The 244,121-nt window shown below is 52.7% G+C and overlaps 4 protein-coding genes and 3 long non-coding RNA genes across 17 annotated transcripts; 4 read left to right on the top strand and 3 right to left on the bottom strand.

Annotated features, from left to right (window-relative positions):
• Positions 1-15,202: 15,202 nt before the first annotated feature.
• On the bottom strand, positions 15,203-104,975 carry NF2 (NF2, moesin-ezrin-radixin like (MERLIN) tumor suppressor). 6 transcript variants are annotated; one of them, XR_016227322.1, is made up of 18 exons: positions 104,376-104,975; positions 71,144-71,269; positions 68,337-68,459; positions 65,479-65,562; positions 55,064-55,132; positions 54,273-54,355; positions 50,123-50,198; positions 47,251-47,385; positions 42,715-42,789; positions 40,033-40,146; positions 37,355-37,477; positions 36,161-36,378; positions 34,498-34,603; positions 30,832-30,959; positions 28,338-28,503; positions 26,942-27,000; positions 22,163-25,706; positions 15,203-17,377 (listed from the first exon to the last, which is right to left on the bottom strand). XR_016227322.1 is itself a non-coding variant. In XM_002721163.6 (17 exons), exons 1-16 carry the CDS (start codon positions 104,487-104,489, stop codon positions 26,965-26,967), a joined length of 1,776 nt encoding a protein of 591 aa, XP_002721209.1. In that variant the 5' UTR covers positions 104,490-104,975; the 3' UTR covers positions 15,203-17,377; positions 26,942-26,964. The 6 variants fall into 6 exon arrangements, 5 of the variants coding, with proteins under 5 accessions (XP_002721209.1, XP_008272905.1, XP_089179479.1 ...); XM_002721163.6 differs by lacking the exon at positions 22,163-25,706; XM_008274683.5 differs by lacking the exons at positions 22,163-25,706; positions 26,942-27,000.
• Positions 104,976-122,174: 17,199 nt separating this feature from the next.
• On the top strand, positions 122,175-141,662 carry NIPSNAP1 (nipsnap homolog 1). 2 transcript variants are annotated; one of them, XM_002721162.6, is made up of 10 exons: positions 122,175-122,285; positions 132,378-132,505; positions 132,638-132,683; positions 132,924-133,018; positions 137,502-137,572; positions 137,681-137,821; positions 138,113-138,144; positions 138,671-138,765; positions 140,302-140,385; positions 140,681-141,662. In XM_002721162.6, exons 1-10 carry the CDS (start codon positions 122,188-122,190, stop codon positions 140,743-140,745), a joined length of 855 nt encoding a protein of 284 aa, XP_002721208.4. In that variant the 5' UTR covers positions 122,175-122,187; the 3' UTR covers positions 140,746-141,662. The 2 variants fall into 2 exon arrangements, with proteins under 2 accessions (XP_002721208.4, XP_089179477.1); XM_089323351.1 differs by lacking the exon at positions 122,175-122,285 and adding an exon at positions 122,377-122,459.
• LOC108178935 (uncharacterized) lies at positions 141,634-142,443 on the bottom strand. Its single transcript, XR_001795698.4, has 2 exons — positions 142,343-142,443; positions 141,634-142,243 (listed from the first exon to the last, which is right to left on the bottom strand). It is a non-coding gene; the product is annotated as an uncharacterized LOC108178935 (long non-coding RNA).
• On the top strand, positions 142,416-189,450 carry THOC5 (THO complex subunit 5). Of its 5 annotated transcripts, XM_089323349.1 has the most exons (22): positions 142,525-142,544; positions 145,493-145,608; positions 145,993-146,124; positions 148,091-148,234; positions 150,090-150,203; positions 150,318-150,415; positions 154,344-154,490; positions 156,816-156,930; positions 162,995-163,127; positions 163,825-163,860; positions 164,974-165,051; positions 165,914-165,954; positions 166,192-166,291; positions 170,219-170,327; positions 175,412-175,513; positions 176,378-176,474; positions 176,909-177,023; positions 178,259-178,362; positions 178,519-178,606; positions 183,059-183,174; positions 183,761-183,951; positions 188,578-189,450. In XM_089323349.1, the coding sequence occupies exons 3-22, from the start codon at positions 146,029-146,031 to the stop codon at positions 188,639-188,641; spliced, it is 2,088 nt and encodes a 695-aa protein (XP_089179475.1). In that variant the 5' UTR covers positions 142,525-142,544; positions 145,493-145,608; positions 145,993-146,028; the 3' UTR covers positions 188,642-189,450. The 5 variants fall into 5 exon arrangements, with proteins under 5 accessions (XP_008272903.1, XP_008272899.2, XP_008272904.1 ...); XM_008274681.5 differs by lacking the exon at positions 145,493-145,608 and having other exon boundaries at positions 142,416-142,544; XM_008274677.5 differs by lacking the exons at positions 145,493-145,608; positions 188,578-189,450 and adding an exon at positions 184,344-184,890 and having other exon boundaries at positions 142,416-142,544.
• A 15,175-nt stretch (positions 189,451-204,625) lies between these two features.
• NEFH (neurofilament heavy chain) lies at positions 204,626-213,527 on the bottom strand. The gene is made up of 4 exons (XM_051826477.3): positions 212,593-213,527; positions 210,277-210,476; positions 209,282-209,406; positions 204,626-207,219 (listed from the first exon to the last, which is right to left on the bottom strand). The coding sequence occupies exons 1-4, from the start codon at positions 213,461-213,463 to the stop codon at positions 205,221-205,223; spliced, it is 3,195 nt and encodes a 1,064-aa protein (XP_051682437.2). The 5' UTR covers positions 213,464-213,527; the 3' UTR covers positions 204,626-205,220.
• A 143-nt stretch (positions 213,528-213,670) lies between these two features.
• LOC149119872 (uncharacterized) lies at positions 213,671-230,503 on the top strand. Its single transcript, XR_016227321.1, has 2 exons — positions 213,671-214,130; positions 214,813-230,503. It is a non-coding gene; the product is annotated as an uncharacterized LOC149119872 (long non-coding RNA).
• A 10,362-nt stretch (positions 230,504-240,865) lies between these two features.
• On the top strand, positions 240,866-243,804 carry LOC149119871 (uncharacterized). Its single transcript, XR_016227320.1, has 2 exons — positions 240,866-240,980; positions 242,853-243,804. It is a non-coding gene; the product is annotated as an uncharacterized LOC149119871 (long non-coding RNA).
• Positions 243,805-244,121: the final 317 nt, after the last annotated feature.

Raw genomic sequence — 244,121 nt, 5'->3', positions numbered from 1 at the left:
TGAGTGAGTGAGAGAATGAATTACGGTTGCTCTTGCTGGCTCGCCCATCCCTTCGGCACTGCAGCCCCGCCCAGCCCCCTTCCCCCTGTCACGAGGGAGCAGATGGTGTGAGCGCAGGGTGAGATTTATGTCTGTCGCTCCCAATCTGGAGCAGGTGCTACTGCTGCCTTCACACTCTACTCCCCGGGGGCCCCCCGGAGGTGCCTGGTTTGGGTCTTCCCGGGAGGGCTCTCCAGGGACCTTGCTCAGTAATGCTTGGCTGAGACAGCAGGAGACACTGGGAGAGGCGACCGTTAACACCTGTGGCTCTGGGAGGCAAGGAGTGAGGAGACCGATGTGTCCTGACACCAGACCCCTCCCTCCTAAGAGCAGCGCAGTCCACACCTCCCTGGCTGGAGACCTCCCCTCGGGTGCCAGCATCTTCTCGCCCCTCGATTCAGCACCAGGGAGAGCTCCCAGCAGAGCCCAGGGCCCCACAGTGTAGGGTGTGGGACCCTGAGGAGCCTGCAGGGCAATCAGTGAACCTGTTTTCTGCAGGAGGGAATGAAGGTGGGCTCCAAGTTCAAGGTCATGCTGAGGCCCTGACCACAGCCCTGCCTGAGCCAGGGGGTCTAATGGGACGGACGGTGAAGGGAAGTGGGCAAGTACAGGTAGTGGGGAGTGGCGTCCATCGAGGGCAGAGGCTCTGGCCTCTGCTCCTTGGCTGGGAACAATATTGTTCCAAGAACTCGCTGGGGACAGTGTCTGGAGGTGAATAAAATATTCATTGTCCGGGCAAACTCACATAGTCACTTGATGAATAATGGAATTTATAGACTGGCAGATGCAGACCGGGCCAGAAGGTGTTGTGGGCCAGAACCCAGGGGCCCCTGCCGCTCTGATCCCGGCCTGCTCTGGCCCTCAGGTACCCTGCCTCTGAGGGTGGTGGGGCTGGACGGGACAGTGGGGGACAGAGTCCGTGGGAGGGACAGGCCCTTGAATTTGTTGCTGATTGAGAAGTGGGGAACTCACTGGGGAATAGAAAAGGAGCACTGGGTTCAGCTGTGTGCCCTTGAGGTGGTACATGGCTGGCCTCTGTCTCCTCCCCTGGCCAGTGGGGTTGATGCTGGTGCCGCGAGGCCCTGTGCCATGACAAAGGTGACGGTGCCTGGTGCCACTGACCCTGCGCTCAGATCTGTTGAGCCTCCCTGTCCCCGAGAGTCCTCTGAGCCCAGGATTGGCCTCCCCTGCCTGCTCTGAGTCCTGTTGGAAGATAGGGGGAGACATGGCCACAGGAAGAAGAAAGTTCTAGTCCTCAGGACGGGATTGCTGTCAGTGATGGAAAAAACCTGGCTCACGCAGGCGCACAGTTGCCCTCCCCCACAAAGAGGGTCTGCCTCCCTGGCCTGCGCTGGGCCGGGGCAAGGGTATTCTTTTTTAAGTTTTTATTAATTTATTTGAAAGAGAGAGAGAGTGGGATTCCATCTGCTGGTTCACTCCCCAAATGCCCAGAATAGCTGGGGCTTGAGCCGTCACCTGCTTCTTCCCAGGGTGCGCAGTAGCAGGAAGCAGGGACTCGAACCCTAACAGGATCTTAACTCCTTCACCAAATGCCTGCCCAAGGGTGTTCTTTGTTTTTAAAAGAATTATTTATTCTAGACTTCTCTTTCTGCCCTAAATAAAGTCCTCACTCTCCTCGCATTTCTCTCACTGAATAAAAAAAAGCTTAAAAACTTAAAAAAAAATTTATTTATTTGAAAGGCAGTTAAGGAGAGGTGGGGGGGAGAGATCTTCCACCCGCTGATTCTCCCCAAATGGCTGCGACAGCCAGAGCTGAGCTGATCTGAAGCCAGGAGCCAGGAGCTTCCTCCAGGTCTCCCATGCAGGTGCAGGGGCCCAAGGCCTTGGGCCATGCTCCACTGCTTTCCCAGGCCATAGCAGAGAGCCGGATCGGAAGAGGAGCAGCCAGGACTCAAACCGGCGCCCATATGGGATGCCAGCACTGCAGGTGGTAGCTTTAGCCTCCAAGCCACAGCCTCAGCCCCTGAAGGGGATTCTTGAAAAGCTTCCTGGTGTGTGTGTGTGTGTGTGTGTGTGTGTGTGTGTGCATTTGGCACAGTGGTTAAGATGCTACTAGGGATAGTCGCTCACATCCCATATCATCAGAGTTCCTGAGTTTGAGTCCTGGCTCCCCTCCCGACGCCGGCTTCCTGCAAATGCACACTGGGAAAAGCAGCAGTGATGGCCGGGTCCCGGCCACCCACGTGGGGGGCCTAGCTGGAGCTCCAGCTCCCAGTTTTGGTCTGGCCTGGGCCTGGCTGTTATAAGCATTTAGGGAATGAGCCAGTAGGTGGAATATATCTGTCTATGCCTCTTAATGTTTTTAAACGAGTTATTTGTTTTATTTGAAAGTCATAGTTACAGAGAGAGAGAGGGAGCAACAGAGAGAGAGAGAGAGAGAGAGGTCTTCCATCTACTGGTTCACTCCCCAGATGGTCACAACAGCCAGGGCTGAGCCAGGCTGAAGCCAGGAGCCAGGAGCTCCATCTGGGTCTCCCAAGCACTTGGGCCATCTTCTGCTGCCTTTCCCAGGCCATTAGCAGGGACCTGGATCGGAAGTGGAGCAGCCGGAACACAAACTGGTGCCCATATGTGATGCCAGTGTCACAAGCGGTGGCCTTCCCTGCTGTGCCACAACGCCGGTCCCCAAATAATTTTTTAATATAAATTAATTTAAAAAAAAAAAGGAACTCCCTAGGAGCGTCCAAGGTGCAGCCAGGGTTAGACCCAAAGCCCCGGAGGAAGGAGACCTGGTGGGTCTGGACAGGAAGAGAGAAGCGTGGGGACATCCTGCCTAGGAAGCAGCAGGACTCCCTCTCTCCTGTGCCCTTGGGGCCTCCGTCCGCCGCTCTGGGGAGTGGGAGCCTCTGCTGGGGCCTGGCCAGGCTGCTGGGATCAGGACCCCACGCGGACGGCAGCAAGGCCAAGGGCGCTTGCTCCAGGCCCACCTCCTGAGTGATAGCGGCAGCAGCTGGCGCAGACGAGGCGCGAGGCAGCTCCTAATTGCTCTGGGCTCCCCAGACCCCGGCCTCAGTCTGTTGCCTCTGATGAGAGGCCTCACCGACTGCCCGCACCTGCTATGCCCCCAGAAGAGCTGCACGTCCCATCGGCCTGGGCATCGGCCTAGGGTGTTGGCTGGGGGAATCACCTCTCCCTGCTGAGGTCCCCCCGCCGTGGCCCCAGGCTGAGGCTGGGACCCTGCAGTGTCCCCTCCTCTCCACGTCTCTGTGTGACACAGAGGGAGGGCCGGGCAGAAGCCCCCACTGCTTGGGGCTGAAATATGCAGAGCTCTGAAGGTGGTTCTGTGGCCTCGGCCGGGGCCCCTGGGCCCACCCATGGGGACAGGCTCATCCCCTTGGTTCAAACTCTGGGCAGGGTGCTGGGTCTCTGAGTGTCGGTGCCACACCTGATCTGTTCCTGGAAGTGAGCATGGAAGACGTGAGGCGAGGGAGGTGCTGATCCCCGGGGGCCCAGGGGCCTGGGTGGCACCGGTGCTGCAGCGGTGTAGGGCGATGCTGCCAGCCTGAAGTTTCTGGCACAGCCTCTGGGCTGTTTTCCGATTGGTGGCTGCCTCCCCAGACCCCTCCCTGCTGCACCCTCCCCTGCCCCCGAGCGGTGGGGAGCGCAGGACTCAGGGCCCCCAGATTCTTTCTCAGGATGACCAAGTTGTCTCTGGCTTCCACCCTGACACCCCCAGCTGCCGCCCTGTGCCAGTGCTTGTAACCTCCAGGGACGGGGAGCTCACCCCTCCAGGGACAGCCGCCAGCGCTCGCCCAGTCCTTGGCTCTGTCTCTGTGCTCAGAGAACCCCTCTGTTTTGAGAAAGCGTTGAGGGTCCCCTGAAGAGGCACCTGCCTGTCACAGGGGGGAGGGACAGCACTAATGCACCACTGCTCAGCAGGGCCCGGCCTCTGAGCCAGGGGCCAGGGGCCAGGGGCCAGGGGCCAGGGGCCAGGGGCGAGAGGGGCAGGGGGACGAGGGGCTGCGTTTTCAGAAGAGCACCCCTACCTCTCGTCCCAAGGCTCAGCTGCTGAGATGATCCTGGGACACTGAACAGGTGACTTTTGTCCCTGGGGAACGTGGGGGAGGCCCCGTGTGCAGGGAAGGGCTGGGCTAGGGGAACCCCTCCAGCTCCCGCCAACGCTGGTTCTACCAGGAACTGGGCTGTAATCTTTGGGACTCCCTAAAGTTGAGAGAATGGCTGGACTGGTGCACGAGGACCCCAGGAGTGGTGGGCGGAGGGACTTCCTCCAGGGCCCAGCTAGGTCTGCCCCCGGCTCCCAGGAGGCCCGAGCCCAAGGACACCCATGCTAATGGGCCTCTGGGCCCTTGGTGCCCCGGTCGTGTTGAGCTCAAGTGATGCTAAAATCGACAGCAGTTTAATTGGTAATTTTAATCCTGGACAGAGCAGTAATGGCGTCACTAATTGGATCGTTAGAGATTTGTGCTTTATGGCTGTGTAATTAGAGGAGCCGTGGGGAGCCCGGGTGAACTAGGGGGCCCTGTGGGGCCAGGGGCAAACGGTGGTGCGGCAGGGCCCCTCCCTAGGCGGGGTCACTGCGGGGCCTCCTGCCCCTGCTTCAACTTCTCAGCTGGGGCCCCCAGGGCAGCTGAGAGAGGCGGACCGGGCCAGGGGTTTCCACTGCAGCCCTTGACCCAGGGTCCCGTCCTGGCAGGAGGCCCTGGGAGAGCAGGAAAGGTCCCCAGAGCTCCCAGCCCAGTCCCTACTGAACCAGGATGGAGGGCTCTCCAGGCCCGGCCCCTCCGGATGCCCTGGGCTCACCCGCGCTGTGCAGCCCGCCCCGCGTGCACACCAGCATCTGTTTCCCCGGCAGGATCGCAGCCCCAGGCCCTTGACCTGACGCCCCACCCGGGACTTGGGGTAACCACAGAGAGCGTCTTCCTTTTAGAACAGGAAGCGCTCTGGGGTCCTGTACCCTGATCATTTCTCAGATGGGGAAACTGAGGCCCAGGACGGTGGATGAGGGGGGAAACATGCTTGTGTGTGCCCCAGGGCCGACTGCTCCATACGTGTGTGTCCCCATAAGCCCACACCCCGCCTCTGAGGAGTTTTCTCGGCACACACACGGGTGCCACCGTGCACCTGCCTGAAGGGGCGCAGGGCCTGGCCTCAGGGACTCTGCCCCCCACCCCCACCCTGCCAGGTGGGCAACGGAGACCTGTGAGCTGCTTGGCCGGGGGCCGGGCAGCGTGGGGCACGCTTCTCCTGGACCCCAGCAAAGGCTGCAGCTGGGGCGAGCGCTGTGGTGCCGCGGGCCCGCCGCTTGGGACGCCGGCACCCCGTAGTGGAGCGCTGGTTTGAGTCCTTGCTGCTCCACTTCTGATCCCGCTCCTTCCTGAGGCAGCAGACGATGTTGCTTGGACCCCTGCCACCCACATGGGAGAACCTGATGGCAGGCTCCTGGCTTTGGCCTGACCCAGCCGCGACCTTTGAGGGCATTTGGTGATGGAAGATCTCTCTGTCTCTCCCTTTGTCTCTGTCGCTCTGCCTTTCAAATAAATCTTGTTTTATTGCCTGGCGCTCAATATGTATTAAGTAATGAAAGAAAAAAAGAGGGGAGGAGACAGAGGGCCTCTGGAGGACACCCTGCCCACTGACCCTGTAGCATTAGTCACTGACCCAAATTCTGCACACGCCCCTCCCAGCCCTACAGTGCCCCCAGCCTTACTCCCAGGAAGAGCCCACATCACCCCCCGGGGCTGTGATAGCACAGTGACAGAGAGAGAGACAGAGGTCTTCCACCTGCTGGTTCACTCCTGAAATGCTGCAACAGCCAGGCCAGGGCCAGGACAAAGCCAAGAGCCAGGAATTCCATCTGGGTCTCTCTCTTTTTTTTTTTTTTTTTTTTTTTTTTAAGGCAGAGTGGACAGTGAGAGAGAAAGACAGACAGAGAGAGAGAGAGAGAGAGAGAGAGAGAGAGAAAGGTCTTACTTTTGCCGTTGGTTCACCCTCCAATGGCCGCCGCGGCCGGTGCGCTGCGGCTGGCGCACCGTGCTGATCCGATGGCAGGAGCCAGGTGCTTCTCCTGGTCTCCCATGGGGTGCAGGGCCCAAGCACTTGGGCCATCCTCCACTGCACTCCCGGGCCACAGCAGAGAGCTGGCCTGGAAGAGGGGCAACCGGGACAGAATTTGGCACCCCGACCGGGACTAGAACCCGGTGTGCCGGCGCCGCAAGGCGGAGGATTAGCCTAGTGAGCCGGCCCCATCTGGGTCTCTTACGTGGGGGGCAGGGACTCAAGTATGTGAGCCCCCACCTGCGGCCTCCCCAGCTGGGTCAGAGGCGGAGGAGCTGGGACTTGCAGTGATGTCCCAAGCAGCGGCTTAATCTGCTGTGCCCCCCCCCCCCCCCCCGGGTTGCACCGAGCACGGCCTGTGACACACTCAGACCTGCCTTTCCTGCCTGGGGCTGGACTTCGCTCAGTGCTGTGTCCCTGTGCACACAGTAGGTGCTCGTATGTAGAAATGAATCAAGTGGCCTGGGAGGTGACAGAGGTTGTCGGGGGAGGGGTGCACATGCATTGCGGGCGGCAGGGGTGGTGGCGGCGGAGCCAGCCGCGGCCGCGAGTGCCTCTCCTCCGGTCACCCGGCTCTTGCACCCGCGCCGCAGCAGCTCCGTCAGGAGACCGCGCCCCAGCAGATCGCTTGGCCGAGGCATGGGGCAGCGTCTCTGACCGCCTGCCACAGCTGCTGTGACACCTCCGTCCCCTGCGCCTGCACGGCCACCAACTCCAGCAGTACTCGCTTCGGCCAGGTCACCTTGAAGCATCCAGCTTGAAGCTCCTTCCCGCGCTCTGGGGCCCCCCAAGTCCCCTCCTCAGCTGGGCCCAGCTCCCTTGTTCATGGGCCCGGACCGCCTGAAAGGCCGCCCTCACCACGGAGCTCCCACCTGAGCCCAGTTGCGCCTTGCCCGCCTCAGCCTGGCCAGGTGATGTATGGCACACTGGGCCCTGCCAGGAAGCGACAGCAGATGGATGGGCAGGGCCAGGGGCGGGCTCGGTGCCAGCAGCCAAGCGCAGGGGGCGGGGAGGCGCCTGGCTCAGGAGAGAGCGGTTCCAGGAAGACACCTCCCTGACCCAGCACAGGGCGGGCCTGGCTCCAGGGCCCGGCCCTCAGTGGAGCAGAATGCATGTAGCTCTTGGCCCCTCCTGGCCTTCTCTCGGGTTCCTCATCTCTAGAATGGCGATGCACCGTGCACGGGCCCAGGCTGCTCCCAGCCCAGGCCCTCTCACCCTGGAAGGCCTGTCCCGGACCCTGCCCCACCTCCCTTCCCCAGCCCCCACCTCCGCCTTCCCTCTCTTGGCCCAGACCCGAACAAGACCTTGGAAAGTTTCTGGTTCCGCCTTCCTCCCATTTTCCAGATGGGACAAACTGAGGTCTAGAGAGAGGCAGGGCCTGGTGGTTGGGTGGGAGGGCTTAGGAGACCCCTGGTGGTGAGTCTGGCAGGAGGCCCCATGCCCATCTTGGCCACGGGAGGGGAGGCGCTGGGTCGGCCATCGCTGTGGCTAGCATCTGAGAAAGGACAGGCAGGACACAGGAGAGGGGACTGTGGGCTGGTGCAGCTGCTGCGGCCGAGTCAGGACGCACCAGACGCCTCCGTGGGCTCTGTCTGTGTCCAAGGAGACTAGGACACTGGGCGGACGGACAGCGTGTCCTTGCCGTCTGGGCCGGAGGAGGGATGGGGAGTGTGTGTGTGTGTGAGAGAGAGAGAGAGAGAGAGAGAGAATGTGGGAGGGGTCATTCTGGGAACCGGGGCTGCCTGCAGGGCCGGGCAGTGTCTCCTGCTGCCTGTGCACCTGCCCTGCTCCCCAGAGGAACCTGGGCCCCACGTGGGGCTCCCAGTGGCTGTGCACGGGGACAGGCCTGGGCGGAGGGGGCCTGTGACTGCGGATGCGGGATTCTATGCACAGGCAGGGGTCTGACAACTCAGGCCTGAGCAGTCGCACGTGGTCTCAGCTGTGACACCTGTGTGTGGGGTGCACTTGCAAGCCTGGCCCTCGTGGGTGGGTGTGAGATACACTCTCACTCAGCCCCCATCAGCTGCAGAAGGCAGTGGCTGTCTGAGCACGGCGGGTTCCTGCTGGGGAGTCCAGGAGGAGGACCCCTGCCCCGTCCTCCTGGCTCTGACATGACAGTGTTCCACCAAGGCGCCAGGCAGGTCGCGGCGCGGGCGGTGCTCTGGGCCGTGCAGGGCGGGATGGGGCTGCCCTGTGCTTAGGGACCTTTGCAGACCGGGACACCCCCATCAGGACTTCCCCATCCCAAGCCTCAGTTTTCCCACCTGTAGAATGGATTCCCCCCACTCCTCCTCAGTGGGGCCTGCTGGGAAGAGCTAATGAGGCCTCAGATGCCCAGCCCTCCCATCAAACAGGGCTGGAGACCCAAGGTTAGCTCAGGGACGAGCCCATGGACCTGCCCCGGGGGCCAGGCGGTACCCCACACAAGCTGTCCAGAGGGCTGGGCCGCCTGGGAGGGGGGAGTTGGGGGGCGGGTACGGAGGGAAGCGAGGCAGGGCGGCCGGCCTTCCCGTTCACTTAGAGAAGGGATTTGTCATTTTAATGATGTGATATTTCTTGCCTGGCTCCTGTCCACGCCGAGTGAAGGGGACAGCTGCCTCCCTGGATGAGGAGGCGGGGGTGGGGGTGGGGTGGGGAGGTGTCCTGCACCTCCAGAGCCTGGCCAGGCTGTCGCCCACCTGTGGGGTCCCAGAGGCCAAGAGCAAGCCAGCCCAGCTCTGCCCCTCCCTCCCTGCATAGCAAGTCCCCATCTCTCAACCTCTGTTTCCTTGTCTTTAAAATGGAGCTAATCCCAGCCCCTCCCCCCACCCCGCCCCGCCCCTTCCCTTCTTCACCTTGGCCCTCCCCCAGCTAGACTTTTGCAGGAGCTACTTACTGCGTCTGCCTCACCCAGACTCGAGGTCCTGGCCCCTGGGGTCTGGCCAGAGGCCTCCTACCTGCTCCCTACCTGCCCCTGGCCCCATCTGTCACCCTGGAAGGGGACGGCCGGTGTCCTAGCCTGTGGGGCTCAGAGCTGTGCTCCAGCAGACAGTAGGGCTGGAATCAAGAAGTGTTTACTGAATGACTGAATGAGCAGCTTCCTGACCCCGGAGTGCGGCCGTGAGGGTGGCCCGGCGGGCGGTCCATCCATCAGCCTGGCGCTGCGCCTGACCAGATGGAGCCCAGGCTCCAGGGAGGGGGGAGGAGGAAGGGATTCATCACCCAGCGGTTGGGCAGTGGCGGGCGTGCGGAGTCAGAGCTGCTCCCGCGGGACCCTCATCCATCACGCTGTCCCCGCGAGGCAGGGAGGGACCAGCGGACGGCAGCCTCTCCGCCAGGCTCCTGGGGCGGAACCTTTAGGGCCCTGCAGCTCTGTGGGGCACAGGGGAAACCGAGGCATGGAATGGGCAGATGAACTAACGTTTGAGTGACAGCTCTGGGACTCACCTGGGTGACCCTGGATTCCGGGAGCCCAGCTCCTCAGCTGGGCTGAGAAGTTTTGAAAGATGGGCACACAGTGCAGGACGGGCGGCCCCTGCCTGGCCCCCACTCCTTGGGCCGGCTGGCCTGGTGACCTGCACCATCAGCAGGGAGGTGAGGACGGAGGCAGCCCTGGAGCAGGCAGGCTGGGGGAGCCTGAACCTGAGTGGTGACAGCTCAGCGGGCCCAAGCAGTGCCAGAGTCCTTCCCAGCCCCAGGCCCGCTCGCTGGGAAGTCCCTGCCTCCCTCCCCCCACCCTGTATTTTAACTACAGAAACAAGCCCCCTTTCTTTCACCGGAATTGTGTAAGGGCCCAGGGAGTGGGCTAGGCCCCCCAGGCACTGAGGTCCTCATTCCACAGCAGGGCAAGCTGAGGCTCACCATCTTGCAGAAGTAGACTGGGCGCCTTGTTGGGGGGTCCCCCAGGTGGGAGGTGGAGCAGCCCGGACTCTTCCCCTCCAGGGAGCCCCAAGGCCGACCCCACAACCCAGCTCCTCCCCTTCCATCACCCTGGACAGCTCCGGCCAGGCCCCTGAGCTGGGGGAGGGGGAGGACTGACAGGGCCCCACTGCACCCCAGCCTCACCCGGGAGTGATGCTACCTACACAGGGCTCTAGATGCCCCTCCCCGACAGAAAACCGGGAAGACCAAGGAGACATCAAGTACACCAAGGGCAGTCACCAGGCTGGGAGCAGGTGTTCGGGAGACACGGGAGCCCTGAGGGCCTGGTCTCCTGAGCCAGGTATGTGTGGGGGGAGGGAGAGGGTGGTGAGCATGCCCTGTGCTGCTCCTGCCCAGTGGGGCAGAGCCGGCTCTAATGAAGTGGGCTAGCCCGGGCCGCACTGATTTCACGTCTGGGTGGCCACTTCCCAGCTGGTAAATGTCACTGGAGAGCAGCGAGGCACCTGGCCTGGGCCCGGCGGCAGTGGCAGGGATGGGCAGGCTGCCGCGGGGACCGGCGATGCCCATGGAATGCTGATGCTGGGCCAGGGTCCACCTGCTGCTTCGGACACCCCCACCAGGCCCTGAGGAGGGGCTGCCCCTGCCAGCTGAAGCTGTGTCCACCCACTTGGGGCCATTGCAGCCACCAAATCCCTCTGCAGCTGCCAATCCACACCAGCCTGAGCCCCAGCACTGGAGGTTTGCCTCCCCCCCCCCAACCTGCCCCATGCCTGCTCCTTTCTTCATGGCAGGGGTGGGGTGGGGAGCAGGTGACACAGGGTGGTGGCAGGGGCAGGGCTGTCCCAAGATCTGCAAGTGGAGGCAGGGCTGTGTGAGAACACTCCTGGCCTCCATGACCCTCCCTGCCTGGAGCTGTCTCCTTTGATAATTGGTCCAGGACAAGCTAATAGTAACCAGACAGTGCTAATAAACTCTCGCTGCTCCGGGCCCTGCCTCAGAACCTGGTCTCCACCAGGACCCTGCCTCCCTGGCTGGGCAGAGGAGCTGAGGCTGGGAGGGCAAGGCCTCAGCTGTCCTCCTGGGACCCCTGCTCTGCCCCAGCACCCACCTGTCTCCCAGGGCTCCCTCCCCTTCCTCATCTTGTGGGGTCCCCAGGAAGTGGGAAGCAGGGTGTGTGGGGGGCTGCTGCTGTCCCAGCTTCACCCAGGGCTCAGGCCCCCTCTGCTCCCCCAGCCCACAGGACCTGGAGGAAGGGAGGGGGAGGGGGAGGCGCCATCCCCCTTTTCTGTTCCTTCTAGAACTCCAGGTCTGAGACCCACATCTGCCCCAGACAGCATCTCCCCCGGTACAGGTGTGCGCCCTGGGTTCCAGCTGATGCCACTCCACACTGGCATCCTGGGGCGCAGAAACTAAGTCAGGGCCCCCTGGGACACTGCTGCAAGCAGACCCTGCGGGCGGGCGGCAGCCCCCAACTTCCTCCAGAGTTCTCAGGTGGAGTTGTGTTTCTCTGAGCAGGCCAGCGCTGCGGGGTGCGGGAGCAGACCGGGGCCATGGCTGGGGGCTGCCCCAGGAGCTTTGTGGCCTCCCAGGGAGAGAGGCAACTCCCAAATCTCCCCCCGCCCAACCAACCGCCGTCCCGGGAAGGCACCAGTCCCACCTGGGAGCTGCTCCCGGCTTCCCCTGCTTGGTGTTTCCGGGGGACCTTCCCACGTGGAGTGGGGAGCCCTGGCTTCCCCAGCCGCTCTCCCCGCCTCCATGGGAAAAGAGAAGGGAGGCGAGAAAAGCCGTATTAATAAAAGAATAGGCTCCCTGGCCCAGCCCGCAGCGCGTGCTGCTCAGAATAGCAATGCGCTTTCTCAAGGCAAACAGAACTCCCCAGGTGTTAATGCAAATGCACTCGGTAGAGAAGAAAGAGGGCCGCTCCCCCTTCTCTGGTTAATATGAAGGACTTAATAGATTCAGCCTTGGGAGCCTGGAGCAAGGCTGGGGGAGGGATGCGGCCGCGGGCAAAGAAGGGAGGTCCCCTGTGGATCCCAAGGCAGAGCCACTGTCACACAGGCCAGTGCCCAGGCCGACAGGGGCTGGGTCATCTCGCTGTCCGGGCGGTGGCCCTGCCATTCCTGTTAACTTGGGGGCTGGCACCTCCAGTGCCCGCCCCAGTTTGTGCCTGAGGAGTGTGGGGCTGGGACAATGGATGGGGCAAGAGGGGCCCTAAACTGGCCCAGGCTGGCTGACCTGCACGGCACAGCACGGGGCCCCTGGGTGTGGCCCAGCTCCTGCTGTGGCTCCTGGGCCAGTCACTCCCCCTTTTGGCTTCCTGGGGGATGAAGCTGGAGCCTGGGCTGTGGAACTTGACCTCCTAACAGCCCAGAGAGCAGAAAGGACTTACTCAAGGCCATACAGCCAGAAGTGGAGAGCTGGAAGGACCCTCTCCCCGCCAGCCCGCCATGGCCAGCTAGCCCGAGGCACGGGGTGGGCACCTGTCCAGCAGGTCTGCCAGCCCAGAGCCCCTCCTTCCCCCGTGGAGCTCCTCTCTAGCCCCTCCAGCCCACTTTCCCCTAAGTATCCTCCCCTGAAAAATACACAGGACCCAAGCTTGGCCCCTGCTGGGGCTGTGGCAGGTGCATCCCCACCCCCACCCTCAGCTAAAGGGAGACCAGGCAGGCGGGCGGGTGGGAGGTCCTGCATTTCCTCTTCTCCCTCACGGCACGCGCACAGCCTTGCAGCACGTGCTGCCACCAGACACCTTGCAGCCTGCTTTGCTTTTGTTTACTGACTTAATTCCTTCAGATCAAAGGCTGCCCTCCGTCCCGAGCAGGCAGGCGCAGGCGGGGGAATTACATTATTTATATTGGAAATGGGCAAGGCTCCATGGGGACTTCTTCCTTATGCCTGATAAGAGAGAATTAGGTCACTGCCGTGCCTCCCTCTGTGTCTGTGCTGGGGTTTTCACAGCCCAGGTACCCATGGGTGCAGGGGAAGCCCGGGGCGGCCCACCCATCACCTCTCCCACCCCGAGCCTCCAGTAAATCATTACCTGAGCAGCCAGTCGGACTGTGACAAAACAAGAACATCCTTCCCAGGCAACCCCAGCCCCCGGCCATCCATCATCCGCTGGCTTTGCAGCTGGCACTGGGCAAACAGCATGGCCCAGGCCAGATGCGGGTACAATAATGCGTTGAGGGCAGGCGCAGGTGATGGGGGCCCATCTCGGGGAGCGCGTGGGTGGGCCTCGGACAACCTCGGGGTCACCTTGGCTCTCTGCTCCCCCCTCCAGAGAAAAGACCACCTGGCCCTGCGTGGTGATGTTTTGGGGGGAGGGGCCCTGTTAGCCCCCACATCATTACTCAGATGAAGGTGCAGCTCCGAGGACCAGGCAGCTGGCCTAGGGTGGCCGGCCCGCACTGGGCGAGCAGGGGCTTGGACTCAGGCTTGTCTGAGCTTTTATTTCCCAAGGCCCCAGGAACCCCGCCCTGGGCGAGGGCGTTTCCCCAGCTGACCCTGTGGCTGGTGGTAAGGATTCCATGGGCTTTGGTTGCTGTTTGTGGTGGTTGTTGTTCTAGCTGCTTCTATTACTTATAAATAATGCCAATCCCATGAAATACCCACACCTGTCTTTTCCTAGAATTGGGGTACCTTTTGCTCCCACTCTTCACGGCATGTGGGCAACATCCCTGAGGGTCCCAGAGGCAGCACTGTCAGCTGTTAGTGTGTTGGGGGGTACCTGGCCCTGGGGGAGGGGGGCGGGCAGGGAGCACAAGCCGCTCAGCGGAAGCCGAGGCCAGGTGCTCCTGGGGGCCACCGCCCGTGAGAAAGGGCATCCACTGGAAGCCAGGGGTTCCTCTCCGGGCTGTGCTGATAACGGGCCTGTCTTTTCCCTGGGGCAAGACCTGAGCTGTCTCCATGTGAGCTGTGATCTGCCCACTGGGCTGGGGCTGCGCGGGCCGCAGGATCCTGCTGCCGTAATGCAGCAAAGAAAGGCTGCCAGGGAGCCCGCACGGCCGGCCGCCGGGAGGGCTGGGAAGGGGAGGGAGGGGAGGAGGCTGCCGGGGCTCCCCGGGGCGGGAGACACTGAGCTGGGCGTCCACTTCAGGCAGGCCGGAGCTGCAGCAATCTGTCCCCTAACGCCTCCCCGCCCGAGTTTCTTTACCGATGTCACCTGTGGGTGGAGGTTTCTGGGGGAGGCTGCGCCCAGGCACTACTCACTCGGGCCAGGACCCAGGCCAGAACGGGCCTCTAGGGACCCGAGGGGCCCTGGTGCCAATACCACAGATGAGCACTGGCGCTCCAGCCAGCATGGCCACAACCAACGAAGACAGAACGAGAGCAGAGAACTCCACTGACCCCACCCGCACCACGGCACCAGGCACTCAGGCATCTCAGGGTGAGACACTTTCTGCAGAGTGTGTGTGTGTGTGTGTGTGTGAGAGAGAGAGAGAGAGAGAGAGAGAGAGAAAGAGGGGAGGGGGAGAGGTCTTTTTAAAAAGGTTAGATAAGGAACACTTATTCAATTTTATGGAATGCAGTGTTGATCCATTCTAGAATTGAAAAGAAAGCCAATTAAGATTGTTAAACTAAAATAAAAAAAAAAAGGTTAAGTAAAAATATCGACTGGACAGCTTAAAATGACCACTATTTATGAAGTGCTTTCTCTGGTTTAGACTACATAGGAAATCAACTACTTCCAATAAGAAAAAAATTTTTTTGACAGGCAGAGAGAGACAAGGGCTTTTTTTAAGTGCTCAAGCACTTGGGTCCCTGCCACAGACACAGGAGACCGGGAGTGAGCTCCCGGCTCCCAGCTCCTGGCTCCTGGCTCTGCCCTGGTCCAGTTCCGGCTGTTGCAGGCATGGAGGGAGTGAGCTGGTAGAAGAAGTGCTGTTTCAGTCTCTCAGTGAAAAGGAAAGGAAAAAATAAGACAAAAACTGAGCTGGGTCCCACCTGTAAGTGCAAACGCCTGTCCCCTCCCACAGCTCAAACACCTGTGGCTGTGCGCCCCCCACCCAGAGCCTGGAACACCCAGAGGCAGAAGCACCCAGCACCCAGTCCAGCACCCTTGTTCTCAGGTCCAGGGTCAGGGACAGAGGGGCTGCAGAGAGGAAATGGAGGCACTGGGATCCCCCCAGCCAAGCCCACTGGACCTGGGTGCTCTCAGGGGCGCCGGCACCAGCAGGGAAGCAGCCGAAGCCCCGGGCGGTCAGCGAGCCCCCGTTTTTCCACCTCATTGGCCTGAGTGCCAAGCAAACTGAAGGAGCCCAAGACAAACTTTGTACAGCTTAGAGTTTTTATTACAACAATCATTTAAATTACAACAGTCCCCCAGAATAAAAAACAGGGCTCCACGGGCGGCCTCAAGAGGAGGCGAGCTCGGGCCCCACAGGCAGGAACGCCGTCTGACATTGCTGGAAATGGCTGGGGCCGCCCTCGAAGCCCACCAGGGCCAGTGGGAGAGGCTGACTCCCGCCCGGCTGCTCTCCCCAGGGGCGGCGAGGGCCCAGGCCTGTCAGCGTCTGGACTTTGGGAAAAGAAGAGCGCGGAGGAGAGAGAGAAACCCGTCCCCAGGATGCCAACAGACACTGAGGTGTTACGCGGCCACGGGCTGCTGCCTAGCCCGGCCTGGGTGCTGCTGGGGCCTCGGTCAGACACACCAGACACACCAGGCGGCCACAGGTCAACGGCGTGGCCTTGCTGGCTGTCGCCATGGGCCGGGTCAAGGACATCCAAAGTGTTATAAGGAAATCATGATGGCCAGAGCCCTGCTCGCAATAGACCCGGGCTCCAGGCCCACAGGCAGGCGTGGGTTTCTGAAATCCCAGCTCAGCTCTCATTCTCCCCCCCCAGGGCCCCAGACTCTCGTGGGGGGAGGTGGCCGCTGGTTCTCGTGCCCAGGGAGAGCGGAAGCGCTCTGTCTGTCGCCTCTCTCCCCGTCTGCGCCTGGGGCCCAGGTGCTCCTGCCAGGGCTCAGACGCTGGCCGGCTCCCTGGTGGCCACACGGCTTGGCATTTTCCGGGCTTCCAACGCACACGCACAGCAGTTAAACAAGAAAACGAAGCCCGACAACGCTGTATAAACCTGTTATAGACCGCCACCATGCTCCTGTGCCCTGGGCCACTGTTGCAGAGTAAATCTACACGAGGGGCTGCTGACAGCAGGCAGGGGCTGCAGCCCGAGGACTCTCCCGAGCTGGGGCAGACACAGCTGGGCACCCCCGCCATGCCTAGGGGCTGGGGTGGACACAGTGCTGGCTCCCTCAGGCCAAGGCCGCCTAAGAAGGCTGCAGCCAGCCCAGGACACCAACAGCTCAGCCTGACAGTGGAAAAAGGCAGGATTTTCGTGAGCCTGAGAAAGCCAACAAAGTTTCCAAGAAGCCAAAAAAGAGTGGCCAGAGCCGGCCTCGCTGCTCTCAGGGAACCTGCAGGTCCTCGGCTGGGGCCAGCTAAGAAGCCTAAGACCCATCAGCTGTTCTGCGTGAAGGGCCCAGTGGGAGCACCTGAGGAGCTCTGGCCGGCCACGGCGGTGAGCAAGCCACCGGCTGGCTGTGGCGCCGCGGCCGTAGGCACAGAGGAGAGCCGTGTGCCAGCCCGTGCAGGCGCCGACTGGGAGTGCACAGGTGCTCAGGCTTGTGCCGGGAGGGGGCACCCAGGACCCTGTGCCTAGGGGACAAGGGCCGCAGCCAAACGAAGCGCAGGTCCGGCAGAGGCCAGCGGGGGCTTAACAGCAGGGGCCTGGAGGTGATCCGCGTCAGCAACACACTGGGGCTGTGGAGCTCGGTGCTGGGCCAGTGAGAAGTACCCGTGGGGTCCCTGCTGACCACAGGTGGGAGAGGCTGAGGCCGAAGGGGGCGACTGCTCTGTACCGCCACAGCCCTGCACGTCCCCCACCAGCCAGAGGACCCGGCTTTCCGGTGGCCCCGAGCCACGGACAGGCTCCCAGACAACGTGCAGGAGCCAAGCAGTGCTTCACTGCACCCCACGTCCACACCCTCGGAGATGGATGTCCTGGAGACTTGGGTGGGGTGGGTGGCTGGCACCAGCCTTCCGGTCTCTGAGGGACTTCTGCACGTGGCTCCCTCTGCCCCCTCCCCAGACTGGACTGTTGAGGTCAGCTCTGGGCAGTGCAGGATCCCACAGTAGGCAGACAGACAGACAGATAGACACAAACTTCTGAAAGAATGAATGCCTCTGGTCAGGAGAACCGGATCGCCCAGAGAAATCTCCACTGGCTCACAGTTCAAGGCCACTGCACAGGAAGGGGGCTGGGCTCTCCGCTGGGGAAAGTCCCGGAGCCCCCAGCCAGCAGCCCCCGTGGGAGGTTCCTGGGGTGTCCAGCCATCCCGATGGTGCCAGGAGCAGCAGAGGTGGCAGATCCTGGGGAGGGGCTGCGTCCCCTGCTAGAGCTCTTCAAAGAAGGCCACTCGGGACTTGGCGCTCTGCAAGGTGAGCTGTAAGAGAGCAGAGGAGGGGTTGAGGGGCTTGGGGTCTGCTCCTGCTCACAGGCTCCCAGCTGGCCCGTGAGTCCAGGGGCACTGTTCCAGCAAGCTGGTGGCCAACCCCGGGGATTTCCAGATTTGCCCCAGAATCCAAATCAGGAGGTGACAAACACAAGCATGCCAGGAGGGACGGCTGGCGGGCAGAAAATGCCATCGGCACCGCCTTTCCAGGGGACAGGGGTCCCTGGACATCCGAGATTTTCACAGTTCCTGACTACAGAGCTCCCGGAGCCGTGCTGCTGGGTGGGTGACGCGAGCCTGGGGAGCTCACCCTGCTGGGGCTCAGGGGAGCTGGCTCCTCCCGCCCCCGGGGCAAGGCGACGCGGTCTGGGGCTCAAGCTTGTCCCTGCTGCTCCTGTGTTGGGCTGGCTGCGGGGGGCCAGTTCAGGCAGGGAGGATGGGGGCTCACAGGCCGTCAGCAGAGGCTCTCCCAGGAAGGACACTGACTGAGAAGGCTGGGGGGTGGGGAGGAAGAACGAAAGCTCTCACTCAGTCCCTGACTCGTGGGCCACTTCCCAGCCTCACCCTAAACAGAAGCACGTGGCACGGGACCCTCGCCCTGCTTGTCTCCCGAAGCGAGACTTGGAGTGAGACTGGGGCTTCCCAGGGGCGAGCCGCCAGGGGCAGGGGGACAGGAGAGCACACTGCTCACTTCCACTCCCCTAAGCGTGCTTGTTGGTCAGCGCGCTGCAGCCCGTGGGAGCTCAGGTGCGGGCCATATCACTAAACAGAGCAATGTGGGGCAAAGGCCAGTGCTCCACCTAAGCTCATCACCCTTCATCTCTGGGGGTGAACCAGGGGGCAGGCTAGATGGTAGGACCTATTTCCTCGACTTCTGGTAGTCTCTGATTCTGCGCAGCCCTCACAAACATCCCCCGCTCTCCAAGGGGGCAGGGGAGGGCGGCTCCAAAGCCACCACTTCACCATCCAACGAGACAGCTTGAGAGGCGCCTCTGAATCCTGCCAAATCTTTTGGCCTTGAAGTTCTGGCTAACAAGCTGAATGCAGGGAGGCATCTGAGCTGTTTTCTTCGGGGGAACCAATTTCAGGAGCCCTCTCGAAGCGCAGCGCTGATGGGCTGGGGAGAGCTTTGCTTTGTTGATCGGAGCTCCCTCCAGAAGGGAGCTGTGTGCCGACGGGTTCTCTCTCAACGCAATCAGAGCGGGGCCAGGGCTTCCGTGCCCTGTGAAAATGGGAAGCAGGAGGGTCACGGGAAGAAGGAAGAGACTGGCTGCCAGAGATCTGCCGGGGCTGGATGCTCGTGGGGGTGCAGTGTGGTTTAAATCAAACAGGCGTGAAGCCCAGTGCCTCTGCTCAGGCCCCTCCCGCACTTCCAAGAAGACCCCAAGCCCACAGCCACTCCAAGTCAGACCCAGGCACCGCTGACCGGCTGATCCAAGGCCCACGTGGGTCACTCATGCCCCGGGGCCTCAGTTTCCCACCGTGAGGTGGGGGAGGTGGCAGCCCCTCCTCCCAGGGCGCCGTGCGGAGGAACTGGGACCGCGTGCGAGGCAGTTCCGTGCCTGGCGCGTGGTGAGAACTCAGCAGCTGTGATTACTAACGGCAGCCTCTCGTCTCTTCCCTCCCCCAGCTCTGCTGCTCTCCTTCCTGGGGGGCGGGGGCAGAGCAGAGCCCTCTCTGGGAGGGTGCCCAAAGGCCGGGTCACGCACAGCGCTGGTCTCCACAGCCTCCAGGCTGGGACAGGCGCTGCCCTGGGAGTCCTGGCCACTTCCCCAGGCAGGAAGCCTAGGCTGGGGGGGCCTCAGAGAGCCTCTTGCCTGTTCGTACGATGTTGGCTCCAAGAATTCCTGGATCCTTTACCCAAGCAGCGTCTGGCTGTCCCTTTGAGGTGCCAGGGGAGGGCTCTGGCTGCGCCAACAACTCCAGATTCCAGTTACTGGTGCATGCGCTTGTTAGGGTGCAAAGCTCCCTGGCGGCGGCTCAGGCTCGCCTGACGTGTAGCTCGCAGGAGCAAGAATTTGACCTCAGGGCCAAGCAAAGGCACAGAAGACCCTGACCACGCACACACAAGTAGGGAAGCGCCACAACCACACGGCCTTGGCAGCAGAGAGCCACGGTCTTCCAGAAGGCACCGAGGCTGGCAGGGGAGAAGGTGGAGCCCCTGGGTGGAGGTGGTTGAGTCCTGGCTGGGACCTGGGCTGCAAAGCGGCTGACCCCACCCCTACGTTCACCCTACAGCTCCCGGCAGTTCCAATTCCATTAGGAACCCCGAAGTCAGAGGAACTGATGGCACCGCCCACTCTCCGCTGCTGGAACCTTTTTCCACTTTCCACGTGATGGCCTCTGCCTGCTTCTACAGCAGTGGCATCCGTGGTCCCAGCCACCAAAAAGCCACCCGCAGGACAGGCATTTGACAGAGCAGTTGAGACACTGTTTCAGATACCACATACCCCATTAGGGTGCCAGGGTTCAAGTCCTGGCTCCACCCCTGAGTCCCGGTTTCCTACCAGGGAGGCTCTTTGGAGGAGGCAGTGGTGGCAGAAGCAGCTGGGTCCCTACCTCCCACTTAGGAGACCTGGACTGAGTTCCCAGCTCCTGCCTTTGGGCTGGCCTAGCCCAGCCTCTCAAATAAAAAAAAATAAAATAAAAATTGAAGGCCCCTCCTGGCAGGGGGCACAGCAAGGAGACGAGGGGCTGCTTCCTGGAGCTGCTTTCCATAGCGTGGAGCTCGGGCGGTCCAGCAGCCCACAGCACATGTGGCAGCCCAGGGGTGTCCCCAGCTGCGGGGCACTGCTGACGGCTTCTCTGCCCTTCTCCCTGCCTGGGTGCCCCTTCACCGCCCATTCTAGAAAGCTCGCTGCCACAGTTACAGGACAGCTTACAGGCAGGAGGGAGGCGTGAGGGAGACGGCGGAGGCCAGAGGCAGTGGCCCAGCCAGCCCTTCACAGAATACACCGCCTCTGTGGGTCGACTTTGGAGACACGAAAGCCAGCACACAAGCTCCCTGCTCTCCCTGCCGCCCTCTTGAACCCCCCCCGCCCCCGCCCCGCTGTCCGAGTCCAGCGAACGCTGCTCTGTCTCCCTGCTCAGCACGTGCCCTGGGTGTGTCTGCCCAGTCACCTCTGCTTGCTGCAGCCCCCTTCCCCTCCCCGTCCCACGTCATGCTGAGTCCCTCCCACCACCGGGATTCCACGCAGAGCCGTCTGTGCCGCCTCTGGCCACCTAGGCCCAGCCCTCCCCGCACCAGCCTTGGCTGCCTGGGGAGGACGTGGGTTCTACGTGCACACTGCCGGGTGGAGCTCTAAGGCCACCTGGGAGGAGGAGGTGCCCACATTTCGGCAGGCAGTGGTCACTCTGGGAGCGGCCTCCTTTGACCCATCTTGTGGCCAAGTGGGGGGCTCTGCTGCATGTGACCGGTGACCACGTCCGCCACACATCGCATCGTCCTCCAGAACTCGCCCTCAACCAGACAGGCGCCGACCACGGGGGTCTCGGCAGCGGGGCTCAGCTTCTTGGGGAAGGCCGTAAGCCCCCAGGGCCCTGCTCGAAGTCCCCAACTCCCAGCACTCCTGCCAGTTCCCTGAAGATGACTAAAAGAACACGAAGTCTCCCTGCAAGGCACGGGGCTGACCCGCTGCTCTCTTCCAGCTGTCTCCTCACATCTGATTAGAATCAGCCGTGTGAATAATATGGGAGGAATTAAGTTCTCTCTCGCCTCAACCGGCTGTTCAAGCCTGTCACTAATCCAATTCTACTCCGAGGAGACCGACTTCCTTTTCTCTTTCTGTAGCACGTCTGTTTGTATCTCACGGGGCCCCCGAGTCCACCTGCTGGGGCCTGGCTGATCCTTCCTGCCCAGCATCAAGACTTGACCCTGGCGATCACCTTTGCCTCTACTGGCTTTCCCACCACTCTGCTAGTTGTCTGTGACAGCCACCAGGAGACGAGGCACTTGGCAGAGACAGGAACTCCTTGCATTCCCCAAACTGCGTGTGGTGTGGCAAAGACGGACATGTCCACGCCACTGAAACAAGTCTGGATTCAGAAGAAACATCTGTCTCCTTAAAAAGACAGGAGGCTGGCTCCCGTCAACCCTCGGTAAGGGCCTGGCACCCAGCTGGCTCCCACAGCTCAGGCACGCGATCTGTGGGCTCAGCTGGCGCCTGCTCACTGCCGCAAAATGGCCTCAGAACCTGCAGGCAGCAAGCCTGGGAGGCACCTGGTGGCAGTGGGCTGTGGAAGGCTTCCAGGGACAAGGGCTCCTCCCGTGTCAGTCTCGAGAGCGCCCCCTGCTGGAACACCACCAGAGGCAGGCTGCCACCGCTCCCAGCTCTCCTCTAAAAGTCCTTTTGGGGGAGGGATTGTTTCCCAAAGTGATGGGGGCGGGGTGTGTGGGGGGGAATAAGGAAATGTATTCCAGCACTGAGCCTGAAGCAGCAAGGCCGCTTGATTAAGAATGAATTACACTTTCATCAGCACAGGGAGAAAATTGATTCACAAGGCCGCATTGTGATCATCTTGTTCCTAAAGCAAAGGCGGGGGGGGGGGGGGCAGGACACAGAGCTACTTCGGCTAGCAGTGGCGAGAGAAAGGGAGCTCCGCAATTAAGCGGGGAGAGCAAAACTAATCAGAGCTCCAGGACTCCTTCAACTGGTCCCCGGGGGGCCTCGCCGCCATCCGCTCATCCCAAGGGAGGAGAGAGGAGGGTGGGAAGGGGCCGTCTAATTCCTTTTAAATGATAAGCCCCACAGTGCCGAACCCATTTTAGATACTAACCTAATAACTCCCGACGCGGAGACTCTGCTTGTCCCATAAAAATGCGGAGGAATTGCAATGCAAGCCCTGAAATCATGTTATACTTCCTCTTTCCACCACCACATACTGAAAATGAAGGAGCGGGGGAGGGCTGAGATGCAAAAGGACATGCAGATTCTCTGGCGCGTGGATGCACAGGAGACGGCGGAGTCCAGAGCAGGAAGGTGACAGCCAGCTCCTGCAGCAGCAAATTCCAGCAGAACCTCCGGGTGTGGGGGTGAGAGACAGTCCCTCTTCCCGGTGGGAGCCAAGCGGGGAGGGTGGCTGTTGTCAAGTGGCCAGACGAAGCCCTGCTGCAGCCTTGCTAGGGACAGCTTTGCACCCCGATGCCATCTGGAGCACGGGGAGCGAGCCATCCACACACTTCTCCCTAAACAGGGCTGGGATGAAGGGCCAAGTCCATCCCAGTGAACAAATCCAATTTGGGATTAGCTGCTTGATCTGCTCTGGAGAGAAATCAGCCAGGGAAACCCGGGGCAGGGGCAGGGTTGGGGGGCTTTTGTGTGCTAATGCTTTAGGGACTGAGAGCCGCGGGAAGACGCCTGGAACTGTGTCTGCCTGTCGCCAGCTGGCCCGGTGATGCTGGTGGGGGCCCTTGGCTACTCAGTGCCTCCACCCGACAGACTGACTAATGGGCCCGCTTCACCTCAGTGGGCAGGTGGGAGGCTCACTGGTATCGGCCGAGCACTCTGGGTGAGTACCTCAGGAAAAAGGTGCAGAGATCCTGCTACTGATGCTGTTTAAAAACTGCCCACATTGCAAGAGAAATCATGGCAAAGATCACGAGACACAACCTGGAGCTTCCAGAACGAGTCTGCATCCCGCTCTCCCCTCCCACCAGTGCGGCGACAGAGCAGGCGCAGGCGCAGGCGGAGCGCTGCACGGGACACCTCTCAGCGCCCAGGTGCCACACAGGGCGCCTCCCTGCCTCTAGTAAGGCCCAGCAGTGTCCTCGGGCACTTCCCAAGAGTGGGCTCCCAGGCTCAGGAACCCCCCCAGAGAGCTTGACCTGACTGAAACAGCAGCAGGGCCTGGGCGCTGGGAAAGAGGCCAGGAGGACCTTGTATAGAGAGAGCCACTGGAAACAAGGAAGAAAGCTGTAAGCCCACAACAGGAGACACCTGGAAATTCAGTGCACATGTGTGTGTGCGGGGGTGAGCCCAGGGATGAGCCCAGGGCATCACACCCAGGAGCAGCATTCCAGAGACTGGCCCGTGGCTCCCAATGCCTTCAAGAGCTTCCACAGAGCCAGGAGCCAGAAGGACTTGGGTAGCCCTGCCATTTCTTCTAGGGCTCTACGCCCACATCCGGTGCTGCCAGCGCACCCGCTCCCCACTCTTTCTTTTCTCCTTTCTGCCTCTGCTGTGTTTCAGCCACAACAACGATGACGAGAAGGTTCTAGAGCCCGGAGCCAGTGCCGCTTGCTTTTTATTTTTTTATTTATTATTTTTTTTAAAGTTTGATTTCTCTTTTGATTTTTTTTTTATTTTATTTTATTTTTATTTTTATTTGTTGACAGGCAGAGTGGACAGTGAGAGAGAGAGACAGAGAGGAAGGTCTTCCTTTTGCCGTTGGTTCACCCTCCAATGGCCGCCGCGGCTGGTGCTCTGCGGCCGGCGCATCACGGTGATCCGGAGCCAGGAGCCAGGTGCTTCTCCTGGTCTCCCATGGGGTGCAGGGCCCAAGTACTTGGGCCATCCTCCACTGCACTCCCTGGCCACAGCAGAGAGCTGGCCTGGAAGAGGGGCAACCGGGACAGAATCCGGCGCCCCAATCAGGACTAGAACCTGGTGTGCCGGCGCCGCAAGGCGGAGGATTAGCCTGTTGAGCCACGGCGCCGGCCTATTGCTTTTTATTTTTCTCTGTGTGTGTGTCAGGGCCGAAGGTACTTTAGCAGTTAATGCCCAGTCCCTGAAGCAAGCAGAGCCACTCGGCCCAGGGGGGACAGAAGGGGGCCGGGCGTGTTGACCACATATTAAACACATGGTTTAGCAGCTGGCTCCAAGACGGGCGCTGCAGACTGAGGGCCAGCAGGAAGGCTCTGCCAACAGTCGTAACCGTGGGAGACGCCTTTCACGCGTCTGCCGTCTCTCCCCGTGATGTATCCCTGCCCGGGTCTTCTTGGAGTTCTACTTCACCAGCCCTGCGGCTGCAAGGGGAGCCCGCACAAACGGAAGATGACATTGGGCTTTTACGTCTCCGAGATCCAAGAGAGGCGGCTGCAGCCTCGCAGAAATGTCAAGGCCCCTCTCCTCCCGACCCTGCCCCGGACCACGGCTGGTCTTTGACAGTTCAAACCATCGCCTAATGAAATCAGCTCTCCAAGCTCCACCAGCTCCATGATTTCTCATCATGTCAGTTTCCTTTGAAACCCTCGGCTCCCTCGGAGAGCACTGGAAGGACGGCTTGTCTGCTGGCCAGCTCAGGACTGAGATTGAAACCGGTCTCTTGAGAGGGATGAAAGCAAGACTCTGAAGTGTGCAAGCTCCAGGCCCACAGTTCCCCCTCCAAGATAAAACACGGCGAAGCCACACCTGGCCACTGCTGCTGTCATCAGTTCAGAGGCCTAGGGCAAGACGCCTGCGTCCCTCTACTGCAGCCAGACCACCAGGCTCAGATGCCAGAACTCACATAGCTCCCCGGGAGGAACTAAGCACACCCAGGTTCACCCGGGGTGCTTTTTGATCACTAGTGCCACTGACTCAGATGCAAATGTCGCACCAGTTACGCTGATCATGAATTGGGAAAAGCGGAAATGCAGGGGAGTGAGCAGGAGAAACATACGCTCTCGCAAGCCCACAACAGATATCAGGAGGAACCGGCAAGTGTGGCTTTTGAACCACATGGCCACAAACACACTGAATGAATAAGCTTCTCACCAGGGTGGGCGTAAACGTGGCCGCACAGCCCATGACACCTCCCTCCTCCCTGGCCACGGGCTGGCCAGCAGCTTGGTTTCGGCCCTCCCTAAGCAACCTGCGACCCCTATTCAGTCCTCACAACAGTCCTGGGGGCAAGGACCATTTTGCAGGTGAAGACACTGGGCCTCAGGAGAGGCTAAGAACTGTGAACTAAGTGACACAGCAGTGGTGACCTTGGCTAACCAGGCCGGACCTGCTCTCGGCATTTCAGAAGGTGGCAGTGACCTTGGTACACCCCTTGAATTAGCTTTCGTGTTATCCACTGCCCAAGTCTAGAAAATGGAACTTGCCTCAAACCTCTTGTGCAGCAAAAAACAGCCGCTATTTAATCTAGTGATGCTGAGAGAACCGCAGTCACATTAAAAGCTAAATCCATGCTTTCATTAACCCTTGATTAACCAGGGTTCTTGATTGATTGGAGCCCAGCAGCCTGCTTTGAGAACAGGTTCACATCAAGACACGAAAATGCATGAATGAGCGAATGCTCCCGTTTACGTCCTAGGAGTAGGAAAAATCTAAGTGAAAATGAAGTGTCCTGTGTCTGTAAGAGCTCAGTGAGAACCGACGGGAGAGCCAGGGCTGTGCTGTAACAGGAAGAAGAAATCGCATTCAGGTGGACAGCGGAGTCGAGGGAAGGGCTGAAACAAAGTGCAGCTTTCTGCCTGGCCCTGCGTTAGCCAAGTGTTCAGCGCTCCAAGGCGGATCCACCCTGGGGTGTTCTGGGTGTCTCAGGGCTACTGCAGGAGCAGATCCACCCGGCCTCCCCTTCTAAGGCCGCTCATCACGGCCCTGCTCAGAGCCGGGGAACCAACACCAAGGTGGGATTTGGAAGCTGAAGAAACGGGAGCCCACTCAACAGAACGATCACACCAGAGGCAGGGTTCACACCATGGTCCTCGGAACCACTCACAGTGTGAGCCCACCTTGTGGGACCCCACTGCTAACCTCTCTGACTGGCATAACCACCACAAATGGGATTTCTTTCACGTCGGATCTCTTCAGTAGAAAGCTTCCAATGAGCTTGTCCTACCCCCCAAAACCTGAGGTGAGGACTCCCATGGGCGTAGCCCACGTTGCTGTCCGATGGCACTGGGCTTCCTGACATGGCACTGCTGGGGATTATTAGGTGAGAAGCAGGGGGAGGAGGTCACGTTATGACCGGGCAAAAACAGTTCTCTCCACGGCCTAGGGCATGTGGGGAGAGGGAAGAGCTGCTGTGGGGAGAAAGTAGGCACCACTCAATTAACTTCCTGCACAGCCACTGCCTGCCCCTCTCCCAGTGTCTGCGACTGCACTGCTCCGGGGGAGTGCCCTGTGGCCACCTCTCGCTCCCTCCTGTGGCAGCACTGTGCATGGACAGACCCCCGTGCTCGGAAAGGCCTGTGTGCACAAACGAGCATCCATTCTGTGACCAGAGGCTGCCAGGTGTGACCACGGGGTGGCAGAGCTCATCACCACAGGAGAGGCCATGATCTTGAGTGAAAGACCCCATTCTCATGCTAGGGTTATCTGTCTAAGGAATAGGCCACCAAGACACAGGACTTTAAGACAGACCTGACTGGACAAGAAGCCATGACCTTCCCCAGCCCAACAATGTCACCAGATGGACAGGACAACCTACAGCCCCGGGACATGCTCTTCAGAACGAGGCAGCCCTCCGGGGCCCTGGACACCTGCTCTCAGACTCAAAGCATGCTGCGGCCAGTACCCAGGCACACCTGCCCTCAGGAGGGCTCGGCGTGGCCCGGGGACAAAGACAGGCAAGCTCATGCATGGGTTAGTATAACAGAGGGCAGGACCATCACCACACACAGAGTACCTGCAACAGCCTACTTTGAGGGCTCAAATGCAGATAGGTCTTCTGCCTTGGGCTTGAGGCTAAACCAGCAAAATAAAATGAAGAAAAACAAAAACACACCCTGTGATATCGACAATGCCACATTTGCAAAATGCTCAGACAGGCCTGAAATGGTGACCCGTGACTTCGCTGGTTTGCTTTTCTGGCTTGGAGAGGAGTCTCTCTGGGCTCAAGACGACACTCTTCCTGGTGTCCACATGAGCGGGGGCGAGGGGGAGCGGGCAGGGGATGGGGCCCGAGGCAGCCCCTGCCCAAGGCTGACCAGCTTCCTGGCCCACTCATTGTTTTCCCTCTTTGCTTAGTGGCTGGGCTTCCCTTTAGTTCCCCACTTGCTGTTTCGTAACTTCATTTTGGAAGGGAAACCCAGGAAATTAGAGAAGCCAGAAGACAGAGGAATGTGGCATGTGGAAATGCCTTTCCTCCTAGGTTATTCTATTAAAGGAGTTCTCTATCCAGTGCCAATTGTAACTGGAGTCAAGAGACGGAAGGCAGGGCTTCCGTTGTACCCATCTCTCAGAGTTTTTAGATACAGCTTTACCACTACAATCAGATGGAAACCGTTTTAAACATTAACAGAAAGAGTAAAAAATTAACTCTATCAATCATTATTTAAACTCAAGAAACAGCCTCATCTTAATGACACCAATTTTATAGGTGTTACTGTGATCCTGGGCTATCTGTTACCATCAGAGCACCAACTGGCAAGAGATGACTTTTCTGCTTTGCCCGAATAAACCAAGTATACTCTTGAGCTGATAATTAGCATGGAATTTAACTTCTGAGTGTCTAAGATGCCTAAAGCTCAATATACCACTGGAAAAAGATAGGAAATTGTTAGCAACGTAAATGAAGTCTCATTTTTTAAAACACTGCTTCTCCTAGACACTTCCTTTTATGTTTGAAAGAAGTTAAAAATTCAGAATTTGCTTCCTAAATCAAGAACAGAATTTTATAGCCTTTGCCACTTAAAAACACAAAAAGTCTAGCGGGGAGTCTGTTCTCAGCAGCCTCCATTTCATTTTGCTTTCTCATTAAGCAAGGAAGCTCCCTGGGCATAACTCCCTTTGGCTTAAAAGACAGAACCACTTTACTGCTAAGTGATGGATCAAAACCCGTCCTCTAACGGGCATTCATTTCATCAGAGCTTTTAACACAGGCTTCACTTCCATCAAGTCAATGGGTTCATGGTCACTGGCAGATTAAATTCCCTTTCTGGCAGGAGTCAAAAAATTTCCTTAACTAAGGACATATGAAAAATGACAACAGCCTAATGACTCGGCTACTGAGGGACCAGATGCCAACCTCACATTTCATTAATGATTGCCCTGATCAGCAGAAGCCGAGAGACTGCGGGTACCTTCTTGATGGTATTGTGCTTGCTGCTGGTGCCGCCCCGGTCAGAGTTCTCGTTGTGCAGGATGTCCAAAGCCGTCTCCCTCTCTTTGAGCTTCAGGGCCTCGATCTCGGTCTTGAGTTCATTGAGCTGCTCCTGCAGATGCTTGCTCTTTTCCAAGTATTCCACTCTGTGGCAGGAGACATTGTGTTATCATTGCTTGGGCCAACAGTGAGACGGGGCTGAGCTGCTGCTCGGGGTAGGATCCAGGGGTTCACCTCTCTACTTGGCCACTCAAGGGCTGTGGGAGCCAGGCTGGGTGCTTCACTGTGAGGAGTCTATTTCCTCATTGGTCAATTGAGATAACGGTCCTGGGGCTGTGGTCAAGACTTAGAGAATGAAAGTGCAAACCCTGAGCGCTCTACAAATACCAGCTGTCATCCATAGTTTTTAGTTCTGCACAAAAAACAACACAGGAAACACATGCTTCTTGGCACCGAAAACAATCTCCTTGTCTCGCACCAGTAATTCAAGGGACAGCCACGACCGCACCTCCAGTTTGTTCTGAGACTTCATCTCCAAAAGATGACAGAAGCTCACTTGGCCAACAAGAAAGAACAGGTGCCCACCCTCACCAGCAGGGACATGCACTAAGCAATGGCACCTTTGATGGTGCAAATCAGGACACTACTTATGAAGTAACCAACTACAAGGCCATGGTCGGCAAAACCATGTGACAGAAACATCCAGGAACATTCTACAGGGATCACCATGGCGTGTCTACAGACTTGGTCAGCATGTGTGAGGGTGATGAGTGAACGTGTGTCTTCAAAATTCCTGTGTTGAAACAGAATCATCAGTGTGGAGCTGTCGGGAGGTGATCAGGTCAAAAGGATACACACAGCCCTCGGGAATGGGATTAGTGCCCTTTACAAAAGAGGCTCCAGAGAGACCCCTGACCCCTTCCAACGTGCGAGAACACAGCAGGAAGGCACCTCGTATGAGCCAAGAAGAGGGACCTCACCAGACTCCCAGTTTGCTGGCGCCCTGATCTTGGACTTGCCCCTTCCAGAACTAAGGACTAATTTCTGTTGTTTATAAGGCACCCAGACTCTGGTATTTTGTTATAGCAGCCTGAAGGGACCAGACAGAAAATACAAACTCTACAAAAGCAGATGGCAGTACAGAATGTGGCCTCCTCACACTGATCACGCGTATCTGGACAACTGAGCAGAGACCACACAGCAGACACCACTGTGACAGGCTCTGGTCCCTTGGCTCCTGAGCTATCCCCTGGGCATGAGGGCCCACAGAGGATCCCAGCTAGGCCTGTGGTGGCCCATGCTGGACTCCAGAGACCCTTTCCTCAGGGGGTCATCCTGAGGATGCTACGTGTGCTGGAAGCACACAGGCTAGCGTCAGATGGGTGAGGTCTAAAACCCTGCTCTATCCATCAGCTGTGGGAATTTACGAAACTCTAAATCTATGCTCTCATTCATACAAAATGGGAACACTAAAACCTACCCTCGATGTCAGTTTGAAGGTTGTTAGTAGGAACTATTTTTTTTTCTTTTTCTTTTTTTTAAAGATTTATTTATTTATTTGAGAGAGAGAGAAAGAGAGGTCTTCCATCCACTGGTTCACTCCCCAAATGGCCTTAAAGGCTGGAGATGTGCTGATCCAAAGCCCTGAGCCAGGAGCTTCTTCCAGGTCTCCCACGTGGGTGCAGGGGCCCAAGCACTTGGGCCATTCTCCACTGCTTTCTCAGGCCATAGCAGAGAGCTGGATCGGAAGTGGAGCAGTCATGATTCGAACCAGCGCCCTTATCAGATGCCAACACTGCAGTTGCGGCTTTAAACGCTACACCACGGCGCCGGCCCCAGTTAGAAGGAATTAAATGCAACTGCAGCTAAATTGAGCGCAGGCACCCAATCTGTGGGAGTGACTGGGACAGCTCCCTGGCAAGCTGGGGCACAGTCAGCCAGCTCACCTCCGGCCCTGGGAATGCAGGGACCTTCACTGGGACTTGCCCTGTGGTGGGCATCCTTTCCATCTCCGAGTGGGAACGGAAGTGGAGGGCGGCTTGGCAGGAGCCGCTGCGGTCAGGGCATGCCAGGCTCTGCTCGGGCCGCTCCATACGGCACAGCTGGCCCCATCTGCCTTTTCTCAGCCCCGAGCTGGAACTGCTGCTCTCACCTTAGTTCTAGAAATGGGGACCACAGCAGATCCCAGCCACTGGTGAATACAATGAGGAGACGACAGCTGTCTGATCCTGAGACCCCCGACAACCCAGTCCCAGGCCCTAATGGGTCTGGGTCTTTTTTATCCTGGAAGACTGCATGTTCATCTGCAGTCCTTCCTTTCTGATTGGGAACTGCTCGCTCCAGTGGTGAGAACAGAGCAAACATCTGCAGGCACCAGTGACACACAGGCCGCTGGGAGACCCTGCAAGTCTCCAGGCCCAGAGCCACTTGCTGCCATTCCCGGCTGCCCTGAGCAGGGCACAGGGGCTACGTACTTCTCCTTCTCTATCTCCATGGAAAGTCGCTTCATGTCAGTATCCTTGAAGTCAAAAGACAGACTGTCGCCGATGAGGTTGAAGCTCGGTATGTCAGGAGGCAGCGGTGCTGGAATGGGGTTCATGGGCTGGTAATAAGAAATCTCAGGTTAGGAGATTTGTGTGACACAAGAACGGAGGGACACTGCTGTGTTAACAACCCACCCTCTGGCAGCCACCGAGGCAAGGGCACGGCTGAGTCCCGCCCACGGCGGCACCAAGCCCCCCACCCTTCTCCGTCCACTGACATCAACAGTCCCAAAGAACCCACGTCCAGGCAAATCCTGTTCTGCCATTCCCCTTGCTCCTTCGAATCACAAACACCAACTCCTACTTGCACTTTCACTTAGGAGGTGCCCAGGCCCTGTGCCAGACGCTAGAGATGCAGAGAACAACACAGGGACCCTGGCTTTGGGTCCTCTTCAGGAACTGGGTGTGTTCACAAATCATCACAGGTCAGAAAGTTAAACATCACAGCCACAGGGTGAGCCAGAGGCTGGGGGGTGGAGCAGGGAGCATAGAAAGGAGGTTGCTTCTACTAGAGCCAGAGAATGTGCCAGAAACAGAGGTTTGCCAATCAGAGGCAGGACAGCAGGCAGGGCCGAGTGTCCAGCAGGACACTGCTGTCTCCCCACTGCCCATGTGGGGAGGAGGGCATGAGACTGGCCCAGACCAGGGAGGTTCCACCTGCACACTGATGTAGACTGTAACTCTACCTCTCAAATTAATAAATCTTTTTAAAAAATGTATTTATTTGAAAGGCAGAAAAACAGAGACACACATACACACAGAGACAGATCTGCCATCTGCTGGTTCACTCCCCAAATGGTCACAATAGCCAGGTCTGGGCTGGGCAGAATCCAGGAGCCAGGAGCTCTATCTTGGTCTCCCACATAGGTGGCAGGGGCCCAAGCACTTGGGCTGTTCCTCTGCTGCCTTCCCAGAATGCACTAGCCAGAAGCTTTAGGTGGGAAGTAGACTAGCCAAGACTGGAATCAGCGCTCCAATATGGGATTCTGCATCACAATTTAACCCGCTGAGGCTGGCGCTGTGGCACAATGGGTTAATGCCCTGGCCTGAAGCGCCGGCATCCCATGTGGGCACTGGTTCAAGTCCCGGCTGCTCCACTTCTGATCCAGCTCTCTGGCCTGGGAAACTGTAGAAGATGGCCCATCCGCATGGGAGACCTGCACCTGCGTGGGAGACCTGAAAGAAGCTCCTGGCTTCAGATCGGCACAGCTCCAGCCATTGCAGCCAATTGGGGAGTGAACCAATGGATGGAAGTCCTCTCTCTCTCTCTCTCTCTCTGCGTAACTCTTTCAAATAAAATAATATCTTAAAAAAAAAAAAATTTAACCTGCTGTACCACAATGCCAGCCCAGGAATGTCCTGTTTTCTCATGGTGATGCTGGGTATATGGGCGTATTTTCTTTGTGAAATTCACTAAGCTGTACAGTTATAACTTGCACTTCTCTGTATGTTACATTTCATAAAAATGTCTAGAAAAGATGAGTTCAACTGCTACGCCACTGGCGAGAGCATAAACTAGTACCACGACTTTGGAGAATATAAAAATTGAAGGCCTGACCCCATGTGTCTACCAATAAATCCACCCGATGAGATTTGTGTTCAAGGATGTGCAGTACAGCTTTGCTCAAAATTGCAAAAGAGAACAGATGAGATGCTCACCCATAAGGGGCTGGTTAGATGAGTTACAACCCATCCACACAACACAATATGGGTACAAAGCTGATCTGAATGATCTCTTCTGGGATTTATCGCAAGTAGAAAGAGCAGTTAGAAATCTGCATAACATTTGCTCCAGTGTGGCTTTGTTTAAAGATTCATTTTACTTGTTTGAAAGACAAAGTCACATAGAGGGAGAGGCAGCAAGAGAGAGAGAGATCTTCTGCCTGCTGTTTCACTCCCCAAATGGTCATAATGGCCAGGGCTGGACAAGCCAAAGCCAGGAACCTAGAACTCCATCTGGGTCTCCCAAGTGGGTGCAGGGGCCCAAGAACTTGGGCCATCTTCTGCTGCTTTCCCAGGTGCATTAGCAGGGAGCTGGATTGGAAGTGGAGCAGCTGGGACTCTAACCAGGGCCCTCATGGGGTGCTGGAGCTGCAGGCAACAGCTTAATCTGCTGTGCCACAAAGCTAGCCTCGGTGTGTGTGGTAAACACATACGTACATCTCAGATGTACAGCCCAGCTGAGCCCTGCAACAATTCCATTCCTAGCTGCCACCTGCTTATGACCACCTGAGAGACCCCGAGCAAGGACATCGGCCATCAGCCCAGCCAGCCATGAGAGGCAATAACAAATGGAGCCACAGGTTGGCTTGGGGTGGTGTGTGGTACATCAACAGACAACCAGAACACATGGCAAAAGAAACCTGCCCGTGTTTCCCCCACCTCAAGCCCTGGACATCTCATGTTCTAGTGGCCTGTGTATGGACGTGCAGTGTGTGTGTGTGTGTGTGTGTGTGTGTGTACAGGTGCACATGCGCCACAAGTGTATCTGCATTCTCCCTGGAATGTCCTGTCACCTTTCCCACCTGGCTAGTTCCTGCTCCCTCCAAGAGTCAGCTGAGCTTCTTTCCTGCCCGTCACGCTGGGCTACGCCTCCTGCTCCAGGCACCGCGCATGCTGTCCGAATACACACTGCCAACTGTGTGGTAGCAGTGGGCAGGGACAGGTGTGCAAGTGCTTGCCGCACTAATGCAGAGGAGAGGACAGGAGGAAGGCTCTCATCGTGCCGTGACCCCATTTAATGGAAGTCACCACCTTGACCGAAAACGAGGTTGGCAGCTGGTCCTGCAGGGCAGTAATTCACTCTGAGTCATAGTCAGTCCTTCCCAGAACTACAGTGATGGCGCACAGCACGGCTATGGCGTGGAGATTACCTTGGGTGTCCCCCAGAGGCCCATGTGTTCAAGGCTTGTCTCCCAAGTCTTAGGTTAATAGCACTAACAGGTGGAACCTTACCTAGTTCTGGTGTTAGGGGTGGGGCCTCAGGGAAAGGACTGGATTGGATTAAGCTGTTGAAGTACAGCCCCATGATCAAATCACGGAGGCTTCCTTGGGACAGATACACACGGTCGCTCGTGCTATGAGATGCTCTGGCTACCTCGTGACTGCCAGCAAGAACACCATCCCCAGATGTGGAACCAGTGGGGCTACTCGGCCCTGGACTATGAGCCTCCAAATTCCACAAACCAGAATCCACCTCCTTCCTTCCTCAGGAGGTTGTCTACAGTGCTTCACTGTAGTAATGAAAAGCTGACTAGCACAGACATACACTGGCAGTTGGGGACTGTATTCAGTTCAGCATTAGGAGGCCAGAGAGAAAGTTCTCTTTAGGGTAACTTAGCACTACATTCTGGAGTTGGAAAACTTTCAGAACTGGAAAATGCCCTGTGGCAACTGGAGAGAGAACTGATAGTCCAAGGCCACATGGTGGACCAGGGACCTTCCAGCCAGGCCCCACTGCGGGCTGTCTGTACCCTTGCTCAGCCAGGCTTTTGCTTGAATGGTCCCCCAAAGGCACCACCAGATGAACCCAAGGTGGGACAGTGAGGTCTCCAGGTCTGAAGCAGCCAGAGGTGGGTGGCCCCCACCCAAGCTCACCGGGTACGTGGGCTTGGTGGCGATTTCCAGGAGCTTCTGCTTGGCTCTTCGCTCGGCCTCACGGGCTTCCTGCAGGTCCTGCTTCAGCTGATCTGCCTCCTTGGCCCTGCAAGGAAGGAGGAGCCGTGAGCCACACAGAGGACAGGAGCAGGGCAGTGACCCATCCCCGCCCCAAGGGGAGGGACCTGGGTTAACCCTGCGGACAGCACCTGACAGGCAAACAAGGCCGGGGGTGGGGGTGGGGGATACTTACAGGAAATCAGAACCTTCCCAAGCAAGGACAACATTCCTGGGCATTATTCATTGCAACTGGGAAGTCTGACTGACTGGGGAGAGCGCAGCAGCCAGTGGGGACAAGAGCCAAGATAAAGAACCTCCGCAGTGGAAGGGGGGAGGGGGGAGGGGAGGGGAGGGCCAGGCCTTCCCTGCTTCATCCTGGGTGGGAATGGGCTGGGTAAAGAAAGAGTGTGGGGGATCAAAGGCCTTTCGTTTCCGTTTTCATTTTTATCTGGAGAGTGATCCTATCGGCTGTTCGTTCCCCCACATGCCCACAATAGCCTGGGTTGGGCTGAAGCAGGGAACTCAATTCAGGTTTCTAATGTGGGTGGCAGGGACCCAACGACTCGAGCCATCACCACTGCCTCCCAGGGTCCACACTGGCAGGAGGCTGAGCCAGGAGCCGGAGCCAGAATTGAACCAAGGTACTCCGATGTGGGACGCAGGTATCTTAACCGGCATCTCTATCCCCAGGCTACACCTCTGCCCTGGGATCAAAGGTCTTACACTGGATCACGAGGGGCAGGAGAGGAAAGAAGGGCTTCTTTGCAGCCCCCAAGTCAAATACTGGGGGGGCAATCACCCATTTTCTCAGGCAGATCAGCCCCACCCCGGAGGGCGCTGGCACCTGGGTACAGATCCTACCCCTGCAGGACACAGGCTGGGCGTGGCATGTAAGTCCTGGCTGGCACGGGGACCTGGTCCCATATGCATCACTCACAGGGGGATGTAGCCCAGACACAGAAAAAAAGGAACTCAGGACTGGCCACAGGGAACCACGTGCCCAGAATGCCAGGCACAGAATGGTGAGGAAAATGGTAGTGACTGCACCTTGGGAGCTGAGGGCCAAATGCAAATGTTCTAAATCCACAGAGCCAGATGCTGTGGGGAATTGCGCCAGTGTGTATCTGCAGCCTGGCAGGCCCAGAACAAGCCAGGGCCTGGAACATCTCTCAGAAGAACAGACAGCAGCCCCAAAGAGGACCCTGCCAAGGAAGCCGCAGGGAAGCGGGGCCCACTGTCCCCCGGAGCCTGAGCACCGTGCCTTTCCCGAGTCCTTCCCAGAGGAAAAGGGAAAGGAACCATTTTTTCTTTCTTTTCTCTCTCTTTTTATTAATGCAAAGAGTCTCCTCATATCTCTCCAGCTAAAAGCAGCCTGTGGCATGCTCAATGGCTCGGCACACACGGCCTATCAGAGAGGCAGCAGCGTGACCAGGGAGGCCCACTGGGCAAGAGAAGTGTTTCAGTGCCCTCCAAACAGCGCCAGGCCCCACTCATCTGTCAGACACAGATGCAGCTTGGGCACAGTTGCTGGAGAGTTTGGCCTCAGCAGGGGCAGCACCTTGCTGGGCCCCAGCACCCACGACCCCTGACCCCGAGACCTCACCTCCGCTCTGACTCCTCCGCCATCTTCAGCGCCAGCACCTCGGCCTCTAGCACCTTCTGCTCCATCAGGCGCTTTTCCTCCTCTGTCCTAATGGCCGTGGCCTTGATGCGCTGCATCTCCTGCTCAGCCTCGGCGGCCTTCTGTGCCAAGAGTTTAGCCTCCTCCTCCGTGATCTGGGCCTTTTCAGCCAACAGGTCAGCTGTCTCCTCAGACCGCATCTGGTGAGAACGTGCCCCTCAGTGAGAGTGGGAGTCACTACCCGTCCTCTACCCAGACCCAGCCTCTGGCCATCGGTCAGCAAGAACCTGAAGCTGGGACTCGGGGGACCCAGCAGCCTGTGGGCAACAGATGACAGGTCATGCCCCCAACGTCTCAACCCATGGGAGCGACAACAAAGAGGGCCGTTCTACAGCCCCTACTCCAGCTGAGTCTTATGCATTATGGCAGGAAGAGTGAGAGAGGGGGAGAGAGGGAGAGAAGGAGAGAGAGGGAGAGAGGGAGAGGAGAGGGAGAAAGGGAGATGAGAGGGTTCACTCTCCAAATGCCTGGAATAGCTGGTGCTAGGCTGGGTAAAGCTGGAAACAATGCAGGTCTCCCACACTGGTGGCTGGAACCCAACTACTTGGCCCATTGCCACTGCCTCCAGGGTCTGTATGAGCAGGAAGCTGGAGCCAGAAGCCAGGGCTGGGATGTGGGCATCTTAACTGCTAGGCCAATGCCTGTCCTCCTGCAGACATTAACAAAAGAAAATTTATTTACTTATATTTTGAAAGGTAGTTACAGAGAGGGAGAGAGGGGTGTCTTCCATTTGCTGGTTCACTCCCCAAATGGCTGCAATGGCTGGGGTTGGGCCAGGCCAAAGCCAGGAGTCTGGCACTCCATCCAGGTTCCTGGAGACATTTTTGATTGTTGCAAAAGGAAGGAGAGGAGGGAGGTGTCACTGGTATCTGGCAGAGTTCAGGCCCCATGACCCAGAACGAACAGCCCCAAACAGTGGTACAGAGGCCGAGAAACCTCCCTTTAAGGACAATCTCATGCACAGCACATGAACCCAACCTAAGTCGGCTTCTGCCAACACAGGTAGAAAGGGAAGGCGTGGACTTCTTTGAAAGCTGAGAGGAGGCTCTCACTCCGGGTCTCCGTGGGCGGAGCCCCGGGAGAGCGGGAAGTCCCCTGCAGAACCTTGGAACTCACCAGGGCCTCATTGGCCATCGTTGCTTCCTCCTTCATCTGCAGCAGCCTCCTCTCCAGCTCGTCCCTTGTGCGTTCGGCCTCCTCCCTCATCTGCTTCTCCCGCGCAAGGCGCTGCCGCTCCATCTGGGGTGGGGGAACAAGAGCGGCACCGAGTGATGGGGCTCTAGGAATCCAAGAACACCCCACCTCCAGAACCTCCTCTTTGGTGATCTTTTCTTCCCTTTATTGTAAGTAGCCAGGGTCATTCCTGCTGCCCACCACCCTCTGTCTTTCTAAGCCAGCTGCGGAGTTAAGAGCGGTGCCCCATGAAAAAAATGCTAGTGAATGAATCCACAGAAAGCGCCCAAGCCCAGTTCTTACCTGGCTAGGAGGCAGCATCCTGACGTGAGGTGTACGAGATAGCTACCTTGTCCGTGTCCCTTTTTCGCTAGGAGACCTCACCCCACTCTGCCCTGTGGCTGACAGGATAAACACAGGTCCCTGCTCCCTGAGACAAAGCCCCAGAAAGAGGCAGCTGGTTCCTCTGGTCAGATGGGCCACTCACCCACTTCGAACCCACACAGACCCTTCCCGCATTTCTGGTTTCATCAACAAGAGCTCTGCTCTTGCCTGGACTCATGGAAGAGGGAAGCACTATGTGTGATGCATTCACAGGGCACACACACTGGATTTCACAGGGGGCAGCTGCAGTCCAGACTCGCTCAGCCCCATGCGGAGGCAACTCCCGAGCCAGGCGGGGAACTCAGCCCCCCTGTCCTTAAGGCACAGCACAAAGCTGCCTTCTGGATCACCGTGTTAATTGGGCCACATGCTGAGCTTAATAAGGGAACAAGCATAGGACAGCTCCGTTCTCTGTGATCCTGGGGTACTAACTGCATTCCAAGAGCAGAAGCCAGAAGTGACCACTGTGCTATTTTCTGCCTTAAATAATTAAAGCACATTTAATTACTTATTCTTGCTTCAGTCTTATCCCAAGCTCTAGTAGCATAAGATTTCTAAGACTGCCGCTTTTTCTAAATACTAAGCCAAAAGGAAAAAAAAATGCATTGGAACTTGAAAGAATAATGCAATGACAAGCAATAAAACACTGCACTGTAAGTTCTCCAATTTTCTTCTCGCAGGTCAATGAGAAGCTGGGCCAATTTGTTCTCTAAATTTCCATCATGTTACAATTTCCATAAGGCCGATTCTATCTCCCATTTTCCACCTGAAGAAAAGCCCGGGCTTTTAGCTTAGCAGTTAAGATGCCCACAGCCCACACTGGAGTGCCTGGGTTCAATTCCCCACTCCCGCTCCTGACTCCACCTTTCTGCTAATGAAGACCCTGGGAGAGCGGCTGGGCTCCTGCCACGCATGTGAGAGATCTGGATTTCATTTCAGGCTCCTGACCTAAATCAGACCACTGTGCCCATCTGGGAAGTGAACCAGCAAAGGGGAGCCTAGGAAAGCCCTTCAGTTCTCCCATACCAGTAATAAAGGACCTCCTATTTATTTGCAAACCAGTTTATCACCTCCAAAGACTCTTTGGTCCCCTACATCCTCTGATCTGAGACAAAGAAGTATTATTAGCTCCACGTGACAGGTCTAGAAGGTGGTCACACACAACATCACATACTAAGCTTCCTACTAAGTTTCCAGTTACAAGGGCAGTGTTTTTCCCACGGGCTGTGGAGCCCTGACCTGTGGTTGCCCAGATGCCAGGGAGGCTGCTCTCTGCTCTACAGGCAGTGCAGGTCGGGGGTGTTCCCCTCCCCCTCTCTGTCAGGGCAGGTGGAAGAGAACTCTGCTTGAATTTGCCACCATGACTGCACACTGGCTCAGTGGCTCTCTCTGTCCACCACTCCCCAAGCGTTCCAAGAGCACACGGGTGGCCCACTGGGGCAGAAGGCCAAGGGCTGGAAAGCTGAAAGCACTCCGGATCAGGCTGAGCTTTCCATTCTAACCCCAGGGCTGGGGGCCGGCCTCCCCAGTGCACCCAAATCACAGAGCTGAGCACCGACTAATTATCACACCTGTGAGCCTGCAAGTCCTGAGGGCAGCCGCCGGCAGCTGCCGCTACTCCATCTCGCTCGCCCCCAAACACAAATGATAATCTCAGCAGCCGGGCCCAAAGCAGCTGTGTGGATTTCAGTGCGTAGAAACCCACGATAGAGGTTGTCCAGTCTGCGGAAAGGTGCTCCCGGCACCCCCCGCGGCGGGTGATGCGCCGCCCAGGCTGACCTGCAGCCGGGAAGTGCGGCCGGAGTCTAATTAGCATTCCGGCAGCAAGCGCTGAAATGCTGCCATGCATTCTATCACCATCTAATTAGAAAAGGAGAAGGCCAGGCAGAGGAGACAGACCAGGGAGTGGAAGCAAGCGGCTGGGTGTGCAGGTGCATGCCCGCGCAGCTGCCCTTCCCAAACCTGTGTTAATCACACCTAACTTCACCTAAGTGTTGAAATGACTAGAGGAGACATGGTAAAACCTTTTTTTTTTTTTTTAAATATATTAATAGACTTTATTTCTCATTTCCCGAGCTGGTATCCCACCAGCTGGGCATCAGCCAACAAAGAACCACTAGGGATAAAATAACAGCATGTCCATGGCCAGGACACTCCTATGGGCCCACAACCACGCCTTTCCACTGGGCCAGCACTGGCCAAGCAGCAACAGCGTCAGGCAAACGAGGTCTGCTCACCTGCTTTCGAGCCTTCTCCTCCCTGGCCTGGGCCTTCATCTGCTGGACTTCCAAAGAATCGGCCTTCCGTCTTCTCATAAATAGGTCATGGTTCCCAATACAGAGCTGCAGAATCTGTGGCCACAGAAGCAGGAGAAACGTTAAGCCCACAAATCTACTTCACTGACCAGCAGCCCACCCGTGCTGTAGCATCTTAGGCTCTTGTGGGTAGCAACAAACCTGAAGAGAAAGAGTATAGGGAAATGCCAAAGCCCTGCTGATGGCCCCTCATGCTCTTGGCTGTGGAGATAAGAGGCAAAGTGAAGGTGCCCAGATGGCCAGGCGGTTAAATTCACAAGAGGGAATAAGGGCCACTTTATCAATCTTCTGAATGTACTTTGCTCTCCTATGTCAACATACAATAAAGTGGTCTGGGACAACAAGTTGTTTATGTGGGAAAAAAAAAAAAAAAACAAGTTGGACCCCTCCCTCACACCATACACAAAGTTGCTCCAGAAGGATTACAGACTTAAATGCAAAGAACAAGCCCTGGAAACTTTTAGAAAACAGAAGAATGTCTGTATAACCACAGGACAGGGGCTAACGTTGTGGCACAGTGGGTTAAGCTGCCATCTACAATGCCAGCATCCCATACGAGCATGCGTTTGAGTTCTGGCTACTCCATTTCTGATCCAGCTCCCTGCTAATTCCGGAGTGAATCAGAAGATAGAAGATCTCTCTCTCTCTCTCTCTTTTGCTCTGTAACTCTGCCTTTCAAATAATAAAATAAATAAATAGGGGCCAGCGCCGTGGCTTACTTGGCTAATCCTCTGCCTGTGGCGCCGGCATCCCATATGGGCACCGGGTTCTAGTCCCAGTTGCTCCTCTTCCAGGCCAGCTCTCTGCTGTGGCCCAGGAGTGCAGTGGAGGATGGCCCAAGTGCTTGGGCCCCTGCACCCACATGGGAGACCAGGTGAACATTGGTTCACTCCCCAGTTGGCCACAATGGCCTGAACTGCACTGATCCGAAGCTAGGAGCTTCTTCTAGGTCTCCCATGTGGGTGCAGGGACCCAAGGGCTTGTGCCATCTTCTATTGCTTTCCCAGGCCATAGCAGAGAGCTGGATCGGAAGTGGAGCAGCCAGGTCTCAAACTGGTGCCCATATGGGATGCAGGCACTGCAGGCCAGGGCGTTAACCTGCTGAGCCACAGCGCCGGCCCCTGAGATTCTATTTTATATGCGTACAGTTGGCAAAAAAAGTGGCTAACAGTACATGTGCTGAAGATAAGTGCAAATATAAAACACACGTGCAAAAGAAGGCTCACCCACCACTGATGTGTCTATAAATCAATCCCCCTACTCTGGAAAACAATGCGTCATAACCCTAAATCTGAATGCACACTAATCCCCTTACCTCTACTCCTAAGCACATATTCTAAACTCTTTAATGCCTATATGCACCAGAAGGCAGAGACAAGAATGGCTGAAGATTCATATCAACCTGCAACCACAGTACAGAAGTGGAAAGCCACTCATCATTCATTAATAAGAGAATAAAAATATATTTATAAGGGTAGTTCATGGAGGAGTGGACGTTTGGCCTAACGGTTAACATGCCAGGTAGGACATTCACATCCTATACTGGAGTGTCTGGGTTTGCCTTCTAGCTCTAGCTCCCAATTCCAGCATCTTGCTTGCTAACACAGACCCTGGAAGGCAGCAAGTAATAGCTCAAGTAGCTGGATCCCTGCCACCCATGTAGCAGACTCCTGGCTTCAGCCCCCTGTCCCTTGCAGGCATCCAGGGAAGGAACCAGCAGATGGGAGTGTGTGTGTACTCTTTCTTTCAAGTAAGTTCTTTTAAAAAAAGATTTACTTTATTTACTTATTAGAAAGGCAGAGTGACAGAGAGAAAGAAAGAGAGGTGGAGAAGGCAAGGGGGAGAGGGAGCAGAGGAGGAGCAAGGGGAGGGATGGAGGGAGGAAGAAGAGAGAGAGAGAGAGAGAGAGAGAATGAACTCTTCCAAACCCTCTGCCCAGGAGGCAATGGCGAATGCTGTGGAAGAGGCGGGCACCAGGAAGGTCTCCAAGAAAAAGAGGAAATTTCCCGCCAAGGAGGAAGGGAGCAGGGGCCCCGAGGAGGCCGCCCCCAGCAAGAGCAGTGCCAAGAAAAAAAAAAAAAAAAGCTCCATAAAGCATCCCAGGAAGACTGACTAGCACAGACATTCCCTGCACCTGCGAGGGGTGCCCTTTCCCACCCTGTGTCCTTGCCCCAATAAAAACATCACAAAATGCAAAAAAAAAAAAAAAAAAAAAAAAAAAAAAAAAAAAAACACACACACAGAGAGCGAGAGAACTCTTCCAAATGCCCACAACAGCTGTGGCTGGGCCAGGCCAAAGCCAGGAGTCAGGAACTCCATGTGGCTCTCCCACATGGGTGGCAGGGCCCCAGGCCACCCTTCACTTCCTTCTCAGGCATGTTAGCAGGAAGCTGGATTGAAAGCAGAGTAGCCAGGACTGGAACCGGTGCTCTGATATGGGATGCTGGTGTCATAAGCAGAAGCTTAACCTGCTGTGCCACAAGCCCAGCCCCTCAAATAAGCTGGGTTATTTTTGTTTGTTTGTTTAAAAAAAAAAAAAAGCAGCATTCAATTCCTCAGAAAAGCTAACAGTTACCAGTTAAGAAAACCAGGAACTCAACTTACCAGCTTATTAACACGGAGCTTTGAGGAGTTAAATTTAAAGACATCAATTTTCTTATCCAGTGGTTTAATAGTAAACTGTAAGGAGGAAGCAGAGAACAGTTTCAGTCTGACAGTCTGCAATGCTTTTCCCAGCTGGGAAATTCCACAAACGCAGTAGCCAGCCTGCCACGGTCTAGCACGAAGCTATGCCTTGTCCTGGCTTCCTAGTGCCTAGGCCCTACATCTCGGGAATTGGGAGCATCACAAGTACGAAATCTGGGGCTGCAGAAGTTATGGATCCTACAGGTGTACTCTCTGTACCATCTTAGGCATGGGTGCGAGGAAGAGAAGCTTGGCAGCCTGAGGTTAGAACCCCTGATGGGTCCACCCTCAAGGTTAACACTACTTGGGAGCTACCACAGTGTCTAGACTTGGGCCCTGCCTTCATCAAGCTCAAGAAATTCAGCTGGATCTACACTAACAGCAGTCACTGACTCAGAAAAATCACACAAATCTTAGGGGTTCAGAGTAGAGCCACCAGAAACAGGAGGGGACTAAAGCCAACAGAGTAGCTAAAAAATATGGTAGAGGGACATTCTACACGGGGCTAGGAACCAGGCACAAAAGGGGCAGGAACTGTGTGTGTGTTTGGTGCTATTTGCTTGTTGGTGACTAAGATGATACAAATGGCTTAGACTGGAGGGTAGCAGGGTTGGACTGGAGTGATGGTGAGGAATAAAAGACAGCAGAGTTTACATGTGAGGTGACGGGAGACAAGGAGTCACCACAGGTCTGGAACATAAGGACAATTTGATAAAAGCTGTTATGGATGCAATAAGATATGAAGAAAAGTGGACCGCAGTAGAAGAGAAAAACACAGTTCCTACAAAGTGGAGAGAATAAACAATACGAGAAGGGTAGAAGCTCAGTGGAAGCAGCTGGGGTCAGAAATACTGACAAATGACAACTGCTGCTGCTTAGCCACTCCTGAGAGCGCCAGGCAGATCCTAGATTCCAAAGATGTACTCAGAAACGTGTATCTGGAAGAGGACTTTTGGCCTAGCGGTTAGGGTGCCGGCCGCGTACACTGGAGGGCCTGACTTGGGTTATGGCTCCACTCCTGACTCCAGCTTCCTAATGCAGACCCTGGGAGGCAGAGGCAATAGCTTACATGCTCTGGTTCCTGCCACCCGTGTGGGAGATTAGATTGGGTTCTTGGATCCCAGCTTTGGCGCCTGGCCTGGCCCAGGGGTTGTTACAGGCATTGGAGAATGAACCAGCAGACAGGAGCGTTCTCGCTCTCTCTCTCTGCCTGTCAAATACATGGCTATGTGCCTATCCATTCCCAATAAAGCTTTGCTTAGCATTTAAATATGTTTGGAAAAATACAGTTTTGGGTATTTCTTTCACGTTATATTGTCCAACAAGCAGTTAGGGCTCTGAGGACAGAAAATAATCCTTTGTTTAACTTTTGGCCAAGTTAACTCACTGCTCTTAGGCGGGCTATTTGTGAATTTCATGAGCTTATTTTTGGCCTGGCTGTCAAACTGGAGCTGTCAGTGAGAAACCACAAGTAGTAGGGAAACCACAGGCGCTGCACCACGCCAGGCATACACAGAGAATCAATGGATCACTTAAAATAAACCAACATTTCTGTTTTGACAGCACGGCTGTCACGCATAACCACCGAGACCATTCCCCATTATGTTGAGTCAGCTTGGGGTCTGCTCTCCGCACAAGGTACGACGTGATGGAACACAGCAGTGCTTGCCCCTGGAGAGGGTCTGTTGGAATTTACCGAATCAGGCCCTTCTGGGGCAGACTGTAGTCCTTCAGTCTCTGAAGTACGAGTGTGCGGGAAGCCTCTGGTGCACAAACGTGTGGCTGTGCAGTAAGTGGACCGAAAGCCACCACGCCCTGGCACACCCACAGCTTTGTGCTATCACATGGAGTTTTCGATTTCAGTACAGTCCTGCATCACTCAACAAGCACGTGTGCTGAGAAATGTGCCTGCGGGCGACTTCGCTGTGTAAACATCAGTGTACTTGCGTAAACCTGGATGGTACAGCCTTACTACACACCTAGGCTGTGGGATAGAGCCCTTGTCATATACGAGGATACTCCAAAGAGTTTGTGGAAAATGAGATTAAAAGATAAATTTGGGGTGGGCCTTAGGCCTGGAGGTTAAGCCAACAGATAGGATACCCACATCCCATAAAGAGAGCCTAGGTTCAAGTTCTGGTTCTGCTCCCATTTCCAGCTTCCTACTAACGCACACCCTGGGAGGCAGCAGTTGAGAGCTCAAGTAGTTGGGTTCCTGCCAGCCACGTGGGAGACCTGGATTGCATTCCCAGCTCCTACCTTCAGCCTGGGGAGTAAACAAGCAGATGGGAGCTCGCTTGCTCGCTCTCTCAAAGAAATAAAAAATAAAAAGCCAGGGCAGGACCAGGCTGAAGCCAGGAGCCAAGAGCTTCATCTGGGACTCCCACATGGGTAGCTAGGCCTAAACACCTGGGCCACTTCCCTTGCTTTCCCCAGGTCATTAGCAGGGAGCTGGATTGGACGTGGAGCAGCTGGGACACAACTGGGGCCTACACGGGATGCCAGAATTGCAGGCGGCAGCTCAGCCCGCTACGCCACAATGCCGTTCCCATCCATAAACTTTTTGACAACCTTCTCATGTGCATGGATTTCAAAATAATTCATGCAGAATAAACTTATCTTTTAATTCTGTTTTCCATAAAGTTTTTGAGGTAGTCCCGTATGGGGTCTACTGCCAACTGAAACATGGGACACTGACTGCACTTTAAGAAACACCAAACTTCTCATCTCCTGGGCTAACTACTTAGAGGAACTTTAGAGTTAGGATGTTTTGAACTAGGGAGCTCAATCTGTCTCATCAAGCAAGGCTAAGCAGATTTCAACCATGTGTAGTCCTGGAAACCTGGTGTTCCTTTCCTCGAGTCCCTGTGAAGAGAAAGGAAACACGCAACTCGCTCAGGAGTGGGGCCCTGCAGGCACCATGAGCTGTCACTGTCATGCACGCCCCACTCTGTGTCCTGGCTGTGCAGACACCATGAGTCCCCCATGAGTCCCCGAGCACCGTCCATGCCTGCCTTCTCCTGCCCGGAGTTCCTGGGTTCTCAGGGTTGGCAGCTAGGCCTCTCTGAAAAGCAGAGAGCTGGCATCAGTGACCCTGGCTCCCAGCCCTGGCCACTCACTCAGTGGACAAAAGTCACTGGATCCTGTTGTAACAGAAACAATGAAAACATGGCCTCTGCCTTCCCTGTGGCCTCTGCCTTCTCAGCAGGGTTCTTAGAAGTCTTCAACCAGAGAAGTGGGTTGGAAGCGCTCCCCCATCAATCAGCTCCATCACTGGTCCCCCACTGCACTCACTCATTCTGGCAGCCGAGTCCCGGCTTGCCTTTAATTCCCTTCAGGGCTGAGACTAGAGTTTCCACATCTTGTGTTTCCCCTCCACAATCTCACGTAAAGCAGGTGCTCAATGATTCTTTTAATAAATGAATGAATGAATGAACATAGGACTATAGCACCATCCTGTACAGAAGTCCCTGAATTCTGGGTCTGGTGTTGTGGTGCACTGGGTCAAGCTGCCACTTGCAACACCAGCAATGCAGCTTGTGTATTTGAAAGGCAGACTGACAGAGGGAGAGGGAGAGGGAGAAATGCACAGAGAGATCTTGCACTTGCTGGTTAATCCACAGATGGCTATAATGCTATCTCACATCACCACGGACACCAGCATCCCACATCTGGGCACTGGTTTGAGTCCTGGCTGCTCCATTTCTGATCCAGTTTCCTGCTAATGTGCCTGCGAAGGCAGCAGAAGATAGCCCAAGTGCTTGCGCCCCGGCACCCACACGGGAGACCTGGATGGAGTTCCTGGCTCTTGGCTTCAGCCTGGTCCACACCTGGATGTTGCAGCCCTCTGGGGAGTAAACCAGCAAATAGAAGACCTCTCTCTCTGTGTCTCTCCTTCTTTCTCTGTCACTCTGCCTTTCAAATAAATAAGTAAATCTTTAAAAATAAATTACTCAATTATTCTCAAATTCTTATAACCATGTTAGCCTGATGAACTAATTTATACTGCTGCTGATACATACACACACAAAAACATATATACTTGTGTATGTGCAGATGTGTGTATTTATACATTTCCCTACCACGTTCATCAAACACTAGACACAGAGACAGGACTCAACATAAACCACACTTAAAATGCAAAGAAAATTTATCATTAGAAATAGAAAGTCAAATAATACGACAATGTTCCTTTTCTTCTTTTTTACTGTTCTCTGGGGTTTAGCCCTGACAAGTTGAGCTTGCCGATCTCTCGTTAGTCAGTAGTAGGGTTTAGTGATGCCAACGCTGTTCTGTAAATACTTTAAAAACCAACAACCCAAATCCCAAAGCCTGGGAATTAAAGGATTTTACTGATAACAAGGAGATGCCTGGCTGGCATTTCCAGGAAGAAGGAGAGGGGGGGAGGCCTTTTGTGGGGCTGCGGACTGCACCTGCAGTGGAGTCACGTCCTACCTCCTTGTCGCTGTACGAGATGTTTCGGATTTCATTCCACGGGAAGGAGATCTTGGGGGTCAGCCTGTTCTCAGGGTCATAGATGTGCAGCCCCAGAGCATCCACGCCAAGCAGCAGCTCAGTGCCCTTTTTATTCTGTAGACCCAATAAAGAACAGCCACTGTCAGCTCCAGCTGACGCTTGAGATGCGATTCAACTTTCCAAAGAACCTGGCACACACTGCTACGTATGACAAGTTTCAACAGGTCCCAGTGGAAATCACAGCCACTGGGGAAACCAGGGGGCTTTCAGCTTCCTGAACTGGGGCAGAAAGAGGCGAAACTATAACGTTCTCATGACCTGTGTGCCCCCTAGAAGACCACTGGGGGCTTCTGTCACTGGCTTGATGGCTAAAGGAGGGAAATCGAAGTGCTGTTACTAGCAGTTAAATAACGAGGTTATCACAGATGCAGCATTAAAACCCGTGGGTTCAAACATTTCTGATGTCAAAAGAAAAGGTTGTTGGACTCCTGGAAAGAAAATTGTAACCGCTGGGACTGGATAGTCTCATTTTGTGTTAAAATGTCATCAACGGGATAAAGCAAGCAGACTCAAATGTTAACCGTACAATCTAGGTAGCAGGTGTACAAGTGTATTCACTGAAAAATTCTCTCAAGTTGCCTGTATGTTTAAAGTATCTAATAATTGAATGTTGGGAAGAATACATCAAAATGAATCACACATGAATTACACCTCAGTGGAACACCATTTAGCCTAACGGCTAAGACGCTCGTATCCCACATCTAAGTTCAATTCTGGGCTCTGGCTCCTGATTCCAGCTTCCTGCCGACGGATATCCTGGGAGGCAGCAGTGATGGCTCGAGTAACTGGGATCCTTGTCACTCATGAAGGAGACCTGGACTGTGTTCCCAGCCTCTGGCTCAGGACCTGACCCAGTCCCAGTCATTGGGGGATCTTTGGGGGTGAACTGGTAGATGGGAGTCTCTCTAATAATAAAATTAAATACACACATACACACACCCCTCAGTAGAGCTGCTTACAAAATTAATTGACTGTATGTTCCAACTTTGATGGCAATCCTGGCCAGCAGGCAGGGGAACTGGGGGCAAGCGCCCTGAGGCCCCACACCACTGCCTCAGCTATGGACCTGTTGTTGCTCGCATCCTCACAGGCAGGCCTGTCCACCAGTGCAGTGGTCCTGCCCGTGTCATGCAGTGGAAGGAAACTCCCTACACAAAGGCACTACAGCTCCTGACCCCTTGCTGACAACAAGGAAATTGAAGCAAGATTCAAGGGCGGGAGAGCGGATCAGCAAACTGAGAAGGTGCTTGGCCTGTGATGAGAAGTACCAATCTAACAGCAGGCGTCAGACGGGGAAGCGAGGGCTCCAGGATGAATCTTTTTACTCTTTCCAACGCCTTGAAGTCAGGCGCTATCACCAACCCAGGAGAGACTCTTCAGCTTGTCTGCAGTGCTTTTGTAACCACTGTGTTAACAGAAGTGAGGCTTTGTACTATTAAATCTACAGGACATTTTATAAAATGAAATATTTCACTACGTTTCTGACTATTTCGATTACATTAAAAAACAGAAGGATTCTACCCTCTTATCTTTATGACCCCAACACTTCTAGAGATTAAACAGAGAAAGGTGGGAACTCCAGCAGCCACCTTTAAATTGCCTTAAGCACATATCTTCCTTGGTTAATGATAGAATTTCAAGAACTCTAACATAAAAGACACTAAAATAACCTTTAGCCTTGCCTATTTCTCAGCGTAAGAAACACACATGAAAAATAGTATATGTTAGTCTGACTGATATAGAAATAGCCCCTAAAAAGAAACTGTTTTTTGAGGATTATAAAACTAGTTTTCTAGAATCTAGCTGGAGGCAGATGGAGCAAGAAGACTTGGACTGACAGGAATGTGTTAAATTAGTCTGACTTTAAAGAAATCAAACACTTAGCCAAAACAAATGAAGGAAACTTTAGCAAATAAACTTCCGCATTACTAGAGAACGTGTTTTAGGCCCTTGTTCACTATATAAAATAGCACAACATTTCAGTGTGCCTTATCTTTTTTTCAAAGTAACCTGTCAACGTCTGTATTTGGAAAATGAATAAATCTGGTAGAAAGTTAGCCTGGAATCGTGACCATGGACTTCAACTCACCCAAACTTAATACAAAAGGTGTACTGAAAGACAAGCAAGGTGTAACTAAAACAATAAAGTGGGGCTGCTGCGGTCCACGGTTTTCCTGTCTACTCATCTGTGCTTAGGAACCTGCCAGGAAAAGTTTAGCAGACCACATGCGAGCCTTTGGAAGCAGCTGCCTGCACACTGCATCCAGCAACCAAGCACCAGGAAAGACCAAGTAAGGGCTCAGGCAGACCTGGGCCGAACACAAATGCCTCCCTTTGCAGAGGCAACTGGGCCCCCAGAGGACTGCCACAGCGGAGGACCATTAATGGTCTGAATAGAGAGCCAATTAGCCTCACAGCGAGAAGGAGAGTCCCCACCCAAACAAATCACTCATCTCTAACAGCTTTATTCTCCCTGTGCTCTGGGGAAATGCACCATTTGCAGGTGCTCTCTGGATCTCCCAGCCAGGGATAATCAAACGTTACATTCAGAGCATCCCAACAGGTTTCCGCTGACAGTCCCCCAAGGCTCAATGACACTTAATTACCTATCATCTAATTGAAGTCCAAAAATAGAGAATAGGTTCCAAGACCTCTCTCCCTTTCCTCTTTTCTTCTTTCCCACTGAACCGTGAAGCAGTCTACCACCCCGGGCTGAAGAAGTAACCCATTTTTCCAGTCTGGCCCGGATTCAGGCTCGGATTGTTAGATAGGGAAGCTGGCTTCAACGCACCCGGATTGCAAAGTAGTTCACGCCGTACATCTCCAGATCCTGAGCTATCTTCAAATATTCCATTTCGGCTTCGTCCCTGTGAGCAGAAAGGAAGACACTGTCACTGGAGCTAAGTGAGGAGGGTGGAAGGTGGGCACGAACAGCCCAAACCTGCCGTCGCCTGGAGCCGTGTCCCGGCAGACGACAGGAGCCAGAGCAGATACCAGCAAGGCTGGCTCTTCGGAACCCTGTCTATTAAACAACCAAGGTCAAGCCAACTTCCCATCCCTGAGAAAATAAGAGAGCGGATCCATTACAGCGTCTCTTGGCTTCAATTTCACGTTTATGCCCTCGGTAAGTAGTGACAGCTGTCTTAAGTAAGTCCGGAAAAGCACGCGGCATGCTATCTGCTACCCTCAAATGGGTCTCGGTGTTCAAATCTTATTTAAGTTGTTTCCTTATCTTAGTGTACTTCCTTCACCTGGAAGGTTCTGGTAATGAAACAACTCTCTCTGCAGCCGACCTGACAGCTACTTCCCTGATTTGATTTCCTTGGGTACTGCTGGAGGTGAGGGCAAGAGTTATCTGGGCTGTAAAACCCAACCAATGTTGCCTACTTGTAAGTTGTAAGTCAAATTTAAAGGAAGCTCCCGAAGCAGCTATGACTTGCAGAAAACTGCCACGATAGGTAGGGAATTGAAGTATTTTCACTTCAGCCTCCCTATGACCTTGTCCTCTTCTCTCTCCGATCATAAAATGCTCTCAAATGAATTTTAAAAATTCAACTGAGAGAATGCCAAGTGTTGGCAAGCCAGCGGAGCAACCAGAAATCACAAGCGCTGCTGCTGTCAATCGGTACAGTTCCTTTGGGAAATGGACAGTACGGTAACGCCAGAGACCAGGAGCCAGCACCGCATCCTAAACACCCATCAGTAGTAGGATGGATGTGGTATAGTAACGCACTGGAATTCTACACAGCAACGAAAGTGACAAGTTCTTGCACGTGATACTGAGTCAAGGAAGTGAGGCATAAAATCAGAAAGTGTCTGACCGCAGGTATAGAAAGTGTAAAACAGGTGACACTAATTCATGGAGTTAGAAATCAGATTGGTCACCGCTCAGGAAAAAAGAAGAGGGTTTACGGGCTTCTGATTCCCCCGGTGTTACATGGTGTTCCTGCTTTATAACAACACTCATCAGGCACAATATTTGTTTTGTTTTGTTTTAAGATTTTATTTATTTATTTGAAAGTCAGAGTTAGAGAGAGAGCTCGCTCGCACTCTTCCACCTGCTGGTTCACTCCCCAGCTGGCTGCAATGGCCAGAGCTGCGCCGATCCTAAGCCAGGGGCCAGGAGCTTCTGGATCTCCTACATGGGTGCAGGGCCCAACGACTTGAGCCATCTTCTACTGCTTTCCCAGGCCATAGCAGAGAGCAGCCGGGACTCGAACTGGCGCCCATATGGGATGCCGGCACTGCAGGCAGTGGTTTTACCCGCTATGCCACAGCACCGGCCTCAGGCAGTATATTTGTAATTTGTTGTTTTCAGTATGTATGCTACACATTTTAAGTGATGGGGGTGGGGGCAGGCATTGCAGTGCAGTGACTTAAGCCACCACTTTAGACACCTGTATCCCATATCAGAGGCCTATGTTCAATTTTTGCCTCTGCTTCCCATCCAGCTTCCTGCTAATATACTGGGAGGCGGTAGCTGATGGCCAAGCACTTAGGTTTCTGCTTCATCCTGGCCCAGCCCCAGTTGTTGAGGGCATTCTGGGAAGTGAACCAGAGGATAGAAGATTTCTCTCTCTCTTTTTCTGTGTGTGTGTGTTGTCTGCCTTTCAAATATATAAAAATGAATAAACTTTTAAAAAAAGGTTAAGTGATAGTTGATTTGAAGAAGAGAAAAAAATTTTATAGACCAATGGAAAAGTGATCAATTCCTAAATTGATCAGAGGAATGCTAAGTATAAGATACAATTTTTCATTTTTTTTTAGATTTTTTTTTTATTTATTTGAAAGAGTTACAGAGTGAGGTAGAGCCAGAGAGAGAGAGAGAGAGGTCTTCCATCGCTGATTCACTCCGCAAATGACCACGATGGCCAGAGCTGAGCTGATCCAAAGCCAGGAGCCAGGAGCTTCTTCTAGGTCTCCCATGTGGGTGCAGGGGCCCAAGCACTTGGGCCATCTTCTACTGCTACCCAGGCCATAGCAGAGAGCTGGATGAGAAGTGGAGCAGCCGGGACTCCAACCGGCGCCCATGTGGGATGCTGGCACTGCAGGCCATGGCTTTAACCCGTGGTGCCACAGTGCCGGCCCCAATTTTTCATCTTTAAGATCATCAAAAATATTATAGGTTGACTAAAAAAAGGTGTTGAGGTGCAGGCATTGGGTAGGTGGCACATTCACTGCTTGAAACACCTGCATCCCATATCAGAGTGGCTGGGGTCAATTCCTGGATCTGCTTCCAATTCCAGCTTCCTGCGAATGCGCACTCTGGGAGGAGCAGGTAATGGCTTAAGTACTTGAGTCCCTGCCACCCACCATGGAAGACCTGAACTGAGTTCTCAACCCCCAGACATTTGGAGAGTGACAGGAGGTCTCTCTTGTCTATCTCTCTCTGCTTCTCAAAAAAAGAAAGAGGTGAGGCTGGCGCCGCGGCTCACTAGGCTAATCCTCCGCCTTGCGGCGCCGGCACACTGGGTTCTAGTCCCAGTCGGGGCGCCGGATTCTGTCCCGGTTGCCCCTCTTCCAGGCCAGCTCTCTGCTGTGGCCAGGGAGTGCAGTGGAGGATGGCCCAGGTGCTTGGGCCCTGCACCCCATGGGAGACCAGGAAAAGCACCTGGCTCCTGCCATCGGATCAGCGCGGTGCGCCGGCCACAGTGCGCCGGCCGCAGTGGCCATTGGAGGGTGAACCAAAGGCAAAGGAAGACCTTTCTCTCTGTCTCTCTCTCTCTCTCTCACTGTCCAGTCTGCCTGTCAAAAAGAAAAAAAAAAAAAAAAGGAAGAAAGAAAGAGGTGGGGGAGGCAGTCTCGCACCACTGATGATGGGCACTGAGAAACAGGTACAACCTTTCTGGAAGGCAACTTGGTGCCACCCATCTCACATTCTTTGACCCAGTAACTCTCCTTCAAAAGACTCTTATTTCAGTTCTACTTGTGCAATCATTTAATGAGATTGTACAGAACTTTCTGTAAAAGTGAAAAACCGACAGATACTCAGCGCATCAATAGAGGGATGGATACAAAAGCAGCAGGAGGAGCTGGCTTTGTGCCACAGGAGCCCCACTGCAACGCTGGCATCCCACTGAGCATCAGCTCACGTCCTGGCCGCACTGCTTCCAGCCCACTTCCCTTGCTAATGTGCCTGGGGAGGCAGTGGAAGATAGCCCAAATACTCGGGCCCTTGTCACTCACATGGGAAACCTGGATGGAGCTTCTGGTTCCTGGCTTTAGCCAGGAGTGAACCAGTGGGTGGAAGATCTCTGTTTAACTCTCTGTCTTTCAAAAACAAACAAACAAACAAACAATATACTATTTATACAACAGAATTTGTAAAATTAAATGAAATCGCCGATGAGTGCAGGTCAGACAGTACAGCCCTCCATGTTATACCATACACATTCTAGAAGAAGGACACACAGGACCAGCGCTATGGGGTAGTGGATACAGTCACTGCCTGCAGCACAGCACTGGCATCTGATATGGGCACTGGTGCAAGTCCCTGCTGCTCCACTTCCAATCCAGCTCCCTGCTAATGTGCCTGGGAAAGCAGTAGAAGATGGCCCTGCTTGGGCCCCTGCACCCACATGGGAGACCCAGAAGAAGCTCCTGGCTCCTGGCTTTGGATCGGCCCAGCCCTGGCTGTTGCAGCCATTTGGGGAGTGAACCAGCAGATGAAGGATCTCTCTCTGTCTCTCCCTCCCTCTCCAGAACTCTGCCTTTCAAATAAATAAATAAATCTTTAGAAAAGAAAAAGGACACACAACACTGAAGTTCACCATTACTCCCAGCTCTTCCTTTTTCTTTTTATATACTTGGGACTTGGCTACTGCACTTTGTTCAACAAGAATGTCCCAGTTTTGTAGTCCTTTAAGGACTTAAAACGACCAAAAAAAAAAAAAAAAAAAAAGCCCATAAAGAAATGTAAACCAGCAGTGAAGCAGTCTCACCTGGCGCGGCCCCGGTGCTCTGCATACCAGGCAGTAATTCTCTCCTCCCACATTTCCGGAGTCATCTGATACAGATTTATTACCTACCAAAAAATAGAGCAAAATAAAAAACCCACACACAAAGGAAGTTTGGGTATTGTTTGCCATTTTTATAATTATGCATCATTTTCCCACAACAGCAAAGCTATTTTTAAGAAACCGCACACAGGGAGGCCGTGGCACGCAGAGGTGGGCGTGTGAACAAGCACCGTTCAGTTGGAGGGCGGATCAGAAAGCCGCCTGGCTGGGCGGCCCAGGTGCACCCCTGGCCTGGCAGCGGCCCCTCTTTCCCGCCTGGGCTGTTATGTACATCCCAGAGACAGCCTCTGCAGACGAGCTCGGTCAGGAGCGAGGCTCGCTGCTCCCAGCCCCTTCCAAGCACAGGGAAAGGCAGTGAAGGTGAGTAAAAGACTTTATTACCCAGTGACAGATGAGTGTAGCTATAAAATCGCAGCACCAAAAGGGAGGGAGGGCCTGCTTCCGTGACCGATGATCAAGATGAACACCGCCAAAGACTCAAAGCCACGGCGCCCACCCCTGCCTCGTTGCCTCCGTCCACCCCTCACGCTGCAAACAGCTCCATTCCCTAAACCGAACACACACTGCTCCACACGCCTCCTTTAAAGAAACGACTGCTCCAGGGGGACACGTACAGGCCGTGCCCGTCCTGGCAACCCCAAGCCAGCTCCACAAACCTGTGCTTCTTCATAGACTGCACAGCGATTCTGCGTTCTTTTCTCAGGATTTCTTACCCTTTTTGGCAGCAATTCCTCTTGAGCTAAAAATCCCCGCTTGTGAACCGAGGGGTCATAGTCACCATACTGGAGGAGGAGAAGAAAGGGAGTGGTGGTTGAGATGCAAGACAACAGCCATTTCTGAATGGGGGCGGAGAGGGGGCTCCTACTTAGTGGGTTTCCTACCAGCTCCAGGGAGCAATTCAATTCCAATGACAAGTCAAGATTTCAGCCTTGCTAGTTTGTTATCCTTCAATGAAAATACAAAGCTGATTATATCTGCAAATGGAGTTGCATAATCCCGTAAGGGATGAATGGGTGATGTGCTAATAAGGATGTGACACGTGTGTGGAAATGCGGTCATGTTTTCTAGCTCGCAGGGAAAGCAGTCACTTCCAAGACGTTAGCCTTTGAATTGAAACAACAAAACACAACTGTGAAAGTTGTGATTAGCAAGGTGTGATGAGAGTCTTACCTACAGATGCTTCTAAGTGGCTGGTAATTGGAGGCAAGTGCCAGGAGGGAGCTGGGAGTAATGCAGGCAATATTTTTAATGCCTTTTGTTCAAGGTTCTGAAAAATGCTTTGGAAAAAGTCTGATGTCAACACTGTCATTTCTACCGTACAGACAAAGACACGAGTACAAAGCTGGAAAACAGGTCCCTGGAGCAGGGCAGGAAATGGGCCCTGCATTTTAATTTATTCCTCTGGGCACAATGGCTGGGACATTCCTTCTCTGATTTTTAAAAAGTTCCTTTCTTTCCTAGAAAACACTGAATCTGACCTGGAAATAATAATAATAATAATAATAAAAAGAAAGAATGTTTAAACAGGAATTAACTGTGAAACAAATAGTAGAAAATAAAATGCAAGCGTGTTTCTTATCAGCACTGGCTTTTCTTTTTACCAAAAACATCAAAGCCTGGATTTTAGTATAATTTATAAGTGTTTATCCTGTGGACCACTAATACTGAGGGGAAAAGGAAGTTCAAGCACAAGGCTGGCGGTTCTGTGTCCAGGTCAGGCCAGGATGCTGTCCAGAGAGCCTCACGGCAGACTGCAGGGTGTTCTCTGAATGAAGTCACTCACTCGCCAAATGCCAGATCTTCATCAGCCACCCCAACAGGACTGTAATGTTTGCATGCACTAATATTTCTTATGTTAATTTCATAATTATCTTGCATGTGGCAGAATTGTATTTTTTTTTTAGTGTTAAGGAGATTCCTTTGTCAAATTGAACATGTAACCCTATATGGCATTTCTTCATGTTAAAAACTGAAAGGACACGGGGCTGGCGCTGTGGCTCACTTGGTTAATCTTCTGCCTGCAGCGCTGGCATCCCATATGGGCGCCGGGTTCTAGTCCCAGTTGCTCCTCTTCCAATCCAGCTCTCTGCTGTGGCCCGGGAAGGCAGTGGAGGATGGCCCAAGTTCTTGGGCCCCTGCATCCGCATGGGAGACCAGGAGGAAGAACCTGGCTTCGGATCGGCACAGCCAAAGGAAGACCTTTCTCTCTGTCTCTGTCTCTCTCTCTCACTAACTCTACTTTTCAAATTAAAAAAACAACAACAACAACGCACACACACAACTGGTAGGACACTCCCCCCAGTCCCAATTCTCTCTACTTCTCGGAGGCCTGGAGATGCTGTAAGTCCTCCCTGTCTTGCAAGGCAGCTGTCGGGTGCAGGACGAGTCTCCAGGCTGCTTAAAGCCCCACTCCAGATCTTTCACTTAGTAACTACATGACCTTGGAAACTGTTGTGTCTCAGTTTTCTCCACTGTAAAATGGGGATAGTAACAGTACCTACTTCACAGGACTCTTATAGTGATTAAATAAAATAATACTCGCAAAGTTTTAAAAACTATCTTGACATATATATAAGCTGATGTCCGGTTTCTCCAACTGTTTTCTTGTTAAAGAGCCCATTAGGAGCAGGTGTTTGGCCTAGCAGTTAAAACACCCTCAGCACTCTTCAGAGGGCCTGGTTGTTTTTTTTTTTTTTTTAATAAATTTTTTAAAAGATTTATTTATTTGAAAGAGTTACACAGCAAGAGGAGAGGCAGAGAGAGAGAAAGAGAGAGAGAGACTGACAGAGAAAGAGAGAGAGAGGTCTTCCATCCAATGGTTCACTCCCCAATAGGCCACAATGGCCAGAGCTGTGTCAATTCGAAGCCAGGAGCTTCTTCCAGATCTCCCGTGCAGGTGCAGAGGCCCAAGGACTTGGGCCACGTTCTACTGCTTTCCCAGGCCAAAGCAGAGAGCTGGGTCAGAAGAGGAACAGCGGGGACTAGAACTGGCGTCCATATGGGATGCCGGTGCTTCAGGCCAGAGCATTAACCCACCACGCCACAGCACCGGCCCCAGGCCTGGGTTTTGATTCCAAATTCCAGCTTCCTGCCAATGCAGAAGTAGTGGTGATGGCTCAAGTAGTTGGTCTCAGCTCTCTGCTGTGGCCAGAGAAGGCAGTGGAGGATGGCCCAAGTCCTTGGGCCCTGCACCCCATGGGAGACCAGGATAAGTACCTGGCTCCTGCCATCGGATCAGAGCGGTGCACCAGCCGCAGCGCGCTGGCCGTGGAGGCCATTGGAGGGTGAACCAACGGCAAAGGAAGACCTTTCTCTCTGTCTCTCTCTCTCACTGTCCACTCTGCCTGTCAAAAAAAAAAAAAAAAAAAAAAAAAAAAGTAGTTGGTCTCCCTGTCACCCACATGGAAGACCATAGTAGAGCACTGGTTTGAGTCCTGGCTGCTCCACTTCCAATCCAGCTTCCTGCTAGTGTGCCTGTGCCTGGGAAGGCAGTGGATAATGGCCCAAGTATTTGGGCCCCTGCCAACCATGTGAGAGACCAAGTGCCTGGCTCTTGGCTTTTGCTTGACCCAGCCCTGGCTGTTGTGGGCAAGCGAGGCATAATCCCATGAATGGAAAATTGATCTCTCTCTCTCTCTCTCTCAATAAACAATAAATAAGTATTTTAGAAAGAGAGCATTAGGCGTAGAAAGTTTTAAAAGGGCGTTCTGGAGTAACCCCTCTGAGGCCCTCTCTCTATAAACCTCAGCTTCCTGATCTGCCAAGCAAGGGTCATAATGGCACCTGTGTGCCAGGAGGTGATGAGGAGGAAGGAAGACGACACAGGTCAGCCTGAGCACAATGGCTGGCCCCTGGGGAAGGTCAGGTGTCATTACTACTGTGGCTGCCGTCCTCACATTATCTGAAACAGCCATGGGCAGTGTTTGCCTCCCTGATTTCTGATTTCTGAAGGGGTAAGATGAAAAACAAAGCCCTGTTAGTTGCATTTGCAAACCCCTCAACAATGCTGATCAAACCCTAAGGCAAAAGTAAGCAGATATGCAAAGTTCAAGTTGTAAATTCCCTTCCGAAGGCCTGCAAGATTAACGAGCCCCATTATTAAATTAGACCGAGCTCCCAGCTACTCCACTGATCAAACACATTAGATCTGACTGACGCAGAGGTGGCAGGGACCCTGCAGAAAGAACTTCTCCACTGGACTAACTCCACTTACGACATTAAAGCCACCTTGATGTATGCCTCTGCTCTTAAATGGCTCTTTGAAAAACAAAGGAAGGGGAAAAAAACCCTAAGCTGTGGCAGCTGGTGAATATAAAAGAAAATCACAGCATTCCACAGCTGGGGATGACAGGTCCTCCTCCTTTCAAGCAGCAGATACGCTGGGCGACAACACAATGAAGGTGCATTTACTGCGAAGCTAAGGAAGCCCGGGCTTCGGGTCTCTGCGCCTGCCAGAGCCTCTGTGTGATTCTACATTCATAATTTCATGTCTGTGGGTCAAGGAGAACTCCCTAAATTATAGGAACCTCAGGTCCTACAAAACCTGGATCTACCCCTGATAGAAACCAACTGAATTTAAATTCAAGAAGGGAGCTCACCATCCAAAGGACTCTTAGAGTCAATTCTTAGGTTAAGTAGACTCTTTCTGGATATTAAATAACTTCCTCTGTCTCTATGTATAGAAAAATGAGATCAAATGCACTGAACAGGATTTGATAAGATATAGAGTAGGTTAATAACTATAGAGAAAATTGGTCCCTTCTACACAGAGTAACTAAATCCCAGACGGATTAAAGACTTAAACCTATACATGAAAATCTATAAAAATATCAGAACGAAACACAGAGCACGAGTATATTAATGGTTGGCAAAGTCCTTCTAAAAGTCAGTCAAAACATGAAAAGAAAAAACCTGACAAGGAAAAATAGACAAAATGTTGGTAGCCCAGATACATGGAGCTCTTACAAGTCAATCAGAAAATGATTTAAGAAGCAGTAGAAAATGGGCAAGTCACAAATAGTTGATTCAGAGAAAACAAATACAAATGGCCAATGAATCTGCGAAAAGATGCTTAGCCCCAGTGGCAATCCCAGAAGTGCAAATTTTCAAAAACCTGTTTTTTCTCCTAGATCAGCAAAAATGTCAAAGACTGATAGTATCTACTGTTGGTGAGGATGTGTGAAAACAGATATTCCCACACACTGCTATTGGACGTTAAATTAGGACAGCAACTTGGGAGGAAAATTTGGCCGTACTTATTTAAATTCTTTTTATTGAGATAATATATATATATAATTTATCATCTCAAGTGAACAGTTCAGTGGTACTCAGTATATTTATCATGTATATCATCATCTAATTTCAGAATACTCCTATCACCCCCACTAGAAATCCAGCACCCCCCAGCAGTCACTCTAATTCCCTCCTGATCCCCATCCCCTGGCAACCACTGGATCTACTCTGTCTCCATGGATCTACCTAACCTGAACATTTCATACCAGTGGAATCCTACAAAATATAGCCCTTTGTGCTCGGCTTCTTTTAGTTAGCATCAAATTCTAAATGTTTTATTCTTCAACCCAGTTATGCCATTTCTTGAAATCTATCACAGAGAAAAACTGTTTATACAAGTATGTGCCCAAATAGGCACACACAAGGATCTTCACTGCACCCACTTAAGCAACAGAAAACAAGAGAAAGAAAAGCAAGCCTCAATATTCACCAATAAAGATAAATTTAAATAACCCACAGGCCCTCCTTCCTATGAAATACCAGTCAGCAGTTAGAAAGAATGAGGCGGGTCTATCAGTTCTGACAGTTTTAAGTGAAAAGAATGCATTGCATGGGAGTTGCATATTGTGTGATTCCATTTATATGAGATGTCCTCAGTAGGCAAATCCACAGTCAGAAAGTGGATTTAGTGGTTGCCAGGGGACAGGGCGAGGAGTACATTAGCAGTGACACTGGTGGGTGTAGGGTTTCTTCTGGGGGGTGATGGAAATGGGGGTGACAGATGAGCTAGTGAGGTGGCTGCACAACAATCTGCCGAACGTACCAACAACCTGGAAAAGCCGCTTGCAAGCAGAATTTCAGGGATTCAACTACACGGGGCATTCTGGGGGGGGGGGGGGGAGGGTGTAAATTCAGTCCCTCCTGCAAGAACCAAAAACTGTGGCCATCCACTTTACTGAGCCCTGCCGACCTTATGGGTTCAGTAATTAATCTGTTACTTTCATCTTACTTTTCCTTGATTACTAGTGAGATTGAACATCTTTTTGTATCTACTGTCCATTCCTGTTTTCTCCTGTTTAAAATGCCTATCCATATCCTTTGTGTTCATTTTTCTACTGTTTCTCTTTTTCTTATAAAAAAGAGTTCTTGGTATTTACGGACACATTTAGTCAATTCTATGCAATTCTACTTCTAGAAATCTACCTTAAGGAAAAACAATTTTTTGCACTTGTACAGAAGGAATCATGTAAAAGCATTTTCAGTAAAGCATAATTTATACTAGGGAAAAAGTGGAAACAGCCTACTTCTGCCTCAGAAGGGGGACAGAAAAATAATCTATCCTTATTCTTCAATGGCTACTATACAGCAGCTAAAATCAATGAGCTACAGCTACATTACAACATCTCAAAAATCAATACTGAGTAGGAAAAACAAATACCAGTTTGTAAAAGGATAGACAAAGAAAAAAGGATATGCACAGCATAGCACCACTCTTTTAAAAAGCTTTATTTATGGGGCCAGCATTGTGGTGTAGCAGGTTAAGCCGCTGCCTGCAGTGCCAGCATCCCATATGTGCACTGGTTCAAGTCCTAGCTGCTCCATTTCCCACCTAGCTCCCTACTAATGTTCCTGGGAAAGCAGTGGAAGATGGCCCAAGCACTTGGGCTCCTGTACCCATGTGGCAGGAGACCTGGATGAAGCTCCTGGCTCCTGGTTTCCGTCTGGTCCAGCCCTGTCTGTTGTAGCCTTTTGGGGAGTGAACCCGTGGATGGAAGACTTCTCTCCCTCTGCCTCTGCCTCCACCTTGCTGCAGCTCCACCTTTCAAATAAATAAATAAATAAATCACAAAAAAAGTTTTTATTTATTTGAAAGATAGAGTGACAGAAGGAGAGACAGCCTTACATCCACTAGTTCACTCCCCAAATGCCTACAGAGTCCAGGCTGAAGCCAAGAGCCAGGAACTCCATTTAGGGCTCCCCCATACGTGGCAGAAACCCAAGTATTTGGACCATCATCTGCTGCCTCTCAGCTGCATAAGCAGGAAGCTGGTTCAGAAGTAGAGCAGCCAGGACTAAAACTGGCACTCTCCCAAGTGGCCTGTTTTTGTTTCCTTTAATTAATTAGTTTATTTGAGAGGCAGAGCTGCAGAGAGAGGTCTTCCATCTGCTGGTTCACTCCCCAAATGGCTGCAACGGCCAGAGCTGAGCCAATCCAAAGCCAGGAGCCAGGAGCTTCTTCCGGTCTCCCACATGGGTGCAGGGGCCCAAGCACTTGGGCCATCTTCCACTGCTTTCCCAGGCCACAGCAGAGAGCAGGATCAGAAGTGGAGCAGCCAGGACTTGCACCGTGTGCCACAGGTGGAGGCTTAACCTATTACACCACAGCACCGACCCTACCACCGGCCCTTAACCTGCTATGCCACAACACTGGCCCCTGCATTGCACTAGTCAACTTTTACCTCTTGGGTATTTTTAACTCAGTGTCCTCTAATTCAACCAGCCACTACCCAAGGTATGAACCTAATAGTCTCTCACAAGGACAGCCAGGGCAACCTTCTCATGGTCTCACTGTTTTCAAACTCGTCTCATTCCAATCAGTGCTTCAACAGCTACCAGCGGTTCTGTGTAAGATATAAACTACCGGGCAGGTATGTGGCACAGCAGTCTAGTAGCTGCCTGGGGTGCCTGCATCCTATATCAGATAATCTGAATCCTGGCTACTCTGCTACTGATCCAGCTTCCTGCTAATGTGCACCCTGGGAGATAGCAGGTGCTGGCCCAAGTACTTAGGTCCCTGCCACCCAAATGGGAGACAGCTGCAACCTGACCTAGACCTGGGTTTTGTGGGCATTTGGAAAGTGCACCAGTGGATGGAAGATCCCTCTTTCCATCTGTCTCTCTGCCTTTCAAATAAAATGAAAATAAAATTTTTAGAAAATAGTGAAATATAAAAAACTCACTGGCTTTGCATCAACCACAGGATAAAGCTAAGACCTTTTATAATCTGGTAGCCTGCATATCTTTCCAACCTCAACTCTCCACACACTATGCTTTTATTTCACATGGACTCAGTTTCTTAACTGAACTGCATTTTGGCACCCTGCCCCTGACTGCATTAAAAAATACTAAGCAACACTAAGCCTCCCCTCCCCCATTCTTTTCTCTCTTCCAGATACTAGGAGTTTGCAGGCGGCACCGCGTGATTCGTAAATTACATACCATTTTCTCCCAAAGTCATTTTTAATAAGAACATGTTGCAAACGCCAAATTGTCAATATAAAATCCAACAGGTGGCTTAAACATTGCAAGATGGCTTGGTGTGTCATGTGACTAGAACAAAAAAAAAAAGAAAGAAAGAAACAGAAAATTCCTGCCCATTCTTTTGATTCCAGCATAACTCAAACTCCAACCAAGAAATATGGTTCTTGTTAACTGAACCATGTGATTAATATTTGTATTTATGCTTTGAGGGTAATTGTTTCTTTATGCTTCGGAATTAACTGTGTCTATATCATTTGAACAGCTGAAAACTGTAATGAATACATTTGTGCATAATTACATTCCGTGTGTTAATGAGCTCAACTGGCTCTCCCCTCCATACTTCTAAAGTTTCTTTCTATTTCAAAAGGTTGTAGAAGAAAACAAGCCGCACAGGATGGTAGAAGCCAGTGTGTCTTACTGAAAACCTGGACTAATGCGACCCCAAAGAGGAAACGGAAATTTAATGAAAGGCCGTGCTTGTTCCCAACAGACTCCTCTGGTGAGAGGCAAGGGCAGAGCTCTGACACGGGCAGCCCGGACCCCAGGCTCCCACGCCAGCTCCAGGCTCTCTTTATTCTGCTGCAAGTCCTCTCCACCAAGAAGTAGGCTCTGTGTATTCCCTAAAAACAGAATTAACATCAAAGTACCGTGACTTTGGACAAATCACTAATCCTCCATAAGCCTTAAATTCCTCATCTGCAAAACAGGCCTAACATTCTCAAGTCCTGGCTTCCAGAAAATACGATGCTGAGTGCTGTGTGAAATACTCATGTTATAACACTTGGTAAAACCGTGAACACTACGGACACGTAAGATCTCATTAATGTTATACTCAGAGATACCCTTTTAATATTAACCAGACGTTCCAGAAGCTGGAAACACGTTATAGTAAACTGTAGTTCCCAGAATGCAGACGTTAAGCCATAGATTACCTTTATTTGTAAAATCCTTAAAAATTGACACTGGGGAAAAAAATAGAACATCCTCTTCCATATGAACCACATATGCTGTCTGTGAATCACTTTCATCTCTAAATTAGTAGGATCCAAATTAATAGGGCTTTCCTACAGTGAAATCTGGTTAAGCAAACATCTGCCGGTTCCCTGAAAAAGTGATTTTTTTCCCCCACAGGTGGCCTTTGAATTTGTGGCCCAAATTCTACGCAAAGAAAATGTAGCCTTTGCGACTGAAATCATTCAAAGAGAGGTGGTGTCCTTGAGAGCCTGGGTCTCCTCTCGGCTGGGGAGGAAGTGCACAAAAAGGAACTCGACTCCGAGCCAGGAAGTGCTCAGATTTAATGAAAGTGACAATGACTGCTTCATCACTGTCAGGGCCATGCTGATTGGAAGGACACGTTTTTCCTTTTACTAATATTCTTGATCAAAGCATAAAAGGAAGCATATGTCTTAGTTGAATTAAGGCCCATTTTCTGTTTTCTCAATTACTCATATTTTTAGGGAAGCGGAATAGGAGAGGCACAAAATGCAACGTCCAAACCATGAATTCTGCCCTTGGCTTTGCCCAAGACTGGCCCTGATGAACTTGGGCCAATGGCTGAGGACAGACAGTTGCATTACCGATTGCACTGATGACAGCGTCAACAATCCCTGGTGAATACTCAGCAAATATTAGACAAGTCATTGGATGATTACATCGATTCTGCTCAATTTCTACAGGTCCACCCAGCATGCACGGCCTTCCCCACCTCCTCCTAACTGATAGGTCCAGTACTTCCTGGCTTTGATCTGAAATTGTACAAAGCTACCAAAAAAAGGACACTAAGACAAGTATCTCATTAGTTTCTCTAACAGAAATGGTTTCATGGACACCTGTTATTAAAAAAGGAAAATAACTGAAAAGACAGTGCTTTAAAAATCACACAAATAATCAAGGTGTCCCAATCCCAGGACATCTTCTTAGGCTTTGGTGAAAGCAGGAAGCAGGGGGACCATGAGAGATGGTTAGGGATTGAAGTAGGAAATCTGAGGGACACAAAGCACTGTGGGCCGACTCTCTACTGGTCGTATAAAAACAGAGGGGACAAAAACACAAGAACAATGGTGTGCCTGCTCCCACTACTCCTGGGCTGCAGTGATTAAACAAAAGAGAATGATTCTCTGCTAATCAGACAGCTCGGCTGGGCTCAACAGACCCCAGCGCGTGCAGTGCCCGTTGGGGGTGGATATGGCATGGTCCCCACCCACAGGGCACCTGTTTCCCACAAGATGAGTTTGGAGTCAGAAGCTGGGTCTTTCTGACCCAGGCCCTGTGGCCCTGTGTTGCCATAACTGGAGACCATAAATTCATTTCTCCTGGTTAGTAAAAGGAGTTTGTTCTAGGGGATGTAATGAACCTCGTGTGCATAATGAAATGACACAGAAAAGTCATCTTTCGGAATGAATCCACCTAGACTGAATTCTAATTCATTAGAACAATACACTTATTTGTACACACAAAAAAGATTACACAGAAGCTGCGGGATAGCGACAGTGATTTCCCCCACGTCCCATAACATCCCACTCTCTGGAGTAAACCTCCCCTGAAGTTCAGAAACTCTTAAGACACAGAAGACAGGAGCCATCCTCTGCCATGAGTTGGGGCCCAGGAAGAACGCGCGTCTCATCCTCGAGCCTACCTTGGCCTGGACGGCGTAAGACGCCAGCAGCACGGAGGCTTCGGGAGGGCAGTAGATCTTTTCATCTAAAATCTGTTTCTTTACCTGAAAGGGACAACAAGGAAGAGGTGACACCGTGTGCGCGATGGGTGCTGTGCAGGCTGGGCACGGCAGATGGCCACAGTGTGTTCTCATGAGGGCCGCCAAAGCACCTGTTAATGACTTTCTGACAAAGGGTACATTTTTTTTTTTTAACTGATGCAGACAGGTTGAGAGTTCAGTCTCTGATGAGTTCTTGGTAAGACGGCTCTGCATAAAACCCCCTTTATCTCTTCATGATCAATGTTGAATAATAACAAAAAATCGTCATGGTTACAAGAGACTGACATGTGGGCTGTCACAGAGAACTGTGAAGGTGAGAAGCATCAGGCATAGCTCTGGGGCTGACTGCAGTCCCAGGCCCTGCTGCACACACAGCACTAGAGGAAATAGAGTCGACTTTTGGGTCTTAACCCAAGACAAAAGCCACCAAGGCCACTGAGTTATGACTGCAGACAGAAAAAAAAAAAAAAAAGCCATCACTTTCAATGTGCTGCTCTAAGGAAAAAGGAAGCAATAAAATTTGATCGATTCAACTTTTAAGTACATGTGAGGTCCAGGAAATATAATTCCTAAGCCATAATGTTGAATTAACATATCTCATTGCACTTCATTTCTGCGAATGGTGCAGCACGTAGCGGTCCAGACATGGAAGTGAGAGGTGCATGAAGTGGAGGCCACTGTAATAAACGCCACAGAAAGCCAGCTCCTTCCACAGATGTCAACAGTCCCGAGACTCATAAATGCAGTAAATTCTTCCTTGCTCAGTGGCAAACACAGCCAACCATCAGCATGAAGTGAAATTCAGCCAAAGTCACATAAGGGACAGGCACTGCTTCGAAGTGCTTACAAGAGAGCTTTTTTTTTTTTTTTTTTTTTAATTTTCTAAAAGATTTATTTACTTATTTGAAAGGCAGAGTTACAGAGAGAGAGGGAGAAATAAATCTTCCATCCTCTGGTTCACTTACCAAATGGCTGCCATGGCCAGGGCTGGGCCAGGCTGAAGCCGGTGAGCCCGGAACTCCATCTGGGTCTCCCACTTGGGTGCAAGGGCCCAAGGACTCGGACCAGCTGCTGCTGCTCTCCCAGGCACATTAGCCGGGAACTGGATAGAAAGTGGAGCAGCTGGGACTGGTGCCCACGGTATGGCAGAATCTCGGGTGACGGCTTAGCCTGCTGTGCTACAATGCCAGCACTGTAAGAAAGCCAATTCTGTAACACAAGGACAATCTGAGGCCTAAGAGATCTTTGTGTGGGTTCAGTGACACCCAAAAATCCTTCCCAGGTTTTACAACTGGTTTCATGTTCTTATGGAGACGATGAAACCAGGGTTGTCTCTAGAGCAGTACAACTTCCTAATCTCTTGCTTTCTACTAGAAGGAATCAAAGGAAAGCCACGGTACAGAGCAACAGAAAGAGCTTCCCTTTGATCTGAACATGCTAGAGAGAAGTGCTCCACATATATGAACCTAAGTAAATAAACAGCCTTTATTTCATATTTATGGTAGCTCTCTGGTCAAATACGTTTTTTTAGGGATAGGCATTTGGTGCAGCGGTTAAGATGCCACCTGGGCTGCCTGCATCCTATATCGCAGTGCCTGGATTCAGATCCCAGCCCTGCTTCTGATTCCAGCACCCTGTTGATGCAAATGTGCTGCCTGGGAGGCAGCAGGTGATGGCTCAAGTAGCTGGGCCCCTGCTACCCACAAGGGAGACCTGGATTGAGTTCCAGGCTTTTGGTTTCAGCCTGGCCCAGCCGTGGCTGTTGCAAGCATTTGGAGGGGAGAACCAGCAGATAGAAGATCTGTCTTGTTTCTCTCCCTCTCTCTACCTTTCAAATAAATTAGACTAAATAAAAATTAACAAAGTACAAATAGACCCCCAAAAGAAGTTATTTAAGGGGTTTTATTACATTTAATTTAACATTTGCTGAACATGACATGCCAAGGCTCAAATTAATTACAGGAGGGCTTTGTGACAACCACACATAGGCTATTGGGAAATCATGTAATTAACGCCTCTGCTGCAGTCTTCTACATCACCCACAGTGGGCACCTTGGGGGCACACAGACAGCCCCAATGCCAATCACTGCAACCAGGCATGAAATTGGGGATGGGGAAGGTGCTCTGTCCAAGCAGGGGAACACAGCAAAGATTTCCATCCTCAGACTAATCGCCCCGACCCTGCGGCCCTGGTGGTCAGCCTAGAGTTACAGATCTCATGATTTCTTCAGTTTGATTAAGTCCTTACTGAGCACTCAATGACCCTCGCCTTTAAGGGCTCACGACCTAAGGAGGGAGTGAGGGAGAAATAAGACAGTTCTAGACCAAAGGTGGCGTGAAGCGGGATGTGTGCAGTACCACAGGCGAGGGTTCACGGAGCGGCCCCGAGTTCTGAAGTCCCTTCTTAATGAGAGCAGATTCGGAACCTCTGGACTCTCTCTTTAGACTTCCTGTGCAACTACTGGGTATTTGTGAGTTAGAAGAAAACAGGATCTATCTTCAAAGAAGTTAGGTAGCTACCCGTATCCACTCCTCACCCTCACACCTCTGCAATTTCATCTGACACCAATTCTCATCGTTCAAGCACATTTCTACGCTGAAGATTTTTTTCCACTACAGAAACAAAGGGGCTGACTATTCACAGGCAGATCATTTCTGCAACGGGAAAGCATCTGTGGTCAGCACCCAGGGCTTTGCCCAAGCCAATCTGCCACCTCACCTGGTGACTTCCCTCACAACCGGGAGAGGGGGAGGGGAGGCAGCACGGACTGGTGTACCTGCAGGAAGAATAAATGTTGTGTGATCTCCTGGACCAGCTCCTCCTCAGCATTCTCGGGATAAAATTTGGCCAGGAAGTGAAAGGTGACTGGTTCTTCCTTGGAAACGTCGTGATCCAGCACCTGCGGGATTGCAGACCAAAAGACAGAGCGGTTGGAACCCCTTCCTCCCATGCTATCAAAGCACCTTGGGCAGGCAGCATCTAAAACGTTTTTTTCCTGCTAAATTCATCACACTTTTCAAAGGTGGTGATTCTACAGTTGGAAGCATTCTCAAAGCCTTTTATCGTAAGAGATAATATTCACTTCACACTGTAGATCTGAACCAAATTAACCAATATCCCCATGGGCTGAGTGGATATAAGACTAAGACACAAAAGTTCTCAAGGCCACAGAAAGTTCAAAACTGGAAATGTGTAGCTCAGAGGTCGTGGCCATTACCCTTCATGGTAGGCTAACGGCTTTATAATTCTACGAAGCAGCGGAATCTCCTGTTTCTGCTTGCTGCCTACCGCTAGCATTTAGATCTACGTTGGACTGGAACGTTGAAACGATGAACTAGATCTTTCTGAGTCAGCTAAAGATGAACTGAGCTGCAGAATGAAACGTGTCCACTGTGGCAGCCCTTTGTCTCAGGAACCTGCAGAAATGTCCTCCCAAACGCCAGGAGCACAGTCACTAAACCATTGCCTTTCATCTTTGAACAATTCCATCCATGCTGAGAAAAGCCTGGACCACCTGCTCTCCAGAGCCAGTCTCATTTCAGGACATAAACATGCCATGGGACAGGCCACCAGGCTCCATTAACATGTGTCATAATTTATTTCCTTTGAGCACCAAGTTCCATGGCTCCTGATGCCCCCAGTCTAATATCCATTTGGCCAACATTCAGGTACGATTTAAAATTCACTTTGCTGAGAATCGTAAAAGGATACAGAAACTGGGGAGCCAGTGCTGTGGCACAGTGGGTAAGATTGCCACCTGCAATGCCCGCATTCCATATGGGCGCTGCTCCACTTTTGATCCAGCTCCCTAACAATGGGCCTGGAAAAGTAGCAAAGGATGGCCCAGGTATTTGGGTCCCTGTACCCACGTGGTAGACCTGGAAGAAGCCCCTGGCTCCTGGCTTCACACCAGCATAGCCATCTGTGGACTGAACCAGCAGATGAAAGATCTCTATCTGTCTCTCCCTCTCCAACTCTGCCTTTCAAATCAATAAATCTTTTTTCCAAAAGAAAAAAAGAAGAAGAAGAAACAGAAATTTGCTGTCTTTGATTTCCTGAAACATAATTCTCCATGCTCCTGGCCAATTCTAGGTGGCAGTGCCCAGGAAATTCAAAAGGCATCCGGTCTAGGCCACCCTCGCTGACACCAGCACTCAGTGGTACTTTTGTACCACTTAGGAATTACCATTTGACAGATTACTATGTACTTATGAGAGTACTTCAAAAAGTTCATTGAAAAGGGCGACGATTAAAAGATGAGCTTATTTTGGTGTAAAAAGAAATTGAAAACCATGCATAGTTTTTTCATAGTATGTATTTCCCCTGAACAATTTTTTAAAATTATTTATTCAGTAGGCAGAAAGAGACAGTGAGCTCTTATCTGCTGGTTCACTCCCCCAAATGCCTGCAGTGGACCCTGGCCGGGGTTGAACCCAGGAACAAGGAAATTAACCCAGGTTTCCCATGTGGGTGGCAGAGACCCAGTTATTGAGCCATCACCACTGCCTCGCAGGGTCTGCATCAGTAGGAAGCTGGAATCAGGAGCCGGAGACAGGCATCATACTCCAAATGGGACACAGGCAACACAGAACACCCACTCCCCACCAGGAGCTTTTCAAAGACTTCTCATATGCATGGATCTTTAAAAATTTTTGTGCCAAAATAAACCTCTCTTTTGATTCCATTTCTCCATGAAGTTTTTGATGTGCCCCTGTATGTGGACACAATTTGAACACTTAAGTTTGGAGCCAAGCTGGTAAAACAGCAGATCTTCACGGTTGCTCATGCTATGCAGTGGAAAATAACTGCACGTGGGCATCTGCTGCGGGCACCACATGGGATAAGAATCTGACACGTTCTGACTTCGAGATTCAGGTGTCTTTTAGGAGAGACTGACAAAAGCATCCCCACCGTCCCTACCCCGCTCCCCAGCTGTCATCATGGTTAGGCAGGCACGTAAGCAGGCAAGCGTGTCTTTGTGGGAATGGAGGAACCCACGTAGGGGTTTAGCAACGTCCATTTCCAAGCCACAGTAAAATCGCCAGGAGCCCAGACTTCTCCACCTCGGAGCCCCGGAGAATCCTGAGGACAAAATGAACATTCTGCCTTCGCCACAGGCACCAGGCACTCCCATTCCTTAGATCACATTAATGATCCATTCAGGTTGGGCCACGGTGTTCCTCATAAAGACTTCTAAAAATTCCCTGAAGAACATGAGCCCCAGGAGAATCTTCCAAAGACATGAATTGTTAAAAAAAAAAGTGTAAGAAGATAATAGTAATTTTAATTCACAAGGCCTGATTAATGGTTCAATAAACTAGAAGGCAGAACGCCAACGGCAATAGGGCTGGTGACAACGGGTGAAGAAGCCAAAGCTGGCGACAGCTTAATCCAGGTGATTCTGCTTGCGTGGACGAACAGAAAGCAAGCAGCCTCTCCTGCTTCCTGCTGACTTCACTCAGGACCCCGGCCCTTGTGCTAGCAGGTAGCTGCAATGCCCTCGCAACAGGCAAGTAAGCTAGGAACCCTGGGAAAAGCAGACGGGCAGGCCAGCCCTCGGGATTCAACACGTTTCAGCCCAACCTTCTTGTCCATTTTGAGCCAGGCCACGGTGTCCTTGATCGTGTACTGCAGTCCGAAGAACCAGGTTTCCCGAAGCCCCAGAGTCCGGCACACCAAGTCAAACAGGTCCTTCCCTTTCCACTTCATCTGCAACGTAACCAAGCGACAGGAAAGGACCACGTGAGCAAAACTCGCGACCTGCTCGCGGATGAACTTCCTCTCCGCAGTGGCAGACTGAAACGTGGGGGTGACACAAAGATGGCCGAGGAGCACTGAGTTCCTAAATAATGTCAAAGCTTCCTACACAAAGCCATGAGTGGGAAAATACCAATTAGAGCTTAATGGCTAATCACTGCAGAGCATACACAACACCTCCTCCCGTGGACAGTTCCTTACAGATCTTAATATCGCCAGAGCTGCTAATTTAGGAGGGGTGGTAAATACGCATCCTCCTTTAGGACAGTGCAGGCTCCTGAGTTAACCCAGTAGATGGCTGTCCCCTGGGGACAGTTAGTCCCTTGAGAGTGTGCTGATTTTTTTTTTTAAATCATGACTCAGATCCTTGATAAAAGTCAACTTTTTGTTTAAAGTTTTTTACTAAAAGTTTTTAAAATATACAGGAGAAAGTTGCAATCAAAGTCTTAAATCTTGGAGACAATGAACCCAGAGACCAGACAGCCCAATCTCAGGCCTCTGCTGTGGGAAAGCAGTTCTCCCACAGTCACACGGTGCGATTTCAGGCTCTCAGTGTCTAAGCCAGGTGATGAACAGACAGCAATATACTGCCGTGTGTTTATGCTACAGCCTCGCTGTCAAAAGGACCCGAAGCAGGCCGGCGCCGTGGCTCAATAGGCTAATCCTCCACCTTGCGGCGCCGGCACACCGAGTTCTAGTCCCGGTCGGGGCACCAGATTCTGTCCTGGTTGCCCCTCTTCCAGGCCAGCTCTCTGCTGTGGCCCGGGAGTGCAGTGGAGGATGGCCCAGGTGCTTGGGCCCTGCACCCCATGGGAGACCAGGAAAAGCACCTGGATCCTGGCTCCTGCCATCGGATCAGCGCGGTGCGCTGGCTGCAGCGGCGGCCATTGGAGGGTGAACCAACGGCAAAGGAAGACCTTTCTCTCTGTCTCTCTCTCTCTCACTGTCCACTCTGCCTGTCAAAAAAAAAAAAAAAAAAAAAAAAAAAAAAAAAGGACCCGAAGCAAGGGCAGTATCTTTACAGGGTTAGAGAAGCTTGGTGAATGTTGCCACCTAGTGGCCTTCCCATTAAATCACCCAGCACGCTCCCCGGCTACCCTCTGGTGGCTACTCCCCCTCTCTCCCCACCCCAGCCACCCCCACCCAAAAACAGCCAAACATCCTTGGCTGCAGTTGTGAACACATGAGACACATCTCAGAGATGGTAAGAGTAATCTGGGAATTCAAGTACAAGGTCACAGATGGGAAGAACGAGACCACTCCACTGCAGAAGCATCGGTCCTTTCTCCTGCCCTGTTAGAAATCTCCACCCAGAGTCCTGGCTCACTAAAGACCCACAATGACAAGGACCAGAAGACTTGCCCTCCGGGTGACAGGCGGAAAGTAAGTTAGACTTCCGGTATCTGATTGGCATTTCTGCAAAAACCTAATTCTACAGGGATGTTTTCAAGTGGTCCTTGTATTTTTAATTTATGGTCAATGAACAGGGTGGCAAGCAACAGGCAAGCCCATCCCTTCTGTGTCTGCAGTCAGCCCAGATGGAAGGTCACCAAGACCACAGCAGACAAGTGGTTGAGGGTGTGTGTATCAGCTTCTGTTCTTCCCGTGGCCCTTCCTCCTAACTGCCCTCCAGCTCCATGCCACCCCCTCTACTATAACGGGGTTCCTGGAACACTACAAAGATGGAGGTTGTAGAGATTCTTTTGAGTGGAATAAAATAAAATGATGAGTTGTGTTTTTTTTTTCCCCCAAAACATGATCCCCTTCTCTCCAGTGCTAGCTGAATAACAGGCACATCCATTTCCCTGTCTGACAACAGGACAAAGGGCTTTTCAATTCACGGCAGGTTTCAATTCCTACAGGCAGACTTCACTGAGGAAATGTTATTTTGGAAAACTAGAAGCTTCGGGATGCTGATTATCCTCTTGTCTCTATTTTAAGCCAGCACACAGTATATAAATTATAAATGACTACTTCACTACAAGATAATGTAACACTAAGGAGGAGGCATTAACTTGGAGAAGTTAAACACCCAGAGGCCAAGAAGATCAAGGTAACGACTCCCACCCCGCCATAACTCATGGCCAAGGCTGGGCTGTGTGCAGATGCGATGTGCAGCACACAGAAAGGAAAGCCGCTGGGGAGAGGCTGCGGGAACTCAAACTCGGGAGTTTAAATCCTTCAACGTAGTATTGTATTAATGCAGTTTTCCTGTGTTCTCTTCTACTTCATTTTCCGCTTTCATTTTACTTTTATTTGAAAAACAGAGATCTTCCATCTATTGGTTTACTCCCCAAATATTTGCCTGCAACAGCCAGGTCTGGGCCAGCAGGAAGCTGGGAGCCAGGAACTCAGTCAGGGCCTCCCACACGGGCGGCAGAGACTGGAGTCCCGGAGCCGTAACTGCTGCCTCCCAGGGAAGCTGGAGTCAGAAGCAGAACTCAAATCCAGACACTCTGAGCGGAATGCAGGCATCCCAAGTGGTGACTTAAGCTCCGAGCCAAAAGGCTGCCCTACACTTCTTTGTTTTTAAGATGTAAAATAACATTTGTTGGATGCAAAAAGACAATGTGTTTGCCCCCCCAGGAACTTGCAAGAAGTGAAGAGAAAAAATTCTCACACCTTTTCAGAATGCTCTGCTTAGATTTTTAACTTTGACTGAAGGCTACATAATGGTGTAAGCAGGATTCCTACAGGGAAAACAGGCATGGATCTAGGTCAGAAATGAAAACAAGTGAGGGGCGGGGATGTGGCACAGAAGGCTGAGACACCATTTGGGATGCTGGTACCCCATGTTGGAGTGCCTGGGTTCAAGTCCTAGTTCCACTCCTGGTTCCAGTTTCCGACTAATGTGCGCCCTGGGAGGCAGCAAGTGATGGTTCAGGTAGTTGGGTCCCTGCCTCCCACAAGGGAGGCCTGGATTAAGTTCCCAGCTTTAGCAGCCCAGCCCCAGCTGTTGCAGGGATTTGGGTGACAGATCAATGGATAAGAGAGCTCTGTCTGGCCAGTGCCACGGCTCACATGGCTAATCTTCCGTCTGCAGCGCCTGCACCCCGGGGTTCTAGTCCCAGTTGGGGCGCTGGATTCTGTCCCGGTCGCTCCTCTTCCAGTCCAGCTCTCTGTTGTGGCCTGGGAAGGCAGTGGAGGATGGCCCAAGTGCTTGGGCCCTGCACCCACATGGGAGACCAGGAGGAAGTGCCTGGCTCCTGGCTTCGGATCGGCGCAGCGCCGTGGCAGCCATTTGGGGGGTGAACCAACGGAAGGAAGACCTTTCTCTCTGTCTCTATCTCACTGTCTAACTCTGCCTGTCCAAAACAAAAACAAAAACAAACAAACAAAAAAACTCTGTCTTTCAAATAAATTAAATCAATAATTTGGAAAAATTAAATGTTTTTTAAGAATTAAAAAAAATGAGGTTAGAAGAAGGAGAGAAGGAAATGAGTCTATATAAAAATCATGATGTCAGGGCCAGTGTTGTGGTACAGTGGGTTAAGCTGGGCTTGCAATGCCGGCATCCCATGAGGGCACTGGTTCGAGTCCCGGCTGCTCCACTTCTGACCCAGCTTCCTGTTAATGCACCTGGGAAAGCAGTGAAAGATGGCCCAAGTGCTTGGGCCCCTCCACCTACATGGGAGACCTGGATGGAGTTCCAGGCTCCTGGCTTTGACCTAGTCCAGCCATCTGGGAGTGAACCAATGGATGGAAAGTCGACCTCTCTCTCTCACTCTTTCTCCCTTTCTCTGTAACTCTGCCTTTCAAATAAATAATAAAATAAATGTTTTCCCTTTAAATCATGATCTCTACAGGGAACTGCCAGTTGTCTGGTGGAACTGAGACTGACAGCTGGGCTCAAGAGGCGGTTCGGCGTGCGATGCGGGACCAGCCAAAGGCCATTGTCAGAGGAGCAACAGGCTCAGATGTGCATTCCGGATGCCCTCTACGACTGGGAGGAGAAGGAGAGGCAAGGAGCCCAGAACCAAGAAGGGCAGGCAGGAAGCCAACTCCTGCTAAAAGGGTGGCCGTTGAGGGGAAGACTGCGGCCTGGCAAGTGGCCAGGAGACGCACCCAGAGCCGGGTCCGAATGGGACTGGAGGAGGAAAACTGAGGGACACAGACACAGGCACTTCCGCTTCAGTGCGGAGCTGCCAGTCAAGAAGGATGAGACACAAGAGAGGCAGCAGATCTGGGAGGAAGAGATGCACAATTAGGTTTGAGACAAGAGTAGGTGAAGGGAACTAAGGCAACCAGGGAGATGCTCTAAATATAGTTGACTTAAAGCCCTGAGTCCACTTACAAAAGACAAGATGCTCTCTTTTAAGCAAGCAAGTAAGGAGTGTCTGCTTGGTTAAATCTGACCGCAACGTGCCGTGACCTCTAAGAGGCAGGACTTCTCTGAGCGGCCCTCCCCAGATGTAGGACACCTGCTGGGCCTTCCTAATGTGGGGTTCTACTTCTTGGCCACAGATGCGCCGGGCACTTCTCAGGACCTCGTGGAAGGCAGGTCTTCGGCTGTGAACGGGGCTTCCTGGGTGCCAGCCGGCTTGCCAGGACATGAGCGAGCTCGTCTTCGTTTTTTTTTTTTTCACAGGCGGCGCACTGTGCTGATGCAGTGAAGTGACTCACTGTCATCTGAGTGTCCCCCTACATGGTAGGCGCCTCCAAGCCAGAGCACTATTAGTCATCTTCTCAGTCCCCAGCGTCCAGGTGAGCACGCACGCACAAAGACTCGGCAAACACTGGCTGTCCAACAGATTCGCCTTGACTACGTAAAATCCCCAGATCAGAGGCTGAGTGCAAAATCACATCACCTCCCCACCCCTACCCCCACCCCGGGTTCATCTACTCCTTCCACAAACATTTAGAGGACACGCACTGTGTCCAAGTACTGCCCGCAGTGCCGGGGATAAACTGGAACCAGACAAGTCTGCTCTCAGAGATCTAGTACTGTAACCGGCTAGGAAGACTCCTCCCTCACTCCATGCAAAAAAAAAGATAACAACAACAACTCCAGGGGTGGGGTTTGCTAAGGAGCCTGGGAGTGCCTAGTTTGCATGCCTGGTTTTGGCTCCTGACTCTAGCTTCCTGCTAAGGCAAATCCTGGGAGGCAGCAGTCATGTTTCAAGTGGTTGGTCCCCGCCACCCACATGGCAGACCCAGACAGGTCGGGGTCTTCAGCCTGGCCCATTCCTGGAATTTGGGTTGTGAGTAAACAGATGAGAATGCCCTCTCTCTTTCTCTCTCTCTCGAATAGGAGCACATCCTCTCTCTCTCACAAAAAATAAATAAATAAATAAATAAATAAAATTAAATAAAAATACTCAACCCAGGTATAGTTTTCAGCACTACAACACTTGTAGGGTTCACGGGGACCCCCCTAGGATGTGACCAGGAGAAATAGGGAAATGACACTGAAAATGACCTATGTGGGAAAGAGGGGCCAGGGAAGACTGGGCTTGGAGCAGAAGGAGTGAGCAGCCTGGTGTGTTCTGGGCACAGGAAACACCATAGGCGAATGTCAACAGGCATTCCTTAAAGGAAAAGGAAACAATGTAACTCCACTTGACAGAAGATTGCAGACTAGAGAAGACAGCTGTGTTTCCCAGAAGGCCAGAACTAGCATCTAAAACCAACTCCTTGTCAGCCATCTCACTCCACCTCTCTCAAGTGAACCACAGAGCCCATAAAGGTACTTGGTGACTACTTCTCCCACACTCCCAAGGATGGACATAACTAATACCCTTCTGGCAGTTAAACTGTTACATACGATGGATGCTTAGGACGCTAGGGCTTAATTCTTTCCAGGAGGCAGTGTAGAAGGCACAGATAAGTGATGGGTGCCCACTATCAGCATGAATCTCAGCGCTGTCACTGGGTGACCTTGGGCAGTTATTGGACTTCCTTGTGCTCTCCCCTGGGGATAATAAACAGAACCTGGCTTAACAGACTGATCTAGGGATTAAGTGCATTAATAGATTTAAAATGCCTACGACAGGGCTCGACCCACAGTAAATAAATCCTCCATAAGGGGTGGTTATTGTTAATTCTGAACCTGCCTCCTCCCAGGCGGTGCTGCTCACAGCCTCCAGCCCGCCTTCACCGAGGATGATGGATGACAGGTCAGGAAGGGCACCATCAGTTCTCATTGAGCTACCCAGACGATCACCCACTTGACAAACATTTACTGAGCACCCACCACATCCTAGTCATTGTGCTCAGCACAGGCGATACATGATGAATTCAGGACAAGACACTGTCCCTGTTTATGCCTGACGGGGAAGACAGATAAATGAATAACAAAAACACGACCTGGGAAGTGCTAACAGGACAGGGTGCTGTGGGAACCCAACTCGGGCCTGGGGGGACAGGAAAGGAGGGATGTGAGGGTCTTCCCAAGGGGCTGCTGTCACGGGTGGGTCGTGGACACCGGGTGGTGAAGGGGCTGACGGAAGGGAGGTCACGCCAGCCGGAGGGAACAGCATGTCTGTAGCTTGAGTCCAAGCTGTTGCAGAGTGAAGGAATGTTCTTTGCACTTTTTCTAGTATCTGACAAACAGCATAATTAGCCTATCTGCAGTACTGAATGTTCACTGCAGAATCTGCAGCCTCGGTCTGATGGGTGTGACGACTCTGCCTGTCCACAACTGATTAGGAACCAGGCGCCTACCTGGGTCGCTGGCTCTCTGCTTCTGAGCAGTGATGCATCTGTAACAACACCTGTGGGGCTCTGGGAAGTTGGACCAACGAGATGAGCTCATGTTTATTTTCTTGTGAAAATATTTTCTTTTCTGACAGCTGATGGCACGTAAATCTTTCAGGCCCTGTGCTCAGACTACGTACAGGTCTTTATGTTGGGGTTTCTAACTTTTCCTGAACAGGCTGCCAAAAACAGAACAGCTCCTGGTTCTGACAAATGTTCATTTAAACCCATCTCTTGAGGTGGGTATTTGACCCAGTGGTCAAGATGCTCCCGTCCCATATCAGAGTACCTCTACCAGATACCTGGCTCCAGCTCCTGATGCAGCTTCCTGCTAACGCGGAACCTGCGAGGCAGGAACGATGGCTCAAGCGGTCGGCTGCCTCCCACCCACAGAGGAGACCAGGATTGAGTCCCTGGCTCGAGGCTTTGGCCCCATGGCCACTGGGGGCATTTGGGAGAATGAACCAGCAGATGGGAGTGCTCTCTCTCTTTCTCAGATATTTTTCAAATAAATGTTTAAAAAGCCATCTTTTTCCAGCCGAAGTGTTCTCAGTCCACCACTGCTCCCTGCTTCACCGCAGCCTAGCAGAGCAGAGGGATCTGGGGAGTGGGCAAACAGATGGGAAAGACAAGTGCAGGGAATGAGGGAGGCGGTTTGCAGGGAGACGGAAATCGGGGGGGGGGGGGGGGGGCCTGGGCCTTAGTGCTGGACGCTCCCCCTCCGCAGGCCTCCTCCTCAAGGTGCCCTTGGGGCGTGGGGGCCAACGGGAGGGAGTCATGGCTGTGCTCTGCCAGGACTCCGCCGGGCCGTGGTGCTATTTCATGGATATATACTTGTGCCTGTATCAAAGATAGATGTGCATGAACTTTATAAACAGGACTAAGTGCTGTCAGCTTGTGATTTTTTTTTTTTTTGGTAGGGGCTGAATTTATGAGCTTTACCCAGAGTGAAGTGCTTGTAATTTATCAAGCTAGAGTGTTTTAAGTAAATAGCACTAAGCACTTACCCTCCGCAGCAGGCACACAGGGAATGCAGCACTTTTCTGTTATAGGAAGCAACTGGCACCAAGCACCTGCAGCGCTGATTGGGGTCTATTAGCCGGGGAGGCATTAGGAGTAACATCTAGTGACAGCCTTCTCTCAAGGGGCCAGGTCTGCACCCCTCCTCCACCCTCAAAAACTGCCATTGCTTTGTTGCTGCGGCAGAACCTCACATGGCTTCCCCCCTGGTTCTCTGTGCCATGCGGCCATCAGCAATGGAACCCCTTGCCTTTGCAGATGTCCCAGTGCAGAGTGAGTAGGAGAGCAGCCACACGATGGGAAAAGGCCACTGCTAGAGGACAAGTTTCTCGAAGAGAGTGAACGGAATTTGGCTGCTGCGTATGAAAGCGTAAGGAGAACCCACGGAGTAAGGTGGGCTTTACACAGAACATTCATCACCAAGGCTGAGGAGCGACAGTTAGTTGCACAGAGGTCTGGGGGGAGTGGGGACTAAATTATCAGCCACACATGGAATGCTATTTGGCTGTCTATGCCACAGAAAATGAAGGAGAACTGACAAAGCCAGTATTCACTTATCAGGGTTCCTTCTAATTAGCTCACAAGCTGCCCTAGCATTTGCCACAAAAATTGTGGAAAGGTTAACTCCCTTACAGAGAGCAACAGAAGGAACAGTGCCTCACCAAGCTCAGGACATGTGCCACATGTCTCCTGTCGTTTCAGAAATGGAAAATCCAGGGTGACTGTGAGTTTTCCACTCCATGGTTATCCATAACCAATTTTGGCAGTCCCAGCTAGCCTATGAGAACAGACTTACAGAAGACCTGAGAATTTAAGATACTCACACACCAGCTTTTATTTGCCTGCTTTGAAAAAAAAAAAAAAAAAGATGCCAACAACCTCAATTTACCAGATAAATGCAAGAGAACCAAGTATAACAATGATTCTGCAGTGCAGTAAATTGAGTAATGAAGTCCATTAAAATCTATTCTGATCACTCAAAGAAGATCAAAAGCATAGCAACACAGGTATACCTCAACTCAGGATGTGACCACAAAACCAGGCTCTTGTGTCTCATGAGCTTAAACTGCAAAACCATCCGGCCGTTTCTGTTCCCAATTAGAGGACACACCACCTTGTACTCAGCCATTATTTCTCAGCATGAGGGAAAGGGGCTCCTCTAGCAGAACCAAGATCATGGAAAAAGAGAGGAAGAGAGAGATTCGCTTCCTCTGCTCCCCCACTCCCAAACCCTACACCCCTCATCTGAATCAGGGCAAGGTCTCCCAAACTGGCACTGTCCTCTTTGAAAACAAACAAACAAAACAAAACTCCAATCTTTTGCCCTGTCAGTTCTGCCATAATCAACCATAACAAGTAATTTTCTTCTCCCACTCCTCCAATCACCTCTGTTATTAAACCAAATCTATTTAAATGATTGGTTTCAAGGTTCTCCACCAGTCGCTTCCTCCCTCCTGCAACCAATTATCCTGCCTTGTTAGACTCCAGGCTGAGCACCCGAAGCCAGCAGCAATACGTGCCTCTAGTGTTTCATACCAGACCCTTCCATGATCCATCCCTTTATCTCATCACTGCCCCTCAACCTCCAAACTCATGTACAAATCAGGATGTACTTTATACGTGTAGGAAAATTAAGTGTCTTTCTTAAGTTTCTTGTCTTTCTTCCAGTGCTGCAGATCACACATGCCTTGAAGGCAAGGGCTAACACACACACACACACACACACACACACACACACACTCACTGATTCATCTGAGGCAGGGAGACAAACAATGCAGCTTCCCTCTGCTGGTTCACTCCCCAGATGCCTATAATGGCCAGCCAGGTCTGGGCCTGGTCAAAGCCAGGAGCCTAGAACTCAATCCAGTTCTCCCACCTGAGCAGCAGGAACCTAAACACTGAGTCCTCACTGCTGCCCTCCACAGTCTGCGCTGGCAGGAAGCAGGAGCTAGGAATTGAACCCAGGAGCTTCTTTATGGGATGTCAGCATCCCAACTGGTGTCTTAACCACGAGGCTAAATGCCTGCCCCCCACAAGCTCCTGAAGTCTCCCAGAATCCCAGCAAGGGTTACACAATCTATGGACACTCGATGAACGCTTGTGGTTGGCTGCTGACACTAATGGTAATGATGATGACTGGATGAGGCTTCTGAGTAGAACAGTCTTCTAAGTAATGATTGCAATGAAGCCAGAATTTATGACACTCCTTATTAAAACTCTAATTGCATAATTAGGCCTTAAGGTATATACTTTACCCCTTTGGTGACACATACTGATTTCCTCTCTAAAAATACCTTGGCAAGGAAATCTAAATCTCAAAGAACTAAAGAAGAAAAATTTTCCACAGAACAAAAGAGACTAGTAAGAAACAAATCATAGCACCTTGGGAAGCCACTAAATGGAGATTTTTAAGTTCTCATAAGTCTTTCAAAACAGAATGAATTATTACAGCTTTTTAAGGGGGGAAAGACATGTTTGCAGTTCCTGAGATCTGTCCTGCTGGAGTGCAGAGCGGTTACGGGAGCAGAGTGAACCTGGGGGGCACGTTAGACTGGGCCCCCGACTCCCAGCATGCACCACACAAGCCACGGCTCACCTGGGCCTCAGTTTCTCCCTCCCTCTATTTTATGAAGTGATGGATAAAGAAGATGCACGTTCTCAAAGTCGCTTGACAGATGACAAAGCAAAAAGAAACAATACAATGACGGTGCTACAACAGCCACGCAGTGCCCCCCTAAAGAAAGAAGACAATCTCTCTCTGGAATTCAGCTCCCAACATGACAGCAATCACAGCTCTGCCACACAGCCGTGAAACACCCAACCCCGCTGTGCTGGGTGAGTCACTTAACCTCTCCAGGTCTCAGCTCTTGCAATCATCCAGCGGCCTTTCAGGTCGAACAGACCACTTTCTAAGTCTAGCGCTGGAGATGGTTTTGAATAAACCACCAGTACTGTTTCCATCACTGCAATAGTTTTTCTGGTACTCCCTTATCATCCCGTTCTGTATTTTCCAGCCACTTTCAGGAAGGTAAACGGCCCCATTTAAATGTATGTGTAGTCTCTACCTGCCTGTCCCATTACTCGGGCACTGCCATCATGTTCCTTACTCAAAATAACTGAGAGCTGATACGTAACAACTCTCCTATGTGACACAAATGGCAATTAGAATGCTACTGAAAAACAGAAGTTTTTTTTTTTTTTTAACACCATCCAGGTTGTTGATATTCAGCAATTATCAACAATTAGAAATGTCTGAAATACTGAGAATACAAATTCTGCAGAGAACTACAAATAGGAAACAATAGTAAAATCAGTGCAGATAAGACACGAGACTAAATTTCAAATGCCTAATCACCAGGTAGAACCGGCAGACTATTCAACACAACCCAACACTGAGTATTATGCAGCCGGTTACTTCTACCATGGATACTGTAAAAACTGTAGCTCCCAGAACAAGAGAGCTGGATCATAATATATTCATGCAAACCAGCTTGGGGAGAACTCGGGCCCTGGCCTGGAAAGCAGTCGTTAACATTCTGCTCCTGTTTCTGCCTTGATCTTTTGATGAAGTCTTTGCGGTCGTGGCAGTGATGATGACATGGACTTGAACAACATGGAAGGTACAGCTCCGGGTGGGGAGGACTAGTAATAAGTTTCTGCAAACAGAGGAGAACTACTGTGGACTGAAGACTTTCTCAACATATTTATGAGTCTGACAATCTCAAAATCAATGGCAGGATAGTAGGTAAATGCATGGTTGGTGAACTGGAAACCAAAGATCAATCCAGGTAAGATTAGTAATAACCTTAGGCTTCAGTTTTATCTGAAAGTCAAACTATCAGAATTACTGAAACTAGGAGACTAAAACTTGGCACGGTGGATGGGAAAGTCATAAACAACATAATTAACAAAGTTTTTGTGAATTTTCCAATGCTGAGTTCTAATCTGACAAAGAAGCAAAATGAGGAACAGGAATTACAAAGTGTTGGAGGAGTGGGCACCTGCTATAGCAGTTAAGACATCACTTGGGAGGCCAGTGCTGTGGCACAAGGGGTTAAGCCACTGTCTGCAGTGCCGGCATCCCATCTGGGCACCAGTTCAAGTTCCAGCTGCTCCACTTCTGATCCAGCTCCCTGCTATATTAATATGCCTGGGAAAGCAGTGGAGGATGGCTCAAGTGTTTGGGCTCCTGCATCCCTGTGGGAGACCTGGATGAAGCTCCTAGCTTTGGTCTTGCCCAGCCCATTGTAGCCATTTGGGGATTAACCAGTGGATACTTCTCTCTCTCTCTCTCTTTCTCTCTCTCTCTCCCTCTCCTATGCCTCTGAAATAAATAAATCTTAAAAAAAAAAAAAAATACACTTGGGACATCCATATCCCACCACTATCAGAGTGCCTGGGTTCAAGTCCTGGCTTGCTCCCCATTTCAGATTCCTGCTAACGCACATGCTGGGAGGCAGCAGTGATGGCCTAAGTAACTGGGTCCTGACACCCATGTAGGAGACTTACATGGAGCTCTAGGCTCCTGGCTTCAGTCTGGCCCAGCCCCAACTGTTGTGGTCATTTGGGGAGTGAACCAGTAGATGTCTACCCGTCAATGTCTCTCTCTCTCTGCCTCTCAAGGAAAATGAAAATATTAAGGGGTTGGCACCGTGGCTCACTTGGTTAATCTTCCACCTGTTGCGCTGGCATCCCATGTGGGCGTCAAGTTCTAGTCCCGGTTGCTCCTCTTCCAGGCCAGCTCTCTGCTGTGGCCCAGGAGGGCAGTGGAGGATGGCCCAAGTGCCTGGGCCCTGTACCCGCATGAGAGACCAGGAGGAAGCACCTGGCTCCTGGCTTCGGATTGGTGTAGCTCTGGCTGTAGCAGCCATTTGGGGAAGTGAACCGACAGAAGGAAGACCTTTCTCTCTGTCTCTGTCTCTTACTGTCTATAACTCTACCTGTTGAATAAATAAAAAAATAAACAAAAGAAAAGAAAATATTAAAAGAGGAAAGATTTAAAAAACATAATCAAGTATGGGAAGGGCCCCAGTGTCTTTAGAAATTATGTGCTTTGACGCCACCTAGTGGTGCCAATGTGATTCCTAAACTGGGACAAGCAGCTTGGGTCTTAGCATAACGCTAAAGATTTGATTAAAGATTTTTTCCTGAAGTCAGCACTAGTTTGATAATAAATTTTCTGCGTGCTAAAAATGCCCTAAAACATGTGGATTTAGAATCTAAATTAGACAAAGCACAGACAGGAGGACAGAACCCATCACCCTGCAATAATCCAGGGAAGCATCACCAGCTGGCTACAAAGATTAAGCCACTCTGAGAAAATTCATTTCTGGGTTTTTAAACCCTCAAATGCCTGAATTTCTGAAAAGAAAATTAACACGAGCACCAAAAATGTTCTTGGATAGGAATGAAAAACCAGCATGAATAATTGGAGAAGTCATCAAAAACAAAGAGAAAAGAAAAACTTCAAAATGACACATTGAGGACAAAAGAATGCAGCATTAAGTACAGCAGAAGTCTGCAAAGAATCCTGCTGTCACAGTGGACGTCAAGCTAAATAGAGATCAATACAAAAGGGAAGATCTTTCAACTGGAATATGGCATAAAGCAAGCTCATCAGAGGGCCAACAATTATAAAGACAGAGATAAGCTGAAGAGGGTCCAAAGAAAAATAAGGAGATGATTAGGGAAAATTCAGTGTCTCTAGCGTGAAACTCTTCCAGGGGTTCCCATGCTCCCAACCCATGACAACCTCAGAAGCTAATAATATTTACCAAATGCTCACTATTGGCCAAATACCAGGCTGAGTGCCTAAAAAGTCCCATCCCACTGATGCCTCAAAACAGCCTCTAAAGGAAGACACTGTTAGTCTTCTCATTTTACAGATGCAGCAAGTGTGTTTTAGAAAGTGAAGTCCAGGGGCCGGCGCTGTGGTGCAGTGGGTTAATGCACTGACCTGAAGTGCCGGCATCCCAAATGGGTACCAGTTTGAGAACCGGCTGCTCCACTTCCTGTCCAGCTCTCTGCTGCTATGGCCTGAGAAAGCAGTTGAAGATGGTCCAAGTCTTTGGGTCCCTGCACCCACGTGGGAGACCTGGAGGAAGCTCCTGGCTCCTGGCTTTGGATCGGCACAACTCCGGCCATTGCAGCCATCTGGGGAGTGAACCATCAGATGGGAGACCTCTCTCTCTCTCTCTCTCTCTCTGCCTCTCCTCTCTCTGTGTAACTCTGACTTTCAAATAAATTAATTAATTTTAAATAAAAATGAAGTCCAAGTTCACTGGGGTGCAGGTGGCAACAGCAGGGCTTTTTCCTCGCCTAACATAGCCCTTATAAGGACTCTGGCTCCTATTCCTTAAACAATGTAAGGAAATTTCAAAAGTTCATGGACTCTGGCCGGCTCCACAGCTCACTAGACTAATCCTCCGCCTGCGGCGCTGGCACTCTGGGTTCCAGTCCCGGTTGGTGCACTGGATTCTGTCCTGGTTGCTCCTCTTCCAGTCCAGCTCTCTGCTGCAGCCCGGGAAGGCAGTGGAGGATGGCCCAAGTGCTTTGGCCCAGCACCCGCATGGAGAACCGGGAGGAAGCAGCTGGCTTTGGATTGGCGCAGCGCGCCAGCCGTAGCAGCCATTTGGGGGGTGAACTAAGGGAAGGAAGACCTTTCTCTCTGTCTAACTCTGCCTGTCAAAAAATAAATAAATAAAATTTCATGGACTCTCTATATCTCTGTCTCTCTGCCCTTCAAATAAATAAAAATAAATTAATTAAAAAAGGAGGCCAGCACTGTGGCACATCCCATATCGCAGTGGTTGGGTTAGAGTCTTGCCTCTGCTTCCGATCCAGCTTTCTGCTAAAGCGCCTGGGAGGCAGGAGGTGATGGCAGGAGCACTTGGGTCCCTGTCACCCACAGGAAAGATCTAGATACAGTTACTGGCTCCTGGCTTTAGGCTGAACCAGCCTGGCTGTTGTGGGCAGTTAGGGGATGAACCAGAGAATGGGAGACATCTCCCCCAACCTCTACTTCTTAAAATTAAAAAAAAAAAAAAAAATTTTTTTTCACACGCTCCCAACTGCATCTAGTGAATACCAGCTCCATAACCTGCCTCCTGCCTCCACCATTTGGTCTGAACCCCCCAGGCTTTTTTTGTTGTTGTTGTTTTTTGACAGGCAGAGTTAGACAGAGAGAGAGACAGAGAGAAAGGTCTTCCTTTGCCGTTAGTTCACCCCCTCAAATGGCTGCTACGGCAGGCACGCTGTGCTGATCCGAAGCCAGGAGCCAGGTGCTTCCTCCTGGTCTCCAATGTGGGTGCAGGGCCCAAGCACTTGGGCCATCCTCCACTGCACTCCCGGGCCACAGCAGAGAGCTGGCCTGGAAGAAGAGCAACCGGGACAGAATCCGGCACCCCAACCGGGACTAGAACCGGGTGTGCCGGTGCTGCAGGCAGAGGATTAGCCAAGTGAGCCGCAGCACCGGCCTGAACCCCCCAGTTCAAACACACCTCCCCTTCTTCCTCCCATCCACAGCCACTGTTGGAGCCAAGCCCACTGCTCAGCCCACTGCACGGAGTTGCCTCCTTCCCTCCAAACAGTAACACACTCTGGTTTGATGCATGAGGGAGGCTTCCAAAAGTTCAGGGAAAATGGAATTAAAAGATAACATGCATTTTCTATGAACTCTTTTTTAAAAGATTTATTTATTTGAAAGGCAGAGTTACACAGAAAGAGAGAGAGAGAGATTTTCCATCTGCTGGTTCACTCCCAAATGGCCACAAGGACCGGGGCTAGGCTAGGCCAGGCCAAAGCCAGGAGCCAGGAGCTTCCTCCAGGTCTCCCATGCGGGTGCAGGGACCCAAGAACTTGGGCCATCTTCAACTGCTTTCCCAGGCCATAGCAGAGAGCTGGATGGGAAGTAGAGCAACAGGGACTTGAACTGGCACCGCACCCAGAGGATGCCAGCGCTGCAGGCCACAGCTCAACCTGCCACGCCACAGCACCAGCCCTTCCATGAACTTTTTGAAGCCCTCTCACATGTGTTCCTGAGTTACCTTTTCATGTGTGTCCTATTTCTCTACTAGACTAAGCACCTGGAAAGCTGAGACATTCCCTTTGTAGGTTCGGATTCCTTAAATAGGGGCTGTGGGGCAGGCATTTGGTGCAGCCGTTAGGTTGCTGCTTAGGACTCTGCATCCCATATCTGTGTGCCTGGTTTGAGTCCCAGCTCCGCTTCTGCTCCAGCTTCCTGCAATTAGTACTTAGGTCCTGTACTTAGTACTTAGGTCCTATACTTAGTACTTAGGTCCTTGCCATGCACAGGGGAGACCCAGATTGAACTCTGGCTTCTTTCTGGCATTGGCCTGGCCTGGCCCTGGCTGATGCAGACATTTGGAGAGTGGACAAGCAGATGGAAGATGTCTTGCACTCTGCTTTTCAAATATAATGAAAATATAAAAGATAAAACAAGAGGCCTGCACTGTGGCACAGTGGGCTAAGCCTCCACCTGCAGTGCCAGAATTCCATATGGACGCTCTTTCTTTCTTTCTTTCTTTCTTTCTTTCTTTCTTTCTTTTTTTTTTTTTTTTTTTTTTGACAGGCAGAGTGGACAGTGAGAGAGAGAGACAGAGAGAAAGGTCTTCCTTTTGCCGTTGGTTCACCCTCCAATGGCCGCCGCGGCCGGCGCGCTGCAGCCGGCGCACCGCGCTGATCCGATGGCAGGAGCCAGGAGCCAGGTGCTTTTCCTGGTCTCCCATGGGGTGCAGGGCCCAAGCACCTGGGCCATCCTCCACTGCACTCCCTGGCCACAGCAGAGGGCTGGCCTGGAAGAGGGGCAACCGGGACAGAATCCGGCGCCCCGACCGGGACTAGAACCTGGTGTGCCGGCGCCGCTAGGCGGAGGATTAGCCTAGTGAGCCGCGGCGCCGGCCTCTTTTTTTTTTTTTTTTTTTTAAGATTTATTTATTTATTTGAAAGTCAGAGTTACACAGAGAGAGGAGAAGCAGAGAGAGAGAGATCTTCCATCCGATGGTTCACTCCCCAATTGGCCGCAACGGCCGGAGCTGCGCTGATCTGAAGCCAGGCGCCAGGAGCTTCTTTCAGGTCTCCTGCATGGGTGCAGGGGCCCAAGTCCTTGGGCCATCTTCCACTGCTTTCCCAGGCCACAGCAGAGAGCTGGATCGGAAGAGGAGCAGCCGGGACTAGAACCAGCACCCATATGGGATGCCTGCGCTTCAGGCCAGGGTGTTAACCCGCTATGCCACAGCGCTGGCCCCATGGACGCTGTTTCAAGTCCTGGCTGCTCCTCTTCTGATCCAGCTCTCTGCTAATGGCCTGGGAAAGCAGTAGAGGAAGACCCAAGTCCTTGGGCCCCTGCACCTGCATGGGAGATCCGGAAGAAGCTCCTAGCTCCTGGCTTCAGATCAGCTCAGCTCTGGCCATTTGGGGAGTGAACCAGCAAGCGGATGGAAGACCTCCCTCTCTCTCTCTCTCTCTCTCTCTCTCTCTCTCCTCTGTCTGTAACTCTACCTCTCAAATAAAAAAATTTTTTAAATCTTTAAAAAAAGATAAACAAGCCAAAAAAAAAAAAAAAAAAAAAACCACAGGTTGCTCCAGGAGGAGGTAGACTTTAAAACAGTTTTGAACAGATACAGTAACTACTTTTTCAAAGTACCTGAAAAGTCTCAGAAGAGCTATTAACCAATTGCCAGGCAAATATTATAGACACAGCAAATATTTTCATTGTTATTCAGCTGAGACAGAGGCAGAAGAACACAGAGAGCTCTTCCATCCACCAGTTCACTCCCCAAATACCCACAATGGCTGACCTGGGCTACGTTGAAGCCAGGGGCCCAAAATTCAGTCTGGGTCTCCCAGGCGGGTTGCAGGAAAGCAACTACTTCAGCCCCCACCTGCTGCCTTCCAGGGTCTGTACTAGGAGGAAGCTGGAACCAGAAGCATAGCTGAGACTCAACCCGGGTGTTCTGATATGCCCTATGAGCTTCCCAAGTGTCTCTGAACCTCTGCGCCAAATGCCTGCTCTGGATACCCCAAATATTATAATACAGGTTGAACACAGTGAGACCACTCTGACCACAAAGCATGTTAAGTATGCAACTAGAAAAAACTGCTGCAAAATGAGCTTCATTTTAGGCCAAAGGCACTGAATTCCAAGTAAATCCTAGGGAAGTAAAAAAAAAAAGATTCACTTATGGAAAAAGCCCGTGTGAATCTAAAAGACAAACTAGGCACAGAAGCAACGCATCAGGGGTTGTAACTTGAGTCACCCGCCCAGCAATTTTTTTTTTTTTTTTTTTTTTTTTTTTTTTGGACAGGCAGAGTGGACAGTGAGAGAGAGAGACAGAGAGAAAGGTCTTCCTTTGCCCTTGGTTCACCCTCCAATGGCCGCCGCGGCCAGCGCGCTGCGGCCAACCCACCGCGCTGATCCGAAGGCAGCAGCCAGGTGCTTCTCCTGGTCTCCCATGGGGTGCAGGGCCCAAGCACTTGGGCCATCCTCCACTGTACTCCCTGGCCACAGCAGAGAGCTGGCCTGGAAGAGGGGCAACCGGGACAGAATCCGGTGCCCCAACCGGGACTAGAACCCCGTGTGCCAGCGCCGCGGCTCACTAGTCTAATCCTCCGCCTTGCGGCGCCGGCACACCAGGTTCTAGTCCCGGTCGGGGCACCGGATTCTGTCCCAGTTGCCCCTCTTCCAGGCCAGCTCTCTGCTGTGGCCCGGGAGTGCAGTGGAGGATGGCCCAAGTGCTTGGGCCCTGCACCCCATGGGAGACCAGGAGAAGCACCTGGCTCCTGCCTTCGGATCAGCGCGGTGCGCCGGCCGCGGTGGCCATTAGAGGGTGAACCAAGGGCAAAGGAAGACCTTTCTCTCCGTCTCTCTCTCTCTCTCACTGTCCACTCTGCCTGTCCAAAAAAAAAAAAAAAAAAATTTAATCTACTCACAAGTTCACAAAATGACTTTCAGAAGGTATCTTATACCAAATGCAATAAATAAAACAGCATCACAAATAGCTTGGGTCTTCCTCTACTGCTTTCCCAGGCCATTAGCAGAGAGCTGGATCAGAAGAGGGGCAGCCAGGACTTGAAACAGCGTCCATGGGGCCAGCGCTGTGGCATAGCGGGTTAACACCCTGGCCTGAAGCGCAGGCATCCCATATGGGTGCCGGTTCTAGTCCCGGCTGCTCCTCTTCCGATCCAGCTCTCTGCTGTGGCCTGGGAAACAGTAGAAGATGGCCCAAGGACTTGGGCCCCTGCACCCATGCAGGAGCCCTGGAAGAAGCTCCTGGCGCCTGGCTTCAGATCGGCGCAGCTCCGGCCATTACAGCCAGTTGGGGAGTGAACCATCGGATGAAAGAGCTCGCATTTCTTTCTTTTTCCTGTTAAGCAAACACAAGTTAATCCTTTCTCTCCTTTTTCTACTTTAGATAGGATAGCACAAATGGACAAAGGTTTCACCTGGAAGATGGATACCCTTGGGCTTGCAGCCCCACCACCCAGCAGCCGTGTGGGGACTTTGGCACAGAGGAGGAAGCCTCTGAGCAGAGCGCAGAAGAGTAAGTACCTCTGTGCCGGGGGACAATGTGGGCATGGCAGGCAAAGGGAAGTCTCTGTGAAGGCACAGCGTGTGAAGAGAGCTGGGCACTTCCAAGAGAGAGCAACCAAACAGGCCCAGACCAGGGAGGGCATTCGAGCAAGCTCGGACAGGCTGCGAGAGGGCAGGAAATGCTGAGCAGCTCTCTAACAACCCTTACGCGGCACCACCTTGTGCCAGGTCCTATTCTAAGCACTACGCCAGTGACAACCCAACTTTAATCCCACAACAACTCCATGTGAGAAGGACTATCGCAATCCCCACGCTACAGAGGAGGAAACGGAGGCATGTGGGGGTTAAGGAACTTGTCTAAGGTTGCTGAGCTCACCAGAGGCAGAGTGAGAGACCAGCTTCCCAAGTCCAAGCTCACACCTCTTGGATGAACAGATCCCTACTGTGCATTTAAAGTCCCTGTTGTGCATTTAGCACAGTACCAGGCAGTCACTGCAATTCTCTACCTTTCTCCCCACAAAAGAGCAGCAGTGGGGTCCAACGGAGGGTAGCACTGGCCAGCACACACCCTGCTTCCTGTTCACACCCCTTCACTAGCATACAGCCACTCCTCCTTCACTCCCGCCCGTCCAAGAACTAGACTTGAGCCAGGGGACCCGTGCAGCCATCAGCACAGCTTAACCTTCATGGGGGAGCCCTGTGGTAAAAAGGGAGACGACAGCATTTTTTTGAAATAAAAATAAAAGTTTTTCAGGATGCCTAGACAGAATATTATTACTACAAAAACTAATGAAATAATCACACTGCCCTCCTTGAATTTACACCTTAGAATGAGACCATTTGCCCAGGACAGTAAAGACTGAAGATCTTATTGAAAACACTGGAGCTGCTGTCTGTTTTCCCCTTGTGAAAATTCCTTTTGTTATGGACAACTTACGTCCACTCATCGAATGTTGGCATGATCCATGATGTGGGCATTCAATCCAATCCTAATCCCAGGGGGATGAGGGAAAATATGTTGGAGGTCAACCAGCAGAAGGTGGCTTTGCTTCCAACATAAGATGGTATTAGAATCTCTCACAACTCAATTTTAAGAAATTTTTCATATATGGCTCTCCTTACTGATAGATTGAATTATTAGAGTAAAATTCCAGCCCAGATAAGAAATAACATAACCATTTAGCCTCCTGGCAAATTACATTCAGCACCCACTTTTTCAAAATGACAAATATCAACTCTTTCAAGTGGAAAAATCTTCCAAAGTATCAGGCCAATTGTGCAATGCAGCAGAGTGCAAGGAAGTCTCCCCTCCCCGCACCTCTGCAGTGAAAAGTCTGAACTGATTAGCATCAGGTAACGTGACTCATATGTTAACTACCACTGGTTCTTGGAAAGCCACCAACATCTGACCTCAATAACGCCAGGAATTCCACAAGTACCATCTCTCTTCTTTTTTTACAAAATGCATCCACCATCTCCCGGCACCAGCACCTTGCTCAGTTCATGTACAACATAAACATAAAAATAGGGCAGGAGAGTAAGACTAATCGCTTCTCTGAGCTCTATCATCATAAATCAAACTACTAATACTTTAACAGAATATTCCAGTATCATTTTCAAGCAGACAGTTTGCCTGGCATTTAAGAGTCAGTGAGATGTAGTGACGTGACTAATCGCAACAGGGCAGTGCCCACGGTGACCCAAGACTTCTACATTATGCCAATTACAGCCCCTTCTATTTCTTCTTTAAAAGAATTTTATTTTCTATTTTTTTGGAAAGGCAAAGACACACACACACACACACACAGATTTTTCCATCCTCTGGTTCACTTCCCAAATACCTAGAACAGCTGGGGCTGGGCCAAGCCAAAGTCAGAAGCTAGGAACTCAATCCAGGTCTCCCATGTGAGTGGCTAGGACCCAAGTACTGACACCTGCCAACTTCTGGAGTGCAATTAGCAGGAAGCTGGAGTGGAAGCAGAGCTAGGACTCAAACTAGGCAGGCGTCCCAAGTGGTATCTTTTTTTTTTTTTTGGACAGGCAGAGTGGACAGTGAGGAGAGAGACAGAGAGAAAGGTCTTCCTTTGCCGTTGGTTCACCCTCCAATGGCCGCCGCGGCCGGCGCGCTGCGGCCGGCGCACCGCACTGATCCGATGGCAGCAGCCAGGAGCCAGGTGCTTTTCCTGGTCTCCCATGGGGTGCAGGGCCCAAGCACCTGGGCCATCCTCCACTGCACTCCCTGGCCACAGCAGAGGGCTGGCCTGGAAGAGGGGCAACCGGGACAGAATCCGGTGCCCCGACCGGGACTAGAACCCGGTGTGCCGGCGCCGCTAGGCGGAGGATTAGCCTAGTGAGCCGCGGCGCCGGCTCCAAGTGGTATCTTAGCAAAAACACCCACCCCAGTGCCTTCTGTCTCTCCCTCTCTGCCAGGATTTATGCATTCCACACATCCTGCTAACAGCTGTGAAGGGTCAGTAGAATTAGTACCTTTTTGCTGATGTGGAAACAGATCCAGACTACTTCAGTGTCTTATCCATGTTAGAAGTAGTTTGTCTAAAGTTCAAGCCCATGTCTGATTTCAAAGCCCTGGCATTTTCTACTACTGCTCTGCTACTCAAAGTGTGGTCCCTGGACCAGCAGCATTGGCATCACCTAAAAGTTCAGTAGAAATACAGAATGCGGGGCCAGCGCTGTGGCTCAGTGGGTTAACGCCCTGGCCTGAAGCGCCGGCATCCCATATGGGCGCCGGTTCTAGTCCTGGCTGCTCCTCTTCCGATCCAGCTCTCTGCTGTGGCCTGGGAAGCAGCAGAAGATGGCCCAAGTCCTTGGGCCCCTGCGCGTGGGAGACCCAGAAGAAGCTCCTGGCTCCTGGCTTCGGATCAGCACAGCTCCGGCCATTGCAGCCAACTGGGGAGTGAACCAGCGGATGGAAGACCCCTCTGTCTCTCCCTCTCTCTGCCTCTGCTTCTCCTCTCTCTGTGAACTCTGACTTCCAAATAAATAAAATCTAAAAAAATATACAGAATTCTTGGGGCCAGCATTGTGGCACAGGTTAAGCTGCCTGCAATGCTGGCATCCATATCGAAGTGCCAGTTTGAGTCCTGGCTGCTCTGCTTTCTCTCTAGCCCCCTACTGGTGCACCTGGGAAAGCAGTGGGAAAGAACAAGTGTTGGACTGTGGGAAGCAGGGCCCGGCTCCCACAACATGGCACTGAGAAGGAGTAAACAAATTTTACACAGCGACATTGGACCTCTGCCACCCACGTGGAAGACCCTGCCATCTGGGGAATGAACCAGCAGATGGAAGATCTCTCATTCTCTTTCTCTCTCTGTCTCTCCCTCTCTCTCTGCCTTTCAAATTAATAAAATAAATCTTAAAAGAAAAGAAATGCAGGATTCTCAAGTACTACTGCAGAACTATTGAATCATATCCACAATTTACCAAGATCCCCATCATCTACGTGCATATTAATGTGATACATTCTGTACTGTATCATTCTGCCTCTCTGAATATCACTGGTATTATCTCCTTCTTCAGATTACTAATGGGGTGGGGCAGGGAGGGGAGGAGCATTCCCCACCCCCCCACCCCCACCCCCGCCAAGGACACCTGATTGTCAATTGTCTCAAGAACTGGGTCCAGATAGAGTGCTACTCAGTAAGTGGGTAGAGGCTTGAGACCCTGATGAGAGACAATGCACGTTTCCATGACAATATGTCAATAGTGTCCAATAAGAAACCCTGCTCTAACTAATATCAACTTTGGATATGAGGTTCATTTCAAGAAGAGAATAAAGGAATTTTTTTTCCTGGGAAAATTATAGCTGAAGAAATCAATGTCATACAAGTTCCTTTTTTTCCTACAAGGTAGTCTTTCTCACTCACATAATTCATGAAGTAGTAACTTAGGTCAGAGGTCCGCAAACTATGGCCCACAGGATTAATGTAATTTGCCAATTATTTTTTTAAAGATTTTTTTTTTTTTTTTTTTTTTTGACAGGCAGAGTGGACAGAGAGAGAGAGACAGAGAGAAAGGTCTTCCTTTGCCGTTGGTTCACCCTCCAATGGCCGCCGCGGCCAGCGCGCTGCGGCCGGCGCACCGCGCTGATCCGGTGGCAGGAGCCAGGAGCCAGGTGCTTTTCCTGGTCTCCCATGGGGTGCAGGGCCCAAGCACCTGGGCCATCCTCCACTGCACTCCCTGGCCACAGCAGAGGGCTGGCCTGGAAGAGGGGCAACCGGGACAGAATCCGGCGCCCCGACCGGGACTAGAACCCGGTGTGCCGGCGCCGCTAGGCGGAGGATTAGCCTATTGAGCCGCGGCGCCGGCCCTAAAGATTTATTTATTTACTATTTATTTGAAAGGCAGAATTACAGAGAAACACACAGAAAAGAGAGGTCCTCTAACTGCTTATTCAATCCCTAAGTGGCCGCAATGGCTGGAGTTTTCTGGGCTGAAGCCAGGAGCCCAGAGCTTCTTCTGGGTCTCCCACATAGGTATGGGGACCCAAGCACTTGGGCCATTTTCCACTGCTTTCCCAAGGTGTGTTAGCAGAGAGCTGGATCAGAAGTGGAGCAGCTGGGATTGGAACTGGTGCCTATATGGGAAGCTGGCTACCTACTAAGCCACAGCGCCAGCTCCTAAATTTGTTTTTTATAAACAAATTTATTGACATGTAATTCACATACTTTAAAATTTAACCATTTAAAGTATTCATTCAGGGGAAGGTGCTGTGCCACAATATCTCATATTGGAATGCCTGGGTTTGATGACTTGGCTCTGGCTCCTGACCCCCACATAAGAGATCTAGATTGAGTTTGTGATTACTGCTTTGGTCTGGCAAGCATTAAGGGAATAAGCAAATAGGAGCTTTTCTCTGTCTCTGCCACTCAAATTAAAAAAAAAAAAAAAAATGGTGAGTTGGGGCCAGCACAGTAGGTTAAGCCACTGTCTGAGCGTCAGCATCCCATATGGGTGCCAGTTTGAGTCCCTGTTGCTCCTCTTACAATCCTGCTCCCCGCTAATGCACCTGGGAAAGCAGCAGAGGATGGCCCAAGTTCTTGGGACCCTGCACCCACTTGGGAGACCAGGAAGAAGCTCCTGGCTCCTGGCTTTGGCCTGGCCCAACCCTGGTCATGGCAGCCATTTGGGAGTGAACCAGTAGATGGAAGATTTGTTGCTCACTGTCTCTCCTCTCTCTCTAACTCTTTCAAATAAATAAATTTTAAAAACCTAAACAAAGGTGAGACTGGACATCCTTGACTTTTTCCTGATCTCAGAGGATAAGCATGCAGACTTTTGCCATTACATATTATGTCAGCTGTGTGGTTTTTTTGAAAGGCAGAGAGAGAGAGAGAGAGAAAGAGAGAGAGAGCGAGAGAGCTTTCTGCCAGCAACAGCCAGAGTGGGGCCAGGCTGAAGTCAGTGACTCAGAACTCAACCTGGATCTCTCAGGTATGTGGCAGGGATCCAAGTACCTGCTGCCTCCCCAGGGTGCTCATTAGCAATAAGTTGGAATCAGAAGCAAAGTATGGAATCTGATATGGGATCCAGGCATTTGGCCCAAGCAGGGTCTTTCATTTTAAAAAGATTTATTATTTATTTGCAAATCAGAGTTACACAGAGAGAAGGAGAGGCAGAGAGGGAGAGAGAGAGGTCTTCCATCTACTGGTTCACCCCCCTCAATTGGCCACTGATCCGAAGCCAGGAGCCTCTTCCAGGTCTCCCACACGGATGCAGGGAGTCAAGGACTTGGGCCATCTTCTACTGCTTTCCCAGGTCATAGCAGAGAGTTGGATCGGAAGTGGAGCAGCCGGGACTCGAACTGACACCCATATGGGATGCCAGCACTGCAGGCAGCTTTACCCACTACACCACAGCACGGGCCCCCAAGCAGGGTCCTAACCGCTGGGCGGAACATCTACCTCATCTTTGAGTAATTTCAATGTGTTATCCCACTGCCTCAGGGCTCCAGTTCTGGTTGAGAAATCTGCTGTTAATCTTATTGGAGCTCCCTTGTAAGTGATGAGTCTTTTTTCCCTGTACGCTTTCAATATTTTCTTCTTTGACATTGGGAATTTTACCATGCTGTGGCTTTCTGTGGATCTCTTTGTAAGTTGCCTCCTTGAAGTTCACTGAGCTTTCTGAAGGTGTAGGTTATCACTTTTCAATAATCTGGGGAAAGTTTCACTAATTATTTGTTCAAATATTTTTCTTCACTCCTTTTTCCCACCTCCCCTCTGGGACTCTCACTGTGTACATGGTGGTATGCTTAATGACCGCATTCATTTTTTTTTTTTTTTTTGGTCCTTTCTATTCTTCAGCTTGTATAATCTCTATCAATCTATTTTCAACTTTACTAATTCTTTACTATTTAATTCTTTTATGAATTTTTTAAAAATTTTGTTTATATATTTAAAAGACAAAGTGAGAGAGAAAGCAGACAGGCAGACAGACAAAAAAATCTTCCATCCACTGGTTCACTCCCCAAATGCCTGCAACAGCCAGGACTGGGCCAGGCTGAAACCAGGAGCCCACAGCTCCATCCAGGTCTCCCACTTGGGTGGAAGGAACCCAAGTACTTGTGTCAAGTGCATTAGCAGGAGGCCTGATTGGAAGCAGAATAGCTAGGACTCTAATCAGCATCCCAATAAAAGAAGGCCATCAAAACAAACAATGGCTTAACGCACAATACCACAACACCTGCCCCTCTAGTGAATTTTTATTTCCATTATTATACTTTCAACAACATAATTTTCATTTTTTAATAATTCCTATCTCCTTATTGACATTCTCTAGCTGAAACAACAGTGTCAAACACCTTCCTTACTCCTCTATCATTTTGCTTTCCTTCAGCTCTGTAAACAACTTTACACTGGTGAGTACAAAGCCTTTTTCAGGGGGCTGGCATTATAGAACAGCAGGTTAAGTCACTCCTTAAAATGCTGGCATTCCCTTATCAAGTGCCAATTTGAGTCCTGGGTACTCTGTTGCCAATTCAGCTCCCTGCTAATGTGCCTAGGAAGGCAGTAGTAGATGGCCCAAGTACCACCACCCACTTGGGCCATTCCCACCCACGTGGGAGGGAGGCCAGGATAAAATTTCTGCCTCTCACTGTGGCCTGCCCCAGGGAGTGAATCAGAGGATGGATGATCTCTGTCTCTTCCACTCTCTTTCTCAGTCTCTTTGCCTTTTAAATAAATTAATTAAATCTTTCAAGAAACATAGTCTTTTCTTAAGTCTAGTCTCTGGTTGCTCTCACTAGCAGTTTTCTGGTGTCAGATCTGTTTCCAGGTCATACTTTCCTGCTTCTTTGCACATCCCTTAATTTTTTTGCCAGAAACTGGATGTTGTAGATGGTATATTGTAGCAGCTCTACGCACTAGTCCCCTCCCCCTCTTCAGGACTTATTATTATTTTGCTGGTTTATTTGTTTAATGACTGGCTAGAATATTCTAGTAAAATCTACTCGCACACACAGTGTGAAGGCGTGATGCTTGTCAGGGAAGTACAGCTTTCAGTAGACAGTCACCCTGGGACAATGGTGGCATAGGTAGTTTTTGACCACACTCAGTTGTTAAACGCCACTAACAGAAACTTACTGTCTTATTATTTTCTTAAGATTGATTTACTTATTTGAAAACCAGAGTGACAGATCAAGAGATAGAGAGAAAAAGAGATATTCCACCTGCTGGTTCACTCCCCAAATGGCCACAACAGCTGGGGCTGGGCCAGGCCAAAACCAGTATCCTAGAACTCCAACTGAGTCTTTCATGTGGGTGGCAGCGGTCCAAGCCCTTGGGTCATCTTCCATTGCCTTCCTAGGCACGTTAGCAGGGAGCTGGATTGGAGGCAGAGCAGCTGGACTTGAACTCACACTCTGATACAGAATGCTGGTGTCACGGGCTGTAGCTTCATCTGCACCACAGACAGCCCCTGTCCTGTTGTTTTCAGCAATTCCCTGCGGTATAGCTTGCTCTGTGGATTGATTAATCCAGTCATTTGGGGCCGTTTTCTGAGGAAGTTGTTTCTGAGGTCAACAGCTGATCTTCGTCCTGGCCCCAGAAGGGCTCCTCCCAGCGGGCAAGCTCCCCGTTTCTTTCCTGCTTGCTGGGTGACCTACAGTCTAGGCTGCATCGTCATCAAATCCACAAATCTTCCAACTGCCTCTCACCAAAATCTCTGCAGTTCTCATCAGTGTCCTTAGACAGGAAACTCCCCAAATTGTGATGCAGATAAAGTTACTTTCTTTGGAAAAGTTTAGGAGACAGCACAAGTGTTTCAGTCCCCGACACCCACAATAAAGACCTGGGTAGAGTCTGGGCTCTTGACTAGCCCTGCCTTGGTTGTTGTGGGCATTTGGAGAATGAACCAACAGATGGAAGATATCTCTCTCTCCCTCTCTCTTGCTCTGACTTTCAAATAAAAAATAAATACATCATTTAAAAAAAAAAAAAGAGCGAGAAGCTGGGACCCCAATAATCTCAGTATGCCATGAGTGGTGTTGTGGCACAAAGGGTTAAATCACCACTCAGGGGGCCCACATCCGAGTGCCTCATTGGAGCCCCAGCTACTTTGCTCCCAATCCAGCTTTCTGAAAATGTGCATCCTCTGAGATAAGAGATGATGGGCCAAGTACTTTGGTTCCTGCCACTCATGTGGGAAACCTGGATGGAGTTTCTGGCTCCCGGCTTCAGCCTGGCTCAGCCCTGGCTGTTATGGGTATTTAGAGAGTGAACCGGTGATGGAAAATCTGTCTCCCTCCCTCCTCCTTCCCTGCCTCCTTCCCTTCTCCTACTCTTTTCTTTCTTTCAAATAAATAAATAAACAACGCTTAAAAAAAAAAAAAAAAAGAGGTGGGTATTAAGGTGCAGGGAGGAGGCATCCATATTGGGTGCTTGGTTCAATTCCCAGCTACTGCGCTTCCAATCCCTCCTGCTAATGCAACAGATAATGGCTCAAGTGCTTGGGCCCCTGCCACCCACGTGAGAGACCCAGATGAAGTTCCAGGCTCCCTGGCTCAGCCTGGCCCAGTCCTAGCTGGCTGCTGCAGGCATTTGGGGAGTGAAGCAGCAGATGGAAGAGCTCTCTGTCTCTGCACTCTGCTTTTCAAATAGATGGAAATAAATAAATAAGCATTCAGAAAAAAAAAAAAAAAAGTATAGCCCTGTTTTGTAACAGATTCTGGGTAGAAGAAAGGAGCCCATCTTTCAGCTGTACTCACCCAAGGCTTAACCTCAGCAACAAGCAGCTCTGGGTGAGATGAGAAATGCTGAAATCCTGCCTCTCCTGGGAAGAAAGCCCACTGACGGAGAGGTGGGGGTCGGGGGCCCTGCGTGATGGGTTGTGGCAGTCCGGAGTGGAATCTCCACCTCACCGAGCTGGCGAAGGAGAGTGGTCTTGGTTCACCTACTGTAGCCTCTGGCCTTTCTTTCCGAATTTTAAGTTTTATTTATTTAAAATACAAAGTTTGTCTATTTGACAAGCCAGTCCAGAAACTCCCATCCAGGTCTCCCATGAGTGGTAGGGACCAAGGATTTGGGGCATCTTCTGCTACCTTCCCAGGCTCATTAACAGGAAGTTGGATGGGAAGTGGAGCAGCCAGGACTCAGATATGGAATGTGGGTGTCATAAGCAGTTTAACCTGCTGCACCACAATGCCCACACTCTTAGTGTTTCTTGAAAAGATGTTTCTTGGGGCCTGTACTGTAACATAGCCGGTAAAGCTGCCACCTGCAGTGGCCCATCCCATATGGGCGCCAGTTCAAGTCCCAGTTGCTCCACTTCCAATCCAAGATGGTCCAAGTCCTTGGGCCCCTGTACCTGTGTGGGAGACCCAGAAGAAACTCCTGGATCCTGGCTTCAGATCAGCCCAGCTCCAGCCATTGTGGCCAAATGGGGAGTGAACCAGCAGATGGAAGACTTCTCTCCCCTCCCTGCCTCTGCCTCTCCATAACTGTCCCTTTCAAATAAATTAAAAAATCATTAAAAAAAAAAAAAAAAAGATGCTGTCTGCAGTACCAATACTCCATATGGGCAGTGGTTCAAGTCCTAGCTGCTCCACTCCGAATCCAGCTTTCTGCTAATGTATCTGAGAAAGCAAAGATGGTCCAAGCCCTTGGGCCCCTGCATCCATGTGGGAGACCTGGAAGAAGTTCCTGGCTTCTGGTTTCAAACCAACCCAGCCCTGGCCATGGCAGCCATTTGGAGATGAACCAGCAGATGGAAGATTTCTTCCTCTGTCTCTCTCCCTCTGCCTCTCTGTAAATCTGCCTTTCAAATAAATAAATGAATCTCTAAGAAGGGGGAAAAAAAATGATACCACCTGTGGCACCAGCATCCCATATGGGCACCAGATTGAGTCCTGGCTGCTCCACTTCCAATCCAGCTCCCTGCCAATGTGCCTGGGAAAGCAGCAGAAGATGGCCCAAGTGCTTGGGCCCCTGCACCCAAGTAAGAGACCTGAATAAAGTCTGGCTCCTGGCTTTGGTCTGGCCCAGCTCTGGCCGTCGCAGCCATTTGGGGAATGAGCTAGCAGATGGAAGATCTCCCTCTCTCTGCCTCTGCTTCTCCCTCTCTGTAACTACCTTTCAAATAAATACATCTTAAAAAAAAAAAAAAATTGGAGCCGTCACTGTGGAATAATGGGTAAAGCCGCTGCCTGCAGTGCTGGCATCTCATTTGGGCACTGGTTTGAGACCCAGCTGTTCCACTTCAGATCTAGCTCTATGCTATGGCCTGGAAAAGCAGTGGAGGATGGCCCAAGTTCGTGGGCCCCTGAATCCACGTGGGAGACCCGGAAGAAACTTCTGGCTCCTGGCTTAGATCGGCACAGCTCCAGCCATGGCTGCCTTTTGGGGAGTGGACCAGCGGATGGAATACTCCCCTCTGCCTCTGGCTCTGCCTCTCTGTAACTGTGCCTTTCAAATAAATAAATAAATCTTAAAAAAAAAAAAAAAAGAAAGAAAGATGCTTCTTCATGTGCGTAGGCCCCGTCCAGTGGATTTAAACAGTTTTGTTTTTAATTTTCCCTAGTTTTACAGGTGAACAGTGGTAGCTTTTGGGATCCGCATGGAAGGAAGGCCTACACTTCTGGGAATGGAGAAGTCCCTACCTGTACTTGAGGGGAAGAAAAGTCCTTGTCAAGGTCCCTGCCGGTGCCTAAAGGTCAACCAATGAGGATCAGACCCGCCTCAACCTTTAACCCCCATGCCCTGAATCTATAAAAGGAGCACTCCCAATCTCTGATGCTGGACTCCCCCCCCCCCCCCCCCCCCCCCGCCTCGGTTGCTCTGTTGGGACCGGGCAACCTCGCCCAGGAGCGGAATCCCAACAAAAGCCTGTGAATTAATCGATTCGTCTGCCTGGGAAGATTTGTTATGCGCTGGACACCTTGCAAACAGATCAGTGGCGCTCCCTCACTGTCACGCTGCTAGTGAATCCCGTCCAGTGGAGTTGAAGAGCTGAGTAGTTCCAAAGAAATCCTACAGCCCACAAGGCCAAAAATATTTACTACGTGGCCCCGTGTGGAAGCAGCTTGCCAACCCCCGACAGGACACTGCTGCCAACGCCGCTACTGCACAGACCACACTGGGAGGAGCGAGACTGCAGAGTCCGGGGTTGGGTGTGTGGCACAGCAGTTACACCAATGCTTGGGATGCCCCCACACGGAAGTGTCTGGATCTGAGTCCCGGCTTCTTGCTAATGAGCACCTGGAGGCAGCGGGGGATGGCTCAAGCAGTTGGTTCTCTGCCACCCACGTGGGAGACCTGGAGGGAGGTCACTGCTCCTGCCTTCAGCCTGGCCTAGGCCCTGCTACTAAGGAAGATGGAAGATCTGTGTCTCTTTGCCTTTCAGATAAAATTAAAAATGTGAAAAGACCTCTCTCTCCTTGTCCCCTGGCCTTTCAAATAAACAAAAATGCTTTTAAAAATTACTGCAAAAGTAATACTATATTGGCTAGGAGCTTAGTTCAAAGTCCTATTGTGCTGTTTACTAAACATATAGTTTGAGGCACTCTGTGGATACAGGGAGAAAGCAAAGTGTTTGTTTCTATTCTTGCAATCAGCCATCAACACAGAAGGCTTTTCTGAAGCGAGTCACCAAGAAATATGTAGAGGGGCCGGTGCTGTGGTGTAGCGGGTACAGCCACCGCCTGCAGTGCAGGCATCCCATATGGGCACCGGTTCCAGTCCCGGCTGCTCCTCTTTCCATCCAGCTCTCTGCTATGGTCTGGGAAAGCAGCAGAGATGGCCCAAGTGCTTGGGCCCCGGCACCCACATGGGAGACCCAGACGAAGCTCCCGGCTCCTAGCTTCGAATCAGCCCAGTTCTGGCTGTTGCAGTCATTTGGGGAGTGAACCAGCAGATGGAAGATCAAACTCTCTCTCTCTCTCTTTTTCTCTCTCTCTGCCTCTGCCTCTCACAAAAAAAATAAATCTTTTTTTTTAAAGCAGCGTGTAGCGATTCCTCCCCACCCACAGCCAGTCTATTCTTCCCACAGCAGAGAGAGAGCAGGTGAGGGTCCTTCAGTTAATTCAGTTCTGTCTTTCTCTACCTAGAGGGAGCGTCAGAGCCCACAGATTGAGAGCTCAGTCGCCCAAGACTGGCCCCCACTTCTGATACCAATCACAGGTCCCCAGCTGTTTCTGTGCACCAGATATAAACCCGAGTCCCCACAACTGCTCCTGGATTCGACTGATTTGCTGGAAGCGGCTCAGAGAGACACTAACTCCCCTGTTCACAGGGACTATTACAAAGCATACGGATGAAAGGCACCCGGGAAGGTGCTGGGGCATCCCTGCCGTCTCCCAGCATGCCACCCTCCACGAACCCCCACATGCCCAGCCCCCTGCACGTTCTCTGAACCCTGTGCGTTTTGAGGCTGTATGGAGGCTTCACTAAAAGGCATGACTGATTACATAATTGACTATTGGCCACCGACTTCACCTCCAGCCCCTCCTCCACTCACCCCCAGAGGTTAGGGGGTGTGGCGGAAAAGTCCCAACTCCCTAATCTTTGCAGTGGTCTTCCCCACCAGCCCCCAACCCAAAACTACCTAAGGGCTTCCTAGCAGGTCAGCTCATCAGCACACAAAAAGACACTTATCGCTTTGAGATTCCAAGGATTTTAGCTGAGAAGACCGAATACATAGTTCGCGTCCTCAGAGGCACCTCCACCTCTGAGTTGTCCCAAAGAGGAAAATGTGCCCACGTCTCACCCTCAGAAACTCTTCAGCCCATGATATCTGCTACCATCATCATGCAGGAAACTTCCCAGAAAGTAAGTTGATGACACCACCTCTTTCCTCAAAGAGTTTTTCCCTGAAAATGTAAGCTTTGGGAAAGAGAGACAGGGATAGACTTTCCAAATAAATGAGATGGAATTTCCAGTGCTCGAGGTAACCACATTATCTAAGCAAGGCTGAAAAACGACAACAACAACAAACCCTCGGGTGTGCGCTCAAGCCTCCTCCCACGGTGGAGACCAAACTCACAACCACGGACGCTTCCAGCCTCTTCCCACCACAATGAATGAAAACAAACTTCAGAAAGGGCTGAAAGCCCCAAAGCAACAAGGCTCTTTGACACAGGAGTTGGGCCTACGTGGCCCTTTCCGGCTCCGACCCTCTCCACGCCCAAAAGACGGCAGCCACGGAGCTCGGCACGCTCCCCCGCGCCTGTCACACCGCCGCCGGGGCGGGACGCGCGCGGGGCCGGGGCGGGACGCGCGCGGGGCCGGCGGCTCCTCCCCGGGGTCCCCCTCGCCGCAGCCCGTGGGGGTGCCGGCCGGTTACCTCGCAATTGAACTCCATCTCGGCGTCCATGGTGACGATCCGCACCGTGAACGTCTTGGGCTGCTTCCTCTTGAGCGAGCTGAAACTCATGCGGGAAGCGATGGCCCCGGCCATGGCGCGGGGCTCAGGCCCGGGGACCTTCGCACCCCAAGGCCTGTGATCGGGAACTGTTAGCCCCCCTGGAGCAGCCGCACAGGCCTCAAGGCCACCATGGTGGCCGGCACACCGGCCTGGAAGCGATCTGGGCTGGGTGGGTCCCCGGCGGCCAGCATGGGCCGCGAGGACCCTGCCTCGGGAGCGGAAAGGGGACCTGGGGGTCAGGCCCTGCCGGACGGCGGCGGGGAGGGGACGCGAGCCGGGACCGGCCAGACGGGCGCGGCCCGGCGCTGCCGGACTCAGGCCGCGCGGACGCCGAGGACGCCCAGGGACTAAGAACCCTAGACGGCGGCGGCCCAGACCCGGCGCGCCTCTCCAGGGCCGACCGGAGCCCCGGGGCCGCGCACTACCGAGCGCGCGCGGGGCTGTCACTGTCCTCGCTCCGCGTGCCCGCGCGAAGCGTCCCCCTCCCAGTAGCCCTCTGCCAGCTCCGGGCTCCGCCCTCAGTACCTTCGGATCACTACACACAGAGTAACTTAACTCAGCGGCTGCCTCCCAGGCGCCACGGTTGGCTGAGAACGCCAAAGGAGGTGGGACTTTCCTGCTTCGTCCCGCCCCCTTCAGAAAGTTTCACCAATTAGAAGTTGTGATTTAACTAGCGGCGGCGGTCCGGCCTCGGCGTTGATTGGCTGTAGGGGCAGTCACTCTAGATGCTTTTGTTCGAGCGACTACGCCTATTCCAGCAAGATTGGTTGAGGCGGCGCAGTCGGGCGCGCAGCGGGGAGAAGCCTGGAGCTTGGTCCCGGAGCGCTGGCGTGAGGTCCCTCTCTGGACCGCGGGCCGAGAATGGCGCTCCAGGGGATCGCGTTTCGAACACCGGGCGGATATTCCTCCTTGACACTTAGTTACACCTACTGATTTGTGTTTCTCAAACTTTTAAAACACTTGTGGAGACCTAGTGGGTTGCCGGTACTTTCCCGCCAAATCCTTCAGCTTCTCTTTAGGAAAATTACTGTTAGCAAAAAGGAATAATGCTTGTACCTGCCGCACGGAGTTGATGAGGAACTTGAGCGCTTTGAATACACCTAAGGCTTCAGGGCCGTGAGTGGCACACCCTAGAATCCTACAAAGGTTGCAGATCAGAAAGGGGAAAGAACGTCATCAAGGGTTATAGTGGGTGTCAGGAGGAGTCTATGCTTCTGTAGTTTAGAAAGTCAAAACTTCGATTTTTATTTATTTTTATTCGAGAGACAGAGCACCCATCTGTTGGTTTGATCCCCAAACACCCACAACGGCTCGTGGAGGAGTGGAGGAGGAGGGCCAAAGCCAGAAGCCAGATTACCTGAGCCATGGCCGCTGCCTCCCGGGGTCTGCATTAACAGGAGGCAGAGACAGGAGCCTGAGTCGGGAACGGAACCCAGATACTCCTCTATTTGGAGGCGGGTGTCCTACCCAGTGTGCTAACTACTAGGCCAAACGCCCACTCTCCTAGTTCTATTTTAAATAGCTCTCAGTTGTCAAATGCAGGCAACTACTTAAGTTTTGATTGAACAGTTAGCACTTCATGAGTGTTTTGATTAATATCACCTCCAGGGCCTGCATTGTGGTACAGTGTGCTGAGCTTAACCCCCCCACCCCCCACCTGGATGCTGCCATCTTGTATGAGCTCTGCTTAGGGTCCCAGCTCCTCTACTTCTGAGCCAGCTCCCTGCTAATGCACCTGGGAAAGCAGCAGAAGATGGCCCAAGAGCTGGTGCCACTCCACGTGGGAGACCTGGATGGAGCTGCAGGCTCCTGGCTTTGGCCTGGTCCAGTGTTGCATCCACTGGTCAGCTAAAATAGAATGTTACAAAAACCAGTGACAGTCACACATGAATTTTATTGAAAAATGAGAGACAAATGAGAAGCAAGGCAACCGATTGGGACCAGAGTACGGCCCCCAACCGCGAGTTACACAGCTTTTTATAGTATTCTGTCCACTAGGGCTCACAATTTCAAACCGGACCCCTGGTATGCAATGAACAATAAAAACCAAACCAGAATATGGTTGTAAGATAACAGTTAACAATAACAAACCCAGTAACAGATCCAAGATATGGTTGTAAGAGAACAGTGCAGGGCGCATTTCTGTCAACCTGGTTCCTGGGAATTTGGGCCCACATAGTTTCACAAGATACACCCTTAGCCGTTAGCAAGCAAAGCTAATATGTGCAGAAACAAGAGGTCTGCAATTAGCTTTTAGCCACACTCACTCCATTTTGATTCTGATTCTGCACCAGCCCTGGCCATTGTGGCCATTTTGGGAATGAACCAGTGGATGGAAGATTCTTTCTCCCTCTCTACCCTACCCCCACCCCCCATAACTCTGCCTTTCAAATAAATAAATAAATAAATAAATGTTTAAAGAATCACTCCCACTGTACAGATGAAGAAACTGAGACTTGGCCTGATAGAACCACTTGCTGTTATCACCCACATAGTGAGAGGCAAACCTAGGTCTGTGCCGCCCAGTGCCTGCTGGTATTACCGCTGTGCCGCCTGCTTCCCTGTTTGTGACTTCCAGATTCTCCCTGTTGCAGCCTCCGTGAACCTGAACTTCCAGGGTGGGCGTATAGCCTAGTAGTTAAGCCACAGGTTGATACCTGTGTGCCTCGTTGGAGTCTCTGGCTTTGAGATCCACCTCCAGCGTCTGAGCCCCAGCTCCCTGCTAATGCAAACCCTGGGAGGCAGCAGGGATGGCTCAGGTAATCGGATTCCTGGGGGGAATCTAGATCGTTCCCGGCGCCCAGATTCGAGCCCACGAGATCTGGTCATTGAAGGCACTTGGAGAATGAACCAATGGATAGATGAGAGCTTTCTGCCTCTCTCCATCTCAAAGAAGAAGAAAAGAAAAAGAATTATGAGCTGCAATTCTGGAGCGGTTAGCAGACACTGTTGCCGTAACTACCCAAATAGCATAAACCTAGCTTTTCGGCACAGGCCCCTGCAGTGCCAGGAAGCACCAGCCAGGCCCTAGGAATCATTTGCTGGCACACCCAGGATGGTTGCCACCGGGAGACTTTATGTCCTGTGTGCTGCTAGCAAATTCTGCCCACGGAACCTGATTGTTCACGGCAGTGTGGGCGTGTCTCCATTTCCACTGCTTCAGTTCTTCCCTGCAGGTGGGAGAACCAGGCTGGATTCTCCTCTGGGCTTCCCACAGAGATGACAAATCAGGCCTTTCAACCAGGGCCAGGGATGCTAACAGAAAATAAGTGGCTCTGGGAACCCACTGAGGAGTAGCAAATGCAAGTGGATCAGACAGCAGGGGCTAAAAAATAACATTGATAGCCAGTAATAGCTCGTTTTTATGGAGGCTTTGCGAAGCGGTGGGCGCTGGGCTAATTAGCCAGACATGCTGAGTGCGAGGTTCCTTGAGGACATCCAGCTAGGTGTGTGGATCTGGGCCTCAGGTGACAGCCAGAAATAAAAATAGATGCGGTGGAATATTATGCTGGTATTAAAAGGGGGGAGAATAGGGCAGATATTTGGTATAGTGAATAAGATGCCCCTTGGGACATCTGTATCAGAGTGCCTGGGTTCAAACCCTAGCTCTGCTCCTGATTCCAGCTCCCTGCTTGGGAGGCAGCAGGCCATGGCTCAAATACTGGGGTCTCTACCACCCTCATGGGAGACCTGAATTGAGTTCCTGGCTCCTGCCTTTGGCCTGGCCTGGCCAGTCCTGGTGGTTGCAGGAACGTGGAGAATGAACCAGCACTGATAGGGCATCTCTGTCTATATGTCTGTCTCTCCATTTTTCAAGGAGGTTTTTTTTTTGGTTTTTTTTTTTTTTTTTCTGGCAGAGTGCACAGTGAGAGAGAGAGAGAGAGAAAGAGAGAGAAAGGTCTTCCTTTGCCGTTGGTTCACCCTCCAATGGCCACCGCACCACGCTGATCTGATGGCAGGAGCCAGGTGCTTATCCTGGTCTCCCATGGGGTGCAGAGCCCAAGCACTTGGGCATCCTCCACTGCACTCCTGGGCCACAGCAGAGAGCTGGCCTGGAAGAGGGGCAACCGGGACAGAATCCAGTGCCCCGACTGGGACGAGAACCCGGTGTGCCGGCGCCACAAGGCAGAGGATTAGCCTAGTGAGCCGCGGCGCCGGCCAAGTAGTGTTTTTTTTGTTTGTTTGTTTGTTTGTTTTTTAATGGAAAAAAGAAATTGAAACACAGGTGATAGTAGTCCTTAGCACATAAAGGTTTGGGGAGGAATGATTCAGGTAAAACTCATTAAGGCCTGGCCTGCAGACACCAGTTACAATGATCTGTGGAAGGAATAAGTAAAGGACATAAGGAGGTAAGTGCTTACAGCCTCCACAGTGATAACAGCCAGCACTTACTGGCTGCTGATCATAGAAGGCACTCTACAAGGTGCCTTGCGTGCTTTGCTGCTTTTGATGTCTTTCAGTGCCCTCTTTGGTAGATATTACAGCCTTATTTTATACGTGAGGAAACTGGAGAAGGCAGAAAAGAGGGATGATAAGGCTCCTAAGCGGTGGAGCTGTGATTTGCATCCGGGACTGCATTAATCCATCACTTACCTACTTGACGTTTGTTCCGCCATCCATCCAGAGGATCGGTGGTTCTGAAAGGACGGTCCCTGCCCTACAGGGGACGTTTGGCAGTGTCTGCAGACTTCGTTGGTTGTCACCACGCAGACGTGCTCTGAGCCTCTGGGGTAAAAGCCAGGGATGCTGTCAAATAGCCCACAGTGCACAGGACAGCCCCTCCACACAGAGTTAACCACGCCAAGTGTTAGTAGTGATGCAGCCAGTTAAGCCCCCTCTCCACGACACATCCATATCAGAGTGGCCTTTCAAATGCCTGTCCTGGCTACTGCACTTGCAATCTAACTTCCTATTGATACGCTTTGGAAAGACAGTGGAAAACGGCCCAAGTACGTGGGTTCTTGCCACCCACATGGGAAACCCGGATGGAGTTCCTGGCTCCTGGCTTTGACCTGGCTCAGCTCCAGCTATTGTAAGCATTTGGGGAGTGAACCAATAGTTGAAGATCTCTCCTCTCTCTCTCTCCCTCTCTCCCTCTCTCCATCTCTCCACCTCTCTGTCACTGTGCCTTCGAAAATAAATAAATAACTTAAATCCGAAAAAAGATAAAACTTGCAGCTGATGGCTGTGGCATAATGGAATAAGCCTAAAAGCTGCATTGCCAGCATCCCATATGGGCACTGGTTTGAATCCTGACTGCTCCACTTCCAATCCAGCTCTCTGCTATGGCCTGGGAAAGCAACAGAAGATGGCCCATGTCCTTGGGCCCCTGCACCCACATGAGAGGTCTGGAAGAAGCTTCTGGCTCCTAGCTTTGGACTGGCCCCGCTCCAGCTGTTGCAGCCATCTCAGGAGTGAACCAGCAGATGGAAGACCTTTCTCTCTGTCTCTTCTGCTCTCTGTAACTCTGCCTCTCAAATAAATAAATAAATCTTTAAAAATAAAAAAATAGATAAGCCCTACTCAGACATGTATTGTGGCTCCAAGGGTTAAGCCTCTGCTTGTGGTGCCTGCATCCCATAATAGAGCGCTGCCTGGAGTCCTGGCACATCCGCTTCAGATCCAGCTTCTTATTAATGCATCCCGGGAAGCAGTTAGTGGTGGTTCAGGTGCTTGGGCTCCTGCTGTCCATGTGGGAGACCTGGATGGAGTTCTGGGCACTGCAGGAAACAGTCTGGGGAACTCTGCCGTTTTATTATTATTATTATTATTAAAAAGATTAATTAATTTATTTTAAAGGCAGTTAGAGAGAGAGAGAGAGAGAGAGACATAGAGAGAGATTTTCCATTTGCTGGTTCATCCCCCAAATGGCCAAAACAGCCAGGGCTGGGCCAGGCCAAAGGCAGGAGCCAAGAACTTCATCTGGGTCTCCCATGTGGGTGCAGGGTCCCGAGGACTTCAGCCATCTTTTGCTGTTTTCCCAGGTGCATTAGCAGGGAGCTGGGTTGGAAGTGGAACAGCCAGGACTGGAACCGGTGCCCAGATGGGATGCTGGCGCTGCAGGTGGCGGCTTAAGCAGCTGCACCCTAGTGCCAGCCCCAGAACTCTGTCTTTACAACAGAGATTCTGCTGACGAAGTTCCCACGGCACCCTGCCTATGAAAGAACCGGGAAAGCAGTGAGCAGTTAGCCCAGTGTTCAGGACCCTTGCTTCTCCCCTCGGAGTACTTGGATTCAATCCCTGGCTACTGCTGACTCCAGTCTTGCTGTGTTGTGGAGCCTAGGAGGCCACGGTGATGACGCACGTGATTGGATCCCTGCCACCCCCATGGGAGACCTGTACTGAGTTCCCGGATGACAGCTTTGGCCCCAGCCCAGCCCTGGCCATTGTGGGCATTTGGAGGGTGAGCCGATGAATGAGCGGTCTCAGTCTCTGTCCCTCTGCTGCTCCAATAAATAAACACATACATGATCCACACATATGTAAGCCATTAACTAGGCAGCAATGCATTACATAGCAATAAGTGACTGATACAGCCAGAAAGAAAAATAGATCTTAATTTGAGTTTAGTCTACTGGCCCACTGCTTGCATGTACTACATACTGTTTTGCAATTCGTTAATTTTTCACTCGTAGATGTGTTATGAATGTTTTTTCCATGTCATTAAATATGCTGTAATATAGTTTTCTAAAGGCTGCCCAGGATCCCACGTATGGACATAAGTTTTCTTTGCTCTCTTCCCCACACTGTGACTCACGTAACCAATCTCGTTTCTTTCTTGGCATTTGCAGTTAGCAAGTTCAGAGCCAAATCTGAAGCCTACTTCTGGCAATTGTACTTGGCCTTGTCTTATCTTCGGCTTTCTTCTATTCTTCCTGTCCTTATTGTTCGCTTTGCAGGGACATTTTACCCACCCGTTTACCATGTATTTGTTGTACTCACTGTATTTCTTTCTTTCTTATGTTAAAGATTTATTTATTTATTGGAACGTCAGAGTTAGAGAGAGTGAGTGAGAGAGAGAGAGAGAGAGAGAGAGATATCTTCCTATCCACTGGCACATTCCCTAAATGGCCACAACAACCAGGGCCAGGAAAGGCCAAAGCCAGGAGCCAGGGGCTTTCATCCAGGTCTCCCACGTGGGCGCAGGGGCCCAAGCACTTGGGTCATCTTCTACTGGTTTTCCCAAGCCATTAACAGGGATCGCATGGGAAGTGGAACAGCCGGGACATGAACCGTCACCCACATGGGATGCTGGCATCGTGGGCGGTGGTCCAACCCACTATGCCACAACACCAGCCCCAGTAAATAAATATTTTTTTCAAGATTTTTTATTTTATTTATTAGCTAGAGTTACAGACAGAGAGAGGGAGAGACAGAGAAAAAGCTCTTCCATCCGCTGGTTCACTCCCCAAATGACTGCAATGGCTGTAGCCATGCCAATCCAAATCCAGGAGCCAGGAGTTTCTTCCAGGTCTCCCAGGTGGGTGCAGGGGCCAAAGCACTTTGGCCATCTTCTGCTGCTTTCCCAGGCACATTAGCAGAGAGCTGGATCGGAAGTGGAGCAGCTGGGACTTGAACCAGTACCCATATGGGATGCCAGCACTGCAGGCAGAGGCTTAGCCCACTACACCACAGCACCAGCCCCATAAATAAATCTTTAAAAAACCATGAATTCATTTTGGTGCAGTTATTTGAAGCCCATGCATATGAGTATTTTCATAAGCTGAGCTCCTTTTCTTTTTTTCTTTTCTGGAATAGGGTGGAGATGGAAACCAAGTGAACTAAGACACTCTTGCCTACCTGCAGCCTGAGGCCCAGGGAGGTGACCTGAGTCACCACCACCGCCTGGCCCAAGGCACCTTTCCCACCCTGAGGCCAGATGCAGGTCATAGCTCCCCTCTGAAATAGCAGCGGGAAAGAACCAATCACACCACTGAAAACACAGCCATCCCTTCACAGCTGTGGTTTCGCTTTCCATGGTCTCAGCTACCCGTGGTCAACTATGGTCTGAAAATACTCGATGGAATATTCCAGAAACAAGCCATTCACGAATTTTAAATTATGCCCCTTTCTGAGTAGTAATGAAACCCTGCATTGCCATGGCTGTCCCTTTGTCCACTCTGTCGCTGTATAAGACAGTCACTGCGTAGCTAATCAGATCCACTATAGTGGAACAGCAGCTCTCGTGTTCCGGGAGCCCGTATTAACCCTAGCAATGGCTTTAGAGCGCAAGAGCCATGAGTGATGTCTGGCAATTTGGATAAGCCAAGAGAAGCAATGAAGTGAAGAAGTGGAAGTGCTCCACTTAATAAGGAAAGGAAAAAGAATCACATGCTGAGATTGCTAAGATCTACAGTAATAATGGTGCTTCTGTCTGTCAAAGTGCTGTTTTGTGATTCGTTATTGTTGATCTCTGATCATTCGTTATTGTGCCTAATCTCTTTGAAATATTCATTTGAAAGGCAGAGAAACAGTGCAAGAGATCTTTCATCTGCTGGTTCACTCCCTAAATGGCCACAATGGCCGGAGCTGTGCTGATCTGAAGCCAGGAGCCAGGAGCTTCTTCAGGTTCTCCTATGTGGGTGCAGGGAGCCAAACACTTGGGCCATCTTCACTTCTTTCCCAGGTGCACTAGCAAGGAGCTGCATCAGAAAGCAGAGCGGCCAGGACACAAACTGAAGCTCTGATATGGCATATATAACCTGCTTAGCCTGCTGCGCCACAATGCAGCCTTGTGCCTGATTTTAAATTAAACTTTATAGGGGCTGGCACTGCGATGTAGTAGGTATGGACACTAGTTCGAGTCCCAGCTGCTCCACTTCCGTTCCAGCTCTCTGCTGTGGCCTGGGAAAGCAGTGGAAGATGGCCAAGTGCTTGGGCCCCTGCACCCGCATGGGAGACCTGGAAGAAGCTCCTGGCTCCTGACTTCGGATGGACCCAGCTCTGGTCACTGCGGCCATTTAGGGAGAGAACCAGCAGATTTAAGATTCTCTGTCTCTCCCTCTCTCTATATCTCTCAAATAAATAACCAAATATTTTTAAAAGGTAAACTTTACAGGTGTGGGAAGGATATACAGTGCCGTCTGCAGAGGGTTTGGTGCTATCCACAGATGCAGGCTTCTGCTGGGGGCTTGGCACGCGGAGACGACTGTAATGTGTTCTCGTCCTGCATCCTTGGGGCTGCATCTGTAGCTCTCCAGCTCTACCCAGGACGTCACTCACAGCGTGGGAGGCAGACAGGCCTGAGGTGCGACTTCTACTTCTCTGTGACTTTGGGCAACCTCGTGTCTCTGAATCTCAGTTACGTCATCTGTAGACATGGGGATAGTAGGTTACGGGGCGCTTGGGACACCCACCTCCCATATCAGAGTGCCTGGTTCAAGTCCCAGCTCTACTTCTGATTCCAGCATCCTGCTGGGGCACACCTTGCTTACCACACACCACAGGGATGACTCAGGAGACCTGGGTGGGGTTTCTGGCTCCCAGCTTTGAACTGGCCCAGCCCCAGCTGTTGCAGACATGGGGAGCGAATGGGAGATCTCTCTCTCTCAAATGAATGGATGAATGAAAAGAGGAGAACAGGAGATGGGATTGCAAATAGCAAAACCTAAAAGCACACATGGCTTGCACTTTTACTGAGGGCTCAGTTTTCCATGCACACTTTTTAATTTAATCTCCAGATTCAATAGGTTAGCGTGCCCATGTGACAGCCAAGAAAACTGAGGTATCTGGAAGTCAAGTTCCTGGCCGAAGACCACATGGACTAACGGGAGACAGCCCAAGACTCTGAGGTCAAGAGCACAAGATGGCAGCAGGGCAGTGCTCCCTCTGCCGGATACGCGAGAGCCCTTCCTTGCCTCTTCCAGCTCCTGGGAGCCACTGCCACGCCTCGGCTTGTGGCTCCAGCATCGCTCCATCTTCACATGGCCTCTTCATCCTCCATAGGCGCAGGTCCGTCCCTGTGCAGATTTCTCTTTTATTAGGACACCGGGCGCATTGGATGAGGGCCTACCCTACACACCTCTTTTTAACTTGATCAGCTCTAGCAAGACCCTATTGAGGCTGGGGTCACTGTTAAGTGGGTTAAGCTTTGGGCCCCTGCACCTGCGTGGGAGAGCCAGAAGGGGCTCCTGACTCCTGGCTTTGGATCAGATCAGCTCTGGCCATTGTGGCCATGTGGGGAATGAACCAGTGGATGGAAGACCTCTCTGTCTCTCCCTCTCTCCACCTGTAACTATGCCTCTCAAGTAAATAAATAAATCTTTAAAAAAATATATAGGTTAAGCTTCCCCTTGCAATGCCAGCGTCCCATATCAGAGTGCCAGTTCAAGTCCTGGCTACTCTGCTTCCAATTCAGCTCCCTGCTAATGAACCTGGGAAAGTGGTGGAAGATGGCCCATGTGCTTGGGCCCCTGCACCCACGTGGGAGACCCGGAAGAAGCTCCTGGCTCCTGGCTTCAGATCGGCCCAGCTCTGGCTGTTGCAGCCATTTAGGGAGTAAATCAGAGAATGGAAGACCTCTCTCTCTCTCTCTCTCTCTCTGACCTTCTGTAACTCTGCCTTTCAAATAAATAAATGAATCTTTAAAATAACTTATCTGTTAAAAAAAAAAAAAAAACCTCTTGTTTATTTATTTAAAAGGCAGTGAGAAAGAGACAGAAGACAGATAGAGGTCTCCCATCTGCCAGTTCATTCCCCAAAATACTCTCAAAAGGCCAAAGCCAAGAGCCAGGAACTCCAATCAGGCCTCCCACGTGGGTGACGGGGACCAAGTACTTGGGCCATCACCTGCTACCTCCCAGGGTACACAGAACAAGACGCTGGGGAAGTGGAAGTGGAGCCAGGACTTAAACCCTGGTGCTCTGATATGGAATGTGGGAGTCCCAGGGGGCATCTTAACCACTGTGCCAATGCCCGGCACCCCCCACCTCTTCTCAACCTGTAGCACCCCCTTCTAGGGGTGGGCTCCAGCGTGTGTGTTTATGCCAGGGGAGCTGGGGGAGGCCCAGGGAAGTCATTTTTTACAAGAAGAATGCCTTCAATAAACTTCCTGCGATTCAAAACTCTGGATTCCAAGCCCTGCTCCCTCCCTACCCCCCGACAGGAATGAATGTGAAGGCAGAGAAGAAATACGCTCACACAGCTCCTAAATCTACAGAACCATCTCACGCAGCGTTGCTTCTGATGCTGCGTTATCTCTGCCCACGGGCACGCTCCTCAATCAACAGCACCACCTGTCGTGGAAGTGGTTCATCTTTACGGGCTGTATCACGTTCCATATCCACTCCAAAGGCATCCATCTGGGAGTGTGCCTCTCAGCTTCAGGAATGCTTGAATGATGTGGTCAGAGCCTTTTTCAAAAGGATTTCTAGGGGCCAACATTATGGTGCAGCAGTAAAGCCACTGCCCATGTCACTGGCAGCCAATACGGGCGCTGGTTCAAGCCCTGGCTGCTCTACTTCCGATCCAGCTCCCTGCTAACAGCCTGGGAAAAGCAGTGGAATGTGTCCCAAATGTCTGGACTCCTGCCACCCATGTGGGAGACCCGGATGGAGTTCTGGTTCTCGGTTTCCGTCTGGCCCAGTTCTGGTCATTGAGGCCATCTAGGGAGTGAACTAGTGGATAGAAGATCCCTCTCTCTCTCTCTCTAACTCTGACTTTCAAATAAATAAATATCTTTAAAATAAAATAAATTTTTATAAAAAAGGAATTTTTATTTTGGAGGCTGGCATTGAGGTACAGTGAGTTAAGCCACTCCTTGTGACACTGGAATCCCATATCAGAGTGCAAGTTCAAGTCCCAGCTTCCTGCTAATGCTCCTAGGAAGTTAACAGATGGCAGCTGAAGGGCTTTGGTCCCTACCACTCTCGTAGGAGACCTGAATGGAGTTCCTGGCTTCTGGCTTTGGCCTGGCCCAACCTGGCTATTGCAGCTCTTTGGGGAGCAAATCAGTGGATAGAAAATTCTTTTGTTCTCCCTACCTATCTCCCTATCTTTTGTTCTCTCTATCATTCTGCCTTTCAAATAAATAAACATCATTTTTAAAAGGATTCTAAAAATTAATTCATTCACTGATTTTTATTATTTGAAAGGCAAAGAGATAGAGATAGAGAATATCTTTTGTCTGCTGGTTCACTCCCCAGATGGCCACAACGGCCAAGGCTGAGCCACGTCAAAGCTAGGAGCCAGGAGCCAGGAGCCAGGAGCTTCTTCTGGGTCTCCCATGTGGGTGCTGGGGCCCGAGGACTTGGACCATCTTCTACTGCTTTCTCAGGCCATTGGCAGAGCTGGATCAGAAGTGGAACAGCCCAAATGAGATGCCAACATTGCAGCTTTACCAGCTACACCACAATGCCAGCCCCTGGAGTTAGGATTTTTTTTTTTTTTTTTTTTTTTTTTTTTTTTTTTTACAGGCAGAGTGGACAGTGAGAGAGAGAGACGGAGAGAAAGGTCTTCCTTTTCCCTTGGTTCACCCTCCAATGGCCGCCGCGGCTGGTGCACTGCACTGATCCAAAGGCAGGAGCCAGGTGCTTCTCCTGGTCTCCCATGTGGGTGCAGGGCCCAAGGACTTGGACCATCTTCTACTGCTTTCTCAGGCCACAGCAGATGGCTGGATCAGAAGTGGAGCAGCCCAAATGAGATGCCAATATTGCAGGTGGCAGCTTTACCAGCTACACCACAATGCCAGCCCCTGGAGTTAGGATTTTTTTTTTTTAACAGGCAGAGTGGACAGTGAGACAGAGGGGGACAGAAAGAAAGGTCTTCCTTTTCCCTTGGTTCACCCTCCAATGGCCACCGCGCTGATCTGAAGGCAGGAGCCAGGTACTTATCCTGGTCTCCCATGGGGTGCAGGGCCCAAGCACTTGGGCCATCCTCCACTGCACTCCCATGCCACAGCAGAGAGCTGGCCTGGAAGGGGGTCAACCAGGACAGAATCCGGCGCCCTGACCGGGACTAGAACCCGGTGTACCGGCGCCGCTAGGTGGAGGATTAGCCTATTGAGCCGCGGCACTGGCCTGGAGTTAGGATTTAAACCCAGTCAGTCCTATATGGGATTTAAGTGTCCCAAGTGACCAATGCCTTAATGATGCATCAAATGCTTGTTTCTATTTAGTTTTAATTGACACATAATATCATAGCTTTAAAATGTTATGGCCGTTTTTAGTAACAGTGACTGGCCAAATAACAGCTCTATATATTCAAAGAGCGGCTAGAGCCCAAAGCAGGCCACCAACAGTGTGATTCCCTCCATCCTGGCGCGTTACTGGCATTTGTTTTGTGCGTACAGTGGCGCCACCTTGTGGCGACAGCGAAAACATAGGTTATAATTTATTCCGTCCTCCAAACAGCTTTGAAATCTTCAGTACTTAGTCAGTTAGACTTTCCCCCTTGCATCTGTACTATTTATAATTTATTCATCAAGTGATACTTCATTAGTGTTTGTGTATGACACTGTGTCAAACTCACATAATTCATATCTACATAGGAGGCCTTGTATAGGAAGCCTGAGGCTTGGTCTGTGGTTTTTGCCCTTGTGGAGATAAAAAAAAAAAAAAAAAAAAGCTTTCTTGTCCTGTTTCCCAAGTTTAGGGGTCCCATAGTAGCTGGGGGATGCAATTCTCGAGAGAGCAGGAGGGCCTGAGCATAAAAGCCATCAGTAAGGAGCAGCTGACACTTGCCACAGCTGGGTAATTTGTTTCTTTGCGCTTCTGCAGCCCATTTGGTGATGATCTATTTGTCCCGGGGAATAGATGATGGCAGGTTTGTCCATATTTTACACTTACGAACCTGCCTGCTCCTCTCCGCCCGGCTCTGCCCATCTGTCTTTGTCCCTGGGTCCTCTCATTTCATTTCGTGACTGGACAGCAGGCCTTGGCAAAGAGTTATGAAGGTGGCTTCCATGCAGGCAGCTTTGGGAAGGAAGGGAGAGAGGGAGGGAGGGAGAGAGGAGGAGATGGGCCTGCTCCCGGCAGAGAGGGAAGAAGGGGAGGATGGGCAGCACGCGCAGGAGACAGAGATGTCACGGACTTGGAGGTGTGCAAGGGGGGGCATCAGAAAGGAAGGGGATGGCGGGGGCCAGAGGGGGAAGAGATCCTAGGGCAGAGGGCCGGGAGGGGCTGGGGGGTGGCCGGCTTGCAGAGTCCAACCCCAGTCCTCTCGTTGGACCTTGTGCTAAACCTCACGGTGGACGCTGGTCTCTGGGATGGGCCCTGGTGTTTGTGTTTGTGTAGCCCCCGCCACGCTGAGCAGAGCTGACCTGTGTGGCCAAGGACAGGTGTGGAAATGACAGCGTGACCTCCACGGCCAGGCAGAACTCCCTGGAGCTGCCAGCTTGCTCTGTATGGGAACACGGACTTGGGGAAGCCAGCTGTCCTCTGGAGAAGCCGAGGTGGCAGGGAACTGAGGCCTCCTGCCAACAGCCAGCACTGGCACCCTGGGGCGTGACCAGCCCTCTGCAAGTCCTCAAGTGACGCAGCCCGAGCCGACATCCGGACTGCAAATTTGCGGGGGACCCCGAGCCAGAGGCACCCCAGAGAACCACTCACCCTTTGTTTTTTTTTTTTTTTTTTTTTTTTGACAGGCAGAGTGGACAGTGAGAGAGAGAGAGACAGAGAGAAAGGTCTTCCTTTTGCCATTGGTTCACCCTTCAGTGGCCGCCGCGGCCAGCGTGCTGCGGCCGGCGCACCACGCCGATCCGATGGCAAGAACCAGGTACTTATCCTGGTCTCCCATGGGGTGCAGGGCCCAAGCACTTGGGCCATCCTCCACTGCACTCCCTGGCCACAGCAGAGACCTGGCCTGGAAGAGGGGCAACCGGGACAGAATCTGGCGCCCCGACCGGGACTAGAACCTGGTGTGCCGGTGTGCTGGCGCCGCAAGGCGGAAGATTAGCTTAGTGAGCCGCGGAACCGGCCACCCCTTGTTCTAACCCATCAGAACTCTACTTTCCAACTGGAAACATTTAAACTTATTTGAAATGCAAGTTCCAGAAAGAGAGAGGGAGAGATGGAGAGAGAACTTCCATCCAACAGGTTCACTCCCTAAATGGCTGCAACAGCCAGGTCTGGGCCACACTGAAGCCAGGAGCCTGAAACTCCATCAGGGCGGCAGGAGAGCTGGATTAGAAGTGTAGCTGCCAGGACTCTTCAACTGCCATTTATAGGGGATGCAGGTGTCACAGGCCGAGGCTCAGCCCACAATGCCAGCCCTGAGGCGCTAAGTTTTGGGGGGAATTTATTCCATAGTAATGGGACATGGTCAGATGTCTCATTGGTGGTAGTTTTATCCAACCAGTTTGCTGTCCAGCATGAATGGCTCATGGGTCAAGGCCAGGTTCATACTAGGTACTCAGTTAACCACCACTGTGTGTCACTGAGCGCCACAAACAGAACCCAACTGCGTGCCCTGCCCCCACCATCTCGCTCAAGCAGGGTAAATAGATTCAATCAAGCAAGGAAAAGATACCAGAGACTGGCTAACTGATACAGCAGAAGCCTGAGCTCGGGGCCTCTGGCTGGTGGGGACACTCTATAGAGTCCAGAGGCAGTGGAGGGCAGCACATGGGTGAGGGGGCTCATGAAAGATAGCCAAAATGGCTTTTATAACAGACCCACTCTTGTTGATCATTAACCCTCTCCCTCCATTACCCATTCATCCGTGGAGTCAGCAATGAATGTTTCCATTCATGAGGGCAGAGCCCCCATGACCCTGCCACTTCCCAAGAGCCTGACCTCCAAATTCCACTAACATCAGACTTTGCTTTTGGGAACTCTTTGTATAACTTCCTCATAACCTTATCAAAGATTTATTTATTTGAAAGGCAGAGTTACAGAGAGAGGTGGGGAGGGAGAGAGGTATCATCCACCTGCGGGTTCAGTTCCTAAATAGCAACATTGGGGCTGGCTGGGCCAGGCTGAAGCCAGGAGCCTGGAATTCCATCCTGCTCTCCCATGTGGGTGGCAGGGCCCAAATACTTGGCCATCCTCTGTTGCCTTTCCAGACGCAGTAGCAGGGAGCTGGATCGGAAGTGGAACAACCAGTGTCCACATGGGACTGTCACAGAGGGAGGCTAACACACTATGCCACCATGCCAGCCCCCACCTCACAATTTTTGTTTCATGAATTGAAAACTATTCTGGGCCGGCGCCACAGCTCACTAGGCTAATCCTCCGCCTAGCGGCGCCGGCACACCAGGTTCTAGTCCCGGTTGGGGCACCGGATTCTGTCCCGGTTGCCCCTCTTCCAGGCCAGCTCTCTGCTATGGCCAGGGAGTGCAGTGGAGGATGGCCCAAGTGCTTGGGCCCTGCACCCCCATGGGAGACCAGGATAAGTACCTGGCTCCTGGTTTCGGATCAGCGTGGTGCGCCGGCCGTAGTGCGCCAGCTGCAGCGGCCATTGGAGGGTGAACCAACAGCAAAGGAAGACCTTTCTCTCTGTCTCTCTCTCTCACTATCCACTCTGTCAAAAAAAAAAAAAAAAAAAAAAAAGAAAACTATTCTAATATAAAATATTTTAAAAATGACTTTGGGATTATTCATTATTTTAAATTCAAAGGCAGAGAGACAGAGACAGACAAGAGATCTTCCACCCAGTGGTTTACTCCCTAAATGCCTGCAACAGCTGGTGCTGGGCCAGATCAGACAGAAGCCAGGAACTCACCCCAGGTCTCCCGCATGGGTGGCAGAGACCCAAGTACTTGGTGTGCATTGGCAGGAAGCAGAGCTGGGACTCGAACCCAGGCACCTGCCGGGGGATTCGGTTCTGGACACCGGAGTTTGGAGGACCAACATTCGAGCCGTGGTACACGCGGTGAGGAGGGCGACCATCTTCCCTGTCTCGGCAAGTGGCTCCTTCCCCCTTCCTGCCCTATCTGCGAGGAGGAAGGCAGAGAACCAGTTCCCGGAAGCGCCAGGAGCAACAGGTAGAGGCTGTAGCTCGCTCCTGCCTCATTCTCCTCGCCTCGGGAGAAGAGTGACACAGCCAGAAACACCAGTGTTGGAGCCAAAGACTCTCACCCTCGGCCAGCAGGGCCGGGCCCTTCCTGTCCTGGTGCCTAGCTCCTCTGCTTCGTTGCTAAACACTTACGTGAGGTCATTGCGGGAGGCTACTTAACCCTGGCCATTGTCCTACCAGGCCTAAGTCTCGGGAGGCCCAAGAGCTTGTTCTGCCAGCCTCTCAGAGTTTAGCCCAGGGCCCAGCCAGGTAGACTCAGTATCTGCAGAAGGAATCAGGAAATTAAGTCAGCCCTCCCCTCCACCGGCCTAAGCAGGGCTTGAGGTCCCGCAAGGCTCCGGCAGAGAGGCAGGAAAGGTAGGGAGAAGATGGAGAGACGCAGAGGACAAAGCCTTGCCGACCGGACGCCCCGCCCAAGAACAGGTACACATTTTGTGCAGCTCTAGGGACCTCAATGCGTCTCCGCTGCCCATCCTCAAAACCCCTTAGTAGTATCTGCAACGCTCCCATTTTACCGAGGGGGACACAGAGGCGCAGAGTGGGCACGGGGCTTGCTCAAGGCCCCAGTGCGAGCTGGTGGCACTGCTGCAGGGTCGCAGAGGACTAGACAGAAACCGACTTCCGCTCCGCACCTGCGAAGCGGCTGGGGGACGCGCGGGGGCTTGCCCGCCTGGCTGCGCACACCCGGCGGGAGTGGCCCGGGGCGGGGCCTGCCCACGCCCCGCCTCCGACGCCGGGTTCAGGGGCGTGGCCTGGCGCCAGCCTGCGCCGCTCCAACATGGCTCCTCGGCTGTGCAGCATCTCTGCTGCGACGCGGCTATTGCTGCGGGGCCCCGGACCCCGCGCCCGGAACGTCCCGGCGGCGGCCGCGGCGCGGTGAGAGGCGGGCGGGGGCGTCCAGGCGGTGCGCGGTGCGGGGACCCAGGCCGGGCCGGGGTCGGGGCCGGGGTCTGGTGGGGGAGGGGCTGAGGTTCCTGATCTTGGCGTCTAGGGGTTGGAGGCGGGGTCCGGCTGTAGGCTGATGGAGGGGTCTGTGAACGGGAGGCGGAGGTGAGAAAGGTGTAATTAGGGCCTCTGGCTTGGTGGGAACCAGGGAATGGAAGATGGGGTGAGTGGGAGGGGCAGATCCAGGCCTTGGAGAGGGGGAGGGGGCAGAGGACAGGCGGAGTGGCCCCCTCCTCCCCAGGCCTGTGCACCCTCCGTCTGCGGGGCCTCTGGGTGAGGCAGCCCCGCCCTCAGGGGATTCTGGGCCGGTCGAGGAACAGAGGGGGAGCTCCGGGGACCGTGGCCTCACAGACCCTGTCCTCCCTCGTTCTCGGCTGTACAGGTAGGGCAGAGGCCTGAGACGAGGGAGAGGTGGCCAAGGTCACACTGGCCGCGGGGTTGTGCACCGCTGGAGCTGGAACCCAGGTCTCCTGGCCATGCACTTTGCACCGTAACTGGTGGCCTCCTGGGAGAGGGACGCTGGCTGGGCCATGTGCTGGGCCCTGGGCTGAGGCAGGGCTTGGCCCCTCCCTGTGCCCTCCAGTGCCCTGAACTTCCCCCGTGTTGCTTACTGCCTCGTTCACTGGTGACCTCCCTGGTGCTCGCCACGCTGTCCCAACAGACTGCTGTCTGCTTTTCCTGCTTCCCCAGCCCGCTGCCCCTACAGGGCTCAGGACGGTGCACGCTGGGGGGGGGCATTTCCGGTTACAGGTGCGGAACCTGTCCCCTCCCACCTGTGGAAGGAAAGCAGGGGTCCCTGCCGGCCAGCAGCCCAGGAGAGAAGCTGCAGAGTTTGTTAGACTGTACCGCGAGATGTTGGAGCCCCGTGCAGTGGGGTGCACGTGCCTCCCCCCAGCACACACCTGGATTTGCCCAGTAACTGGGGAGAATGCCGCTGTCATGAAAAGAGCCTGGGGTTTGCCTGGCACCAGCAAATCTAACTCAGCCTTTCTGAGTGGGGTGACCTTGGACGAGTCATCTGACCTCTGCAAGCCTCAGGTCCTTCCTGTGTGAACTGAGGGTGAGGAACCAGCACACGTCTCATGGGGTTGTTGAGAATTAAAGACACCATGGTCGTGAAATGTCGGGCACCTGGCCAACCCTGAGCGCTGCCCCTTGCCCAAGCTTATGTCTTTTTTTTTTTTTTTAAGATTTATTTATTTATTTATTTTTTGACAGGCAGAGTGGACAGTGAGAGAGACAGAGAGAAAGGGAGAAGGGTCTTCCTTTGCCATTGGTTCACCCTCCAATGGCCGCCGCGGCCAGCGCACCGCGCTGATCCGAAGGCAGGAGCCAGGTGCTTATCCTGGTCTCCCATGGGGTGCAGGGCCCAAGTACTTGGGCCATCCTCCACTGCACTCCCGGGCCACAGCAGAGAGCTGGCCTGGAAGAGGGACAACCGGGACAGAATCCGGCGCCCCGACCGGGACTAGAACCCGGTGTGCCGGCGCCGCAAGGTGGAGGATTAGCCTAGTGAGCCGCGGCGCCGGCCAGGATTTATTTATTTATTTGAAAGAGTTACATAGAGAGGAGAGGCAGAGAGAGAGAGAGATCTTCTGTGCACAGATACATTCCTCAGATGTGCGCAGCAGCTGGGGCTGGGCGAGGCGAGAGCCAGGAGCTCCACTGTCTCTCAGCTGAGTGGCAGTGACCTGAGGACTTGAGACATCATCTGCTGCCTCCAGGGGTGTGCGTGAGCAGAAAGCTGGGTCGGAGGCAGAGAGGGCGCTCAGTGCGGGCACTCTGATGTAGGATACGGGCGTGCTAAGCTCTGCCACAGAGCCTGCCCTCTCCCCACAAGCTTATCTGTGAAACAGGTGAAACCCACATAATTTCAGGGCTGAAAGGGCCTTGTAGAGATCAGCTTTCATGGTCCCCTGTTTTTCATATAAAGAAATGGAGGTTGGGGAAGGGCTAGAGTAGATTGGTGGGAAAACCGTTTGTGTGGCAAATACCCGGATGCCACAAAAGCAAGGTAGGCCTCCGAGGCAGCCTGCTGCTCCTGGCTCCTGACTCGGGAGCCCTGGACGAGCCCCTGAGCGTGAGCCTCGGCTTACTCCACTGGAGAGCGGGGGTGACCCTCCCTGCCTGGGGTTGATGTGAGTGTGTGAAGGCACTTGGGTGAGTGCGTATCAGAGCCCCAGAACTGTTCTGCACTTACTTACGCCCAGGGCCACATGAGCCCATCCTCGCTGGCCCTCAGCCTGCCCCACAGCTTTGTGGCATCCCTAAGGGGGGCCAGCAGCAGCCCATCTTGTCCCTGAGTTTTGGGGGCAGTGAGGCTCCTGGGATGGGGACAGGGCCTGGGCTTTGGAATCAGGTGGACCTGGATCGGAATCCTCTTGGCCATCGATTAATCGTCCTTGAAGAAGGCGTGGACCCTCTCTGAGCATTCTGAGCATCATTGTTCTTTTTTTTTTTTTTTTAATTTTTTTTTTATTTTATTTTTTTATTTTTTGACAGGCAGAGTGGACAGTGAGAGAGAGAGACAGAGAGAGAAAGGTCTTCCTTTGCCGTTGGATCACCCTCCAATGGCCGCCGCTGCAGCCGGCGCACCGCGCTGATCCGATGGCAGGAGCCAGGATCCAGGTGCTTTTCCTGGTCTCCCATGGGGTGCAGGGCCCAAGCACCTGGGCCATCCTCCACTGCACTCCCTGGCCATAGCAGAGAGCTGGCCTGGAAGAGGGGCAACCGGGACAGAATCCGGCGCCCCAACCGGGACTAGAACCCGGTGTGCCGGCGCCGCAAGGTGGAGGATTAGCCTATTGAGCCACGGCGCCGGCTCAGCATCATTGTTCTTAAAACATGTATTGTGGGGATTAGCTGTTAGCTCAGCAAGCAGCAGCTGTTACTGCTGAATCAGTAATCCTCGTGTTAATGGAACTTGAGTTCTTCCGGGTAAAGACACAGCTTTGGAACAGTTGGCAGTAGCAGAGCCCCTTCCTCAGGTCCGCTGACCCAAATAAGAAGGGCATTCTAGAATGTGCCGAGAGCCAAGCTCCCTGGGACGAATCTTTCACATTCTGGAACAGGTTCATTTGGGGAGGCATCAGACTATTGGTAGTGCACAGGTGTCATCTTCAGTCCCTTCTCCTGGAGAGAGTCTGAAAGGTTCTCATTAGAGGAAAATTTACTTATTTAAGAGACACTCCCCAAATGCCTTCAATGGCTGGGGCTGAGCCAGGGCCAAAGCCAGGAGCCAGGAGCTCAAGTCCAGGTCTCTCACATGGGTGGCCTCACAGCTGCCTCTGCGGGTCTGCATTAGCAGGAAGCTGGAGTCACGAGTGGGAGGCGGGTATTGAACCCAGGTACTCAGATGTGGGACACGTATATACCTGCCCCTGAGACAAATCCTTGTTGAGCACCACCCATGTCAGAAGCACCCTGCCAGGTACCCTGGGGGAGGGAGGGACACTAGCTGTTGGCGTCCAGTGGCTGGAGAAGCAAGATGTGGCCAGATGAATACGACAGAAGGTTTGAGGGAGAAATATAGGAAGTGCTTTTGTGGGAAGGGGTTGGACAGCCCTTACTACGCGGATTAGACGGAGCTGTGTTGTGTTTTTCTGGGCTTCAGTGGCATTTTTCTTTCTTTCTTTTTTTTAAAGGTTTATTTATTTGGAAGGCAGAATAACAGGCAGAAAGAGAGAGGGAGGGAGGGAGGGGGAGAGAGAGGGAGGTCTTCCGTTCCCTGGTTCACTCTCCAAATGGCCACAACGGCCAGAGCTGGGCCAGTCTGAATCCAGGAGCTTCTTCCAGGTCTCCCACGTGAGTGCAGGGGCCCAAGCACTTGGGCCATCTTCCACTGCTTTCCCAGGCCACAGCAGAGAGCTGGATCAGAAGTGGAGCAGCCGGGGTGCTGGCAGAGCAGGTGGTGGCTTTACCCGCTATGCCACAGTGCCAGCCCTCAGAGGCATTTTTGTTAAAGATTTTTATTTATTTGAAAGGCAGAGTGATAGAGAGGGAGATTTAGAGAAAAAGATCTTCCATCTGCTGGTTCACTCCCCAGATGGCTACAGTGGCTGGGCCTGGGACAGGCTGAAGCCAGCAGCCTGGAACTCTTCTGAGTTTTCCACCCTCTGCTGTTTTCCCAGGCCATTAGTAGGGAGCTGGACTGGAAGTGGAGCAGCCAGGACACAAAACACTGGCATATGAGATGCTGGCGTTGCAGGCAGTAGCTTCCCCTGCTACATCACAACTCCGGCTCCCTCAGCTCCTCTGTTTCTGATCCAGCTCCCTGCTAATGCACCTGGGAAAAAAAAGCAGAAGATGGCCCAAGTGCTTGGGCCCCTGCCACACGTGGGAGGCCCAGAGGGAGTTCTGGGTTCCTGGCTTTGGCCTGGCCCAGCCTCAGCCTATGGTGGCCATTTGGGGGGTGAAATCAGTGGATAGAAGGTCTTTGTCTTCCCTCTCTTTCTTTCCCTCTGCCTTTTAGATAAATAATAAATAAATCTTGAGAGAGAGGGAATTGACTCTGGAAAGCTCAGCAGAAATAGGTTAGAGGTGGAATCCCAGATGGAGAGAGACTTGGGCCTTTGTTGTGTAGACAGTGGGGAGTCAAGGAAGACTTGGGAGCAGAGGAATAGCATCATAGAAACCCTGCTTTGCAAACAGCGATGGGGGGCAGGGTGGGGGCGCGAGGGAGCTGGGAGATGACTTAGGAAGCTGGAGAGGAATGGAGGTCTTAGTTGCCCTGCTGAGTCACCGTTTTCTCCAAAAGGCCCATCTTGTCACCCCTGTTTTTACAGGTGAGGAACATGAGATGTAGAAAGATGAATTCGAGCTGGGATTGCCCAGAGCCGGCTCATAAGACTGATTCTGCTGGTGCCGCTGCTGGGGATGGAGGGGGGTCCCTGAGCCCGGAGCCCATGCGTGGGGCTGAGGTTTCCCCTTCCTTGCCTTTCTTACCCTCCAGCTTTTGCCGTTTTTTTGTGCAACTCTGTCTTAGCTACTCCGCTGCACATACCTGCATTTATTTCTCAAGCATGGAAGGAGCTGCGTGTCCAGCACCCATCCAGGCGTTGCAGATAAGACAGAGATACAGTAGAACAGACCAGGGCCCTGCCTTCATGGGGCTGCTTCTGCTGGGGTGATAGGCCTTAAACAAAGCCCATAATAAGCAGAAAAGGGGCTGGCGCTGTGGCCTAGTGGGTGAAGCCGCCGCCTGCAGTGCCTGCATCCCATGTGGGCACTGGCTCAGGTCTCGGCTGCTCCCCTTCCGATCCAGCTCTCTGCTATGGCCTGGGAAAGCAGTAGAAGATGCCCCAAGTGCTTGGGCCCCTGCACCCGCGTGGGAGACCCGGAAGAAGCTCCTGGCTCCTGGCTTCGGATTGGCGCAGCTCCGGCCATTGCGACCATCTGGGGAGAGTGAACCAGCGGATGGAAGACCTCTCTCTCTGCCTCTCCTTCTCTGTCTGTGTAACTCTGACTTTCAAATAAATAAATAAATCTTTTTTTTTAAAGCAAAAAACATGTATTTTTTTAAGATTTAATATTTGGAAGGCACAATGAAAAGAGAAGGAGAACCATCCGGTGGTTCACTCCCCAGATGGCTGCAGTGCCTGGGGCTAGGAGCTCCATCCAGGGCGGCAGGGGCCTATGCACTCAGGCCATCTGCTGCTGCTTTCCCAGGTGCATCGGCAGGAAGCTGGATTAGAAGCAGAGCAGCGGGAGTACTCAAACCAGTGCTGCCACATGGGGTGCTGGCATTGCCGGTGGCGGCCTAACCCCCTCCCTGCACCACAGAGCCAGCTCCCCCTGTGGCACCTTCACTGCTTCACCAGTTGCCTGCCCCTGCACCCTTGAAAATGTGTGCTTGTGGGTGCCAGCTTGCAGTTCAGACCCCGCCTGGGATCTTGGACAAGGCCCTTCTTGGCTTTTTACCTGTAGAAAAGATTCTGTAGAGGTGGGCCGCCCTGCCCTGCTCACTTGACAGTTGGGGAAACTGAGGCCCAATGGCAGGTAGGATTAGCGAGCAGAGGGAAGGGACGGGAGTCCGTTGGAGCTGGGGGCGCTCTGCACTCCCTAGCATTCCATCCCGCAAGCTGTGTCTTCGAGGCTGGCTGCTGGGCTGTGGATCCTGATCAGCACTGATGTTAATAAATTACTCACAGCCTCACTTGGGAGCAAAGGTCTTGCTTGGCAAATACCGGGAGCTGGGCTTCTCCCACTGCCGCCTCCACTATGCAAAGAACTCCTGTCCAGTCAAACCAAAGGTCAGGTCCGTCTGTGCCCAGCCTGGAAAGGGGGCTGGCTTTCGAGGAAGGAGCTCTGAGTTGGTTGGAGTGTGCATCAGCTCTGCTCCCTGATTTGCTGTGTGACCCTGGGCAAGTTCCTTGAACTCTCTGAGTGGCTGTTTTATGCTGGAAAGTGAGGGCACTGTTACTGAGGTTCTGTAGATTGAGATTTTGTGAGTGAAGATTTCAGCCAGGTCTCTGGCTCCTGTAGGGGTTCTTTTAGTGTCCAGACATGTATTCATTTATTTTTAACATTATTTTTTAAAGATTTATTTATTTACTTGAAAGAGTTAACAGAGAGAGGGGAGGGAGAGAGGTCTTCCATCGCTGTTTCTTCCGAGTCTCCCACGCAGATGCAGGGGCTCAAGGACTTGGGCCATCTTCTACTGCTTTCCCAGGCCATAGCAGAGAGCTGGATGGGAAGTGGAGCAGCCGGACTCAAACTGGCGCCCATGTGGGATGCCGGCACTGAAGGCAATGGCTTTACCTGTTAGGCCACAGCGCTGGCCCCAATATTGATATTATTTGAAAGAGTTGTAGAGAGAGCTTCCATCCGCTGGTTCGCCCCTTCCCCAAACAGCCACAATGGCTGGAGCGGGGCCAGACAAGCCAGGAGCTTCTTCCGGGTCTCTCATGTGGGTTCAGGGGCCTAAGAGCTTGGGCCATCCTCTGCTGCTTTCCCAGGCCATAGCAGAGAGCTGGATAGGAAGTGGAGCAGCTGGGATGCAAACCAGTGCCCATATGGGATGCCGGTGTCTCAGGTGACGGGTTAACCCGCTATGCCACAGTGCCAGCCCCAATGTCCAGAAATTTCACAGACCACACTACCCATCTATGGAGAACTGGCTTTTATGCTAATGAAGCAAGTAGCTGTTCAATCACCATAAGAGCCCATGATTTCAGAAATGCTCCAATAATGAATAAACAAAAATTTAACCATCTCCCTCTCCCTTCTTCCAGGGAAGCAAAACAGAGCCCTCCCTTATCCATGGTTTGCCTGTCTATAGTTTCAGTTACCCTTGGGTTAGAAAATATTAAGGGGCCAGTGCTATGGCATAGTGGGTAAAGCTGCCGCTTGCAGTGCTGGCATCCCATATGGGTGCCAGTTCGAGTCCCAGCTGCTCCACTTCCGATCCAGCTCTCTGCTATGGCCTGGGAAAGCAGTAGAAGATGGCCCAAGTGCTTGGGCCTCTGCATCTGTGTGGGAGACCCAGAGGAAGTCCTGACTTTGGTTCAGTGCAGCTCCGGCTGTTGTGGCTATGGGGAGTGAGCCAGTAGATGGAAGACCTCTGTCTCTGCTCCTTCTCTCTCTGTGTTAACTCTGACTTTCAAATAAATAAATTTTTTTAAAATAAAATATTAAATGGAAAATTCCAGGTAGAAACAGAGACCATATTCACATAACTCGTATATTGTTATAATTGTTCTATTTTATTACTGATTATTGTTATTTGTCGCTCCCCCTCTTCACGGAGGAACGACACAGGACCCTGCGCTGTTCTTTTGTCTGCTCGGCCCTTCCCAGGTTTGCTGCTGGTTCTTCCCGGGTTGGCTACCGTCCCTTCCACGGAGGTTCCCCCTGCCACTTTCCCCGCTTCCGCAGGGGAGCGGCACACCGCCGGCCGGCTCTCTCGGGGGCTGCACAGGTGTTCCTTCAGATGTTCCTGGTGCATGTTGTCTCTCTCCTCCTTTATAGTCCTCTTCCACCAATCCCAACTCTGCTACCCACACGCCGAGTACGCTGCTCTCCTCCAATCAGGAGCAGGATCAGCTCCTGCAGCTCAGTCAATCAAATTGGCAAGAGGCAGCTGTGTAGAGGTTTACTCCTCTCCCAGCGCCATATTGTGGGAGAGCAGATGTATAGAATAAGTCTTAATTCGAGTAACAGTCTAGTCCGAGTTGCTCCCCACAGTTATTGACTCCTACTGTGCCTTGTTTATAAATTAGTTACTTACTTGAAAGAGATAAACAGAGAGAGATCTTCCATCCACTGTTTCACTCCCCAACAGTCCTGCCTACAACAATTAGAGCCGGGCCAGGCCAAAGCCAGGAGGTAGAACTCAATGCAGGTCTCCCACATGGGTGACAGGGACCCAAGTGTTTGAGCTGTCACCTATTACTGCCTTTCAGGGTGCACATTGGCAGGAGGCTAGGGTTGGAAGTGGGGCCGGGACTCTAACCCAGGTCCTCCGATAACGGGATGCACGTGTCAGAAGTGGTGGCATAACTGCACCAGGTTCCTGCCTCTAGTTTATAAATTCAGCTTTATCAGAGGTATGCATGTATCAGAGAAATAGTATGGGGGTGGGTATTGTGGTGCAGTTAAGCCACACTTAACCATGCCTGCATCCTAAATTGGAGTGCCTGGTTCAAGTCCTGGCTACCCCATGCTTCCAAGCCAGCTTCCTGCTGATATGTATTCTGGGATACTGCAGATAATGGTGCATAAATACCTGGGTTCCTGTCACCCATGTGGGAGACCTAGGGACAGTTCCAGGCTCCTGCCTTCAGACTCGCCCAGCCCCAGTCGTTGTGGCCAGTGGGTGGAAAACCTCTCTTTCTGTCCTCCTCTCGCTGTAACTCTGCCTTTCAAAAGAAATAAAAAATAAATCTTAAAAAACTGCGTGGATTTCCAGTGTTTTGCACAAAAATAAGCTTACCTTTTAATTCCACTTTTCCACATTTTGAAGCATGCCCATATGGTTCTGTACTATCTGATCTCAGGCATCCGGTAGATAAGGGGGACCCAGTGGATAAGGGGGACTACTATATTAACAGGTTGGAACAAATAATTTCTCCCTCTCTGTGCTCGTACAAATGTGGCACCATGTTAGCTTCAAAATAGGCCCGGTCCCTGCTGGGACCCGTGTGTGTATGTGTGTGGAGGGACAGTTCCTGTCTGGTGGGCAAAGCTCTGAATCCCGTTGATGGACTGTTCAGTTGCTGATCCATTCATCCTCACAGCAGCCTGTGGAGGTGGGCTGAGTCATCTTGCCATGTCTGGGCCTGGCCAAAGCCGGAAGCCAGGAACTCCATCTGGGTCTTCCACATGGGTGCAGGGGTCCAAGCACTTGGGCCATCATCCACTGCCTTCCCAGGTGCATTAGCAGGGAGCTGGATTGGAAGTGGTGTAGGTGGGATTCGGAACTGGCATTCCGATATGGGCTGCCATGGTTGCTGGGCGACAGCTAAGCCTGCTGTGCTATGAGGCCGGGACGCCCTTAAGGACAAGGTGTATCAGTGTTTGACCCTGCGTTTGTGGGGTCTGCGAGGGGCCAGAGGCCAAATGCAATGTGAGCGTTGGGGAAAATGCTGCAAGCTACCTTCTCGCCAGGGGGAGAGGACTTGCAAAGAAAACCCAGGGTGAAAGAGCCTGGGAACTAGAGGCGAGGCCTACAAGGCAGATTGAGCTGGGCGTCGGGCACCAGGCAAGGTGGATTTGGGGTTGATCTTGTGTGGGCCAAGTGGAGGGGAAGGAGGGGTCATGGAGGCCAGGAGGTGGGAGAGAGGTGGGAGGTGGGGCTGCCTGTCCAGGCCCTGCAGAGATTCAAGATGCAGACTGGGTCCTTTCTACAGAAGAGGCCGAACCTGCCCAGCGGTCTCTGGTGGCGTCTCACACTCGAGCTGCCACGGGATCCTGTGGCCCTGTTCCCAGAAACAGGGGCCGCCAGCCTGGGGCAGCAGGGCATCCAAGCAGAGGGAACTGTGGGGGCTACTCCTGCCCACCCCCCTGAATACGTCTGTCCCACAGTTTCTATTCCAAGGACACTGAAGGCAGCTGGTTCCGCTCCCTCTTTGTTCACAAGGTGGATCCCCGGAAGGACGCCCACTCCACCCTGCTGTCCAAGAAGGAGACCAGCAACCTGTACAAGATCCAGTGTGAGTGACTGCTGAGCTGCCCAGCCCCGTGGGCTCTCTGGGGGCCTTGCCGGGCTGTCCTGGGAGCCCCCTGACTGCCCCGCCTCCACGCACACGCCCTGCTTCACCTTGCACCCTGTGTTCTCCTCGCAGTTCACAACGTGAAGCCTGAGTGTCTGGATGCCTACAACAGCCTGACGTGAGCATCGTCCTCCAGCTGCCCGGGCCAGTGCCTGCCTGGGTGGGGGCCCGCATCCCGGCAGATCTCAGAACTCCCACTGCCCCTTTCGGGAATCTGTAGATTCAGAGCCGGAAGTCCAACCTCTGCCTCTTAGCCATGGGAGGCTGAACCCTGCCCTGGGGGCCTGGGTTGGGACCCTCCTGTGGGGGTTCCTGGAGCTGGTCTGAGCCCTGCCCCTTCTCTGTGCTCCTCCCCCAGGGAAGCTGTGCTGCCCAAGCTGCACCTGGATGAGGACTACCCCTGCTCGCTCGTGGGCAACTGGAACACGTGGTATGGGGAGCAGGACCAGGCAGGTAAGGAGGTGCCCACCTCCCCAGCACCGCTGCCCAGCCAGCGTCTCACACCTGGCTGCCTTCCACTGCCCGCACTGGGTGGGGGGCTTCTTCCCAAATGCACAACTGATCACCCCAGCACCCACCTCAGCTCCCTCGGTCCTCGGCGTGGCCTCCAAGGCTCCAGCCCTTCCTCACTCAGCCAACAGCCTCATGGTGCCACCTCTGCCTTGTGCACTGCTGTCCCTCGTTCCTGTAGCAGGGACCCAGCCTGCATCTTGAATCTTTGCAGGGCCTGGACAGGCAGCCCCGTCTCCCACTCCTCTCCTCATTCAGTCCCCAGTGCACGCCTCAGCCTTCTTGTTCCGAGCTCTTGTTCTCTCACACCTTATTTGGCTCACTGGCTTTTGTTTTGGCGTCAGTGTCACCTCCCCTCACTCCGCACGCCCAGTGCTTGGCCACGCTGCCCCCGATCATTCGCACCTGTAGCTGTCCGTCTCCCTCTCTAGGTGGTGAGTTCTGGGGCTGCAGGGTTGTGTGCACCGCTGAACTCCCAGTGTGCAGCACATGGTTGTGGAATAAACTGGCTCCTTACAGCTTCCAGGAGCACCCCCAGAATGCTCCATCCCACCCCAACATAACCCACCGAAGTTGGCACCCGCCGCTAGGACCCACACGTGAATTGGCCCCTTCATGGGGCCTCGGCCTTGACCTGCACTATCCAGAATGGTAGCGCTAACAACGTGTAGCTGTTTACATTTACACTGGGGGTGGGCATTTGGCCTGGTGGTTACGCTGCCACGTGGGACACCTGCATCCCGTATTGGAGCGCCTGGGTTTGTTTTTGTTTGTTTGTAAAGATAGATTGGTTTATTTGAAAGGGAGAGCCTGGATTGAGAAATACCTTTTTCTCTCTTTGCATCTGTCTGTCTCCCTCTCTCTGTCTCTTTGCCTCTCAAATAAGTAAAAATGGTATAAGAAATTTAATGTTAATTTTTTTTTAGATTTATCTACATATCTGAAAGTCAGAGTTGCAAAGAGAGAGAGAGAGAGAGAGAGAGAGAGATCCTCCATCTGGTTCACTCCCCAGATGGACGCAACAGCCCGGGCTACATGCTGAAACCAAAAGCCAGGTGCTCCATCCCAGTCTCCCACTTCAGCCGCTTCTCCCAGACCATTAGCAGGGAGGAGGATCGGAAGTGGTGCAGCTGTGACGTGAATCAGCGCCCATATGGGATGCTGTTATTGCAGGTGGTGGCCTTATCCACTACACCACAATGCCGGCCCCTAATGTCTTAAAATTAAATAAAATAAAATTTTTATTGAAATTAAATAAAATGGACAATTCAGTTGCTTAGTTACACCAGCCACGTTTCAGGTGCCCCCTGATAGACATGTGGCTCATGGCTGCCATCTCGGATAGTGTCGCTAGTGAATATTTTCATTGTAACGGGAAGCCCTTCTGGGCAGTGCCAGCTTAGCCTGTCTGCATAGCGCAGAGCAATGGTCCTCTAACCCTCCCTTGAATGCTGTCAGCAGTGGAGGGCTCACTTCCTTGTAAGACGGCCCGTCTCACCCTTTGACAGCCCTGATACTTGTGTATCTGTAAGAATCTAGGACTAGGCTGGCGCCGCGGCTCAATAGGCTAATCTTCCGCCTAGCAGTGCCGGCACACCGGGTTCTAGTCCTGGTCGGGGTGCTGGATTCTGTCCTGGTTGCCCCTCTTCCAGGCCAGCTCTCTGCTGTGGCCCGGGAGTGCAGTGGAGGATGGCCCAAGTGCTTGGGCCCTGCACCCCATGGGAGACCAGGAGAAGTACCTGGCTCCTGGCTTCGGATTAGCACAATGTGCCAGCCGCAGCAGCCACTGGGGGGTGAACCAATGGAAAAAGGAAGACCTTTCTCTCTCTCTCTCTCTCTCTCACTGTCCACTCTGCCTGTCAAAAAAAAAAAAAAAAAAAAAAAAAAAAAAAAAAGTCCCGGTCGGAGTGCCGGATTCTGTCCCGGTTGCCCCTCTTCCAGGCCAGCTCTCTGCTGTGGCCCGGGAATGCAGTGGAGGATGGCCCAAGTGCTTGGGCCCTGCACCCCATGGGAGACCAGGAGAAGCACCTGGCTCCTGGCTTCGGATCAGCGCGGTGCGCCAGCCTCAGCAGCCATTGGAGGGTGAACCAGCGGCAAAGGAAGACCTTTCTCTCTGTCTCTCTCTCTCTCTCACTGTCCACTCTGCCTGTTAAAAAAAAAAAAAAAGAATCTAGGACTGAGCTAGGTAGACTGTCGCACATAGGTAGAGCTCCTTCATCACGTACCCTGTTTCAGTAACAGGTGTGGGCACACTGAGTAAAGGGATCAGAGAAAAGCACCTCGCCTTCAGGTTCAGCTCCTGCAGTTTTCCCACGTTAGGCCTGGCTTGATCAACTCCAGGCCCTGAGTGGATTCTCCTTAAGTGTTTGCTAGTTGGGAAATGAACTTCAAGGGGTGGGATCCTGACTTTTTTTTTTTTTTTTTTTAATGTATTTGACAAGTAGAGAGGTAGACAGAGGGAGATCATCCACCTGCTGGTTCACTCCCCAAACACTGAAAACAGCCTTTGCTGGGCCAGGCTGAAGCCAGGAGCCCAAATGTCCTCCACCTGGGACTCCCACATGGGTGGCAAGGTCCCAAATGCTCCCGTTCGGGTGCACATCAGCAGGGAGCTGGGGTCAGAAGCAGAGGAGGGACTCAAATTCAGGCATTCTGTTAAGGGATGTGGGTGTCCCAAGTGAGTGGCATCTTAACCACGGCGCTCAGGAAAACCTCGGCCTTTGATGCCATCCTTGTGACTCTTCTCTGTCAGTCCCCTGGTGTTAGATTAACCTGCGTTCTACATGTCAGGGAGATTTCTGTCCATCTAGTAGTTTGGCTGTTACAATTGTGAAAGGGGCCGTTAAACCACAGGCCATTTTGCAGATGGGAAAATCAAGGCACAGAGGCAGTCAAAAGGCACGTGAGGAGCAGGCCAGGGCTGGGGAGTAAGGAGTCTGGTTTCAGACTTCCCCTTGGCCCTGGTGGCCCTAAGGGGACCTTTCTCTCCTGACAGTTCCAGTCATGCCCCCAGGATGGCAAAACCGTGTCCTTTCTTCTCCACAAGGTTTTTGTTTTTCTTGTTGGAAGGTAAATGTGTTTTCTAGAACAGCCTTAACAAAAAGCCACGGTCGGAGTGGCTTAAAGCGACAGAAATGAATTCCCCACAGTTCTCGAGGTTGGACATCAGGAATCGCGGTGTCGGCCGGGCCTTGCTCCCTTCCTGGTTTCTCCCAGCTGCTGGTTGTTGGCAGAACTCGCTGTCCTTGGCTTGTGGACACACTGGTCTAGCCACTTCCGCCACAGTCAACAGCGTTCTCTCTCTGTGTCCAGACCCCGCCCCTTGTCTACTCTGGACACCAGGCATTGCATTTAGAGTCCACCCATTGTGTGGCATAGCGGGTAAAGCCGCTGCCTGCAGCGCCAACATCCCATGGGCACTGGTTCTAGACCCGGCTGCTCCACTCCCAATCCAGCTCTCTGCTGTGGCCTGGGAAAGCAGTAGAAGATGGCCTAGATGCTTGGGCCCCTGCACCCACATGGGAGATCTGGAAGAAGCACCGCGCTGATCTGAAGGCAGGAGCCAGGTGCTTCTCCTGGTCTCCCATGGGGTGCAGGGCCCAAGCACTTGGGCATCCTTGACTGCACTCCCGGGCCACAGCAGAGAGCTGGCCTGGAAGAGGAGCAACCGGGACAGAATCTGGCGCCCCGACTGGGACTAGAACCCGGTGTGCCGGCGCCGCAGGCGGAGGATTAGCCTAGTGAGCCGCGGTGCCGGCTGGTGGTTGTGAATTTTAAGGGGACACTATTAAACCCTTAAGTAGAATCTGTCCTGTTGAACAGAAAGCGTGGTTTCTGAAATTGTAACAGTACCAAGCATTCTCAGGGAAGCGTGAGCATCTCTATCATTGGAGGCCCCAGGCCCCACTTCTGTGCCCCGGGGCCTCTATCCGGAAATGATGCGTAGGTCAGCATCTCGGACATGCCCTCCAGTCTTCTGATCGCACTTGGTGGCACACCTGACATGCTCATTTGTCCTTTGGTTCCTTTGGTTCGGATTCACTGTCTTAGAATAATACTGCATTCCCGACGTGCTGCCTCTTGTCCAGCCTGCCCCACAGTCCCGGCGGTCATCCGTGTCTGGACTTGCTGCTGTCCCTGGGGTCCAGGACCCCTCCGATCCCCATGTTGCTACCTAAGGAAGGTTGGGTCGGAGCAAGGACGTCGGGGCCCGGAGGGGATAAAGGCCACCTGGCAGAGCGGAGCTCAAGCCCAGGTCTCTGGGGCCGTGTCCTCCCATCAGTGGAAGGGGAACCCGGAGAGTCCTGATGCTGCAGAGTAGCAGGCTGAGGACTGCTCCCCACCCCCACTGCCGCATCACTCAGCCTTGGGGTAAGTGGGCCAGGGGCCCCGCCGCTCCCTCACTTGCCCCTCCCGCCCCCAACAGTGCACCTGTGGCGATTCTCGGGGGGCTACCCAGCCCTCATGGACTGCATGAACAAGCTCAAGAACAACAAGGTAAGGCAGCGTCCCCTTGCAGACCTCTCTTGGAACTTGGGGCTCCTCCGCCCACAGCGGGGTGGAGGGTGCTGCCTGGCCGCCGTGCCCATGCCGCTGTGCCCGCAGGAGTACCTGGAGTTCCGGAAGGAGCGGAGCCAGATGCTGCTGTCCAGGAGAAACCAGCTGCTCCTGGAGTTCAGCTTCTGGAACGAGCCGCAGCCCAGAGAGGGCCCCAACATCTATGAGCTGCGGACGTACAAGCTCAAGGTGCCTCCCTCCCCGCAGATCCCTCCCGACTCCCACCTTCCCTGCTGCAGTGTCGCTTTGTAGGTGCCCCGAGGTGGGTCCCGGCCTCTCCCACCATGGGCTCTGCTGGCAATAGTGTGTGCACACGCAAGCCCACACACACACACCAGCTGTAGGCTGAATCCGTGACTGTGGCCCCGTGTTCCCCTGGAGCTGGGGACACAGGAAAATTCCCCCCCCCCCCCGCCCCACTATGATGCTGGGAATCCAAGGCGGGAGCTCATTCTCGTATCCCCTCTGGCTCTCTTCCAGCCGGGAACCATGATCGAGTGGGGGAACAACTGGTGAGTGGCAGCCCAGGGCCTGGGGTGGGGGACTGCTACTCAGGGGCTCTCCCGAGGCACTGTTTTAGGGAGCCCAGCCCCCCGCTCTCCCTCACGGACCCAGGAGAAAGCTGTACACAGGAAGCGATGACCCCTGTGGGGCGGGGGTGGGGAGGGGCCGGCCCACAGGCTATGCAGGGCCCATAGGATCATCTGGTCTGGCCCGGACGAGGCAGCCGCAGCTGGGAGGAGACAGTAAGTCTAGCAGGCTGGTGTGTAAGTTGATCAGTTTCTATGGCCCACGAGTGATGTTAGAAGTAGCCATGTGGCCCTTGGCAGGAAAAGGTTACGTGCCCCGGGCAGGAGGATTGTGAGGCTGGTTTCCGTAGAGCACCCAGCCTTGTGGCTGCACCTCCGTCACCCTGTCGCTCCGTGATCCCTCAGGGCCATGGGCCCCACCTCTACCCCTCCTGTGAGGCCTGCGTCCACCTCTGGGGGCCTCCTGCATGGCCCTGGCCTCCGGCCCACACTTCTCTGCTCTCTCCAGGGCTCGGGCCATCAAGTACCGGCAGGAGAACCAGGAGGCGGTGGGCGGCTTCTTCTCGCAGATTGGGGAGCTCTACGTTGTGCACCATCTCTGGGGTAGGTTGGGGGCCTTCCAGGAGCCTTCCCTGTCGTTCTCCCTAAACAGAGGGGGCGGGGGCGGGGGCGTGGCCCCACGGGCCTCACATTCCAGCAGAGGGAGACACTGCCTGCTAACGAGAGACTGAAGATTGACTTCAGATTATTACAAATAATGTTTGCAGCAAAGAGGGAGGGATGATAGGAGCCTGGGGGAAAGGCATTCCCAGCGTGTGTGTGTTGGGGCAGCATGTGCAAGGGCCCTGTGGTGGGAAGGGCATGTAGCATTTTGAGGAGTGGCGAGGAAGGTGGCAGGGTTCGGATCAGGCCGGGCCTCACGGGCCTGGGATTCTTTGTGAATGGGATAGGAGGCTGCAGCAGCAGCAGCGTGACCTCACGATGTTCTGATGCGACTCTGTGATTGACCCAGAGTGCCTGGTAAGGGAGCAGGGGGAAGCAGGGCCTCAGCAGATGGTTGAGCGGGTCAGGCGGAGAGGGCAGGGCCTGGCCGACGCTCGCAGGAGTGGCCTGTCTGGAGATGGACTAGTCCAGGGTAAACCAGAGGGACTGCAGAGGGAGTTGTTCTTTGGGCAGTGGAGGGGGGAGAGGTTCCGGAATGCTCCCAAGCTCCTGCTTGAGCAGTTGTGTGCCGCTCACTGAGACCGAGACTCCCGTGGGAGGAGCGGGAGTGTAACTTTGGCCCTCGGAAGCGTTACACTTGAGTTGCTGTCACACTGAAGTGGAGATGTCTCGGGGCGCTGGCTGTACAGGACAGTCTTAGGCTGGAAATACAGATTTAGGGGTTGTCAGAACAGCTACACTCCTCAAGACCCCAAAGGCCTTTTCCTGCCGCAGGGCCTTTGATATGCCTTTCCCCAACAATTCACGGCTGGCTCCTCCTCATCTTCAGTCTCTGAGCTTACACTTCACCTGCTCGGAGACACCTGCTGTGTGTACTGAAGCCAGTGTGCGTTCCCAGCATTTTCTCTACCATCTCTCCCTGCCTCTTTTCTATATATATGATTTGTAATCATCTGACAGTAATCTTTTTTTTAAGATTTATTTATTTGTTTATCTGAAAGGCAGAGTTGGAGAGAGAGAGAGAGGGAGAGACAGAGAGAGAGGTCTTCCATTTGCCAGTACACTCCCTAAATGGCTGCAATGCCAGACTGAAGCCAGAGCCTGGAACTCCATCCGGGTCTCCCACGTGGGTGAGGGCTCAAGCACTTGGGCCGTCCTCCACTGCTTTGCCAGACACAGCAGCAGAGAACTTGATTGGAAGTGGAGCAGCCGGGACTTGAATCGGTGCTCATGTGGGATGCTGGGGTTGCAGGGGATGGCCCAGCCCGCCATCCCATAACCTGGGCCCCAGTAATCTTGGTTGCACAGCTGATGGGATGAGGTTGACAATGCAGGCAGGGTTTTCAGCAGCCTGAGGGGGGCATCTGAACTGGAAGAGTCAGCAGGGCAGAGGCGAGGGCAGTGGAGTGAGGGCCTCGTGTCGGGAAAGGGACGCGATCTCTGTGTCTGAGGAGTCAGCCAGGGCCTTTCCCACAGCCTATAAAGACCTGCAGTCTCGGGAGGAGACTCGGAACGCCGCCTGGAGGAAGAGAGGCTGGGACGAAAATGTTTACTATACAGGTGAGTGCCGCCTCTGGGGGTCGGCGGGCCCTTGGAAGTCACCTGCCGGAGGCTTGCTGAGGATGGAGTCCCCCCCCCCCCGCCAGCCGCGACACGGGATGCCAGCATCGTGGGCGGCAGCTTTACACCCTTTATGCCACGACGCCAGCCTCACCCCGTAATTTGGGAAGCCTGGTGCCCTTCACGGGCCCTTCCAGGAGGTGCTGGGGTTCGGCCGTCTCCGCCTCCAGGGCCGGCTGCATCAGCGTGCGGGGTGGGCCCCTGCCTCAGCCCTGACCTCTGCCTGTCTCTGCAGTGCCGCTTGTGCGACACATGGAGTCTCGGATCATGATCCCCTTGAAGATTTCGCCTCTCCAGTGATGCGGCCGACGCCTCTGTCTCCTTCCCCTTCTCCCTCGGGGCAGTCCAGGATAGAGGGTCTGCTGGCCTGTCTGGGTTCTCTCCCAGATCTGGGGGTGGGGGGTGGGGCTGAGCTCAGACCTGGGGAGCTGAAGGGTTATGGGGTCCTGAGGACTCCCGCTCTGCCCAGAGTCTCTCCCACCCACCGGCTTCCCCGGCCAGTAGTTCCTCATCTCCCTGAACGCAGATCAGAACCTCTCATGTCTTCACACATTCCCTTGGGATCCCTCACCTCACAGCTGTCCGTCCCCAGTTAGCATCTCAGTAAACCTTGGCTTAGCTTAGTTGCGCAAAAGGGAGTGCGACCAATGGTTCGAAGTGGGGTGGGAAGGGAGGAGGCCAGGCCAGGCCACACCCTCAGGACTCCCTAGTCTCCACTGGACCACCCACTTGCTGCACAGTCTGAGCCAAATCCCTCATGCTGTGGAAAAGTCTGGAACTGCCAAAACCCTCAGATCAGCACCCAGAGAGGCAGAGCGATGGCACGGGAGAGGAAGGACGTGGGGGCGGGAGCCAGCCCCAGAAGCTGGAACGTAGAGTTCTGACCCTGGTTCTTGAGCCACAAAATTTGGAAGACAGGTCGGAGTGACAGAAGACCGTTGGGGGAGGGGCTCGTGAGTACTAGACGGATGGAGAGAGGCTCACCTGTCCCTTCCTGCAGGCTCAAGCACAGGCCAGGGCCCCCTAGTTTCCTCCCCCTCACGCGACAGCTGCCAGCCCAGCCCTCATAGGGACACCGGCGTGGAGTTGGGTAGCGACCCTGGGAGCTTCCTCTGTGACCCCCATACCTCGTGAACCCCCCGGGAACTTGATCTGCCTCCTGTCCATGAAAACAAGTACTGGGGTGGCTGAAGGAACCAATTAAATATTTACTATAAGTCACCGTGTCTGTTCTTCATCTGCAAGGAACTTGAGCGGATGCTCGAGGCTGGGCAGAGCAGAGCGGGCCTGGGCAGAGCAGAGCGGGGCTGGGCAGAGCAGAGCGGGGCTGGCCAGCTTCCCTGTCCCACATGGCTGATGTCCCCAGCCCTGGAGGACGTTGCGACCCGAGCTAGGCTCAGGGAGGCATCTTCAGCCTCGCCCCAGGGCAGGAGAAGGAACTGTCCCTGTACAAACACCGACTTGACACAGGTGTTTCTAGCTCCGGTTGAGGACCTGCACCAAAAATCCTGGGCCCTGCTGCACAGTTCATGCCAAGTGTAGGAAACACTCGATGCTTTCAAATACTGCCTTCGAGTTGTGATACTGTCCCGGTCAAATCGGGCCTAAAATGGAGAATCTGGTGATGTGACATGTTACGGTGAACACAACGGTGGTTACAAAGCCAGGTTATGGAGTCGAATTCACCAGGGTCCAAGTGTTGGCGCTACCAGCTCTTGCGTTATCGTGGGCATGCGGCAACCCCTTCATTCTACGACTGGGCAGAGCGCTCGCTCGTTGCTAGGCACTGCTGTAGCACCTGGGAAAGTGAACGAGACGTATGAGTCTTTGTCCTTACGGTCTCGGTTTCCCTGTGTTCGAGAGCAGCCGGGGGTGGCTGGCCGGCTAGAGCGCCCACAGCTTAGTCGCTCGCCACGATGTCGCCCCCGGCGCAGCACATCCACGGCCATCCGGGAACTTGGCGTTTCGCTTCCGGCCTCCGCGCCCGCCTTCCGGAAGGCCGCTCCTTCCCTTCTTCCGGTTCTCTATGGTGCAAGGAACGTCATCACCTAGGCGCCGGAAGTGGCTCGTTTCCAGAGACAGGTTTGCGGAGCTGTTCGGTGAGGAGGGGACCAGGGTGGCGACCTGGGTGGCGACCTGGGCGGCGGGCAGGGCCGGGCGTTCTGGGACTGAGGTGCGGACTGCCCGAAAGGTGCCCCTGGGCGGCGGGCTTTTTTTGACCTTGCTCTCCGGGTAGGCGCCGTGGGGCGCTGTTTGCTCATCTGGAAAATGCTCGCGGCCGCATCCTCGGGGTCTGGGTTGTAGCCGCTTGGTGATGAGGGACGTGTGGAGCCTGATGGGGATGGTGGCGGTGCTGGTGCTAAGAGTGCACATTGGCCACGCGCGTCCGCGTGCCGGACAGCCTCCTGCTTTGCCAGAGCCAGGATTTACCGCATTTTCAGTATTTGGGGTCGCACTTTTGTGGCTTTGTCGAATCACTAATTATTGTTTACTCACTTTAGCATTTTAAAATATTTGTTTATTTGAAAGAGAGAGAATGAAGGGAAGGGAATAAAACCCCCCACCTGCCACTTAGCTCCCCAAATGCCCTCGGCAGCTGGGGTTGGGCCTGCGTGGGTGGCAGGGCCGGAGCTGCCGTTACCTGCTGCTTCCCGGGCTGTGCGTGAACAGGAACCTGGGCTCGGATGGACTCGAGACTCCAGCCTGGGCATGTGGTGTCCAAGCTGCGTTCTAGCCATTGTACCAAATCCTCCGCCCCAATCTAGGCACCTTTCTTTCTTTCTTTTTCAATTTAAACTGACTCGAGAGAAAACGTTTAAGTCTCCACAATAAACGGAAAACCGTTTTCACTTTTTTTATGCAGATGGTAGTGATGAAAATGACAGTAATAAATATAGCGGGGAAGTGTGATTGTTAATGATCTTTGGCCAGGTTTCATTGTCTAAGGCTCCGAGACCGTCCTTTTGTTGCGTTCATAGCTGTGGACAAGCTAGGGAGCCGATGTTTTCTTGGAAGTAAACAGAAGTTTCAAAAAGGAACTGGAAAGGGATGAACTCCCGTGCTTGGTGTGCAGCAGGGGTGGCAGGGGTCCAGTACTTAAGGCCGACCTCCACCGCCTTCCCAGGCACACCACACATCAGCAAGGACTCAAACCCGGGCTCTGCTGTGATGTGGGGTGCTGGCATTGCAGGCAGCAGCTTAGCTCACTGTGCCGTCATGCTGGCCCCTAGGTGTTCAGTGTTATCTAAGGTCACTCATGTACCATTTATTTTTTTAGACAGATTTGTTTATTGTAGAGGCAGAATTACAGAGAGGGAGAGAGAGACAGAGAGAGAGGTCTTCTGTTCGCTGGTTCACTCCCCAAATGGCCGCCCGCAATGGCTGGAGCTGGGCTGATCTGAAGCCAGGAGCCAGGAGCTTCTTCTGGGTCTCCCACATGGGTGCAGGGAACCAAGCACTTGGGCCACCTTCTACTGCTTTCCCAGGCCATAGCAGAGAGCTGGATAGGGAGAGGAGCGGTTGGGACCTGAATGCCCATATGGGAAGCCAGCACCGCAGGTAGAGTCTCTACTACTGTGCCACAGCGCCGGCCCCTCATGGACCATTTAAAGCCCCAAGTTTTTTTCTTTGCTCCCTCTTCCCCCTTAAGAGGTGATTTGATTAATTGATTTGAAAGGCACACTGACAGAGAGGGACAGAGAAACTGTCCATCACTGGTTCACTTTCCAAATGCCCACGACAGCTGGTCCAGGTCAGGCCTAAGCCAGAAGCGCCATCTGGGTCTCCCATGTGGTAGCAGGAACCCAAGTCCTTGGGCCATCACCAGATGCCCTTTCCCCGTTCCCCAGAGGAGCTCCCATGTTCATGCCCACAGCAACCCCTGAGGCAGGGGCTGTTGCTCTCGTTGATTTTGTGAGGATGTAGACCAGAGGAAAGGGAAGCGACTTGTTCTAAGACTCATAGCGACATGATATCGTAGGGAGTCCCACTCAGGTTGGGATTCCGTCATGACACGCTGTTGGCTCTCAGTGTTACAGATCAGGAGCTGTGCTGCCTGCCTCAGGAGAGACTGGGGATGACCATGAGGGGTGGTGACTGCTGAGCCCCGTGGAACATAGCTTCTGATCTTTGTAAATTTTAGGGTCAACCAGAATATTTATGACACCGTCATAGGATATGCTGGCAGGACGAGGAGGCTTGAGGATGTAGCTGTCTAGAGCCCCGGTGTAGCTGCAGATGGACCCAAGCTTCAGCATATTAGCATGGTGACTAGGCAAGTCATTTCCCTTCCGAGCCTCCACTTTCTCATCTGGGACACAAGTAACAATTCCCATCTGAAAAGTTAGGAAGATCGAATGTGAACACACCCATGAAGTGCCTAGGTGAAGGCCCACCACGCTGTGACCTGTTGGTTGTGTTGGGAATAAGCTTATTACGTGCCAGACTAAGGAGCTACCAATTTATGGAGCGTTTCGCCAGGCACATGGGGAAGAAAGTCAGAGAGAGAAATCCTCTAATAGTGTATCCCAAATACCCAAGGGAGGGCCTTGGGGAGCCCTGAGAGGCTTCCTGGAGCAATCAGTGAGCATTTCTTAGTCTTCAGGTGCACAGAGAGAAGGAGGAAGATCTCTGCAAGATTGTGTGGCGTGTTCTGGGACCCAGGGTGCTAAGTGCAGTTGCAGCCAGGACTCAGGTTAGTGGGTGGCAGAGGAGGCTTCCTAAGAACAGGAATGCAAGGAATGCAGTTGGGCAAGTGGGCTGTGGACAAACCAAGGCCAGCAGATGTCCACCGTGGTGCACCATGAAGAGCCAGAAAAGGTTTCGAAATAGGAGAGGCATTAATTAGGCTTTTTTTTTTTTTAAAGATTTATTTATTAATTTGAAAGGCAGAGTTAGAGAAAGAGAGATCTTCATCTGCTGGTTCATTCCCCAAATGGCTGCAACAGCTGGAGCTGGGCCAATCCGAAGCCAGGAGCTTGGAGCTTCTTCTGGGTCTCCCATGTGGGTGCAGGGTCCCAAGGACTTGGGCCATCTTCTGCTTTCCCAGGCCATAGCAGAAAGCTAGATCAGAAGTGGAGCAGCCGGGACTCGAACCGGTGCCCATACAGGATGCTGGCACTGCAGGCAGTGGCTTTACCTGCTACGTCACAGTGCCAGCCTCAGGTAAGCCCTTTTTAAGAAACAGAATTTAGACAGCATTGCTGGGCAGGGCTGTCACTGTTGTCCTGGAGAGGAGTACAGAGGGCCTGGCTTAGGGTGTTGAGAGGGAGAGATGCATGGCACGGGTCAGCCGCTGAGTGCAGGATGTGCACGGAGTGGGGAAGGGAGAGGTTGAAGATGATCCCAGGGTCAGTGCGGTGGTGCTGATGCCTGTGTCGAAGAGGAGGTGGAGCGAGAGCAGACTCCCTGCAGGATTCAGAGGATTACGTAACCTTTGGAGGGATCAGTGACTTCGTGAGTTAGCAGATCTGTAAGGGGCCACAATGATGAGTTAGACTTCAGTATTCTGACTCCAGAGAAATCTCAGAAATGTTCTCCTCTTCACAGCTCTCTGCCATTTCCTCCTGACCTCGAGGAACAGCCATGTCATCAGAATCAAGTAAGAAACGGAAACCCAAAGTCATCCGAAGCGACGGATCCCAAACTGAAGGGAAGCGGAACCGCTCAGACACCGAGCAGGTGCGATGGGCCGGGGTTGCCATGGTGTTGAGAAGCTGCAGCTCCTGGCCAGACACTTATTTAGCTCAGGGTCACGTCTACCAGGGACAGCCTCTCAGTGGACTCCACTTGCCCAGTGACTAAAGTTCCCTCGGCCGCAAAGAACCTGAATGTCCCCATCAAGTTTAGCTGTAACAGCGTGGGAACTAGCAGCTTCCGTTAGCACTGTGAGGGCCTGCACAGAGAACGCATCCCGGGGAGCCGTGTGTCTCTCACTTTCCTGACGGCCAGAGGAAGGCCGTCCACCTGCGGCACGGCACTGAGCTTCCGAGATGTCGTGTTCTTGGGTGAGCCCTGTGCCGCACAGCCTTAGCTGTGACTGCCAGTGCCTGTCTTCAGCAGGTTCTTCTCTTCCTTCTGTTTGTTTCTGTGTCCTTGAATCTGTTAAACCAACTGATAGCTTAGTGGTTTTGTTTTGAAAAACTAGAATAGAGAAACATCAGCTTTAATTTATCTATTTTAATTTTTCAAAGATTTATTTATTTATTTGAAAGGCAGAGTTACACACAGAGAGAAGGAAAGACAGAGAGAGAGAGAGAGGTCTTCAATTCGCTGGTTCACTCCCCAATTGGCCGCAACGGCTGGAGCTGTGCCGATCTGAAGCCAGGAGCTTCTTCCGGGTCTTCCCATGTAGTTGCAGGGGACTTGGGCCATCTTCCGCTGCTTTCCCCGGCCATAGTAGAGAGCTGGATCGAAAGTGGAGCAGCCCGGACTTGAACTGGCATCCATGTGGGATGCCAGTACTTCAGGTGGTGGCTTTACCCACTATGCCACAGCGCTGGCCCCCATACTTTAAATTTTTTAAAAGATTTATTTTTACTTATTTGAAAGGTGGAATGACAGAGAAATCTTGCATCTGCTAGTTCATTCTCCAAATGGCTGCAATGGCCAGGGCTGGGGCAGGCCAAAGCCAGGAGCCTGGACCTCCATCGGTCTCTGACATAGGTGGCAGGGGCCCAGGTATTTGAACCATCTTTTCTCCTTTCCCAAGTACATTAGCTGGGTTGGAAGTGGAGGAGCTGGGACTTGAACTGGAGCTCTGATATGAGATGCTGGTATTACAGGTGGTAGCTTAACTTGCTTGGCCACAACGCCAACCCCCCAGTTTGTATTTAAATAACAAAATGATACCTTCCTCAAATTTAGGAAACCAAGATCATTGAAGAGCCTTTCTTTTTGGGGCATTGATTATGGCTCTTCCATGAACTAATGTGTTCTGTTTAATGCAAAGGCTAGGAGACCAGAGACCAATTACGATATATTAGTCTTTGTTAAAGTTTGATTAGGCAAACTAAATGCCCATCAACAGGGATTTGGTAAAGTGAATTCTGGTTAATTGCTGTAGTGGACTGTCATGCAGTTTTGTTTTTTTAATGTTTATTTGTTCTTTTTTTTTTTTTTTTTTTTTTTATCTGTTTGGTAGAGTGACAGAGAGTGATAGATCTGTAGTCTGCTGGTTCATTTCCAAAAGCTCACGATAGCCAAGCTAAAGTCATGCGCCTGGATTTCCAGCTGGTTCTGCCACCTGGGTGGTGGGACCTCAGTCACATGAGCCCTTATTACTGTCCCTCAGGAACCACATTAGCAGGAGATTGGAACCAGGAGCCCAAGTTGGGCATTGAACTCAGGCACTCCAGTGTGAGGCATCTGTGTCTGACCTGACAGGCTAAACACCTACTGTTCATTTCCTTCTTGGTTGTTCTCTCTGCGTCCTTGACACGAAATGTGTGTTGCTCTGTAATCAGAAGGAGAGCAAGGGTTCTGTTTTGAAAAGAAGAAAAGCAGTTGCTTTGAAGAACAGATCCTCCAGCGACCTGACCTGGGCTTCATTGTTACTGTTATGTAAGCAGAGACCTCAGGCAGGTGTCCCTGGCCCAGCAGGGAGAATTTCAGCCCCCATCTGCAGCCTGTCTGCTTGCCTCCACAGGAAGGAAAATACTACAGCGAGGAGGCGGAGGTGGACCTGCGGGACCCTGGCAGAGACTATGAGCTGTACAAGTACACATGCCAGGAGCTGCAGAGGCTTATGGCTGAGATCCAGGACCTGAAGAGCAGGGGCGGCAAGGAAGTGGTGAGCAGGGGGACCAGGCAGCCGCGGGCCGTGGTTCTGCGTGGGTGCTGCTATGATTGCTCTCCCAGGGCCCTGCCTGGGCTTGGTCTGTCCTGGACATGGTACGGTGTTTGGAGCCTGGGGCTCTGGAGAACTGGCTATAAATTTCCTGGAATTTCTCAGTCTACCCCATTACCAATGGTAGTAATGAAGGTACAGGCCGGCGCCGCAGCTCACTAGGCTAATCCTCCACCTGCGGCGCCGGCACACCGGGTTCTAGTCCCGGTCGGGGCGCCGGATTCTGTCCCGGTTGCCCCTCTTCCAGGCCAGCTCTCTGCTGTGGCCCGGGAGTGCAGTGGAGGATGGCCCAAGTGCTTGGGCCCTGCACCCGCATGGGAGACCTTTCTCTCTGTCTCTCTCTCTCTCACTGTCTACTATGCCTGTCAAAAAAAATTTTTTTTTAAAAATTAAAAATTAAAAGTAATGAAGGTACAGGAGAATTAGTTTTTTCCATAACTGATTTGATCATTTATCCAATTTTTGTTCAGCACCATTTTGCTAGGTGCTGAGAAGTAATGGCACTGATACATTCTCTTGGTGTGATAAAGATGGACTATAAAGGTAAATCAGAGAAAGCTTTCAAAATCATCATTATTGAAAGAATAAACCAGGCTTTGGGGGCAGAAAAACTAAGCAGTGTGACCACATGGATGCATTTTTTAAAAATCCATTTTTTCCCCCAGGAATCTTTTTTTTTTTTGGCAGGCAGAGTGGACAGTGAAAGAGAGAGACAGAGAGAAAGGTCTTCCTTTGCCGTTGGTTCACCCTCCAATGGCCACCACGCACAGCCGGCGCACAGCACTGATCCGAAGGCAGGAGCCAGGTACTTATCCTGGTCTCCCATGGGGTGCAGGGCCCAAGCACTTGGGCCATCCTCCACTGCACTCCCTGGCCACAGCAGAGAGCTGGCCTGGAAGAGGGGCAACCGGGACAGAATCTGGCACCCCGACTGGGACTAGAACCCGGTGTGCCGGCGCCGCAAGGTGGAGGATTAGCCTAGTGAGCTGCAGCGCCGGCCTCCCCCAGGAATCTTACTTGTGCTTAATGCTGGCTGATGTTAAGAATATTACATTCTTTTTTTTTTTTTTTTTTTTTAAGATTGATTTACTTGAGTGGTGGAGTTACACCTCAAATAAAGGGAGGGGGAGAGAGAGAGAGAGAGAGAGAGAGGTCTTCCATCTGCTAGTTCGCTCCCCAAATGGCCACAGTGGCCAGAGCTGGGCTGATCTGAAGCCAGGAGCTTCTTCTGGGTCTCCCACACGGGTGCAGGGGCCCAAGCACTTAGGCCATCTTTTACTGCTTTCCCAGGCCATTAACAGGGATCTGGATCAGAAGTGGAATAGCCGGGACTCAAACCCATGCCCATATGGGATGCTGGCACTGTAGGAGGAGGCCTAACGTACTACATCACAGTGCCAGAACCCCATTTGTTGTATTATAGCCAAGCTTTTCATCTGTGATTCTGTTATGTATATTTAAATTATTCTGTAATATTGTTTGTAGAAGATTTTATGACAAGATGTTGCTGTAGTTAGGATGCCTTTTTTAGGAGCTATCAGAAGAGATGTTAAATGTGTGTTAGCTGCACCTTGTCTGCCATGACTGTTTTTCCAGTCCAAGCAGAAATTGCATTTTGCCTGGGAACCATAAGTATCTTACGCAGTCACCTTTCTGGTTCCCTTCTGAGGTCTCTCATGGCTGTGAGCTCCCTCCAGTGTCTGTTTTGGCCCTGGTGCCGATGAGTCGGCAGCACAGGACTGAAGGGAATGAGCCAGTACCTGTTGCTAGTGGTCTACACCATTTTCTTTGCCCACAGGCAGTTGAAATTGAAGAACGGAGGATCAAGAGCTGTGTGCATTTCATGACGCTAAAGAAGCTTAACCGATTAGCCCACATCAGGTTGAAGAAAGGAAGAGACCAGACCCACGAGGTAGGACTTGAGAGGTTTAACTCACTCTCTTCCTCCTTAGCACCTCCTCTCACCTTGCTGATGCTGAGCCCCACCTGGACTTGCCCTGCTCACCTCTGACCTTGTCCTTTTCAGGCTAAGCAGAAAGTAGACGCCTATCACCTGCAGCTACAGAACCTGTTGTATGAGGTGATGCACCTGCAGAAGGAGATCACCAAGTGTCTGGAGTTTAAGTGAGTGTGGGAGGCCAGGGCTTTGGCACAGATGGTCTTGGTAACTGCTTTCTCCTTACCGTTCAGTTTGAGTCTGTCTCCATTTTCTGTTCTTTTTTAATTTATTTGAGAAACAGATGGGGAGAGACAGACACACAGAGAGTGCTCCTATCTGCTGGTTCTTCCCCAAGTGCCTGCGGTAGGTTGAGCTGGGCTGAAGCTGTGAGCCAAGAACTTAGTCCAGGTCTTTTAAATGAGTGGCAGGGACCCAGCCACCTGAACCATGGCCTGCTGCTTCCCAGGGTCCACACCAACAGGAAGCTGGAATCAAGAGCAGAGAATCAAACCCACGCACTCCGATTTGGCATGCAGGCATCTTAATCGCTAGGTCAAACGCCCATCCCAAGTCTGTTTCTTTAAAAGAAATCTGGTGAGCATGCAAGACTGTAGCATCTGGGAAAAGGTAAATAGATGACTGTGGGAGAATTGCAAAGGGTAGTTTCAGGCTGCAAAGAACCTCAGAAGCCTCTCGGATCCTTTTGAGTTTTGAACTCTGCAGTTGGTGAAGAACAGTCCTTTCTCCCCAGCAAGGGTCTTTGCATTACCAGTTTGATTCCTGGCCACATTGTATGGGAGCAGTTCATCACTAGTCACATCTTTTAACTTGTGGCCTGGTTTTCAAAAGACGCAGCAGTTTGTGTTTGCAAATGTGTTTATTCATTGGAACATGAACGTGTGCTGCTGAGTTCCTTTGGATAAACAAACTGGTTGTCAGAGCCCTTATTAAAATGAGCCACCTCTTGGCAAAACCAAGCTGAGATGAGACAGAGGAAGGAGCTAACGGGAAGAGAAGAGAGGAAGAGAGGGAAGGGGAGGGAAAGGGAAGAGAAGGAGTTTTTGTTTGATCAGAATGGTTTGTGCAAACTGAAAGCAGGCAGATTTTATTTGTAGCAAACTTGGCATGAGCCAGACTACATTACACACCTGGTCCAGCATTTTTGGTTTGTTATTTTTTTCCTTAAGATTTATTTATTTGAGAAGCAAAGTTACAGACTGAGAGGTCTTCCATCGCTGGTTCACTCCGCAAATGGCCGCAACGGCTGGAGCTGAGCCAGTCTGAAGCCAGGAGCCAAGAGTTTTTTCAAGGTCTCCCATGCGGGTGCAGGGATCCAAACACTTGGACCATCTTCTGCTGCTTTCCCAGACTGTAGCAGAGAGCTGGATTGGAAGTGAAGCAGCCAAGATTTGAACCGGTGCCCAGATGGAGTGTTGGCGCCATAGCAGGAGGCTTAACCTACTGTGCTACAGCGCTGGCCCTAGGGTTTTTTTTTTTTTTTTTTACAGAGTGGACAGTGAAAGAGAGAGACAGAGAGAAAGGTCTTCCTTTTGCCGTTGGTTCACCCTCCAATGGCCGCCGCGGCCAGCGCACTGCGGCCGGCGCACCGTGCTGATCCGATGGCAGGAGCCAGGTGCTTCTCCTGGTCTCCCATGGGGTGCAGGGCCCAAGCACTTGGGCCATCCTCCACTGCATTCCCTGGCCACAGCAGAGAGCTGGCCTGGAAGAGGGGCAACCGGGACAGAATCTGGCGCCCCGACCGTGACTAGAACCTGGTGTGCCGGCGCCGCAAGGCGGAGGATTAGCCTAGTGAGTCGCGGCGCCGGCCCCCTAGTTTGTTATTTTAAAAAAATTTATTTCATCTGAAAGTCAGAGAGACAGAGATCTTTCACCTACTGGTTCGCTCTCCAAATGTCTGCAATAACCAGGGCTGGGCCAAGGCAGGAATTCAGTCTGTGTTTCCCACATGGCTGGCAGGGACCCAGCTATTTAAGCCATCACTTATGCTTCCAGGTCTGCATTAGCAGGAAAGTGGAATGGAGAAGAGAGCCAGGTCGAACCCAGGCCTCTGATAGGGGATGCTGGTGTCCCAGGTGACATCTTAACTACTGCACCAAGCACCCTACCGGTATTTACAGTAATGATGGTGATGGTGCTTTTATTTATTTATTTAAAAGAGTTCTTGAGAGAGATAGAGACCAAGAGAGGTCTAGAGAGGTCAAGAGGTCTCCCAGCCACTGATTCACTCCCCAGATGGCCACCATGGCTGGAGCTAAGCCAGTCGAAGCCAAGAACCAGGAGCTTCCTCTGGGTCTCCCATGAGGGAACAGGGGTCCAGTACTTGGGCCATCCTCCACTGCTTTTCCAGGCACATTAGCAGGGAGCTGGATAGGAAGTGGTGCAGCCAGGACTCAAACCGGCACCCATGTGGAATGCCAGCATTGTAGGCTGGGGCTTTAACCCACTGCGCCACAGCACCAGCCCCATGGTGTGGATTTTTGAGAGGCTTCTTTATCTGCTTCACAAATACATCCCAGAATATTATTTATTTAAACACTTAATTAAAATTCTCATCAGATCTGTGCCTGAGGTAATGATATTGTACCAGTGTCAGTTTCCTGATTTTGATAGCATACTATGGTTAGCTAAGATACTATTGTGGGAGGAACCTGAATAAAGATGGAGGAAGTAAACTTCTCGTGAGTCAAGTTTAGAAAGGTACAAAAATAGAAGAACATGGTACCCTGGACTGTGATTATTGCCCAGTGGAAGCTGATTACCCCAGAGTAAGGAGGAAATGTGACCGTGTGGAAGGAGCATGGGCCCTGGAGTCAAGGGGCCTGGGTTCAGATCCCAGCTCAGCTGTGTGACCTTCACTGAAGGGCTTACTGACCCTTGTATAATGCAGCTCACAATCCCCATTTCCTAGAAATGCGAGAATTAAATGAGGTGAGGGAAGCATATGGTGGGCATCTGTTAATACACTTGGGCTTCTGTATGCATAAAATATTCAGGAAAAAACGTGACTACAATGAACATGTACAGACTTTGTCTTTATTCCCTAAACAGTACAGGATGACAGCTATCTGTGTAGCGTTTCCATGATCTTAGGTGAGAGAAGTAAACGAGATGATTTAGAGCACAGGGGAGGATGGGCCTAACTCATGGCAGTTAGTGCACATTTTATATCAGGGACTTGCACATGGTTGGATTTTGGTGTTGGCAGAGGTCCTGGAATCAGTCCCCTCTGATACCGAGGGATGACTGGCAGCTGCTGTTACTGCCATCACGTGACCATGACCTGGGCACTTGACTGTTAAGGCAGCTGAGAGTATTGGGTTTCTTTTCTTTTTTTAAAAAAAAGATTTATTTATTTGAAAGAGTTACAGAGAGAGATAGAAACAGAGAGAGAGAGGTCTCCATCCACTGGATGGCCACAATGGCTGGAGCTGCACCCATCTGAAGCCAGGAGCCAGGAGCTTCTTCCAGTTCTCCCACCTGGGTGAAGGGGCCCAAGGACTTGGGCCATTTTCTACTGCTTTCCCAGGCCATAGCAGAGAGCTGGATTGGAAGAGGAGCAGCCAGGACTAGACCCAGTGCCCATATGGGATGCCAGCACTTCAGGCAAGGGCCTTAACCCACTGCGCACAGTGTGGGCCCCGAGTTTCTTTTCTTTTATACATGGATGTCATCATGCCTGCAACAGTTACAGCCCTAGATTGTACTCATAACTGGTTCCACTCTGCTGGATCTTCTCATTTTATGTTTATGCAGGTAATGTTTTGAACTTAAGCGCAGACCTTGTATTTGTTCCTGTTAAATGACATGTCTTGGTTTCAACCTGACAGTCTATATGCTGCTAGCTCTCCTGCTCAACTTGGAGAAACTTGTCAGTTTGCTAAGCATCCCTTCCTGTTCACTGGCTAACTCATGTGACATGTCCCCAACCACCTCTCTTTGTCTACTGATGAGTGTTAGTGCAAAGACTGGATTCCGGGATCTTGCGTAATTTTAGACTAAGGCTGAGTGGGCATAGCTGGGAGCCTTGCACCTGCTTAAGCTACCGTTTGGGTTTCTAGAAACAGCAACTTGATGTCTGGTTTTTGCCTGTAGGTCAAAGCATGAAGAAATTGATCTGGTCAGTTTGGAAGAGTTTTATAAGGAGGCTCCGCCAGATATCAGCAAGGCTGACGTCACCATGGGAGACCCTCACCAGCAGACTCTGGCGCGTCTGGACTGGGAGCTGGAGCAGCGGAAGAGGTAGTGGTTCCTCCTTCCTGACTTTGTTAACTATGGAACAGAGTGCTTTGTCCTGACCCGGCGTCAGACCCCACGGCACCGTGGATCCAGCACCAAACCCCTTCTTGTGATTAATTCACATAGGATGGTTGGAGCTTGACCAAGACCAACCTCATTCTGTGTGGGGCTGTAATTGCTTAAGGCTGTTAACAGAAAAGTAGAGTAACTTTTCTTCCCTTAAAAATGGCAATACCCAAGACCTAAATATCTCTTAAGTCACAAATCTGATTTTGTATTTTTCCTTTTCCCCTGTTTGTAAGTGTACCCCTGTGGTATCCTAAAGCCTTGAAATCATTATTCAAGAAAGTTATACATCCTTCCAATGCCTGTAAACATAGTAATTCACAAAATCATTCCCTTCTTGGGCTTTTATGTTATTTCCATTATTCACTGTCATGATAAGTGAGTGCTCTTTGCATATAAAACTTTTATTTTTAAAAAAATTTTTAAAGATTTATTCATTTTATTTGAAGGAGCTAGAGAGAGGGGCTGGTGCTGTGGCTTAGTGGGTAAAGCCACTGCCTGCAGTGCTGGCATCTCGTATGGGCACCAGTTTGATACCTGGCTGCTCCATTTCTGATCCAGCCCTCTGCTATGGCCTGGGAAAGCAGTACAGGAGGGCCCGAGTGCTTGGGATCCTGCATCCACATGGGAGACCCAGAAGAAACTCCTGGCTTTGGATCAGCCCAGCTCCAGCCATTGTAGCCATTTGGGGTGTGGACCAGTGAATGGAAGATCTCTCTCTCTTCTGCCTCTACCTTTGCCCCTCCCTCTTTGTAACTCTGCCTTTTAAATAAATAAATAAATCTTAAAAAAATAAAGAGTTGGAGAGAGGAAGAGATAGGGATATATAGAGGGGATCTTCCATCCGCTGGTTCACTCCTCAAATGGCTGCATTGGCAGGGGCTAGGATATTCATCCAGGTCTCCCAGTTGGGTGCAGAGACCCAAGCACTTGGGCTGTCTTCTGCTGCTTTCCCAGGCACATTGGCAGGGAGCTGGATTGGAAGTGGAATAGCCGGGACTCGAACTGGTGCCCATATGGATGCTGGTGCTATAGGTAGCAGTTTAACCTGCTGCACTACAGCACTGGGCTCCATATAAACTTTACTGCACTAATAAGAGCTTTTATTTATTAACCTTAAATAGAAAGTCTAGAATGTAATGTAATTTAGGTCTTCCTGAGAATATAGTGTTTTGTTTTGTTTTTTTTTCCACATTGGTCTTTTCATGGTTCCATCCTTTCCTTTCATAGGGAGCTTTTCCCTCTTTCATGTTTTGTTTTGTTTTTTAAGATTTATTTAATTATTGGACAGGCAGAATGACACAGAGGAAAACACAGAGATAGATCTTCCATCTGCTGGTTTCACTCTCCAACTACATGTAACAGCTGCAGGCTGGGCAGGCCAAAACCAGGAGTGAGGAAATTTGTGTGGGTCTCCCATGTGGGTGGTAGGGACGTAGGGACCCAAGTACTTGAGTGATTGCCTGCTGCCTCCCAGGGTGCTGATTAGCAGGAAACTGGATTGGAGGCAGAGCTGGACTTTATCCCAGGCACTCTGATATGGGATATTCCAGGTGGCCTGCAGTGCCCACTTGCTCCTTCCATGTTTGTACGGGAATTTTAGGGCTGCTGGTTAGCACATCTGCTCTGTTTTTCACTGGAGAGCAAGCTGTTGGTATACTTGCCTTTCTCTGTTCCAGAAGGTATTCTGTGCCTATGGTCCAGGTTGTGAATTTAATAAGCATTGAGTGTGGTTCTCAGGCAGTAGGGCAGGCCTGTCACTTCCCTGTCCAGTGCACTGCTTGTTCTCAGCATGGGCTGAGCCACGGGTGCTCCATTTCTGTGGCCCTGGTCCCCAGTCCTTCCCCACTCAGGCAGTCTGTAGGCTTTGTTTGGGTGATGCGGCTGCCAGGTCCACACGTTTGTGCAAGGTTGGGGTCTAGCCTTTCAGGTAAGAAGTGAAACTGAAGACAGCACAGGTTTTCTCTAGTGGTCACAGGCAGAGCCTCTGGAGAGAGACAGGCATGGTTTCAAAGCCCAACTCTTTGCTTGCCCTTAGCTGGATGACCTTGGGCAAGTTCACTTCCCTCCTGAGCCTTAGTTTCCTCCTTTGGATGTAAGAAGAGTCCCTGTCTTGCAGGGTTCTTGTAAGGATTAAAGACAGTCCTGTTTGTAAAGAGCTCACCAAAGTGCCTGGCTGTTGTTAGGTGGATTCTGACAGTGATCACGTGGGTCCTGGTGTCCTGGGGGCAGTGGGTGACAGTGTTCTGGCCTCCCCGACAGGCTGGCAGAGAAGTACCGAGAGTGCCTGTCCAACAAGGAGAAGATTCTCAAGGAGATAGAGGTGAAGAAGGAATACCTGAGCAGCCTACAGCCTCGCCTCAACAGCATCATGCAGGTGAGGCCCATCCGCCTTTGGCTTTGCCCTTGCCCCCACCACTCACCCTGGGGCCCGTTTGTCCTAAGTGGATGGAGCACAGTGCAAGGTTGGGCTTGTCTGCATCCCTGCCCAGCTGGGACGATAAGCTGGCGGAAGAGGAGTGCTGACTGGGTGGGCTCAGGAGCAGATAAATCTATTGATTGAGCACATCCTCTGGGTGACGCACTTTCTCAGACTGTGTGGAAGTTCATTTTATTCCCTGAATGCTCCCCGTCAGCCCCACAGTCCCCATGCAACTAAACATGCTCCTGTAGACGTCCATCAGATCCATCAGATCCCATGATGGCTGACTCCTCGGGGCAAACTGCTCAGAGCTTGACTTGTGTTTCAAAGCCAGTAAGGGGCCGCTGCTGTAACCTGGAGAGTTAAGCCTCCACCTGTGGGCGCCGGTTCTTGTCCAGGCTGCTCCTCTTCCAGTCCAGCTCTCTGCTATGTCCTAGGAAGGCAGTGAAGGATGGCCCAAGTCCTTGGGCCTCTGCACCCATATGGGAGACTCAGAAGAAACTCCTGGCTCCTGGCTTCAGATCAGCCAGCATTGGAGAGTGAACCAGTGGATGGAAGACCTCTCTGTCTCTCCCTCTCTCTGTATTTAACTCTGCCTTTCAAATAAATAAGTAAATAATAAATCTTAAAAAAAAAAAAAAAAAAGAAAAAAAAGCCATTTGGTACCATAGGAGAAGTCCTCACTTTACTGGTAGAGGATCTTTCTATATAGGTGACCTGATTTTTGTTTGCTTTGTGAAGCAAGGTTCGGTCTAAATCCTTACTGTTCTATGACGCCAGGGAAGTGGCTAACGTGGAGGAAGTTTGTAAAAGAACCCTAGAGAAATTAAAAACTCACTTTTCTGGGACTTGGCAAGATTTGTGTTTCCTCCCTTCAGCTCTAGGCAAAGAATTAGAGTTGTTAACAAAAATATTCTCCAGGAACGCTTCAGGACAGGACAAAAGAGAAACAGAAATCAAAAGTTTAGTTGTACTGAACATCCCAGCCCCTCCATGTGATTAAATATTCTCCTGTTAACTGGAAACCCTCTAAAAATGTCCCTAAACAGGTGCATGTTAAGTAAGCTGTACAGCCTGACGGCGATGAGGCAAGTGTGGGTCAGTATACCACTGATGGAATGACTGGACGGAAAGAGAATCTGGTAGGCCGGCGCCGCGGCTCACTAGGCTAATCCTCCGCCTAGCGGCGCCGGCACACCGGGTTCTAGTCCCGGTCGGGGCGCCGGATTCTGTCCCGGTTGCCCCTCTTCCAGGCCAGCCCTCTGCTGTGGCCAGGGAGTGCAGTGAAGGATGGCCCAGGTGCTTGGGCCCTGCACCCCATGGGAGACCAGGAAAAGCACCTGGCTCCTGGCTCCTGCCATCGGATCAGCGCGGTGCGCCGGCCGCAGCGCGCCGGCCGCGGCGGCCATTGGAGGGTGAACCAACGGCAAAGGAAGACCTTTCTCTCTGTCTCTCTCTCTCACTGTCCACTCTGCCTGTCAAAAAAAAAAAAAAAAAAAAAAAAAAAAAGGCCGGCGCCGTGGCTCAATAGGCTAATCCTCCACCATGCGGCGCCGGCACACCGGGTTCTAGTCCCGGTTGGGGCGCCGGATTCCGTCCCGGTTGCCCCTCTTCCAGGCCAGCTCTTTGCTATGGCCAGGGAGTGCAGTGGAGGATGGCCCAGGTGCTTGGGCCCTGCACCCCATGGGAGACCAGGAAAAGCACCTGGATCCTGGCTCCTGCCATCGGATCAGCGCGGTGCGCCGGCTGCAGCGGCGGCCATTGGAGGGTGATCCAACGGCAAAGGAAGACCTTTCTCTCTCTGTCTCTCTCTCTCACTGTCCACTCTGCCTGTCAAAAAAATAAATAAATAAATAAATAAAAATGGAAAGAGAATCTGGTGTATTATTAAACAAAAAAAACAGTATGATCTTATTTGTATACCTTGGTTTATAAAGTATCTGTGTATACATACAAGAGTACTTCAAAAATTTGTGGAAAATGGAGTTAAAAGATAAGTTTAGCGGTAGGCAGTTAACCTAGTGTTTAAGGCACCAGTTAAGAATGCACTTCAGATATTGCACACTAAACTCTGGCTCCTAAATCCAACTGTCACTGGTGAAGACCCTGGGAAGCAGGAATGATGGGTCAAGTGGTTGGGTTCCTGGCTTTGGCCCAGCCTAGTCCTGGCTGTTGCAGGCATTTGGGGAGTGATAAGAGATAGAAGATAGTGATAGTCTCTGTCTCTATCTTTGTCTGTCTTTCATCCTCTATCTCTGCTTCTGAAATAAACAGTAAATAAAATTTTAGTACCAAAAAATTTTGAAATCATACATAGTTTTTTCAAAATAGACATTTCTCATGAATTTTTCATATGCATGATTTCACAGTTTTTTGCACCAAAATAAATTTACCTTTACATTCCATTTTCTATAATTTTTTTTAAAGATTTATTTATTTGAATAGCAGAGTTGCTAGAAAGAGATCTTCCACTTACTGGTTCACACTCCAAATGGCTGCAATGGCTAGGACTGGGCCAGGCCGAAGCCAGGAGCCTAGTACTCCATCCTCGTCTCTCATATGGGTGGTAGGGGTCTAAGTTCTCAGGCCATCATCCTCTGCTTTCCCAGGCTTAATAGCAGGGATCTAGATTGGAAGCAGAACAGTGGCGACTGTAATGGCCTCTGATATGGGATCCTGGTACTGCAGAAAGCAGTATAACTCCCTGAACCACAACATGTACATCTCCACGAACTTTTTTCTTTTTTTAATTTTTTTTTTATTTGATAGGCAGAGTTAGACAGAGAGAAAGGTCTTCCTTCTGTTGATTCACCCCCCAAATGGCCAGGAGCCAGGTGCCTCCCCCTGGTTTCCCATGCGGGTGCATCCTCCACTGCTCTCCTGGGCCACAGAAGAGAGCTGGACTGGAAGAGGAGCAACCGGGATGAATCCGGCGCCCACATGGGATGCCAGCACTCTAGGTGGTGGTTTTACCCACTACGCCACAGTGCCAGCCCCCCAAATATAACTTTCTAAAAGATGTAATATATTACTTTTTTAAAAAAGATTTATTTATTTATTTGTAAGTCAGTGTTACACAGAAAGAGAAGGAGAGGCAGAGATAGAGAGGTCTTCCATCCGCTGGTTCACTCCGCAATTGGCCGCAACAGCCGGAGCTGTGCTGATCCAAAGCCAGGAGCCAGGAGCTTCTTCTGTGTCTGCCACGTGGGTGCAGGGGCCCAGTGACTTGGGCCATCCTCTAGTGCTTTCCTAGACCATAGCAGACAGCTGGATCGGAAGTGGAATAGCCGAGTCTCGAACCCATGCCCACATGGGATGCTGGCACTGCAGGCAGCGGCTTAACTTGCTACGCCACAGCACTGGCTCCTGCAGTATATTACTTTAAAGAATAATTTTAGGTGCAACTGTTTGGCTTAACAGTTAAGATGCTGGTTAGGAGACCCACATCCCATATTAGAGTAGGTTGGTTAGAATCCGAGCGCTGTTCCTAATTCTAGCTTCCTGAACATGTGCATCCTGGGAGGCAGCAGGCAGTGATGTGAATCCTGAGACCCCTGCCACCCCTGTGGGAATCCTGGATTGAGTTCCCAGCTCCCAGCTTCAGCCTGGCCCGTGCCAGCTGTCGTGGGTACTTGGGGAGTGAACCAACAGGCGGGAACTCGTTGTCTCTCAAATAAATAATAATTTTATATACAGAAAGGCAATCAACTAATATACGTATACAGCTCAATGAATGTTTGGTAGTTGAACACATCTGTATAACCAGTATCTAAAATCAGTTGAAAGAATATTACCAATTTTCCAGAAGGTCGTTTCTTCTCTGTCTGGGTCACTGTCTCCTCACTGCCCAGTAGCCATGACTTTGACTTCATGGGTTAGTTTTGCCTGTCTTTGACCTTTACACAAGTAGGATCAGAGTATGTGCTCTTTGTGTCTGGCTTCTTTTGCTCAGTAGTTCTGAGGTTCGTCTGTGCTGTTGTGCGTACTGGGAGTGCATTGGTTTTCAGTGATGGCTTTAGTGTTTGCTTTTGGTTGTTTCCAGGTGGGGCTGTTACCAGTAATGCTGTTATGAGCATTCTCATATGAGTGTCTGGTGCACATATGTACACGGATCTGTTGAACCCAGGAATGAAACTGCTTGGTCATATACAGTATGCTATGCATATGTTTAGCTTTGGTGGACACGAAAACAATTTTCTAAGATGATTGTATTGATTCCACTGGCGCCCAGTCGGTTTTAATTGCTCTACATCCTTGCCAGCACTTAGTATTGTTACTTACCTTAATTTTAGGCATTTTGGAGGGTGTCTCATTATGATTTTTGTTTTCATTTCCCCAGGGACTGGTGACATTGAGCACAGTACCTTTTGAATGCTTATTGGCTTTTGGATAATTTCTTTTGTGAAAGTCCTTCTGCATGTTTCTTACCCACTTTTCTGTTATTTATATTTTCTAGAAATAAATTTTTTAAAGTATTTATTTGAAAGGAAGAGGCGGGTAAGCAGAGAGAAAAAGGAAAACTCCCTCTGCTGGTTCCCTTTCAGATGGCCCACAATGAGCAGGGACAGTTAACTCAGATCTCCCACATCAGTGCAAGAATTCAGTGACTTGAGCCATCACTGCTGCCTCCCAGGGTCTGCATTAGTAGGAAGATGGAGTCGGGAGCAAGGGGCAGGTTTTTAAGCCAGGGCACTCTCATGTGGGATGCAGGCATCTTAACTATTAGGCCACCCACCCACCCCCGGACATGAGTCTGTTCCCTGTTACCTTTGTTCCCATCCCATGACTTACCTTTTCATTCTCATGATGGCATTTTTTTGTAATGAACAGACGTTCTTATTATCTTATTAATAATTATCTAATTTTTAATCTTTTCCTTTAGGGTTAGTGCTTTTTGTGTCCTGTTTAAGAAATGTTTTTCCCAAGGTCATGGGGATATTCTGTGTGTTCTAATAGAAGCTCTGCTGTTTATCTTTCAAATTTAGATCTGTAGTCATCTAGGAAGCAGATTTTGTATGAGTACTTCAGAAAGTCCTGGAGGGTCGACATTGAACCTAGCAGTTAAGACAGTGGTTAAGGCCGGCGCCGCGGCTCACTAGGCTACTCCTCCGCCTAGCGGCGCCGGCACACCGGGTTCTAGTCCCGGTTGGGGTGCCGGATTCTGTCCCAGTTGCCCCTCTTCCAGGCCAGCTCTCTGCTGTGGCCAGGGAGTGCAGTGAAGGATGGCCCAGGTGCTTGGGCCCTGCACCCCATGGGAGACCAGGAAAAGCACCTGGCTCCTGGTTCCTGCCATCGGATCAGCACGGTGCGCCGGCCGCAGCGCACCGGCCGCAGCGGCCATTGGAGGGCGAACCAACGGCAAAGGAAGACCTTTCTCTCTGTCTCTCTCTCTCACTGTCCACTCTCCCTGTCAAAAAAAAAAAAAAAAAAAAAAAAAACAAAAAAACAGTGGTTAGTACTCCTCTGCCTTAACAACTGCTGTGCTCGAGTTGCTTTTTTTTTGAAAGGCAGAAGAGCAGAGAGAGAACTAGAGATCTTTCATCCAGTGGTTTACTCCTGAAATGGCTGCATTAGCCAGGGTTTGGCAAGGCTGGAACCAGGAGCCAGGAATGCCATCTGGATCTCCCTTGTGGGTGACGGGCCATCTTGTGCTGCTTTCCCAGGTACTTCAGTAGGGAGCTGGGTCAGAAGTATAGTAGCCAGGTTCCAGACTGGAACCCACACTCCCATGTAGGATGGCTGCTTCACAAGTAATGGTTTAACCCATGGTGCCACAATACCAGCTCCAAGGAATTTTTTAATTTCATCATCTTTTTTACTGTCTGTTACTGGCATAAAGGAATGCAATCGACTTTTTCATATTGACCTTTTATCTGCCTATTAGTTCTACTGGTTTATTATTATTATTATTATTCCCATAAATAAACTACAGTCACTAAGCAGTCACTAAGCAGGGGGACTAGCTTTCACACACAAACATACACACACACACAAACACAAATCCTTTTGTTGTGTGCAGGCTTCCCTCCCAGTGCAGGAGTACCTGTTCATGCCGTTCGACCAGGCTCACAAGCAGTATGAGACAGCTAGGCACCTGCCGCCTCCACTCTACGTGCTCTTTGTTCAGGCCACTGCCTACGGGCAGGCCTGTGGTGAGTATGGGGACCGGGTGAGGAGGAGGGGCTGTGGGAGCTGCAGCCATGGCTGCCCACATCCTTTGGAAGCACTGCCGCCCAGGGGAGCTCCCCGTCCCTGCCCAGAAGCCCTCAGGTGACAGAGGCTGCCTCCCCTCGCACTGCCTAGCATGACTGATTTGACTAGCTGATCTGAGGCTGGACTAACCTGATGGGCATTTCAGAAAGTGGCTTTGGTTTTCCTGAGCCTGGCTTGGTGGCTGTGGGGTGCAGCACGCAGGCTACTCTGGGCTCCCAAGTGCTCGCCCTAGCAAGGTACGCTTGGCCAGTGGATCAGCGCCTCTTGTTCTGCTTCTGGGGGCGGGGCCTGGTGAACGTAGGTTCCAGCCAGCTCTCCTGGGCTTTTGCCACACCCCAAACAGGCTGCATGTGATTGCAGTGAGGTGCTAGGTCAGAGGATGCATCCCCTATGCTTACGGGCAGCCTGTGATTTCGCTAGGGTTTTGAGGAGTTTTTGCCTCTTGCTCTGATGCAGCTTTCTCCCAGCACCTGAACCGTTCCCTGCCCCCGGCGTCACACAGGCATGCATTGCACCAGTGCATGCCTCTCCTTCTGCCAGGAGCCCCCACACATCACTGTCTCTCTTCTTGTGTCTTCCTGGCCCTCCCGTCCTCTCCCTGCCCATTGTTCTCCCTCCTGTCTCCATCGTCATCAGCTCATATGAAATCCTCCTCCCAGCCCCCTAGACAGGGTGAGTACTTCTCTTCTTTTGTGTATAAATCTCAGTCTATTCCCGCTCCTGTTTTCCTGTAGAAGTACAAGATTAAATGACTGAAAAGGTAGTCCAACATTTGCCAGTGGAGGATGGGGGCAACCAGAGACAAGGCAGGGGCCAGCCACTTGTAGGAAGTTTCTCATCCCTCCTTAGTGTGGCTGGGCAGATTGTTCGGGCTCCTAGGACTGTCTGTACTCTTTAAGGGTGGAGAAGAGACGGTGACCTGTCTGGGCTCATGATCCTAGACCCCCAGAGTTTCAGAAAGGGGGCCCAGGGGTAGCACCTAGCAAGGTGTTGGACCTGATGTGTGGAACAGGCCAAGCTCAAATTGAACAGACCTGGTCTTGAATCCTGGCTGGGATATAACTTCTGTGAGCCTTAACTTTCTCATGTATAAGTGGCTGTAATAGTGCTGCCCCATAAGGTTATTGTGAGGATCAAAAACTAATATTTAAATATAGATTTATGATTAAAATTATAAGCATCAGCACATTCAGTCCTCACCACTTAACAGGGTAGCTGCTGTTTGTCAAGCTCCCATTTCATATGTGCAGAAACAGGCTTAGAGCAGCGTCGTAACTCTAGGTCATGTGTTTGTGAGCTGGTGGGACTGGACTATAGGGTCCAGGTCCCCACCCTTGCCACCTTCCCACTGCCTCCCAGTTACACGACACAGTGCCAGCCAGGTGCTTGGTGTCGTGCAGAGTAGTGAGTAAGTGCTTGGCCAGGTGAGAGCTGCTGTTTCTGGGCTCTGCACAGGTATGGGCTTCTGCGTGCAAACCTTTAAGAATTAGCACAAGAGTTCCACATAGCTTAGGCTCTTAGTTTGAATTTCTGGGCCTCAGTGCACACCTGGAAAAAGTCTTAGGGGATGCTTGTCTGGGAACCTGCAGTTTGGGTTCTTTGTTCTCATTAAATGATGGAAAGAATTGTAAGTTTTCTACCTTGTTCCACTTAATCTGGAGAAAGGGCTCCCACTCTAGTCAGTAAGAAGCTGGGCAGAAGCAAAAGAACTGCGTCCCAGAGCTGGCTCTGCCTGGCCTCCGCCTTCCCAAGTGACTTTCCCATGCAGCTCTTTCTTGCCCACAGATAAGACGTTGTCTGTGGCGATCGAAGGCAGTGTGGATGAAGCCAAGGCTCTGTTCAAGCCTCCTGAGGACTCTCAAGGTAATGTGGTTGTGCTGCCTCTCCTAGGGCCACCAGGCCACCCCAAAGACCTCTGCATAGGAAGCACTCTGGGGGAGATGGGGAGAGCTCATTTCCTGCAGTCACAAAGACCTGCCTTTGGAGGGCAGCCCTGCCACTTGCTTCCTCACCCTGGGGGAGGTCCTTAACATTTCTAAGCCTCAGTTTACTTGTTTGCAAAATTACTATGTGGGTAGAGTGAGGAAGTGCACACAAAGGCCTTACTGACATGCCTGGTACATAATAGCTCCTCAGCTTGTGAGATCATTCCTTGTATTACCATTGTTACCCTGTCACCAGTGGAAGGGCCAGTCCTCCGTAGAAATGACAGTAGAAAGCCCTTTTGGAAAGCAGAAGTGGTGGATTTAAGGTCATTCTTTTAATTTTATTAATTTATTTGAAAGGCAGAGAGAGAAAAAAGAGATCTGTCCACTGTTCATTCCCCAAATGCGCGCAGTAGCTGGGGCTATGCCAGTCTGAGGCCAGGAACCCAGAACTCGGTCCTGGTTTCTCATACAGGCTGCAGGGTCTCAGCCTCTTGAATCAGGTGACACGGTAGCAGACAGCTGGAACTGGAAGCTGAGCTGGGACTGGAATCCAGGCACTCCACTATGGGATACAAGGGTTCAAATGGGCTTTTAACCACTGAGCCGAACGCCCACCCCTCAGTTTTCTCTCCTGTCATTTCCATGATTTCTGTACTGAATAAAAACACCTTTATTTATTCTAAAGAATCCATTTATAGAAGACAGGGTCTAGGTCCCTGGAGTGCCTGTGGTCTGGGTGGGCTGCAGGGACTGTTGGAGCCCTCTAACCCCCCACTGCCCTGTCTGTGTGGCTGCAGATGACGAGAGCGACTCTGATGCCGAGGAGGAGCAGACCACGGTGAGAGCCCTTTCCTCTCTGGGGGCATCGGCTGTACTGGGCCCTGCTTGTTGGCAGCACCTGCCGCCCCAGAAGCAGAGAAAGAGTTTGAGAGGACCAGCTGCTGGGAGGGGAGCCTGGCAGCCGCTGAGCCAGAGTAGCAGGTCGCAGGCAGCCAGGCAGAGACCTCAGGTGGGAGGGACAGGGAGGGAGAGTCCCAGGGCCAGCGCTCATCAGTCCGCTCTTTCCTTGTTCCAGAAACGCCGGCGGCCCACGCTGGGGGTTCAGTTGGACGACAAGCGCAAGGAGATGCTGAAGCGGCACCCGCTGTCTGTCATGCTGGACGTAAAGTGTAAAGGTCCGCCCTGCTCACTCTGTTCTGGGGACCCACAGCCTGAGGCTTTGCCAGCTCCAGGGGCAGAGGCCCGGCAAGCTTCGTGCTACTAAAGCATTCCTGTTTGCCAGGAATCCTTGTTTATTACACATGGAGGGTGGTGGTGGTGGTGGTGGTTTTAAATGTATAACCGTAACAACACAGCAACAGAACTCGAGATCTGGAAATGAAGCTTGGTAAAACTGTACCTCTGTCTGAATTTGACAAGTCAGGTACAGAGAACAAGGTACAGGCATATGCAGGTTTTGAATGACATGACCAATATGCTTAATTGAATACATGTAAGTACAACTGTGCATTCTACAGAGATTGTCTGGTATTGGAAGGTAGTGTGTGGTCAGGCATCCCAGCAGCATAAGACTTGGCGTGGACTTTTAAGTGTCCCTCTTACCCAGGCTCTCAGATGCCAATCCTGCTCTTACCTCCAAGGACAGCTTTGTGACAGATCACTTATGTGTGTGGTGGGAATATTCTGTACACTGGAAGCTTTCATGCAAGTTTCTATTTATCACCTTCTTTATTTTATTTTTCAAGATTTTATTTATTTATTTGATATATTTACAGACAGAGGGAGAGATAGAGAAAAAGGTCTTGGGGCTGGCGCTGTGGCGCAGTAGGTTAATCTTCCACCTGTGGCGCCAGCATCCCATATGGGTGCCAGTTCTTGTCCTGGCTTCTCATCTTCTGATCCAGCTCCCTACTGATGGTCTGGGAAAGCAGGGGTCCAAATGTTTGGGCCCCTGCACCCACGTGGGAGACCTGAAAGAAGCTCCTGGCTCTTGGCTTTGGATTAGCTCAGTGCTGGCTATTGCAGCCATTTGGGGAGGGAACCAATGGATGGAAGACCTGTCTGTCTGTCTCTCCCTCTCACTGTAACCCTACCTCTCAAATAAATAAATATATATATATTTTTTTGAAAAGGTCTTCCATGCACTGGTTCACTCCTCAAATGGCCACAATGAGCCAATCAGGAGCCAGGAGTTTCTTCCAGGTCTCCCACATGGGTGCAGGGGCCCAATAACTTGGGCCATCCTCTACTGCTTTCCCAGGCAATTAGCTTGGAGCTGGATTAGAAGAGGAGCAGATGAGACACAAACTGGCACTTATATGGGATGCCAACACTGCAGGTGGAGGCTTAGCCTACTATGCCACTCTGCTGGCCCTTTATTTTTTATATAAATGGAAATGCAGTTTCCACAGTGATCTTTGCCTTTTCTTCTTATTTTGAGATAATTATAGACTTTAGAAGAATTGTAGGGGGTTGGAGGGATAGAGGGGATGGTGAATGGGTACAGGGGTGTAGTTGGATGGGAGAAATAACCTTGAACGTTCTGGAGCACAGTGAGATAACTTTGAGCAGTATTTCTTTTTTAAAAAAATTTATTTATTTACTTGAAAGGCAGACAGACAGAGATCTTCCATCCAAATGCCTCCTACAGCCTGGGTTGGGCCAGACTGAAGCTCGGAGCCTGGAACTCAATTCAGTTCTTCCATGTAGACGGCAGGGACCTAAGTACCTGAGCCATCACCTGCCGCCTCCTAGGGTGTGCGTGAGCAGGAAAGTAGACCGAAAGTGGAGCAGAGACTCAAATGGAGGCACTGGGATGTGAGCATCTTAGCTGTTGAGCCAAATGTCTGCCCCAGAATAATGCTTTTTATTCCCCCCACAGGCACTCCCCTCCTCTTCTTCTTCTTCTTTTTTTAAGATTTGTTTATTTTATTTGAAAGCAATACAGAAAGGCAGAACAGAGACAAAGGGAGATCTTCCATGGTTCACTCCCCAAATGGCCGCAGCAGCCAGGGCCGGGTGGATCCAAAGCCAGGAGCCAGGAGCCTCATCTGGTCTTCCACATGGCTGCTGGGTCCCAAGGACTTTGGCCATCTGCTGCTGCTTTCTCAGGAGCATTAACTGGGAGCTGGATCAGAATTGGAGCATCCAGGACTCAAACCAGCATCCATATAGGACACCAGCATTGCTGCAGTAGCTTTATCCACTGTGCCACAGCACCAACCCCCGTGAATATTTCAGAATAACTAGTAGAATTTTGAATATCCCCAACCTGAAGAAATGATGTCTGAGGTGGTAGATAGGAGAGTTACCTTGATCTGATCATTGTACTGTGTATACATGTATTGAAATGTCACCCTGTACCCCGTAGATATATACAGTTACTTTGTGTCAATTAGGAATTTTATTTATTATGAAAAGATTTGTAAAGATAATACAGAGAGTCCCCACAAACTGTTCATTTAGCTTCCCCAAAGTTACCAGCTGAATTAACTGTCACATGGTTAGCAAAGCCAGTGTCCGTTTCAGTGGTCCCATACCATTAAGCAGACTACAGAACTTGTCAGCATTCCCTTATTTTTCCACTCATCCTTTTTCTGTCTTGGGATCCAAGCCAGGATCTGTCACTATATTTAGTTGTCATACTCCGTAGTCTCCTCCAGGTGGTGACAGTTCCTCATTCTTCTCTTTTTTTTTTTAAAGGGGTTAATCCTTTTTTTTTTTTTTTTTAAAGATTTATTTATGTATTTGAAAGAGTTGCAGAGAGAGAGAGAGAGAGAGGTCTTCCATCCTCTGGTTCACTGCCCTGTTTGCCGCAATGGCCTGGGCTGCACTGATCCAAAGCCAGGAGCCAGGAGCTTCCTCTAAGTCTTCCCACACGGGTGCAAGGGGCCCAGGGACTTGGGCCATCTTCCACTCCTTTCCCAGGCCACAGCAGAGAGCTGGATTGGAAGTGGAGTAGCCAGGACTCGAACCGGCGCTCACATGGGATGCCAGCACTGCAGGTGGTAGCTTTACCTGCTACGCCACTATGCTGCCCCCCACCTTTTTATTTAAGATTTATATGTTTATTTGAGAGAGTTACAGAGGAGATGCAGAGGCAAAGGGATAGAGAGAGGTCTTCATCCACTGATTCACTCCCCAAATGATCACAACGGCCGGGGCTGGACCAGGATGAAGCCAGGAGCCAGATGTTTCTTCCAGATACTGCATGTGGGTGCAGGGACCCAAGGACTTGGACCATCTTCCACTGCTTTCCCAGGCACATTAACAGGGGGCAGGATTGGATGCAGCATATGGGACTTGAACCAGTGCCCATATGGGATGCCGGTGCTACAAGTGGCAACTTAACCCACTATGCCACAACACTGGCCCCAACTCTTTCCTTTTCTTTCAAGACCTTGATTGAGTGAGGTTATGGACATGTCTCTTGTTACTAATCATGATGACCTTGGCCCCGTGCTTCCTTTCCACATTGTATTTCTTTTTTTTTTTTTTAATTTTTAATTAATTAATTTATTTATTTTGACAGGCAGAGTGGACAGTGAGAGAGAGAGGGACAGAGAGAAAGGTCTTCCTTTGCCGTTGGTTCACCCACCAATGGCCACCGCGGCTGGCGCGCTGCGACCGGCGCACTGCGCTGATCTGATGGCAGGAGCCAGATGCTTGTCCTGGTCTCCCATGGTGTGCAGGGCCCAAGCACTTGGGCCATCCTCCACTGCATTCCCTGGCCACAGCAGAGAGCTGGCCTGGAAGAGGGGCAACCGGGACAGAATCCGGCGCCCCGACTGGGACTAGAACCCGGTGTGCCGGCGCCGCTAGGCGGAGGATTAGCCTAGTGAGCCGCAGCGCCGGCCTCCACATTGTATTTCTTAGAAGCAGAATCACTGAGTCGAGCCCATACCCAAGGGTGCTTCTTAGAGGGAAGCAAAGAATTGGTAGACATGCTCTTTGCTGTTTTTTATCAAATATTACGTTGCTGTTGCATTTCAGCTTTTATAGTAAAAGGCCATAAAACCACTTGGTGTTTCTGTGGCACTGTTGACTCTGCTTTACGTGTGTGACTTATAAATTGTCCCTTCCATTCTCAACCCCTGCTCCAGATGACAGTGTGCTTCACCTGACCTTCTACTACCTCATGAACCTCAACATCATGACAGTGAAAGCCAAAGTGACAACCGCCACGGAGCTGATCACTCCCATCAGTGCAGGGTACTGGACAGGCATGGTGGGCGCGGGCCTGGGAGGGGCGTGTGCTGAGCACCTGGGTGGAGCTGCTGTCGGTTCCTCCCTCGGGCTCTGAGGAGATTGGCTGTCATCTCTGTGTCCACGAGGCCCAGGAGTCCCGGCCCATCACTTGAGAAAGCACTCGCTGACTTTATTTGTGAAGTCCTCTTACTGTGAACAGTAGACATGATGATGACAGCATCGTTATTTATTTATTTAATTATGTATTTGAAGATTTATGTATGTATTTGAAAGGCAGAGATACCTAGAGAAGGGTGGGGGAGATATCTTCCATCTACTGGTTCACTTCTCAAATGGCCAGGGCTGCGCCAGGCCAAAGCCAGGAGTTTCTTCCAGGTTTCCCACGTAGTTGGCAGGGGCCCAAGAGCTTGTGCCATGTTCTGCTGCTTTCCTAGGTGCATTAGCAAGGAGCTGAACTGGAAGCAGAGCAGCTGGGACTCAGACCAGTGCTCTGATATGGGGTGCGGGCATAGCAAGCTGTGGCTTAACCCACTGCACTGTTAACACGAGCCCTCGGAGTTGTAACCACTGCACCAGTCGCCTGCACCTCTGTTGCTGGGATTTTCACTCTCCACCTCAGTTCAAACCCAGGTTGTCCTTCCCTGTGTGGTGGGAGGAAGGCTGTGCTGGGTCTCAGCAGAGGGTGAACAGAGGCACAGTAATTACACAGCCTTCCCAGGAAACCCCTGACTATCCCTTCCACAGGCAGGGGTAGTTGGAAAGAACTGGCAGGCCCTGGGGTGACCCAGCCCCCACTTAGTTGAGCACTGCGGTGCTGGTGAAAGCACTGAGGCTCAGGCCTGGGGCCTGGTGCAGCAGGGCTCTTCCCATCCCATCCAGTCTGTCTGACGGAAAGTGTCTCCTGGCTTTGAGACCCTGCCAGTAGACTCCACACTCCTTTTAGGCCACAGCAGCCTCGGTCCCTGAGCTGGGGAGTGTCTGACTACTCAGATGCACTCTGGGTGAAATTGACCCTGACTCCAGCAGAGGGAACCCAGGGCTTGTGCTTCTGAGCACCCAGCTACCAGGCTCGGCAAGGACTTGGTTCAGTGAGCAGCTTTAGGGTCCCCTGGATCCTGGTGGAGCTGCTTGTCGGGAGCATCCGCTCACTCATTTCCCAGGTGCCCTGCGTGCTAACACCAGGGCCGCAGGCTATGTTGCCTGCTCGACTCCAGCTCCTTGCGAAGCTGTCTGCCTGACCTCAGTGTCCGTTTCCTCATTCTGTGCCCCTGATTGTGATAATCCTTTCAGGGTACTTGTTAAGTCAGTTCTGGTGCTTAGCATAGACGAGGCACGTGGTAAATGACAGCTGGCTGATCATCATTGATGCTTTTCACTTTCACAGTAGCTCTACCAGGTATCTGGCTCTGGACACAGGTGAAGAGGAAAGCCTTAGCTGAGTGTCAGTCTGGCCCTGTAGCACTGTGCTGTACTCTGGGCATCTCCAAGTGGGCCCTGACCCCAAAGAAAATGCCAGGGTGGAAACAGGATTGGATTTTTCTTTTTAAAGATTTATTTTATTTATTTGAGAGACTCAGAGAGAGAGAGAGAGAGAGAGAGAGAGAGAGAGAGAGAGAGAGAAAGGTCTTCCATCCACTGGTTCGCTCCCCAAATGGCCACAATGACTGGAGCTGGGCCAATCTGAAGCCAGGAGCCAGGAGCTTCTTCCAGGTCTCCACATGGGTGCAGGGCCCCAAGGACTTGGGCCATCTTCTACTGCTTTCCCAGGCCATAGCAGAGAGCTGAATCGGAAGAGGAGCAGCCGGGACATGAACTGGTATCCATAGGGATGCTGGTACTGCAGGTGGAGGCTTAGCCAATTATGTCACAGCACCGGCCCCCCAGGGATACTTTTTAAAAAATATAATCACAATCACAATGTCACACTAGTGTTCAGTATCCAGTCAGGGTTCAGAGTGCCCTGATTTTCCCATAAATTTTTATTTATTTATTTTTTTTGGCAGTGGTGATTTTGTTTTCATAGTTTGTATTTTGAATCTGGATCACAGTAAGGTCCATGCATTATAGATGGGTAAAGCTTTGTCTGAGTTTTTGCCGTTCATCTGTCGAGGAAAGTGGGTTGTTTGCTATGTAGGTTCACCCTCGTCTGGATTTTGGTGGTTGTGTCTCTGTGGAACAGTTTAACATGTTACTCTTTGTCCTTGTGTTTCCTGCGGATTGATATCTAGATAGGCAGTTTGACCCCATTCTGATTTTTTTTTTTGCTGGGGAGAGGGCAGGAGTATGTCATACATTTTGTTTGACACCTCCAGAGGGAGACACAGGCTGACTCTTTTTGTGATGTTAGCAGCACACTAACAACTGTTGACAACTATTGCCTATATCTGTTCATTCATTAGGGAATTGGTGTTTCTAATATAGACATTTTAATCAGAATTAGATTAACACTGCTGAGTTTTCCTTAAGAAATTATTTTCCAGATTGATCTTCATTAGGCCATTTCAATGAATTTTTCATTAATCCATTAACTTTTTTTTAAGATTTATTTACTTATTTGAAAGGCAGAGTTACAGAGGGGCAGAGAGAGAGAAAAAGGTCTTTCATCCGCTGGTTCACTCCCTAGATGGCCACAACAGCCGGAGCTGTGCTGATCTGAAGCCAGGAGCCAGGATCTTCTTCCGGGTCTCCCACGTGGGTGCAGGGGCCCAAGGACTTGGGCCATCTTCCCAGGCCATAACAGAGAGCTGGATCGGAAGTGGAGCAGCCAGGACCTGAACTGGTACCCACATGGGATTCTGGCACTGCAGGCAGCGGCTTCACCTGTTACGCCACTGCACTGGCCAAAATGTGGATATCTTAGCTTCTAGGCTACATGCCCTCTCCTCAACTATATTTAGTCATTTTCCAACCAAGGTGTTTTTTTTTTTTTTTTTTTTTTTTTTTAATTTAAGATCCATTTATTTATTGTAAAGGCAGAATAACTGAATGGGAGGTGTTCCATTCACTGGTTCCCTCCCCAAATGGCCACAACGGCCAGGGATGAGCCAGGCCGAAGCCAGGAGCCTGGAACTCTATCCAGGTCTCCCACCTGGGAGGCAGGGGCCCAGGTTCTCAGGTCATCTTCCATTGCTTTCTCAAATGCATTAGCAGGGAGCAGGATTAGAAGTGGAACAACTGAGAGTGGACCAGTGGCGCAATATAGGATGCTGGTTTTGCAAGCAGTGGCTTAACCCACTGCCCTGCAACACCAGCTCCTCAGCTAAGATTTTTAAATCTCTTTTCCATCAAAACCTTGTAACAGCGGCCAGCACTGTTAAGCCACCGTCTGCAGTGCCAGCATCCCGCATGGATGCTGGTTCAAGTCCCGGCTGCTCCACTTCTGATCCAGCTCTCTACTATGGCCTGGGAAAGTAGTAGGGGATGGCCCAAGTGCTTGATTCCCTGCACCCGAAGAGGAGGCCTGGAGAAAGCTCCTGGCTCCTGGCTTTGGATTGGCCCAGCTCCAGCCATTGTGGTCATTTGGGGAGTGAACCAGTGGATGGATGACCTCTCTCTCTCTCTCTCCATCTCTCTGTCAGTAACTCTGCCTTTCAAATAAATAAAAATCTTAGAAAAACAAAAAAGCACCTTGTAACAGATTTAACTAATGGAATAGTTTTTCATTTGGGTGTTAGATTTTTATGACTATAAACAGCCTCTCCTTTTATGTCTCTTACTTTTACCAAATTCATTTGTCCTGAGCTCCATGTTATCAAGAAGTTTGATTCTTCATTAGGTTTTGTCAATAAAAGCCCTTCCATGCAGCTTTGGTCCTATTTTATTTTGATCAGTTAATAGTAGTCACTAAACACTAACCAAAAGACATGTATTCTCTGGGCAGCTCTTGTGAGGCAGCAGAGGTGGCAGAGACACGGTCTGGGGTACTTGGTGAGACTGAGAATAGGGAAGGGGCAGGAGCTGCCACCGTGTTCAGCACGCTGGGCAGTAGGAGCAGCATTCCCGCCTGCGTGCTCCTGATGCAGATGAAGAGAGATGAAGGAGAACCCCTATTGGTTCAGGGCAGGAAGAGGCCTGTCTCCTTTGTGATACAATCGCCATGCTATCCCTGACACCACCTCTTCTCTGTCACCTTAATTACAGCCTGTGCCCTAACCATCCCAGGTGGATAGCAGTCTGTGGCTGTCTCTGCTTACGACACTGGGTCACCTTGTCTCCAATGCTTGTGATAATATCTTTCTTTAGGCATCTAATGGAGTCCTTTTTTTGTGATTAGCATGAGATTTGGTCAAAGTGAGACACATACAGCGCTGTGCCTTATTGTCTGGGTTGGAAAGGAGTCTGTTCTGCTTCTGAGCTATTGCTGGTATCCTGGGATTTGCCTCTGACATAAGGCCCTGTCACCGTATCAATGTGTTGTTTTTTTTTTTAATTTTTAAAAAAGATTTATTTGTTTGAAAGAATTACAGAGAGAGAGTGATAGAGAGAGAGAGAGAGAGATCTTCCTTCTGCTGGTTTACTCCCCCAGTGGCCCCAACAACCAGATCTGGCCCAGGCTTCAGCCTGGAGCCAGGAATTCCATCCGTCCATCCTGGTCTCCCGCATGAGTGACAAGGGCCCAAGTGCTTGGCCCTTCTGCTGCTCTCCTAGGTGCGTTAGTAGGAAACTGGATCAGCACTGGAGCTGATACAGAGTGTGGCATTGCAGGCCACAGTTTAACCCACTGTGCCACAGCACCTGCCCACACCATATAATAATTGAAGGAAGACTTTTTTTTTAATTGGTGGTTAAGAGTACTGCTCTCTGTGAGCAGCACAAAACCTGCTTCTAGCTTTTACTCGCAGTGTGATTGTGGAAAAGCCATAGCTTTCAAAGCTCTGAGTCTCCTCTTAGAATGGAAATGATAATCCTGCCTCAGGGTTGTGAGACTCCAATGTCCTTGAGCACATAAAGGAACTGGCCCACAGGAAGCAGTAAGTGGTGGCTCCAGTCATCTGTGAGAGGGGACATTACCACGCCCATAAACCAAGTCTCCCCTGAGGCAGTACATTCACCAGCATTCTCACCGAGGTCTCTCTTCCCTTTTCCAGGGACTTGCTATCTCCTGACTCAGTCCTGAGCTGTTTGTATCCCGGGGATCATGGGAAGAAAACTCCGAATCCAGCCAATCAGTATCAGTTTGATAAAGTTGGGTGAGTGAGCGAGCAGCATTCTACCTCTCCCAGGCTCTCAGCTTCTGTCTGTGGCAGCTCAAACCCAAGCAGGAGGCCTGTTAGGGCCAGAGGCCACCAAGAGGCAGGGACGACCCAGGGTAGAAGGGGCACTTGCCCATTGTCGCTTACAAGTTAAAGGGATGACATGAAAGGCAGGAAGAATCAAAACTTGGGGAACATAAGAGTAGGTTTTATTGTATCACATGATAGAATAAAAGTAATATTTTAATTCTCAGATTAAAAATTTATAAATTAGACTGTTGAAGACATCAGTATGCTGCTTTTTTTATTTTTTATTTTTTTCTTTTAAGATTTATTTTATTTATGTGAAAAGCTGAGCCAGAGAGTTAGAGACAGAGAGAGGGGTCTTCCATCCACAGGTTTACTCCTCAAGTGGCCACAGATCTGAAGCCAGGAGATTCTTCTGGATCTCCCACTTGTGTACAGGGGCCCAAGCACTTGGGCTGTGCTCTGCTGCTTTCCTGTGCACATAAGCTGGGAGCTGGATTGGAAGTAGAGTAGTGAGACTTGAACCAGTGCCCATGTGGGCTGCTGGGGCTGCTGGCTGTGGCCTAACCCACTATACCACAACACCAGCCCCAATATACTGCCTTTTTGTTCGAAATTTGCTAGTGAGTTGAAGGCTGCGAGAGGAGAAAGGGAAAATGAGTGTGGGAGAGATGAACTTCCCAAGGGGGCTTCTCTTGCAGCCTGGCTGTGAGCTGGGCTGAGCCTGAGGGCCTGAGCTTTTGTGAGTCATGGGAGCATGGGAGGAGGATTGCATCCCAGGACAGAGCAGAAGTAGATTATAAAGTCATTTCATTCTGTCGATTTTTTCTACAGCATCCTGACTTTGAGAGACTATGTACTCGACCTGGGTCACCCTTATTTGTGGGTACAGAAGCTGGGTGGCCTCCACTTCCCCAAAGAGCAGCCCCAGGTATGTAGACTGAGCGGATCTCCCTAGCTTCTCTGCCAGGTGCCTTTCAGAGCTTTGAAGTAGCAGGATGTTTTCCTTCGGGGCTAGAACCTGTCATCCCCTTAGGACTGAGAGGTCCCCAGCCTCCTTGTACTGAGGTGGCTTTTGCCTTCCCCTGGAGCCTCGTAGTCATTACCCCGGGATAACTTGGGTAAATGCTGCAAGCTGTGCTGCCCTCTGTCTTGTGTACCAGGATGCCGTGAACAAGGTGTGAGCAGAAGCTCAGGGTGCCTGACACCTGAGCAGAAGGCTGCTTTTTCTCGGGAACTATTGTTCCTGCCAGGACTCAGTGTCCGGCCTCTGGGGTTCCTGAAAGGTACCCGCCTTGAGGCAGACAGGCAATGCCTGGAGAAGAGGGGAAGATTCCGACGAGTGTCTTTTGCTGTCGTTCACAGCACACTGTGGTTGCTGACCACTCGCTGAGCGCTAGCCACATGGAGACCACCATGAAGCTGCTGAAGACCAGGGTGCAGTCCCGCCTGGCCCTCCACAAACAGTTTGCATCCCTGGGTAAGCTGGTGCTGGAGCGTACACCACCTAGACACCAGGGGTCAACAGTGACCTAACCTTTCATTCAGTGCTCTTGAATTCTGCTGACGGGTCAGGATTCCTGCTGTTTCCTAGCAGGGCTCTTGGCAGCTTCATCCAGGCAGAAATCAGAGCTCCCTGCAGTCATCAGGGCTGTCCCAGCCCTCCCAGACAAGGCCTAAAGCCTCGGAGTAGCACAAGGTCGTGGGTTGTTCAGGGGCAGGATCTCATTCTAGTTCAGTGCGTTGTAGATCTGGTGTGCATTCCACAGGTATTTAGTAAGAGCATGATTCATGGCAGGCCCTGAGCGTAGAAGAGTGAAGGCAGAGGGGCCTGCCTTTGTGGAGCTCACACTCGGCTTATGTGAGTAGAGCTGTCCAGGGAGCCACTGCCTCTCCCCTTGCTGTAGGCCTGAGCTCATGTTCCCCACCTGCCTGTCCTCTTAAACTCCCAGGGGACCCTAATAAGCCACTGACCTGGGTGGTGCTGGTATGGGGGTTTTCTTGTAGCGTACTCATTCAACAGATTCTTGGAAGGTATCTGTCATGCACCCAGCATCTGTAGGGTCATGGAGGGGGAGCGGTGTCGGGGTCACTGTGGTCTAAAAGAGCTACTGTCAGGAAAGGCATAGGATTTCCAGGGCCCATCTGTAGACCCTGCGCCAGGCCAGCTCTGGGCTTGCAGTGGGCAGTGATCTCTTCAGAACAGCCTCTCTCTCCTGTGCCCATCCCTTGGTCTCCATCAGCGCTGCTGACTGTGTCCGCAGATTAGATGATTGTCATCCCTGACGGCCTTCGCTGTGTTGGCGTCTTTGCTTATTGGAATGCTCATAGGAATTTACCCTGCAGCGGTTCCCCAGGTCTGCCTTGGAGGAACTGACACAGAACACCTCTGTCATTCCTCCGGCAAGGTCAGCTGTGGGAACAGCCCTCTCAGCTGTCTGGCCTAAGGAACAGTCACAGCTGCAGGGGCCGTGGTTTTGGCCACAGGGCTTTTTGTTTTGCCCTTTGAATGCTGGCGCCAGATCTGGCCAGGACCACAGCCCTGGGTGAGGGTCAGCGGGTGTCCCTGCTCTCTTTGGCATATGTTGACCTCACTACGTCTTGAGTGCCAGGTGGAGCTGGACAACTGGCAGAGCCATCAGCCCTCCAGAGAGCCCCAGGAGGATGTTCTTTGTCCATTCTACCTGTGACACCACCTGTCTGGCTCTCTTTTAGAGCATGGCATTGTACCAGTTACCAGTGATTGCCAGTACCTCTTCCCTGCCAAGGTTGTCTCTCGCCTGGTGAAGTGGGTGACGATTCCCCATGAGGATTACATGGTAGGTGGAGGAATGACAGGTTTCTCTTACTGGCCGACTGGGGGAGGAGGGGTTACTGCAGACTGTGTCACCTTTCAGCCCCTGCCCTCTGCTGGGAGGGCAGGGAATTGACCAGAGAAGCCAGCATGTCACTTCTTGTCCACTGTCCTGTTCTAGGAGCTCCATTTCACCAAAGACATTGTGGAGGCGGGACTGGCAGGAGACACCAATCTCTACTATATGGCGCTCATCGAAAGGGGCACAGGTAATTGCTCTGAGGGTCACGGTGCTCCTGAGGCTGGGGCGCTGCCGAGGATCAAACACCTGGGGGTGGCCTGGAGGAAGCAGACAGTCCTGGAATGCTGCTGCGAGGACTTAGCAGAGAGCAGTGGTCTTGGAGCCCCGTTCCTCCAGGACTTGCGCTGTGCAGCACCGTCACACACGTGCTTTATCTCACCCTTCCGACTGTCCTGGTGGTAGTGAGAGCATTTCTGTTGTATAGGTGAGGAATCTCAGGCTTAATCACCAGCCCAGTCTGACCTCTGCGCCTCTTCTCTCCGCCCTTTGTTTTAAAGCTCGCTGGCATCAGACATCCCATTTCGCCCCTTCACAGCAGGAGAGGGTCGTCTCTGTAAAGGGCAGGGGCCGAGGACCTCCCTTCCTCATCCACCGTCCCTGCCTCTTCTTTAGAGGCATCGGAAGCTGGTGTTTCTCACACTTCTCCTGGGCTCTGACCCTGCCAGGGCTTCCCACTGGAGCCACCCAGATGCTGCACCCAGGCTGTGGTGCTGTTGTCCCTCAGCCTCGGCAAGCCTGGCACTGCCCACAGGATCGGACCCCGAGGCTGGGCACGGTGGCCACCAGCCGAGGCAGCTGTCACTTGTTCTGGATGAGTCTGCTGTTGCTCTGACTACCTGAGGCTGGTACTTAATGAGGAAAGAAAGCTAATTAGCTCCCAGTTCTGAAGGCTGGGATCCAGTGGTTCTGTCCGTCCGACCTCTGGTGAGGGCTTCAGGCAGATGGCATCACAGTGGTGGCAGCTGCGCGGAGCAGAGCAGCCTGGCAAGAAAGGAAGCCACGTGTCTGGGGCCAGCCTTGCTCTTCCTGTACCAGCCAGGGTCCCTCAGGAACTACACGAATCCCTCCCGAGGACAACACCCCAGTGACCATCAATCACCGTCCCCTGGGCCCCACCTCCCTCTCTCAACATCGCTGCACTGAGGACCAGGCTTCTAACATAGGAAGCCTTGGGGGACAGTGTTCAAACTGCACCCAAACCCTAGCAAGTTGTAAGTGCAGGAAATGGAAGATGGGACACCTGCAACCAGAGTTTCTCTATCCCTCTTTGTTCCTTCTCTCTTTTTATTTTCTTCATAGCCTTTAAAAAGTACTAGGAAGAAGCTGAATATTTTGGATACAGCTGAGGCCGTCTAATACCACTTTGTTGGCTCCCTCCTAGTCGTTGACCACTGTTTGGAATTTGCACCTATGCTTCCCATCCTTTTTCTTCATCCCTAAAGAACGTAGGTTACTGTTTTGAAAGGGCACAAAAATCCAGCTCAAGAAATTTATAAAGCCTCAGGGTAGGAAATTATTGGAAGAGATCACTTCTGCTTTCAGGTTGAGGAGGTGAAAGCTTGGAAAGATAATAAGTATTTTAGATTAATATATGGAATGATTGGGATCATTAGCATTTTCATTGGATGAGTTGTGAAATTTGAAAAACAGAGAAAGATGAATAAGTAGGAAACAATTCCAAATATATATACTCCTTAAGTCATTTTATAGCAGGCCAATTTACAAATTTTATATAGTAAGGATTAGAAACAAAAAACTGAGCGACAAATCCAGAAATAGGTGCTAGCTATTATGACAGAAGTGACACGACAGCAGAGAAAGGAATCTTAATAATTTTTTAAAGATTTATTTATTTGAAGGGTAGAATTAAGAGAGAGAGAGACCTTCATCTGCTGGTTCACTTCCCAAATGGCCACAATGGCCAGAGCTGGGCCAATCTGAAGCCAGGAGCCAGGAGCTTCCTCCAGTTCTCCCACTTGAGTGCAGTGGTCCAAGTACCTGGGCCATCTTCCGCTGCTGGATCAGAAGTGAAGCAGCTAGGATTTGAATGAGCACCCATATGGGATGGCAATGGCTTTACCCGCTATGCCACAGTGCTGGCCCCCTAAATTTTTTCTTTTCATTAGAGAGAGTGAGAGAGATCCCATATGATGATTCAATCCCCAAATACCTACAACAACCAGAGTTAAGCTGAGCTAAAACTCAGAGCTGGGAATTCAGTTTGGGTTTCCCATATGAGAGACTCAGCCACCATAGCCACCACCTGCCTTCCTGTATTAGTAGGAAGCTGGAATCAGAAGTGGAGCTGGGATTTAAACCCCAGGCAATTTGATATGGGATGTATGTGTCCCAAGAGCAGCTGGAACACGAACTGGTGCCCATCTGGGTTGCCAGCATCATAGACGGCAGCTTTACCCACTACGCCACAGCACTGGCCCCTGGAATCACTTTTTAATAATAAATTTTTTAGGCTGGCGCTGTGGCTCACTAGGCTAATCCTCCACCTGCGGCGCCAGCACCCAGGGTTCTAGTCCCGGTTGGGGTGCCAGATTCTGTCCCGGTTGCTCCTCTTCCAGTCCAGCTCTCTGCTGTGGCCCAGGAAGGCAGTGGAGGATGGCCCAGGTCCTTGGGCCCTGCACCCATATGGGAGACCAGGAAGGAGCACCTGGCTCCTGGCTTCGGATCGGTGCGGCTCGCTGGCTGCAGCGCGCTGGCTATAGTGGCCATTTAGGGGGTGAACCAATGGAAGGAAGACCTTTCTCTCTGTCTCTCTCTCTCTCTCTCACTGTCTAACTCTGCCTGTCAAAAAAAAATTTTTTTTTTAAATATTTACTTATTTATTTGAAAGGCAGAGTTACACAGAGAGAAGGAAAGGCAGAGACAGAGAGGTCTTCCATTCTCTGGTTCATTCCACAGTTGGCTGCAACGGCCGGAGCTGTGCCAATCCGAAACCGGGAGCCAGGAGCTTCTTCCGGGTCTCCCACGTGGGTGCAGGGACCAAAGGACTTGGGCCTTGTTCTGCTGCTTTCCCAGGCCATAGCAGAGAGCTGGATCAGAAGTGGAGTAGCTGGGACTCGAATGGGCGCCCATATGGGATGCCAGCAATGCAGGCTACAGCTTTACCTGTTACGCCACAGCGCCAGCCCCAATAATAAATGTTAATTTGCAAATCCTCTCCTGTCCTGTGTTATATAGGTAACTGGTATAGAGTCAAAGCTTTCCCCCGTAAATAACTGAAAAGTAGTGACACACTTAGCCCCTTGGTAGGAAGGTTAAATGTCATCCTGATGAGTTAGGCCATGGCTGTCACCAGAGAAGGAATGAGTGCATGCAGAAATACAGAGATCCTGACATCAGGCAGTCCTGGTTAAACTCAGCACTGCTGCTGTGCAACTGTCAGGTGGTAGTGACGTTTCTGTTGTAGCTTCAGCTTTTTTTCACATAAAACAGGCACAAGACTAACAGTACCCATCTCATAGAATCATTGTGAGGGTGAAATGAAATGTGCATAAAGAGTTTGCACAGTGACTGCACTACCGGAAGGACTTCATGTTGGTATTAAAAAGAATTTCCGGTGCCGGTGCTGTGGCATAATGGGTAAAGCCACCATCTGCTTTGCTGGCATCCCATATGGGCACTGGCTTGAGTCCCTGCTGTTCCACTTCCGATCCAGCTCTCTGCTATGGCCTAGGAAGGCAGTAGAAGATGGCCCAAGTCCTTGGGCTCCTGCACCCACGTGTGAGACCCGGAAGAACCTCCTGGCTTCAGATCAGCTCAGCTCTGGCCATTGCTAGGGGGTGAACCAGTGGATGGAAGACCTTGTCTCTGCCTCTGCTTCTCTGAAGCTCTGCCTTTCAAATAAATAAGTAAATATTTTAAAAAATAATAAGAAAAAAAGAATTTCAGGGGCAGGTGTTTGGCTAGTGGTTGTACTGCCAGTTGGGACACCTGTACACCTGCATCTTGGTTTGATCCCTGATTCTGGCTCCTGATTCCAGCTTCCTCCTAATGTGGACCCTTGGAGGCAATGGTGATAGCTCATGTCGTTGGGTTCCTAACACCCATGTGGAGCCCTGGATTACAACTCCAACTTCCCCCTTTCCCCAGCCCTGACTATTGTGGGCATTTGGAGAATGAACCAGTAGGTGGAAGCTCTCTACCTCTCTCTGTCTTGCTCTTTCTCTCTCTCTCAAATTGAAGAAAAAACTTCATGTGACAAAAAAAAAAAAAAAAGGAAAAAATAGAGAAAATATATTTGCCTGATATAAAATGTTGTTGAAAAGAAAAAAAGAATGGAAGAATCTTTAACTTGCTGGCAAATAAATAGCATTTAATCCAAAATTCTTTCAGAGTAGCAGATAGAACTCCTGGGCACATCCAAGGTGAACCAGATGCAAAAGTCTACACCTTTGTGGCACAGTAAGTAGGTCAAGGTCCTCGGGCCAGAGTTACCAGACCTTGTATCCTGCAGCCTGGCAGATTCCACTTTGGAGATTCTAGAACAGTTAGTCCCCTAATGTACTCTGCAGCATCACATTACTTGGAGCCTCCTGAGATGACCACCGGGGTCCAGTGGAGAGGCTGCCACACTGGTGAGCTGGGTCTCAGAACTGATTGTTCCTCCTCTCTCCTCTTCCAGCCAAACTGCAGGCTGCTGTGGTGCTGAACCCTGGCTACTCCTCCATCCCACCTGTTTTCCAGCTCTGTCTGAACTGGAAGGGGGAGAAGACAAACAGCAACGATGACAACATTCGGGTAAGGCCTGAGCAGGTGACAGGAGGAGCAGGGAGAGCCCCTGGTGGAGGGAGGGCAGGAGCAGACTCTGCTGCGGCTGAGTGTGGCACAGAGGGGCTTGGCGGGATTTGCAGGGTGTTCTGGAGCCTGCATGGCACAGTGGAGGAAAGAGCCTGACTGAGACCACCCGCTTAGTGAGATAAACTCAGAGGCCTGACAGTCACCCTGGAGTGAGGTTTTTTTATCTGGAGATATTGTGTCTGTTCTTGATGGTTATTTGTGCCTATTGATTTGAATTGACACAGGCCTCCTGGCCATGGCGCGTGTTTTTAATCCAGGCGCCTTCTGGCTTGGATCTTGAGATTCCTCCTCCCCACACCTCCGTCTTCCTGACTGTGGGCATGTGAGGCAGGGCACGCAATGGTCAGAATTTAAGACTTTGTTGTCTTGAAGAGAGGGAGCCTCAGGTCAACCCGGTCCAGCTTGATGTGGTGGCCCAGCATCTGCAAAGACACCAGCCCTCAGGCCCAGCCAGGGACAGAAGCCTGACCTGCGAGGTCCCCTCTCAGGGAGGCAGTGCTGAGCTGCTGGCCTTCTCGCTGCACAGGCCATGGAGAGTGAGGTCAACGTGTGCTACAAGGAGCTGTGTGGCCCCCGGCCCAGTCACCAGCTCTTGACCAATCAGCTGCAGCGGCTGTGCGTGCTGCTGGACGTCTACCTGGAGACCGAGAGCCACGATGACAGTGTGGAGGGGCCCAAGGAGTTTCCCCAGGAGAAGATGTGTCTGCGGCTTTTCAGGTGAGGGGAGAGCAGGAGGACTGGGACTCTGGTGACTTCTCTGGGGACGAGGGGCAGAGATGAGAGCCGTGGAGCAGGTGGGTCTCACTGTGCAGGGATCTGCCCAGAGGGCATGCATGCTCCCAGTGTGCTTGTGGAATTAAAACCCTGCTGTTGGATTTCCCGGGGGGAGCCTGCTCCCTCCTTCCTGAAGCTTTCCCCGCGGCCTTCTCCCCTCAGCCCGGTCCCCTTGTTCACGACACCCTCGGAGGTGGCACCTACTAAAAGAGCAGTGCTAGGCTATGAATCAAGAGGGCTTTGCTCCACTTTCTGTACTTCCTGTGACAATGAGGTTTGCTTGCTTTTTACTGCCCATGTAAGCGGTTTTAAGTTGCATCCTCATTGGTCCCCAGGAAGTCTTCTCTACCCCTGGGGTGCATCGCATCAAGTATCAAGTAGGAATCACAGCTCTGGTCAGTCGGACATCATGGAAGGAACCAGCTGCAATGGAAGAAAGACACACATGCTCATCCCTGCCAGCTGGGTGACCTAAGAAGTGTCACTACCGCTCAGCTTCTGAGCTCATTTCTAAATCTAAAGTCTGAAGTGGGCCGGCGCCGTGGCTCACTAGGCTAATCCTCCATCTGCAGCACCGGCACCCCGGGTTCTAGTCCCAGTTAGGGCACCAGATTCTGTCCCAGTTGCTCCTCTTCCAGTCCAGCTCTCTGCTGTGGCCCAGGAAGGCAGTGGAGGATGGCCCAGGTCCTTGGGCCCTGCACCCGCATGGGAGACCAGGAGGGAACACCTGGCTCCTGGCTTCGGATAGGCGCAGCGTGCCGGCTGTAGCAGCCACTTGGAGGGTGAATCAACGAAAAAAGGAAGACCTTTCTCTCTGTCTCTCTCTCACTGCCTAACTCTGCCTGTCAAAATAAATAAATAAAGTCTGAAGTGAACTTAAAAGTAATACCTTCTAGCTTATGATGAATTGCAGACAGTTCATGTAAACCTTCCAGATGGTTCCTGGCACAAGACCAGGGCTCAGAGTATGACAGCAGATCTTGAGAGCCTGGTATTGAGTGTCTGGGCTCACAGTTCTTCCAGCTACTTCTCTCCTTGTTGCTGGGTCATTTCCTTCCCTTTCATCTCGAATGTTCTTGTTCTTTAAGAGCCAGTTCTAAAACCCCAGCATCCACTGCTCAGGTGTCCCTTCCATTGGTGTAGGGGTTCGGGAGGAGTGGCGCATGGGCTATCATCTGTTTCTAATTGAGACATCCTCTTTGTTCCCTGTCAGTCTGAAGAAGACCTTACCTTCCCCGCACCTTGTTCTTAGACAGCCAGTTTGTGCCCTGGAAGCAGTCCCAGCATCCTCCTGCCTTGTCTGGCCTCTGCTGGCCAGGGTCACTGTGTTGTCTGCTAATAGATAGCCTCAGCTCCCAAGTGGCTGTTGGGAGGTGGAGCTGGTGATCAGGGGTTGGTGCCTTCCCGCACCTGCCCTTCCTGGTGGCTCTGTGGGAGACCTCAGCTGTCCCACATGCCCAGTCTGCTGTAGCACATTTGCAGTGTGGAAGTTCTCACATGGCCAGTGCTTACTTCTACTTCTCTAATGGTTCCCGGGGGTCCCATTTCCAGAAGTGCTGTGATCCTCTGTACTCTGGCAACTCAGCTCCAATTAATTCCACAGCCTGTAGCTGGGAGATGTGAAGGATTAGGCCAACTACCTGGGGTGCAGAGTGCCGGCGTAGACAGCAGGAGACTTGCAGGCTGGCTCAGCCCCTGGCAGGAGACCATCAGGCAGTGGTTTGCCCATCTGCAGTCTGCCTAGATGAGCCTGGGTGACTGGGTGTTGCCAGAAAGACCTATTCCAGCTCCTACCTGTGCGATTAGGACACACATTTAGCCCCTTTGAGCTTCACAAGTGCCTACCTCAGGCATGCTAGGAGGGTGAAGGTAAATGCTATGGAGCGTGTATAGAGCCTGCCATGGTGCAGGCCAAGTAAGGCTTCAGCCTTTGGTGTTGAAATAAAAACCTCCTTACTCTCCTCTTTACAATCCCTGTTCTCTCTCCGTGTGATCTCCACCACCACCACCTAGCTGTTAGACTAAAATCAGGGTTTTACCTTCTATATACCTCAGCCAGGGCTAGACCAGGAGCCAGGAACTCCATCCTGGTCTCCCACGTGGGTGGCAAGGACCCAAAGCACTTGGATCATCATCTGCTGCCTCCCAGGTACACAATAGCAGGAAGCTGAGTCGGAAGCAAAACAGCCAGGACTGGAATCAGTGCTCTGATGTGGACCGCTGGTATCACCAGAAGCAGCGTAGCCCTCTGTGCCACAACGCCAGCCCCTCTGGTTACCATTAACGTCAATGCTAGATCTACAGAAATGGGGGAGGAACTCTTGACTGAACATTGAGTGGAGTGGTGTGGACAGGCTCCTCTGAAGCTTTGCTTGGGGGCTAGAATTCCAGGTAAAGCTCGGGCCAGGCTTCCCTCCCAGGTTTTGCCTGGCCTGTCACAACTCAGCCTTCCTGTGGCATGTAGGCCTTGGCATCAGACCCGATTTTGAATTTTGACCTTGCTACTTCCAGGTGTGTAGTGTTGGGCAAATAGTTTGCCTCCTCAGCCTGTTTGTTCACCTGTAAACCTTGTAAGATGGGAGCCGGCACCATGGCTCAGCAGGTTTAGCTGCAGCCCACAATGCCAGCATCACATATGGGCGCCAGTTTGAGTTCCAGCTGCCTTACTGCTGAGCCAGCTCCCTTCTAATGCGCCTTGGAGGCAGCAGAGGATGGCCCAAGTACTTGGGCCCCTGCACCTGTGTGGGAGACCTGGCTGAAACTCCTAGCTTCAGCCTGGCGCAGCCCTGGCCGATGTGGCCATTTGGGGCATGAATCAGGGGATGGAAGATCTCTTTGTTTCTTTCTCTTTCTGTAATTCTGCCTTTCAAATAAATGTTTAAAGTAACAAAAACAGAAAACTTATAAAATGATAGAAATAGCATTAAGAGGTAGTTAAGTACAGAGCACACAGCACTGTGCCAGATTATTTTCACTCCCAGCTATCTGCTTATGTGAGTATTGCCCTACAAGAGGAGATAATTAAAAATTCCTTTCTTAGTTTTTTACAAATTTATTTATTTATTTGAAAGTCACAGAGAGAGAGACAGAGACAGATCTTCCATCTGCTGGTTTACTCCCCAAGCAGCTGCAACAGCTGGAGCCAGGCTGATCCAGAGCCAGGAGCTTTTTATGGGTCTCCCACATGGGTGGTAGGGTCCCAAGTACTTGGGCCATCTTTTCTGTTTTCCCAGGCACATTAGCAGGGAGCTGGATCAGAAGTGGAACAGCTGGGAATCTAACCAGCATCCATATGGATAGCAGCTTTACTGGCTATGCCACAGTGCTGGCCCCAAAACTTCTTTATTTTTTTTAATTATAGAAATGTGTTTGTGGGGCCGGCGCCATGGCACAGTAAGTTAATTCTCCACCTGCAGCGTCAGCATCCCATATAGGCACTGGTTCTAGTCCCGCTGCTTCTCTTCCAATCCAGCTCTATGCTATGGCCTAGGAAAGTAGCAGAAGATGGCCCAAGTTCTTGGGCCCCTACACCCACATGGGAGACCCGGAAGAAGCTCCTGGCTTCAGATTGACACAGATCTGGCCGTTGTGACCATTTGGGGAGTGAACCAATGGACGGAAGACCTTTCTCTCTCTCTCCCTCCCTCTCCCTCCCTCTCCCTCCCTCTCCCTCCCTCTCCCTCCCTCTCCCTCCCTCTCCCTCCCTCTCCCTCCCCCTCTCCCCCTCTCCCCCTCTCCCCCTCTCCCCCTCTCCTCCTCTCCCTCTCCCTGTCTGTAACTCTACCTCTCAAATAAAATAAAATAAAATCTTAAAAAAAAAAAAAAGAAAAGAAATGTTTGTTGTTAGCCATATAAATAACTGGGGCAACTTTGGGCACAGTGGTTAAGCTGCCGCTTGCAGCAGCCAAGTACTATATCAGATGGAGTACCTGGGTTCAAGTCCTGGCTGTGCTTCTGATCTAGCTTCTGAGAGGGAAAAAGGGAGAGAGAGAGATCCTCCATCCATTGGTTCACTCCCCAAACAGCTGGGACTGAGCCAGGCCAAAGCTAGAAGCCAGCAGCTTCCTCCAAGTCTCCCACATGGGTGCAGGTGCCCAAGCACGTGAGCCATCTCCCACTGCTTTCCCAGGCCGTTAGCAGGGAGCTGGATCAGAAGTGGAGCAGCCAATACCATATGAGATGCCCACACTGAAGGTGGAAGATTAATCTTCGACGCCACAGCCACAGCCCTGATTAAAAAAAAAAAATTTTTTAAACATACAAATAACAAGGAACAGTCTAGAAACAGAGGGTACCTGAGCTCTATCCCCAGAAGTGCCCCCTGTCAGTGAGAGTTTTTGTATTTTCTGTTTCGTGATTCAAGCACATAAAGACATCTTTACAAAAATAACACCTCACATATTGTTCTACAGTCTGCCTTCTCACAAAGTCCTGTGTCGTGCAACTCTGCCACTTTTTTTTTTTTCTCTTTGCAACCACCTCGTATTCTTTTGTGTGAACAAAGCATAATTTACTTTGTCAGTCCAGAAGGCATGGTGTTAACTGCTCTTCCTTCTCCTGTTTCTGCAGGGGTCCCAGCAGGATGAAGCCGTTTAAATATAACCATCCTCAGGGATTCTTCAGCCATCGCTGACCTCCTGCTCCAGCTATCATTTTCCGCAAAGCACCGCCAGAGTCCAGGGCCTCTGCTTCCTATTGTATTGCACGTGTGGCTCATGGTACTCTCCAAAGACACCAATTAAAGTGTCCCCTGACCAAGTGGTCTGTCTGTGGCTCCTTGTGGGTGTAGAAGCATCTAAGAATAGATGTTTTTTATGTGGCCAAGAAAAGCAGAGTGCAAAAAGATTCCAGTTGTGCAGAGATGCTGCCCCCATTTCCGCACACCTGTTTTCACAAGGGGGTCCTTACCATCTCGGTGTGCATCATCGTAGGCCCCTGCAGTCAAGAGAAGCCAAAGGCAGCAGAGCACGAAAAGCGAAAGCTCTGCTTCCTTCTACTCCACTCTTTCCACCTTGCTTGCCAGTGCACTTGATGGCTGAATTCTCTGATTGTTGGATGTTAATAAACATCTCACGGTGCAGCATGGAAAAGAAGAGGGGACCGGTGCTGTGGTGTAGCGGGTAAAGCTGCCGCCTGCAGTGCTGGCAGCCCATATGGGTGCCGGTTCGAGTCCCAGCTGCTCCACTTCCAATCCAGCTCTCTGCTATGGCCTAGGAAAGCAGTAGAAGATGGTCCAGGTCCTTGGGCCCCTGCACCCACGTGGAAGACCCAGAGGAAGCTGCTGGTTCCTGGCTTCAGATTGGCACAGCTCTGGCCGTTGCAGCCATTTGGGGAGTGAACCAGCAGATGGAAGACCTCTCTTTCTCTCTCTCTCTCTCTGTGTCTTTCCCTCTCTGTAACTCTGCCTTTCAAATAAATAAATAAATCAGTTTTTAAAAAAAATCAATAGAGAGTAATTCTGAATCTTGTAGGGTTTCATTAAGTTGATGAGGGTGATGTCAGAATCACATGGCGAGCCCGTGGCCAGTGAGAATGGCAGAACCAGCAGAGCGGACGTCAGAGGAGAATCTTCATGGAGAGGGTGTCATCAGTGCCTGCAGACACAACGGCTGCACTCTGAAAGGGTAAGAGAAGTCCTGGGAAAATAGCCAGCACCCTTTAAGATGTTTGCAAGTGAGATTGTCTCATGATCATCCTGCCATAGGTGTCAGAGTGGAGGTGGCTGGTGTTTTAATTCAGCAGGTTAAGCCACACATGGGACACTGGCCACCCATATCAAAGTTCTGGTTCACGCCCTCCTCCACTTCTGATCCAACTCCTTGCAAATGCACCTGGGAAGGCAGCATGTGATGGCCCAAGTACTTGGGCCTCTGTCACCCAAGTGGAGACCAGGAAGAAGTTCCTGCCTTCAGCCTGGCACAGCCCTGGCTCTTGTGCCCATTTGCAAAGTGAACCAGCATATAGAAGACCTTTCTCTTTCTTCCCGTCACTTGATCAAATAAATCTTAAAACAAAAATAAAAAGATGGTGTATATTGTTCTTAGTTGTGTTTTTTTCTTTCTTTTTAAGATTTATTTATTCATTTATTTGAAAAGCAGAGTTACAGAGAGGCAGGGAGAGAGAGAGGTCTTCATTCGCTGGTTCACTCCCCAAATGACTGCAATGGCCGGAGTTGTGCCAATCCAAAGCCAGAAGCCAGCAGTTGCTTCCAGGTCTCCCACGCGGGTACAGGGGCACAAGGACTTGGGCCATCTTCCACTGCTTTCCCAGGCCATAGCAGAGAGCTGGATTAGAAGTGGAGCAGCCAAGACAAACTGGTACCCATATGGGATGCTGACACTGCAGGTGGTGGCTCTTCCAAATCCTGTACCACAGCGCCAGCTATTTTTTTATTTTTGTCAGAAAAATTTTATGCTTCTCCCTGTCCCTCCCATTAGTACTCCATTCATTCATTATTCATTTTAAGAAAACAGAGAGATGTAAAAATATCTCAGGGTTATGAGAGTTGGCAACTGTAATTGAAGGCTTCTTAATTTCAAGGTGAATAAAGTTTAGTTTTCTTTATTATTTTTAAAAACAAACAGCCAGTGCCGCGGCTCACTAGGCTAATCCTCCACCTTGCAGCGCCGGCACACCGGGTTCTAGTCCCAGTCGGGGCGCCGGATTCTGTCCCGGTTGCCTCTCTTCCAGGCCAGCTCTCTGCTGTGGCCAGGGAGTGCAGTGGAGGATGGCCCAAGTCCTTGGGCCCTGCACCCCATGGGAGACCAGGAGAAGCACCTGGCTCCTGGCTTTGGATCAACGCAGTGCGCCGGCCGCAGCACACCGCCGTGGCAGCCATTGGAGGGTAAACCAACGGCAAAGGAAGACCTTTCTCTCTGTCTCTCTCACTTTCCACTCTGCCTGTCAAAAAAAAAAAAAAAAAAAAAAAAAAATTTTCCATCCAGTGGTTCACTACCAAGTGTCCTCAGTAGGTATGGCTGGGCCAAGCCAAAGCTAGGAGCCAGGAACTCAAGTTTCGTTGTCCTACATGCGGGGCAGGGACCTGAGGACATGCGCTGTCACCTGCCATCATCCAAGGTATGCATTAGCGACCAGTGAAATTGGAATGGTGCCAAGACTCAAGCAGGCACTCGTAGGGGATACTGGCATCTCAGTTGGTGTCTTAACCACTAAGCCCAATGCCCATTCCTGGATACGTTTTCCAATAGTCCCAAAGCATTCTTTCTCCAGCATTCATTAGTTTGGTCCCCATTAAAAGCATAAGCACTCATTTTGCTGAGTATCCTTGGTAACGTGGGCCTGTATAAAACGTGGTATAAAGCTGTTTCTCCTGTCCTCTCAGCTGATCACTGCATCCCAGGGATAAGGATTTTCTGAGAGAGTTGGAAACCTGAGCCCCATGAAAAGCAAGGCAGCACCACTCCCGACCTATCCTGGCCTCACCTCAGCCTGAGTCAGCCGCTTCAATTCCAGAGGTGGGTATTCCCCAGCCAGAGGGCGTGTGTGCTAGCCCGCCCATCATGGGAGCTGCCTAGCAATGAATTCCCAAGCCTGCTCCAAATATGCTGGCTGAGTTGATCTGAGGTAGACCAAGGAAGTGTATTTTAATTTTTTTAATTTTATTCTCTCTGAGAGAAACAAATTCCCATTTACTGGTATACTCCCTAGATACCTGCACCCCCAGCTAGGATAGGAGCTGGGGTCTGGGAACCCCATTCAGGTTTCACATGTGAATGATAGGAACCCATGCCCTTGGGCTGCCGTCACTGCCTCCCAGGGCTGCATTAGCAGGGAGCAGGCACTCCAATGTAGGACGTGGGCGTCCTAACTGTTAGGCCAAACACCCGCCAAGGAAGTGTATTTTTAACAAGCTCCCCAGGTGCAGTTTGCCCTAGTCTCTTTTTGGAAGTCGCTGTACTTTCTTCCCGCCCCTCATTTTTCTTGTGGACTCCTCACGTGATGCAGGAAGGCCGGTTCCCCGTGAGGAGCTCCCCTTCTCCTGTCTTCTGCACCCCAGACAGCAGCACGAGCCTCTGGGAGCATCTTTCTCTCCACATAGGGAGGTATCCTTGTCTTTTCCCTGACCTACGTGCCTGAGACTTTGTCCCAGACGCCACCCCCTTGGTCTGGCCACCCTCAGGTCTGGTCTTGTATCTCACTGCTTGTGCTGAATGAGGTTAAAGTAGAGCCTAAAAATAGTTCCTTTAATGGCCCCTGCATTGCAGCCTCCACGTCTGTTCTTGGCTGGAAGGTGGCCAAACTGAGTCAACACAAAAGTGCATCTTGAGATGGAAGCAGAGACAACGCTGCAGAGAGGCTTTGTGAGTGCTTCCCAGGCAGGGGGTGGTGCAGCCTGTCACTCTCTAGGGAGGGCTGACCCTTTTCAAAGGGAGCAGGCGGCACAAAAGAAGTCACTTGGCCTTATAGAGAAGGGTCTTAAAATACGTGAGAAGCCTGGGACAGTCCAGCCCCTGTAACTACTTCATAGTTGTCCCAGCCTAGGATGGACAGAGTCGGGGGGAGGGGCCTGGTTTGGAAGGACCTGAAATATTCTTCCCTGCTGGAACTGTCCAGAGCTTTTTTTTTTTTTTTTTTGGACAGGCAGAGTGGACAGTGAGAGAGCGAGAGAAAGGTCTTCCTTTTACCGTTGGTTCACCCCCCAGTGGCTGCTGCGGCTGGCGCGCTGCGGCCGGCATACCGCGCTGATCCGAAGCCAGGAGCCAGGTGCTTCTCCTGGTCTCCCATGCGGGTGCAGGGCCCAAGGACTTGCGCCATCCTCCACTGCACTCCCGGGCCACAGCAGAGAGCTGGACTGGAAGAGGCAACCAGGACTAGAACCCGGTGTGCCAGTGCCGCAGGCGGAGGATTAGCCTATTGAGCCACGGCGCCAGCCCAGAGCCTTTTTGCAAGTTATATCTGGGACATACCCCAGACTGAAATATTTTTTTTAAAAATATTTATTTGAAAGAATTAGAGAGGTAGAGATAGAGAGATGTCTTTCATCTAGTGGGTCACTCCCCAAATGGCCACAGCGACTGGAGCTGGGCTGATCTGAAGCCAGGAGCCAGGAGCTTCCTCTGGATCTCCCAAGTAGGTTACAGGGGCCCTGGCATTTGGGCCATCTTCCACTGCTTTCCCAGGCACAGTAGCTGGGAGCTGGATCAGAAGTGGAGCGGCCAGGACTTGAATCAGTATACATACAGGATGCTGGCACTGCAGGCTTTAACCCACTGTGCCACAGAGCCAGCCCCTGCAATACCTTTTTGTCCTAGAACCTGGCCTTTTAATCTCTCTTTTATTTGAAAGAACAACAGAGAACTTCTGTCTACTGTTTAACTAATAGCCAGTGCTGGGATAGACCAAAGCCAGGATCCTAGAACTCCAACCAGTCTCCCATGTGTGTGGCAGGAGCCCACTCACTTTTTTTTTTAAACTTTTTTTTTTTTTTTTTTTGACAGAGTGGACAGTGAGAGAGAGAGACAGAGAGAAAGGTCTTCCTTTGCCGTTGGTTCACCCACCAATGGCCACCGCGGCTGGCACACCGCGCTGATCCGATGGCAGGAGCCAGGTGCTTATCCTGGTCTCCCATGGGGTGCAGGGCCCAAGGACTTGGGCCATCTTCCACTGCACTCCCTGGCCACAGCAGAGAGCTGGCCTGGAAGAGGGGCAACCGGGACAGAATCCGGCGCCCCGACTGGGACTAGAACCCGGTGTGCCAGCACCGCCAAGGCGGAGGATTAGCCTAGTGAGCCGTGGCGCCGGCCAGGAGCCCACTCACTTTAACCATCATCTGCTGCCTCTTAGGATGTGCATTAGCAGGAATCCAGATCAGACGTAGAGTATCCAAGACGCCACCCAAGGCCTCCCATATGGTAGGCAGGTGTCCCAAGGAATGCATTAAGCACTGCACCACATATCCGCGCCCACCTGACTTAAGGGTTGCCCTCCAGTTCTCTAGTTCTCTCCCTTATTTTCTTCCCAGCTTCCCCTTTCCTAATTATTTTTTCACCAAATCCAAAAGACCCTTCTTATCTTAAGGTTGCTCTTGCTGGTCAGCAAAGCCTTATCCATGGGACCGGGACGGCCCAGAGCTGCCAGACTCCCATAGGAAAGCTATCTGTGTCTATTTTGCCCCAAGTCCGTCCTCTCCATGGGTCTTTCACTCTCATGAGAACAGGCACTAGACATCTATTTTGGGTCGAGACTTGAGCTAATCATGACTTCATGTGTAGTGTCCTATTTAATTATGACCAGCTGCCCTGGGTACATGTTGCCTTCATTCTCACCATGAAATGACTTGTCCGTGCTCACACGTCCCGCACTGCCCTCCCTGGGCTCGAGTCCAGTGCAGGGCTGGGGGCCTCCAAGGCTTTCCTTTTCACAGTAGCCTCAGGCTCAGCGGAGATGCCAGCTGGTGGTCTTACTGGGACATTCACTCACTTCAGGAGCACGAAGCAGCCAGAGTGGCACAGTAGTCAGGAAGTTGCTCTTGGTGTCTGACAGATCCGTCTGGGCCCTCATCCCATCCTGACAGCTCCATGAGCACCAACCCAGGGCTTGACTCACACCAAGACTCAGGGGTCCTCACCTACAACTGGGAATAACAATGGAACCCACGGACAGGCATTGTGGCACAGCCAGTAAAGCTACCGCCTGCAATGCTGGCCTCCCATCTGGCTGCTGGTTCCAGTCCTGGTTGCTCCTCTTCTGATCTGGTTCCCTGTTCATGCACCTGGGAAAGCAGCAGCAGATGCTTGGATTCCTGCTACTTAATGTGGGAGACCTGGATGGAGTTCTGGGCTCCTGGTTCAGCCTGGCTTGGACCTATCCCCAGCCCTGGCTGTTGTGGTCATCCGAGGAGTGAACCAGTGGATAGGAAGTCTCTCCTCTTTCTCTCTCTCTCTCAGCACTTCCTTTAAAATAAAATCTAAAAAAAAAAAGAAAAAGAAAAAGAAAAAAACAACACTAGAACCCTCCTCACAGGGAACTAACCTCACATAATACACATTATCTGTGAACTTTCTGAAGACCCCTCATCTGTATACCCAAATAAGCTTATCTTGTAATTCCATTTTCCATTTATTTATATGAAAGAGATCCTCCATCTACTGGTTCACTCCTCAAATGCCTGCAACAGCCAGGAGCTGAACCAAGCCAAACCCAGGAGCCCAGAACTCGGTCTGCGTCTCCCACGTGGGTGGCAGGAACCCAAGGACTTGAGCCATCATTGGCATCCCAGGTGCATTGGTAGGAAGCTTGATCTGAAGCAGAGCAGCCGGGACTTGAGCCAGCACTCCTAAGGAATGCGGGCGTCTCGAGCAGTGGCTTACCCCACTGCACAACACCCACCCTCCGTGAACTCTTTGAAGTACTCTCGTATTAGTGCCCAGAATCTAGTACTACTCAGTAATGGGAAGAGATGCCTCCTTCTGACCCCCAGGTCAGAAGGAGCCATTTGCATGAGGAAGGGCTTCCCTGCCTGAGCCGTTTCCCTGCTGGAGGGCTCCAGGGCCTAGAAGCCCGGCTTGCGCTGGCCTGGTCCCTTCTTGCCATCACATGGCCTATATTAGGTTCCTATATACCTAAGACTTGATGAATTAAAACTATATATATATGTATACCACACTTGATGAATTAACACAAATTCGGGGAAGGTGTTTGGTGCAGCAGTTAAGATGGCTGGTTGGGACCTGAGCATCCCATATTGGAGTTTCTGAGTTCGTCCTAGCTCCTCTCCCAATTCTAGCTTCCTGCTGGCAGGCATAAATGAATTCAGAAGCACTGCACAAGATCCACACACAAAGAACAACTATATGTCTGCTCACCAGCAGTGAACGATTGAAAAGGAAATTAACGCACACCCTGGGCGACAACTCATTTATGTGCACCTGGTAGATGAAGATTCGAGTACTTGGGCTTCTGCCACCTACGTGGGAGATTTCAATTGAGTCCTGGCTCCTGGTTTTGGCCTGCCTGGCTCACTCTCTCTCTCTGCTCTCTGTCAGTCTGTCTTTCAAGTAAATAAATAAAACTTAAAATATGTTGTGCCTTTTTTTGGATTTTCTAGATCTTGTTATCTACAAATACGTATAGTTTTGCTTTTTCTTTCCAGTTTTTTTTTTTTTTTTTTTTTTTTTGACAGGCAGAGTGGAAAGTGAGAGAGAGACAGAGAGAAAGGTCTTCCTTTTTCTGTTGGTTCACCCCCCAATGGCTGCTGTGGCTGGCGCGCTGCGGCTGGCGCGCTGCAGCCGGCGCACCGCACTGATCCGATGGCAGGAGCCAGGTGCTTCTCTGGTCTCCCACGGGTGCAGGGCCCAAGGACCTGGGCCATCCTCCACTGCACTCCCGGGCCACAGCAAAGAGAGGGACTAGAAGAGGAGCAACCGGGACAGAATCTGGCGCCCCGACCGGGACTAGAACCCGGTGTGCCAGCGCCACAGGTGGAGGATTAGCCTATTGAGCCATGGCACTGGCCTCCTTTCCAGTTTTGATCCCGTTTATTTCCTTTTCATGTCTGATTGCTTTGGCGATGAAATTTATTTTGAGAGACAGAGAGCTCCCACCTGTTGATTCACTCCCAAATGCCTACCTTGGCCAGAAGTTGGAAACTCATTCTAGGTCCCCCTACCTGGGTGGCAGGGACCTGAGTAATTGAGCCATTACCTGTTGTCTCCCAGGTGGCAGGAAGCAGGCAGTCTGATAGGGGATGCAGGCGTCCCAACCTATGGCTGAAGCACTAGGCTGAACACTTTCCCTTGTTGAGAATTTTGGCATCTATATTCACAAGAAATATTAGTGTGTAGTCATCTTGGAAATATTTTTTTCTGATATTTCTTTGGCATTAGGGTAACAGACAGGCCTCATAGAAGAGGCCTTCCTCTCCTATTTTTTGGAAGAGTTTGAAAAGGACTGATATAAATCTCCTCTAAATACTTAGGGGAATTTACCAGCGAAGCCATCTGGGCCTGAGCTTTTCTTTGTGGGTGGTTTTGAATTACTAATGTGGGGCAGGCATTGTGGCACGAGGGTTGAGCCACTCTTGCGATGCCATCATGATATCCGAGTGCTGCTGTGCCCCACCTGCCAGGCCGCTGCACTTCCTGTCCAGCTTCCTGCTGACGCGCCTGGACGGCAGCAGGTGAAGGCTCAAGTAGCTGGGACACTGACACCCATGTTCCTGGCTCCTGGCTCCAGCCTGGTCCAGACCTGGCTGTTTGGGGGAGTAAACCAGCAGAGGAATGATGTATCTCGCTCTGCCTCTCCCTCACTCTCTGTCTTCAAGTAAATAAGTCTAAAAATAAATTACTGGTGTACTCTCTTCACGTTAGATCTGTTCAGATTTTCTTTTTCTTCTTGAGTCAGTTTTAGTAGTTTGTATCTTTTGGGGAATTTGCCCATTTAATCTGAATTACCTAATCTGTAGCCATAAAATTGTTCCCAATATTCTCCTATAATCCTTTTAATTTCTGTAAAGTTGCTGTTAATGCCTTCTCTCTCTCTCTCTTTTTTTTTTTTTTTTTTTTTTTGGACAGGCAGAGTGGACAGTGAGAGAGAGAGACAGAGAGAAAGGTCTTCCTTTGCCGTTGGTTCACCCTCCAATGGCCGCCGCGGCTGGTGCGCTGCAGCCGGCGCACCGCGCTGATCCGATGGCAGGAGCCAGGTACTTCTCCTGGTCTCCCATGGGGTGCAGGGCCCAAGCACCTGGGCCATCCTCCACTGCACTCCCTGGCCACAGCAGAGAGCTGGCCTGGAAGAGGGGCAACCGGGACAGAATCCGGCGCCCCGACCGGGACTAGAACCCGGTGTGCCGGCGCCGCTAGGCGGAGGATTAGCCTAGTGAGCCGCGGCGCCGGCCCTTCTCTCTTTTTTTTAAGATTTATTTTTATCTATTTGAAAGAGTCAATGAGAGAGATAGAGACAGACAGAGAGAGAGAGGTCTTCCATCCTCTGGTTCACTCCCCAGATGGCTGCAGCAGCTGAGCTGAGCCGATCCAAAGTCAGGATCCAGGAGCCTCTTCCAGGTCTCCCACATGGGTGCAAGGGCCCAAGGACTTGGGCATCTTCTACTGCTTTCCCAGGCCGTAGCAAACAGCTGGATCAGAAGAGGAGCAGCCAGGACTCAAACTGGTGCCCATATGGGATGTCGGTGCTTCAGACCAGGGCTTTAACCTGCTACACCACAGCGCCGGCCCCATTCTCTTTCATTTTTGATTTTAGTAATTTGAGTCTTCTTGCCTTAGTTTTTAGTTAGCTGAAAGTTTGCTGGTTTTGTTGATCTTCCAAACAAACAACTCTTTGCTTCATTGATTTTCTCTATCATTTTTCTATTCTCTATTTTATTAACATGCTTAGGTTTAATTTTGCACTTCTTTTTTTAATATTTATTTATTTATTTGAAAGAGTTACACAGAGAGAGGAGGAGCAGAGAGAGAGGTAGAGACAGAGAGGTCTTCCATCCCATGGTTCACTTCCCAGTTGGCCACAACATCTGGGGCTGTGCTGATCTGAAGTCAGGAGCTTCTTCCCGGTCTCCCACACAGCTGTATGGAATGCTGGTGCTTCAGACCAGGGCATTAACCCACTGTGCCACAATGCCGGCCCCTGCACTTCTTTTTCCATTATCTTTTCAAAATGTATTTATTCATTTATTTAAAAGGCTGAGTGACAAAGAGAAGGAGATAGAGAGAGACATCTTCCATCCATTGGTTCACTCGCCAGATGCCTGCAGTGGCTAGGGCTGGGCAGGTCAAAGCCAGGAGGTAGAAACTCCAACTGATCTTCCCACGTGAGTGGCAGGAACAGAAGTACTTGTCCCATCATCTGCTGCCTCCCAGGTGCATTATCAGGAAGCAGAGGCAGAGCGGGGATGTGATTCCAGCCACTTTGATTAGGATGTGGGCATCTCAAGTGGCAGATTCACCTGCTGAGCCTCAATGCCCACTCCACAAGTGGGGTTTCTGTTTCTTGCTTTAAAAATGTAGGCATTTGCAGCTATAGATTTCCCTCTAAGCAATGCTTTATCTTCATAGCATAAGTTTTCATATGTTACAACTTCATTTTCACTTAAGAGATTTTCTTTTGGCCGGCACCGTGGCTCAATAGGCTAATCCTCCGCCTTGCGGCGCCGGCACACCGGGTTCTAGTCCCAGTCAGGGCGCCGGATTCTGTCCCGGTTGCCCCTCTTCCAGGCCAGCTCTCTGCTGTGGCCAGGGAGTGCAGTGGAGGATGGCCCAAGTGCTTGGGCCCTGCACCCCATGGGAGACCAGGAGAAGTACCTGGCTCCTGCCATCGGATCAGCGCAGTGCGTCGGCCGCAGCGGCCATTGGAGGGTGAACCAACGGCAAAGGAAGACCTTTCTTTCTGTCTCTCTCACTGTCCACTCTGCCTGTCAAAAAAAAAAAAAAAAGATATTTTCTTTTTTTTTAAGGATTTTTTTTTGAAAGAGTTACACAGAGAGATGAAGAGAGAGAGAGAGAGAGAGAGATACCATCCATCCACTGGTTTATGAAGCCAGGAGTCAGGAGCTTCCTCCTTGCACATGGGTGCAAGGGCCCAAGCAGTTGGGCCATCTTGCACTGCCTTTGCAGGTGCACTAGCAGGGATCTGGATCGGAAGCAGAGCAGCCGGGATTGAACCAGCACCCACATGGGATGCTGGCACTGCCGACAGCGGCTTAACCCTCTGCGCCACAGCGCTGGCCCCCAGGTGAGAATTTTCTGGAACATGGCTGTGGAGTTGTCAGTGCGCAGTTCCCGGGACTTTGCCCGCTCTGGGCATTTGGAGGAGGACGACTGCTCAGCCCACCCCCTCAGCTGTTAGTGTGACTGTGGATGACTTTGGCCAGATGTTGCCAGGAGAGACCTTCCTCGCCAGTCAGATGTTGCCAGGAGAGACCTTCCTCGCTTCCAGGTAGAAGTTTTAGGAACCCACACGTGGTTTGTCACATTCCCTCTGCCCTGCCTTAGTGAGTTTGCGATGGTCTGGATGGTCCTGATGAGTCTGGTTCTTGCGTGACCATGATGAGCAGGGAAAGATTGCTCACTTGGTGTGGGGCCGCTGGGATTGAGTTGTTTATTACTGCAGACCCATCTTCCCTCTTCTGAAACAGTTCCACTGGGGGTGGGGGGGTGAAGGATGTTTTTCATCAACTCAGCACTATCTGTGGAGCCAACAGCTGGCCAGCAGGAGGGGCACATTCCTAAAATAGCTGCTTTCCACAGTTGTCCGTGTCCCCCGGGCCTCTGGTGTCTGACAGACAAGTCCTTAGCAACCTGACTCTGGGTTTTTCCGAAAGTGTGTTCCCCCAGAGAGAGGACGGTTTTGTCTGAAGGTGGCTAAAGCCCCTCCTGGTCAGTAGCAGCCAGCTCTTTGGGAACACGCTCACTTAGGGCAAAAACGCAGAGGCAGCTGGGTCAGACCCTCCTGCCCTGCCTGTGCCACTTGGGACCACCGTGAGAATGAGAATGATCCCGTCGAGGGGGGCTGGGGCTCCTGGCACACGAACGCCGTCGGCGTCAGGTTTGGGGTGACCGTGTACTGTGTTCTCTTGGAGAACAGAAGCAGGAGGGCAGAGTAAGGACGAGCTGGGCTCTGGTCAGACAGGCCCAACTTCCTTTCTTTTTTCTCTTTTCTCCTCCAATTTATTTCAAAGAGTTACAGAGAGGGAGAGAGAGAGGGAGAGGTCTTCCATATGCCAGCTCATGCCCCCAAATGGCCACAACAGCCAGAGATGGGCTAGTCTGAAGCCAGGAACCAGGAGCTTCTCCCATGTGAGTGCAGGGGCCCAAGCACTTGGGTCATTGGCTGCTTTTGCCAAGGTGCATTAGCAGGGAGCTGGATCACAAGTGGAGCAGCAACCAGGACTAGAACCAATGCCCATATGTGATGCTGGTGTCGCAGGCAGCAGCTTTACCTACTACGTCAGCACTGGCCCCCTAGACAGCCCCAACTTTTAATCCAGGCTGTGGTGTGGGGCCTTGTCCGAGGTCCTCTATTCTGAGACATGCGGGTTCCAGAGTGCTCACGTTACTGAGCTACATGCTTAGCCAGGGTTGGGGTGATAGGAGTTCAGCATAGTGGTTAAGACAATGCCTGGGACACCTCACTTCCATATCAGATGTCTGGATTTGAGTCCCGGCTCTGCTCCTGAGTCCAGCTTCTTGATAATGCACACCTGGGAGGCAGCAGTGATGGTTCAAGTGCTTGGGTTCCTGCCACCCACATGGGAGACCCAGATGAAGCTCCTGGCTGCTGGCTTCAGCCAGGCCCAGCGCCAGCCATGGTGGGCATTTGAGGAGTGAACCAGTAGATGGAAGATCTCTTAACTCTCCTTTTAGAATATTTATGTATTTTTTCTAAATGCTTAAAATGCTTAGCCAAAGTGTAGTTTATTATTTTTTTTTACATAAGTCAGAAAGAGTTACAGATGAGAGAGGGAGAGACAGAATCATCAGAATACCTACCCTGGAAAACACTCATGTGGATGGAAGAGAATTCATATAAAAACGTGGTTATCTTAGAAAGGTACTTATTTATAATAAGTAAGGTGGTATAACCATCAGCTGTAACTTTTTTCAGATAAGATACATGGGGATTTCCTGAGTCCCAGATCCCAGCTTGATACTCAGATACTGTAGCTGGGACCTGTGTGTGTATTCGGTGTGGGGAAGGTCTGTCCAATTTCTCAGGGCAGAGTTCATTTCTCCAGGCAGAGATGCTCGGAAAATTACTGCTTATATTTCCCTGGAGTCCTTATGTGTGTTTGGTAATTTGGACGAAGAGCCAATGGCATTTAAAGATGTGTTTGTTTAAATGTGACCATCCTAACCCTCTTGGCACTCTTTTAAAAATTCAGACTGGGGTGGGCATTTGGGCTGGTGGTTAAGCCAGTGCTCGGGATGCTTGCATTCCACATTTTTTTTTTTAAGATTTATTTATTCAAAAGTCAGAGTTACACAGAGAGAGAGAGGTCTTCCATCTGCTGGTTCACTCCCCAGTTGGCCACAACAGCCGGAGCTGCACCAATCCCAAGCCAGGAGCCAGGAGCTTCTTCCAGGTCTCCCACACCGGTGCAGAGGCCCAAGGACTTGGGCCATCTTCTACTGTTTTCTCAGGCCATAGCAGAGAGCTGGATCGGAAGTGGAACAGCCGGGTCTTGAACCAGTGCCCATATGGGATGCTGGCTCTTCAGGCCAGGGCATTAACCCGCTGCGCCACAGCACCAGCCCCTCTATCCCACATTTGAGTGCCCCGGCTTGACTCCCAGATCCACTTCCTGATTCCAGCTCCCTGCTGAAGTGCACCCTGTGAGACACTGAGCGATGGCTCTCCACATGGGAGATCTGGATTGACTTCCCAGCTTCCAGCCTTGACCTGGCGCTGGCCATTGCAGGCATTTGGGGAGCTCTGTCTCTGTCTCTCTGAGTCTCCAAATAAACTAATTTAAAACATATGCAGAGGCAGATGTGGTAGTGCAGCAGGTTAAGCCACTGATTGGGACGCCCACATCCCATGTTGGAGTGCCTAGGTTAGTCCACCGTGGCTGCTGATCCAGCTTCCTGTTCGTGTGCACCCTGGGGGCCAGCAGATGATGGCTCCAGTTCTCGGGCCCCTGCCACCAACCCAGGAGACTTGGATTGAGTTCACGGTTCTTGGCATTGGCCCAGCCTCAGCTGTTCTGGCCATCTGGGGAGTGAACCAGTAGGTTCAAGATCCCACTCTTTTTGTATCTGTCTGCCTGTCACTTTGCCTTTCAAATAAATACAAATAAAAGTTTAAAAAATTCAGACCTTGTGACAAAGGGGAAACATTTGCCGAAGGCGAGATGTGGACCAGTTACAGAACAAGGTAGCCCCACTGCTCGGTGCTCACCATTGGAGTCTGCAGTGTCCGTCTCCGATAGGAGGCCGGCTGTTATTGCCGGTCAAGGGCAGAAGTGACCCCAGCCTGCCTCCTGACCGCCTGTCTTGGCGGGAGCTTTATGAATTAGGTAGGAGGGAGTTGGTGGGCAGAAACACTGGCAAGTTCTGATTGGAGGGGCTGGGAATGAGGCCAGCAGAGAGCTACACATGTATACATACAGTAACTGCTGAGACAGCAGGACCCTGAAGGGGCAGTCTGATACCCGATCCTATCCTGAGGAGTTGACCATGGCAGAACTTTGGGGAGGCACTTGCCCACTCCCCAGGACAGCACCACTTGGCCTGTAGCATGGTCACCAGCCCTTTCACCTTTTTTTTTTTTTTTAAGATTTATTTATTCAAAATTCAGAGTTACACAGAGAAGGAGAGGTCTTCCATCTGCTAGTTCACTCCCCAGATGGCTGCAATGGCCGGAGCTGCACTGATCCGAAGCCAGGAGCCAAGAGCTTCTTCCGGGTCTCCCACACAGGTGCAGGGGCCCAAGGACCTGGACCACCTTCTACTGCTTTCCCAGGCCATAGCAGAGAGCTGGATTGGAAGTGGAGCAGCCAGGTCTCAAACCAGCACCCATGTGGGATGCCGGCACCACAGGTGGCGGCTTTACCTGCTACGCCACAGCACCAGCCCCTCAGTTGCTTTTCTATTCAGAACTCTGGTTGCGATGGACAGCACCGTCACCCCCAAGGAGCTTTGGCAAAGAGGGGGATTGACTGCCGCAGGAATGGGCAACAAAGGATGAAGATACCTGAAATCTCCCATGGCTCTTGAGGTGTCCCACCTCTGGTCATACACCAAACCCAGGGTCAGGCTGGCTTCTCCACAAGGCTGAAGACGTGGCTGCCCACATCCTGCCTTCCACAGCCAGAGGATGGCCAGCTACTCTGGTCCCAAGTTGAAAATCCCAAGAGAGGGCTCTCATTGGTTCAGCTGGTGTCAAGTGGCTGTTCTTGGACCAATCACCACTGAACCAGAGGTACAGGGAAATTAGGGCTCCTTGAGAACCACCTCCTGGGGAGTTCCCCTGAGAGGTGCTAAGCAAACAGAACAAGGTATTGTGACAGTCCTCAGGTTGGAATCTGCACAGGGTCTCACAGCAAAGACCCCATGGAAACCTACATGACGACCCCAGCTTTCACAGTAGACTTCAGTGACGCACACTGCGGGTCAGCCCAGCAACCAGACTGTTCCCAGTCAAGTCTTCAGCACAGGTGAGTTAGCGGACGACGGCCCCTCACCCAGCAGGCCCCTCCCTCCTTACAGAAGTGGACATGCAGGATCCCATCAACAGACTGCAGAATCTCGGACCACACCTCTTCCCATACCTCAGTGTGTGCCACCATCTGCACAGAGCTGGGCAAGCCAACCTCAGATTGTGATTCAGTGGCCCAGGGTGGGGCCAAGCAGTGTGCAGGTTTCTAAGGCCGCCAGGTGATTGGTGATGATGAAGGCAGTCCATGGACCCCCACACGACTGGCCACCTGTCCGCAGATCCTAACATTAAAGCACCTGCCATTTTGTCTGGCACACGGTTTGGGTCCAGGAAACAGCACCAGAGAGGCCATGCATCTGGTCCCAGACCCACAAGCACACTCTGAAGGTCACTTAGTCCCTCGCCATCTTAGGTGCGACGTCTAGAGCCCTCTCCATCCCAGCCCCCAGTGCCCCCAAGGGAAGAGAATGAAAGATGGCAGCAGCACTTCCATGTTATAAGCACTTGGTTTTATTGCACAGAAGCAATTGAAAGTGAACTCCAGTGGAAAGTGCGCCCTGGCTTGGTTCGGTGGCCACAGCCCAGCCCCACCTGCTCCAGCTCTTCCAGGACAGAGAGCTCGGGGTGAGGGCTTGACCACTGTTTTGGAAAACAGAAGGCATTCGGGAGTAGGTTAAGACATCTCAAGCGTAATGCATGTCTAACTGCTCGTTCGTTACTGCGGTCATCAGTCAGTTGTACATACAGGAAATAAATGCACTTATTTGGAAAGGAGGTGGGGCAGTTTGTGTCAAGTGTTTACGTGTGGCATTCGGCGTACATCACATTCGGCTACATAAGCTATCATAACATAATTGTCCATCGCCTAGGGAGGGTTGGGATGTGGGTGTCGGCGCCCTCTCGCTAACATGTCGCTAACAGAAATTCCTGTTTGGCAAAGGAGGGCCCGTCGTCTAAGCAGAGTTTCTTCTTACATAAAGAAAAGGGAGGAGGGAAGGGAAATTCCTTACACCGGCCCTTGAGTTCCAGGACCACCCTCCCCCCGAGTCTTTGGCTGCTCTGGGACGTCCCTTCTTCCCGCTCTATTTCTCCCCCTTGGCGGCCTTGTCTTCTGTGGCTTTCTCCGGAGGCCTGCTATCTTTCTGGTCCGTGCTGGAGGATTTCTCTGCCTTCTCCGTCTTGGGTTTGCTGGGCTCTTTTGAGAGGGCCTTGTCATCCTCCTTGGCCTTGGCCTCCGTCTTGGGTTTCTCCTCGGGCTTCCTGGCCTCCTCCTTGGCTTCCTTCTTCACCGGGGCTGCGGGGGTCTCCTCCTTCTTTGGCTTCTCGGGCTCCTTCTCTGTGGGTTTGCTGGGTTCTTTGGCCTTGGCATCCTCCGGCTCCTTCTTGGCCACCTCCGTCTTCTCTTTGGGTTTAGCCTCCTCCTTCCCCTCCATCTTGGCAGGAGCTGCTTTTTTCTTATCTTCAGCCTCGTCCTTCTTGGCTTCAGCTGTAGATTCTTTGGGCTTTTCTACAGCAGGCTTTGGGGCCTCCTTCTTGGGTGCCTCGTCTTTCTTGCTGTCCTTCTCCACTTTCGGTGGGGCGGGGGCTGTCTCCTCCACCTTCTTTGGGGGCTCTTTGACTTTCACCTCCTCCTTCTTGGGGGTCTCCTTCTCTGGGGACTTGGCCTCCTCCTTCACTGGGGACTTGGCCTTCTCGGGGGACTTGGCCTCCTCCTTCACTGGGGACTTGGCCTTCTCGGGGGACTTGGCCTCCTCCTTCACTGGGGACTTGGCCTTCTCAGGGGACTTGGCCTTCTCGGGGGACTTGGCCTCCTCCTTCACTGGGGACTTGGCCTTCTCAGGGGACTTGGCCTCCTCCTTCACTGGGGACTTGGCCTTCTCGGGGGACTTGGCCTCCTCCTTCACTGGGGACTTGGCCTTCTCAGGGGACTTGGCCTCTTCCTTCACTGGAGACTTGGCCTTCTCGGGGGACTTGGCCTCCTCCTTCACTGGAGACTTGGCCTTCTCGGGGGACTTGGCCTCTTCTTTCACTGGGGACTTGGCCTTCTCGGGGGATTTGGCCTCGGCTGGAGATTTGACTTCAACTGGGGACTTGGCCTTCTCGGGGGACTTGGCCTTCTCAGGGGACTTGGCCTCGGCTGGAGACTTGGCCTCTTCCTTCTCTGGGGACTTGGCCTTCTCGGGGGACTTGGCCTCTTCTTTCACTGGGGACTTGGCCTCGGCTGGAGACTTGGCCTTCTCAGGGGACTTGGCCTCTTCTTTCACGGGGGACTTGGCCTTCTCGGGGGACTTGGCCTCGGCTGGAGACTTGGCCTCTTCCTTCACTGGGGACTTGGCCTTCTCGGGGGACTTGGCCTCCTCCTTCACTGGGGACTTGGCCTTCTCGGGGGATTTGGCTTCGGCTGGTGACTTGGCCTTCTCGGGGGACTTGGCCTCAGCTGGGGATTTGGCCTCGGCTGGAGATTTGACTTCAACTGGGGACTTGGCCTTCTCAGGGGACTTGGCCTCCTCCTTCACTGGGGACTTGGCCTTCTCGGGGGACTTGGCCTCGGCTGGGGACTTGGCTTTCTCGGGGGACTTGGCCTCGGCTGGAGATTTGGCCTCTTCTTTCACTGGGGACTTGGCCTTCTCGGGGGACTTGGCCTCTTCTTTCACTGGGGACTTGGCCTTCTCGGGGGACTTGGCCTCGGCTGGGGACTTGGCCTCGGCTGGGGATTTGGCCTCGGCTGGAGACTTGGCCTCTTCTTTCACTGGGGACTTGGCCTCGGCTGGGGACTTGGCCTCCTCTTCCGGGGATGCAGCCCCTCCTTCTGTGGGAGACTTGGCTTCTTCCTCCTCTCCCCCTTCTTCCTCTTTGGCCTCTTTCTCTTCCTCCTCAGTCACTTCCTCGGTGACCTGGATCTCCTCTGTCTGCTCCTCCACTATCACCGTCTCCTTCTCTGACTTTTCTACCATCTTGACTTTCTCTTCGCTCTTGACCTTTATGTGAGTGGACGTGGAAGGGATTTTGGGGAGTCCTTCTGGAAGGGAGAAAGGAATGGGGCCAAAGCCAATGCGACACTCTTCGCCTTCCAGGAGTTTTCTGCGGAATGAATAATGGGACACATCATTGTTAACTCAGGCAGATTCCCTGGCTTGGGGTCTGGATGACCCTGAAGCTCAGTGACAGAAGCAATGTGACTGAACAGTGGGCACTCTGAGAATGGAGAATGTCACTTAGCAAATCATCCCAGGGACCGCCCAGAACCATACCCCAGTGAGGCTGCTCCTGTTTAATACAGCAAGCCTGCAACTTATTAAATAAAACACTCCTCCTTCCCCAAGAAAAACAGCCCACAGGGGCCAGTTCTGTGGCATAGTAGGCTAAGCCTCCTCCTGGGGCTTCAGCATCCCATATAGGTGCCGGTTGGTGTCCCGGCTGCTCCACTTCTGATCCAGCTCTCTACCTATGGCCTAGGAAGGCCCAAGTGCTTGGGCCCTTGTACTCACATGGGAGACCCAGAAGAAGCTCCAGGTTCCTGGCTTCAGTTGGCCCTGCTCTGACCATTGCAGCCATTTGGGGAGTGAACCAGTGGATGGAAGGCTGTTCTCTCTCTCTCACTGTAACTCTGCCTCTCAGGTAAATAAATAAATAAATCTTAAAAACAAAAGGCCCACAGAAGTTACATTTATTGTCCTTCAACTAAATGTTATTCAGGAGATAGCTGGATCCTAAGCAAATAATTCTGCATTTATAAATTTGGGTTTAAGAGATCCTAGAGGGGGCCAACTAGCATTGTAGCACAGCAGGTTAATCCACTGCCTGCAACACTGGCATCCCATATGGGCATCAGTTCAAGTCCTGGCTGCTCCACTTCCAATCCAGCTCCCTGCTGTGAGCTGGGAAAGCAGAAGATGGCCCCAGTGCTTGGGCCCCTGCACCCATGTGGAAGACCCAGATGGAGTTCCAGTCTCCTGGCCTCAGCCTGGCCCAGCCATGGCCGTTTGAGGAATGAACTAGCAGATGGATGGTCTCTTCCTCTCTCTGTAACTCTGCCTTACCAAATACATAAATCTTTTTTTTAAGAGATCCTAGAATTTTTGCACTTGAATTTCAAGATCCTCCTTTGACCTTCTGTTGTCATTCTTTGTGTTTTAGGAATAGGATGATGGCAGCAGTTTCTTCTCCTGGCTTTGCTACTTGTTACATGAGTGACCTTGGCCAAGCCCCTCAAACTCTTTCAGCCTCAGTTTGCTCGCAGAGGCCCTGCCTCAGGGATTATTTCAGTGACCTAATGAATAGGAAGGACTGAAGCCCGTAGGTCAGCCCACGGACCAGCGCTTCCCGAGCTGAGTGGTGTACGAATCACCTGTGGCTCTCAACGCACAGGCCTGGGGGAGGGCCCTCATCCGCCTTTCTCCCAAGCTCCTACCTGACACCAGCGACTGGGGTGGCCAGATTACAGACCAGAGCCAAGGGGGGAAAGCCGACAGCCGGCAGTCAGCAAGAGGGACAGATCCTCGTGGGGTCAGCCCTGCTCAGCTGGGTCGACTCGGTCTTGGGGACTGGCTTCCGCAGAGCTCTCACGAACCGAGGGCTCTGGGACAGCCCCGGAGTCCCTGCATCGCCTGGGTCGGCTTGCAGACAGGTAGCTCGGCATCCCCAGCAGCCCGCGGCGGGGGCCTGTGGTCCCCACGTCTCTTGCTTCCCCAGAGCACAAATGTCCGGGGAGTGAGGAGACCTCCAAAAGCAGCCTTCTGGCTCGCTGGAGAGGGGAGGGGGGAGCTTGAACCTGCTAAGTCCCTGTCAGCGTGCCGCTGAGTCACTCCAGACTTTTTGTCTGCAGGAAGGCCACCAGGGCTGAGGGGAAGGGAGAAGGGAGAGGTACCGTTAACGGAGGTGGCGTCTGGGATCACGGAAACAGTTCTGGGGATGGATGGCAGAGCCGGCTGCACGACATCGTGAATGCCACTGAGTCATTAAAACGGTAATGTGGGCAATTTTATGTTATTTGTATCTGACCACAATTTTTTTTAAAAAGTGACTTCTCTCTAAGATAGACAGGCTGCCTGAATGGGGGCCTGAAAAACCCCAGCTTAGACCCTCTGTAGAACGCAAGGGCTCTCTCCCTCTGGGTGCCCTGGGAGCCCCTGGCCCCGCTCACCTGTAAGCAGCGATCTCGATGTCCAGGGCCATCTTGACGTTGAGCAGGTCTTGGTATTCCCGGAGCTGGGCTGCCATCTCCCACTTGGTGTTCCTCAGCTCATTGTCCAGCTGCTGAATGGCTTCCTGGGGGTGGGGGGAACAAGAAGTCACAACGTCACAGGCCAGCCGGCGCCTGGCCCTCAGCACTAGGGAAGCCAGGGCCAGCGATGCAAACCACAAGTGGCTCACTGGGGCCAACCTCTCCCCTGCTCAAAGCCATGGGGTCCCTCACTGGTGGGCCTGGAGAATCTGCAGCAAAAGCCCCTCTGTGTGTTACCATCCCAGCCTGGAGAAAGGTCTGGAATGAAACACACCAGACGTCCACCACGGTTAGGGCCAGTCTGGTCAGTGGGAAAATGAGTGAACTTTTAACAGATCTTGTAAGCTTAGCAAATGCTCAGTGAGAGCACGGCCTGTCTGCTGTGGCTCCCCCACCCACCACCACCACCACCAACACACAGGACTTCCCTGGTGCCCACCAGTCAGAGCTTGGTAATAACACACAGGTGCACGTTACACAGGACCTGAACTCCTCCCCTCACACCAGGCTCCCTGGGGCCAGTCTGGTTTGTATTTTTTCCTCCTCTTTTTTCTTTCCCCCTCTATTTCCTAGTTTTCTCTAATCGCCATGTATTATTTGCACCATTTGTCTTTCACAGGAGCAACCTGCCAAGGTCTCCCCCAGGTGCCCCACAGGTCGTGTTCACCCAGTGCCCCACTGAGACCACAGCGTGTTCACGCTCATCTCCCTTAAACTTTGCTGGCTCCTGGCCCTGCACAGCCCTGGAAAGCAGGCGCTGCAGAGAAGGAATTCAGCGTCAGAGAGGCAGGTGACCTTCCTGGGGTCACACAGCCAGGAAGTATGTCTGCCTGCACAGTCTTAACAGCTCCGCTCAGAGAGAGGCAGTGACTTGTTCAGGGTCACCCAACCAGCGGAGGGAGCGGCCTGCTCACCTGGTAGGAGGCAATGTCGGCCTGGTGACGGTCCTCCAGCTCCGAGCGCTGCCTCTCCAGCGACTCCTTGGTGCTTTTCAGAGCCTCCAGCTCTGTGGTCCTGGCCTGCAGCTGACGCCGGTACTCCGTTATCTCCTCCTGCGCGGTGCGCATGGCGTCTGTGTTGACCTTGGCTGCCTCCGACAGTCGGTCCAGCCTCACTGGGGCAGAAGGGGGCACAGCACAGAGTCAGACAGGCCTGGATTGGAGTTCCAGTGCCCAGACTGAGACGGTGACACACAAGGGTTGAAGACTTACTGGGTGCCAGATAGCATACTCGGTACTTAATTCAACCTATCCTTCGAGACAAGCAAATGACTGCTGCCCGAGGCTGGGGAGAAGCAGAGCAGGGTTGCAAACCTAGTGTCTCTCTGGTTTCAAGGGTCAGACTCTTCCTCCTCCTCCCAGCATGGGATTCATAATCCCCCAGGGACAGAGGAACCCCCAGCTCTGGTCCTTAGGCTTGGTCCAGCTCCCCAGCAAGAGGCTGGCGGTGCTAGGTGTTCCCAGGCGAGACCTGGCCCAGGGGCCTGAAATCTGAGCTCAAGGTTGGACGCTGTGGCTGAAGCCCGTGGCCTTTAGAAGTGGGAGGACTGGAGCTGGTGTTGTCGTGAGCAGGGGACAGCCACTGCCTGCAATACCAGCATCCCCTATAGGTGCTGGTTCAAGTCTCGACTGCTCTACTTACTATCCAGCTCCCTGCTAACGGCCTGGGAAGGGAGCAGAGGACAGTCTGGGTGCTTGGGCCCCTGCCACTCACATGGGAGACGCAGATGAAGCTTCTGGCTCTTGGCTTTGGCTCAGCCCAGCCCTGGCTGTTACAGCCATTTGGGGAGTGCGCCAGCAGATGGGAGCTCGCCCTCTCTAAGTCTGACTTCCAAATAAATAATAAATAAATAAATAAAAACCCTGAGCAGCGAGGTCAGCACGTAGCCAGGGTCCCTTCTGCAGAGCCCAAGGTCACTGCAGAGGCCGAGGCTCCTGGGCCAGCCTGCCATCCCGTCCTCCACCAGACGGCACAGCGGCCCCCTGAGCCCATGGTGGCCACACCCTGGCTCCTGCTTCCCAGACGACCCTGGGGTGGGTGGGGGTGGGCAGGAGGAGTCTGGAGACTGGTCTACACCTCCTGAATGCCCAGACAGGGGCGTTCAGGGCCCGAGTCTTGCTGGTGATGAGGAAGGAGGGAAGGCAGCTGGGTGGGCCAGGAGTCCTGGGACGGCCTGCCTGTGTGAAGGGCAAACCCAAGAGGGCAAAGAGGTTTGCTCGGGGAGTGGCCTTGCCGCAGAGACCGGGAGGGCACAGTTCTGCTGCTGCAGAGATACAAAGGGCACAGGAAGAGGCGTTCATCCCAATCCGGGCGCGCTGGGGCTCCCTGCTACGGACGGCCAAGCCCTCGGCACCGTCCGGGGGGCGAGGAGTCTCATCTACCATGGGCCACAGGTGCATCTGAGAACTGCCTAGCCTGTGCCCTCTCTCCACAGGACAATGCGGTTTTTCAGGACCCCACTCCATCCCCAAGGTGAAAGAAGCCCAGATGGGTTCCTTCAACCCAAAAAGAAATGGAAAGCAGGGAGGGCGAGTGTCGCTCAAGGTCACCCTGCAGCTGCTGGGCACAGCTTCAGTGCTGACTCAGGGCTGCGCTGAACTTGGGGGAGGAGGACGCGCTGGAGGGGCTCCCAGCGTCCCTGGAGGAGACAGGGGAGACCCACTAGCCCACAGGCCACCAGCCCAGCCCAGGGCAGCAAGTGCTGTGGCAACGGTCCCCCCCCCCCCCCCCGGGAAGAAAGCCTGTAAAAACTGCCCCACCCCTTTCATCCCGCCCTGCAGATTAAGGAGAGGGTGTCAAGCGGTGAGTGGGTAGGGGTAGCCCAGGGGACCCGGCAGGCTGCAGGACAGAGGCGAGGGCAGCGCCGCTTCCCAGGGCAAAGGGCCCCCACTGCTCGCGGACCAGAAGCCCGCGCGGCTTTGGGGTTGCAGAGACGGACCTCGGAGAGAGGGGCTGCCTAAGCTCAGGTGCAGAGCAGAGGGCTCCGAAATTGACCGAGAATCTGGAGGACAAGCGAAAGGGAGCCCGGAGTCGGGGGTGTTCCACAAGAAACCCCGCGTGAACCCGCTATTCAGCTAGGGCGCATGCACTTTGCACAGGGAAGCAAGGAGCTGACCAACTCCACAGGGGCGCAGCTGCGCCCCGTGGTCCCTCCGCCCTGCCGCTCGCTGCTGAGTCAGCAGGGGGCGCCCCCGCCACCGCCCCCCCAACCCCACCGCGCGCATGCGCACCTCGGAACCACTCCTCGGACTGCAGCGTGCTCTGCACCGCGTGGCCTTCGAGTTGCGCGCGGATCTCGCGCAGAGCCGACGTCACGTCGCACTTGAGGGCGTCGCGCGCCTCGGCCTGCGCCTGCGCCTGCGCGGCGCCGCAGCCCTGGATCTGGCCGAGCAGCTCGCCCACCTCCTCCTGGTGGTGGCGCCGCAGGTAGCCGCACTCCTCCTGCAGCGCCTGCGCCTTCTTCTGCAGCTCCGCCCGCGCCGCCTCGGCCTCCTGCGCAAAGCGGGAGAGCGCGCGGGCCGCCGCCTCTGCCTCCTCGCGCTGCCGGGCCTCGTCGTCGAGGCGCTGGCGCACGTGCGCGATGTCCTCCAGCAGGTGCTCCTGCTCCAGGCGCAGCTGGCCGCGCGCCGCGCCCAGGCGCAGCACGGCGCCGCGCATCTCGCGCACCTCGCGCTCGTACAGCTCGCCCATGGCGGCGCGGCCGGCCTGCTGCTGCCGCAGCGCCGCCGCCTCGCCCTCCAGGCTGCGGTTGTGCGCCTCGAGCTGCCGCACCTTGTCGATGTAGCCGGCGAAGCGGTCGTTCAGCGCCTGCAGCTGCTCCTTCTCGCTGCGCGCAGCAGCCGCCGCCACCACGCAGCCCTCCGGCCCGTTGCTCAGCGTGTCGAGCGAGTCAGTGCTCGAGGCGGCGCCGGCGCCGCGGAAGCGGCTGGGTGAGGCGGACACGGAGCTCACGGAGGTCCGAGCCCATGAGTGGAAGCCGCTGGAGGAGCCGGTCGCCGAGCGCGTGCTGCCCTTGCGGGACAGCGCATAGTGCAGGCTGCCGCCCCCGTGCAGCGACGCGAACGGGGCGCCCAGCAGCGCGTCCGCGCCGCCGAAGCTCATCGTGGCCGGAGCAGGTGCGGGGCCGGGACGGGGCGGGAGGCACTGCGGCAGCACCGGGACGCCGGCCCTTTTATAGCGGCCGCGGCCCCGGTCCAGCCCCTAGGCAGTGGGGGTGGGGAGGCGGGCCCCGCCCTCTGCACCTCCTCCCCCGCGGCCCCGGGCCGACCGGCAGCGCCGCATTGAGAGGGGCGGGGCGGGGGCACCGCGGAGAGTAGGGGAGCCGACGCAGCGTCAGAGGGGCGCCCCACTGCGAGCCGGGGACTTCCGGAGTGGGGACCGGTGTGGACCTTTTTGAGTACGGGTCGGGCGACCCTGCAAGTGTGTTCGGAGTAAGAGAGGACCCGGTAGGGGGTCGGGGCAGGCTGTCCTTGGGATAGAGCGATGGAAGACTGGCGTGGTCAGGAAGGGGAGGGGACGCCGCCGGGCAGGGGACACAAGGTTTCCTGATAGTTAGAGACCCTCGGTGTACGGTGTGCAGAGACACTATAGCCGGCCTGGAACATGAGAGAGAGGCCATCCTGAATGGGAGCGTGGTGGCTACTATGGAGGATGGATAGCCCTCACTCTGCCCCCCATCAGAGGTACAGTGTTCCCCTAACAGCTAGTGTGGCCACCAGGAGAGCGCAAGAAACTCCCGCCAAAGGGGCACCTGGAGTTGGGAAGGAAGGTAAGACTACCTCGAAGGGAGTATGGGAGACACTGCAGAGGATGGTGGGGGGGTCCCAGTTGTGGGGGGGCACAGAGATCTGCACAGTCTGCAGTGGCCCCCAAGGTGGAAAATGGGGCACTTTGCAACCAGCCTCAGTGAAGGGCAGAGCAGGGGAACCAAGGCCCAGAACCTGGAGTGGGGGTGCTGTGGGGGACTGGGCCTGCAAGGTGGAGAGCTGGCCTCTGTGCCCTGTGGGGGCAGGTGCGGGTTCTGCACCCCTGAGGCCTCTCTGCAGTTTGTTAGCAGGGTGACCTTGGACAAGCTGTGCCCTACAGTGATGGGGTCTTGCCCCAGGGACAGGCTGCAGCCCTAGACCCCCAACTGTCCCACTTTAGGGAGGGGAGCCCACAAGTTGCCTGGAGACCTGGCAGCGGCTCCCCCACAACTAGTAAGACCGACTTCCTCTCTCCCCTCTCCACCTCAGCTTCTACTTGTCACCCTCTTCCCCCGCCCCCACCGACAGGGCACAAGCCAGCTCCCCAAAAGACATCCCCTCTAGTCCCTGGGGAAGCGGTGAGATGCTTCCGGGTGCCAGAGTCCCTCATCCCCCATGAGCCCTAATGGGAGATTGGGCAGCAAACGGGTCCCTGATAACTGGGGGTCCAGGTAACTGCTGTGTTACTTGGCTCTCTCTCTCTAGGTGCTGGCTCATGTCGGATGCCTGGGGTGTGGGGGCGGCGCTGCGGCTGGTGCTTCAGCACCGCGGACAGAGACTCCTCTTCTTGGCAAGAAAGGGGTTAACTTCTGCCTTTAGCTTGGGGGGAGGGGAGGGAAGCCTGCTGACTCTTCCTTGCAGGACCCCAGAGTTCTGCAGATGCGGAACTGCGGTGGGGGTGGGGTGGGGCTGAGTGACCCAGAAGGATCGCCCAGTGAGCCACCGACCCACCCAGGTCTTGCTGGTAGGGCTCCTCATTCTCTGTGAAGTTTTCCCCCGACTTGGGATGTCCGGTTCCTTTGAAAAGAACCCCATAAATACCAGAAGCCCTAAGACCCCAGGGAAGTCAGTGTAGACTCCCCTCCCAGATTTGAACCTCTCCCAGGCCATTATCATGACCTCTACTATGCCTCCCCCTCCACTTTACTCTGGTTTTCCTTCTGTGGGAGCCCCAGGAAAGCCCCCTGCCAGTTCCTCTCTGTTTGCCCTCTGCCCTGTTCCCAGCCCCTTGGTTCTGTGCAGACCCTCCTGGCTGGGGACTGAATGGTGCTGTCCCTTTAACCACGTTTTACTGGAAGGGGAGTGTGCTGGAGGGAGGGGGCAGGGGAAGGGAGTTTCTGGTTTTGCTTGAGGAAGCAGAGCATGATGAAGCATTTTCCTCGGCTTAAAGACCCAGTCATGCTCCAGGCGGCAGGGGCCCAGGGGCTGCTTTGCAGTAGTGCTGGGAGGGTGAGCTGAGTAGCTGATCGGAGGGCCCTGGGAGAGGCATTCAGGGGGCCTGGGCAGGACTTTCATTTATTTTTGAGAATAAATATCATCTTGAGAACAAACAGCTCCCATTTATTTTTCATGCTACTTGGAATTTTGCCACGAGAGCCTATTCCTTTGGGCACTTTCAGTCTGCAGAATGCAGATACTGTTCTCTGGGTGTGGGAAGGCTGACAGACAGCTGACAGCAGGGAGGGACAGTGGGAGGGGCAGCGGTAAAAGATGGGGACAAGGTGGATTCTGTTGGGGCCAGGGGGTCATAGCCATCCAACTGTAGCCTGTGGACTCCAAGAAGCCTGGCTCATGGGAGTAGAAAAATGGCAGGAGGGCTTGAGCCTTGAGGTCAGCCCCCAGAGCACCCTTCATTCTCACCTCCAGGAGCGATTCTTGGCCTCTTTCACCCCCCGCCCTCCATTTAGTTAATTATCCCCTCTTGGGTGTCTTCATGGTCCCTGGTACTAATCTATGGCATTGCACTTTCCATTGTGGTGTTTGTGATGAGTGAATGAATCCCATCGAGCTAAACTTGTGGTCCTAAGGGGACTAAGAATGGTTCTGCCCTGAGTCCTTGGACCGAGTCACTCTCTCCTTGTTCCCTGTGAGGAGAGCCACGTTGTCACTCACTCACTACCCACCAAATGCTTATGGAGCAGCTGTTAGTTGACAGGCATGCACTACACACTGAGGTTGTAGAACCTCGTACACCCCCAGAATTGTCTCCTCGCCGGGACAAGGATTCTCAAGTTCCTTCCGGATCCCGCCCAGCAGTTCCCAGAACACCTTCAGGGTGATAGTAAGTGTCCTCCAAAAGAGAGAAGAGCGAGTTTCAAGACCAGAGGGCTTAAACAGGGTTCTTGGAGCTGATCTTCCTGGAGCCGGTGCTGAGCACTGAGTATGCTGAGCTGCCCAAACCTACTTGTCCTCGGGGGCTTCTTGCTTCCAGTGTCTCCAGAATAAGGGTCCCGTGGCCTGAAGCGGAGGACCCACTTAGAATCTGGTCTCAGCTTCTGCTGTCCTGGAGCTGCCATCTGGGCTCCTCTGAACAAAAAAAGCTGGTGCTTTTGCAGGGAAAAAGATAAATCAGTGAAACTGTGAACATCTCCCAGGCGGTGCTGTCACTCCATTCATACGGCACCTGTGCTGAGTGCTGGGAACTCAAACGAGTGGGGCTCCTGTGAGAGCATCCCTCCCTCAGGTACAGCAGGGGGAATCCAGCCACCACCATCTCCTTGGGACCTCCACAAACCTTACTCACTAGGCAAGGGTCATTGTCCCTATTTTATAAACAAGTAAGAAGGCCAGAGTGAAGACATGGTCTGCCTGGTGTCTCAGGTCATCCAGTCCTAAGTTGGTTCTGGATGTAGACGATGGAAACTCGTTTATCTTGCTCAGTAGGGGCTCAGGTAATCTGAGGCTGGAGAGATGATAGGGAACCACAGAGGGGACCAGCAGCTCCCTGGGGCTGATAGTTTTGGGGTCTGGTCTCTGACAGGTTGCCCAGCCGAGAGTTCCCATGACCTATGAGCCAGCACTTCTTGGCTGGACACCCTACACCACAATGTCACCTCCGTGGGGACATCGTTTGGGGTGTGTCTTGGCTGAACTCATTCTTTTCCCACTTTCTTTTTTTCTCTGTAGAATGTTGCCTTCTCTAACACGCCACTGTGTGTCTTACTTATCCTGCCTTCTCCCATGCAGACGCAGGCTTCCTAAGGGCGTAGTGTTGTGTCTGAAGTGTTCTCTGATTTCCCTGGCACTTGCAATGCTGACTGGCCTGCAGTAGGTGCTTAACAAGGAGTTGTAGGAGGACTGAGAGGCTCTGCCTGAGAGGCTGTTGGTCGCCCGCACATTTCAGCACCGGGCATTTGGACAGCTCCCAGCCGGCTCTGCCTTGGAGGGAGGCGTGCTGGAGAAAGTGGGCTTGCAGATGTGGCCCCCACTCCCAGGCCTGGAGCCCCTCAGCTCAGCTGTGTGGTCGGCCACCTTCACTGGGGCTCAACGCCTGCCCCCTCCATTGCCTGCAAACTCACGATGCTCCTAGTATGGCCTTTCCTTTTCGAGTTCAGCAAATTCTGTCTCCCAATTCTTGCCTCCCTTCCGCTCTGCATTCTTGTCTCTCCTCCCTCCACTTCAGGCCCCTTCCCCTCTCCCCTCCTCCTTCTGTCCTGTCCCTCCTTTCTCCAGTTTCTCTGTCCTTGTCCCCTCCACCTCCTCCTCCTCCCCCTCCGTAGAGACGCCCTCTTTCTGCCAAGCTTGGACCTGACTTAGAGTAAAGGGAAGGCGGCCTCCTCGCCCCATTGCCTGAACTACGTGCCGTTTTGCATAAGCCTCCCCCTCCCGGGTTCCACCCACAGTCTCAGCCTCCATGGGACTGCAGCAGCTGATGAAAGACTGCAGCAGGCCTGCCGCCCACCCATCTGCTGCCCTGGGACTGCATTCCGTGGGAGGCTGAATTCTGCCCTGAAGGCCTTGCGTGGGGAAGATGCACAGCCCTATCTCCCTGACTCCAGCTCCTGCTGTGGGCAGTTATGGATGAATGATTCTTGTGCTGTGCTTCCCAAGACTGAGAGGGATGATATTGTTACTGGTTAATGGCAGGGTTCTTGTCTTCATGCGAGAAATTCAGGTGTGAGACAGAGCAGTGGAAAGTAAAGTAGCAAAGTTTATTAGGGCAGGGACATCTGTAAGAACGGATGGGCACCTCTCCAGACAGGACCTGAGAGGGAGTGCCCAGTGGCTCAGACTGGGGGAGAGCGAGGTTACATGGTTGAGTGGAGAGAGTACACCTGGGCAGGCAGGCAGGCAGGTGGGCAACTCAGCATAGAGGCAGCGGGCTGAGCGCGCAGTCCCAGTCCGGTTGAGGCCGGGGGGGGGGGGGAGTTAAGAAGATGGGTCTTTGTCTTCACACATCTCCTGAAACAAAGGATTTTATGGATTTAAATATTAAGAAGCTCCTATCTGAGTTTTCCCCTGAAGGTATCAGACAGGAGGAGTCAGGATCCGGAGCAGGGTATTTGAAATGCAGACACTGGGCTGCATCTGGAAGATTTGTCAGGCAGAAGGGGTGGGGACCTCCACCTGGCAGCTTACCGGGTAGAAGGGGGCAGGGCAGGATGCGAATACTGGGCTGCCCCTGAAACGTTATCGGGATGACTTTGAGATGTCACGTACACATAAGCTCATATCTGACTTCCTACCTGACCATATCACTGGTCTTTCCAAGGGGGACCTTCTATCCAGATTGAGTGGGACTTGTAGATTCCAGGCACCCTTGTGCCCAGAGCGAGCCCTAAGTGACAATGGGAGTAAAGGCTCTGGGGCTAAGGAAGGGGAGAAACGCCTCTACTTTTGACCCTGACCCCTCTCATGCCTGTGACCCTATGAAGTAGATATGGTTACTATCCCCAGTTCATACTTTGAGAAATGAAAGCTCAGAGAGGTGGGGTAACTTTCTCCAGGTTGCACAGCTAGTAAGTGCTGGAGCTGGGATTCAAAGCCAGGTCTGATGGGCTCTGCAGAGGGTACACTCTAGCCGGACCCAGCACTTTCCCGACTCCATCCTGGTTGGCCAGGGGTTCCTTCTGGCACCTTGGTGAATGCAAGAGGGGTTGAGAATAATTGGCTCTAGGTTGTTTTTTCCAGGTTCTGGTGTTTTCTCTGGGTTGTCTTGGAAGGGGAAGGCTTCCCAAGCAGTATAGTCAGGAAGTTAAATTGATTGTGGGGTCAGCTTTCTGGATGACCCAGGCCAGCAGGGACAATAAGTAGAAGGGAATTGTGGGATGATGGTTGATACTCATGGTGAAAATTTTGAGTCATCAAGAAAACAGTTGTGGTGGGGCAGTTGTATGGTACAGTGGGTTAAGCCATCACTTGGGACACTCAGGTCCCATATCAGAGTGCCTGGTTTGAGATGTGGCTCCTCCGCTTCTGATCCAGTTCCCTGCTCATGTGCCTCAGAAGCAGTAAATGGTGAGCCAGTACTTGAATTCCTGCCACCCATGTAGGGGACCTGGATGGAGCTCCTGGCTCCTGGCTCCAGCCTGGCCCAGCCCTGGCTGTTGTGGTGATTTAGGGAGTGAACCAGCGAGTGGAAAAATCTCTGCCACTCTGCTTTTCAAATAAATTAAAAAAAAAATTGTGACAGCTTCCATGTGGTGAGCGCCCGCCTACTGTGTTCTGAGCACTTTCACAAGCGCTTTCCAGGTGTGCAGGGTCAGAGGAAGAAAGTGACCTGCCAAGGTCACAGGGCAAGCAGGTGCAAGGACAACAGGGAGGCAGATTGTCTGCCAGAGTGTAAATTGAGATGTGGGGAGAATTTGAAAGGCAGAGTGACAGAGAGGGAGAGAGAAACCTCTGTCCACTGGTTCACTCCCCAAGTGGCCACCATGGCTAGGGCTGGGCTAGGCCTAGAACTGCATCCGGGTCTCCCACATGGGGGGCAGGGGCCCAAGTGCCTGGACCACCCTCCACTGCTTTCCCACACGCATTAGCAGGGAGTTGGATGGAAACAGAGCAGCCAGGACTCCAGCTGGCATTGCAGCATGGGCTGCCAGCATGCTAGCAGCGTCTTAACCTGTCGTACACAGTGCCGGCCCCCCAACGCTTGGATTCTTGATGGTCAGTGTTGGAAGGTGATCGAGGTGTTACTGGGCCCCTGCAAGTGGGCACAGCCCACCCTGCTCAGGGGCAGCCGTTCGCTGGCCTGTCCTCTGCATTCTGTCCCAAGGCAGCAGATGCCAGCATGGAGGAGACCGGCCAAGAAGGTTTCTGAAAGCTCAGCTGCGGCCCTGAGCCAGGAGCTCAGTGCAGACAGAAGCCTGCAGGTGCCCAGAGTGGGCCTGGACTGGGACGCGGTCACCCGTACAGCGCGGGTTCTGCTGGGTGCCTCTGGTGACTTCTGATCTGGGGAGGTTAGTCAGGGAGGAAGGAGGAGGCAGAGCTGACGGAGATCTTGGCTGCGGTGAGGGGAGCTAGTGGAGATAATGTGCTATTACATGATTTACTTTTCTTTGAAGGTGAGAAAGAGGGGCCAGCGCTGTGGTGTAGTAGGTTAAGCCTCCGCCTGTGGCACCGGCATGCCACATGGATGCTGGTTTGAGTCCCAGCTGCTCCTCTTCTGATCCAGCTCTCTGCTGGTGGCCTGGGGAAGCAGTAGAAGATGGCCCAAGCGCTTGGACCCCTGCACTCACTTCGGGGAACCGGAAGAAGCTCCTGGCTTTTGGCTGTGGGTCAGCGCAGTTCCAGCCATTGTGGCCATGTGGGGGAGGGAACCAGCAGATGGAAGACCTCTCTCTGTCTGCAACTCTGCCTCAAATAAATAAAATTCTTTTAAAAAAGGTAGGAAAGGCACAGAGATCTCCCATCTACTGACTCACTTCCCAAACACCTGTAACACCCAGTGCTGGACCAGGCCAAAGCCAGGGGCTGGGAACTCATTGTAGGTCTCCCACCTGGGTAGCAGGGACCCAACTACCTGAGCCGTCACCTGCTGCCATGGGGGGCAAACATCATTTAGCAGGAAGCTGGAATCAGGAACGAGCCAGAACTTGAACTCGGCACTCTAAGAGGGGCTGCGGGCATCCCACGTGGCATCTTAACTGCTACACCAAATGCCCACCCTGTTAGTATGCTTTCTATTAGTTTTTCAAGATGCCATTTAGCCCAGTTAAGCTGCCAGTTAGGATGTCCCCATCCCATATCTGAGTGCCTGGGCTTAATATCTGGCTCTGGCTCCTTGCTAATGCAGACGCTGGGAGGCTGCCCTGGTGGCTCAAGTAGTTGGGTTTCCGTCACCCACGTGGGAGACCTGGGTGGAGCTCTGGGCTCCTGGTGTCAGCCTGGCCCAGCCCTGGCTGTTGCAGGCATTTGGGGAGTGAACTGGCAGACGGATACGCTCTCTCTCTACCTCTCAAATACATTTTTTAAAATATTTACAAATTCTGTTCGGCACTTCTCACCCAAATTTCTGGGCGCACTCAGATGATCGGAGCCGAGTCCCAGGGGGAGCGCCTGAGCTGGTGTCCCTGGAGCAGAAGAGCTGTCTCCGGATGTGGTTCAGGGACCCGCAGGCTCAATGAGTGCCTGCTGTCGAGTCTTCCATGTGCATTATCTCATTTAGATTCCACAACACTGCGAAGCTTTGGTGAGCAACCCGAGGCCTGAAGAGGTTAAGTCACTGGCCAGGCTCTGGTCTGGGATTCTGACGCTGATGGCTGGCGGAGAACCGCCACCTCTCTCCCAGAGCCGCCGTCTTCCTCCACGTTGTCTCGGGCGATGACGGGTGCTGCAGTCCCTGGTGCTTGTGTCTTCTGTCCCCTCCTAGACCGTAGGCCTGCGGGGACAGGGAGTGGTTCTTACACACGGGTGCTCAGGATTTATGTGATGGGTGAACAGACGCGCGAGGCACCCCCTGGACATAAGAATGTTCCCGGGTGGCATCCGAGGAGGGGGCGGGGTGGATGAAGAGCCATGCCTGCTTCTGCCCACCCTCATGAAATTCTTTTAAAATATTCCATTTCCATTTTAATTTGAAAGGCAGAGAGAGGCTGGCATCGTGGCACAGTGGGTTAAGCCTCTGCCTACAACAACAGCAATCCATGTGGGCGCCAGTTCAAGTCCCGGCTGCCCCACTTCTGATCCAGCTCCCTGCTAATGCGCCTGGGAAAGCAGCAGAAGATGGCCCAGGTGCTGGGCCCCTGCACCCACGTGGGAGGCCCGGATGGAGATCCAGTCTCCTGACTTCAGCCTGGCCCCAGCCCTGGCTGTTGCAGCCATTTGGGGAGTGAACCAGTGGATGGAGGATCTCTTTCTGTCTCTCTCTCTCCATCACTCTGCCTCTCAAGTAAGTAAATCTTTTTTAAAAAAAATTGCAGAGACACACAGAGCAATTTTCCATCCATTGGTTTGCTGCCAAATGCTTGCAACCGCCAGGGCTGGGCCAGGCTGAAGCCAGGAGACTGGACCTCCATCCGGGCCTCCCCACACACGTTGCAGGGCCCCAAGTACTGGAGGCAACTGCTGCCTCCCAGGGCACGTATGAGCAGAAAATGGGACTCGGAAGCAGAGCTGGGACTCGAACCACGGCACTCCAATGTGGGATGCGGGCTTCCCAGGCAACAGCTCACAAACCCGCCCCACGAAGTTCGGATTCTGCCTTCTCTTGCAGCCTGAGAGTCCTGTCTGAAATGCTTTCCTGCACCCCTCACCCTGCTAACCCTGCTGCAGGTATTCCAGGTTACGCCTCCCTGAGGGACCTCTCAGCGACCCCCCCAGGATTTGAAGGCTGCTTCCTCTGAGGTCCTAGCGCCCCCTACCTTTCCCTCACCTGAGTCCTGACACTTTAAAGGGTCATCTGTCCCCTGACTGGACTCTGAGCTCCACCAGAGTGGGCATCCGTACCAATGCTGTATCTCCAGGGCCTGGCGGCAAAAGTATTAGTAAAGTCTGTTCGTTGAGTGAATAAATGCCCAAGAACCGTGATGTCCCATAGACAGCATGTTCCGTCTTTGGGGCCAGCGCTGTGGCATAGCAGTTAAAGCTGCTGCCTGAGATGCTGGCATCCCATGTGGGCGCCGGTTCGAGTCCCGGCCACTCCACTTCTGATCCAGCTCTCTGGTAACGCACCTGGGAAAGCAGGAGAAGATGGCCCAAGATGGCTTGGTCCTCCGTACCCATGAAGGAGACCCAGAGGAAGCGCCTGACTCCTGGCCCAGCTGTGGCTGTTGCGGCTATTTGGGGAGCGAGCCCACGGATGGAAGATTTCTCTCTCCTCCCAATCTCTCTGTAACTCTTTCAAGTACATAAATAAATCTATCACAAGCCAGAGGTGGAGGGCGCCAGGCTCAGGGGGCTCAGCGATGAGGGAGCAGTGGCCCCCGGCTCAGCAGCAGGGCTGAATGGCAGGCTGCGCTTTTACGGCCCCTTGCAGCTGCCTCCCTTTCAGTTCAAAATGGAGCTCACTGGAGGCAGAAACCCAAGACTTGGACGTTGTTTCCTGGCTCGGCAGGGCCTTTTGCGCATTATCACAATCATTGCTGTTCACTGGGAGCCAGCCCTTTGTAAATTCTCCGCAGGTCTGCATAGCCGCAGGAAACTGTCCCCCTTTGCAGATGACTAAAGTGAGGTCTAGATGGGTTAAGTAACTTCTTTATTACTGCCCTCTGGCGCCTTCCACACAGCCTCGTCATCAAACGCACAAAGGGGGCTCCTGGACCAAGCCCACCTCTCTGCTCCCGAACGCTAGCCCTGCCCTCCGCGGAACATCGCATCGGCAACGGCGCCCCCTGCAGGCGGCGGCGCAGCAAGCCCCGCCCCTTCATGGCGGAAACGCCCGAACGCCCCCTCCGCTGTCCGAAAAGAGCCGAGTGATTCTCCAACAAAAGGCCCGGACTCCGACAAGCGGCCCGTGCCGTCCTCGGCCTGGACCCGACCTCCGAGGCGGCCTCGGTCGCCGGGGTGTCTAGTCAGGGGAGGCCCTGGCACCCCGGAAACTGCGCCCCGGGCCTTGACGACCGTGGGCCCCTGCGTCGTGAGGGACCCCGGACGGCGGCGGCGACACTCCGGAGGCGCGGGGGCGTGCGGTGGAAGGGCGGGGCCTGTTGGGGGCGTGACCGGCTGCCGTACGGGGCGTGGCCGGCTGGCGTAGTGGGGGCGTGGCTGGGCGCTGGGCCGTTCCCTAAGCAAGACCTCGGTGCTTCCGGCCTTGGGTCAGTGTCCTGAACTGATGTGTCGGGTGACCAGCGTCGTCCTCCTCGGCAGACGCCAGTTTGTGCACCTGTAAAATGGGGGCCCTTCCAGGACATTACTACGCCTGCCGTTAGAGCCGGGACGGGCGAGCTAGTGCTGACGCCCTGGGAGCGCCTTCGCTGGCGGCCTTAGCGCGGGAGACTGCAGAGCCCTGGGAGGAGGAGGAGGACCGGTGTCCGGCACGCTGAGGCGGTGACTGACAGGCGGTGTGGCCAATGGAAGTGGACGGCAGCGCCCGTGTACCTGGCTTTGCGGGAAGCCGCCGCAGGCGTTATTCCAGCCGCACCACAGCTGGTTTGGGGGACTGGGTTGGCCCTGTCCCGTCTGAGGCCCAGGGTCGCGGCTCAGTAGCCTGTCCGAGCCACCCTGCCAACGGGGGGCTGAGACAGTGACCCCAGGCTTCCTCTCCACACCGGACTGTCTGACCTGGAAGGCAGCGTCCGAGGAGAATGACAAGGCCTCACAGTGTGCCCGAAGCATCCCGTGAGTTGCGCACCTACTAAGTGCGGGGTACTGGAATGCATCACTTATTCTGGAAGGTGGTGTGGTTTTCTGTCCCACCAGTCAGGCGCAGGGAGCTCACCTCTTGTGCCTCGGGACGAGCCATGCGTCAACCCGGGAGCCCCCGAGGAGAGGCTGGGCCCCGAGGGCCCCGGGGGCCGGTTTCCTGAGCTGACCTTCGCATCTGGGCACCACAGTTTGAAGACCACGTTAGCTTCTCACTATCTGAGACTTGGCCGGACTCAGTTTCCCCAGTTAGTGAGATTGAGAGACTTGATGATACCCACGGCCACGGTGCCTTCTGGCTCGAATATTGCATGGCTGCAGATGGAGCTGTGACGCCAGGATCCGCGAACTGTGCTTCCTGGGAGGATTCCTGATGAGTGCAGATCTGCCGCCCTACTCACAACATCCCTGGCACCACACGGGAGAGGCGGCAGCCACCCGCAGCAGTCGGCAGGAAGGGGTGGGGTGGAGTGGGGGTGGGGAGGGTGCCCCCTCCTGATGCTCAGAGCCCCCAAGGCTTCCTAGCTGAGAAAGCATTTACCAAAACCCGACCCCTAACGGGCCTGGAAAGGAGGGTTTTCTACCTCGTTAAACACTAGTGTTATGAATGATGCCTACAGCCCTGTTCTAGGCCCTGGGGGGGACTCTGCAGTTTGGACCGTGCCCGCCCTCTGCTCCCTGGGAACAAGCTGGCATTGGGGCGGGGGAGGGAGGAGAAGCAGGGGCCTGCGGAGTCAGGAGAGAATCTGGAGGAGGGGCCTGGGCAGCCCCCATCCCCGAGGCTGCCGGCACTGGCTGCTGGGCATCCGGTGGCACAAACGGGGGTTCCAGCACCTTCCTGGGAGAGGCAGCGGCCGGGCGAGTGGGGTCAGGACTGCAGCTGGCGGGCCCTTGTGGCTTGAGAATGAGATCATTGGTGTGCGTGCTGGGCTTCAGGCTGTACGCAGTACTTTCGCCTCACTGTGTCCCCAGGGCACCAGTGACATGGTACAGCGGTCTCAGTCTGCGGCACAGACATGCGACTCCCGGGGGGGCCCAGAGCCCCCAAAACGGCGCAGGCGATTTGCAAGAGGCGCAAGACCCTGAAATGCCAAAGAGTTCTGGATTTAGGAGTCTGAAGAACTGCCCCCCCAACCCCCAGACCCCATTTTTCCCCCTCTTTTCCCTGCAGCCTCTTTCAGGCCCGGCCCTGCCCTGGGAGTACAGCCACAAACAAGACCAAAAAATACGGGACCCGTTCCCTATGAGCTGATAGAGGGGCCGTGTCAGGGCCACACGAGCTTCAGGCCAGGCTCCTGACTCCGATGGGCTGGGAGCGAGTTGGAAGTTGGCAGGTGAGTCCCGGCAGCCTCACCAAGCCTCAGTTTCCCCCTTTCCCATGGGCCTGGGTCCCCCTACTTCTCAGCATAGAGTGAAGGTGGAAGTGATGAGGGCCCCTTTCAGCTTGGCCCAGGGAGGGGCTGACCCAGGCATTGAGATTCGCAGCCCAGTGCTCCTTCTTGGAGCCAGACAGGCCCCTGTTGGAAGAGCACCGGCGTGGGAGATGGGCATCTGGCACCAGTCTCCACTCAGCCTGGCCTTACTGAGTGACCCCAGACTCCCTGGGGCCTTAGTTTCCTACCCACCCACAGAGGGAGCCAGGCTGCCTGATGCTCTGTGGACAAACGCAGTTATGGGCAGTGGGCGTGTCAAGAGAGTGGTCAGTCCAGGAGAGCTTCCCAAAGGAGGTGGCGTAGATTGAGAACAGGGGTCCCGAGAGAATGCGGTGGGCTTTTTGGGCCTGGGGTTGTCCTGCTAGAACCTCTGGGCGTGATGAAGGAAGTGGGCTCAGATAGGAGCCAGGGAAGAGCAGGGTGAGGGAGAGCTGTGCCCTTTGCTGTGGGCCTCACTGCCAGGCCCCTGGGGCAGGCAGGCCTGGCTTTCAGTCTCTCCCATCATTGCTTCATTGAGAGCCCTGGATGTCACCTGTCCAAGCCTCATTTCGCCCCTCTGGGAATGGGAGCGGGAATCAACGCCTTATTCAACAGATTGTTGGAGGTGATTTGCCTAAACTTCTGTGAGGTACCCAGGTCCGCCAGATCTCTCTAGTGTCAGAAAATGGAGTCGTGGATGCCCAGAGCCGGGGGCAGGAGGTGAGGGGACTGGAAGATGACAGCGAAAGAGTTTGTTCCTTTTTGGGGTGATGAGAATGTTCCAGAGTTGATCGTAGTGATGGTTGTGTACCTGCCAACATACTCACAACCACGGATTTGTATACAGGTAATTGGCTGAATTGTTTGGTGTGTGCATTATCTCAACAAAGCTGTTACCATAATATTTCTGGGAGAATCATTAAGGTGCTACGTGCTGGGTACGTCAGGTGTTAGCGACAAGGGGGCGTCAAGGTGTTTGTGGAGGGTGAGCAGCTGGCCTAGCGGTTAAGACGCCAGAGACCACGTTGGAAAACTTGGATTCAACACCCGGCTGCGTGCCTGACTCCCGCAGCCTGCTGATGCCTCCTCTGGGAGACACCTGATGGCCCAAGTATGTGGGTTCCTGCTATCCAGAGGGGAGCCCTGAATTGAGTTCTCTGCTGTAGCCAGTGGGAGCTTGCTCACTCCCTCTCTCTGTCTGCCTCTTAAATAAATAATTTTTTTAAAGTTCATGGAAAATTAGAATTTGAAAATCAGTTTATTTTGGAACAAAATTCTTTTGAAATTTATGCGTAGTTTTTTCATGATACAAATTGTCCTTTTTTTTTTTTTAAGATTTATTTATTTGAAAGCCAGAGTCATAGAGAGGCAAAAGCAGAGAGAGAGAGAGAGAGAGAGAGAGAGAGAGAGAGGGAGGTCTTCCATCCGATGGTTCACTCCCCAAATGACTGCAACAGCTGGAGCTGAGCTGATCCGAATCCAGGAGCCTGGAGCTTCTTCTGAGTCTCCCAGGCTGGTGCAGGGGCCCAAGTGCTTGGGCCGTCTTTTACTGCTTTCCCAGGCCATAGCAGAGAGCTGGATTGGAAGTAGAGCAGCTGGAACTCGAACCAGTGCCCTGTAGGATGCCGGCACTGCAGAAGGTGGCTTTATCTGCTATGCCACAGCACAATGAACTTTTAAAAGACCCTGGGGCTGGTGTTGTGGTACTGCAGGTTAAGCTGCCACCTGCCACGCCCATATGAGGGCCAGGTCAAGATCCGGCTGCTCCACTTCCCATCCAGCTCCCTGCTAATGCGCCTGGGAAAGCAGCAGGTAATGGCCCAAGTGCTTGGGGACCTGCCACCCACGTGGGAGACTAGGCTGGAGTTCTAGGCTCCTTGCTTCAGCCTGGCCTAGCCCCAGCCACTTGAGGAGTGAACCAACGGTGGCCAATCTCTCTGTCTCTCTGTAACTCTGCCTTTCAAATAAATTAGTCAATAAATTAGTCAACTTGACATATGCGTGGATTTCCATTTTTTTGGACCAAAATAAACTTACCTTTAATTCCACAAGTCCCCTTGTGTTACTGACGTTGCTTATCCCTAGCAGCCAGCCATGCCTGTCATCAGAGAGGGCTGACCAGCTGCTCAAGGAGAGGAAGGCACCCGGCTGCCCCGGCCTGGCTGAGGACCCCAAGCGAGGCACAGAACCTTCCTGAACCTCAGTTTTCTCATCTGAGAAATGGGAGTGATTTTCTGGGCCTTGGCCACCTCTTGGGACACTGTGAAGCTCAGAAGAGACCATAGGCTTAGCCAGATACAGATATGAGCCTGGGGGTGAAGAGTCGGGGGCAGCTGTGGTGTCCCCTCTGTCCCCAGACCAGGCTGACTCCACACATCGACTCACTGGTACTGAGTGCTGATTGCGTTCAAGGCGCAGTGTGGCAGGCACCCAGGGATCACAGCGGAGAGTGCTCCCGCCCGCCGGGAACCCAGAGTCCAGGAGAAGGGGCGCAACCAGGTCCCCCAGGTGCTGGGAGGGAGGCCCCCGCCCCTTCCAGCTGTGCAGCCCGACCTGTCGTCGTCCTGGGCTCGTCCGTTACCTCGTCTGTAAGATGGGGCGTACACGGCGCCTCCCTCACAGGGCTGTGCCGAGGTCCAGGGGGGCTTGCAGGGCGTGTGCACTTCGTCCATCCAGACCAGTGTTCTCCATAGTGTCAGTTCCACGAGTCTCCTCAGCCCCCTGTCCCACAGTGAATGAGGTCAGAGCCCAGACTCCCCGTCCCCTCCTGGATCAGTCTATCAGCTCCCCCAAGGCAGGGCCGGGGTGCCTCTCCCAGCCCCCGCCTCTGACTCAGAGACTCTTGGCTCCTCGGGACAGGCAGGAGGCCCCGGGGCTGCAGGCCTGAGCAGGAAGGGACCGCAGGCTCCCCCCTGCCGCAGCCTCTTCCCCCTCATCGGCAGCGTGAGGGCGCCAGGCCACCCCCAGCGGGCCTGTCTGGGCCTTTTGCTCTCACTGCGGCGGCGGCAGCCGGCCGAGCCCGACTCAGCAACTCCTCTGCAGAGCTGCGGCGGGGCTGGGGACCCAGCCAGGACCACCGCAGCCTCTGCAGCATCCCGTGGCCTCGCGGGAAGAGGCTGGGGGTCTGCTTCCCCCGCTAGGCACCAGTCCCTGCTCCCAAGCCGCAGCCCAGCAGCCGCAGAGCCTGATTTATGGCTCCCCTGGGCTCCGTCCAGCAGGCCCATTCTTCCCCGGATCCCTGTTTGCAGACAGATTGTCTCGGGCTGCAGCCTGGAAGCCCCACCCCACCGTCCAGGCACCTGGGACCTCAGGGCAGGCAGTGCACTGAGCGAGAGGATGGAGTTCCAGCCCAGCACTGCCATGAATAGCTGGGCAGCCAGGCGTGGCTCGTGGAGCCCGTTTCGTGGGCAGGACTCTCTCCTCACCTCCCGGAGCCTCAGTCTTCTCATCCATAAAATGGGGAGAGAACGGCTCAGACCCGGGTCACTGGAGGCAGACCCTCGCGCTGGACACGGCCCCAGCAGGTGACAGTAGATACGGGTCTCCTTCCCCGTCAAGGCCCAGCCCAGTAGCCTCTTCTCTGGTTCCCAGGGTCTGCCTGGGCCCCCGTCACAGACAGAGGAAAGATGGGGGATGGGCTGAGGGTAGGAGTTTGGGGGCCAGTGTAGGGGTTGGGGTGGCAAGCGTCACTATGCCTCGAGGTGGTCCCAGCCCAGTGGTGAGCAGGAAGGAGGAGGGGGCAAAGCGGGCCTCAGTGCTGGTCGTCTACGAGGAGGGCATGGGACTGTCCAGAACACGGTGGCCTGTTGCCCACTTGTCCCCGTCTCAGCAGGTATTTGGTCACCGTCTTCTCCTTTCCTGCCTTTATACGTCTGGCCCTGGAACAGAGTTCCTTTTTATTAATTGTTCTACTTGAGGAGCGGGCACTGTGGCGCAGTGGGTTAAAGCCTCAGCCTGCAGCGCCAGCATCCCATAGGGGCGCTGGGTCAAGTCCAACTGTTGCACTTCCGATCTATCTCCTTGCTAATGCACCTGGGAAAGCAGCGGAAGGTGGCCCAAGTCCTTGGACCCCTGCAGTCATGTGGGAGATCCGGAAGAAGCTCCTGGCTCCTGGCTTCAGATTGGCCCAGCTCCGGCCATTGCAGCCATTTGTGGAGTGAACCAGAGGATGGGAGACCTCTCTCTCTCTCTCTCTCTCTCTCTCTCTCTTTCAAATAAACAAATAAAATCTTTTTAAAAATGCATGGATTGAAAAATTTTTTGCATCAAAACTTCGGTTTCAACTTCCCCTTGTATTAGTGCGTGACTGCCAGCATGCTACACTCTTCACTCTCAGGTTTCATTTGTGCCTCACCCTTCTGCTATGAAGTAGTAAGGGCTATAATTGACCCTGTTCAACAGCTGTGAAGACAGAGGCTCAGAGAGGTTACATGCCTTGCTCAACGTCACATAGCAATGAATTCCCAAAACAGGCTTTAATTTTTTTAAAAAAGATTTATTTATTATTTGAAAGTCAGAGTTACACAGAGAGAGGAGAGGCAGAGAGAGAGAGAGGTCTTCCATCTGATGGGTCACTCCCCAGTTGGCCGCAACAGCTGGAGCTGCGCCGATCCGAAGCCCGGAGCCAGGAGCCTCCTCCGGGTCTCCCATGTGGGTGCAGGGGCCCAAGCACTTGGGCCATCTCCTACTGCTTTCCCAGGCCATAGCAGAGAGCTGGATCAGAAGTGGAGCAGCCGGGTCTCAAACCAGCACCCAAATGGGATGCTGGCGCTTCAGGCCAGGGCATTAACCCACTGCACCACAGCACCGGCCCCATCCAGGCTTTAATTTTTAAAAAGTATTTATTCATGGGTCGGCGCCGCAGCTCACTAGGCTAATCCTCCGCCTTGCGGCGCCGGCACACCGGGTTCTAGTCCCGGTCGGGGCACCGGATTCTGTCCTGGTTGCCCCTCTTCCAGGCCAGCTCTCTGCTGTGGCCAGGGAGTGCAGTGGAGGATGGCCCAAGTGCTTGGGCCCTGCACCCCATGGGAGACCAGGAGAAGCACCTGGCTCCTGCCATCGGATCAGCGCGGTGCATCAGCCGCGGCGGCCATTGGAGGGTGAACCAACAGCAAAGGAAGACCTTTCTCTCTGTCTCTCTCTCTCTCACTGTCCACTCTGCCTGTCAAAAAAAAAAAAAAAAAGTATTTATTCATGGCACAAAAGGCCAAAGTCCCAAAAAGCAGACAGGGAAGTCTCCCTGCTCCTCGTCAGCCCCCCTCTACCCAGGTCCTCCCCAAGAGGCAGTCTGGAGATCATCCCAGCAGGTTGATGTTTTCCCAGAGAAGTGCCGGGTGTGCATTTTTAGAGCCAACTTCAAACGCAGGCCTGTGAGACGCCCCGGCCACCAGAGCTGCTCGGGACTCGGGACAGAGTGCCCACCAGGGCCTGGCCGGGGTGTGCGGCCACCAGAGACCTCCACGCCCTTGCCCTGAGGCCCCCTCCTTGTCCTGGGTTCCCATCCCCGCTGCCCTTGTGCCTGCCTCGCAGCTGGGCCAGCTGCCTGCCCGGCTCTGCTCTGGAGGCTGCCGCAGAGGCTGGGCGCTGGGCCACGGTCTCGCCCGCCACTGCCATAGTAAAGGGCTGCGTCAGGCTGTGGGGTCTCCCTTCGGCCCAGTGCGATCCCTGTTTTCTTATCCCTCGCAGAGGCAGCTCAGCGTGGGGAAACAACCTGTGCAAGGGCAGGGGGCTGCAGGGCGGGGGTGATGGCAGGTGGGGAGTAGGGGGGCGTACCCCTGTGGGGCACTAGGCAGGCCTCTGATTCCCGGCTCCACTGCTTGCTGATGGGAACCCAGTGGGTGTGCCTCCCCGAGGACTCCCTATTGTCTCTGAGGATTAAGAGAGTACCCCAAATTGCCTTGGAAGCTGACACACGACCTGGACTGTCCCAGCCCTGCAGGCTTCCGTTGGAAGGGGCAGCTCGCAAGCCCCTGGGAGCTCTCACTTCGCTTCCCACCTGCAGAGGGGATGGACTGTTTGGTTCTTGGGCTTGCAGAGACCCAGGACCCCTGCCTCCCTGCTGCTCCCCAGGGCGGTCCTCTGGTCCAGAGGAGCCCATTGACAGGATTTGCCCTTGGCAGGGGGCAGGGCAGCAGGACAGGCACCCAGGCTGGGCGGGGGAGCCTGGGGGTACAGACGGAGCGCAGGGGTGGGAATCCCGAGCCTGGGAGCCCCTCTTACTCAGGAGCTCTGGGTCTTCCTGCGCCTCAGTTTCTCCCTCTGGGAAATGGGGCTGTCTTCTCTCTCCCACTCCATGCAGCCTCGTGGGATTTGAGATATGTGGGGAAGGAACTGCCTGAGAGGGTGTTTACCGCCTGCAAAGCAGCCCAGTTTGGTTCAGCCCCCAAAAGGGTGTTGTAAGGATTTCATTTGGAAATAGATATTAGAGATAGTAGCACAACATTTTTTTTAAAAAGATTTATTTATTTATTATTCAAAAGCCAGAGTTACAGAGAGGCAAAGGCAGAAAGAGAGAGGGAGAGGGGGAGAGAGAGAGAATCTTCTATGTGTCGGTTCACTCTCCAAATGGCCACAGAGCCAGGGCGGGGCCAGGCTGCAATGGGGAACCTGGAGCCAGGTCTCCCACGTGTGTGCAGGGCCCAAGCACTTGGCCATCCTCTGCTGCCTTCCCAAGCACGTTAGCAGGGAGTTAGATCAGAAGTTTGATCAGCAGCTGGGATTTGAAAGGATACCCATATGGGATGCTGGCATTGCAGGCTGTGGCTTAACACGCTGCGCCACACGTTAGCCACAACGTTAGTAATGAATACCACTGAACTGTACACTGAACAGTAAAAATGGAGCCAGCACTGTAGCTCAGTGGGTTAAACCACCACTTGCAACGCTGACATCCTGTATCAGAATGCCATATTCGAGTCCTGGGTTCTGATCCAGCTCCCTGCTAATGCACCTGGGAAGGCAGCAGATGATGGCCCAAGTGCTTGGGGCCCTGCCACCCATGTGGGAGATCCAGATGGAGTTCTGGGCCCCTGACTTCCATCTGACTCAGCCCTGGCTGTTGTGGCCATTTGGGGAGTGAACCAGCAGATGGAAGATCTATCTTTTTGACTCTCCCCCCTCCCTGTTACTCTGCCTTATGAATACATAAGTAAATCGTTTTTAATGGCAGATTTCATGTTCAATAAATTTTACACAATTTTTTAAAGTGTGCAGTGAAAAAAGATTTGAGGTAGTTGAAAGCCAAATAGGAGGCAGGAGGGCATGGGTACCTATACCTGCGGCCTGGAACCACAGAGCCCTGGGCTGCTCTGGGCAGGGGAATACCCAGACTTGTCCCACCCTCCAGTTTCCCTTCCCTGCCTCCCATGTGCTGGACCAGAGCCAGTTGGCAAAGAAGCTTGGGAAATGTAGTTCACAGGGGCCCGCTCCTGGGGTGCTGCGCAGAGCACAGAAAGGTTGGTAACTGTGTCTGAGATCACACCGCAAAGGACCTGTATAGTGATCAATGGTAAATGACTGTCAACTTAGCATAAAAGTCTGGGTTCAAAGCCAGACCTGAATGCTAAGGGTTCTGGCTCTCCTGGTGCGCCATCTTGGCACTCAATTGCAAAGACTAGGCAAGGAAAGCAGAAAAGGCAGGGGTGTTTACAAGGCCCCTTTCTGCCTTGTGCTGTGGATGTTGGTCCTGGGGGCCAGCAGGGTCCCAGTGTCCTGAACAGCACTCTGCCCGCAGAGCCCCCATGCCCTCCAGGGCAGGAGTCGGACAAGGAGAAGCCGTGGGGACCCTGAGCTCAGTAGGCCAAGCCGGCATGGCCAGAGGAGCCAGGGGGGCAGAACTGGCCCCGAGAAGACACACTGGGTACCTAGGGCTGTGGGGATCTTCCCACTGTATCCTGGGGAGACTGCCCGGCCTCGTGGGGTTGTGTTCCTTTGTGTCAGTTTTCTCTCTGCAGCTGACAGGCCCTGTGTTCAGACCAAATCGTCCAGAAAGGCCTGCGTCTGAACTCCAGAGGAAGTGGGGTGGCAGCCTGGAGTTTTCCTGTGAACACCCCTGGCATGGATGCTGAAGCCGTCAGCGGGGCACTCAGCGGGCCTGCCCATGGTCACATCCGGGGCTTCACCCCCAGGAAGCTGAACCACTGCATCTGGAGTGAGTCAGACTGGGGCAGATCCTGACTGTGGCTCAGGGACCCCCAGCCAAGCCTCTCACCTCCAGGAGCAGGTAAGCGGGGGCGGGGGGGGGCAGTACCTCTCTTGCAGGGTTGTGGGAAGGAGTGGAGGGTGCCCACATAGTGCCCAGGAGCTAGGGTTGCCATGGTTACCAAGAGGCCAGTCCCAGGACGGCTGTGATGACTGGGGCTGCCCCCTGACCCCCAGGAGGGGGAGAACCCCGTAGATTCCCTACTCGGCTCTCCCTGACCCCTCCCAGGTGACACAGTGGCAGGAATTTGTCCTCTGCAGGGGTGTGCAGGCAGAAAGTCTCCTTTTTTGATGAGACAGCGATGAGGTGATGTCTGGGTTTTTTATATCCCCATTGCTGAACTAATGCCAGACGCCAGCGTCCAGGCTGGCTCCCATGAGCCACGGTTGTCCTCTGGGCTCCTGGCCCCGTGGGGGACCTTCTGGGGTTCACCTCGAGACCCACCAGCAGCGAAGGAGTTGGTCAAGACACACGAGTGCATTTCTAAGACCCACCACCTCCCCTGGGCACCCGGACAGGGCCTTGAGAGCCTGCCCCACTGTCGTCTTTTCCTTAGAAACAAAACAGAACTTACTGTGGTTTTCTTCTTACCAAAGTAAGAAGCCCTGGAGGTGTGGGAACTACCATAAGCCTATTTTGGAGGGTAAACGGAGGCCGGACCAGATAAGCTGATTACCTGGTGTGTAAGACCCCAGCACTAAGTGTTGAGTCATAGCCCTCATCCTATAGATCGACTGTGGGTCAGAAGCCTGCATCCACTTTGCTATTCTGGGTCTCTGGTCGACCCAGTTTGCTGAACAGAAGGATCAATGGCCTGGAATTTGAGATTGTTGGTGATACTACTATAGGGTCATATCAGAAATGGGGGAAAAAAATCCCTAAAAATACCACACACATGTTAAAAAAAAACAACACTGAGTGACAACAGTGTCTGGGGTAGGCAGTGCTTGTTCCTGAGACCTCCGTGTCCCGCAGGAAAGCCCAGGAACCGTTTATTATACAGACGCAACCCTGGAGATGGATGGTGCGAGAGACGTCTCAGCCAGAGGGCCCTCCCATCCGATGCTGCATAGATCCCGCCAGATTTTACTAGCCACTCACGAGTATATGTTCACATTTTTGTTTTTAAATCCTGCTATCCATCCTGATTTGCAACTTGCTTTTTGCAAATAACAGTAGCTTGAAATGCAACAATTATTAGCCCGGCAGGTTCATGATGGGTCTGGTGGCAGAAGCAGCTGGTGAGGCTTGTGTGCAAAATTGTGTGTGTGTGTGTGTGTGTGTGTGTGTGGGAGAGAGAGAGAGAGAGAGAGAGAGAGAGAGAGAGAGAGAGAGCCTTTTTCAGTGGTAGTTCAGACAGCCCCCTTGTTTTTCAGTTGGGGAATCAGGCCGAGTGGAGAAGGGACTCGGGCGTGGCGATGGGGAGCCCATCCCTTGGCAATGGCCTTGAAGGATGAGGACAAGACTGCTGCAGTCGCCTGGCCCTGGGCGTGCTGCCCTGGCTTCTGAGAGGAGCTGCAGCCTGCAGAGCCAAAGGAGGACAAGGAAGGCAGCCTGCCCGGCTCCCGGGCTGAGCCTCTGCAGTCCCTGCCAGGAGAGATTTACAGCCTCCCGGAGCTCGCGAAGGTTACAGAGAAAAAGCTGGTGCAGCCGAGGGGAGCCTGCAGCGCCTGCTGGGGGCCTGGCTCCTCCAGGCTCAAGGAAGCCCTCCCAGGAGCGGGCTTAGAACGTGAGGGTGGGTGAGAGGCAGGGCACAGAGGGCACTCGGGGACCCGGATGCCTGCACACCTGGAGCTCGGAGCAGCACTGAGCACAGGGCCTGGCTCAGCTCTTGCTGCTGAGGCTGAGTGCTGTCAGTCAATGCAGTCGTGCAGGCTTTATGGAGCTCAGACTGCCCAGGACCTTCCCAGCTGCAGTGGGAGGGTCTCATGTCACCAATGGTGACAGCCACTATCCATGGAGCAAGGCCCCTGCGTGTGCACTGTGCTGAGCACTGTACCTGCACAGTTCAGCCTTTCTTTAAAAAATGTTTGCGGCCAGCATTGTGGCGTAGCAGGTAAAGCTGCCGCCCGTGACGCCGGCATCCATATGGGTGCCGATTTGAGCCCCAGCTGCTCCACTTCTGATCCAGCCCCCTGCTAATGCGCCTGGAAAAACAGCAGAAGATGGCCCAAGTGCTTGGGCCCTTCCTCCAACGTGGGAGACCTGGAAGAAGCTCCTGGCTTCTGGGTTTGGGCTGGCCCAGCTCCGGCCATTTTGGCCACTTGGAGAGTGAATCAATGGATGGAAGATCTCTCCCTCTCTCTTCTTCTCTTTGTGTAACTCTGCCTTTCAAATAAATAAATCTTTAAAAAGCAAATAATAATGTTTTATTTCTTTTTATTTACTTGAAAGGTGGAGAGAAAGAGATAGAGGCTTTACATCTGTTGCTTCACTCCACAAATGCCTACAACAGCCATGATGGGGCCAGACCAAAGCCAGGAGGCTGGAATTCCATCAGGGGCTCCCAAGTGGGTGCCAGTGAACCAAGTGTGTGAGCCATCACCTGCTTCTCTCAGGGTGCATGTTAACAGGAAGCTGGAATCCAGAGTGGAGCTAGGACTCGAACCCAGGCACCCCCAAATTGGAGTCCCAAGTTGCAGCTTAACCACTGCCCCAAATGCCCTCTCCCGTGAGCTCGTTCTGCTAACGTCTGGATACTTTCTCTGTGTACAAGAGGAATTCTAAAAGTGCACGGAAAATGGAGTGAAAAGATAAGCTTATTTTAGTGCAAAAATTTTCGATAGCCATGCATAATTTTCATGATATGCATTTTTTTTCTTTTTTGGAAGATTTATTTAGTTTTTCTGAAAGGTAGAGTCACAGAAATACAGAGGTCTTCCATCCACTGGTTCACACCCTAAATGACCACGATGGCTGGGGCTGGGCCAGTCTGAAGCCAGGAACTCCATCCGGGTGTCCCATATGGATGGCAGGGGCCTAAGCACTTGGGTCATCTGCTACTTTCCCAGGCACATTTGCAGGGATCAGAAGCGGAGCAGTCAGGACTTGAACCAGCACTCTGATATGGGATGCCGGCATCGCAGGCTGGCCCGTGTAGCTTGATGTTTTTCATTTTCCAATTCAACAACATGGGACAAGCCTCTCTCCATGGCAGTAAATCCTGATTACGTTCTCACCTATCAGACATGGACCAGTCTGCTGTGGGGCTGGGCCACGTGGATAAACTCTCCAGGGGGCCTGTGTGAGCTGAGGTGGGTGTCCCATCCCAGGCCCAGCAGGTCATACCTCCTTGGAGGACCTCTGTGGGCCCAGCTAGCCTTTGTGGCCCTGCACCTGCTCCTCCACCTGCAGACCCACGGATCATTCCCCTCCAAGCCATGATGCACAGCTTCCCGCTGTCTGCCTGAGGGGTGGCTGCGCGGCCAGTCTCAAAGGCGGCGCCCCACTGCCCACGCTGCAGGCATTTCCACCTGGATCCCCTCCTCTAGCCAGACACCCATCAAACATGTGCACAAGAAGCTGGATTCAGGTAGGAGCCCCCCACCCCACCCCGTCTGCCTGTGCCCTGAGGCCAGCCCGTGCTACCTCCCTGCTTGAGCCCAGCCTCTTCACGCCCTGCGTGTGTGCAGACAGCTGATACTGCGCCAGCTCGAAGCCAGGAGCCCAAAGTCAACCCAGGTCTCCTGCAGGAAGTGGCAGGGACCCAATTACTAGAGCCAGCACTGCTGCCTCCCAGAGTCTATGTCAGCAAGCAGCTGCAGTTGGGAGCTGGAGCTGGGAGTGGACCCCAGACGTTCTGACGTGAGACACAGGCGTCTTAACCACCAGGCTAAGTGCCTGCCCCAAAGACAGCTTTTGAAGGGGCAGCCCTGGGCAGCCCCGTGTGCCTCAGTACAGCCCTTTGGGGTTGAAATGCATCAGACAGAGCCTGGCACATAGTGGCAAGCGGTCAGGAAGAGCAGCCCAGCACAAGCAGGTACCGGGCAAATACTCACTGTGTGCTTAGCAGGCGTGGCGGGGGAGGGCGCATCTGAAAGGTGTACATTATTCCAGGAGAACACCTGCAGCTCCCCTCACCTCTGGGCCCCTGCTGGGGCTTGGGGGGCAGAGGCGGGTGGTCTCACCCCTTCCCGGACCCTCTGCCTCCAGGAGCCAGTCAAACCTGGGCCGTGTCTCTGCTGTGTGTCCTGGGAAGCTGCTTCGCCTCTCTGTGACTCGGTCTCCTGGTCTTTAGCATGGTGTGTTTTTTTTTTTCTTAAAGATTTTATTGATTCATTTGAGAGGTAGAGTTATAGACAGAGAAATGGAGAGAGAGAGAGAGAGAGAGAGAGAGAGAGAGAGAGAGAAAGTCTTCCATCTGCTGATTCACTCCCCAAATGGCTGCAATGGCCAGAGCTGGGACCATCTGAAGCTAGTAGGAGCCAGGAGCTTCTTCTGGGTCTCCCATGCAGGTGCAGGGCTCCAAGCACCACCTTCCACTGCTTTCCCGGGCCACGAGCAGAGAGCTGGATCAGAACGGGGGTCACCAGGACATGAACCGGTGCCCACCTGTGCTGGCACCGCAGGTGGAGACTTAACCTAGTATGCCACAGCGCCGGCCCCTGGCATGGGGGTTTATGCATTCGTTCAATGCACGCTTATTGAGTACCCCTGTGAGGCAGGGCCTTTGCTAGGAGCCGGGGATACCGTGGTGAGCTGAACAGACCCAGGCCAATTTGGATGGGGCGACAGAGACAGAAAAGGAACAAGTGCTTGAGACAATTTCCTAAGTGCTAGGGAGACGGCGAAAGCAGATGGCGTGTGGAAGGCTGTAGAGTATGGGGCAGGGGCTGCTCTAGAGAGCGGCCAGGGGAATCCTCCACAAAGCAGCTCCTTCTGCAGATAAGGAAGCTGTTGTGTACTGACGTCAGGAGCCAGCCCTGCAAAGGTCCTGGGAGAAGGCCCGTCAGGCAAGTGCACCTGGCAGGAAGTGCACCTGCTGCCAGAACGAGCCTGGCGTGTGGAAGGAGCAAGGCCCCTGTTGTTGGAGGGGAGTGAGCAGCGGGCAGCCAAGATGTGGGCGCCGGAGGGCTGAGGTCAGGTCAAACAGAGTAAAGATTTCTGGGCCAGTGTTGTAGCACAGTGGGTTAACCCACCGCTTGCAACGCTGGTATCCCATACTGGAGTGGCACTCAAGTCCTGGTTGCTCAACTTCTTCTTTTTCTTTTGACAGGCAGAGTGGACAGTGAGAGAGAGAGACAGAGAGAAAGGTCTTCCTTTGCCGTTGGTTCACCCTCCAATGGCCGCCGCGGCCAGCACGCTACGGCCGGCGCACCGCACTGATCCGATGGCAGGAGCCAGGTGCTTCTCCTGGTCTCCCATGGGGTGCAGGGCCCAAGCACCTGGGCCATCCTCCACTGCACTCCCTGGCCACAGCAGAGAGCTGGCCTGGAAGAGGGGCAACTGGGACAGAATCCGGCGCCCCGACTGGGACTAGAACCTGGTGTGCCGGCGCCGCAAGGCGGAGGATTAGCCTAGTGAGCCGCGGCACCGGCCCTCAACTTCTGATCTAGCTTCTTGCTAATGTGCCTGGGAAGGCAGCAGAGCATGGCCCAAGTTTTTGGGTCCCTGGCATCCATGTGGGAGACCCGGATGGAGTTCCTGGCTGCTGGCTTCAGCCTGGCCCAGCCGTGGCTGTTGCGTTATTTGGTGAGTGTCCCAGCAGATGGAAGCTCTCCCTCTCTCCTCTCTCTCCTCTCTCTCTCTCTGTCTGTCTCTCTCTCTCTGCCACTCTGTCTTTCAAATAAATCCCAGAGGCATCTGGCCTGGTCTATGTGAATAATGAGCATGACATGGTGACCCCAATGGAGAGCATTTGTTAAATTCACCTTGTGGGGTTCGCACAGTGGCGCAGCCGGTTAAAGCCCTGGCCTGTGGTGTCGGCTTCCATATGGGCGCTGATTTGAGTCTCAGCTGCTCCACTTCCAATCCAGCTCCCTGCTGATGTGCCTGGGGAAGCAGCTCAAGATGGCCCAAGTGCTTGGGCCCCTGCACCCCGGCTCCTGGCTTCGGATCAGCTCAGCTCCGGCCGTTGCAGCCATTTGGGGAGTGAACCAGCGGATGGAAGACCTCACTCCCTCTCTCTCTCTGTCTCTACCTCTTTCTGTGACTCTGTCTGTCAAATAAATAAAATAAATCTTTAAAAAAAAAAAAAAAAACCTCACCTCATATTGGGCACTGTTCTAAGCACTGAGATCCGTCATTTAAGCCTTCCAACCTCCCTTGTCAGGTGGGCCCTTGTATTGTTCTCATTTTCCAAATGATGATGGGAACACAGAGAGAAGCAGCTCCTCCAAGGCCACACACACACACAGTGGGTCAGCTGTGGATCCAAACAGGAATCCGAGACCAGAGCTGTGTTCCTACCTCCATCCTGTCTGCCTCGCTTGCTGAGTGGTAGCCATTTATTTCCAGGGTAAGAGCAGCACCAGCAAGCCGAGTCTGCAGAAGATGAGCTAGAAATTAAAAGGAGAAACATGGTAAGTGAGGCAGAACGATTCTGCAGAAGCAACACAGATCGTGGGGCTGCAGACGGCTGGCGGACTCTGCCCGGGGCCGATGGCTGGCCCTGGCTGGACGCTGGCAGCCCCAGGAACAGAGCAGCACAGTCTGGCTGCTCAGGGCATCCCTTCCGCACGGCGGCAGTGGCACCCCAGCCAGGAATGCTGTCATCTGTGCCCTCTGAGGGGCCCAGAGCAGGCTGGGCTGTACTGAACGGCAGCTTTAGAGAAGGGCAGCCCGGTTCTGCCTCTGCCAGCTGTGTGACCGGGGGTGGGGGTGGGTCTCTTTCCCTCTCTGAGCCTCAATTTCCCTTTATAATATGGGAAAATAGCAGTATTAAAGGAGAATCTTTTTTAAGTTTTATTGTATTTTATTTCTTTGAAAGGCAGAGTGACAGAGATCCTCCACCCACTGGTTCATTCTCCAAATGCCCACAACAACCGAGGCTGGGCCAGGCCAAAGCCAAGAACCAGGACCCAAGCACTTGAGCCCTCACCTGCTGCCTCCCAGGGTGCACAGCTGCAGGAAGTTGAATCAGAAGCAGAGCAGCTGGGATTCAAACCAGCTCCCAGCAGGAGATGGGGGCGTCCCAAAAAGTGGTCTCTCCCACGGTGCCACAATACCTGCCCCTGGAGGAAATCCCTGTAGAGAGCACAGCCCGGGGCGTGGCACACACAAAGCCTTGGGAAACGGTGGCTGTGACTCAGAGCCAGAGGGTGGGAAGGGCGTGTTGGTGTCGGGGCACCAGGCAGAGGCGGCAGACGGCAGCAGGGGCATGGTGCCAGGTGGGAGATCATATGGGTCATGGTTCCTAGGAGGGTCGGGCAGGGGCCAACTGTGTTCTGATGGATTTGAAGGCTCCCTCTGGCCGTTAGGTGGGTCAGAGTGGGAAGCAGGGGGCGGGAGGGTGGTGAAGAGGCAGCTGCTGGTGGCTGTGCCCCATGGCAGGTGCGGTGCACACAGAGCCAAATCCCGAACTGACCAGGAGGGGCGCTGCACCTCCGGCTCCTTGACCCAGGGCCTGAACCAGCTGGGCCAAGAGGTGCCTCGTCCCCAGGCTTCACACCGGCAGACTCAAGTGCAGCTCAGGACTACACCTGCACCTGCAACCTTCTCACCGCCACCACCTCTGGCACCCAGGTGGCGATGCCCAGCTGGCCCAGGAAGGTGGGGTTGACTGGCGATGGGTAACATAGCTGTACCAAGCTGTGCCTGATTCTGTCTCCGGTGTCTCCACACTGGCTCCAGGAAGTAGGTTCTGTTACTCTCCCTGGTTTGCAGAAGAGGGAAACTGAGGCTCGGGAGAGCACATGGAACTTGTGGCCCACAGAACCGTGAAGGCACTGATGGACGTGGTCTGAAGCCACTAAGTGTGTGGTGATCGTCTCTACGGAAAGAGAAATCAAACAGAGATTTGCCAGGAGGTTGCGATGTGTTGACTGTTTTAGTGGTACAGTCTGGCTTTCTGGGTGCAGTGGCTCAGAGAGGGACCACCCCCTTCTCGAGATCAGAGAGCCACTGAAGTACAGGACAGCCCCAAAGGCAGGTGTGAGGATGCCCAGGTAGGGCCCCTCGCTGCCCCCACTGGGATTTTCCTAAGAGTTGAGAAATAGCCGGGGTACCTGTTCCACAAAGCGACTGGGATGGGGCTTGCCCCTTCCTCTGTGACTCCCGGGAGGGCATGGCCCAGCCAGCCCCCTGTTCTCATCATCCGGGCATGGAAGGTGTCAGGGGCAGTCCCAGGGTGGCCCGGGGACACAGCCAGGGAGATGCTCTAAATGGAAATGGACAGCTTAATGTGTTAAGTGCTTTTTTTGTTTTGTTTTGTTTCGTTTGTTTCGTTTTCTTAGATAATGAGGTCAGCTGGTTAAACGCTTTACAGACTCACTTCTGTCCACTGAGAAGGCCCGGACAATGAAACCCCGCACGCCTGAGCACCCCCAGCACTCAGATTATGGTTTCCAAATACCATTCTCCAGTGAGACGGAGCAGGGCAGCCGTACGTGGACCGTGATTTGGCTTCCCGACTCATGCAGGTGTTCCAAGCACAAAGTCTTGTGTGAATGGTGCTGAGAGGGCGGAAACTTAATCCAATGAGGACGCCTGAAGGTGAGGCATTTGGGAAGTGACTGAAGAGGATCAGGTGGCTGGAGGGAGCCTGTGACCCAGTTGTGTGACCCACATAGACTTCCACGCTGCCCGGCTCGCCACAGGACCCTTCCTCTGCACGTGTCCCGCCACCTGCCATGCCCACTGGACACCACACCAGCGCGGGAGCCAGTCATGCATTGTGAGCGGGGAAGAGTGAGCTGAAACCTACCTCCTACCTCCATAAGTCGTTTCTCTCGAGTATTTTAGTTATAGCGGCGATTAATACAAGGGCTATTTGGAAAACCTGTTGATTCCAGTGCTGGGGCAGAGAAAATATGTGTTGAATATACGTTGAAGTACCAGGAAGTAAGGAGATAAAAGAAAATGGTTACAGGCATTTGGTTCAGTGGTTAAGGGCTGCCTTCCTCAGGGCCAGCGCTGTGGCATAGTAGGTTCAGCATCTGCGTGTGACACCGGCATCCCACTTGGGCACTGGTTCGTGTCCTGGCTGCTCCCCTTCTGATCCAGCCTGGGAAAGCAATGGAAGATGGCCCACGTGCTCGGGCCCCTGCACCCACGTGGGAGACCTGGAAGAATTGCAGCCATTTAGGGAGTGAACCAGAGGATCAAAGACCTCCCTCTCTGTCTCTCCTTCTCAGTATCTGTAATTCCACCTCTCGAGTAAATAAATCAATCTTTTGAAAAAATGTATAACTATTTATTTTTATTTTTCATAAATACAATTTTAGGAATATAGTGATTCTTCCCACCGTACCCACACTCCCACCCTTCTTCCTCCTCCCTCTCCTATTTCCATTCTTATTTTTTACTAAGATCTATTTTCAGTTAACTTTATACACATACAAATAACTCTATATTAAGTAAAGAGTTCCACAAATTGTATGAAAAATAATTGTTCCTCAACAGTCGAGCAGTCGAGACAAGGGCTGTTCAAAGTCATTGCGTCTCGAAGCGTTAATTTCAGTTCTGTAGATTATTTTTAGGTGCTCTCTTAGTTAGCACGGATC

Source organism: Oryctolagus cuniculus, chromosome 21 (genome assembly GCF_051225735.1).
Source record: "Oryctolagus cuniculus isolate XC-2025 breed Fujian yellow rabbit chromosome 21, ASM5122573v1, whole genome shotgun sequence".
Lineage (NCBI taxonomy): Eukaryota > Metazoa > Chordata > Mammalia > Lagomorpha > Leporidae > Oryctolagus > Oryctolagus cuniculus.
Note: the sequence above shows the minus strand (reverse complement) of the source record. Positions and strands in the feature narration are given on the sequence as shown.

Excerpts from the sequence above, each read along its gene's own strand:
- NEFH (XM_051826477.3), bottom strand. The coding sequence starts at position 213,463 with ATGAGCTTCGGCGGCGCGGACGCGCTGCTGGGCGCCCCGTTCGCGTCG. Across the intron at positions 210,477-212,592 it reads GTCCGAGGAGTGGTTCCGAG|TGAGGCTGGACCGACTGTCG; the intron begins GTGCGCATGCGC and ends CTTCTGCCCCAG. Across the intron at positions 207,220-209,281 it reads ATCGAGATCGCTGCTTACAG|AAAACTCCTGGAAGGCGAAG; the intron begins GTGAGCGGGGCC and ends TTCATTCCGCAG.
- NIPSNAP1 (XM_002721162.6), top strand. The coding sequence starts at position 122,188 with ATGGCTCCTCGGCTGTGCAGCATCTCTGCTGCGACGCGGCTATTGCTG. Across the intron at positions 122,286-132,377 it reads CCGGCGGCGGCCGCGGCGCG|TTTCTATTCCAAGGACACTG; the intron begins GTGAGAGGCGGG and ends TCTGTCCCACAG. Across the intron at positions 138,145-138,670 it reads ATCGAGTGGGGGAACAACTG|GGCTCGGGCCATCAAGTACC; the intron begins GTGAGTGGCAGC and ends TGCTCTCTCCAG.
- NF2 (XM_089323352.1), bottom strand. The coding sequence starts at position 104,489 with ATGGCCGGGGCCATCGCTTCCCGCATGAGTTTCAGCTCGCTCAAGAGG. Across the intron at positions 68,460-71,143 it reads GGCTCAAAATGGACAAGAAG|GTGCTGGATCACGACGTTTC; the intron begins GTTGGGCTGAAA and ends GCAATCCCGCAG. Across the intron at positions 37,478-40,032 it reads AGGAGAAGGCTCGAAAGCAG|ATGGAGCGGCAGCGCCTTGC; the intron begins GTGAGCAGACCT and ends CCCCCACCCCAG.
- THOC5 (XM_008274681.5), top strand. The coding sequence starts at position 146,029 with ATGTCATCAGAATCAAGTAAGAAACGGAAACCCAAAGTCATCCGAAGC. Across the intron at positions 146,125-148,090 it reads ACCGCTCAGACACCGAGCAG|GAAGGAAAATACTACAGCGA; the intron begins GTGCGATGGGCC and ends TTGCCTCCACAG. Across the intron at positions 176,475-176,908 it reads TCCCCAAAGAGCAGCCCCAG|CACACTGTGGTTGCTGACCA; the intron begins GTATGTAGACTG and ends TGTCGTTCACAG.